Below are 286,478 nucleotides of genomic sequence, written 5' to 3' on the forward strand. Positions count from 1 at the left end.
TGTAATCAGGTTGGTAAATGTGCCACGGATGTGCTTCCTCATGCTATTGTCTTGCTTTATGATTAAACCCACAGTTAACTCTCATCATGCTCACCATTTGAATGTATTTAGTATTGTCAGGTGATGGTTGACACTGAAGTCACCATTCAGAGGATGTTCTTGCTCTGTGCTTAAGTTACGCATCTGTACTTCTGGAGTTTATAGTGTCATCTCTTAATAATCTAAGAGAATATGGCTCAGCAGCTTTTAACCCATGGTTTAGAAAATAAAATATATCTCCACTTCTTAAAATAGTTGTTGTAGGCACCTTTATGATCTTTCAGTCTTATTTCAGTAGCTATGTTGCAACATTTTGATTGTGTCCTGACATGGTATGAGGTCAGTGGTTGAAGCGACAATACCTGTGCATCTGTTACTGATCAATGATTCATTCACCCTCTTGGTCATCTCAGTTACTTTTGCTGATGAAGAAGCTGCAATTGCTGCCCCTCCATCCCATCCCTGATGTGCCTGGGTTTTTTGCCTGCCCTCATCTCAGTACTGATGTTTGTGGGTAGAATACATTGATTTTTACTGTATCCATTATACCTCATTAAGAATCAGAGAGGAACTGGAGTTTCTCCAATTTCCACCATTAATTCGTTCAACCAGGACTGCAAACACTTTGGAGCCTGGCTTCCTGTGGATTTCAAGGTAAAATTAAATGTTTGAATATCCTTGTGGTTTTCTGTTGGATGGAGGGACACTTGGTGAGCCACAGTTGTGGGCTTAGGTCTTCTGGTGACAGCTCTTCCAATGGGTGAATTGCTTTTGAGATACGTGGATGAAAGGTGGTTTGCTAAAAGCTTTGTCACCCCTTATTGGGAGATTAAGAAAATCTCAAAAATACCTTTGATGGCAAGGTGTTAGGTTATGTGTGGTTTGAAAATTCTTGCTTCTTACAGAAAGACATATTTAATTCTCTGTGTATTTTGTTATCTGAGACATACTTATTACTGACTAGAAACATTTCTATTAAAATATTAAATTTAAGTTGTTGTGCTTTTTTCCTTCCTTTAGTTTCAGTAACAATGTTTCCTGGCATTTGGGCAATGAACTTTCTGGCCTCGATACTCAGGATGCTCAAGGTGTCTGTGAGTTCTCTAGGGAAAAAGAGAAGATGCAATGCTTGGTGTTTTGAAAACAGTTTGGTTTTTTGGTGCTAACCTAAAACGAAGAAGTTTTCCAAATCTAAATGTTATAATTTTGCCATATTCTTACAGACTTCACTAAGGCATAAGAGTGGTTATTATGAAGAATGTAGCTGGACAACCCCATTTGTGCACAATTTTAATTGCTGCAAGAGTCTATGAGTGTTTGCTGATATTTACCCTTTTTCTCCTTGTTATGATTCATGAATGTCTTCATTAGATTTCATAATAGCAACCTTGTGCCAGGCCTTTTGTGTTTGTGTTTTACAAGAACCATCTCTAGAGAGTCAGCTCCCGCCTGCTGGGAACAATCAGTCTTTTAACAGGGTGATTTCAGTAGTTTTTAAAATTTATTTTGACTTCAAAAAGACTATTATCTTGCTTGATAAGGCACCTTGCTGGTTCTTCCCCCCAAATTTACATAGCACCGGATACAATGTGGTGGAATCTTTACAAATTTTATCAACAATTTGCAAATCAACTTTTCATGGACTATGAATACATTTCAGTAGTTGCTTTCCATAACATGTCCTCATGATTATCATCTTATCCCTTACGCTCTGTCTGGGATAGAAATTAAAATTGCTGTTTGGGTATCATAATTTGTTGTGAATGCTTATATGTGTATTTATAATGTATGGATGATGATACTACTTTTGTACTAAAATATAAAATGTAGTTTTTTTGTAAAACTCACAAATGAATCAGCAATAGCTCTGAATATTCAGATAAACAAAAAAAAAATTCTTTGGCACCGTCTGTAAACCAGAGTGCGTTGCTCCTTCCTCGCTTCTAGGAATCTGCAGAGGTGTAATATGTTCACTGGAGGGTGAATCCGTAAGGAGTACTTGATTTTTATTTCAGCAAAAGTTCTGATAATTTATTTTTTAAGTGTAAATGAGATTCCATTGTCGTCCTGTTGCATGATGCACAAGGCAAGCTTCAGATGTAAAGTTCAGTCATTGGTAACTGCTGCAGCTTATTTCATTGAAGAAACAGGAACAAAAGTTTGTTTGTAACCACTCTGGAACTGAGAACAAAGGCTGCGGGGACCTTTGAACCCTTGTGGCTGTGCATCTGAAGGAGGAATTGTTCAGGAATGGGAAAAACTGCCAGAAGACCAGGGATTTGCTTTTCCCGACAACTTTCTCCAGCAGTGTTCAATGACTGCATTTAAAGAAAAAAAAAAAAAAAAAGTTGGTTAATTGGAAGACTCCCTTACTTATTCTCCCCACCGAGCTCTGATTTGATAATCAAGCATGCTGGCATGGTTATTCTTACCTTTTTTTTCACCAAGGCAAGCTTTGAACAAATGAGTGTGTGTGCTCTCTTTTTTGGGAGAAATCTTAATGATTGATTGCATCCTTAAACATTTTGTTCTCTCCCAAATGTTCTGTGCTAGAGATTCTGGCATGTGAAGCAATTTGTTTCCCCTGCTTCCTGGTGTTGTTCTGACTTCACAATTATTTTTCATTCACTGGTAGCTGTCTCCTCAAGGAAGACGGTGGGGAATTATCAGTGTTCTGAAGAAATTGTTACTTCTTTGCAAAATGTGTTGACTGGTACATTGGGTCTCCAGTGCGTTGTCCAGCGTGAAGGTTCTGCTTCAGGCAGCGATTTGTGCCTTATCATTCACCTTCAGGAATTTTACAAGGCTTAAGCAGAGGATGGGCTACACTGGATGAACAGATTCTCCAAATTGCTTCATGCAGAGGGAGAGAAACCCAGTATTGAGGGTTTATTATTTTTCCTTGAGTAGTGAACATAACACACCAGCTGGAAGAAACAGAGTTGTTCATTTATATTTCTCATCCTAGACATGCAGCGCATAAGTGTGCTCAGGCATGCATGTAATGTGTGTGTCTGTCCCTCTTTCCCCTGCTGGAGAAACACTCTGTGCTGCTCTGCAGTTCTTTGGACAGAAGGGAGAAGCTGGGTTTGCCCCTTAAGAATTGAATTAGGTACAAAACAAATGGAGGCATGGAATAAGACCTGGAATCTGGTTGTCTTTGTGCAGTCATTCTTGGAGAGGATGCTTCAGACCAGTTTGCAGCCAGGTGATGTTTGTGGCTGCAGCCACCTGAGTAAGAGCTTTTCTCGGGGTGTTCCCTGCATACCTGGTTCCCAGAAAAACACAGAAGGAATTGGGAAAGCTCCAGTTACGGGAAAGAAGAGTTAGCCATTGGGTATGATCTGGCTGACAGATAAGTATTTTAAGCAGTGATTCCTCTTGCTGCTAGAGAGGAAAAACCAATTTCTTTCAGATTACCAGGGGCCTCCAGTTCTTCACCCCTTTTTCCTTTTCCCTGAGGGATGTACACATGGGGTGGCACTCAGGGTGAGGCTGTTGTAGATCCTTGTCATATGTTCAGCCTGCCATTTCAGCTGTCGTGAATGACAGCAGCTCTCAAATGTCTTGTCTTTGTTCTTAAAACTGTTGATCTCTTTCTAACCTCTGGCTGCAGTTTCTGTGAAATTAGGCTGGGCTATGGGGAGATTCAGCTTTGTAAACCTGGTTCCCAGGAGCATGGGAAAACTGTGTGGTGGTTGCCCTTGTCTTTGAAGTTCTTTATGGGATATGAATTGGTTGTCACTGTGCTCTTGACTTTCTCCCCTGTTAAGATATGCAGCAGCTTGAGCTGCTCAAGTAACCTCCGTTCAGTCACCCATACACAGAACAATTGCCAGTTGCATAAGGAAGCCAATACACTCGTGGCTATTCAGTTATGTAGCCATATTGTATTAATTTTAGAAGAATGTAACTGTCTGGAATACAGCTTAGGAGCACTCTTAACAGTTTCATGTAGATTGCAGGAAAACTTTGTTCTGTGATTGCATCCCTTGCTAGAGGTACTCTTTGCATTTCCTGTTTGGCAAATGCCAGGGTTAACAATTAAACCACAGTTAACATCTATGATTAAAACTGGAAATGAAAACATATAGATTGGTGTTTTAGAAAACTTAATTTGTCAGTTCTTATCTCTAGCAAACGTGTGGAGGAGGGATGCCATATGGCTGCTAAATATAACTCAACTTGCTCCTGAAAGCAGTTGAAAAAGTACAGAAGTTCACAATCTGGTATCCGTGTTGTTAATAAGAATGTGCTGCAGAATTGGAGTGCAGACTAAGGTAATGAGAAGAGAGCCAAAAGTAATCTAATGAAATGTAAGTATTTCCTGTGATAGGTGATGGGGGCTGACACACTGGGGAGGCGCTCAGCATCCGCAGACACTGGACCCTTTCTCAGCAGTGTCTGCAGTGGAAGGGTGGCAGGAGCTGCCCAGTTACACCAGTGTTCTGCTCACCACCCTTGCGGTCCAACAGCTCCTAATCCTTGTTTGCTTTAAATATTTGCACTACTGCAGCCCAGTGCTGGGATGGTGGAGAACTCAACCTGGTGGAGCTGTGTGAGTAAGATCAGGAATACAGGGCTGTGGTGTCAAGGCTTGAGAGTAGTTATTCACAACTTTTAATTCTGTTTTTAAAATTCTTCTTAATACTAACATTTGTGGTTTTTTGTGTGGACCTACTGCCAAAATACTTGTGATCCCATGTTTTAAGGTTACAACTATAGTTGAAATAAGGGAGCATTTCTAGTAAGTATTTTCAAATTGTATCTGTGCATGCATTTGAAGGAAGTATAAGTTAGTCATACACTGTGCAATGGATTATTTCTATGTATTTTTCAGCAGTGGATATTTTTGTAAAATACTTTGATTGTGAAATACTAATCTATAAAGGAGATTAATAATTTTCTGATGGGAAAGCCCATGAAAAAAGTAGAGCTCCAAAATACTTGAATATTTGTGATTTCCTCTCCCTCCAAAAAGGAAAAAAAAATTACGCAGCCTGTCATACAGTTGTTCTTACTCCTCTTTTTGAATGCAAACATCCAAAATAGGTGTTGAACTGATTTAGCAAAGCACTTTAGTATATGTCTAATGTTAATCCAAGGGCTCCTGATAGGATAAAAGGCATTGCTGAACTAAGGCAGAAATATCTGATAGGAAAAGCTTATCCTTGAAAAGAATCAGAAGAGAAACTGTATTGGTTATATTCCTTCAGGCCTTTAAAATATTTCAAAGGGATGAGTATAGACTTTCTGATGGGGTTTTGGTGGCTAAAAATGCAGTTATACAAATCACAGCTTGTTGGGGTAGGGAGAATTAATTTATGCACTTGAACATGTGCTCGTCCACTGTTTTCTCTGAAGTTGAATTACAGACAACAAGAATGCGCTTTGTTGTTCTTTAATAATAAATAACAGCATAGCAGTTTTGATCTTCAAAGCACTGCTCAGACCTTAATTAATCTTCATAATACTCCTGTGAGAGACTTAAAAATACTCCCTACCCTTTTGGACAAGGAGCTCCTTAGCATGGAGAGGTTGGAGGGTTTGCTCTGGGCCACATTGTCAAGGCCAGCTGGGACAGTTGCTCAGAGATTCTTGGCACTGGGAGCTTTGGCTGCTTCTGGAGGCTGTGTTGCTTTTCTCATTTATGTGTTAAAATTTCAGAAAAATTTGAATACACAAAAAACTGCAGTTCTTTAAATTATTTTGGATTTCCAGCTGAGTGTTAACTTATGCATGTGCATGTTGGAATTTCCCTGTTGAATATTCCTATAGGCAGGAAAGTGCAGAAGGTTTGTGTTAGTGCTGTTGTGTGGGAGCAGGTATGGAAAACTGCACTTCAGAAAGCCTGGGTCACAACTTTGGTGTGACAAGGTAGAAAATAAAAGTATGTAAGTCTTTAAAAGAGTCTGTCATAAATACACAGAAAGTGTCTCTCAGTCTACCTTCCCTAATTGTCCTAAATATTTGTGTTTAAAAAAGGAGAAGAAGAGGAATTAATGTAGATGTTGATTTTCAAGGGTTTTCCAAGGTAATTGCTGATTGGAGTTTCAGGACAGATTTGGACAGTACATTGCCTGCATTTGGAGAATAAAATAGGAACGGCAGAATGAACTGAGACTGTTGAACTCACCTGGAGAAACAGTTCAGAAGGAATTATAATATAAACTCTTGAAATGTGTGACCAGTGGGATCCAGGCTTGTTACATGTGCATTTTTTCTCACAAACAGCAGAAGGGAGTTAATTGAGAACTGGTTACTGCTGCAGATAAGGAACCCAAAACATGAGCTGTCAGGAGAAATGCAGAGGTGTATCAAAGTGTTCACATCTGTGTTTGCTTCTGACATAACAGACCCAAGGGCAGAATGTTTAATGTTTTGTTCAATACTGTGTAAACTCAAACTAGCTTTTCAGAAACTGCTTCAAAATCATGAGTAGCCCCTAACTGATGTTTTTGTACTGAGCTTTGTGAATGCTTTGACGTTGTAATTTCTGCTGGAGGTTGCACCAATTTGCATGAGGAATGAACATGAGACTGGCTAGTGAAGCAGAAAGCTGACAACCCATTAAACAGGTCTGAAGGATTCCTCAGCATGAAGAGCAAAGTCAGCAGAATCCTGGAGCCAAACACCAGAAAAGCCTGGTGCACTTAACCTGATGACCTTGTCATCCTGGAGAAACCTGGCAGGATGATGCTCCTGGCACTCCTGGGGTGAAGGTCTTTTCAGCATCCCCTGCTGAGCCAGTTGTTTGGCCCATGGGTTCCCAGGAGAAATCTGTGAAGTGTTTAAATGTCTTTTAAAAATTCATTAGAAGTGCAGGGACTTAGGCTGACTCAAGGGTCCATATAGATACTGCACTTTGTTTTGAATGCAAGGTGCAAATAAAATGTCCAAATGGAAAAGCTGTGAGAAGTTTCAAGAGTTCTGAACTATCAAGTCTAATTTCTGTTCTAAATACTGTTGAAATTTTTATTAACAAAATTCTGCAAATAATGTGTTTAACTCTGTTGGGTTTATGCATGCTGTTATTCCACATTTTTGATACATCAGAGCGTCAAATTGTGATTTAACAGAGGGCAGAATATATCCTCGTTACAGAACTGCAACCCCATAACCCATACAATGCATGAGAGGTAAAACCTTCTCTAGGTCTTCCTTCTCTGACTTTGTGACTTCATTTCTGGAGGCTTCTCAGAGGTGCTCAGAGGGATAAATTAAACATCAACAAACAAGTTGGAAAAGAATTTGTGTATTGTAGTTTCCCAGGTACTGTGACAATAAGGACGGTTTTGATTGCTGAACAACGCATGGTTCTGGACCAGCTGTGTCTGATAATGGATAAGTGAAATCCTATGGCATATACTTTGGGACAGACCAAGATCTGCCTTCCTGAAGCACACACTGCTGAAATGCTTCTGGTTAAAAATGACTGCAATTATATTTAACTTGCCTACCTTTCAGAAGTTTTTAAAGCTATTTATGCAAATAGCAGTTTCAGTGAGATGACAGTAAGACCCAGGAGTTGTTTGTTATACGGTTTTCATGCCTCCTTGAACTAATTTCTGGCCCTAATTGTGTGCATACACGTGTAGTGCTCCTGCACTCTCATGTGTGTCTCCTGGGAAAGGTCTTTTCTTCCCTCCCAGCAAGGTATTCCTCATGCTGCACACCAGAGCCGGCTTCTGGGACTGGTGACACTCATACCTTTTTAAAATGAAGAAAAATCTCATTCCTCATTAGTGTTGCTGATAGTTTACCTACCCAATAAGGACTTTTAGAAATGAAGATGGAGGTATTTGATGTGTTAATTCTTAGGCATGGATAGATGTGTTAAAGTATTCACTTCTAAGCTTTTTAATTCTTGCCTGAAATTTTATTAGCACATTGCTAGACAAAGTGCTGTATATAAAGGGGTAGACAGTGTATGTAGATTTGAAAGTTTTCACTGTTATATTTAATTTTCCTAAGTAATTTCATAGGCAACTTGGTCTTTCTCCAAATGCTGCATCTTCTAAATCAGACTAATCTGTGTGGCATTCAGATCCATACAGCAGGCCTTGTAAAGCTCAGGGAAGCGCTGTGGGGATTTTCTCCAGTTGGTTCAGCAGCTCTTGAGCTCAGCAAATCCAACAGACGAGAAACTCCGAAGAACTTGGGTTGTTCTTGTTACTTAGGACAGGCGTAAAGAAATAGTCTGTGTTTCAAATGGGAGTAGTGTGAGGGTTCAGTGAGTGTGGTCTTAACTCTGCTCGCATCAGTGGCACTGGTTCTTTGTAGAGTAAATTGGCACCTTCCGAGCACTGAAATCCTGCCCTGTATTTGCCTGATCTTTGAAAGGATTAATGCACGGACAGTGCGTGGATTTTCTTGTGTCACTGCTTGTTCCTGCTTGTAGGGAAATCCAGACGATTCAGAGAATGGTTTTTGAGAGATGATTTGTGAAGATTGTTTGCTGACTGACATATGGTGCGGCATACGGTGCTATTTACCACCTCAGAGTCTGAACTTAGAGGGAAATTATTTTCTTTTTTAAACATTTAACTGTATTAAGTACTTGTAGACATCTTCCAACATTGCCCTGGCCAAGTCAATTTACACCTTTCTTTTATTCAGCTTGTCCCATCTGTTTGTGACTGTTTTCTTCCTTGTTTTTATTCTAGAAATAGATTTTAGACTTTCAAGGGCTGAGGGTCTCAGTAGCATCAAGCACTTGTAAAACTCGTAGCTTTTTACCTTCAGCCTCCAAGGTGTCTTGTCTCAGACCTTGCTATGATGTGGAAATGGAAGCTGGGCCAACTACTGGACTGAAAAAAATGCTGATACAGCCTGGTGTAACATCTTCTTTCAAAGTCATCATGCTTCTCCCCTGGAGTAGCAAACTTTTGAAACTGTGTTAGTGAAGATGAAGAAATGATATCAAGAGGTTCCATTTTTTTGTTAAAAATCTGGTTTGTAGAGGAAGAAGAAAAAAGTAATAGGGGACAAAATTATTATCTTAAAACTTGGGCAAATGGAGCTTTGAGATGATGGAGTTTCTGGAAGAGTACATCAGTCCTTTTTGCCCTGGTGGGAGATGTTGAAATAAAAAGGCTTCAAAGGGAGAAAAATGCTCTGGGCTTTTCAGGGCCAGCTTTTGATACCATGGAAGTTGCTGGTGGGTTTGCTTTCTTCCAGCTGGGCCTGTGTAGGTATTGCAGTGAAGATACTAAAGATGTTTATTTGCTTTTATATTCTTGCTTTTTCAAGAAATGCTTTAAGGTTTTTTTTTATATGCAGAACTACATATCTTAAGAACACGAACAGAAGTGAAACAAATGCTCAAATGTAGATTTACATAAAAGAGACATGAAAAGAGGACCTGAAATATACAGGGAGATGTAGAATGGTTTGTGTTTTTCTGAGCTTGCTTCCATCTCTCTGGCTTATATTAGTGTCATTTCTCTAGCAGAGGCTGCAATTTTACAGAAAGAGAAATTAGGAATGTATACAAACACTTTGAGAATGTTTCCTCTGCTCCAGTTCTACTTTTGCCTCCTCCAGTCTCACTGTGAACATTCTGATTGAAATGTGGGTCTACATCCTCATAAAACAGTGTCAGGATCTGTGCCACTTCCCTCTGAGCAATCAGTCACCTTGTGAACATTCCTGTAGAGCGAAAGCAATAAATGTTTCTCCTCCTCCATTCCTCACCTATACAACTCTGCCTGTTTCTTTTCCTTTTTTATCCTGAGTCATAAGGAAATGGTGGTCAAAGCTCTAAGCAATAAACCTGCATAGACTACTACAGCTGCTGCTTAAATATTAAGGTGGTAGAAAAATTTGAAGCGAAGTTCCAGCTTCCATCAGCTTCCCGTGTTTCCAGTGTATCCCAGGTATATGGATAGAGAATCTCATTCCAGGAGGCAAAATGTTGGTATTTGTAATATTTTCAATGTAAATGGTAAGCAGCATGTAAAGGAAAGGGGTTTTTACTTAGGTTATTAAGTTCTTTGTGGTGTAAGGCTCTTTCACACAACAGAAAATAGTATTCTCTACTTATTGGAAGCTTTGTGAAGATTAAGAGATTCTAAACAGAAAAATCTGTGTGGATTTGTCATTTAGAAGTTTGTTTCTTCAAACCAGTGTTTATAACATGCAGAAGAGATTAAGGCTGTCAGAACTGTACAGTAAGGAGGAGGCAATGTAGGTATCTAGTCTGATGCTTAAAATACAGAAGACAACGTTTGGAGGCTTTCTTAAGTAGATAAAACATCCTTGTGAAAGCGTTTAAATGAGAGCTGGTTTTGCTGACAGAGGCCATACATTTAAATAAGCTTAAAATGTAAACACTACTGCATGCCTTCATGGAGACATAAACCAGCACTCCTTACATGTTCCCCTTCTCTCCCAGTGGGACTTTGCGCTAGCCTAAGTTTGCCAAATGACACCTTTTTGTTGGTAATCAGGAAGATTGTCAGTGTTTTGAAGTAAGTTTGACTGTGTGTTACCCTGCATACTGAAAGTTATGTGCTTGAAAACCTGGTGCCATAGTAAAATCAGCTGATTGTGGTATCAAAGGGTTCCCTGCCTGAAGGAATATTGTAGTGTCATCATTCTGGTAGTCTACTCCTTGTGCTGTCTGTAGATGTTCTCTACAGGATCTTGGAATTCAGCGGATTCGGAAGATGATGCCAAATAGAAGAGACCTTGTGCTCACAGCTCAGCCATTCCAAAAAGAGGGAAAATCTGCCTGCCAGTGGCCATAAGGGGCGCTATCTCAGTGCTGCTGGTGTTGAAGGGACGTCTTTGTGATGTAAATGTCACGGGGACCCTGCTGACCCTCAGCTGGGAGTTCTGCCCCACAGCAAGGAGATCATTAAAACATCCAGGTGTGCCAGTGCCTAAACCCATATGTCCGTGAGGAGGGGATTTCATCAAGGCTCCAGCTGCTTCCAAGCCAATGGACAAACCAATTTAAGGTGTCAGCAGGAAAGAAATGTATTTGAGGTTCACCAGACCCAGTTCCAGTTGGTACTTTCTTGCAAAGCCAGTTTCCTCGAGTTTCGCTTCCTGACTCCATAGTGTTCATCAAACATGGGGCACCAACCGCCGGCCAGGGGCACAGCTGTGACCCAGCTGGATGCTGCAGCCCTGGACCTCTGTCCCTGCCTTTCTTTCATTGCTGTTACATTTTTCAGGATGTATCAGATTCTGTGTGTTTTACTAAAGTGTGGCAGAGATGTCTCATTCACTTCCCTCGAGATATTTTTTTGTAAAACTGCAGAATGTGCTGCTTTGCTTCAGCAGAACCTGAAGGCTGAATTTGAACATTTTCCTAAGGTTCTGAAAAGTAACCTTTCTGAAGGTTAAAAAAAAAAAGGGTTGTCAAATGAATTTCATGTTATTTTTAATTTTTTAATTTCAAATTATTTATTTATTTAGCTATGTTATTAGAAGCTTTTTTAAGTTGCTTTTTTTTCTCTTCCTTGTAGAAAGGGGAGATTAAATGGCCATGTTTTGGAAGTGGGGATGAATCTCTCTGAAGTGGCATTAATAAAGCTTACCTCAGCCTTGATGTCCATCCTTTGGAGGAAATGTTGACAGAGCAGTAACGTTTTTGTGTCCTTTGATGTGTGAGGGTTTGACACCTCCTCAAACTTACTGTTGATTTAAATAGCCCCACATATTACTTTGAAGCAAGAGGAGCAGGAAAAGCAAATGACTGACGAGACAAATTTCCTTAATAACTTCCCATTTAGCCAAAAGATAAACTGGTTTTCATCTAATATCCTTAATTTATAGCAAGACTGACCAATTGAGACCCATGTAAAGTGTTTCTACAACATGCTCCAAAATCAGCTTCTGAACAAATAAATCACTTGCCAGTGGCTGGGTTGTTTTTTAATCAAGTTCAAATGCAGATTCCTGAAGTGCTTTTTTTATTTTAATTTTATTTTATGATAATTAAAAATACAGGGCTTCTACTTTATATTGCCAGCTTTTGAGGGGCAAGTGTGCAGTGTAGAATTGAGGTGACTGCTTGGGTTTTGCTTTTTTAAAATTTTTTGTGCAAATCTCTGAATCTCTTCTGGTTAACTTTGAGTGGATTTGTGCTGCTGTCCTTTGAGGAACTGAGCAGTGTGTTTTCATAGGTGATGAAATGGGAGAGTGTATATTTTGGGTGCAGCAATGCTGCACATGCCCTGTACAGTTCAAGCCTGGTCTGTACCATGACACCCCTGTGGTGTACAATCACTATTTTAAATGCAAAATATGTTAAAATTTGCTGTTGCTGAGCAGACGCCTATCAAGGTGAGTGGCCTTTAAATATGATTTACCTGTTGAGAGTATCTGTCTTCTGAATGTTATCAACAATATTTCTGAATTACAGAATTGTAGGGACAGTGGAGGGGGTTGAATCTTTGGATAAGTAATCTTTAACTGTGCTGTTTCTGACAGTTTAAATATTATTGACCAAAAACATATTTATGTTTGTTCAGCACGAATGTTCTCCTCTGTAAGAGTCACCATCTGTCTCATTTCTTCTGCATCTGTGGTAGTTTTTGTTTTTTCTTTAACTCTGGGTAGACTTATTTTTAGAATTTATATAACGTGATTAGTAGTTGTGGTTTGTTGCAGGTATTTTTCTTTTTACAAAGAAAAGAAAACTTAAATTTATTACTTAATAATATAATTTTTAACTCTTCCCCCCAGTGGTTTGATACTCCCCCGCTGTTTGGTTATGATATTAAGCCATGAGCCATCAAGTTATTCCAGCTGCAGTGAGTGATCTTGCTGTTCCTCCATGCTGTCACTCCTTAACCCAATTCTGCCAGACCTCTCTGGGTTAGCAATACCCCAGACCATGGTGAGAAGTCCAGGAAATAAGTTCCAGCTACTTCTGTCATGTTGGGCCAGCAGCAGCATTGAGTTTGGTATTAACTTTAATTTCTTTGTGACTTTCCTGCAGTTATGGTCCTGCTGACTTCAAATGGGTTTGAAATTGTTCAGCATTTAGGAAGAAACAGCAGCATCTGGTAAAACCAACACTCAACAGTGTAGTGGTTCCAAGGTCTCCCAAGTTCTGGAATAGTGGTCAGTGTGCGAAAACTTTTCGAGGGAATTCCAGTCCCTGAGGTCTTGGAAAAAAACACTCCCAAGTGTAAATGGAGATTTGTTAGGACCAGAAAATCTTTGGCATGGCAAGCAAGATGCTGCAAATAGTGTTGTTTATCAAGTTATTTATCTATTTAATCTCCCCCCAGGGGATTTCATAGTTATCTGCCTTTTGGAGATAATTTTTAAAAGGATTTTTTCACTTTTCATGGCTGTTGATGATCATTGTTTCTTTTTAGAATTGGTAAAGCACCACTTTTCAAAGAATGACAGAATATTCTGAATTGGAAGGCACCCACCTGAATTATGAAGTGTAGCTCTAAGTGAATGGTCCATACAGGTATTGAAACCACAACCTTGGCATTACTAATTCTGTACACTGCTTTTAAATGTCTTTTTCTGCTTTGAGAAGAAAGCATTCATTATATGCCTTGTGATGTGAGGTTTGCAGAACTTGGTGGAATGAACGTAACACAGCTTGAAATAATACAGTGGAAAAAAAAATCCCTGGCTCAAGGTAGCTTTAAAAACAAATTAATTTTCTGTGCCTCTGACTGATTTTATTGTGGTGCTTTGGTGGTTTTTCCCCTTCTGGTTACTCCCTTAAAAGCTTCAAGGAGCTACCAGATAACTTGTGGCCTTAGGAAAGCACAGTGCCATCAGGTATAGCTGAAATTTCCTAAGTTAAGATCTTGTCAGCTTTAAACAGAGAGAAGGATCAGGCAGGTGTCAGTAGTGACAGTTTCAGTCATCGTTTTCATGGCTCCTATGTAAGTACCAGGAGGATGTGTTGTAGAATATTATTTAGGATGATAAACCCCAGTCAAAGAAGGATATTTTTAATTCACTGTCTGAAGGAGTCATTTTGTGGCTGTCAGGATGTTTGAGCCAACATGAACCGCACCTGAAACCAACTTGTTTTTCTGTTGTTGAGCTGTTGGTGATTCACTTACATTTTGTGACAGGTTAGTTGCAGCCTTCATTAATTAGTGTTTTGAATAATTAATTGAGCTCTTTCTCATAATTCATACATTCAGAAACTTTTAAAATGCATGGAGGGGATAGGGAAGAATGTTTTTGACAGCATTTCAGAAAAAATAAAATCACTGTCATTGAAGTTTTGCATTCAAGACCAACAGGACTTTAGGGCTGTATCTTCCTCACATGGTTTTATTTAAAGACTTTTTTATAGTTTCTTTTCTTTGTTAACAAACCAGTTTGTGTCCAGGTTAAATAATTTGACCATCTAGTTTTTAAAAGTGCATTTTTAAAAATCCTTTGCCTGGTTTATTTGCAGTAGAAGGGAATCTGGCCAGCCCAACCTGTGCTCCAGCCTCAGCCCTTTCCAGCTCGGGGGATGAGCTGTGCTGACTTCATGGGAAAGGGAAAGATTTCAAGTGAGTGGGTTTTGCTCAGCTCCCTTTACAAGCCTTCACACTTCTGGAGGTGCAGAAAGCCAAACATTTCAGCAACAATTTGCTTCATTCCCACTACTCATTGAAGTTGCAGATGCACTTGATTTACAAGGGTGCTCCAACACTGCTAACCATCAGCACAGCCCCATGGGTTCAAGGGAGGGCATAGATTTAACTTGAAGCATATGCTGAGCTGAAATGGGATGTAAACCAGGATATTATTGCATTTTGTCAATTAAACCATTGCTCCGTACTTCTAGGAGTAAAAGGGCATCTTACCCATGCTTGGTTATTCCTCTTTGTTACATTTTAAGATTTATAGATTTCCTTTTTTTTCTGAATAGGAAACTTCAGAGTTCTTCCCCACTTTTGTAGTTGAACTATATAGAAAAGACTTCACCACAGTAACATATGGGAAAAAAAGTGGCTTGGGTTCAGTCTGAGCAGGAAGACGTCTCAGAACATTGATAGCTCAAGTCATAAGGGAGAGTTTCAGTCAGAAACCTGCCAGGTTTGAGTGACTCCACTGTGCTGACTTTCCCTCTACTCATCAAGAGATGTTGAACATCTGTTTGAGTCGAGGCCATAACACTAGTTCCATTTTTCCACTTTCTCCTTTTATTAGAACAAAATTTTGAAGCTTATATTGTCTGGCCTTGCCTCTTTAAATATAGATTATTTTATCTGACAAATGCTGGATTTTGGCTGCACCTTCTCTTCAGCGACTTGTGTATTTAAGAGGAGGTCACCACTTGAGCGTGAGAAAAAGTGGGTTATTGAATTGCAAAAGAGCATGCTTGTCTCTTTGAATTCCTTTGAGAACAGCCTACTTTATGTGTATTGCTGTTTGGAATTGGCCCTGTGCATTTGGCAAGCACAAATGGAAATGGGCAATAGAGCCAGAATATTGTACTCACTCTTCTTTAGTGCTGCATCCTGGAGTGTCTTTAGGTTTTACTGAGGTTATTAGATTATTAAATTAATGAAATGTGTGTTTGTGTGTATTGGAAGGAGCTTTTAGCGATCCACTTTGTTGCAGTGTTTTTGGAGACTCAGAATTTTTCACCCTATAGTCGCATTGAATAAATCATGGCATTAAAAGTCTTCTTTTGAAATAGAATAATTTATGCCTTGCAGCAAATACTTTAGCAAGATGAACTTTTTAAATTAATAACTTTGGAGTCCTGTCTCTGTTTAGCATGTTGTAGTTATGATTTGTTTTCCATGGATGTTAGAGCAAAACGGTGGCAGTTTATGATGCAAAGGGATGTCCTCAATTACAGAAAAAATAGAACAAGGATATATATTGAGGGGAGAATTCTCATTATTGTAGTGAGATTTAGCATTGCTTTCTGCTTCCACTGAAAGTTTTAGGAGAACTTATATTCAAAGACCGCAGAGAAGCACTGGGCACACAGAACTCATAGAAAAGAATTTTGAATTATTACTTGGAAAAAAAATCTGTACATTTCCTTTTTTTCCTGGCTTTCTTCCAGCTGCTGTTGGTGACATCAAAATAAACTCTGACTTTTGGGCAAAGGTGGGATTGTGGGTTGGATCAGATGCTTATTCCCGCTGTGAATACTTGTTTATTCTGGGGCTCGCAGTCATTTTTGTTTATTGCATGAAGTTCCTCCTTCCTGATCTGCAGCTACAAATGAGGGTTCCCACGTGCCCTTTTCCTCCCTCTGTGTGTGTGGAATCTGTTCCTGCGATCGCTGGAGTCGGAAATGCTCAGCACGGTCTCCAAGCTGCTCATAAAACCGAGTGAGTCTTGGAAAATGGAGCCTGGAGGCCTCGGAATCAAATGTTTCTCTGCATTACTTCAAACATTAACCTCCAGCAGCTCATCCGTTATGTTTTTGCACAGTACACTTTGGGTTTTAAAAGCTCCAGCAGATATGAAAGCATTGATTATTGGCAAACTAATCATCCCAAATTCATCTGGCATTTCAAAGGCTTTCTCTAATTGAGCTGTTTAGGAAATTGGTTAGTCAGAAGATATGCAATGATAACACCCATTTGCTTTGGGTAGTATTTTTAATTCATATGTTATATATTTGATACTTAGAATCAAATAATGGGGAGATTATTAACTGCAGAATGTTCCAAAGGGAGCTATAAGCAAAGTATAGGAATTTTCCTGCCTAAAAATTGAATTTCTGGGCTGGCAAATGAATGTTCTCTTTATTTCCAGACTGATATTTAAAATGTGTTCAACTTTGCAGCATCATCCTGGTTTTGAGGCATTGTCTGCGAAGGGCTGTCCAGGTGTTATTTCATTTTGGGATTATTTTTTTATCTAAAACACAGATATTTAACTGAAGTCAAGCGCTCAGTTGCCTACACCTGGCTCAGTGAGATTTTGCCAAAGAAATGTTCCTAGAGAATTGCTCCTCAGCATAAGACAGTTGATGTTCTAGTTCTTAGCTCTTTGTTCTTTAGTTTAAGTACTACTCTTTCATATATATATATATAAAAGGTATAAAGAAGCTCAAGGAAGAACTACTTAGTTGTAAAACTGCTTTAAATTATTTGAATGCTGCTTAACAGGCTGCTGCAGCTTCCAGTTTTAAGATGATTTAAAAACAGCAACAACAATCTGTGATGGTTAAGATGCAGGAGTCACATAAAACTAATCTTTTTTCCTAAGTCTTTTGGTCATATTTATTTTTAAATTGTTTATTTCCTAGTATTTTAACTTCTGACTGTTCAGCTAGATCTTATTTTGTTCTTTTGCAGAGTATGTACAGAAAATATCTAAAATGTTGAAGTTACGGCTTTAGTGTAGAGCAGGAAGTGGAGTATTCCCATCTCTCTTGCAGAGGTTCTCTGTTATGAGGTTTCAATCCATTGCCCTCTCTGGAATCAGATTTCTGTAACTGACCACCTTGTATGTGATGGCTGGAAAAATAAATAGAATAAATAGGATAATGAGAAATTCAGGGTGGAGGTTGGGGTACAGAGATTGGTAGCCAATATTGCTGACTTTCCCCTTAGATTTAAATTGTAAAGTCTTTGACAGAGAGTAGGGATGGGGGATGAGATGGAATTTAGCTGAGCATGGTGCTGTCTCATTTTCCTTGATTTGCATTGGATATCTGCAGAGCAGGACTCCTGAAGATGCTTTGCAGTGATGCCATTGTGGGTTGGTGCCTCCCAGCACTGCCCTGGAGGCACTGTGTCCTCCTGAGGAGGCACCAGGCACATCTGAGTTGTTATTTAATGCAAACTGAACACTTCTGAAGGGCCGTTCCTGCTCCCATTCTAAAAAGAAGACCAAACTCGTGAGTTTCACGGGCCAGTTGGCTTAAATTGATTTTTAATGGATTTGTAGTGGACCTGAAAACCAGGTGTGCCTCTAGTCCGTGTTGTCTTTGGAAAAAATGCGTCACAGTAGGGTAGGACTGTGTGTGTATGTTTATAGTAATCCATTAAGAACCACAAACCACACGCTGTGAATACATTTACCTAAAGCATTGTTTAGTGTTCTGCTCTGATTTCTCTTAATGTTCCACTCTTACTTTTATATTGTTGGTTAATTTACAATTTGTTTAATATATCAAGTTCTAAACCCACTTAAAGGCAGCCATAAGGTCTTTCAGCTGAGGTGGCCATTATGCCATTGAAAATACTGGGATTTCTCATTTTGGCATTAAATTCCAAGCTTTGGCATAGGCTGCAGATGTCTTAGAGATGTGTGTGAGATACTGGATCTTCTAGACCTGAGAGCCAACGAACTGGAGGTTATCTGGAATGTTTTGACCAGAACTCTGTTCCAGATTCTGTATATAGCTCAGGATTTTGCCATGGATTTGGCCAGGCAGAGAGTTTTGCTCTGGAATGGTGGATCCTTGCCATCCAGTCTGTTTTCTGAGACACCAGAGGCACCTGAACCATGATATAGTTCACTTCAACCGTTTGTCTCTCACGCTCTGTAAACAGCTCCTTTTACCCAATCATTTCTTACGGAACTGAACAGCTGAATTCAGCTTGTGCAGGTAACAAGCGCATCAGGAACAGGTACCTTTCAAAAGGCTTTATGTCTTTCTTTAGTTAGCTAGCCTTTTCCCTCAGGTTTTTAGTTAGATGTAAATACTTGGAATTAGGTTTTTTCCATGGTTTAGCCTCTCAGTGGTTCTAATGGTGCTGTTGAAAATAGTGAAAAGGTTTCTGGAGAGGGATATTCAAGCAGTGTATGTGTTAAGCCTCTTTCTTCCAAGCTCTAATTCCGAATCAGCATCCTATACAGATCTGCTACTGCATTTCCTTAATCCTAAACAGTTCGGGATTTTTTCCCCCCTTCAGAGGAATTTTAATTATTTTTGGTAGCACATGTGTGGAAAAAAAAAGTAAAAAAACCCCTTTTGCTGTAGAGTGAATGACAAGTCATTGCTATTGTCAGCTCTCAGTGGGTTACTTGCATATAAATAAATTACGGGGGGGAGGGGGCGAATAATCTTTTGTTAACGTTGCATTCTGTTTCTCGTGGCTGCTATGGTAACAGATGAGCCAGTGCTGGATGGAAAAGCTTACTGGCACAGCAGAATGGAGTGATGAATTTAGCAGGAGTAAGAAGGGAAGAGCACAAATCCTTCGGCAGTGCTGTGAAATGAGTCACCAATTAACCCGCAGATGGGGAAGGACTTCCACATGTATTTACAAATTATTAAAATCAGATTTTGGCGATTATATTTGGAGCAGGGAGAGTGGCAGACTGGAACTCTGGGGAGCAGTAAATTAGACTGTGTCGTTTGCAGATGATTCGGACTTCCGCCCCCCCAGTCAGGTCCTTTGTGTAGCTCATAAAGGTGGAATTTGCTGTCCTGGGTGTTTCTTAAGTGGAGTCCTCAATGACTGCACCACTACACATTCCTGCCTCTGGACATTGCCAAGAAAAGGCAGTGAACGACTTCTGTCCCCTGCCCTTCTTAGATTTTGGGCTAGAAGAGGTGCCCTTCCCAGTTTTCTTCTGCTAGGCTGAAAATAAAGGGGGTTAACCCTCCTTTAGAGGATAAATAATTTTAATTCTGCTTTTTTCTTTTAATCTTCAATAGTAGAAAGCACCTCTCACACACTTCAAAGCTTGGCTGGAGTAGCAGTCTCGGTCATAAATCAGGATTTCATTAGGAAGAGAAGGTTTTATTGGAATGACTGCAAAATGTCATCTTGTGCCATGCCTGGCTTTAGCTGATACTTTGGACTTGATAAATGTGATGGGGCCAGTTCTGCTCCTGGCTGGTTCATGACCCCTCTTTTTAAACTCACAAACTTTGGTTGGGTGGTGGGATATTTCCCCCCACATCTGTTCTGGCATGACTTCTATTATCCTGAGACAGGGATTACATTGAGCTCTTGGGGAGAGTACTTGTCATCTCCGGTTCCTGGTGAAACGTCAACTGGGCATTCTCATTGCTGCTTCAGTGGGAGTGTTTGTGCTAAGGAGAAAGTTCCAGAGCATGGAATCTTTTCTGCAGAAACTTCACCCAAGGGCTTTAGCATTGTGGATGGCATGCAATGGAAATGTCCAGAAGTTAGTAATCGAATTATTTACTGTTAGTAAATAGTGCCAGACAGTGCAAATTGCACAACTGTGAAGTTTTTAGCAATGTAGAGTTTTCAAAAGCCTGGAGGGAAGGAATATTGGGCAGGAGAGGAGAAGCAGAGGAAGGGCTTTGCCCAGAGCAAGGGAAAGCTTGCAGGGAACATCAGTGGAGGATGTTTAGAAGGCTGTCAGAAAGGGGTAGAGGAGTGAAAGAGGCTTATTTTTTATTTTAGTGGAGAGACAAGAACACTTCTGAAAGAATTTTAGCAAGAAAAGTTAGAGATGATGAAGGATCTTAACGTGAAGAGTGTTTTAGCCAAACTAAAGGATAAACAAAAAAATACTGTAGGGGAAATCACTGATGCTATAGGTGATGCTTCCCTCTTGAAAACTGAAGTGTTGGGGGGGAAGGTGAAAAGCTACAGGAAGCACAAAAACGCCTTGTTCACTGCAGACACAGATTGTAGGGAATAAAGTATCTTTGTGTACCCTAAATGGTCCTGTTGGAGAAGCTGTTTGCACTTTAAAAGCTTCAATCTGTGTTGTCTCATTTCAGATTTCAACTTCATTATTTAAGGGGGTTGAACAATGTGGCTTGACTCTTGTCAGAGCTGGCTAAGGGCTTTTCTGGGTTGCTTTGTGTTTTGGTATTTCTGATGCTCCCAAATGCAGGTAGAAAAATACCTGAGGTTACTTTGTGAGAGTTGAAATAGATAGTGATTGGAACAGGTGGGAGAAGAATAAAATTCTGTGAAAAACCAATTTTTATGTATTCTCCAAAACCGAGTAGAGTTGTAAATACTGGGAAATGAAATTTGTTCCTCTACTATGTGCTGTGAGCTTGTTAAAATGAGTCCTCTGTCCCTCCTGGGCAGGGAATGTGTCCTTGCCATCCTTTGGGAAAGAAGTTTGCTTTGGCAAAGTGAGAGGCTTTGTGGGGCCTTACCTGTCCTGCTTGATTGTCAACCCCTCTGGGGAGAGATGGAGCGAGTCTATGAAGGACTATTGATGTCTGTTTCAGGACAGGCCTTGCAGTAGGATATGGGAGGGGAATACTCCTGGGTCCTTTGCAGCCTAATTCTGCTCGTGGAATAACCTTATTTAGTGAGATTCTGTGTTTTGAGATGTGCCCTGAAGGATAAGGCCGAAAGGCTTCACTGTAAGTCCTGCCTCAGCTGAGGAAGGAGACCCATCATCTTGCCTGCATCAACTTTGTTAGTCTTGGAAATAACTTTTTGCCATTGTTTGAAAGAAAGTCCTATTAAATAATGTGTTTCAAACTGTGCTGCTCTGCAAATGATTAATAGTAACACCTCAGATTATTCCGGGCTCACCATTTCCTTTCTCAACTCCTCTTGTAAGAAGCGTATTTCATCCCTAGACACTTTTTAAAAATTATTTTCTGCTCCATAAACCAGCACAGTGCTGAATCTCTGATTTGAGCAAGCAGCCCCTTGTTAGAGGTGATGGTAAACTGAAGGTAAATTTTCTTGCCTCTGACAAAGTTGTCTCTTCTCTGGACATCATTATACCATTCCTGCTAAGGCTGGCTTTCTTCCCAGATAACTGAAAAGCAATATTATTTCTGAAGAGTTGGGATTATGGCTTTGGAAATAATTTAAACCAAACCAAATTGCAGAGAGGGATTTAAAAATGAAATATTTTTGCAGCACCCGCTTCTATTACCACCTTTGACTTCTCAGCCCCTGTGTGTGTGGATGTAGCATGAGCTGAATTTGTGCTGCTCTCTTGGTGGAGGACAGTGTTGACTGCCAGAAGAGGGGTAAAACCATGTATTGAGAATGTTCAAGTGCTACAGGAAGTTCACACAGTTACTTAGAGCATGTTTGATTTGATGAAGTAAAGATTTTGTAATTATTGATCTGCTAACAGTGCTGTGAGATAATAAGGGAGCTGTCTCCAATCTGGACATGGAAAAGCAAAAGCGTAGAGGAGAGAAACTGTAATAATTTGAAGTCACTGGGAAATAAAGCTGCTTAGGGAAACCTTTCCTGTGTCAAACCAAAATGAGTCTAGAGCTTGAAATACTGAGTGGGGATGCCTTACTTGCAGAATGCTCTCTGTGATGTTTCTGTGATTTTCTAGCAAAATTCCTGCTGGTGTAATTATAGTGTTGGTAATAAATTAAACCAGAAAATGGTCATTTCCTCCTTTACAGCCATTTGCACAGAATTTTCTAATTTCTGAGAAGGCTGAAAAAAGGCTGGGTTTTGTTGTTGTGTTGTGTTTTTTTTTTTTTTAATGTGGGTCTAGTTTTATTCTTTTTATACTGGCTATTTGGAAGTTCTCATTCTGACCCTTCATACAGCACTTCAGGATTTGGGTGTTTTCCTGAGTTTTGGGTTGTGTTTTTTCCTGATTGGAGTGAAGGGGCTGCACTGAAGAAGTTGTTCTGAATTTTGTTCATTTTCATAGCCAACTAAGAACTCTTCTGACTGAGAGAAACCTTCAGCCTTAGCTCTTGTGCCTGGATGTGCTGTAGTACTTGTGTTTGGCTGTGTGGCAAACCCTCTTTAGCTTGTGTTTCCATACTCTAAATCTTCCCCAGCTGCTTGAAATGTGGGTGGACAGCTCAGTACATTTGTTTTCTGTGGAAAGGAAACGGCTATTTTTGGCTCCCTGCCATCCTTGACCTTTAATACTATGAGGGGAAAACTACAGAGATCCCTTTTTGAGCAGTGTACTGTCAGCACTGCTCACAAATGCAAGAAACATTCCTTTTTACCTGGCAATTCCTTAATATGCAGGTATAGCAGTACACCTGGAAGGCCTTAAAAAGCTAGGCAGGATGAGACATGGCAAAACCCATTTGTCTGAACATGTTTCAAATTCCCTACTAAAGAGAAAGTGTTTGTATGTTCTCTCCAGAAACACGTATTCTCCCTGCTCCTTCCAGTGCTCCACTGGGCTTTGTAAACTCTCAGGAATATTTTGTTACCAATCAGAATGCTTTTTTATCTTTATTCCATATGTTTTTCAGTCTCTACAGGTTGTGACACTCAAGTGGATGTGGTTTCTGTATTTTTCTTAAACCTTGTGTTCACTAATCAAACATATTCATATGGTTAAAGTGGGCTTAGAGGTGTGATGCCCTCAAGGTTTGACATCCATTTTGGCAATTAGATAGAGGATTCTGCAGTTATTAAATATCTCCAAGTGCCATCAAATATGAAGATACAGGAGACAAAACTTCTCTTACTTCCTGAATGCTTAGAGCATATCATTAAAATAAAAGAAAAAAAGATACAAAGATCAAATATGCAAAATTCCACCCCAGCCCTGCAAATCCCAAAAGGTTTGACCAGCCAACTAATGTGTTCTTAGTTCTTGCTAGTCATAAGAAGTTGTAAGATTTAAGATGATAACTGCTTTTCCTTTTCCCCCCATGTAATTTTAGCTGTGAGAAGCCATTGCTGAAATTCTAAAAGAACATATATTGAATTATATAAAGCATTAATCTTTAAATGTAGCAGATCTACTGAAATCGTTGGGATTATTAGGCTTTTCTGGTAGCACATGTACTCATGTGGATCTGGTGCTCTCAGTTGCCAGGCCTTAAGGGATGTCTCTGATATTGTCAACTCCTTATTTTTGATAGGAGAGAGTTTCTAGCCAAAGTAGTTTTCAGGCTCTGAAGCTTTAAAACAAACAAACAAAAAAGCTTAAGAAAAGAATGAGACCAGTGCTAATTGTTGGTTCTTACAAGCACACCTTTCCTGCAGGGCAGTGGCTTGGGGGTGTTCAGGTGAAATTCGGTGGTCCAGAATGCTACAGGAAGCTTATTTATGGTTTTGGGCAAGTTTTTGGAGTGTGTGAATGACCCAGCCTCCTTTTGAAAGGGCAGTTTCATTATTTAGTGTGAATTTTATGCATTTTTTAGTGAGAACATGTTCAGCAGTACCTTATTATGCTTCTGATGAAGGCCAGATGTGTTTCTGCTGCAAAACCATGCAAAAAGGGACTTGCAACAGAAGTATCTTTCCAAGGGAGAAGAGCAGATCATTTGAGGTGAAGATATTAACTTCTATTGATAATTAGAGGGAGGGAATCCATGAGGATTGTTGTGAAAGTATGGGCAGCACTGATTTATACAGAGACAACTGCAGGGCTCTTTATAGTGAGGAGGAATGACAGTGCAACTCTCTGAAGACAATTGCATGGCAAATAAACAACTTATGTCAGCTAAGTGGTGTTTATTGCCATAATGGAAATTAATTTCAAGGGCTTGAGGCAAAGTGAAGGTAGCCCAGCCGAGTGGGGCATTCCACAGCAAGCTGTTCCTGTCCTGCCATTGCCAGGCTCCTGAGTTCCCATGGAGGGCAGGGAGTGCAGTGCTTGCCTGTCAGGTGACATGCTACCAGGTCATTTGGATCCATTTGCTCAGTGGTGTGTTAAAGACACGCTGGAGGACACTCAAATGTTTTTAATTACCATGGTCTGTGCTGGCATAGAGAGACTTGGGCTGGGAGAGTGGCCCCTACACTCCAATTAAAAGACCTTAATTTTGAACTTGCTTTATTCATTTACCCAAGTTCTCTCTGTTACCCGGACAAACTGCACTTGTCTGACTGTTTCTGTACAGCAGGAGTGATAGTACAGAGTTTCCTGGCTGGGATAAGTGCATTTAAAAGGCTGTGGTGCTCCAATGTAGTGTGGAGCTAGGGACTATAACTGGAATTGTCAGCTTCATTTTTATTGTTCCCATTAACTGTTTCCACAGGCTTGTGCGTGGGCTCTCAGCCTGTCACCACGCTCTACTCCCAGCAGATATGGTTTTCCTACTGCTGCTGTGTTTTTTGAGATGCTGTTTCTGCCACTGTTCTGGAAAACTTGCCCAGGTTGCTTGGATGAGACTGAAGACTTGTGATTAAAGGGAGCATATCTGCATCAGTGCCTGATCAGCATAACTTTAACACAGAATGTAAATCCTCCAAAATGTATCTCCTTTTGAGAGTGCTGCTGACTTCCTCATGTCCTCACCACTTGGAAGAAGTGAAAGTTATGTTTTGAAGGACATTCATCTGGAGTAACCCTGTGTTGGATTTAAATTGCTGCACTTTGCAGAAACCTCTCATTCAACTGATGGGCTCTTTGACAACAGGTGAAATTCTCTCTGACAAGACAAAATCTTGTGTTTCCTCATGAATGGTTTCATATATCATGCCTGAGGCTTGAAACATCACCCCGATTTTTCTTCAGAAGGCCATACCATAACTATAACTATAACAAGCTGTGCATTAAGCTTGTTTTGTTCTTGTAAAATCCAGGAAAAAACAGTCAGAAGACCAGAATAGGCTTGTTTTATTAAATCTTTCATATGAGTGAGTAGGAGTTGGTCCCATTTCTTCCTGTTATGTCAAGGATTTCAAACTGGGAACAATTTAGGCTGAATTGAAGATTAGTAGCTGGGTCAGGATGCATGTGGATAACAATGTATCCTTTCAGAGAGAAGCAAACAGATGTCCAAGCAAAAGTAATAATAAAAAAGATTAAAAATGACCTTTCCTCTGCATTAGCTGCCTTGAGAAGAGGGGAGGCCTACACAGGGAAAGTTTTGATCCAGAGAGAGGTATTCAGAAAGTTCAGCCATGTCCTGTTGCAGAAATAGCTTCTGTGATGGATTGGCTGTTTCCTAACTGTGTTTTCAGCAAATCTGGAATCTTGTATGAGCATTTTAAAGCATTTTCTTGAGTCACCACTTGGTTCACAGTCCCCCCTTGTTTGTTTTTGAATGAATACCTTGATAGGAAGACTCTGAGCAGGGAGGCATCAGGATTGTCATGGAAACAGGAGCTGCAGCACGGGCTTCCAGCCGGGAGGTGTGGTGATTCATGGCTTCAATGTGGGTGTCTGGAAATGAAATAAGTTCCAATTCTCAGGTGAATCAGTGAAATAGTATTTATGTTTGTGTTTTTATTTTCCCCTAGGAGGTGTTCTGAACATCTTCCACATATCCTGTTTTATTTCTACCATTTTAAAAGGTAGGAAGGGTGTTCCCTAAGTATATACTCAGCATCTGAGCAGTAAATGCAGCTCTGTGTGGGGAATACTCACCTGCCTCTTGTTTTCATTTTAGCTTAGCCTTAAATTCAAAAAATATGAAACGTGTAAGCTGGAATTTGCTAATGTAGCAATTTGATTTAATTCTGGATGAGTTTGGGAACAGGTTTGTGCACTGTACATGTGAATGTGGTCTCAGTGTAGAACATGAGAACGAGGTAATTGCAGATCAGGGTTTCTAAATGTAACCTCAGTTTCTATAAATGGTGTTTGTGCCCACACTGAATCCCACGTTTTGTTTATATTCATATAAATATAAAGTAAGTAATTGCAGGGCACATACACAAGTGTAGATGTGAACAGCAGGATTCTGCTGCGGGCACACGTAGTTTGGGGCACTGCTGGTGCTGAGAATGATTGAGTGGCTCATCTCTGAGAAGTGCCAGGAGGTTGAATCCTCCTCTTTAACTGTGGGATCCCTTCGGTGCTATATATGATATATTTCCAGAGCCTCATCAAAACCCTCAGTTGTATTTAATAGCACAGAAATGGAGTGGAATTTTAGCCATCTTCAGGATTCTATTTAAAATGAAAGAAATTTATGAATGAAGATACTTCATATTGTGCTCATGAGGAAGAGAATCTCTTGCTTATCTGCTTTTATTGGTTTGTTTTTAAGTTGCTGCCACGGTGGCCAAAGAACTGTGTTGCTCTGTTTTTTGACCTTTGTGGATTTGTGGGAGTGGATGGGTACAATATGAATTTACTTAAGCTTTGGGAAAAACCTTGTGTATCAAAATTTTTCACTGCTGTCTTTGAGTTGAGGGTGCCCTATCAATTAATAAGGAGTCACTCCTGTCAGTAATTAGGATTGCAGAGAGGTGATTTAATAGGTTTTATGAATTTGAGTGCCATATATTGTTACTGATTGCTTTTCTGTTTAAATCTTCAAGTCGCAGACAGGGTGACCTTTTCCTCCATTTCTTCCTACTTATGCTTTTGCTATCAACTCTGTGGTTTAGGTGATCAGTTTTTCTTTTAATCATTTTTGTTGCAGTGGGCTGTGCTGTTCCCTGGGTATCTTTTTCCTACGATCAAAGAGTTCATTTTGTTGCTGGAGCTGTGGTTTTACCTTCTGTCAGGACTGATACAAATCCACATCTCTGAGCTCTTGGAGTAGTTCTTGGAGTAGTTCTTTCACCAGCTATTTGTCATTGCACAGGCTTTGATGTCTGGTGTTTTGGGTTAGCTGCTGCTGAGATCATTTATCCTGGGGAGGTTTAGCAGGTTTGTGGGTGCTGCTGTGAGTTCCACACCCGTGGTGTATCATTGCTCTTGAGGTTTTAAGTGCCTTCTCCAGCTGTGCATAAATGGGAATATTCCTGTTGCCATCCGAGGGGCAGAAGGTCCTGCCTGGGTGTCTCTGCTGTGGAGGAACAAGGAGCAGGTTTGCATTGCAGCAAAAATGCCATCCAGGAGGGTTTGCTGGGACCAAATTCTCTTAGTGTTCCCATCTTGGAATCTGCTTCCAACCCTCCCCCACTGCCTTTTAGTTTTCATAAAGCAAAAGAAAAAAGTTGTTCTTTCACACAATTGCTTTGTTGTATTCTGAGCCTCATCTGTTTACATCATGTGCAACTGAGAGAGATTAGGTATGGGGGAGAGGGGAAAAAAAACCTCTGAGGCCCTTATGGGCTTTGAGAACCATCTCTCTGTGTTTCTGAGGTGCCCTGAAATGCCACTTCTCTAATATGAGCTGCTCTGTGGGGGTTTTCTTAATCTTCTATTAAATTAGTGGGGCTATTTTTGTTTGGCTTATTTTGATTGGGTTTTTTTTCCCCATATTTTGCTCTACTGTAGATGTTCTTCATCAGGAGGCAGAGCTGTGGAAAAAAAGGGAGATGTCCCTCTGCCTCCCTGTTTTTCCTGCAATGTGTATTGGCACTTCATTTGGCTGTTGTCTTTTATGAATAGTGTGGCTTTTACATCATTCTAATTGGGAACTAGGGTGGAGGAGGGGAATGAAGCAATCCTTCCTCAAAGGCATCTCTTGCGGCTGAATTAGTCAGTGCTCTGCTTCTGCCTCACCTGGTGAAACTGCTGTCTCATACCTGCTGGGGTGAATGTCACCTGGCACCCCTGGGGAGGGTTTAATTTTAGATATTTTAGAGTCGGCATATTCTATGCCTTTATTGTTTTACTCAGACTCACCAGGATGCCTAAAGAAGCCCATGTAGAAATAGGTTCCATAGAATATCTGACAGCAGCTGAAGGAGATGTGTCTGGAGGACAGCAGTGTTTTATTCTGATTGCTGAGAAAACAGAATAGCAGCACAAGCAGCACTTATATTCCTATTGCTGTAGTCAGATGGGAGCAAAACTAATCAGTATTTTTAGTATGGAAGTAAATTTGGGATACAAAGTAAAAAAGGCACACAAATTATGGCAATTTTTGGTTCTTTGTAGAAAACTTTGGTGATATTTGATTAACATGTTGTGAAAAACGCCAATCGCTTGTTTTCAAAATTTTAAAAGTTTAATAGTAATAAAATAGTTATAAAAATAGTAATACAATTAGAGTAATAATAATTTGGACAAATTGAATTAGGACAATATGAGACAATAAAAAAAACCAAGGAGTTACGGACGTCCGGGTACCTTTTTCTGGGCAGCACGAGCCCCCGGGAAAGGACACCCTGCTAACAAAGGATTAACTCTTAAAAACAATAGCCTGTTACATATTCATACATTCATACATGATGCATACATTCCATTCAAACACAGGATTTTGTCTGGTCATCATCAACTTCTTCCCTCTAATCCTAATAGCACCTGAGAGGCAGAAAGAAGTTTGTTTCTTCTGATAAGAAGGCAATAAATTCTTTTCTCTGAAAGATTTAGGTGTCCTGTGGCTGCTATCTCACTGCAAGTTCTTTCTTTTAAACAAAGCATCTTACACAGCATCGTTTCTATTTTAACATTTTTTATAACCTAAAACTATATTTAACATAGTACTTAAGAGAATTAGTACAGCATTACTTTCTAACACAACACATATAATATTCATTTTAATATTTGTGAAAAGCCAATCATAAAATACATGCATTTTTCACAATGTCTTGTTAAAAGCAGGCAGACAACAGAGCACATAATTCTTTTGGAGAAGAGAGCACTTAGCTTTCACAGTTAGGACAAAGGGCAGGATTTGGAGGTAAAGAAGGAGTTGTGTGTCCCTTGATAACATTTGACAGCATAGCAGCTGTGCTGGAAGAAACTCCATGTGGACAAGTTCTTCTCCAGAGTTTTGTTTTTCTTTGTGCTAAGGCCACTGAATCCACCTGATTCAGCTGTTCATCCCCTACATGTGAAGCTTTTTATACTTAACTTTTATAAAACCAAATCAACAACAAAAACCCCCTGAAATGTAGGCTAGGAATGCATGTGACCTAATGGAATATTTAAAATTAGGACTGTTCAGTTGGTTTTATGTGGGGTTTTCTATTGTTTCAGCCAAGTCTAAACCTTTTATATTGTAGGGAGTCCTGAAATTTTTCCCCAAAATGTTCCAGTTGCTGGACCAGATTAATGGGGTTAGAAAACCACCTCCTCTGGTAGTATACATCTGCCTTAACATCCAGTTTAAATATTGGATGGCTGTCATCTCTGGGCTTCCTCAGTAGCTGATGCTGACAAACAAGCACCTCCCCAGGGTGATGAAGCTGGCCTGTCTTTAATTCTTGCCTGAGGATAAGATTAATTCCCCCTGAGCAGCGTGTCAGGGTTTTTGCACTGACTCTTAAATGTAATATAGAATTGAATAGTTTGCACCTAGATTTCTTACACAAATGGTAATAGGTATTTAGCATCCCTACATCTCTGAACAAGGTTTGCAGGTAAAATATAACTTTTTAAACACTACGCACAAAAAAGAGAGTTTTGGAAAGGCTACAGAATTTCAGTGCTAATCAATGCTTAATTTTCTCATATGTATCAGAGGAGATATGTTACCTCATTTTGAGCTCTGAAAGTCTCTTTTTCTCCTCTTGAGAAGAACTGAGGGGGGCTGCAGAGACCAGGATGTGATTTAAATAGATGGTGGAATTGTTCTCCTGTGCACTGGGATTGTGCATATTATCCAGCTTTGCAACAGGTGAAACACAACAATAAACTGCAAATTAGCAAACAGACCCTCTTCCCCCTTTTCCTTCTATTTCTCCTCTTTTCCTCCCCTTTTTTCTCCCTTCCCCTTCTTTTGTTCCCCCCTCTTCTCCCCCCTTTTCCTCCCCTTTTCCCCCAGCCCTTTTTCCTCCTTTGTTCCCCATTTCCCCCTCTTTTCTTCCTTTTCCCTTCCCATTCTCCCCCTTCTTCCCCTTCGCTTTCCCCTTCCCCCCTCTTTTTCCTCCCTTTCCACCCCGAAATCCTCTAGTCCTCATTCCTGAGCATCCTCTGCCTGCGCGTCCCAGTGCACAGAGCAGGAGCTGTTCGGATGCTTTGCCCAGGCAGCTCGGCAGGAAGGCTGTTCCCTGCTGGGGCCACCTCGCTCCTTGAAAGCATGAAACGCTTTGGAAGGGACCGTGCTGGGTGCTTTTTGCTTCTCTGAATTGCGCACGCTCCCAAGGGAGCCGGCACAGGGAAATACAGAGGAGGAGTCTCTGGATGAGCTGGGCCTGTTGGGGCAAGAACTTGTTTTGCCTTGAAACTTAATGCGAAGCTTAGGCAGGGCTGAAGATTAAAGGCAGTGGGTGAATGATGAGTGTTCAGTCATTTCTAACGTGTAGTGCTGTATCTGAGGGGCCAAAGTTCAGCCAAGATGGCTTTATAACTCCCTTGCTTGTACTGGGCAAGTGAAACAAAGATTAATAACAGGGTTGAACTTTACTTTGTATTTATTTTCCATGCTGGGTTGGGATGCGTTTGTCGTGTCAGTGTTTGGTTGTTTAGGGTTTTCCTCCTTCAAAACTCAAGATGAAGTTGGACTTTTGGGAGAAAGGGCAGATCTTGTTAGCATTTTAAATTGAAATAGCAGAATTTTCCAGGAGAACTGAAGTGATTCTTTACTGCTGTTGTGGTTGACTCCATTGATTTTACAATGTCTATTCTAGGATTGGGAAGCTGCACATTTTCCTTTGCCATTCCCTCTAAACAGCTTCTTTTCTTCAAAGGAGTGAGTACACCAGAGAGCTTCAGGCACTCGAGTTACCAGGCAGCTTCAGGTACTAAAAATGGGCAGGGAGCCACGTGTAGTTACTGAGAATTCAGCTGATAGACTTAGAAAGAAACTGTAAATTGAGACAGGTCAAACCAGCTTTGAACAGGCAATGCTACTATTTGTGTTTCTGTGTTTAATGAGTGATTATTTATTTCCTGGGAGTACATTTGTGAAAGGGGAATGTTTTGCATTTTCCAGCCACATTTCAGTGATGTGGTCAGCATGGCTTGTGTTTTGGTTGGGCAAAATACGAAGCTTGTTGAGAGCCACGTGATCAGCTTGGAAAAGCATGCTGTTTTTCTGGGATGTTCAAAAAGGAAGCCCCTCTGCCTTCCTTAAATACACCTTTAGTATGTTAAGGAATTAATGGCACTGCTCTTCTGCCTGTCTGTTGTCCCAGTTCTGCAATGCCATCACTGTTACACGGTATGCAAATCTCTACAGCCCAGAAAAGCAGCTGAAAGCTCATTTGACTTGGGTGAAGAGGCATTTATGTGGGTATCAGTCTAAAGGCTGGCAAGATAAAAATCTTGTCTTGGTTGAGATAAAGGGGTAGTTGGAATTCAGAACAGGCAGCACTAGTTTGGTCAACTGTCAAAAAGGCCAAAATTCTGATTCAAGCTCTGAAGGCCAATGATGCTTTTTTAATAGCTGCTATCTTTGAAAGAAGCTTTTTTCCTTGGTGACTACTCATAGAAGGCCAAAATCCCCATACTGTCCTCAGTGGGGGTCCTGTCCTATGACAAGCCCTGTGTTTGAGAGTGGTGAGTGCACAAATTAGAAACAGTCAGAAATGGGAGTATTCTTTATTGTTTAGGGTAAGAAATAGCTGCCATGACAGCAGGAAAAAATGGAAACCAAAGAGGAGTAATAGAAAATGGTGATGACAGCAATTGCTGCTGGTGTAAACAATTAATGCTACTCATTTTGGATAAAGCCCAATCACAGCATTTCCAAGAAAATGATGATTCTGCTCCACCTTCTGCCCCTCTACAAGTAACCACACCAAGCATGTTGTGATGCATAGTCCTTGATTCCTATCTCTGGATCCTTTTTTGGTTTCCTTGGGGTTTCTGTTCTTATTCTAGTGCTGTATTTCTTTCCTGATGTTTTTGTGTTATTGCTCTCTGCTCCCTCTGATTTGTTTGGGGCGATACTTTTGCTGTGAGTGGATGTTTGGGGGACATTTCAGTCAGCCCAGGGTGACTCCCTGTCTGAGAGGGCTGATGTGGAAGCAGAAGGTGAACTGCTGGGACAGCTCTGGAGCTTTGGGGAGGATTCTCTCTCATGGTTTGAAGTTGCTGCAAGGGACAAGGAAGGAACTGGGAATTAGGGCACATCTGGGGTCATGCAGCTGTTCCTGCCCTGGCTCTCATTGAGTCATTCCTTTCAGTTTCTTTTCACTTGCAGTGTGCTGGAATTCACTTACTCTGTTGAGTAGCAGAGCTTGCTGCCTTTTTGTTCACATCCTCTGGCACTTTCAGGCACATCCCAGTGGTGTTTTGCCTCCTAAGTGTTTCTGTGTTGCTGGTAGGGAGCTCAGCTCAGAGCCACAGAGGTGTGGATGTTTTGGAGCCCAACCGTCTTACACTTCTGCAATGCTCTTCTGCTCATACTTTATATTCCACTGGTGAGTTTGGGCTGTGCTTGTTCCTCCTTGGCTTTGGGATGATTTTGGCTGGACTTTGCCTACTCTTGATTGAATGAATTCAAAACTTTGTAAACACCCTTGCAAGGTGGAAGTTGCATCTGCCTTTGCTGCATTTATTCATTTACTGTGGTGATGGGAACTCACTCTGCTCTGCAAGGCACTGTTCTAATTAGAGCAAAGTTTTCTTGGAAGCCAAAAGCAAAATGGTGCCATTTAACTTGCAGAGAGGCAAAATAGTTTTGTCTGGGCTGTAGGAATGACAATTGCCCGGGAAAAGTTAATACTTCCAAGTACTCCTAACTCTGTTTTTACATCATCAGCGACTATTTATGCTCTGTCAGCTTGAAGTTACATTATCTGAAGTGTGTCAAGTCAGAATGGTGTCATTGCTTTTACAGCCTCTCCTTGAATGTCACCTCATCTACTACTTCTTAATTCCATTTCCATCACTCTTTCCATCCCTCATCTCTTTCCTGGCTTGCCAGACAGCACTGCAAAATTATCAGACTTGCTTTCCAATTGAAGTCGCTGCAGCTTAGCTCACAGCCAGGCTTTGCAGCATTAGTCAGGAAAACTTTGGCAATAGCCTGACTGAATTCCAAGGCAGATGTGGCTGCCTGCATCGGAGGGATGTGGTGGAGAGGAATCCAAGGGTGTTTTTGTGCAGATAAGGGCACTGGGAGTTTTTCTTGTTTTCCTTCCTTACAAAAAAATTCACAGGTTTATTCTTCTTTGCTCCACAAACAGCTGTCTTGTCTCCGGAGTTACCAGAGGAATAAAAGTTTCCAACAAAGGAAGGATGCAAAGCACAGAAATGCAATTAAAGTAGCAAAAAGAAGGTGCAGGGCAGGCAGATTTACTCATTTGGAACTGTACAGTATGTCAAGTTCTAATTCAAAACTTTCTGGGGTTCTTCTGGTTTTCTTTGCCATGTTGTTTGTAAAAGGGATTTTGTGATAACTCACCTACAGCAGAGAAAAGTCTGTAGCATAGATAAGAGTGCCTGGGAGGGAGGAAAAAAAGAGAGGCCTGGATGTAAATGAGTAAGAGTTTATTCTTTTGGGTTTTTCCCTCAGGGAATGCCCACGTGAGGTTCTGAAACTGAGCTTTCTTCTCTTTATTTTCACTGCTGGGATTTTGTGTGACACTGGGGGTGGCAGTGGAAGGAGAGGCTGGAAATGATGGTCTTTTCTTGAGTAATAATAGGAGAGAAGAGAATTGGAGATGGGAAATAAGGCCAGGTCTCACCAGATTTGGAGATTCTCATTTGAACCTAAACACAATTGTGCTTTATGTCACAGCAAAAAACCCCAAACCCAGACAAATTTTGAAGTATAAGCCTCTCCTGCTGCTAAGAAAGCAAATATTAACTGCATTTTTATTAAAAGGAAGTTGAGTTTTGCAGTGTATGAAATCACATTCTGTCTTTGTGCTAAGTTTGAGATACCATAAAAGGCTCTAAAATATTTACCTTGGAATTGTTGGAAAGATTATTATGTAGAGCCAATATACAATGTGATGTTTGAACTTAAAAATGGGTTTCTGACTTTCTTTAACTTTGGTAATTGCCCTGCCTTTTTTTTTTTTTTTTTTTAGCAAGCCAGTTCATGTATTAAATTGAAATCTGTAGAAATTACAGTTAATTATAGTCAGCTCAGAGTGCGGCCTAAAATAGGTTACGTGCTGTGCTGAAAATGATTAAACCTGTTTGGTTGGGCCTGAAGTCCATTCTGAGGTGTTTGATCCTCCCCTGGCCGCTGCTCTCCCATCTTCCTCCTATCTGCTATGGCAGGTCTTCTGGCTGGGCAATAAAATGACAAGATTCCTTGGGAGGAAAGGAGGGTGTGAGACTGTTGAGCCTTCTGTCTTTAACAAGAGAGGCTGAAATGGTTTCTCCTATTCATTTCAGACCAACCAAAGTTCTTCCTCAGTATTGTCACATTATCCAAATACCATGGGAAAAAACTTGCTATTTACTAAAATAAAAAAGTAGCTAGCACTAAACTTACTGAATTCGTGTCTTTTTCCCCCTTGGAATTGCATTTTGGGTCCTGACCTTCAGGGGACATTTGCTGTCCCCCCTGTTTGGAAGGGATGGTGGCAGAGCTGCCCGGTGAGTCAGCAGGGGCTGCTTAACCCTGGCCCAGTGCAGCACTGCCAGCTCTGTCATGGTTTTGTTTATGGATGTTACACAGACTGTGGCTGCTTGTTGTCCTTCAGCTGAATTAGAGCTTTATGCCAGTTTTTATTATTCTGAATGCTGCTGAATTAATTACATTAAAACAACTTCACTAGTGACCTTGAGCAAAAGTTATTTCCAGCAGCGCATCTTCCTGCATTTATGTAGTGACTTAATGAATGCCTGCACACTTCCACTGCTCAGCTATTGTTCCACATTCCTCCATGCATGTCCTTGATGGGAACTAATTATTAGTTTAATTGTATGCAGAAATATTTATGCATTACATTTTTTTGAGCATTATTGCACTAGGTACTTGTAAAATCATCTGCTGATGAAAACATGAGATCTAAAAGGGCACATACAGTAGGGACTGATCTGCAGGTACACCTGGGAAGCTTTTTGGAAAGCAAATTACTTTGAAAATAACTGGACCTGAGCTTAGTCATTCTGCGTCCTGATCAAGTATGGCTGCAGTGTAACTAGAAGAGGTTTTATTCTTTTCCTTGCACAAACCTGGGTGCTCTGTAAACCCAGCTGTTTTTTTCCTTCTGTTCTCTCCTGCGTCACTGACCCAAATTTCTGTGTAATTGGTAACAGAATATTCAGCCAACTTCTGTGCTCAGGTAAGGCTGAGACTAAAAACCTGCCCTCAATGAGTGGTGCAGCCCTGGCACATCCTGGAGTATCTACTGTGGGTGAGGAGGTGAAGTTGCAGTTGTGCTGGCTTGGTTTTGTGACTAAAGGAGGAATCACATTTGACCTTGGGCAGCTTTCAGGAGCTGTGTTGTTGGGCAGGAGGCTGTTTGTGTGGAGTTATTTTGAAGGATAAAACTGGTTCAAACTCTGCTCTTTCCTAAGAGATACTTTCTAATAGAGATTGAGATGCACATGGAGGAACCTGAGGAACACACCCCACACTCCAGCCTTTCACTTGCAGCTGATAGGAGGCTGCTACAGTGTGGGAGGCCTTGAGCTCCCGACTGGAGGGGGTAAAATTTCTCCCAGGCACCAGCACCAGAAGTGCATTTTGAATGTTCTTCAGACTTGTCCATCCAGGGCAGTGTGGGCTGGTTTTGATGTATCTCAAGTCACAGAGGAAGTTGGGCTTTGAATTAATGTTTTGTCTACCCCTGAATGATTTTGAGAGATCTGCATCACAAAAAGTAAAACATTGGAGCATTGAAGTCATTCATTATACTTTAAGTTTTGTTGAAAACTCACCAACAAAGTGCATTTGTTTTCTTTTGTTGATACCACGTTCTGCTTGGAACTGCCAGAGCTCCAGGAGTGGATGGACAGTGCTCTTAGGGACAGGGTGGGATTGGTGGGATGTCTGGGCAGGGCCAGGAGTTGAACTCAGTGGTCCTTGTGTGTCCCTTCCACCTTCTGTGATTCTGTGAAAATGGGGAATGCTTTCCATACTCACCAGGGCTGTAGAGCCCTAGTAGTTCCTAACCAGAGGTGCCCTATACCCCTGCTGACTGACCTGCCATTGTTTCCCCTGTCTTTCCAGTAGCACTGTTGTGCTTCCTATGAATCATCACTTACCAGGCTAAGCCTGGAGAAAAAAAAAAGAAGACTTGCCATAGGAACCAGCTCAGGTAATGAGGTAGCTGATGATGTCATCCTGTTAAAGCTTAAAAAAAAAAGATTAGAAAAGATTTCCTATCCTTGAATATTTCAGTCTGTGGCCTTTCTTTTCACCTTGTGTCTTTTGCAGTTGTGGTTTAGCAGGATCTCTGAGGAAACAAAGGCAATCAGAACATTTTAGGTTTAAATTAGTCTGTTGAGGTTCTCTCAGCTCAACAGAACTCTCAAGTGTGGGGCTGAGCTTTGCAAGGGGTGCTTGTGTGTGTCCCACTCTAAACCCATGAGCTGCTCTCTGTGAATTTGCTCAGGGGCTGCATTATGGGTATATTAGCCACAGATCTACAGTTTTGCAAGCAGAGAACAAAAATTTATAGCCCCTGTTTACTTAATGGTAGGTCAAGAGACCAGTTCTGCAAATCACTTCTCATTGTAGTTGCTTCAATATGGAAAATATTTCAGGGGAATGCATCCAGCTTTTTTCTCTTCATTTTTCTGTTTCTGTCTGCTGTTCTTTGAACTTGCAACACTGGAGGCCACAGAGACATTTTGTGGGGAATATAATCTCAGAAAGGAACACTTGATGGAAGCAACTTGTACAAATGAAATGCTCTCTGTAAAAGGAAATAATTCATGGCTTTTAGCTCTTTCAAACCCATCCTAACACTCCTGCTGGGTTCCTTTCACTGTGAAGTAATGCAGAGGATTAGTCAGCATCATCTAATTAGGCAGCGGCAAAGCAAAAGTGGTGTTCAACAGCCTCTGCCCTGGTTCTGTTTCCATTCATAGGACTTGCCCATGGAAGCCAAGGACATCTGGGTGATGGCACTGGAAATGTTGGAGCAACTGTGAGGTGAGGCATGCTCAAATAGGATTTCACCTCAGGAGGAAATCCAAGGTCATCCTCTGCAGTTTCTATACCATAACAGTCATCCTGTGGTCTGAGTGAGTCTGCAGGTAACTGCAGCACCTCCTTATTCCTTAATAGCTCTGGTGATGTCAGAGCTTTAATTCTGATCCATCCTGCTGGAAAAGAATGGAGTGAGAGTTGCTGGATAGCATTTCCTTCCTATTCCCATAGGTCTGTGCTGCTTTGTGTCCATATTGGATTGTCTTGTGGTGCATCTGTGGCTGAATTCCTTTAAAATGTGCTTAGCAACAGTCCCTGGCAGGGCTGAAATGGGAGCGCTCACCTTGAATTCTTCCAGGGTGGGATGGTGGAGTCTCATCATCCAAGAAAATGGTATTTTACACAACAACACACAGGGAGCAGGAAGAATGGTTTGTTGAGAGAGGGTTGTCTTGGCCTTTCACTTGACAGCAGCACTTCAGCACGTGGTTAGCTGCACTGAAGGGCTCCCAGTGACCCTGGCCCTCACTGAGGGATGCTGGCGCTTCAGCTCACTTGGAGCACAAGCTGGATTTCACTTCTTTCTTGGTGGTTGACGCAGGATTACTTACAGCTGGGGAACTGGGGAAGAACAAGTCAGCCTCTTCCCAGTGCAGGGAAGCTATTAAGCTTTGCCCAGAGGAGCATTAGATGAGCATAAAGGAAGAAACTGATCTTTTTTGTACTGGGCTTTTAAAACAAACAAGCAAAACACTTTTCTTATTAGAACATGGGAGTTTTACCAGCAATGCAGTTGACACTAAATAGTTTTAATCAGAAGAAATTGCTGTAGATGAGGATCATCTGCAGTTAATTGACAGAGCTGAGACATGAGAGAGGACAGCATGGGGAAGTGTTCTGCTTATTTCTGTCCAAACTGCTTTTTTGGTGTGATGTTGTTGATCAAATCAGCCTTATTGCTGATAGTTGATATTGATAATGAACCATAAATTGTTCCATTGGGACTTTTTGTGACTCCCAGTTTCAGTTAAGCTGAACCCACAAGCTCATCTCCTAGTCCTCTGTGGAGGAAGCATGTGTATCCAAGACTCCCCAGTTCACTGGAATGTCCATTTTGGTGCCTGTGAGTCAGTCTGGCTCTTCTGACCATGTTACACAGAGGAGAAAAGTGGCAGAATTCCCTTCTGGTACAGCTGCTAAGAAGCTCTTGGGAGGAAAGAGCTGTTGGGAAGTGGGAACTGTGAGACTTTGGCGATGAGGTGCTGCAGCCCTGGGATGGTGTTGCCTTGATGAGGGGGATGAGGTGTAGTGGGAGAGGGGGCATGTAGATGGGATTCCACGGAACTGGGAGAAGGAAGCAACCAGGGCTGAATTAAAAAAAAAACCCAAAATGCAGAATTTCAAGAAGTGAGAGAAATCCATTTACTTTTACACATTATAGAAAGGCTGAGTCTGGAGAAATTATTTTTCCCTGCCTCCCACACCCCCTCAGGAACACCATCTGCAAGTGTTTCTCTTTTCCAGTCTAAGGAGTACCAGAGGAGATTAGAGCTGTTTTTTCCCAGACTTTAGATGGGAGATCTCCAGGGACATGTCTACCCAACTTTCCACCCAAGCTTCACTGCTTTCTTCCTTATTTTTCTTATTTTAAACAAATGTCCTCAATATAGTAATAAAAGCAACATAACAATTCACTTAGGGACTGCAGTAAAAAAATGACCGTGTGACATGTCTGCCCATTGAGGACACCTTTGAAATGATGTCCTGAATGCAGATGAGGTTTGGATCTTCCCTTTCCTGCTGCTTTTGCAGGGCTGGGCATATGGCAGTGTCAGGTGGGATCAGGGTGACAGTTTCTGGTCCAGCAGTTCCCCTTTGTGCTCACCCCAGATCCCCATGGCAGTTCTGAGCATTCTAAACCTCGTGTATCACCTTGTCTTTACAGCCCTGTCACCGACTGGGGATGAACTCTAGGAAGAGATCTTATTTTCACAGTGTTTTCCTATTGTTTTTTGAAGGGAAGGTGGAAGAGGAACCTTGTGTGAGGCAGTTGTAAGGTGAGCCATGTCTGTATAAATAGAAGTGCTGAGGTGGATAAGCTGCAGCAGAAATGCTTCAGAGGCAGGAGAGCTGCCTTGGTGAAATGATCACAGAATTATGAAGCCTGTCCTTTCTGGCTGCTGCCATGGGGACCTGCACATCAGTTTTTCCTCCCCCCAAATTCCCCTTCAAGTGCAGATTCATTTAACATTGTAATTAATGCATTTTAGACCCCTGAAGTTTGAGCAGAGAGCACAAGGGGTGGGGATGGCTGCAGCAGAGCTGGGGGCGCTGCACAGGGACTGTGCTGTGCCGGGAGGGAAAGGCTGTCCCGGCCTCTCAGAGCTGATGCAGGGATTGTCACCTCATTTCTACCTGTGCCTTCACTCAGGATGGGTCTGGAAGTCCACGGGGTTATTTCTCCAGTTTCCAATGATTTGCAGAGTAAAGTAGGAGAGTCCTTGACTTCTTGGCAGTGCTGTCTGCAGAAGAAACACCTGGCAGTGTTTAGGCCCCTTCACTCAGGGTTGTTTGAGCACACACAGCTTCTCCTCTCCTCTGCAGTTCAGGGTACTGGGAGCGGCTCAGCAAATCTGTCTTCAGAAGCCTCAGTTTGGTCTCTTCCAGAACACTGAAAACCTCATATTGTCATTGTGAAACTGACTTTGCCCAAGAAATCAGATGCAAATTGTTTTACATGCAGAGTGTCTGATCTCTGTACCTGATCCCACTGTGCTGTTGAGCAGGTGGAATCCTGTGTTGATGGAATCTATTTGTGATGTAATTCCCAAGTTTTTGTGTTCTCATTTAGTTTGTCACTCAGTCTTTATTTCAGTCATCTTGGATGCACACTGGCATAAAAGCAAGTGTAAGGTAAGCTGGTCCTTAAGGAAAAGGAAGATTCAAGATAGTACAAATCCAGGCAGAGCTGAGTCTTCACTTATTTCCATGGGCAGGGCCTGGTGATGCCTGTGCAGTTCCTTTTCTCCAAAGCTTCACTTGCTCCAGGCCAGCTGCCTCCATGTGACCTGTCAAGGTTTGTTATCAGCCATTCATCCTTAGTCACTGGGAAAATTGATCAGGGTGTTGTGAATAACTGAGGGTCCCGAAAATCTCCCTCCTGCACAGAACTGCAGTTAATGGATTTTAAAAATAAGCTGGGACAGTCTGGCAGGTACCTGCTTGTTCAAGAAGTCACACACAGAGAATTTAACTGAATCCACCCAAAGTGAATTGGGCAGGAGTCCAGAAATTCAGTCACAGCCAAGGTGTCCCACCAGCACTTCCCAGGAGTGCATGGCCGGGTGTCTGCTTTGGTGTTGCACTGAATGCATTTCAGCTCCAGGATGGCTTTCTTTCCCATCTCCTTTCCCTCCAGACTTCACACCATGCTGGGTGCTTTGCTAACAGCTCTTGAAGAGCCTCAATAATCTGATCAAGGAGGAGCCAGAGAGATTCTTTCCCTTTACTCTTTCAACAAAAAAAAGAGGAGCACGTCTTACTATTTATTGCTAGGCTCCCTTTGTTTTTTTAACTAGGCCAGCACTAAAAATGGAAGTGAAGATCCCAGAAATTTCTTTTGATTAGCAGTAAGTTTGAAGAACGACGTACAAGGGAGAAGAAGGTGGAGGAGCACAGGCTACTGAAGATGCTGGAAAACACTGAAATAATCCATTTGGGTCCTCAGATGCCATATAAAGCAGGAGCTTATGGCTCCAAATATGAAAACAAAATTAGTCTCTCAGTAATATGGGCTTTTTTTATTACTTTATTGGATTTTTCTTTTTGTTTTGGCTTATGTTAAAGTGGCATTTCAAGCCTCTGTTGGAATACATAGACTGTATATATTGCTTAATTTCATCAGCCTTTTTGTAAAGAAGCACTGGGAGAAGAGCAATGTTTCCTCCTTTTTGCAAGCTCTAGTTTATTTTTTCCCTTCTCCCTCTACCTTGTTCCTCTGTTTTCTTTTTCCTGTAGGAGTGTCATGATATTCAACAATGATGAAAACATATTGAATCTTACAGAAACATAATTTGGATAATTTTTTAAAGATTCTTATTTACATGCACTATGAGACACCCAGGAGAATGTTTTATGGAGATGGTTACTGGCTTAAATATTCAATAGGCTTATTTATTTGATGATTATTAATAATTATTATTCTTTTTATTGTAAGTATTATTTCTAAACCCCTTGCATCTAGATCAAGTCACAAGAAAGAGCAGAACCTCTGTCCAGCACTAAATGGGGGTTTTCCTTTCATTGTTGACAACAGTAAGTTTGACATGAAAACAGAGAGGCTGAATTTATATGATAGCAATAATTCTGGAGGAGCAGAGAAGGAATTCCGTCACTTTGATTGTGATCAGGAATGTGATTCAAAATAATTCTCCAGAATGTGATTACTTGTAGTACTCTGATATATAGCCCTCCTAAAAGGGCTAAATTAAATACTGCATCACTTGACAGGAAATCCGTAAAGGTTTTAATTTGAGGTCTGTGGCTAAATCAGTCCTTATTGTGTCCCATGTCCAGGAATCCAGTCACAGCAAGGATAACATTTGCATTAGTCTGCTTTAAAAGCTTTAGTTTAGATAAGAGGGAAATCCTGTGCCAGTAGATGTGCTGTGTGTCAGGACTGAAGGCCGGCAATGCTGATGCACCACACTGGCTCGTGTACACAACACTTTGTGCATCTTCCCGAGGGAAAACACTGCCTGGCCCAACTCGGGTGATCCAGGATTCTGTGCCAGCCCTGAGACTGCAGCTCCTTCCCTGGAGCTGGGCTGGGCTCTTGTGCTTTGTCCTGGCAGGCAGAGAGTCCTCAGCTGCGCCAGAGCTGAGCTCTGCTACTGCCTTCGAACTGAGAAAACCTCTTTTCAATCTCCAGAGGGGCTTAAACATAACTTCTGCTACCCCAGGAATGTTCTTGGAGTAAATTTTGTTAAGAGACATGTTATATTGCTGAATGCATCAAATCCATCAGTTTTTCTGCTGTATAGGAACTTAAATCAGGAATATTTATAGCCACTTTCCTTTTTCACCTGTCTTTCTCCTGCTTGTGATAGTAAATTATGCCAAGTGATTTTTATTTTATTTTCTTTGTAATAAATGTTTCTGTGCTTTTTCTGCTTTGGAAGCAATGTTGGGAAATCATTTGGGCATCAGGCACTGGGATTGAGATTGCTGAGGAACATAACTGGTTTCAAACTTCTGCCTAAAGATGTACTTGGAAACATTATTTTAGCTAGTGGTGAGCCTTCCTATTCTAGGCATGAAATATAAGTTATGCTCCTGTGTAGAACTTCAGATTGTGGCACATGGATTGTTTAGAATTAACTTTGTAACAGAGAGCTGTGGATTTCCATGCTGAGAGCTGATCAGGAATGGTTTGGGTTGGGAGGGCCCTTAAAGCCCATCTCATTGCACCCCTGCTGTGGGCAGGGACACCTTCCACTAGCCCAGGCTGCTCCAAGCCCTGTCCAGCCTGGCCTTGGGCACTGCCAGGGAGAGGGTGGCCACAGCTTCCCTGGGTGGAATAGACACATAAAAGGCAGCAATTCTGTGCTGTAACCCAAGGTTGATGTGACTGTGTACTCTGGGAGAGGGAACTTGCCCCAGAAGTGTTGAGGAGGGAAAAGGCATCTGGATGTGCTGGTTCACAAGGGCGTGGGGTTGCACTTAGGGAACCTGCCTAGTTGCATTTTTCCATAAATTACGGTGCTTCAGCATGCCCAAACTTTTCTTTCTGCAGTGTCTGCTCTCCATTTAGAGGCAAAGTTTTTCTAATGCTTTTTTCTACTATTGTTTGGGTTACTCGTTTCTTTTAATCTTTTTCTTCTTTTAAAATGTTTTCTCCTTTTTTCTTTTCTCCCGCTCAGTAGATCTTCCCCCCTTCTCATTCACACTCAAAGCCTCTCTTACTGAAAGTCTTTGTTTCTCTACCTATTTTTGCCTCTTGTAGGTTACTTTGTCATGGGGTGGGAGTGAGGGACAGCAAAAAAAAAACATGGCAGTCTTTGGATTTTTATTAAAACCACACTTGGTAAGACTTAACGTCTTTTCTGAGCAACTATCACTTTCAGTGCTCACTTCTCTAGTCAGAAAGACATTTTGAGTTCCTTTCATTTTCATAATCTTCATTTAAATGCAGCCCCTTAAACTCCAAGAGTGATAATTGGACACACAATTTACTAGTTCTGGAATGCTGGCTGTTTGGCACTAACAGAATTGGAATGAAATCAGCTGTGAGTCCTCCTATTTTATCTGGGAAAGATGTGTCTGAGCTTTTCTGTAGTGATTTAAAGTGACGGGGATGGTCTTGTTTTTAATTTGCAAATATTGGGCCTTCTTGCAGGTAAGCCCTATATATAACCTATGTATAAGGTTATATATTGAAAGCAAATTCATGAGCAAAAGCTGTTCATTTGGAGAGCCTGCAGTGAACATTAGAAGCCTGAGAAATAAGTGTGTTCTATATGTGGTGCAATGAGTAGAGTTTAAATTTTATTTCTTTTATAAGATCTTTACTTTCTTAAGCTTATTGCATATGTTTAGGATTTTTTTCTAATTTCATTTGTAAAATTATTCTTTGTTTCCCAGATAATAGGACAGAGAAAAAAGACTATTACTACCACTGCAGATTAGAGGCCTTTAGCAGAGGCACCAGCTCTGCCACCCGATCTGGTTCACAATTGCAGCCCTTAGGCATGAAGTTGTCAGAAACATCCAAGTAATCACCTCATGTGCTTGAAATCTATCTGGTGCTTCCCAAGATTCATCCCTGAGGAGTTGTTGGCAGTGTTTGTTTTCATGCTGGAAATACGAACATATTTAACAGTTACATAGTAGCACTGATCCTTTTGAACAAGTTTCAGAATCCCCCATGGAGTGATCACAGAATCACAGGATCAGGTTGGATCTAGGCTGGAAAAGCTCTCCCAGGCCATCGAGTCCAGCCTGTGCCCGATCCCCACCTTGTCGCCAGCCCAGAGCACTGGGTGCCTGTCCCGGTTTGATGGTGCCACGTCCAGGCCTTCCTTGGACACCTCCAGGGATGGGGACTCGACCCTCTCCCTGGGCAGCTCCTTCCAGTGAACAACCCTTTCTGTGAAGAAAATCTCTCACCCCATGCTTTTGGGTGCTAGTGCCAGTGTGGTTGTTCTAGTGGTGCTTTTGACCCAGGGTAAATGTCCATCTCCATGGTCAGGTTTGAAGATGTATTTATGTTTGAAGACATATCTATTTTTGAGGGGTGCAGAATTTTTCATCTGATGCTTTTCTTTGCATTCAAAGAGCAGTCTCTAAATCTGTTGTGGCAAATGTGCACTTTTTTATAAAAATACTCACCTGTAAATATTGATTACGATGACTTCTTTGCACCAAATTACAATGTGCTTGTGCCAGGGCATGAGTCACCTGCCACCCCACAGTTGTCACCCAGGAGTCTGACACTTGTGTTTCTTTTTATAGGTTTGACTTAAACATAGTGACTTACTCATTTCCCTCCATTCCTCTACAGAAATTGAGTTTCAAGACATCTTAAAAGCCATGTGTGGATTGCTGAGATGTTAAAAAGGGACAGCCTGTTCTTCCTGAAGAGAAATCAGAGGTGTTGGGTTTGAGGGGTTTTCGGTGGGACTGGAAAAATAGGCACAAGTGATTCCACATGATCCACGTGTGTTTCCCTGAGAACAATGGCCCTACCTTGCCATGTCACCATATGCAGGTACTGTGGGGAGTTGTGTCTTGCTCACAGTAGTAGGAGCTGGTGGTTGGTGTAGGAGCTCTGCCATGGTGCAGGTCTCATCTTCAGCTGCCAGTGATTTATGGAAAGCTTCTCTGCTGATGCATAATGTGCTGCTCTGCTACACTATTTACAATTATCTTATATTGGGTCAAATGAAACACTCCTTTCCTTTCACAGTCTGCGAAAAAATTTGTTACTTGTTTGGTTTCTGTGAGTGCTCAGGGGTGAGCTCCAAGGGCTTATTTTGGCTCAACAAAATGTGCAGGAGATTGTCTGCCTTCCTTGCTTGGCCCCACGTGATGATTTTTCTTCCTCCTGCTTTATTGAGGAAGAGGAGTCTGTATCAGTGAGCCAGTATGGCCTGTGAGGGATGGGGAGACAGAGCTGGGATTTTGGAGACCTGACTGATGTCCCACAGTAATTAAATGTGTGCTCAGACTGGTCATTTAATGCCCCATTCCTTCGTTTCTTCTCCGGCTTTTCTGTGCAGACTCTTCTGTTGGGTGAATGTTTCTGCTGGAACTGTGGAGTTCTATCAATGCTGGGACTGCAGAGTTCAGTCCATGCTGGGACTCCCAGACACAACTGGAACTAACTCATTGAATGGAAAAGTGGCTTTATTTGCTTTCTTAAATGATAGTAATCACTCAGGTGCTGGTATCTTATCCTGTATTCTCTTCTGATTTACTGAAATCATTTGTCCTGAAGTTTTAATGCTGTTGAGCCTTCATGTCCATGCAGAATAGATGCTGGAGATCCATTTAAAATAACTGGCAGTGGATGTCTTAGAAATCCTGTCCCTGTCTCCCTGAAAGACTGGAGGGTAAGCCTTGAGCCAGGGTTCAGGTAGTGCTTTTCAGGAAAAGCTTGTATTTAGCAGCTTATATTGGATTCCTTCTCTTTAATCTGTGAAGAATTTGATTTATGCCAGCAGCAGTTCTTTATGAAATAAGGAAAGTGAGTTTGTGAACCAGAAGAGAGGGTGGCCTGACTAGGGAGGTGGCTTTAGGGGAATGTTACTTTCCCATATTTAGGAAGTTACAAAGGATACAAAAAAGTGTTCTCTTTAACTGCTTTGGCTGGGTTTGTCTTCAGTCTCTTTTTCCCCCAAGAGCAGCATCCTCTCAAGCACGGTTCACAAGCCTGTAACTCCAAGCAGTCACTGAGATGTGTGTTTAAAAGTCTGTGCATGACCAACTGCAGCAAGGCAGGCAACAGTGGAGCATCCTTATGGATCCTTTATCTTGTACCTGTAGAAAGGTCTTGAATCATGACTTGGGAGGTTCAGGTTGTTGACCTGAGTTCTGGTGATTTGATCTGTTACCATTAAATCTGAGATAAGCCCTTGAGGACTGTGTTGATTTGACATGGCCTGGTTTTTTGGTAATGGTGGGGAAGGAAACCATAGTAGGGGAAAAGGGGTAGCTTCTGTGAGAAGCTGCTAGAAGCTCCCGCCATGTCTGACAGAGCCAGCCTCTGATGGCTCTGAGGATGGACATGCTGCTGGCCCAGTCAGAGAGGTTGGTGATGCCTCTGGGATGACATACTTCAGAAGATCAAAATGGCACGCATGCTGTTTTTTCCTGAGGGGTGGGAGGTGCCGTGGCCGCCAGTGCGGCCTGCGGTGAGCTGTGCCTGCCTGGCCACCCCAGCCAGCCGTGCTGTGGGCACACGGGCAGGGCCGGTGCCAGGGGCTGCTCCTTCCCAGTGCCCCGTGTGAGGAGAGGCGTTGGGCACTGCCTGCCAGGGGCTGCTCCTTCCCACTGTGGGGAGAGGTGTTGGGCACTGCCCGTGCCAACGTGTGGGGCCATGTGGCCGACAGCGAAAACATGGCGGGCAACTCCCCTTTGCAGAACCTGGACGAAATCATCCTCTTGGTGCTGTGGGATCTGCAAGAATCTTTAAATTAGTGGAACTTGTACCTACGGGCAGCAGTTTTTCTTCTAGTCAGAGAAGAAGAGGAAGTGAGGACGTGTGAGGGAAAACAACATGGTGGCACCAGGGTCAGTGGAGGGGGAGGAAGTGCTCCAAGTGCCAGAGCCGAGATTGCTCTGCAGGCCATGGTGAGGACTATGGTAAAACAAACTGTCCCCTTGTAATGCATGAAGTCCATGGGGAATGCAGAAATCACTTGCAGCCCGTGGGAAAAGTGCTCCCAGTGGAGTGGGTGGAGGCTGGAGAAAGCTGTGATCCAGTGGGAGACCCAAAATTAAGAGAGAAGGCTCCTGCTTGCAGAAATAGACAGAGAAGGCCCTTACATCCAAAGTAGAGCAGCCTAGCCTTAAAAGACTGCACCCCATGGACAAGTGACCCACACCACAACAGTTTTGGGAAGATTCTTTGCCCATGGGAGGGACCCCATGGCAGAGCAGAGACTCCCTGCCTCAAGTGAACAGAAGATCTCGAGTGATGAACTGACCAAAACCCTCATGCCTTTTCTCCCTGTGCTGTTGGTGGGAAAGAGGGTGAAGCTGGGGGGAAAAGTGATGTTTTAAAGGCTTATTTTACTTCTATTTTTCCTCCTCTGACTCTGCTAATAATAAATTTACTTTATACCTTTAAATTTGAACCTGTTTTCCCTTTAGAATGTTTTTCCATAGTCCTTATTTCATCTTATGAGCGCCTTCATTCATTTTTTCCCCTCCTCTGCTCAGCTGTAGCAGAAGAAAGTAAGCAAACAACTTTCATGGGTCCTTGGCATTTGACCAATGTCAAACCACGATGGGGGAAAGGAATGGTAATAATTGTAAACATACCACCTTTTTGCTGAGTGAAATATGTCCAGTATTTGTTAAAAAGAGTATCGCATGTGTGTAAAATACTGGGTTTCACCCAGAACTAAATGATCAACTACTACATTGTGTGAATGTGGAGTGTAAAGAGCTGTGCTTAAAGTAAAACCCAGCCTTGCTGCAGAGCTGTGGGCATGAAGACAAATAACACATGAAATCCTCAGTTCATTCCAGTTACTGAGAAAATGCCTTAAATCTGTTTTCCAGTTTGTGTTTAATTTTAGTTACGTGTGGATGTGGGGATGTCTAGAAGTGTTGCATCGTGGAGACAGGAGAGACGGGATTTTAAACTGCTGTTTTGCACCTGGTGTGCTCATTACATTCTGGAAACTTAATGTGGAACCAGCTTTTTAACCTGGTGGGGATAATTCCCAACCTTTTAGCCTGGTGTGGACAATTCCCAGCTTTCCTGCTGTGTGTTCAGCAGAGCTGGTTTGGGTGCTGGGTGGCCAGGGCTGCCCCAGCCTTGCAGTGCAGACCAGCCTGGCTGAGCTCTCCTGACTCTGGGGTAAATTACACTGGGCACACCTTGGTTTTTATTTCCCAGACATATTTTTGGAACATCTTACTGCTCACTTTTCTAGTAGATGTGTTCAACAGCTTCTGTTATTCCCTTTCCCACCAAACCAATAATGAAATTCCAGAATGGTTTGGTTTGGGAGGGGTCTTAAACCCCATCCTGTCCCACCTCCTGCCATGGGCAGGGACACCTTCCACTAGACCAGGTTGCTCCAAGTCCCATCCAGCCTGGCCTTGGAGACTTCCAGGGATGGGAGTGTTAGGAATTCTGGATGTTGTGCCTGGGGACCAGGGCTGGAATATCCTTTTCTGTGTGTCCTTTTCCCCTGACCTTTGATGTTTTCTGGCTATAACACACACCCAGGCTTCTCACATGATGTTCTCTATACAAAACAAATGAAAAATTTGCTAGAAGATTCCCCAGGCTTTTTCTCTACTATTTTCTGGTGGTGCTTTGTAGGTTTATTATATCTTAAAATGTTTAGATTATACCCATAAGGAAAGAAATTAACAAAAATCTGTGCATCAGTGGATTATAATGAAAGAAAATTAGATTTGTCTTTCATGTTCTTTTTTTTTTCTGTTTCAGAAAAAGTGTAATCTCCTTCATGTTCAAAACAGCCATTTTATTGTCATTTAACTGTGTGCTGTGTTAAAAAGCTTTCAATGGTGTTGAAGAAAATCACAGAACTTGCCTTTTAACAGAAAGCATTTCCAGTTTTTAACAGAATGTCCATGTCCAGTTTTTAACAAAATCAGTGGTTTTTCATGGAAAGATTAGGATAAAAATGCATTCTGTGCTTTGTCTCTTTTTCTGAGTGGTAGCCAGACTTGATCCTTACCTTGGAACCTCAGAGGATGAGCTAAAGCTTGGAGGTGCACTGGTTTTCCTAGGGGGTTAGGAGCAGGAGCAGCATTTCTTGCTTTGCAACATTTGTGTTATGTAACATAAGATCTACATTTCCATGCATTATCCCCTTCTCCAATGTTTAAACACAAAAATAAACCCCCAGTAACAGCAGAATGATCCTTTCCTGAGGATCTCAGTGATCTTGTCCTTCTCGATGCAGAGTGAATGTCAGCATCAGAGAGAGACACTCAGTGACAGTTTCGATGAATATTACTCAGGCCTCATAAAACAGAATATTCATGTGTTTATAGCACTGGAATGGAGGAGAATTTGCAGATACAGAGCTGTGACTGACCAAATAAATGCCCTGCAGGCCAAGATAAGACTATCCCTGAACAATGAGAAATTTCACCTGTGTTTTGGAACTTCCTGCATGTTGCATTTCTGTCCTGTTGGCTGTTTCTCTGTGTTGAGGCAGCACCTTCTGTGAAGGACAAACTCCACACCTCATTTATTTGGGGTGTTCCAGCTACTTGTGTTTAGCATGAATTGGTGCTTCAGTGCTGGGTGCAGATCAGAGGCTCTTCCAGAGGGTTCTGAACACTCCTATCCATGCTGCTGGGTTTTCCTTGGGCTTTTCTGAGCTCCTTTTCTGTGTAGCTCCAGTCTTCCCAAGGCTATGAGAGTCACATCCACGTATCAGCAAAGTGTTCCAAGTAATTTCTGATCTTCCAGTGTATCTCCCTCATGGCTTTCATTTATTTACCTCCCAAAAGCTCTGATACCTTTACACAGCTGGAAAAAGCCTTGTATAAAGGTGAGTTCCCAATTTGAGGTCACCTGTGTGATGCTGCTTGACACACAAGCTTTAAATGCAGGGTTATACCAAGAATTTCCTAATTTCCTCTCCCAGTCTGCCCTGCAGTGCAGAACTGTCTGGATTTTGTGAGGCTGAGCTGATCCTTCTGCTGCTTCTCCTGTGTCTCCCACTTTAACAGAACTGTATGTTGTGTCCCTTCAGCAGTCCCAGCTGATTTAACTGGATTTCCTTCCCTTCTTCAACTTTCAGACTTGCTGCAGAGCAGGGGAGAGACTGTCACCTGTGTTGTGCTTGGAGAAGGAATGTTTTTCCTAGCTGTATTTCCAGAGCCAGGAAAATAGATCTCTGTTAGTATAACAGTGTGTCCCATGTCTGGATAAATGACCTGGAAGAGCAAATCCTGTACTTTGTCAAGTTGTCTTGGTGTCAAGGTGTCAATACTTGTGTCAAGACCTCCGGATAATTGATTTAACTTTGGTGGATTTTGTTAGCATTTCATTTGCCCATCAAAGCTGTGAGTATAAAATGTTGATTTAGGGGCAGTAGAAGGACAGTGTTAAAAACTAAAACCAAGTGGTGTTCCTCAGCTTTTTCCAACCTCTCTCCATATGTTTAAAAATTGCAAGACTTGCTTGAAAAGACTTGCTTTTTAAATTGTAACAGGGTAAAGTATTTTCTTAGAAAGCAGCACTTGGGAAAGGAAATACAGGGTGTTTTGTGATAATGAAGGAGTGAAAGAATGGAAAGAAGAATATTGATAAGTGGAAGGGCTGAAGTAACAGCAGCAGTGACAATGAAGGATGCGAGTGGGAAAGTGGGGTGATAAGGTGGAGAGCAGGAAACAAAGGATGAGAACTTGAAAAAGAGAGAGCAGTTGAGTGGGAACCTGAGAAGTAAAGCAATGGAGAGAGATGTGAAGAGCAGGGCAAAATGAAAGTTGAATGTGAGATTTTGGGGCATTTGATATGGCTTAAAACACACTTAAGTAGAGGAGGAACGATTCTGAAAATGCCTTCTAATAATATGAGAGCAAGGCAGAGGTCAGGAGGGGTCATTTAAAGACACCTTCCTGTGCAGTAGTGTTTGTGCAGAACCCAGCTTCAGTTAAATGAAGCTTCCTGCAGGATTCACAGGCTCACCTGCTGGGATGTGTGCTCTGACTTCCTCATCAGTCCCAAATCACTGATCTCTGAAGAAATAGTGCACATTCTTTTATGGGTTAATGTGGAGAGCTTGGGATGACACTGAGTACAAGCTCTGAGAAGTTACACAGGCAGCTTTGGGAATGTTTGAGTAATCACTGCTCTTCTGACTTTCAGCTCCCTGCTTTTCACAGGGAGAACATCAGCAATATCCTTTACTAGATGAGGTGCTTGGATACTGAGTGTGGAGAAGGAAGGTTTAACTGCCTTCTAATCTAACATGATTAGAGAGAATAGAACTGAGAGATTGTACAGATGGAGGTACTTAAACCACAGTATCTACAAACTTTAATGTCTGAACAGGCAAAACTGTAGCTCTGTTTCAGAGAGGGTCAGTCAGAGTGAAAGGAGAATAACAGCTGTGATAAGAGCAGGCAGTGACACAGAAGACAGAAATTCTCCTCTCTTTCTCTCCTTGCAACTGTCTTGGGGGATATTTTAAATAAAAGCTTTAATCCAGGAGGAAACTGAGGTGAGATAGAGGCAGAATTATTACTAGAGCTATTACAGTATATTCCTGTGAGTCAAATCATGATTGCCTAATATAAAACCAGATCAGCTCATTGCCAGCTTTACACCTGGGGAAAAAGCAAACTGGAGTTCTTTGTAGGACTGTGTATTTAGACACAGTGTATTTAGTGCCTGACAGCTACACCAGAGATGCTTAATGCAATTCCCAGCTCTTCCACGTGGGAAGCTCCCTGCTGTGCAGGTGTGGAGTCAGATCACTCCTGTTGCAGAGAAGAGACTGCAATCCCATGGGACACCTTCCTGCAGCTGAAGGTGCTCTGCTCTGGTGGTCTGGACTGTCCACAGCGCTCACAACTGAACACATTTTTCAGTTCGTATGACAAAAGAGAGGATCAGCTTGTACTTAAAGAGCAGCTGGGCTGAAAAGGGTCTTGGGGAAATGTGGAACGATGCTCAGAAAGGAGAGGGATGGACAGATGGGGGAAGCATTTGAAATTTTTCAACTCGGATGCACTCTCCTCTGATTATAGATACATGGATGCTTAAATCACTTGCAGGAAGTTCTTTCTGTGTCCTTGCTAGTGCAGAGCTCTTGCTGTGGAGAAGAAGCTGCACTGTGAGTTGCTTCTTTTGGATGCCAGATGCTGTTACCTGGGGGAGCTGTGACCTGGGGGCCCTGAAATGTGTCTGTGCTGCTGCCGTTTGATCTGTTCCTCCACTGCTCAGACTTGGTTGCTTTCCACCACATTCAGTCTCAAACTGTGGCTCTCTCTTGTGGGCCCCTTCTGTTATCCAGCTTTAATGAACAGAGTTTCTCTCTTGGCCATGAATTTTAAGGGTGGCAGAGCTCTTCACAGCAGTGTCAGGACTCCAACACCTCTTTCCCCTGAGCTGCCTCTGCTCCTCCCTGCTGCTGAACCTGTTCTTGTTTTCTCCAAGGCTGGAGAAACCCAGACCTTGTGTGTGATAATTACTATATGTGCTTCCCTCTCTCACATCTCTGCTCTCCATCCCTCAGGAGTTTTTCTTGTCCTTGTAGCTTATCTTGCACTTTCTCAAGGTTCAGTGAGACAGGTTTTCAAGTCTTAAGCCAGGTGGAAACAAGTCCAAGGAATGAGCTGCTCCTGAGCAGCTGTGACACTGATGATCTGTTTCTCCATAGTGAACTTGTGAAAATGTAAATTTTTAACAGAGGTTGCTGTTTACTTTACACTACAGAGTTCTCTTTTGCCATGTCTAAGATACTTTTGAGGGGAGTACTTCTGAGTGCTTGCTCATTCCCTGAGGGCAGGTGCTGAGGGATTATGGACAGTGCTGAACAGAGCAGGTGGATCACACACAGAGACACACCTTGGGCACAGCACCACAGGACAAGCACAAACTTATCCTGATCAGCAGCTTGCTCAGACTGTTTGGGGAAGGAAGAAAGGCAGTGTGGGAATGCTGCAATTACTCATCCAGTTAAATGTCTGCTCCACAAGGCTGGTTTCCCTTTACCCTGGAATAAGGTTTTGCTAAGAGTAAGTTGCAGGGAGTATCTGTTTCCTCTTCTGGCAGGGATTGTACCAGTGAAGATTGTGGTTCATGACTTAAAAACACATGCTGTGTGTGCCATGCAGGACTTGGAGCCAGGTAGGGACTCCTTAGCTTCCTCTTTGTGTGCTGTGTCTGGTCTGAAGTCTGAGTATCCTATTGGGGCTTGACACTTGTGCATTTTATAATGCAAACTCCTAAGAGTCTGAGTTTTCAGTGTGGGCTTGACTGTGGAGTGGTAGGGTTGTGCAGGAGTGCCACAGACTGTGCCAGTGTCATTGCACAGGTACAGCACCTGATGGCTCACCTTGGCTCAGGTTTAGGAGGGGGAGGTGGGACACTCAGTTTCATGTGTTTGCTCAGCATCTCTAGCAATGGCTGTGCTGCTGAGTGATCCTTTCACAGATTGTGTTGTAGCAAAAACTGCGTTTGGCACCTTTAAACAGAAGGCTTGGTTGGGAGCTGAAGATGTCCCACGTTATGTACCCATTGTGAGTAGAGCTTGGTCTCCACATCCCAATCACCCTTTTGCTATGAGGTTTGCAGGGCTAGCTTTTCACTGAGATCCTGAATTGCTTCTTCTTTTCTTCCCTTGATAAACACATACACTCTGCAGTTTATGAAATCAGTAACACACCTGCAGCAGATTGGTTGGGCATCACAAACCCAAGGCCTATACCAAGGAATTCAGCAGGACAGTGGTCTGGAGATGCAGTAACTGTCCCGGAGGTGCGATAACGCATAGCTGGGTAAATGGCCCTTGAGATGATTAACTGGGAGGTGTGCAGCAGTGGCAGCACACTTGTGTTTAAAGTGGAGCCTTGGGCATAGCTCTTGCCCGGGAGAGTGTGCAGGAATGTCCTTCTGGACAGGGACTGCGAGGTGCCTGCTCAGCACTTCTGCCTTCACATGGGAGCAGGGCTGCAAACAGCCTTTCAGAGGCTCATCCAGCCCTAGCTGTGCCTGAGGAGCCTCTGATATGGGCACAGCTTGAAAGGCTTTTACATATGTTTTGTCAGTCACAAAGTGCAGCCTAATTTTCTCTTTCTTGTGCTGTGATTCACCAAGTCCTTCCGGTATAAAACCACTGCTTTTCATATAAAATTACATTAAACAGGCCTTGAACAAGTGCACTCTGTGCTTGGGGGAGGCAAATGTCCTGTCATAATCCCCAGGAGAGAGCAGTTTGTGACCTATATCATTAATTAGCAGTGAAATAGTTCTCAGCTTGGGCTACCAGCAAGATTTTCTTTTAAATATTTTAGTTTCTTGGTTCTAGCTGTCCAGTTGGTCTTTGTTTCATGAACTTGCTTCAGTGCATGTTGAGCAGCACCTCAGCTAAAACTGTGGTTGTAAAATACCCTACAAGAATGGTGGTGCTTCATATAATTTACTCAAAAATTTGTATATCTTAACATTGAACTATTTTCACATTAAATTAATTTGCTTTTGGAAACAAAAGAGATCCTACAGTGTCTTCTTCTGCATACATTATTAATGGCAATCCATTTTTAATTTAATGAAAAATTATTCAAAGAGCAAGGGAGGAAGGCTTGCAGCATCCTTGGTCTTTTTCTGCCTAGATAACCTTAAGCAATCAAAGAGGTTATATTTAAAATCCTCTCTTGGTTGGCACTTTTATCTTCTTAAATGGAATAGTGTTTAAACTCAGAGAAACTATCAAAGGTGGAAAGAAAGTACTGGCAGAGGTGAGAAGTGGTAAAGAATTGTATAATCCTGTTCCTTAAGTAGTTGACAGAAATTTCTGTTAGAGAATTTTCTGAAATAGGTGTTGCTGTTGCAGCTTCCCAAAATTTATTTACGTGGTAGAAAGCTGAATCATTATGTAATCAAATTATCCGTGTTAGTTCTATCAACCTGAAGTTAAACAAATTGGTCATGGGTTCAGCCGTGTCATAGAACAGCTTTCCAGGTTGGAGATTTGTTTTGTATTTGACTCTGAGCCACCCGCTGTTACTCCAAGGATTAAGAGATAAAATGTTTCCAAGCCAATTCCTATTTTAACAGCAAATTAGAGCTTGCAGTTAGTGATACCTCTCTGCTCTGCTCTTCTAATTGAAAAAACAGCAACAAACCCCCATTTGAGTCACTTGTTATTGTGATAATTCAAGCCCTAGCTAGAGGGAAAGCAAAGCCGACTGGAGAGAGATCTTGTCTGCATTGGAAAAATGATCCATTACTGTCAGAACTTACCTCCAGCAGAAAGAACCCAGCCCATGTGCAGGAAACTTGTGAAGTTACATCAAACCATTGCAGTTTTGAGCCTGGTTGTCTAAGAGACATCTGAAAGACCTTTTTAAATGTGACACTTGGACATGCACAGTGGTGTTCCTAACAACTGGTGAATTCTAGTTAGCTGTGAAACAAAATCCTTATTACTGTTTAACTGTACAGTCCTGAGCCCTGGCCTTGGCAAAAGGCTGTGCTGCACTGAAAAATGTACAGATAAAGAGCAAGAGAGGCTCTGGCCTTGGTGGGTTTGGAGCTGAAGTGCAGGAAAACAGGTAGCCCTGGATGAGGAGAGAGGAGATGGCAGGAGGAGCTGGAGGTGGGACTTCAGCATGGAAACACAAAGCAGCAGCAGGGCACAATGCTCTGCCATGCCCCGAACACCTGGCTGTGTAGGTAGTGCATGTGCTCAGTCTCCCTGCACTGAAATGCACCTTCTCTCTGCTTGTCATAAGTTCCAGGTAGTTGGAAGAGTCTCCTGGAGCTGTAGTGAATACATTTCCCTCATTTTTCCCCACAGCTATTTCTACTCCTCTAAGCAGGGTAGTAGACCTTAAGCTGTAGCAGATGCTGTGTGGACAGTGTCTGTTGTGCTTTTATGCTTTATCACTTTCTGAAGTGACAGCTTTGGTTTTACTTTGGGTTCTGTTTCATTCAGCTTGGATTGAACACTGTTCACCAGGAACTGTGGAACTGCGTTTTAGTCTCACTCTTTTAAGCAGAGGTTTATCTTCTGTCTGTGGTCACCTTAGGGTGCAGTATTTTATTGTAGCACACCTGGGTGGAGAATTCCCACAGATTCCTACCTTGTGTTCTCATTTTGTTGGTGCTCTGGGGCCTTGGACAACTGGGGACCTCTGCCCTGGCTCTGTCCCCCATCACTTCATGCAAATCCTTCACTTCTCAGTGTGCTTCTATTTTCTCTTGTCTTGGAATTGGAATTAGCTTCCCCACTCAAGTCAGAGAGGTCAAGTCCACCAGTTGAGGTATAAAATCCCTGGGATGAATCCACCCAGTATCCCTTGGTCTCTGTCACTGGGAGCTGCAGGTGAGGGGTCCAGGGGCAGGAAGGGTGTCTAAACAGCTTCTGCAGCCCAGCAGCCACTGATGCAAAATGAGAACAGTTTTTTTTCCCCTCAATGGATGTGTTGTTTCCTATTAAGTTCTTCTGTCTTTAGGTTGTCCCATTCCTGCATGTCTGTTTTAGTGAAACAGAGAAAAATTAGCATTGGGAAAGAGGGATTTGGAAAGGATCATTAAGCTTTCTAGGCACAGAACAGGTATAACCTGTTTGACTTTGCTCAGCTTTGCCAAGCTTGAACCTTCCCTGTCTCCTGTAAGCGCTGAGCTCATGCTTGGCCTGGCTGTGTCCTTAGGCATCAGGGCTGATGAACGGGGTTATTGTCACTTGGTTATAGAGCATTTAGCAAGCAGCGCTGATCCAACCATCACAGACTAAAAAATAACTGTTATAGAGACTGTTCTGTATAATTTGGGGTTGTGCAGCATCTTCTGTTGAATTTTAAACAAAAAGGTGTTGTTTTGGAAGTCTTTTTGTCTTTCTGAACTTGGTGTTTTGCTGAGTCCCAAAAGCATACAGAATTTCACCCCCTCCAAATCTTCACGTACAGTGATAACCCTCAGCATCCTACCAAGTTGAAAGCAAAACCTTTAGATTCCACATGGAGTTTCCATGGGCTGCGGCCGGACAATAGCCGGCATTGCTACAAATTCTAGCTTGTACCTTTGAGCTTCAGGCAGGAGTAGAAGTGATAACAGTACAGAAATTCTTGGGCTGTTTCATAGAAGTGAGAAGAGCTCTGCATTCCATACTGATACAGAAAGATTAAAATGACTTGATGAAGGTCACACAACAAGCTGATGGCCAAGCCCTGATTGAGGGTCATCCATCATCCAGGCTTTCCTCTTATTTGATAGACCTCAGTGCTTTGGATGGAGAGCTCATCATCCTCACTGCTGCATTGGTGGTCTGGTGAAGAATTTCAGTCTTTTAATGGGATCTGAAAATTGGGTTGTAATAATTATTTCTCATTTTTGGTTTGGTGTATGAACCAGAAATTGTAATAGCAGTTTTTACACAGCTTCTTTTCAAACTGGCTGCATAAACAGAAAAATAAATTAAGGCTTATAAGTCTCCTTTGGGAATGCAGTAAATATTACCCTGTTTTCCAAAAGGAGGAAGCAGAACAGCAAACACATTAATGTGATATATCCAAGGTTAACCAGTTGGCAGAACTGGGAATAACTTCTGCTTGTATGGTCCTTACTGGTCACTTGTTTAAGTGTTGTTTGGGGGTGGGACCATGCAGAGCAGGTGAAAACATCCCTGCGTGTATCCGAGGGATGGGGATGGAGGTGATCAGGGCAAGAGATGCCTTTTCCTCCTGCAGCCGGGAAAGGGTTACAGCTGAAATGCCTGTAGCAGCCTCAGGAAAACATGAATCGGTGCTGCTGAGGGAGGGCAGGATGGGAGCCCAGACCCGCGAGCTGCCTTGTGCTTTTCCATTATAAACACCCCTTTTTGGGGGGGTTAAACCCGGAGCTCCGGAGCGTCGCGGCGGGGCTGGCGCGGGAGCAGCCCCTGCCCCAGCCGCTGCCCCTTCCTTCCCCCGGCAGCTCCATCCTGCTGCTGCCGCGGCTCCGTGCTGTGCTGTGCTGTGCTGTGTGTGCTCTGCTCTGTGCTGTGTGCTGCGTGCTCTGTGCTCGCTGTGTGCCGTACACGCAACATGGAGGGAGGGACCGGCGCCGCCGCCGCCTTCCCCGGCAGCCGCTCGGCCGCGCTCGCCTCGGGCACCGCCGGAGCCGCAGCCGGAGCCGGAGCCGGGAGCGGCCTCGATGGATCGCACAGGTCAGTGCCAGCCATACCCTCAGGACGCTCCTCCGGGACGAGCCTCCCTTCTCCTCTATTTTAACCCTCATCAATGGCGTGCTGAGACCGTATCTGCGAGGGATGTAATTGTTTCACACTTGGTCAGAGCCGGCGATGCCTAATAAAAATGTAGAGCGGGATTAAGGAAGGCAAGCGTGGCGTTCCCACCTAGCAAATGAAAGTTCATTTTAATATTTGCTGTATTTTTTAGCTCATGTAGATGACTGTGTGTCTTAAGTGGTTGAGCGTTTGAATGGAGAAAGGTTAATTGCCTGCTTCAGCCACATTACACTGTGTAGCTCCCACCAGCATGCAGAAAGCAGACAAAGTCTAATTTTGCATCCCATCCTTTTTGTGACAGCAGTCCTTGAGGCATTTTCTGGTAAAGTGTGTAGAATGCGGTTATCAGCATGACAGAAAATGCATTTTTTCTACTAAAAAATGTACTATATCCTGTGCATAGCAGAGAGGAGCACACAGTGTGTACTTTGTGTGAAAGCAGCAATAGTCACAAGGGCTCTTTGCTGAGTGTATTTTTTTCCCTTTCTAATGGAGAACTAAGAACCGTTGGTGGGATATGGGTTTAGGAGCAGTAGTTCTGGAGGGCCAGGTTATCTTATGTGTGTTGTTAAAATTCTTGTGGAATGAGGCAGTGCTGATTATCTTCAGGGCAAATCATCTCCTTCACCCTGGGCTCGGGTTTGTGCTGTGCCTGATAGGAAGTATGCCTGGTGCTGCTGCAGTTCCTTTGGGATTTTCTACTTCAGGGCTGAAAGTGAATAAATATTTACTGCTGAGGTAAAAAGGAAGGAGCTGTGGACCCAGTATCAGTTAAAATTTGCTGTTACCACCTACCTCGGTTACAGATCAAGGCAGTTTTACCACACCAGAAGTTATTTATGAACCAAGGTGCCAGAAGCTGGAGACGCAGATTCTTATTTCACTGTTTAACACATTATCAACAAAGTCTTGGTAATTTATGCTGACTCCTCCTACTTCGCTTACACTGCCAGAAACTGAAGGAGAGTAGCTCACATCAGTACGGCAAAATTTCTTTGAATTTGTCTGTGTTTTCTTTCTTCCTTGAAATATTTATCCTTACGAAAGCTGCTGCTGGATATCTGCTCATTGTTTGACTTGGGCACTGTGAGAAAAGTATTTGCAAAATTTTGGGTCCACTTACTTGGAAGCAAAACTATATTTAAAAATTAACTGTGTCTAGTGTGCTAATGCTGAAGGCTTTACACTCCCTGACTTCCTTTGTCATGAAGAAAGCACAAAATGCAATATATTGGCAATATGTTGTTACCCAAGGATAGAACCACAGGCTTACCAGAGGGAATTTTGTAAATGGGAACTACAGGATTTGTGTTTGGTGTGAATTCCTTGGGAATGAGAGCTTTGATATTTGTGAGGAGCTGGCAATGTCAGTATGTGCACTATGAGGTTTCTGGCTGAAGACAGTTTAGCAGCGGTTTGATAAAATCTATGCAGTTTTCCTCCGAATGGATCTTGTCATCCAAGAGGCCTGCAGATTAAAAAGGTTTTAGTTCTGGCAGTGACATGCCCTTTTTTTGTCATTTGTGCAGAGAGTCCAGAGTATGACAGAACTAAGGATGAGCTTATTTTGGTTGGCTTTCTGAATGCAGATCTCTTGCTCATGTCCTCCCTTTCAGCACAGAGATAAAATTGGTATTGTTTTTTGGAAGCAAAGCTTGCATTTAACAGGATTATAGGAGTATTTTTAACTTCCTGCTCTCCCTTCAGTGCTCCTGATGGATGCTTAGAGTGCGGGGAGTTTGCTGGTTATTGATGTCAAAGTGAATGTGCTGTGCTGATGCAGATTTTCTTGAGGAAAAACGTCCTTTTCTGAGTGGCACGTGGGAGGGCTGCAGAGTCCTTGTCCTGCCCATAACAGTGGCTTTGGGGCTGGAAGGAAGAGGGGCAGAAAGCAGCAGTGCTGAGCTGGTGCCAGGGCAGTGGTTGGGAGGGCAGGGGCAGAGCCCTGTGTGTTCCAGGGATGGGGAATATCTTCGGAGCCAGACTGGGGGATTGGTGTTCGGAACTGGCGCTCAGCACGGGCAGCCCGGGGTGACTTGGGTGTCACAGCGTGTCCCCTGCTCATGGCTGAGCTGCCTGTCCTCCTGACCTCTGCGTGCCCTCCAGCTCCGGCACACAGCTTTCCCAGGCTCCAGCCCCCGGGATGCTTTCCATGGAAAAAAACCCACATTTTTTCTTATGCAAGGAGGGGACAATTTTATCAGTCGGTTAGTGAGCACGTCCTTGGCTCCCCCAGGTCTTTTTGCAACAACCAGTGTAACAATGTCCTGTGTGACATATCCTCAGTATTTATATCAAAAATACAAAAATAATCATTTAATCCCGCTTTGTCAAGCATTTTGGTTTAATCTTCCTTTGTGTTGAACCGTGTTTCTCCTTATTATTTGATACTTTATGAAAACTTCATGCTCTGGTGTCAGGGGCTACAGTTTAATCTTTTGATATTCTGCTTCTGATAGTTGTCATTAAAGGGAATGAAATCCTTAGTTTTCACCTATGTTGCATAAAAATATGTTATTCCCAGCTACTATTCAGTTATCAGCCTGAAGAAAAGAGGGAAAAAACCCCACAGAATCCCTGGTGAAAAGAAGAAATAAGGTGAGTTTGAAACGGTGGATGTGATGGACAGAAAACAGGAGAACTGGGATGGGATCTGTGCTTGCCAGTCCTGAGGATAAAGACCAAAGCAGGCAGCTCTTTAGCTGTTGAGTCAGAGCAGGGTAGACTCCAGTGTCTTTTCACATAAAGAGAAAAAACAGGCACATATACACCTTTTGTGTGTTCTTTGGAATATTGGGAATAGTGATAGGATGCAATGGCAGGGGCTGAGAAGGAGTGGGCATTCCTAGAATTCCATCCAGCTCCTTAGGATGGAGTAGTGCAGCTACTCAGCTGCTCGCTGTTGTGTATTTGTTGGAGGAGGTTGTGTGTGCTGTTTCTGGAGCATGCAAACATGACTGAATTGGGGATCCAGAAAGAAGCTGAAGGATAACCCTCAGCACCTGGGTGCATTTCACACTGCCAGCTGTTCCTTTGGCTGATGGGAAGATCCAGTGTGATTTAGAGTGGGAATGACAGAAGAAGGAGGAATTTGAACTTGATACCTTGCTTTAAGGCGCCATTTGTATTCCAGCATCTCTTACATCCATGTTCACTCCTTCTGAAAGTGTGACTGTGAAATTAGTTATCCCAGCACCTCCAGAGACACCTTGGAGGTGATGTAACACCTGCTTTTCCATCAGTTGCCTCTCCTTACGCAATTCACATCTAATCTAGTTTGCTTCTTCCCCTGGGTAAAACAGCAGTAAAAGTGCAGTACTTGCTAAAAGGTCTGTTCTAGTTTTCCTTCAGTCTGGTCCTAGGAGCTTTGTGGTGGCAGAGGCCACCCTTGGTTGCAGTGGCTGTACTGGCAGAGCCAGGCGTGCCCAGGAGCAGGCTGGATGTGTTGGATCATCTGTGTCAGATTTTACTGCATTTATAAAGGGTTGGGCCTTGCCTCTCCCGTCAGCAGGTCCCACGCCTGACTAAACTCCTGAAGCATCCAGAGGTGACACAACATTGCTGCTCCTTGGGTTACTGACTTACTCCAGGTTCACTCCGAGCCTCCTCAAAGGTCTAAATTCTCCAGTTAATCCAGCTTGGGGAAGGACTTCAAACCTGATACTTCCCATAATGTTAGGGACCAGAAAGCCCTTGTTCATTGGCATTGATGAGAGTTTAACTCAGCTCTTTGTTTCTCGCTTCAGACAGTTCAAGCTGGGGGCAGTTTTAGCTGGGGCATCCTCTGGCTTTTCTGGAATAAGAACAGAGCTGGACACAGAGCTGATACATGACCAGTGGTGGTGGTTGCTTTCTCTTGACAGATGGATTTAGTGCAGTGTGCAGCCCTGGTGGGATTTAACCCCCTTAGAAGGGGCAGTTTTGTGGCTGTACTCTCCACCAGATCACCGGGCGTGTGTCCCTGTTCCGAGTGTGACCCTGATGAACACCAGAGGGCTGGGGTTTCTCCCTTTCATTGTGCATTATGCATAGATTTTCCTACTCACAGGGCTATTGAATAGTCAAAGATTTCTCAAAATGTTTTCCCCCTGGGTTTATAAATTAGTGCTCCAAACCTTGTTCAGGACTGGAATATGGCAGATGAGATTTCAGCCCTTAAGGAGTATTTTAATTGTGCAAACTGGCTTGATTCTCTGGCCACTTGTTTTCATTTGTGTATTTCAGAAGGCTTTGTCCTTTTAGAAGTGAAACATAACAAGATACCGCACAAACTTTTTTCAGAAATAATAAATACAATATTTCCAAGCCTTTTCAGTCTGCTGTTCTCTGTGCATTTGCTCTTACTGATACTTTAGTGGAATAGCTTTGCTTGCTGTATGAGATAAATGTCATTTGTAAATGAGCATTGTATCTCTTTGTAGTGTCACTGTGCTGGCTTCTGTTTTGGGAGTGTAAACGTGCTGGGCCAGTGCATGCCATGCTTTTTAAAAAACCATTGACATAAAATATCCAACTATTTTAAGTGTATATGCCTACAGTGGCTCTGTGAAAATCTGTTTGTGTTCTAATAAAGATGTGCAACAAGAAAGCTTTTGACAACCCAAAGTCCATGCAACTGAGAGCCAAAAAGTAGATAAAAAGAGCACTTAACTACTTGGTACATTTTTTTTTCATGGTTTCTGAGCCAATCTCATGATTTGGAGTGATGGGAAGAGGGACCAGGACCAGATTTTCATGTTTTCTTTTAGTAGAACTTTGAATGGCATCAGGCACCCAGCAAACCCCTTGCTACAGGTGAACTAAGAGTGGGTTTTGACCTTGGGCATGTGTTGTAACAAATTTGATACCAGGTGTTGGATACTCGCACTCTCCTGTGAGGATAAAGGCGGTGACTCCTCTTGACATACTTTTGCATAAGCAAAATCTACTGCAAAACCAGCTCTTGGTGGTGTCAGCCCAGGGAGCAGCCAGAGTGTAGGAGCAGATCTGAGCCTTTTCTGCAGTTAAATTGGTCTCATTTGGAGCACTGAGAGGAGAGCAGGCTGGCTGGAGGACTTGGCTAGCCAGAAACAAGGCATGGCTTGTGAAAAATAGAGCAAGAAGAGGAAACTATGCTGATGTCTTCATCTTGCAGGGTCTCCTCTAATGCTCAGTGTTGACAGCTTCATTTAAAGGGACTTTTGCAGCTCTGTGTGGTACCAGGGGAGCTGCTTCTGGGCACACATGAAAGCACTTAGATTTTCATGGGCTGGGAATCTCTGTTCACTATTAACGGCGGGGGAACAAGGCCAACACACACCAGATATCAATTTCAGAGGATGGTCGTTCTTTAATCCTGGTATTTGTGGTTGCAGAGAGCCATTAAATTTGTGCCCAGAAGGTTAACCAAAGCTGTGTTGAGTTTTTTGTGTACAAACGAGTTTGTTTAATACTGCCACAGTTGCTCATCACTTGCTGCAGGAGCAATATGATGAGATTAACAAACCTCTTCCATATCTGATCCTCAGATCCCGCTGGGAAGCTGTGAAAGTGTCAGAGCTCTGCTGCTCATGTGTGGGGTCTGCTCTGGCAAAGCCCAGAGTTGTTCTTTATGGGACATGTTGGGATGTGGTTGCTGGGATGATGGAGGAGCTGAGCTTCCATCTGCAGCCTTGGAGCCAGCATGAGTTTGGGAAACAGCGGAGCTGCTGAGGCTGCCAGCCAGGGGTTCATTATTGGAAAGAAAAGACAAAACACCCCCTCCTTTTTCCCGCTGGACTCTGGAGAGGGAAGCAAGTTTCATGGGGAGATAATTGCACTACTGGAAAAACTGCTGTGACAGCTCCCAGCACCACAAGTGAAGTTCTTGTGGGGAAAAACCATGTTAGACATACCAATTCCTTCCTTTTTCTCTCACAGTTCATGTGGTGTGCAGGCACAGTGTTGTCCTGGGGCCCTTGAAACTTCCTTAGCTCTTTGCCTTGGCTTTCCTTACCAATTTCACCCTAAAAAAGTCTGCTGTTTCTATTGAAGTTTGTTGTTTTAAAATGACACACTTCATGATCTGGTTTAGGACTGCAGATGGACACCTGAATTATATTTTACCCTGCTTATAAAAGCATCCATGATTGATTGCCTCTGAGTGCAAAACGGGAAGCTTTTTCTTTAAAACAGAACCGAAATGAAGAAGAACTCTCACAGTTCCTGCGTGTGTTTATATATATATATGTGTGTATGTATATTTATGTATGTATATAAGCAGCACAGAATGAACCAAAACTCCAAATAAGTATTGATTCCGAAGCTATGTTGTACTCCTGGGCTTTGTTTATGCTGTGTTTTTAGCCTTGTTGAGGTGATAACAGTTTTGTTACATACTTCATGGAAACCTGCCTGAATCTGTTTATTAGATCTCGCTGGATATCTGCCCAGCTTACAGCCCTTTCTGTGCAAAGTCCATGCCTCATTTTTAATTAATTTCCCCCAGTTTCCCCGTGGTGTCTCTGCAGTTGACAAAAAAGGCTTTTCCTCAGTTCTGGAGTGGTAGAACCTTGGCAGAGATGTTGCTTCTTCCCTTGTGTGCAGGACTGATGATTTGCAGAAATAATACAGCTTTTCTGCACTCTTCAGTATTAACAAACATTGGAGACACACGATTCACACAAAAAGCTTTTCTCCAGCAAATGTTCCTGGGTTTGAGCACAGTCTCCCTTTTCAGTGGTTGACCACACATGGAACTTCTCAGGAGCAGCTGCTCACAAATAATTCCAGATGCCGAAAGACCCTGAATACAGTGTTGTGTTTTGTATGGTGCCTGTTCGTGTTGACCTTTTCCAATCCCTTTTCTTGCTTTTTAGGCTCAGGATCACCTCTTTGCTCATTTAAAATATGTATTCAAGACACTTTTAAATCCCAAAATTCACAGACAAAAGACAAAACTCCTTTTATTTGTTCTTCTGTTCTCTCCATTTGGGGCTGGTAGACAGAGGGTGCTTGGCTGCTGCTGTCACTGTCCCTTTAGAAAGAATGGTGGGATTTGCAGGGTCTGCACAGCTGCCGGGTGTGCAGACAACATCAATCCTGGTCTTGGCTTTGCTGCTTATGAATTTCAGGAGTGAGCTTTATTTCCTTGAGAATTTGTTACTTAGTTCAGCGCTCAGGTTGGAACCATTGGCAAAGGAAAATCTGAGCCACTTGGCCACAGGACTCTGTGAAGATAAAGATTTCCCTTCCAGGACTATTGAATTCAGCTCCTTGATTCTGATTTTCCTTATTTCTCGTGTCTTGTTTGGCAGGGGAATGTCAGAGCAAGGAAGGTTACAGAGGCTGTGAGTCAGTTCCAGACGAGCCGTGGTGCAGGCAGTGAGCAGTGGGATTTGTGCTTGGCTGCGCTGCCGCAGGAGCGGCCCAGGGAGCCCCAAGAGCAGAGGCAGGGCTGGGAGCTCTGGGCCCTGCTGGGGCTGGCTGAGGAGCAGCAGGAGCAGGGCTGCCAGCTGGAATGCAGCTGCTGCTGGGCTGCTCTGCTGCTGAGCCCTGCCAGCCCAGCCCTGCCGGCACAGAGCCCTGAGCTCCATTGGCTGCGGGCACTGAGGCTCACTGGGGGCTTGGCTTGCGGGGCAGGAGGGAAGGGCTTCAAACCTGCTGCTGTGAAGATGAGTTTTGTGTGGGTTCAGAAAGCCAGGATGGGTTAATTTGCAGCCAGAAGACCCAACAGGAGTGTATTTGTGCAGAATGAACTGTTCCACGGGTTATCAATGGCTCTGTTCCCTGTGCTCTCTAGCACCAATGTGCTTCAGAATAACTCCTACCTCCTGGAGCACAGCCCTTTGAGAGAGTGTGGTACCACTTAGGGATTTTACCACGCACTTTTCCTCTGGGTTCTGTGGAGACAGGTTTAATGACACATGAGGAATGCTCTATCATTGCGGATTTCAGTGGCTTTAGAACAATGGTGAAAGTACACCCTGCTGGTTCATGGAGTGGGAACCTCCTCCTGGGCCTCTGCAGCACTTTCTGCTCCTTTGAGCAGTAGGAAGGGTGTTAAAAATAATGTACTTGGGTGCTAACACCACCTAGCTGTGATGGCAAATTGCTGGAAAACATTACTGAAAGGGGAAAAGTTCAAGCTGACTTGGTAAACTATTTCTCAGGTTTTTATTTTACTCTCTTCATGCCTTATAAACTTACCTTCTCACACCCTGTGAACTCTGCTCTTCACACTTTATAAAACCATCATGGCAGAAATTAACAACAGAAAATTCCAGTGTATTTTCAGTTATGTGTTTTCTTTGTGTTCAGTCCTCATATCTGTGTAGAATGGGGTTAATTCTCCTAGCAAATAGCACAACCAAGCATCAGAAGAGAAAAAGTGTCTGGAGTGATATGAGGTAATCATGCATTTTCTATTCTTCCTTCACAAGTGCTGCATTGGCAGATCTGACTGGCTTTTGGAGCAGCTGTTAGATCAAGGGATGAGATAAAGCTGGGTGAAAGAGAGGGCCTGTCTCAGAGCTGCCATGCAGTGCTGTTAGGAGAATGCAGTACCTTTGGGATGGACTAAAAATTACTAAAATTACATGTATACACAAGAGTAGAGTGAAAAAGCTAAAATGCAGTTGCATATATTGCACCTCCTCCCCTTCCTTCCCCCTTCCCCCTTCCCTTTCAAAATGGAAAACAAGTCCATGAGTGGAAGCAGTATGGATTTCTCCTTCATGTACTTGTTTGATTTTTCTAGTGAAGTGAACTGCCCTTTTATAAGTTTGCACTTGTGCCTTGAATTTGTTTGATTAAAACATGTTCCTGTCATCTCCCAGGGAGGGGTTTGGCTTTTCCTCTTGTCCATTGCCGTTGAATTTCCTCTCCCCAGGGCCCGTGGCCACCTCAGGGGGAGAGGAGCGAAGGGTCCCTGTGGTCCAGCACTGACTCCCTGCCCTGAGCCTGAGCACTTCATTTCTGCACCCAAGGATTAATTTTAAAGAAATGCTCACCTTTTGCAGTGACTTTTCATCTGTGGTAGGACTGGCCCCTCCAGCATTTAAAAAACATCAATCAAGTTTCTGAAAATCACAAGTCTGACTTTAAAAATGATGCTTTCAAGGTGTGCTTTGATTATAATTTTATTTGCTCTCCAGTTTGAGTTTTTATGTGCAAGATGGGTCATATTGTTCACATTTCCTCCACAAGATGATTTAATAATTATATGAAAACTGAGTATATTTCATCACCGTTTGACTCCATGACTGGAGCTTTGAAAATATGAAGTGCTGAGAGACTTGCAGTGAAATGGTGAGAAATTCTAACATTGTTTTAATATGCTTATAATTCAAGGTCATGGCCAGTCCCAAGGACATCTGTACAGGTCTTGTAAGTCCTGGGGGTTGGTCTGGCAGTAAAAATATTTCCCCATTTCTCCTCAGCTCCTTGAAAGGCAGCAGGACATTTTTTCTGCATGCATATTGTTAAATGTGCACACACTTCTTGTTTTCTTTGGAGGGGATTTCAAGTACAGCTTCACACAGATTTGGGAGGTTCTATGGCAGCATCTCCTGCTCTGTGTAGGGCTTTATAAATATTTGCAGAGGACCAGCAGGTAATCTCATCTTCCCTTCTGCCTGGGTCAAGGGGGAGGTTCGGGTACTGGAAGAGGCACTGGGATAATGTTCCCTGCCTTGTGGAGTTATTCTGTGCCTCCCACAGGGAAATGACAGCAACTTGGATCTGTACTTTTTTATCATTTTTGTGTATCCTGTTGAAATAGCTGAAATACCACCTTGACTTTGGAGTGTGTAACATGTTTTACAAACTCCACAGTGACACTGGGAGAAAAGGTGCTGCTCTGCCTGATGCAGACTTTGTAAATGAGATTTTGGATCTGATTACAGCTAACAAGGAACAGACATTGGATATGGCATTGGAAACAGACACCACTGAGATGTAAAACCCTTGCTGCTGCACACACAGGATGTTTTATTAGTACCTGGTCGCTTTCTGAATCAGGATGTGCCTCTGCTTAGGGAACATTTTTGACAAATCCCCAGTGGCTCATAAAAGAACAGAAGGTAAGGGTTTTTGGCCCATTCTCTCTTGTGCAGACAGAAGTTTCCTTGGTGCCTGCTAAGGACAAAGCAAAGTCTGGGTGCGCAGGAACAGGAGGGCTCGTGGGAAATAACCTCAGACTGCTGCTTCCTGCTACAAAGGAGTTGTGCAGTTGTGGATGAAATGGATGCTGTGGTGTTGGATGGACTTTGGAGGTGTCACCTGCTGAGCTCTCTGTGCTCCAGCCCCTTTGGCTGCCAAGTCATGTGTGGGAAGCTCTGGCCAGGGTGTTGAGATTCCTGCAGTAGCTGGGGCTGTAAAGGTGTTTTATCATCGTCCATCAGGTTCTGAAAGTGCTGATCAGCAGTCACCTGTGCAGCACAGGGAGCAAACAGGAAATACTGGTTTGGGAAGAAGTTTTCTGTGTTCAGCGCTGTTAGAGAGAGGGAATATTGAAGCAGAAACTGCAGATCCTTCTGGATACTGTTGTTTGCCCACTCTCGATTTTACCTTTGCATGTGCATTTCTTAAAAATTGGGATACAGCTCTCTTTGGAGAAATAAGGAATTCAAAGGAAGCCAACAGCCAATGAGTACATTAGAATATATCCAGGTGTGTACTCTCATGGGATGAAATAGTCTTGCTTTTGCTGATGCCATGAATAAAGTATTTATAAGGCTACTGATGCCTTGTCTCTCAAATATCTTTTCCCAAATATTCCCCCTTTCCCAGCTATCCTAAAATACTCCCCATAGTCAGTAAATCAGAGAAACGGCACCCACTGATGTTTGACACTTTCTGTGCCAACAGAATGGGAAGGAAAAACAAGGACACCAAGGGATGCCTTTTGCCACTGTCATGAGCCTCAGAACTTCATAAAAATTATTCTTTTTGCTACTTGAGTGTGCTTACAGAAGTGAATTGACCGTGTCTGGCTCTCTGTGCTGTAATGAGTGTGTGGCACCATATCAGGGGAAAACAGCCATCAGATCTGAGAAAAGGGCTGGTTCCCTGTTTTTTGTCACCATTCCTGCTGTTGCTTTGTGAGCAAAGGGTCGGTGCTGGCTGTTTGTGGGAGCTGGGAAAGTGGGAAGTGTTGGCATGGTGTGAGTGTGGTCTAACAGGAAGCTTCACGTGCAGACACATTTTGTGTGGCAGCGAATCTTCTGTTTTAGCAGTGCACTGGATCTGCTTGCAAGGGAAAATAAAATCATGTTATTTTAGAGAACATACTTAATTACTGCTGCATTTACAATAAAACAAGTGTGTTGAAAGCTTTAATTATATAATGGGAATACAAAAAGATATCAATCTCCATTCAGGAACAGAAAGGTTTGTCTTTTTCACTAACCATGCTCTCTCCTGTGGGTTTTCCATGACATAATGGGAGGCATTGGGTCTGGGTTGTGTTGCCTGTTGAGATACTGCTTGAAAAATAAAGCAGAGCAGGCTTGAAGAGGTCGCTTAGATAGCATAGAGATACTTAAATTGAAGATCCTGGAGTGCCAGGAGAAAGGGGAATGGCTTCCCACTGCCAGAGGGCAGGGTTGAATGGGATATTGGGGGGAAATGCTTCCCTGTGGGGGTGTTGAGGCCCTGGCACAGGATGCCCAGGGAAGCTGTGGCTGCCCCTGGATCCCTGGGAGTGTCCAAGGCCAGGAGTTGGAGCAACCTGGAATAGTGGAAGGTGTTCCTGTCTGTGGCAGGGGTTGGCACTGGGTGGTCTTTAAGCTCCCTCCCAACCCAACCTGTTTTGTGTCTCCATGGTTTATGAAATGTTTGTCCAAATAAGGAAAAATTATTTTAAAAACCCACCCCCGATTTCTGCAGGAAGTTTGCAGAGAACATTTCAAGTGAGCTCGTTTGTCTCTGGGAATGAAATACCTCAGAGGAGAGAAGGAGCTGTGGCTTGGGCTGTCACATGGAATAGAGGCTCACTCTGTGAGCTGCCCGGGAGCAGAGAGGGAGACACTGATCCCCGAGTCTCATCCCTGTGGGAAGCCACCAGCCCATTCTGGGGAGAGCAGGGAGCGGAGCCTGGCAGGGAATGAGCCCTGCCATGACCCGAGAGCGACTCGGCTCCTGGCTCAGTCAGGTTTCTGACGCCTGCATCATGGCCTGGGGAAATCCCAGTCCTCTTTGGCAAGGAGATTTCGGGATCAGGCTCATTTTTGTTGCACTGGACTTTTCCCTGCCCTGATGATAAGAGGAACTGTCTTTTCTGAGCGTTCTGACAGTGTGGGGGTAATGTGGGAGCAAGGAGCAGGTGCTTTTCCAGGATGGTTCCTTGCCTGTTACGTGGCTCTGGAAGCCACATCCTCACCAGGTGTCTTTGGAAGTTCTGCTGTCAGGCTGCCCTATTCACTGAGGCTGCATTACATCTTGTAATTTTACTCCTTTGTTCATTATATTTTTACCCATTCTCTCACAGCCTTCTCTTTTTGCTGAGTTACTCATTATGCACTAGAAAGTCTCTGTTGCAGGTGTCAGTTCTAAAATGATCCTGGTTACTGAGAGAGGGGGTAAGAGGCTGGCAGAGCACTGTTTAGTGCCCTTTCCCTGGGCGCTGAGATTAATGTGTGCTGCTTTCAACAAGATCTCATTGCTTTGGGAAGGGCAATAGCCCAGTCACTTCATTGTCCTGCTGCTCTGCACAAGTGCCAGTGGAATAGAAATGCTTTCACTTTCACTGCTTTCACTTTCCAGACGACCCTTTGGGTGCTTGAGACAAATGCTTTCAAAAGCTGCTCCACACTTTCTTTTTTTGTTGTTTGTTTTTTTTTCTTGTCAAAATGACAAAACTGTAAATCCTTTCATCGCTTGCTCTAGCACATCACACCTGCAACCTTTTTGAATGCTTTCAAAATAATGGACAGTGTGCTTTCACTGGTAGGTACTTAACCAAATCATTTGTCTATTTATTTGTTTTCCCAAGAGGGTATTTTATTACTGACAGCATGAGTCAGGACAATTGAAGGTTGCAGTGAAATATTGCAGCCTCTACTGTGATGCAACTGGAATGAAGTGTTACCTTAGTCATACTGAAAATAAACAATTCATGTACCTTATGCTTCCTTAGCCCTTCCCAGCTACTCCTTCCCCCAAAGCACAGCGTTTTAGGAGCTCCTGGGAGGGGGAATGTTGTTCCTCAGCATTTGTGTGCAAACAGGTTGTCAGCATGGGTTAAAAGTGTCCATGGTCATTTTATGGAGAGAAGGTTTTTATGGAGGACAGACAGCAGCTGGCACTCTTGGGTTTTATTCCAGACTTCACTGACTAAGGCAATGCTGAGTCTTCTTGTGCATTATTTACACCATTTTTAAAGAAGGAGTAACAAAAATAGCTGTTTTACAGGAACATTTTGACTTAATTGTGAAGAGCTGCATGGCTCAAGTAGAAAAATTACTTCAGGGAAAAATTCTATTTTATTCCTGTTTGTCTTTTGAAAGAGGGTTGAAAAGTGGGTTGTATTTTCAGCAGGATTGTCCTTGTTCATCCCAACCCCTCAAGTCCCCTGAGCTGTGCCTGAGGGCCTGGGGGACTGGATGTTGACACAGGTGTCAGGAGGATGTTGCAGATGTTGTGATTGTCCTCACCATGGCTTCCTGTTTTTAACTGTAACTGGTTGTGATACACCAGGCCAGGGTCCCCCTTGATCTCTCACTGCCAGCTCTTCTAACACACATAATTCTGTGTGCCAGTCATGAAGCCCCAGCTTCCCTTGCCTTGAAGGGGTTAATTTTCTCAGTAGTTTTCACAGCTTGTGTTGGCTGTCAGGGGTGTGGTGGCAAAGGAGAAAGTTTTGAGTGTCATTCCTAGTGCTGTTACCTTTCAGCTGCCCTTTTCTTCCCTCCCCTCTGATTTTATAGTTCCCTGCTCCAGCCAACACAATTATACAGTTATTCTGCTGCACAGGGGAGCTGTTGGCATCCTCTCCTCTTTTATTACCCTGGTGCAGAAGCAGAGTGGTGGCAGAGATGCTGAACTGACACCAGTGGAACCAGGCCAGGTGAGATTCAAAAGGCAGAGATAAGACACAATGCTTTTCAAGGGGTTGGGTTTGCCAGGGAGGAATGATGGAAAGGAATTGCAGTTACCTGATCCATCTCCTTTCTCCTCCTGCCTTGCAGAGCACATGAGCATCTGCTCAAATGTCACTGAATGTCACCTGGCTCGGGCCAGGCAGATGCCCAGGGCCTTGGGGTCTCTCTGGGCTCCAGACTGAGGGGACAGCGACGCTGCTGTGGTAATTTGGGAGGGTGGAGGATTAAATGTTCTTGAAAAGCTATTTGCATAAAGGTTTGCAAAGGAGAGTGTGAGTGAGAATATGTTCAAACTGGGCAGTGAAATCTGCACAGCTTGTCTTTCTCATCCATCTGGTTGGAGCACGTTATCTCTATTTTACAGATTACATTTAATTTTCCCATTCCAGGAGGATCTGTTGAGCCTCAACAGTCATGGCAGAGCCCTCCTGGAAATTTACACTGGAGAAGCAGGAGGTGGGATTTCATGCTCAAGAGGACAACTGAGGAGGTGCAGGGATGCTCTGTCACCTTCCTGGGCCTGGCAGGGCAGCAGGCTGACTCTCCTGCTTTACCACACTCCTGCTCCTTTCCCTGACTTCCCCAGGCTGGCATTCTGTCTGCTCTGTGCACTCCTGACTCCTGGCTGGGCTGTAGCTTCCTCTCACTCACCAAGAAAATCACCTTTGCAGTGAGCCTGGCAGGTTCTGGGAGGCAGCAGGGGTTAAAGCCAGGCTTTCCTGCTCCTCTGCCTGCTCAGGTGTACTGGGAGGGGATCAGAATGGACAAGCAGCAGAGATAGCTCTGTGCACACAGGCAGAATTCCAGCCTGGGAGCTCAGCTTCTGTCCCTTTATTACTTTACTTACTCTTTTTTGGTACCTGTCCTTACTGAAAAGACTTGCCTGTCAGCTGCTGTATTTTTTTTCCTCTTCCTGCTGAGTCATTGCACAGCTCACCAGTCCTTTGTGAGCTTTGCTTTCTGGAATCCTGACTCGGTTGTCATGTCCCTTTCTGCTCTCCTCCTGCATCCAATGTACCAGCACTCTGTCCAAGCACTCCTGCAGTGCTGCTCCCATGGTACCCTCTGTGATCGGGGTGAGTGAGGCATGTTCTAGTGGCAGGATTTGTCCTGTGCTCAGGGGCCTGTTATTTCTGTGATGTTCACATTTTGAAATTGTTCATTTTCCTTGCGCAGAGGCAGCTGGTGGATGCTGACACGTTCTCCTGGAGTTGAGGGGACAGGAAACCTTGTTTGCTTTTGATTTTTCATGCATTGCACTGCTGGCATCTGCCTAGGGAATTCAACACCTTTCATGGTTTTCATCCCCTAGAATGTATTAGAGAAGGCCTCTGTTCTTTGAGTATCTTCTCAGTCTTGACTATGAATATATAGTTCACTGTTTTCCTCTTTCTTTATCCCTCCTTCCTTCTGCCTTTAAAATTGGATTGGAATTTCAGAGACTTTCTTGTCTGCCCTGATATAAAATTAAAGAGGTTTCATAAGCCCACAAAATTTTGAAGCAGTGCAATTAAAATGTTTGGTTTTAAAAGGTTGCATTTTCCCCCTCAGTTTTAAATTCTCCTTGTTCTCAGTCACAGGTTGTTTCTGTAATTCCTTTATTTTGTTGTTCATAGTTTGCTTTTAAAATTAAAACACAAATATGACCTCTAATTTTTTCCCAGAAGTTTGTGTTTCAGTTGCTTCCCCCCCAGTTATTTAGAAATAATGACAACCAACCAAACTATTTGTTTTTCCTGATCTCTGCCATTTCCAGGGGACTAGGGTGATGTTTCATGATGAGGCACTGAATGCCCCTCCATGCCCAGGGACTCAGCTCCAGCATTGGCAAAGCAAAGATAAATGTCCAGACTCTCAGTTAGTAGGAGGAGACACAGGCTGAGAGCAGGGCAGGATCCTGAGTCTGGTTTAGCAGCCAGATCTAGTGAGTGGCATCCTGCCTGTGCCGGGGGCTGGAATTAATGATCCTGAGGGCTCCCCCCAGCCCAGACCTTCTGGGATTCTTCGATGTGCAAAAGCCCCCCTGGGGCTCACAGGCAGGAGGTGGCCCAGGTCAGAAGGAGGTCTCTGAGGTGATGATGTCTCTCATGACTTCTCTGTGCAGCCACAGCCGTGCAGGTGACCCAAAGTGCTGCTGTGGCTGCTCCATGTGTCCCACCCTGGAGCTGTGATCTGCCCTCAGCAGCTCCCGGGGGCCTGGCAGCTCTCCTGGCCCAGCACAATGCCAGCCCTGTGTGGAATGGATTCACTTTTCCTCCAGGGCAGTGTCTGTAGAGATGGGCAAGTCCCTCTGCTGGGTACCAGGTGGAGATGGGAGCTGCTCCCTGCAGGAACCCCATCAGGGCTGTCCCTGGAGCCTGCTGGAGGTGCTGGCTCTGAGCTCTTTGGGGACACTGCTCTCTCAGCCCAGAGTTTCCCTGCTCAGTGATCCTGCTCAGTCTTTCTGTTTGTAGTGTGTTGCTTTCTCTTCTCATTTTCTCCTCTTTGGAAGGAGTTCATAATGAGTGAGGAGGAGGTGTTGCATAAACTCTCCATGCTCAGAGGCAGAGGCTGGGGAAGGGCAGAGCTCCACTCCTGAGCCTTCTCTGACAGAGCCTTCTGGTATTCCTCGGAGAGTGCCCTGATTGCCTGCTGGGAGCTGGGCTGGCTCTTGTCTCTGCTCCATCAGGATACAACATTTCGTGGCAAGGAGTGAGTGAGAGCAGGGTGTAATCCCCTGCACAGGAGGGTATTGTTCTCCCTGAGCCTCAATTCTTCTTCCTCCATGCTCTGATAAGGTATTTGATAATTCCTTATGTGATGGACTGGGAAACGGAAGTTATCCCCTGCTTTAGGGCCACTCTTCCTCTGGAACCCTGGAGGACTTACTTGAGCTGTCGGTTACTTTGGTTTTTGGAAAATGAATGATATAAAGCATAAAGAGATACTCTCTTTACACACCTCTTGCCTGCTTTGATGTAGGCAGTCCTTGCATTGATGTTTTATGATCTCCTGGCATATCCAAGTACAGCTTTTTAGCTGGTTTATGTCAGTGTTACTGTTTATTATCAGAAATCCATATAATACAGGTTACACCTGGTGTTTCAGTCTTGTGCTCCTCTGAGCAACTTTAGAGTTAAGATTTGGGCTTATGATGTACCATCTCTCAGTCTCCCCTCCAAAAAGAAAAATACATCTAAATTAGACTGAAGGTTTGGCTAATTGTTCTTTCTGTATTCATCTGTGAGGCAGCAGGAAACCAAGCAGCAGGGTTTCCACTGAGAGCAGCTGTGTGCCAGCTTGGCTGCCTTTGTCCCACACTGCCTGTGGGTGTCAAGGGGAAAAGGGACAGTAGTGGCTGCAGCTGGACCCTTGAGAGCCAGGCAAGGGAGAGTGAGGAGCTCTTTCCTGGTTATTGGGGGTTTTATTATTCACTGAAAGTGCTAATTAACAATTCTAAATTATTCCAAAAGCCAAAGTAAATGTGTTCCTGGCTGTTAAAGACTTCATCAGTGCTGGGTGTGTTGTCACTGAAGGGAAATGTGCTCTGAGACACTGCAAGAGGGTTTGTCCACTGTGCCCCTGAAGGTCTGCAGCCCTCAGGCACTACTTCTCCTTGTCCCCCCTGTGTCTTCTGCACCCCTCCCACTTCCATCTTCCCATTCCCTGCATCAGAAATGCCTGTGCAGGGGGGGTGGCAGGGCAGGTCTGTCCCAGTGCTCTGGGAGCCCAGGGAATCATGAATCGTTTGGATTCATGGCTGTGCTGTCGAGAATTAATTACAGTGTGGCTTTGCGCATTCCCTGCCCGTGTGACCCCCACCTGCTTAAATCTGTCCCTGATGATGACTTGCTGCAGTTGGAGGCCTCCATTTAATTCCATTTAGCTGGTCAGGAGCTATGCAATAGGAACAGTAATAATGAAATATATAAGTAGTGATTTCTAGATGAGAAAGGAGAAAGGACTGAGCAGCCTCCTGTTTGCTTTTGATAACACTGAAGTACAGTGATAATAGGAGGGTAGGAGGAGGGCTGTTGTAAATATGATGCAAGGGCCACCCGTCATTTAAGACTATTTATTTAAGTCAGAGTAACTGAGCTACTCCTTATTTATTTGCTTATGCTTATCTTTTATTATTTGTTCAGCTATTCAGGTTTTGGTGTCCCAGAGTTCATTTCCATTCATTTCCTTGTAAGAACTCACTAGTGAGTCTGCTTGGGGTAGGTTTTCTCCCCTGGTTTTAACCACAGAGTGCCCACAAAACCATGTACACAGGCAGTTTGGATGTATTGGATGGATAGAAGGTGTGAGATGGATAGAAAATACAGCTCTGGGTGGGTGTCAGGCTCCATATAAATGTTTTAGTTGGAGAAAGGTTTCCCTGCTCCGCAGCTGCCTGACTGGGCAAGGTCTGAACATTGTTTCATGTTATGAACAGTTGTCATTTAGCAGCGCGCGGGGCTGATTGTAACCGATGAGGTGATTGCTCTTGATCATTCCATGTGCTGAAAACATTGTTTCCAGGATGTGCTTCTGTGAGGGAAGAGTAAATTTGCTATGGCTTTGCATTGGCGCTGAGCTACGAACAAACCCCAGATGAGCCCAGATGCATGTCCCGGATTAGGTTTAGGTCACTCTGTACAATTTGGGGTCTCCTTTGATGTGTGCAGCATTTGGATCAGCTGGGAGCAGGTGGGGTTTGTTCCTGCTTTGTGTGATGGTGAGGTCTGAAGGGTCCAGCCAGGGGCAGAGCAGCCCTTCTCTTGCTGGGCATTGAGAAGGGCTGGCTGGGAGAGAGCTTGGTCTTACCCAGACAAACAAAAAGAGGAGATTGCAGAGGAAATGCAGGGAACAGCTTCTGACTGAGAGCTTGCTGAGAGGTCCCTGTTGGTGTCACTTGGGGGAGGACGGGCAGCGAGGCTGAGCCCTGCTGTGGGGTTTAGATCATTCCCACCACACCAGTGGGAGTGGGAAAGGCCTCAGGGCTGGACACCCCACTGCCCCACGAGGAGCCTTTGCTAACATGCCCAAGTTCAGACTCCTGCAGGAGGGCAGGAGCAGCATCTTTTCCCATCTCCCTTCCGTGTTCCAACTTCAGAGCAGCTTGTAGCAGTTTATTAATGGTAAATAAGAGGTTCATGCCCTTTTCCCTAGAGGTATTTTTTTATTACTTTTATACTTGTTCCTGAGTCAAACAAAAGAAATCCAAGCCAGGGCTCAGAGATTCTGATTGTTCAGTGATTTCCTAATTAATTTTCTCATCCCGGGCAAAGTGACGAGAGAAACCTATTCCAGAGGAATTTTTTTATTGACTGTCACTGTGTTCTTCTGAAAGAAAATGCCGAGCACCTACTAAAATAACATCTTTTATGTGTTGCCAAATAAAAGAGCAGGTTTGTTCAGTAATACGTATGCAAAAGCATGAGGATTCTGTGATTATTTTTATAAAGCTTTTTAATAACTAAGAACATGTCTCTGAGCTTGCAAAAGCCAAATATTCCAATAACTTATTCTTTTCATGAAGTGCTTAAAGAAATGCCAGTTATGCAAAACCTGAATGCAGATTCGTACAGCCCAGTTACACAAACCTCTTAGTTCCATGTTCCGGTCCCTTCCAGAACATGGAGTGCATCACTCTGTACTCACTTATGTACCTGGAGATGGATGGTACTGAGTTGAGACATAAAACACAACCAGGTGAGACAAGAGGCTGCCAAAACCATGGTGGAAGGGTAGGTAGGACAAACGAAGGTGAGTATATTGCTTTTTGCTGCTTTCAGATTTAGAGATTTACTGAAGGTGGTTTGGGGTTGATTTTACTGTGTAGCTACAGAACTGTGCTTGGAGGAAAGGGGAAACAGTCAGAGGGTTTGTTTATAGTACAGTGTTGGCTTCTCCTCTTCCATCGTCCTTCCTATCCTTGATGGATGGGAGAAATGTTCAGTTGTTTGGTACCTTGGAACCCACCCAGTGGTGCCAAGGTCCAGCTGGGACAATCCTGTGGCTGTGTGAGAGCATAGGCAGTGCCCTCAAGCTCTGGGATCACAAAATCCTGGGCTGGTTTGGGTGGGAAGGGAGCTCAAAGCCCATCTCATCCCACCCCTGCCATGGCAGGGACACCTCCCACTGTCCCAGGCTGCTCCAGGCCCTGTCCAGCCTGGCCTGGGACACTGCCAGGGATCCAGGGGCAGCCACAGCTGCTCTGGGCACCCTGTGCCAGTGTAAACCTCAAAGAAAAGAACTACTTCCAAGTATCTAAGTTTATATTTTTTCTAAATTTATCCTTTTTCAGTTTAAAGCCACGTTCCCCCTGGGCTTGAGGGCTTTGCTTATGCAGTGAGGGTTAGGAGGGGTTGGGAGATGCTCAGTGTTGGGGACACCAAGAAGTCAATTGGGAATAAAAAGCTGATTCCCAAGGTGAGAGAGGCTGCCTGTGGTACCTGGAGATGCCTTTTTTTGCTAAAAGGGGAACTGCCCTGCCCAGACTTGCCCTTTTGCCCACAGGTTTTAAATTCCAGGTAATCTGGTCTTATTTGTGCAACTTTTCTTTGCGGGCTCTGAAAATGTGGTTTAAATGCTCTTGCAGATGAATAAATAAGATGTCTGTTTGGAAGTCTGAAACCACAGTAAAGCCCTTGAGCAAAGATAATTGTCTGACTGCATTGGAGCTTATATTTAAGCATGTCCAGAGAGCTGGAGCAGGGCAGGAAACCAGTATGTTAATTAATCTCTGCAGTGCCACTGGCTTTGTCTGTCTCCCTGTACAGAGGAGCATACACAGTGGAAAGTTTGTCATGTCCACTCTGGCGTTTTAAAAATTAATCAAGTGATAGTGCTGATTGCAAAAAAATCTTTATTTAAAACTTTCTCTATTTAATTTTTGAAAAGTTTATGTAACTTCATATATTCTTCATCTAAGAACAGAAGTTAATGGGAAAAAAAAAACCAAACCCCCCACATTCTTTTCCTTCCTTAGAGAAAAAGATTTCAGGCAGCTGAGAATCTCATTTAACAGGTAGAGATGCACATCAAATAGGAAGTGATTCTTTTCTTTAAAAAAAAAAATCTTTGTAGGAATAGAAACCCCAGAACTACAAGTTTGTGTGAGGTGGTTTGTGGTGACCAGTTGCCTTCTGTAGCTGAATGACAGTAATTGGTATTGGGGATCCCATGAGCCCTTCCACACCACCCTATTGCATTGATGATGTCAGGCTCCCTGGGCATAGGTATGCCATGAATTTGGAATTTGAACATTGGGGAAAACAGAACCTTTGGTATTTAAAGTATTTTAAAAGTACCTTTGTGGCTGTAACTAACATGGTTAATTTTTGAAAGCCGTCACAACCAGTAAAATGGGATTTCATTGCAACAGTGCTGATCCTGCCCAGACCCCTATTCCCATGGTTTAGAGTTTCCCAGCCTCCTTTATTTGGGCATGTGGATAGATCTGCCAGGGAAGCCTACATTCCATGAGAAGGGCACATGAACTAAAGAACTGCACAGCACAGTGAGCTTGATTTAATTTTTTGACTCCCGCCACCCACAGTTGCAGTTCTGAGACCCTCACATATCCACATCCCCCAGGGTGAAACCCACTGAGCTCAACCCAGAACCAGGCCATAAATAAATGCATCATGAGAAGTCCTGGGGCACCCAGCGTGCAGAGAAATCCAGTTTGCTCTGTGCTGATAATTGAATGACATTTCATTCCAGTGATTTTTAGATATCCTTTTATTGTAATATGCTGTTACAGTCCTGATTTTCCTTGTGCAGTGCCTTCCCAACTAATTGGATTTTGGCTCTCCTATGATGAACTTCCATCAAAAGTAGCAATTACAGCTTTCAACATTGTCCAATCAATCACAGCAACCCTTTAGTTGTGCCAGGTTCTCACTCTGTGGCCAAGGATTGAACACAATCCATTTAGCATTATTTATCAGGTGGGCTTGGAGCTGCCCTTGCCAGGCTTTTCCAGCTTCATGTCGTGTGATCCTGGAGTCAGACTTCAGAAATCTTGTTTTATGTAAGACAGATGGACATAATGTAATCAGGGAGGTGTTGACAAAGCTGATTTGAAACATGTGAAATTAAATCCTCATCAGGTCAGCACTGTCAGCCTGCAGTTCCCATCTCTTCTTTCATTTTCCCTGGGGCTCATCTGAGAGCAGAGCTATCTCTGCTTTCCATGTTGTGTGATTATTTTCTTCCTTTCCACTGTATTAGTTTTAATTTCATGGACAAAGAGTTTACTTGGAAAATTGGGCTGAGAGGGCTATGTGCATTTTGGTGTTTTCCCCATCTTCCTAATGTATTTTCCTAATTTTTGTGTGTGTTTGTGGTAGAAGTGTGAGGTCAGAAGTGAAGATATATCAGGGTTTGTCACACGATTCCACCATCTTGCCCAAGTGTTTATAAACTTTGGGTCAAATCTCAGTTCTTGTTTAATAATTTTTTTCCTTTCCTGGTGGCAATGGGCAGCTCGTGAGATGTGAATACTTGACTTAATTCTGCTGTCATATGTTGTAGGGTGGCACCCACAGCACTTTACCTCTTCATTAAGTTATTTTAAACCTTCTGAAGCAGAGTTTTCAAGGTATTTCTGTGTTGATTCACTGCTGGATTATGTTTCCAAACTGTTATTGAGAGTAGTGGGATTAAAACTCTACTTGTTACATTCGAAGGACAGGGATGCTCCACCCAGGCTAGGATGGGTTATTTTTGCCTTTTGTGCAAATTATTTGAACAAAACAAACGTGAGATTTTATCAGATAGTTTTTGAAGCTTGTTGGTTTTCAGTCTTGGTTAGTGTCAGCACAGGCCTTAATAAAATTGTAGCCTTTGAGGTAAAATTTCTATCTTGGGAAGCATCGCTTTCTGTAGAGCTCTAAATCCTCTTGAATTGTTGGTTCAGTAGGGCAGAGCTGTGCTTTAGCTGTGCTTTTCCATCCGGGGAGCAATCTCCAGGCACAACAACAGTGTGATAGAAGTAATAAATAAACTAATAAATCAGTTCTCAATGGCTCTCACCTCTCAGCTGGAGGTCAGGAAGAAAAGTCACTGGTGGGGGAGCAGCCAGGAGAAGTTGCAGTGCCTGATGTCCCCAAGGAGGAGAGCAACTCCAAATCATATTTGGCATTTAATCTAAGGAACACATTGCCTGTCCAGGCAGAGAATTGGCGCTGGCAGGGCTCTCCCACCATCAGCACCTGAGGAAGGAATTTGTCTCCATCCCATGTCCTGCCATGAACTGGGGTGGCACGTGGCACCGAGGCCATGCAAATTGTGTTTCTCCTCTGCTGTGGCACTGGGGGTGTGCCAAAGAACCTGAGTGATGGGAGCAGACACTCTGGTAGGGCTCCCACAGCGTTTTAAAAGTTCTGGTTCTGTTTAACTTGAGGAGCTCTTTCCACAAACCACCTTTTTGTGATTCTTCCTCTCTTATGCTAAATGGAAATGTGAAAATATGTTGGATTTGTGGATGTGGAACTCCCTCAAAGCCAAAGGGGAGGTTCTCATCTAGTGAAAGGTGTATTTAAAATTTACAGTATTATAAACAAGCAGTAACTGTAGAGTTTAGAGACGTTAAGCTGAATATTCATCTATTTAATACGAAGTTTACATTTACTTGAGATAAAGTTCACTTAATACAAATCACCCTACAGATCTCCTGTAGGTGTTTTCTGGCCTGTGACCACTCAGTGTGAGCAGGCACGACTTGATGCTTGGATAGGGTGCCAGAGGGTTTTAATTCCTGATATGGCACAGAAATACCATAAATGAGGGGAGCAGCTAACTGGATTTGAGGAGGAAAAGGACATGAGATGTTTTCTTGATACAGTTGTGTCATGTACAAATATATAAGTTCTAACTAAATTAATCAACTTGACCTACCAGAGAACTTCAAAGGGTGGGTGTGAAAGTGGGCAGGGCCTTTTGTGAAATGTCCTGTAAACATTTATTCCAGTACATTTGGTTCTCAATTTGATGAAGAAGGGTTCATTCATCTGCAGGGAATTGCTTAATGGCCTCTGTATACCAGAACTTTTATTAATATAACAGTGTCACATTTCATTGCAAGGGCAGAGCTGCTAAGAAGTTGAGGAAGTGGCATTTAAAAAAAAATCTATTTCTATTCTAATAGCCAGGATTAAATTTTGTAGTGACTTCTCACTTATTTACATTTGCCCCAAATATATATACCCAAATGGAGCTGTTATAGAGCAGCTCTTTAGTTGGTTTGGCCTTTAGTGTTTACAAGATCCATGTGTCAGTGTTTTGTGTAAGTGCTCCTGGGATTTGAGGTATTTTCCTCTCCTGTGGAAAAGAATTCATGGCAAAAAAAAGATAATTTGTCGTGTTACAGCTTGACATGTGTGGTGAATGACATATGTATGTTGTGCTATTTATTTATTATATAAATTAAAATAATGCCAAATATACATAATGCACATGCATATAAAAATGTATGAATGTGATTATACCTAGAGATAATATTCCAGGCTTGTCTTGGGGTGAGGCCAGAGTTTTCCCTAGGCCAGCTGCTAGGAAAGCTCCTTCCCCAGCTGTTGCTCTGAGGTTTTACATGCCCAGAGGAAACATTGTGAAAAGGAGAGTGTGTTCAGAAGCTGCTTCTCTTCTACTCTCCCCCCTTTCTGCCCCTATTCCTCTCCCTGTTTCATTGCTGCAAGTTCACAAAGTTATTTTCCTTCATCCAGGCCACTGATGGGCAGAAAAAAGCCACCAAACTTAATCCATAAAGGACTAATATTACCTGCAGCATCTTCAGCCTTCCTTGCTCTCTGTCTCAGATGGCATGGAATTAAATAGTGGCTATTAAAAATTAATAAGGGTGCACAGATGGTTATCAAGTGCTGACAATTGTGTCAGAGAGAAAAACTTCAGTATAATTTCCAGTATTTCTGTGATGTTGTGACCAAGTTTGAATTTCCCTCAGCAGTAGATTATTTCCCTCAGCAGTAGAAGTCTGGCAAAAGCTCAAAGAATTGACTGTTTTAAAGGCTCAATTTTGCATGTGGAGCTTTTCCAATTTGCAGTAAAAGTCCAGAACACCTTCACAGGATGAATAATGGGATTGCATTTTGGGATCTCAGTGGGAAGGGTTTGTGAAGAGTTTATCATGGAAGTTTTATAGACAGTGATTAAAGAAATGATGTGAGTAGATAGGTTGGAGTGTGGTAAAAAGAGCTGGGTGCTGTGACATCCACATTGATCCAGTGTGAGGGTACAGACCCTGAACTTGAGTCTGATTCCCAGGATTATTTAAAATAGGACATACCATCCTCTGCACTCAGTCTCACCACTGCAGCCACAGAATTTCAGAGGAGAAATCTGTCGGGATCTGCCAGAAGCCTGAGAAGCTGGGTAGTGAATCCATTTGTACTCCCAAGTGCTGATAAAGATGTAAATGCAGTCCAGTTATTTTCAAGTCTTTAAATGAGGAAGCACTTTGATTGCTTTAGCTGCTGGAGAAGGTGGGTCTTGATCTCATCACCCTTCCTTCCATTCCATCACCTCAGGGAATTAGGCTGACCTTGCTGTGGGATAATTTGTTTAGAATCTTTTTATTCAGGTGCAATGTGGTCAAACCTCAACATGTAGAAATCTTCAGGAAAACTGTATTGAGCCTTTTTCAAAATCATGGCATTGATTTAAAAAGTTGAGGTTTTGTGGGTTTTGGTTTTTTTTTTTTTTTTCTTTTCTGTTTATGTCTTGTTTCTGAGTTGCACAACTTGGTTTTCTCTGCTTCAAGTTCAGTAGGAAACCTCTGCCGTGGTGGAGCTGGGGCTGTGAGGCCAAGTCTCTTCCTTTTGATATGCAAAGGAAAATTGAAGCAGCAAATTGTTAGTCTTTCAACCCCCAAATTCCTTTAAACATCTGTTGCAAAGGTGAGGGTCTCCTTTCTGAGCTGACATTGCACCTCTGTATTCTAAATCATGGCATTTTCCTGCAGATTCTTTTCAGCTCTCTGCAGCTTTCCCCAGGCAGGTGCATTTCTTCCCTCCTGAGGACAGTAGGTGATATTGGGGGTGGCAATGACAGAGACCCCACAATGAGCAGCATTTCCCTGGGGTGTTGTGACTTTTGGTTTTGAGGCTCATTTTCTCTGGGATGTTTTTTTATTGGAGCAGAAATATGATCACAAAGCTGGGGATGAAATTATATGGGCTGTAATTCCTAACCCAGCCGTGCCATTAACTGCAGTGTTAATTACTTCATCCTTAACCCTCTTGGAGAGAACAAAGCAGAGTTAAATGATTTGGCCCAGTGTCAAGCAGCATGTTGGGGTTTCAGAACTTCACATCTTGGATCTGAAGCAAAGGAGTTTTATTAACTGGCTTTCACCAGGCGTGTTTCATTCAAGTGGTGCATAAATCAGCAGGGTTAGAAACCAGCCCTTCTTGCCCATGCCTTTGCACTGCTGATTATCAAAATGCTTATCCTAAGTACCTAAGTGGTGATCTATTAAGGGAATAAAAGCCTGCCTGAATATCATGTTTAATGAAACTAGAATGGGTGATACCAGACTTTGGGCAGGCCTTTGGTACTTCAAGTCTATGCCATAACCTCTGCAAAGGCACATTTACACAAACAGAAAGGGAAAAAAAAACCTATCTACAGAGTGCTGTCATGTGGAGGGGCTGAGGAGCTTTTATGAATTCTTTCTCAGTTTTCATTTTGAGCCTCTGATCTCTGTGCAGGCTTGGAATAACCTTCACAGGGTATTTGGAAGACGGCTCCTTTTCTGAAGAGAAGTTATGCCTGGTCACATCAGGCTGATTTGAGGTGCTCACTCTTCAGGTAGAATCAGGAAGGGATGAGAGCTGATGGATCAGGCCTTGGGATGTGGAGTCAGACTAAGATTTGGAAGCTGTTATCCCCATTTCAGGCAAAACCTCCTGAAAGGAGGAGGAATCAAAAGTGTGTATTTCTCCTTACAAATGTGTGTTTCTCTTGCTGTTTGCCTGGGCAATAGGAGCCATTTTTCTGAAGTGGACTGAAAATCACTCCTCTGCATTTTTCTATGTTGTGAGACTTGCAAATTGTGCAGTGATTAAACAAAATTATCTACTGATTGGTTAGGAAGTGCAGATTTCTCTCCACCAAATTTACACTCTTGTCCTGCTTGTATAATGAGGAAATGGGAGAAACTCAGGAGTCTGTGGGATTTCTGGACATGTAAAATCATTTTATGTTGTCATATAACTGAGCACTGTAACAGACTGGATGTGAGATAACCTTGGAATTGTCAGTGAATATCCAACTTCTGTCGTTTGCAGAATGATGAAGTCCTCTGTCCACGCAGAAGAAGATGACTTTGTCCCAGAGCTGCAGAGGAGCATCCACCCCAGGGAGAGGCCGGACTGGGAGGAGACGCTCAGCGCCATGGTAAAGAAACACCTGGGCTACATCTTCTCCTCCCATCATTTCCCATTCTGAGCACTCTGCTCCTCTAGTCCATTTATACTCCCTGAGTTTCAGCTTTTTAAATGGATTGCACAATACTTTGAACAAGGCCAAAATGCTTCCCTTCCTCTGGCAGTTTGTCAAGGAGAGGGAAGGAGCTTTCACAATGCTTCTGCCCTATTAATACGTGCCCCAAAGCAGGTCTTGTAACCAATTAAAAGGTCCATAATGTCACAACGATTTTCAGTCTGCATTAACCTCTTTTTCAGCAAGACTTCTGAGCATGAAGGGAACTTCTTGTAAAAACGTGCTCTTTGAAGCATGCAGCATTGTGAAGGAATGAGATTTTAGCAAAATGCTGGCTAAGTCTACATAAATAAAACCTCATCCTGAGAGCAAACCTGCCTTCAGAGGGACCAGAGCTGCAGAAAAGCACACACAAAGGCGCTCTTTTAATCTCAGAGAAGGCACTCAGGTGGGCGGTGGGCCACAGGCAACTGGATTGCCTTAATATACGTGGAGGTTTTTGAAGCCACAGTTTCTCTGGGCACCTTGTGCCAGGGCCTCACCGCCCTCACAGGGAAGAATTCCTTCCCAGTGTCTCATCTAACCCTGCCCTCAGTGGTGGGAAGCCGTTTCCCCTTGTCCTGTCACCCTCTGCCTGTCTAAAGTCTCTCATACACCTATTTATGAGCCCCTTCAGGCCCTGCAAGGAGCTCTGAGCTCTCCCTGGAGCCTTTTCTTCTCCAGGTGAATACCCCCAGCTCTCCCAGCCTGTCATTTTTTGCACTTTTCACTTTGTAATTTTTTTCCTTCCTCGTGTGTGGCTGTTTTTGCTTTCTCTCCACTTTGGCCACAGTTGGGAGCACTGTCTGTTCCCATCAGTGTTGCTCAGGCAGCAGCACCTGCTCCCAGCTCAGAGCTTCCCCCACTCTGGAGTCTGGTGGGAGTCACTTTGTGACACCTCACTGCTGTCTGTGACCTCCAGGTGTGTCTCAGAGCTGTCAGGCTGTAATTCAGTGTCCTCACCTGTGACACAGGTTTCCTGGCATATCTCGTTAGTGTTGGCTTTTTTCTCCTGGTTGATTTGCAGTGAAGGGAATGTTCACCTGCTTGAGGCTGTTGTGCTCATGGACATTGTTCAGTGTTTATTTTACCCTGCATCATGCTCCTCTGCCCAATTAAATCACTTTTTGGAACGTGCCCTCTTGCACAGCTCTGTGCCAGCAATGCCAAAACTGACTGGTCCAGTGGAGAAGAGATTTAGAGGATGATAAACAGGGAAATTCCCAGCTGGGATTGCTGCACAGTGACTTGGTGTGATGAAGGACAGTAAAGCTGCTGAACCTGTATTTAGAGTGGCTGGATTTGTGCTCACAGTGTTGGTTTGACCTCAAGGTCCTCTGAATACAGTGTAAAGAGGGGGGAGAAAAATCTATCTTGTTTGTGTTTATTGTGTTGAGTGAATCAAGTTTCCACTTTCCTTACCTGCAGTCAGGGGCAATATTCAGATGTAAATATTTCCAGGACCTTGTTCAGCACTGACAGTGTTCTCTGTTTAACCAGCATATCTTCAATATTCTGTCTTTTCCCTGATCATTTGAAGGCTGAGGTTTCTTCCCTCCCTCTGTTCCTTCACTTTGCATTTTTAGCAGCCTCTGCTTCAGCCTTGTCCCAGAGACTGCTCTTTCCATGCTATGTGGCTGTCTCAGAGTGCCACAGTACATCTCATTTTTGGTTAGTGGTTGTTGAAGATGCAGACTTTAGGTTTTGTTGCTGCTTGAAGCCCCAGCCCCCAGGGAATGGAGGATGCAGGGTTGGAAAAGTTGTTCCCTCCACTGGCTCCCCTGGCTGCTGCTGGAGCCCTGACAGGCGCCAGGCTTTGTCGCCTCACATGAATTTCACCTTCTCCCAGGTGAGCAAAGGCTGAGACAAGGGACACTGGAGAGCTGGGGGAGTCCTGGCACTTGTCTCCTGAGCTTTGCCTTGGTACATGCTTTTATTAAGAAAAGTCAATTTATGCATTCACAGCTACATGAACAAGTTGTCCCTACTCTTCCTTCTCAGTTTTATCCATAATACTTTTCAAAGGGCTTATTATTAATTTATAGAAGTGCTTTGTTTCCAGAGCTTTTTCTTAATAAGAAATAAACTGAAGATCTTTCTAGATGTGTAGAGGTTGAATGTCCTCCTGTACTGTAAATATAAGGTGACAGAACCTCTTTATTTTTAATGTTTCTGTCATTGCCAGTTCATTTTTGGCACCTGAGTAGCTTCAGACCTTTGTTTGATGCAACTTCTTTTGTCTTCTTTAGTTTATTATTTATACTTTCATCTGCTTTTTAACACTGCTCGTTTTGTGCTTGTGGTTCAGCAGAAGGGCAAATGATTTTGTGTTGGAGGCCTGGTTTGTTTGGGGGGGTATCCTAGAATTGTGAAATTGTTTGGTTGGAAGAGACTTTAAAGCTCATCCAGTTCCACCTCCTGCCATGGGCAGGGACATCTTCCACTACCCCAGGCTGCTCCAAGTCCCTCCCAGCCTGGCCTTGGGCACTTCCAGGGGTCCAGGGATATCTCTTCCTCAGTATTTCTGGTGCAATTCTGTGTTGTAGGTGAGGTCCAGGCTGAAGGAGAGGCAGCCCAGGCTGGACAGAGTTCCCAGCAGCTGCATAATGAGGCAGCTGCCTGTAGCTCCTCAAGCATTGCTATATTTTGTATTCCCCCCTGACTCATGCTCTGTATTTTTAGAATTTGGGTGTATTAGACACATTTTTTCTGTCTCAGCCCCCAATTCCCACTGTGCTGCACCTGCTGGGTAACCTTCACACATCCTGGGATTTCTGCCTCTGCTCCACTTCAGAAAGTGCAGTTGATGATATTGACTTTCTTCATAGAACACTTCTGAGTTCTGGAGCTGCAAAGCCCCGTGTGAGCCAAGGAAAATTGCAGTTTATGGATTTTCTAACATTTCTCCAAGGCAGTAATGTTATTTTAAAGCAAAGGGGTATCTTTTCCTTGTCAGGCCCTGCTGAGTGCTCTGTTTCTGAGTTACAAGAAATGAAGTTGTGAAAGAGCCTTTATATAATATGTCTCACACGAGCCTACAAAACAGCTGTCCTCAGCCTGCCCTAACTTTAGCATAAATTGATGCTTGTGCTTAATATTACATTTACCACATGTTGCTGACCTCCTGAGTTCCTCCTTTCTCTCCTTCATGAGTTCAGGGAGTTGCACTGTTTGAAAGCACTGAGCCCATGGCTCTCCCCTCATCAGGCTGCTGTACTTACAGACCCTCTGGTCTTACAGACCCTGCCTTGTCTGAATTTTGTTCTGAAGCAGGATTAAAATGCTGAGATAAACACAGAAATCTTCATTTATGCACCCATTGCAAATGTGCTGACACAGAGAGGTGCCACGTGAGCTGCATTCACCTGACACTGGAGATCAGGGGAATACACTCAAAAAAGGACCTGGAGCTGCTGGAGCCAGTCCAGAAAAGGCCATGGAGCTGCTCCAGGGCTGGATCCCCTCTGCTCTGGAGCCAGGCTGGGAGAGCTGGGGGTGCTCCCCTGGAGAGGAGAAGGCTCCAGGAAGAGCTCAGAGCCCCTGGCAGGGCCTGAAGGGGCTCCAGGAGAGCTGGAGAGGGACTGGGGACAAGGGATGGAGGGACAGGACACAGGGAATGGCTCCCACTGCCAGAGGGCAGGGATGGATGGGATATTGGGAATTGGGAATTGTTCCCTGTGAGGGTGGGCAGGCCCTGGCACAGGGTGCCCAGAGCAGCTGTGGCTGCCCCTGGATCCCAAGGCCAGTCTGGGCAGGGCTTGGAGCAGCCTGGGACAGGGGAAGGTGTCCCTGCCATGGCAGGGTGGGACTGGATGAGCTTTAAGGTCCCTTCCAACTCAAGCCTTTCTGTGATTCTCTGCGTGCGTCTGAAGAAGTCACTTTTCCTTCACTTTTCCGATTCCTTGCGCTTTGGAAGCCTTCAGAATATGACAATATGATTCTCCAAGCCCATGGAAGGTTTTTTGCCCCCCTGGTGCACCTCTGGCTGGGATCTCACGGTATCTGGGAGTTCTACTCTCCATAACAGGGCCAAGAGGTGACAGCTGGGGTCAGGTGTGGAATCAGGGTGCTTAGAAAAGGGGAATCTCTAAATTAATGTAGAAGACTCTGTGAATTTGACAAGTGCACAAGAAGGCAGCAGCTGCAGTTGGTACTCATCATTTTTGGCTTTTGCTGTTGGAATTTCTTTAGGAGAAATGTAAGCTTATAAATGCTTTAGAAAGGCACAGGGCTAGAGCCTGTCCTGTGAAGTCCCTGGAATAATCTTAGTTCTTAGGTCAGAGGGGTTCTGAGATCTGTAGTATTTTCAGCATTTGATGCCAGATAGGGAAGGTTCTGTGGCTTATGAAGGTAATAAGGGCTTTTTAATGAGACCTCAATATATCACTGTTAAATCTGGGACATGAGTGAGGAGAAAACTATTTTTAAATGCAATTATGAATGTGTGCAGAGATTAGTGCATTTTGAGGGTTTAAAGAAAGATTTTTATGGCCTTAGTGTTTGTTTCTCATTCTTTGTACATCGCTTGGCCAGTGCTACCCCAGGTCTTGAGTGGGGCTTCTGCATGAATAGATGCCAAAAATAGAATACAAGGGGCTTCTTTTTTAATTAGTGTTGGTTCATTGGTTGGTTTTTAATTCACAGAACATCAGGCCTGTTTCTAATGCAGACTAACCTCCAGGAATTGTGGAAAAATCTGCATAAAAAGAAAATGTGGTAAATCCATTTGCTTGGCCCTGTAAGCTGTAGTGATTTCCAGATAGTGGTTTACTGAAATGATCTAATTTTAGTTTCTGAGATATATAGATGTAATACCTTTAAACATGTTAAAATTGATGTTTTGGATTTTTTTCCCCTATGTCTCTTAATGCTTTGTATGTGTGTGAACCTACACCATACTTTTACAGCTGAGGGTGTGACTGGGAGCTCTGAAGTCACTGACAGAGTTTTGTCAGGCTGATCCTGTTCTCAGAAGGGTTCCACATCATGGAAAAAATTTCTTGGGGAAAAATGTGCTTTTGAGCTCTGACTGCCCAGCTGCAAGTTCTTTTTAAAATTCTAAAGTTTTAAGCTCTCAAGTGCAAGGGGAAGTTTTGGGAGATATGAAGCTGAAATTGTGGGGCTTTTCTGCTATCTTTTAAAGGGCTTGAACAAGTCAGTAGAAATGAACTTTAGAATCATGGAATCTCCTGAGCTAGAAGGGACCCACAAGTCATTGAGTCCAACTCCTGGCCCTGAACAGGAGCACCAAGGATCCCAGCAATCCCACCCTGTGCTGAGGGTGTTGTCCAAATTCTCCATGAGCTCTGACGGCATCAGAGCCTGATTTCAATGGTTCTCCACCTAAGTGCTCCAGCATTTGGCTTCTGGCTCTAAGTCTGAGGGATCATGCTGCCTTAATGCTGTAGTAAATGTTACCTGTAGGTTTGGAGGTTGGTTTTGTGCTGCTGAAGGTCCTCAAGCTCTTGACTTGCCTGGATTAGTGAGTCAGAACTCTGTTAATCCTACAGGAGCTGCAGTGTGTCTGTCTTCTGTGCCCAGCACTGGGCAGCATTTTCATGGAGTTGCTGCAGCTCAGGCTGGGGAATAGGGATAACAGAGGGAAGGGTGGAATGGGAGTGGAAGTCCAGGAAGTGTGGACAGCACAGGCACTGATCTGACACAAATGTTTTGGGGCAGGCCAGCACACCAGGCATCCATCAGGTGCAATAATATTTTGGTCAAAGCAGTTCTGCTCTGGCATTGCACCAGTAACCTGTATTTCCTATTCAATTCACATAACTTGCTTTTCCTTGTTATTGCTGCATGGGCCTAGCATTATTTTCCCTCGTTAAGCTTTTGGCAAGGGTTTCTGTTGCTGTGTGAGGTTCTTTCTCTGCCTCTTGGTTAGAGGGGCCTTTTCATTTCATGGCTGGCTCCCAGCACGGAGCTTGTCCCCGAGAATCTTTAGAAATTGGGGCGATCACTTAATTGGCACATTGGCTTCCATTTGGCTTTGCCAATTAAATAAGTTCAATTAACCCAGAATGGAAACTGTATTTTTGGCAGGAAGTATTAATTCATAGTAATAATTTAATTTTCATAGGCAAGAGCAGCAATAGTTTCTGGTTACATTTAAAGCCTTGCCAGTGTGTGCACTCTGGTACTACAGTGGTGAGCCAGGAGATCCAAATTATATTTTGTAAATATCTGTTTGAAAGTCTCTTTCTATACAGCAAAATGAAGGAATGATTTAGAATTTGCTACAGCTGGATCAGCAGCTTGCTGTGCACCATCATCACCAATTTTAATGCACCCTGTTTGTAATTTCTTTCCTAATTCTGGCTCAGCCAGGCTGCTGTTGCTGGTGGTGCTGTTCCCGTGGTGCTGGGGATGCTGGTGTTCCTGCTCCAGGTTCTTCCTTACCCTGAGCTTTGAAGTCAGGATTACACTGTCATGACCCTCTACCTCTCTCCCTCCCACCCTGTTCTGAAGCTGATCTCTTTCTGTGCCTGTTTTGTTGTCAGATTACAGGAAATGCCACAGTTGCTTAGAATGTACTTATTTGGGAGATAAAACTTATAATTTATTTACTGTCAATCAGTTTTCCCTAGTCCCAGCTGCTTAAAAATAAGGTGGGACATTAAGGAAGGGAAAGAAGTCTCTTATTTATAGGTGGTTCATTTTAACTGGCTTTTTTTTTTTTAAGTTACTGTCCATGTCTTCTTAGTTACCATAATGCAGGAAAAGATGCTGTGTTGGTGTAAGGCTGCACATTTAGGGATTTGATCAAATACCATGGTTGCCAGATTATTCAGATTATTCAGATTATTCAGATTATTCAGGGAATCATGGAATGGTTTGGGTTGAAAGGAACCTTAGAGTACATTCAGTCCCACCCCTGCCATGGCAGGGACACCTTCCCCTATTCCAGAGTGCTCCCAGCCCTGCCCAGCCTGGCCTTGGGCACTGCCAGGGATTCAGGGGCAGCCCCAGCTGCTCTGGGCACCCTGTGCCAGGGCCTGCCCACCCTCACAGGGAACAATTCCTAATTCCCAATATCCCATCCAGCCCTGCCCTCTGGCAGTGGGAGCCATTCCCTGTGTCCTGTCCCTCCATCCCTTGTCCCTCTCCAGCTCTCCTGGAGCCCCTTCAGGCCCTGCCAGGGGCTCTGAGCTCTCCCTGGAGCCTCCTCCTCTCCAGGGGAGCACCCCCAGCTCTCCCAGCCTGGCTGCAGAGCAGAGGGGCTCCAGCCCTGGAGCATCTCTGTGGTCATTATTCACCTTCCCAGCTCTTGCAGCATCGTGTCCTGTTGTGACCTCCAGGTCATTTCTGGAGAGCAGTGTCACCTCCCACTTCCAGCTCATATCACCTTTTCTGGAGGCCAGCAGGAGTCCTGCCCCTTTTGTGGAGCCTGCTGTGTGATCCCAGGCTGAGCTTTCCCCTCCCCTTGGGCAGAGTTAGTGACTCTTCTGTTGTGTTGGGCAGAAGTTTGTGGACACTGTGGCATAAAGTGCATGCTAGAGGCAGACACATTCCTCACATTGCTGTGTTGTCACAGGGCTTTGGGCAGGGAGTGCACTGGATCCCAGTTTTGTGCTCATGCCATTGGACACAGCTCTTCTCTATAAACAAAAGCTGAGCCCAGGTTGGCTTAACACACAGAAATATAAATTCCTGTTAATTGTCCTGACTCAGATGCTGGGGTTGAATGTCAGGCTGCTGTTTTTTCCACCTTCCCCGTCTTGCTGCTGCTGCACTGGGACAACTCCTGAGTTGCTAATCCGATTTATACCTATAACATAACATCACATTGTTATTTGCATAATCACTGTCTGTGGCCAGCGGACTTACCAGAGTGGGATTTGCTTGTTTGAGCCTGAATCTATCTCTGTTGTGTTTTATGTGATGAGAAATTGCTTTCTACAATAACAACCCAAAGCTCCAATTGTCCTTTTATATCCAAGCCATAATTAGGATCCCCTCCTCCCTATGTGCATCAAACAGTAGCTGGGATCTTTGGGTTTTTTTTTTTACCAACAAGAAACTGGAATCAGAAGTATTGTTCTTGTTGGATGTTCTATTTTCTGTGGCTTTTCTCTGTAATTTATTTTGTAGGCTGTACAGAAGCACTACTCTAACCCTGTCTGCCTTTCCCACGCATATTGTATGTGGGATTTTTGTTCTTAAAGAATGTACATTCCTGAGCCACTCTGCCATTGTGTGAGGCTGTGTACTGTACTCTGCAGCTCCTGGGCCCGGGGCTTTGGGAATGGTAATCAGGCTTCACTGTGGGAATGTCAGATCCAAACTTAGGGCTGTCAGGGAGTTATCATGCTAATGCTGCCCTCAGTAGCTGACCGTTCACTTGTGCTTGGTTGCATCCCTTTTAGCCCTAAAACTGTGGATTCTGTGAAGGAAAACACAAGTGTGAGACTGTTCTGCTGGAAATCCCCAGCACCACTTGGGGTGCACTGGGTTCATGTGCAGAGAATCAGTGAGAATCTGCGTGTCTCTTTCAGGCTCACTTGGGAAATGTTGCCATGGCACAAACTCACACTGCTGTGCAGAGGTGAATTTTGGTCACAGTAACAGTGGCAGTGCCAAAGGAGGTGCTCAGAGCTGCCAAGCTGCTTGTTCCATGTCTTGGATTCCACTTCAGTGGTTTTACATGGGACCTGGAGAAGGTTTGCCCTACATATCTGTGACCTGCAGATCTTCATTTGAAAACACAGTAGACAAATAGTTAAGAATTTGTTCTTTGCTCATTCCAGGCTGATCCTTTAAACTATGGTAAATGGATGCCCTGGACTAACTCCTCTGTGATGCTAAGTCTCTGGAATGAGAGGTTTCTCTGAATTTGCCAGCTCATGGCAATGCTTTAAAGTGTTTTTTTTGTTTTGCTTTTTCTTACTCCCCCCCCCCCCCCTTTTCATGGAGATGCTGGGAGTAGAAAAAACACGTTCTGTGTGGTCCTTTGAAAAACAAGGGGAAGAATTCTCTTTTATACATGGCATGAACTAAGTACTGGTTGGAGCAGTTTGGAATTGAGAACCTGAAAAATGGAATTAAAAGTTCTAAACTCACAAAATGATGCACATTCACATGTCTTTATTGAATGCAGATTTCTTAGACATGGGATTAAGAATGTGCATTGCCAATGTTCAAAGTTTCCTCACTGTAAGCACTTGTCATTTTTTCATTCCTTTTCTCTATCCCATTATCTCAGTTGCCATGAGATTTTAAAGGCATGTCTGGCTGGGTGAGTGTTTCTGCACATTCCACAATCCCCAAACTGAGATCTGACTAAAAGGTCAGTCTATCTCTAATTACTTAGGCCATCCTGGCCTTGAGCTCTGCACCTAAAGCCCCCTTCCAGCCAGAAAGGATATTTACACTAAGGAAGGAGCTAAGTGATGACTTCAATTAAAAAAAAAGAAATTTAAAAGGTTCCAGTGTTTCTCACTCTGGAAAATATCCCTGTGCTGGGTGTTATTGAATGTGCCTGTGCTGCACTCTGCTGATGAGAACATGAACAGCGCAGGATTAATCCTTAAAATCACAGAATCACAGGATGGTTTGTGTTGGAAGAGATCTTAAAGCCCATCAAATTCCATCCCTTGCCATGGACAGGGACACCTTCCACTATCCCAGGTTGCTCCAAGCCCTGTCCAGCCTGGCCTGGAGCACTTCCAGAGATAGGGAGACCACAACCTCCCATGTCAATTAAGAAATGCAGAATTGGAGGGGGATATTTAATGTTAATTTTAACTTCTTTGGTAAAACTGCTGTAGTATGACAATTTTTCTTTAAGATGGCATTGTCAGACCTGGGTACCTAAACTGGATGTTGCTTCTTTATTTTAAATGTGTACAAATATCTTGAGCAGCTCTAAAAAACGTAGCTGCAATGTGCTGACATGACAGAGCCATGCTGTATGAAAATGCTTAAGAAATTAATCTGGTTCCACTGAATGAATCCATGGAAAGTCATAACATGAAGAACTTAGCAAATATTTGCATTTCCATCATATTGCCCCTGTACCTATGACATTTTGGGATGAATGTTGTCTCTTCATCCATTCCCATATATTTCTGCCATTCAAAACAGTGACCCAGTTATAGCCTTGCTGTGCTCAGTACATCTTAATCCTTTTAGGGATAATTGCTGTGGAATTGGGACCTTGCCTTTGGAATTATTTGGAGCAGCTTGAACATGGTGACTCTCAGTTTTGTGGAGCATTTTCCTTTTCCTTTCTTTGACTTATTTATTGTGGAGAACCAGGGTAGTTGTCACAACATCTGAAGGAGGAGCAGAGAGAACTTTGTCTCTCTGGAGTGTGTTAAAGGCTGCATGGTCAAAGCTGAGATGACCAAAATTCTTCCTTCATTGTGCTCCAGGTGAGTTCCTGGGCAGTAATTCCTGAGAGCAGGTGTTGAGGGAGCCATCACCTTCCACCTCACAGGGAGCCAGGAGTTTTGTGGGACACTTTCTTTTTAGTGCTGCAGAGCAAACTCCCAGATGCAGTAGATGCTGAGCCAGCTCTGTGTAGTGAGCTGGTACCCAAAATTTGGGGTAGCTATTGATGTCCTTGTACATGGGCACCCACTTCAGCCCTCTTCATTCCTCTTCATGCCAAGGGAAGAAATTACTGCTCCCTACAGAGTAATGGCTTCTCCTGAAGCAATATTTCTGTTCCCCGCTGTTCTCCAGCAAAGAAGTAAAACTGAAGCAAAGCTTTAGGGTTTTTGAGAGCTCTAGAGGCGGTTTAGGTTTTTTTCCTCTCTTTGTAATTTTTCCTTCCAAGAAGATTGAGGGGAAATATGAAGATGATGTAAAGGAAAGACTGTCATGGAAACCAAACAGCATTTGGAATCAGCTCTGCTGTTTTTAGAAACAAGGCCATGTGCTGACAGAATCCAGAGCAATCTGGTCCCTCCAAACTGGTTTTGTTGAGAGACTGACAGTGGAATATGTTAGTGCCTGTCTAATAGTTATTCTTGCTTTGTGATAACCTTGGATTAAATTCCTGCCTTCAGAAATCTCACCTGGATTCAGTCACCTGCCAAAGATGTATCTGTGGTGCCTCCTCAGAGGCCTTTCTGTAGTCCTGTGGAAAACCAACTATGGGATTACTTGTGGCATTCCAGGGTTTCTTGTGCATCCCAGAGTAAGTCAGAAGCAGCAGGAGGAGGGCTGTGGGATCTGCACTGGTTCAATATTCTCCCCTGTTGAGGATACCAAGGTGGAAACTTCATCACGTTGTGTTCACTGGACTGTTGTGTTGAGTTTTACACATATTTCAGATTGTGTTACGTCGCTGCATGTGAGGGAGACAGGTTGACATGTTTTCTGATAAATGCATGGAGACTCTTTAGGAGAAAATCCTTTCATATTATGCTGTGGAATCATTAGATATAAATTATTTATGACTAAGGTTTTCTGTGCTCGAGAGCACAAAGCTGAAGTTTTCTAAATCATGTCTATAAATAAAAAGACTAGAAATCTCAAATGCTTAAAGCTAAACAGCCTGATTTGTGAGAGCTCTCAGATTCCTCTCTCAGATTCCCAGGAAGATTAGGAGTAACACTTGAACATGTCCAGGGAAGGGAGCAGACCTGGGGAAGGGGCTGGACCCCAGGAGCAGCTGAGGGAGCTGGGAAGGGGCTCAGCCTGGAGCAGAGGAGGCTCAGGGGGTCCTTGTGGCTCTGCACAGCTCCTGCAGGGAGGGCACAGCCGGGGGGGTCGGGCTGTGCTCCAGGGAACAGAGACAGGAGGAGAGGGAACGGCCTCAAGTTGTTCTAGGGGAGGTTTAGATTGGATATCAGGGAAAATTTCTTTCTGGAAAGGGCTGTCCAGCCCTGACACAGCTGCCCAGGGCAGGGCTGGGTCACTGTCCCTGGAGGTGCTCAGAAAACGTGTGGGTGTGGAGCCTTAGGACACGGCTTGGTGCTGAGCACAGGGGTGGCAGTGAGGGATGCTCTTGATCTTAAAGGCCTTTCCCACCCTTACCAATCCTGTGATGCTGTGATCCACGGGAGGGTTGGACAGGCAGACAGGCGTTCTTCCTCCTCCCTAGAGGAAGGGTTTAGTGAGATCTCCCTGCCTGGCAATCCCTGCAGGTATCTGAGACAAAATACTGGCTTTCTCAATATTGTCTCAACTACTACTGATACAAGTCAAGATTTTGCAAGGAGAATTTCTTGGTTTAGGGCAAGCTGGTGAAGTGGTGTCGCTCCAAAGCCTTCCCTGCAAAGGTAAGCGACTGAGATTCCTGATAAATCAATTCTCTGAGTTCTGCCTTGAGCTCTAATTTGTTTACCAAGTTTTGGACCGGAGCACATTGATACAGCAGTGACATTCAGCAGTGAAAATGGGACTAAACAATTTGCATAAGCAGATTTGCTCTGCAATTACCAGGTTTCCACAGCACAGTGATGCATAGAAAATAGGGAAGTGAGAAGCCACTGATGATGCCAGGTAGCTATTTTTCAGATGTAAATAATCCAACTGTTTCAAAATGATTTTTAAAATTAAATTACTGTGACACAAAGCACAAAAGATGACAAATTTCATTTGGAGGGTTTTGCATGTGTTTTGAGGGGAGAGTAACCTGCATGCTACATGCCAAGTTTTGCATCAAAACAGGTGCAAAACAGTGCATAAAATATATTTTATGTAGCTGTGTATCTTTGGTTTGAATGGAAAGGAGTTGTGGTTATTTAGGAGTAATGCAGTTTCCAAAATTACAATAAGTTTCTTTTTTGGTATCTGTCTCTTCACTAAGGTTTTTTCTCATATTGGTACCTCTTAATAAAGATCTGAGCTTGCACAAGTTCTATGCCCTTACCTTTCTGTGCTTTTGCCTCAACTGTGAGCCTTGGAGAGATCGTTGTTCTGCAGCAGTCCATGGAGCTCAGCTCTATGTGGAAAAGCCCCTGGAGTTAATTACTGCCTTGCATCTCATTGTGGTCCAGTTAACTGGATGCAGAAAATGGGAGATGCAGAAATCCAGCTCAATTTGGACTTAACTCCGCTGGGAAGGAGAGGATAATGCAACTTTTCCAAGAGAGGTGCTGGCATTTTGGGCTCCTGGAGGTGTGACTTTTGCCTACGCCGCTTTGAGTCAGATCCAGGGAGGTCTCTGCCCACTGCTGCAAACTGGCTTGAAGCCCACATTTTCTGTCAGATTGTTTATTCATTTTTATATCCCACCAGCTCCTACTGCTGATGGAGAAGAAAAATTACTTTTCTTCCTACAGAAATTCTGTTCCTTAGGAAATCAAGCAAGCACATCCAGCTTGGCCTAAAAGCAGCTTATTGGAATGGCACATTTATTCTTGTAATTAGTTATTTTCTTATGTAAAAGACCTGTAAGGTTTATTAAATTGGTGATCCTCTTAATGCTAAAATTGACAATGAGACTCTCAAGTGTCCTATTACATCCTGAAGTGATTGTGTGCTCAGTAAGTCAGTCAGCCCAGGGTAGGTTTATTTAAGTGTATAAATATGGTTCCTGTTCTCCTCTGGTCAGTGGCTGTGCCTGTTGTGCAGAGCTGTGGGACAGTGGGGTCAGAGCACTGGCTGTGGTCAGGGCTGTGGACGGTGCAGCTGGGGGAGAGGGAGACCTGGGTTCAGACTTACTCAGGGGTGCTCAAAGGGTGGAGCTCACTCAGAGTGGATCCTCCAAGGGCAGTGCTGGAAGCACCAGGAGCTGGTCTTGCTCGTGTCTGTAAATAACCCCCAGCCGGCGTCACCCTGTGTCCAGGGGAGTGGGTGTTCCTGCAGCCTGTTTGGCTTTGTCCAAAGGAGGCACCAGGATGATCAGAGGGATGGAGCAGCTCTGCTGTGAGGAGAGGCTGAGACAGTTGGGATTGTTCAGCCTGGAGAAGAGAAACTTCTGGGTGACCTCAATGTGGCCTTCCAGAGCCTGAAGGGGCTGAGAAGGAAGATGGAGAGAGACTGTGGGCAAGGACCTGGAGCGACAGGACAGGGGTAATGGATTCACACTGACAGGGAGTAGTTAGATGGGCTGTTAAGAAGAAATTCTTCCCTGTGAGGGTGCTGAGGCCCTGGTACAGGCTGCCCAGAGAATCTGTGCTTCCCCTTGGATCCCTGGAAGTGTCCAAGGCCAGGTTGGATGGGGCTTGGAGCAGGCTGGGGTAGTGGAAAGTGTCCCTGCCCAGGTGAGTGGTGGGACTGAATGATCTGTAAGGTTCCTTCCACCCCAAACCATTCCAGGACTCTCCTCCTGATGTCTAAAGCAGGGGAATGGACCTCAAGTACCAGAGTGTCCCTGGTGACTGTAGCAGGAGCCTCACATGGATAATGTGGTGGTAGCCTCACCCCTGTGCCTGTCTGACCTTCAGTGGGATGAATCTCTCTCTCTGGCATTGGTCTGGTTGGTGAAAACAAGCAGGAGAATGGCACTGACTGACTCACCACAGCTCTCCGTGATGTGGTGAAGCTCAGGTACAGGTAACCTGTGCCAGGGTCAAATGGGAGCTTCAGGGAGGGGTGGCAAAATTGTCCTGTAGTTCATCCCACACATGGGCTGCTACCTTGGGTTGTGCTGGAGACCATATTCCCATATTTCTCCATATTTCACACTGCAGAATGCATCTGTGTTCTGTTATCAGTCACAGCTTTGGGACAGATCCAACTCTGTTCAGAGACCTTCTGCTGGACCAACTTGGAACATTGGGACTGATGTAACATCAGGGCAATCATCTTTGCTCCTGTCATTAGAAAAAGGATTTGATGGAATACTTTTTCGTTCCAGGCCTGTAAAACAAATAACACTGAAGTGCCTTTCTTCCTCTTGGTCCAGCATTCCCTCTTTGGGACATTGTTCATGTTTTTAGTGCATTGTATAAAGCAGAAAAAGCTCACTCAGCTGGTGTCACCCATATCGTTGATGGGCAGTCTCTGGCCAGCATCAGTTGTTTCTCCTCCTTCTCTGTGAAGTTGTGCTAGTCTTGCTGTTTGATCACTGCTCTCTCCATAAAAGTCTCACTGAACCTGTCATTCCTCTGGATCACAGTGGGAGAAACTCATGGAGTGGAGTGTTTGTGTCTCTTATGATGGAGAATTCAACCCCAGCAGAGCTCATGGCTTAGGCAAAGGCAGCTGGAGGAAGGAGGGGATGGGAAAATATGACAGAACAGAAAGGAGGGAGTTTGGAGTTCTGGCCTCACTGAAGTAAATGAATTTTAGTAATTAAGGAATTTTAATATCCTCAAGCACTTAAACCAATAGCTTCAAACATCTATTTTAGAAGTTCACATCCCACAAATAAGCAGCTCTGTCATTAACTTGTTTTCCACTGTGTGAGCAATCCAGCTTTTTGCAGTGCCTCTGCCTGAGTCTAAACACAGAGATGTCCGGAAAATCAGGTACTCACTGAGGAGTCCAAGTACGGAGTTTGGGAATATCTGTTTCACTCCCACCTCTGAAAATCTCCGCTTTAGAAAGCAGAAGTAGCAACGAATTCGATCCTGGATTTCACAGTTACCCCAAGGATTAGCAAGGCTTGGGGCAGGAAGGGATTGTCACCTCCCTGGTCTCCATCCCAAGGGTCAGTTTTCCCTGGTCAAAAGGCAGAATTCAGCTCCAGCCCGTGTGAGGTTTGTGGCCCTGTGCAGAACAGAGGGGCTGCTGCCAGCAGGCCGAGCCCAGAGCCTGCAGCCTGTGTAACCTCCTGCTCCTGTCTCTTCCCTGCAGGCGCGAGGTGCCGACATTCCGGACATCCCGGGGGAGCTGCCGCTCCGCTCCTGCGGCAGCACCGCCAGCATGAAGGTGAAGAATGTGAAAAAGTAAGAACAGACTTCTGTGATTTTCCCATCTTTCCTGGGCTTCCAGTTTTGCTGTGCTGAGTTCTGGCTGTTGTGCTGCAGTGCAGGACATTCAGCAACATTTCTGATGGTGTATCTTCAGCAGAGCAACCGAAATCCACGTGGAGCCAAGGCAGTTTGAGCTAATGGAGCCTAAAACTGGGAATGAGAGGTTTTGCTGGCTCACTCTCCTCTTTCTGGCTATAGAAACAAAGCTAGGTAGGGTTTAAACCTCACTGCTGCAGTGTTTTTAATTTTCTTTACCAATTCTTCCTGAAAGTGATTAATTAAATAAAAACCACAATAGAACATATTATAATAGAACAATTATTTAAAAATCTCAAAAGAAGCCCAGGCAATGCACGAATGAGATAATTTTCCCTGTCTCCTTATGCTCTGGAAAGCTAAACCAGGACAAGTGGGTGGCCTATATGTATTTTTTATCTGATTTTTTTTCTCTTTTCTTTTTGTGTTCTGCCCTCTCTAACTTCATTTGAATGGATTTTACACAGTTTTTCCTTCTAAGGGATATTTTTTCTTCCCTGATCTCCCAGTTTGTTTTTTTTTTTCCTGTGGGCTCATGCTGTATTTCTGTCTCTGCCTGTCTCCCAGAGACTGTAAACCAAGTCATTATGTGTGCAGCAACAGGGATCAGAAATAATCAATATTACTTTTGCTAAGATTGCTGACTTGAGGAGCAGAACTCCTCGAGATTGATGGATCTGAGCCTTCAGCTCACCCCTCTAGTGCTCTGCTGAGAGGGAAATGGTTCTTTGTTCCAGTGCTGAGCAGCCAGATGCTGCATTCTCACTTCCCACTTGTATTCCCGTGGGAAGAGGGAGCTAGATAATGACAATCTCATTGGCTCACCACCAGGAATATCTATAGGAGTCTGTAATAGCTTCAGCAGAATCAGAAGCATGTTGCAGAGCCAGAGGAGCTCCCCGGCAGCCACCAGTGTTGCTGGAAACACTTGGGAATAATTATGCCTGATTTTTGAATTTTGCAAAAGGCAAAGGATAAATAGAGTTTGTTCTGCACCCTCAGATACATCCCCCCGGGACTGATGGGCTGTGATGCCTTTCACAGGTAAAGTTCTGCTTTCCTTGTGTCTCGTGTAAGGCTGTGGATGTGCATTTGTGAGGTGCAGCTGCTTGTCCCTGCTCCTGTCCATCCTGAGGGGTGTGGTGCTGCTGGAATGTCTCACAGCTCTGTAGGGCTGCACTGGGATGTGGTGCTGCTGGAATGTCTCACAGCTCTGTAGGGATGCAGTGGAAAAGCCACTTGGCATTTCAGCATTCCTTTCTCACTTGGTTCCCTTCCCCACTGTTTTGGTGCATCATATCAACAAATTCCTGTGTTCCCTTGGCTTTAGGCTGAGAAAGTTGTTGTTTTGCATCAGTAGCTGTTGTTTATCTGTGTTGAGTGGTCTGCATCCATCTCATGGTGTGCTCTTGGTGTGCTCCAGGTTATCCTTTACAAAGGGGCACTTCCCGAAGATGGCTGAGTGTGCACATTTCCACTATGAAAACGTGGACTTTGGCAACATACAGGTGAGTCTTGGATTTCTCTTACACATCAAACACCTTGTGCTTCCTGCTAGCTGAGCCGGTGGGGAGGCATAGAGGGAACTCCACTGAGGCTCATTTAGTTTGTTGCTAAATGTTTAGTGGTAAGAAGTTAAAGCTGTAGAGACTTTATTTGGAATTGCTTCTATGTGCTGGGGCAGAATCTGCACTCAGTCATGTGGAGCTCTCCTTTGAGCTTGGAGATGGTTTTATTTCCACTGGATTTGGCTGATGTCACTGTTTTAAAACTGTATCAAACATTCAGTCTTGAGTCATCTGTAATCACTGCATGTTTATTTTTGGTTTGAGTGTGTGTGTGATTAAAAAATTGTGTGAATGTATTTATGTAAATATAAATAAATAAAATTTACCCCTTCCCTTAGCTCTGCTTAGTGCATTGCAGCAGCTGTGTCATCAAAATACCAGAAACTGCTCGTCAGCCTGAGCTGCATTTCTGGAAGTGTGCAGGCTTTGCTCCTCTGTGATCCCTCCCTCAGGAATACAGGCAGAAGCATTTTCCAGGGAGGGCTGAGACCCAGGAATTTCTCACAAACAGGACACATTTTGTTCTGCACTTAGAGGAGCAGGAATGCCTCCAGCATCTGCCAGCCTTGTAGCCAAAAGGAGGTTACAACCTTTTCATTTGTAAAACATTTCCTGTAATACTGAGTGAATTATTTACAGCCTTCCATGCTGCTGTACTTGACACTTTTGCAAGCAGAATTATGCAGCTGGGTTTTTTTCTCTGTCTCAGTAAAATTCTGGCTGGGAAGGAGCTTGGGTCCTGTTCAGGGCTGGGATCTGCTGGTGCTCACACTTGGTGGCTCTGGGAGGGTTGGTTCTGGGGTGTGGGCTCTGCAGACCCAGGCACACAAAGTACTGGGCACGAAATAGAGGGCAAAGAGCTCAGTTCCCATGGAGGCCCCAGGAAACAGGCAAGCAGGAGCAGAACTCACTCTGCTGAAAACTGTTTATTTTCATTTTCTCTGTATAGGAACAGTATGGCTTATCTGTGTCCCTGCTTTCTGTCTCCTGGTAATTTGCTGATTTGGCACAACTAATTTTTCAGTAATTGTGGGGAGAAGTTTTATATTGGAGCAGGTCTGTGTCTGCACAGGTGTGGTTTTTGCATCCTGTGGTCCTCTGAGTTCTCCCTCCCATCATCCAGGGGTGTTCAGCACAATGTGCAACTGGAGAGGGAGCACAAGCTGTGCATGGCACATTGTTTTGATGACCAATAATTAATTCTTTTGTGGGTTGAAGCATTTCCTGGGATGTTTTCAGGATGGCAGGGCAGACCTGTGGGGCTCATCTTTATGTTTGTGAGAGGCAGAAGTAAAACCAGGTGACACATCCTTTCCAGATTTTCCTGAAGCACGTTCTGCTGGGAAGCTCCCACAAGCAGGAGTGGTTTAGCACTGCTTTTTGTGATGTCACTGCTACTCCTGCAGCTTCCCCTGCTCTTGCTCAGTGGTCTCCTGGCACAACCAGACCAGAGGCTGTAATCTCTGCCTGAAAAACAGAGATTGTGGAAGGATGTAGCACAGGAAATAAAAATGGTATTGGTTATTGAGCTGTTACTGGTTATCTCAGCCCTGAGCTGTTTTCTGTATCTGTGCTGTGAAACCAGGAAGAAAATAGGGGCTGGTGACAGCATGAGAAGAACTGTCATAAAATTGAGACTCTGTGTGTGTTGAGGGCTCAGTTCTCTGTTTCCACCACATCTCCCTTTCAAAAACCCTACCTGTTTAGCTATTTGTGTACCTAAAGCAAAATTTGTGCCTAAATAAGGTGACTCAGGCCCTCTGTGCCTGTAATTGCTTCCTTTGCCTAAGCAAGGTTTCTGATAAATCCACACAGTGTCAGGACTTTTTTATATGGTGAAAAATCTCTTTGAGAACAAGAGCTTTGCTGCTGAAATGCGAAAAGATAAAGCATTGCAGCACTTCCTTAGAATACCAGTATTAATGGTAAAATAAATGAAAGCTGTTAATACAACAGCAGTATTAGTTGGGAGATTTAAAAATAGGTTCACACAGGGCTCATGCATTTTAATCAAGTTGGAGGCTCCTTTGTGCTCCCAAGGTAGGGCAGAGAATAGCAGTGGGCTGGAGTGATGGGAAGTGACAGCTTGGCACCTAATAGAGAATTACTGAGTTGCATCTGAGGGCTGGTGGGTGTAAACTGCTTTCAAAATCTATTCACTGTTAGAAATTTGCATAGTAGAAAATACAGCATTATCTGTCCGTGTCAGGAATTGTGTAATGCTGTCTATTAACAGCCTGGCCAAATTTCAGGTTGTTTTGTAACGTTTATGTCACTTATAATATGGTCTCATGGTGCAGGAGGTATTAATAGCCCGACATTTCACCTGATGAGATAGTTTTAAATTAAATTGCTGAGAGGTGTGAAAAGGGATTTGTTCTCTTCTAATCCTTGCACCATGCTGGTGAGGCTGGGTGCATTTTGGGGGGCTTTTTCTCTTCAGAAATGTCCTTGCACACTGCTCCCAACAGCAATGTCTTACCCATACCTGTGGCTGGCCAGCCAGGCACGTGTGGCATCCCAGGAAATTGCTGGTTGCCAGGCAAAGGCAGTGATGTCAAAGCTGTACCAACAGGTTAAGCCTCAGAGATTGCATCAGTGCCCAAAATTCACTGGCATTTTGCTGAAATACCTTATGTTCATTACTGTATTTATTTTAAGGGCTGCATCATTAATTTTTAATTTCTAATGAAAAGCCAGGTTCTGACTCATAGATGTGTTTTAGTCTGACATGGGATAAATATTCAAACTGTGGTTCAGCTTTTTTATGGTCCATCTCCTAGGGAGATACAATGTTTCTTCTCAATTTACCTTTTTTCTAATTTAGCTTCTTCTCAGTTTACATAAAATACAAAGTATCTCCCCTTTAACTTTTTTGACCTGGTTCTCACTCATTGGACACATTGATGGTAAGTCTACATAAAAATCTTTGTACAAATAGAAGGTCATTTCCAAGTAGTTAAATTGCATTTGTGCAGAAGAGTCTGTAATTACACCTGTGAAATGATAAAAATGCCCACTGTTCAACATCAGCCCTTTGCATCTAGCAAGTACAAGCTTTGTTTTATATCTGTTTGGTTTCTATCTGATTTATGAATAAATAACTGAAAAGAACTCATCAAACTCTGTGGGACCTATTGAGGCAACTTCAAATTCCCCAAGTTTAAAAATGTGAGGTAGAAAAATGGATATGGAGTCCCATATCCTTCTGCTTGCAATAAGAACTGACTCTAGACTGAGACAGAGTTAAATTTCTTTTATAATTTAAGAAGGTATTAATGTAATTCAATAACTATATGCTAAAGAAAGTGTGCCAAGTCTCCAGGAGGATTTGGACAATGCTCCCAGGGATGCACAGGGTGGGATTGTTGGGGAGTCTGTGCAGGGCCAGGGGTTGGACTGGATGGTCCCTGTGGTCTCTCCCAACCCAGAAAATTCTGTGATTCTATCAAATATGGTTTTACTTTACTTAGTGCTAAATGCCATTAATACAAACAGGAGAAAGATTAGGAATTCCTTGAATATCTACTTCCTACCAGGAATTAATACTCTGTTCTTCACTTGAAAGAATTAAGACATTATCTTCAGCTGAGTAGGTTTTGGTAATGGAATATGGAGAGCTGATCAGCTCCACGCTTCGCAGATAATATTCTTTGCTCCCTCAAAAGCCATTTGCTCAAGGCAAGTGCTGTAATGCACATTCATATCACTTCAGCATCTTGCATTTGACACAGAATTATCCCTTCCAACAGCACAGTCTCTGTGTTTGCCTTGCTGTATCTGACGTCTAAAAATAAATCCCTGTGGGAGCAGGACTGGGTTGCAGATCCTCTCCTTATCAGTGCAGCCTTGGCAGGGCCATGGCAGGAATTGTGTTATCAGTGGTAAAGGAAGTATTTGAGGCACAATCACTTCCGCCTGCGCAGGCTTCAGCTGCCAGGAGTTCCTGTCAGGAGCTGTGTCCTGTGGGAATGCCCCTGCCCAGCTGATGGGCTGCCTCCAGCAGCAGCTGGGCTTTGCCCCTGGAAATGGATGTTCCTGCTGTGCCTTAGGGGTAAGAAACAGTGCAGAGAGCAGCTCAGTCCTTCTGTGCCTGTTGTCAGCAAAGCCTGCTGAGAAGATCCTTTTCGAGGTCATCTGCTCTTGGTTTGCCTTTTTTTCTTTTATATAATGATATTCCGGGGAAGGGGCAGCATGGGGGGAATGTGCTTGTGAAGGAGTCTGTAAGTTTTTTCCTAAGCTGGATTGCAGAGGAAGCAAAACTGGTAAAGCCTGGCCAGATGCCCTTGGCTGGGGTTAACTGGGATAGTTTCAGGTGCCACAGCTAAAAGGAGCCTTGTGGATGAGCTGGGAGCAGCAGGGATGGGGATGCTCCCTGCTCTGTGTCTGCCAGAGGTGGGACAGCCTAGCTTGGATCTCTCCATCAGGGATTTGACCCCAAGCCTGCTCAGTGCCTGCAGGGCAGGAGGGTTTGTTTGTCCCCAGCTCTTCTGTGGGTACCATGCTGTCAGTGCATGGCAGTCAGGAGCAGCATGAGTAGCTCCAGCTTCAAAATCATTTATCCCACTCATTTTGTGAAGTGTTTAAGAAGGAAAAAGAATTGATTTTTAAAGGCAAAACATAAACCAGTAGTTCCCCGTTCCAGTCCCTCTAAAAGATGCAAGTTCTCAGTAAGAAGCATAAAAATTGGCCTGAATTTTGGTGTGTGTTAGGGCTTTTAAAGACAATTTTGCTCTATTCTGCTTTGTCTTTGTGAATATTTCAGTGAGATGTAGACCCAGATTATGTGTGAAGCCGGGCCCCTTTTCAGTCTTTCATCTTTGGATGCTGTTAATCTCCTCCCAGAATTACCTGGCTGGATTCTGGTATGTTCCCCTTCTTTAAACTGAGGACTTCCCCTCCCATTCCCTGTCTTCTCCATGTGATTTTGTTCCTCTTGCCTTCCAAAGTGGTGCTGGGGATGTTGCAAGGGCTGTTTTAAGGACGTGGGTACATAAAAACAGCTGCTCAGAGTGTAGGTGGAAACTGCCTCTATTAACTTAATAATTCCAGCCACAACTCCCTGAAAATTGGCACAGCCTCCTGCCAAGATCAACAAATTTCAAAAATTTGGAGTCTCTGGGCCAAGGTTTCTGCTGCCAAAGGAGTTATGAAAATATTCGAGTAAGTTCACTTCAGTTTTTGGATTCTGCTGTTTCCTGGTCTTGCTTCCAGCTTGCCACAGGCTCCTCAGAAAAATTGCTCCCTGGAACAAGATCACACCTGTGAAATTCCAGGTTCCCTGTTTTTTTTCCCCTGGCGAAATGGGAAGAAATCCAGCGTGGGTTCTGTCATGGAAGGATTACTTCAGCTGTGGAGCTGTGACTGATCCACAGGGCAGGAAGGAGATCGAGGCTGGTGTTCCGGTGTGGATTTACTGCTAAATTTTTCTGAAAGTGTTTTACACCCTTTGCTCCCTTTGACTGACTGTTCTGAATCAGTACTTCATCTTTTTTTACAAAGGAAAGAGCAGTTGGGATGGCATTGCTCAGCTCATGGAATGGCCTCTAACAGGGACTCTCTATTTCCCTGGATTTATTTATCTTGATCAGCTGTGTCTGATTCCATCTATGTGCTTGATTTTAAAAAGATGCTTATGAAGCTGTACCCATGGAAGGATGAGCTAGAACCCACAAAGAAGTATTACAAGCAAATGAGATTTTTACCTGTTGGTTCAGTGCAACAGGTGGTTCTGGGGCTTTTTTACCATATCTTTTTTCTTTTGGATGTTTTTATGAGTTTTTAGGGAATGATCCATATCTCCACAGGAGAACAGACCCATTTGGGACAGAACACAGAGACCTCCTGCAGAAATCCAGCTTATTTTCCCTTCTCCAACATTTACCACTGGAAATACAGCAAGTTTGTCTGTGGAATTGTAGGGGTTTTTGTTCATTGTGGCTATTTGATGGCATGAGTAAATCTTCAAGTGGCTGTAATAAGCCCAGCTGTTATTTTGACATTGACCTCCTGCTGTTTGCCAGCCCCATAAATCATCTTTACCAACATGTTGCAGAAAAGTGTTAAAATTGGTTTGATTAGTAACTGGAACACAGTTGTGTTGGAAAATTTTTCTTTCCTGCAGTTTAATGACCTGGAAAAACCAGAAAGCTGTATTATATACATTCTTAAAATATGTTATAAACTTGAAAAGATTCTGTGGGCTCCAGAAAAATAATGCCTGTTTTGGTAGTGCTTGAAGGGAGGTGAAATCCCGTGTGTTTCTGTCTGCAGGCAGCCATCCTCCACCAGGAATGGTGTTAAAATGCAGTGTAATGCTGGGCTCAGGGATCTGCCAGCATGCCAGGCTGGAGTGATTTGATAACTGCCTTGTAGATATGATCCCTGAGATTTACAGGAGCAGGGCTCTGTGTTTCCCCTCTCGTGGAGGTTTGTCAAGCCAGAGGATGTATGAGCTGTGAAACCAAACTTCTGTGGGAACATTGCTGTGCTGTGTTTAACCTGGAGCTGCCTGCAGAAAGGGCAGCTTGTTCAGACCCTGCTCAGGGGCCAGAGTTTGGAGGGCTGATGACAGAATTGGCAGCTTGGGGGCAGCGAGTCAGGCTGGGGGTGTTAAATGTTCATTCATTAGCTCAGCCCTCCCTGGGGTGGGTGCCCTGCCCTGCCCTGGGATCGTGTTCATTCATTCCCTGCTGCAGGAGCACGGCTGGGATACCTGACTCAGGGAGGGATGGATGGGATGTGGGGAGAAATTCCTCCCTGTGAGGGTGGGCAGGCCCTGGCCCAGGGTGCCCAGAGCAGCTGTGGCTGCCCCTGGATCCCTGGCAGTGCCCAAGGCCAGGCTGGACAGGGCTTGGAGCACCTGGGACAGTGGAAGGTGTCCCTGCCATGGCAGGGGTGGCACTGGATGAGTTTTTGGGTTGGATGTCCCTCTCAAGCCAGATCATTCTAGGATTCTGTAATTCTGTGTCTAGAATATAACCTGATCTTGCAACATTTGTTGGCTCTCTTGGCTTTGACATCTTTCTGTGTAAGATTTGAGCACACCACACACGCTCCACCTCTGTCTCCAGATATGCTCTGTGTCCTGAACCTTGTGGTGCTTCCACGATCTGGTTTCCAGGTAATTTCCAGTCTTGGAACATCAGCACTGCTTCACTCAGGACTACAGTGTTGCACTGTGTTGTGATGAGCTCAGGGTTGTTCTCTCAGGGTGAAATCAGGCAGGAGCTGTTGGAGTGCTCATGACTGTCCTGTCACTGGCCTGGCCTGTCCCCAGCTGTCCTGTGGGGAGGGGGAGAATTTGGGCTCCTGGTGTTTGGATGCTCCATGTGGAAGTGTTTGCTGTCCTGTGCCAGAGCTCTGGATGTGCAGCTGCACAGGGGTCACACAGGGTGTTTCTAGATCTCCTGAGCTGAGACCACACTTCTGTTTGTTTTACCTGCAAAAGAGAGATTTGGGCAGAAGATTTCTCATGAACATAAACATTTCCAAGGGGCTGGATTCAGGCAGATTTCTCTTTTGCAGAGGAGGAACAGGCACATACTCCCCCTACACAGACTGTTGGACGTCTGGAAAGCATTTGGAGAAGTCTGCGGGCTTTGATGGGTTTGTGATTTTATCCCTTGCTGTGGGGTGTGAGCAGAAGGTGGAGGCTCCTGCTTCCCTGTCCTGCAGGCAAGGTGCTGACCCTCAGCTCTCCTGAGCTTCCACGGCAGAGAGCTCTTTGGTCTTGACTCAGAATTCCAAAGGTACCAATTACTGGCTTGTCATTTCTGGCCACTTCTCAGCAGAACCTGCAAACTCAGGAGGCTGCTGTTTTCTTGGCAAAGAAGCATCAAAGGGAAAGGGAATGCTCCCATTACACGTGGATGTGTGGCTGTGGGCTTTGAAAAGCAAATATTTACATGGAGAAGCATGAGATTATCTCACTGCCTCTTCCAGACCCCCTCCCCTGAAGTTTAACTTCTTTTGTCTCTTAAAACTAAGTGAACAAACTTGATTCCACTCACTAATTCTTGCTTGCATCCGACCAGATGAGTAAAAGAAATACTAATAAAAACTTACTCTGGGACATATTTTTAAAGTGCAAGACATTCCCTACCACCATCCTGAATTTCTTCCTTTCAAATAGTTCATTTCCCAGAAGGAGCTTTTATCAAAAGCTTGTTTAGGCCGCACAGAGATGCTTCAAGCTCCATCAGATGTTTTTTGGAGGCTCAGGGCGTGGTTTGGGAGTTGCAGTCAGAATTGACAACTCTGACTGCAGAGAGAGCTTTTGGCAACATCACACTCAGAATTATGTAGATAATAATTTAAGGGGAAAATGGTTCCTTGATATACACCCACAGATCTGGTATTATATGAGTTGGAAATAAAAATACATAGTGCCATACACGTTATAGATGTTCAGAATCCTTGAACAGGCATTAAAATCCATTCTGTTCTATTGGAAAACTGATGAAACTTATAAATGTGGTTATAAAACAAACTGACTAGAAAAATGCACTTCTTGGGGAAGTGGCATTGCCTGGTCCTGACAGTTTATGTTTAGATCCCAACCAAAACTTTTCTGATTTACCTTGTGGTGGAGCTGTAATTCCTCTGTGTGGTGCTTAAGTGTGAATCTTATTTATTGCAAATACAACATGTCAAAACATTCAGCCTTTAAAAGAACTGATTTTTTACCAGGTTCCCTTTTACCAGCTTGAAGTAGTTCAAAAATCAAAACATCTTCTGTTATTTTTACAGCTTGAGCCCAGGAATTCACTTTGCAATGTTGCTAAATTATTGAATAATTCTTTATCTGCTAAGTCCTGCAATAATTGTGGCTATAGCAGTGCTGGAATGGGCAGGGAACCCACTGGGAGCTGGAGCCTTGGGGCAGAAAGGATTTGCATGAAAGGAGGGAATGTCATATCAGGACAGGGGTACTGCCCTGCTGAGGTGAGGGGAGCTCACGGTTTTTGAGACTAAATAAAAGGTGTGAGACTTGAGAAGCATCAGAGTGGTTCAGAGTCCCCTGGCTCAAGGTTTGATTTAGTGTTGTGCTTTGCCATTTGCTTTCAGATTAAATAAAAGCTGGGTTAGGTTTGGAAGCTCTTTGTGGAGGAGTGAGTTCTTAGGCTGGTGCACTTTGAATTATTGATGGGTTTTAGCAGGAACACTGAGCTCTGATGGGCACTTTGAATACACCCTGGACAGCTGTTCTGGGCTTTATTTCCCCTGGTTCCTCATCCCTTTGAACTCTTTTAAGCCTCCCTGTATCCCTCAATTTCCAGCTCTGTTCCTCTAAGTGCAGTTCAAAGACAGCAGAGGGTTCTGCAGAGCTGAGGGTCGATGCTGACCAGGGCACAGGGAGGGTTTGGTCTGGAGCCCTGCTTTCCTCTCCCAGCTGACTTGAACTGCTCAGGCATATCAAGTGTCATAAAGATGCAGAACTTTGGCCATTAATCAATTTGCTCAGAGAGTCTTGGAAAATAATGTTCCAAATTTATCATTTATGATTTTCAGATAACCCAGGGGAGAGGGAAGACTTGGATTTTTAAACAACAAAATACCCATGAGCTGTTAGAATTCTTTGTGGTGCACCATATGGAGATATGGTTTATTTTCCTGTTATAAAAGCAATTAAGGTGTGGATGATGTGTTTTCTGTTTGGATTATGAGTGTCTGTGTCTTGTAAGTTGTGATGATCAGAGTAAGGATAAAACAGCCCCTGTAAAGCAAACTGTGTGTGCAGCAGTAACCCTGAGCTGAAGTGCCTGCAGAATTAATAATGATCTGGATGGCAGCACCTTCCACAAGGCCCTGTGCTGTGGGGTTTGCAGGCTCTGTGTGTGTGTGCTCCAGTGTTCCACAGCAGTTTGTTCACATTTAAATGTGCTTGGCCCCATGGCTGAAAGTGGTTTGAGCTGTTAGAAGGGCTGGAGCATTTTACATCCTTCGTGTGCCCATTTAGACAAGTTATTGTATCAGTGTTTGCTATAGAGGAATGCTTATTTTGCACAGGACTGTTGCTAAGTCATTATTTCATTATTTTCTCTTCAAAACTACTATGCTATTAGTACAAATCTTAACTGAAATACCAATATTAGAAAGCAAAATAAAGGTTTAAATGTGTCATTTGTTGACAGTATGGAGCAGCTTGGGAACTTGTTCTGGAAAGGTTGTTTTTCCATAGAACCCCAGAAAATCTGAGTTGAAAGGGAGCCCCAGGGATCATCAGGTCCAACTTCTGTGTCTGTCCTGGTGTGTGAAGCAGAGCTGTCCCCCAGATTTGTTGTGACCACTAATTCCCTTGCCTGGTGATTTAAAGGCTTAGCCATTTAACTTGGGTTAATGAGCATGGTTGGGTTAATGAGTCACACTCAGTGTGACAGCAGTGCCAGCCCAGGTGACTCCAGGGGGCTGTCCCAGCTTGGGTTGTGCCATTACTCTTGTCCTCATGCTTGTGTGTTTAAACACTGCAAGAATTGAATCCCACAGACCCTTTTCCCTCGAAATGTGCAGAAATTGGGAGGAGGGCAGGGCTGCAGGATGAGGCCTCTCTGTGGAGAACAGGAGCTTCCAGGCAGTGCATTGCACAGGAGAGGCTTACACTAGCCCCTCTGGAGAGTGAATGACATGGTTAAAAACCAGAAGCCCACTTCCAATTCCACTGAGAAGTTTTTGGGTAGTTCCCAGGACATGAAGCATTTCCGGTGTAACCTGAATTATTCACAACCCACCTTCCCTAATTGTCATCTGGGAAATTTAAAGGTTAAAATATTCTTTTCATATCTCTACTATTGTAACTCCTGCCTGTGGCATTTTGGCAGAATTTTCTAAATTAAAAATGAAAACAGAGTTACAGATCTGTTTGTGACCCTTTATGCAGTTAACCTTGTAACTGTTCAAGTCCATCCTCTGGGCACAACCAATTTTGATAGATGGATCAAAAAACCAAGACACTGTTTATGAACTGCTCCACAAAATTAAAGCTCATCCTATTCATTAAAGGTTTCCAACATAATTTCTTTAATACCCTGAATTTCAGGCATTTTGTTGTGCTGTTCTTGCTGCCCTTCACTGAGTCAACATACAGAAGTTGCATTTTTTATCTGTGAAAGCATTTTTCTTCCTTCCCTGGGGTTTTGGATCCATACTTTTGGATACAGTGCTCTTGCACAGCACATAAATAACCTGTGAGAGGCAAGTAACAGGGTAATTCCTGTGTGTGCTCGTGCTCTGTAGCAGGCAGGGACAGGCGCTCGCAAGATACCGCGATGTCACGGAGAGTTGCAAAATCCCTCTCCCCCTCTCCCCTGAGATAATGATCACCCTCGGAATGTAGCCAAGTAAGTAGCCCCCTCTAACATAGAGATACCAGTAACTTTCCACTCCTTACTAAGCATCGTACGACCCCCTTCCTGATGTAGAGAAGCCCTATCTATAAAACCCCCCGAATTGTAACATTAAAGGCCTTTGACCGTCCACCACATTGGTGTCTGCGTGTGTTACTGGCCCGAGTGACCCATGAAAGAGTTGGGTTGCCGTGCTGCTTGTTGAAACCAAGTCGCCTCGCCTTCCAAACAGAAGGCGACAGTGCTCTGGAAAATCCAGCTTCAAGCTGTCCAGCTGGGCTGCCTGTGAGCCTTCTGTACATTTACGTGTAACCCCTAGAAAACACCCAGTGCTGCTGCAGTGCTCACGGTGTGGGGTGCCAGGGAGGTTGGATGGCACAGTGCTCCAGGCTTCAGGAGAGTCTGATTTCCCCGGCCTTTCTCTCCTTACTCCAGGGGATTGTGGGTTGTGCTCCCCCGACTGGCTGTGAGTCCTTACTAGGGCTTATTTAGTGAATTAAGAGCTTCACTTCTTGGCAGAATTTAGCAGGAATCCAACTTTGGCATCTTGTGACTGACCAGAAGAGCTCTAAAATCCCCACTGCCTTCACTTTTTGGTAGTAAGAAGGTTGCAATTAATATTTCAGAGCATAGTTGCTTTTCAGTGCAGTGCGGAGTTTGATGTCCCTGGACTGACACAGAGTCACTGAGGTTGGAAAAACCTCCCAGATCATCAGGACTAACCACAGACAATAGAATCCTGTTTTTTCCACCATATTGTCTCTAAGAAATGATATCACCAAGTTATAGAATGAGATAAAAAATTGTGGGGATTAAAAATTTCAAAATGTCTCACTTTTCCCTAGGGATTTTTTTGTGCAATCCCTTCAGTGTACAAGGATCTTCAAGGCTTTCTCAACCAGAGTGAAGAAACTTGTTTGTTTTAAGCTTGAGTTTCTCCCATAATTGCTTGAGACCTAAGATTTCAATATGATCATTTCAGTCTCTTTCCCAAACTCATTTCTTTTCAGAACCGAAAATCAGTGACCATGGTGTCAATGGTTTTATTCCTAATGCCTGAGTTAGAGCAGCTTTGTGTTTGCTGGGAAGTGCCTTTTGGCAGAATTAGGGAGGCTGGAGCCTTATATATCAACCACTATGGAATTCGGAGTTTCATGGAGCCTCACATGAAACATCTAAATTTCAGTATCTTCTTAGAGATTTTCCTCCTTAATTGGGTTGAGATGAAACTAAACCCAAGCACTCATTTTAGGGCTTGTATTGGTGCCTGCTTGGACCTCTAGCAAGGTTTGGGCATCTCTGTTTTGGTAGGAAGACTGTTAATACTGATGATAAAGACATTAATCCCATTTCCTCTATCAGAATTCTGGGAGTTTCCCAGGATGTGGCAGAAATAGGCCTCTTCTCTGTCCTTCCTCTTCATCCTCTTCTCCCTCACCCCATCACTGCTGAGCACATGGCAGTGGCTGTGGGTGTGAAGGGTCACCTGGTTGGACTCTGCAGAACTTCCCTCATGGCTCCAGGGTAGTTTCTTTAAATCAGTTCACTCCTGTACATGTCATTGGATGTTTCCATCACAAACCCACTCAGTTCCTTCCCACCCTAATTTGCCTGTGTCTGTAGCTGTAGGATTGATTACAGGTTGGGTGGGGCATCCTGGGCTAGTGGAAGGTGGAATGAGGTGGGCTTTGGGGTCCTTCCATCCCAAACAACTCTGGGATTTTCTGATCAATGTAAAATCTAATATTAAAACATCATATGTGTGTAAGTGGTTCCTTGTTTTAACTGACTTATGCTTTTTTTGCACTTTGTATAAATGTTTCTCTTCAATCTGGGAAATATTTACTGTGCAGAGCCGGTAAACACCTGCAGTGTGTGGTCTTTTTTTTGTTTCAATATGTAGAAAATACTTAGTTCTTAAACCCACTGCACCTGCATTACTTGTCAGCTATGTTTTGAATTCAGTATGCTTGTGTGAGTTGAATATTGCCCAAAGCCTGCAGGTTCCCTGGGACACCCCTTTCTTCCAAGGAGGAGCAGTTGGAGAAGTTGTGCAGGGCACAGCTTCTCCTTGTTGCTGGTGAGGTCTGGCGTGGCAGAGGTGCTGGAGCTGTGAGGATGGAGCTGTGAGCAGGAGACAGGACCGTGTGTCTGGATGTGTTTGTGCACCTGAAGAGATGGGGAGCTGCAGTAAAGCCCAGAGCTGTGAGTTTCCTGTTAACGCCAGATTCTTTTAGTCCGGCTGATGCAGCATTCAGCTAAGGGGGAAAGTTTTGGCTTCTGCTCCTAGAAAAGCTTTTGTTTTAGAAAATCAGTTTGACCATGTACCTCTGCTGCTCATTTTCCAGCCCCCCTTTCCCCCTTTTGCTGAGGGAGGTGCTTCCATGGAGTCTGTTCCATGTTTAACACTTGCTCAAGTTGTACAGAAATGGAAGTGGGTTAGAAAACATGGGTCAGATTTGTCCCAGCTGTGGGACAAGGGCTTTCTGTTTCTTAGCTTAAAAAAGCAGGATGGGGGCAGATTGGAGATGTGAGGATTTGAAGTATTTCTCATGCATGGGCACACAAAATCCTGCTTGCACCTTCCCCCTGCTGAGGTCTGGCAGAGTGGGAAGCTAAAGGACTTTATTGGGAAGTGCTCTTGCTGTGGCTGTGTTCTCTCAAAGTGCATCCAGTTTGGTCCCAGCCTGACCTCTGCTTCGTGTCAGGGGATGTGGGCACAGCCTCAGTGCCAGCAGTGCTGAGTTTCACACAGCCTGGTTTGCCCACATGAGTGGTTGTTGATCTTTCCCACTTATGGGGTCATGGGAGGAAATGGAATAAGTTTCCCCTCAGTTTTTATCACTTCCTGCTGATAGGTAAGGGGAGATTATTGTCCTTCACTTGCTGCTTCTCTTGTCAGCAAGAGAAGCTGGTGTTGAGCCAGATGATAGATAATGTTTGTTGTGGGGAAGGAGTTCCCAGATGTGGCTGTGGTAGCACTGATCTCCCCCTCCCTGCCTTCTGCCCTGGCCTGCTGCTGCCAGCTGTGCAAGTTGAGCCAGTGTTATTTGTTCTTACAGACCTTACTTCATCATTTGAAAAAATACATTTGCTGTCATTTTCCAGAGAGGTTCTGGACTGCACAGCCCTGAAAGTGTTCACGTGGTTGGATGGGGCTCAGAGCAGCCTGGGGTAGTGGAAGATGTGGAATGAGATGGGATTTAAGTTCCCTTCCAGCCCAAACCACTCTGGGATTTGATGATTTTATGATTTGGTGGAGATGGTTCTAATGAAATTCTAGCATTGTGAACTTCCAGTTTTCAAAATTGTCATCTTGATGCTTGCTTGGAGTTTCTTGGGAGTGAGGATGGGCTGGGGTGTAGAAGAGGACAGGAGAAACAGTGACAGAGTCCAAGGAGGAGATTTCTGTGATCATGGGCTGACTTTGTACAATTTCTGTGTGTGTCATAAGTGAGTTTTTGGGGTTCAGAGCATGTCCAGAGGTTGTCAGGTGTTTCTGTCCAGTTGTTAGTGCTGTGCTTTCATGGCTCGTGAGATACAGTTCTGCCTCCACACTGAGACAAACCCCTCTTGCACCAGACTGGAGGTGTTTGGTGCTGGGAGGGGAGAGTGTCCCCCTTTTGGAGTGTCAGGAATGTTGGTGTTGCTTCCTCCAGCCTTCCTTCCTTGCCCAGCACCGAGTCCTGCTTGTGGAAAGGGTCTGGTGGAGCTGTGCTTCAGCAGAACTGCTCCCAGGAGAGCCAGGAGTGCACCTCCTGATGGGAATTCAGCTTTATTCATATCCTGCACCTCCATACGTGGTACAGCCAGGCTCCTGCTCCAAGGCTCTCCATCCCTGTTTGGTTTTCCTTTGTGTGCTTTGCTAGGTTGTATTTCCTGCCTTTGCTCCAGGAGTTCATGTCTTGGTCCTGCTTCTCTGTACATGAAAAATCCCAAATCTTACTCAGCACAGCACAGCTCAGCTCACACCAATACCTCTCCTCTCTTTGGATGACAGGAGGCTGAGAAATCCCAGCATAAATGTATCTGCACTCTGGGTAGAAAAGGTGCTTGGAAAATGTGACAGTGAGATAGGATCAATGACTCCCTTAAGCCAGTTAAGCTGCTCATTGCCACAGCACTCTTCTCTCCATCAGAATTACTGTTACTGGGGGTTCTGTGTTGTTTTTTCTCCTCCCTTTTCTCCTCCTGCTGATATCTCAGGTATTAAAGGCATTTTTTCCAGTGACTTTGATTCTTGTCAGCATGGGAAAAAAGTTAATACTGATTTAGTTGGGGAGAAAACAGAAGAAGTGAGTAAGAGACTAATAGCTTGGAATGACAGGGCTGTATCAATTTTCACTTCCCTCAGAGGAATAATGTGCTTGTTCCCAGCAAATGGAAAAGTAGACTAGGAGTAAAACTGTCACTGGCCTCCCACAGAATGTAATGGATTTTGGAGCTCAGAGAAAAAAGGACAGTCATAACTAACTCTGTGATTTTAATACACTTTCCTTGAAAGTCAGCAGTTTTAGGAAATGCCATATGCAGGAAGATAAAAACTGTATGCATCTTATAGAGCTGTATAAAAAATGATATTCACTGCCTTAATGTTATGTATTTGACTGTGGATGAATGCACTTCTCAATAAGCCTAAATGTGTTTTGGTGGTTTATATCCTTACCTATGTCACCAGCACATAAACTGAACCTGTGAAAAAATGATGGACAAGCACTGTAGAAAACCTAATTCCTGGTGCATTCACATGGCTTTTGTGTGGAAGTGGTTCTTGAATGAGCCAAATAAATATAAATTATGGTCCCCTGGTAGGCTGACAGGGAACGCTGTGTGTCTGTGCTCATTGATTTGCAACAGCCAAGGGAAGAATCCTGCTTGGTCCAGGGAGTGACAGTGAAAGAAAGGATGCTTTGTTTTGTGGCAAGGCCACTTCTCTTCTAAATAAATTAATAAATCAGGCTGGTCCTTTAATTTAATTGCCTCTTTGTTTTGGCCCAAAGTCACTAGGTGCTGGTTCCTCTTCCAGAGCTGTCTCCATTGTCTTGGTCCTGTAAATATTCACTCACTTGGGCTGGGCTTCCCTCTCATGGAAACCCGGGGCTGCAGGAGCAGGAGGATGATTGTGCTGCTGATCCCTGCCATCGTTTGTAGTGCAATGCCATCTAGTGTGCAGAGGGCTCTCAGGATTGCCCTGCTCTGGAAATTCAGCACAGCAGCACTCTCCTACCTGCATCTAATTCCAGGTAGCTCCAAACAGATTCATTTCTGCCCAGAGAAGCTGTGGCTGCCCCATCCCTGGAAGTGTTCAAGTGGTTGAACACTGCTTGGAGCAACCTGGGATGGAATGAGATGGGATTTCTTGTCCTTTTTAGCCTAAACTATTCTGGGATTTGATGATTTTATGATATGGTGGAGATGGTTCTAATGAAATTCTAGCATTGTGAACTTCCAATTTTCAAAATTGTCATCTTGATGCTTGCTTGGAGTTTCTTGGGAGTGAGGATGGGCTGGGGTGTAGAAGAGGACAGGAGAAACAGTGACAGAGTCCAAGGAGGAGATTTCTGTGATCATGGGCTGACTTTGTACTATTTCTGTATGTGTCATAAGTGAGTTTTGGGGGTTCAGAGCAGGTCCAGAGGTTGTCAGGTGTTTCTATCCAGTTGTTAGTGCTGTGCTTTCATGGCTCATGAGATACAGTTCTGCCTCCACACTGAGACAAACCCCTCCTGCACCAGACTGGAGGCATTTGAACATGGCTGGGCTGTTCCTTGAGGCCTATGTTTTGATAGTTTGGGTGCAGGAGAAGCATTTCTTCATTGTCTGTCTTCATTGGCACTTTGATCTCTTAAATTCTGCACATGAAAGAAGACAGTTTGCTTGCCAGGAGGACAGAAGATTCCCCCCCTCTCCTGTGCTGAGGAATGTGCAGTGTGGGGGGTTTGATTTCCTTTTCCAGCACTGTTTTGGTGTCCTTGTGTGGTATCCAAGATGTTGGATTCTGGATGCTGCCAGGAGGGGGGCTGGGTCTCCCCAGGTTTTCACTAGACCTGCCAGAGAGGATTCATTTCTGAATAATCTCCTTTTGCTTTCAATTAATTGTGGAACCAGGCTTTAATAGGGTGTGAAATGGAAATAGAGAGAGGTAACACCAGCTGCCTTTATTTACATGTGTTAATCAACACAGACCCAAACAACAACAAATTAAACTCGAGCCATTCAGAGGGTTTGAAACACTCCAGATTTGGCTGAGGACTTTGAAAAACGTATACTTTGTGGAGAGCTGGAAGATCAGGGGCATTTTTGTTCTTTTTTAAATTAGCAGCCATGGGAGCCCCGAAGCAGAGCGCTGAAGCTGCTGTGGCTGTGGCCCATGGTCAGCTGAGCTGGCTTTGCTCTGAGCAGTGACAGCCCTGAGGGCCTTTGCTGTGCCTTTGGGGACATGGCTGTGGTGGCAGGGCTGGCACAGGAGGGTGGCCCCCTGTGCCAGGAGTATCCAAGGGCCCTTCTCCAGGTCTGGCATTGCAGCACAGGCTCCAGCAGCCCGTGACTGAAGGTGGTTTCCTGTTGGACACCTGGGTGCGCTGGTGCTGCAGGGGTGCACCTGCAGTTTGATGGGAATGTCTGTGGGAAGCAGAGCTTGGTTTGCAGCCAGAAGGAATTTTGGTTACCTGTGTTCAGCTCTGAGGGGAGAGGGGACAGTGAGTGCCTGATGCTGGTGGTGCTGAAGGTGCTTGTAGGGCTTTGGCTCTGGCAGGATGCTCAGAGTTACTCCTGGAGGATACTCCCTGCTCCAGCAGAGCCACTGGGCTTGGCTTCTGGGAAACTTGTGGATTTGATTTCTCTGGGAAAGAGTCAAGGCAAATTCAAGGAAAATTTTGCTTTGTTCCTCTAAAGAATTCACAATGGAGACATGAACCTGCTGGGGTGTACAGCACGTTGTGTGCACTCCCAAACTGCCCCAGCTCATCCCCAAGTCCATAGATACCCACAGTACCAAGGAGATCAAAGAGAAATTATTTCAGAGTTGGGAATTAAACCAGGCTTCTGATCTGCCTGTGCCAGTGAGAGCTGGATGTTGTTGTTTGTGAGGATGAGAGTGATGATTTCGTTTAATGAACTCAATTTAGAGAATGGTCCATATCATGGCTGGTTAAAATGTGATTTGTCAGCAGAGGGAATGAGAATATTTTGCTTTTTTTCTGGTGTGTTTTTTTCCTACTTAGAAGGAAATCAGCTCTCTAGTAGGAATTATGTGATCAAGTACCAGAACTTGTTTACCAGAAGGAGCAAAATTTATGATGAGGCTGGTCTTACAGTGATAAAATCCTTTTCTGCTCCATGCATTTATAAACTGTAAATTCTGATTCTTCACTCAAAGGTTGGACTTGATGTCCTGGAGATCTTTTCTAACCTTAATAATTCTATGATAGTGTGTGTTAGGGACCACATTCAGACATCTTTCTTGCCTCTTACAGGTCATTTAAGGATGCTTCTGACCTCAGCAAATATGTTTCCATCCTCACAACAGATTTTCTTCATTGTCACTTTCTGTAATCCCTTTGTCCATGACAGGCCAGGCTGCACATAGTGATGTGTAGTGGCACCAACTCTGTGTCAGGAATTGCTTTCTAATTGTATCAGAAACAACCGGGTGCAGGAGGGGATTGGGAATCACATGGGCTGAGGGACCCTGAGGGGAGAGCAGCACATGGAAGGCTCATTCTTGCTGATTATACCCTGTTTGCACTAAATAAGGCTGCTCCAGGGGTGGCCCTGGCTCTGTAGTTTATAGGCACTGATTTCCTTCATAAACATTCCCTAAATGCTTATTTCTTTGTGCTGCAGCACCCCATAGTCTCATTTATTTGGGGGTATGAGAAGACATCTCATAAATGTTCCCAGCTTGTCATACCTGAAAATACAGCAACCAGTGACACCTTTTGATAGGTTTTCCAGCGTAACAGTTAAAGGCCTTTTTGACAGTGTATTGCACAGGAAATTTCCAAGGTGTGGGAGAAATAGGACGTTGGGTAGGAAAGGAATAGAGTTTCTTTCTAACAATGCTAATTTTCAGTTCTTTAAACAGCTTGCATTGAGCATTAAAAATTCTCAAGGGTATTTTCAGAGCTGAAAGAACAAAGAGAAACTTTGAAGAGGGGGAAATCACTATCAGCTGATGAAGAAGGCTGGAAAAGTTTATGTTCCTATCATAAAAATCCATTTTACTACCCTAAAGATCTATGTTCCTGCACTAAAAGTGTATGTTCCTTACATGCTGTGCTACACTTGTTATTTGTGAGGAGGAAAAGCTGATTAAGTGTCTCCACAGCCACATGAAGATGCTTTTTAGGCCTCAAAGGTATTTGTGTTACACTGTCATGTAGGGTATGGATAAGGGACACGTAAAATAGACTGAAATTTGTTGTCAGTGTAGGCAACAAATGGGGAGAATTGGGAGAATTGCCCATGGACAGGAGAGAGGTATCAGGGCTGGAATGGGCAGAACTCTCTGTCTCTTCCCTGTGTTGTTAGAGAAATAAATCTGAAAAGAGGGGAAAAGTCTTGGAAAATCTGTTCTCTGCAGATTAAAAATGTGAACTTATGGGGAGTTCCTGCTGTGTGATGTTACTGACCTGCACCACTCTGCTAACCCTGCTGGGTGCTGAGGTGATCATTCCCTGCCATTTTTGGGCTGCCCAGCCCATCTCTGACACTGGCGGTCCGAAGCTCAGTAGCTTTCAAACAGAGCATCATTTGCAGTAAAATAATAATAAGTAAAACACAGGACTGACTTCTGGCCTATTCAGGGTAAAAGCTCATTGTGGCTTGAGGAAGATGAAGGCTCTGACAGAGACCTGCAGTTTCTGAGAACTGACTTGGACTGCAAAAATTGCACGTGAATTTGACAAGGGACCTCTGTGACCAAATGTAATAAAAGCACGAGGTTGTGCTGGGAAGGTGTTGGATCTTAATATTTCCATATTACCATAATTATGGTAATATTTATTACCGTAAATATTACCATATTACCATAGAGAAGAGGGAGCTAGTGGCATTCTGTCTCTTTGGTGGTGAAATCATCACCAGGCAGGGGTGGGCTGGTTGGGATGGAAGCACTGCCATGGCTAGTGATTCCCAAAATGCCTTTCTACGGAGAAGGGACTAAACTTGGATATTCTGGGCTGGAGGAAGTGGCGTGGACTTGCAGTAGTGGTGTGGTGTTCATAAGAATAATGACTCCGTTAAATTACCACTCAAATTTAAAAACTGAAACCTACACTGAACCCAAGTTTTTGGGTCTGTGGGGAAGAGGGTGATGTCCCTGTCAGTGTTGATCGGGTCTCAGGTGCTGAATGCTAAAATCCAGCCAGTGAATAATGACCTGCAATATTGGATGTTGCAGATGAGTCTCATTTACTCTCACACCCGGCCCTCTCGGACACGCAGACGTGTTCAGGCTGTTCACTGGCCAGGGAAGGCTCTGACAGCAAACTTTCCTCACCAAATGCTTGTGTTGTGTGGGGCCTGTGCAGCGAGCAGAGCCCCGCGGTGCCCGGCTCCGGGCGCACATCCGCACGGTCCCGGCCGGCAGCCCCGGCCTGCGGGGCAGCTCCGCGGGCTCCAGCCCGGCCCCGAGCCGGCTGCCGGCAGCGGGAAAGCGGCGCCGGGAGGCATCGGCTCTGCTCGGCCCGGCCCGGCTCGGCTCTGCCCGGCTCGGCTCTGCCCGGCTCTGCCCGGCCCGGCTCTGCCCGGCCCGGCTCGGCTCGGCCCGGCTCGGCTCTGCCCGGCTCGGCTCGGCGCGGTCCGGGCTGTGCTGGCTCCGGGACATGTGCTGGCACTGCTGTCGCTGCTCTCTCTCGGCCGTGCAGCCGCTCGTGTGCCTCTGTGAGCCCGATCCCCGCACGCATTCTCTGCCTCCCTGTTTGTTTCTCTTGGCTCCCGCTAAACTGCACGGCTCGTCCCGCGGGACCTTCCCAGTGTGAGAGCGAGCAGCAGCGGCAGGAGCAGCCCGTGTTTCTCTGCGGTGCCAGCCGAGCATGAGATGGGCAGCGTGGCGGGGGCAGAGCCCCGGGGCCGGCCCTAGGAGCGCTCGGCCGCGGCGGCTCCGGGGCGGCAGCGGCCCCGCGGGCAGGGCCCGCCATCCCCCGGCCCGCGGCGCCGCACGCCAGAGCTGCTGCGCTGGATCCTGGCGAGCGTTTCTCAATCGGCTGCTGGGAGGCTACGGAGAGACCTGGAGCTGGTAGACCTTGGCTAGGGAGCCCATCCATGGGAAGAACGGAGCGTTGTAGTAGGGGTGAGTAGTGCACAGGCTCAGAGAACCTCTGGGCTTGCTCTGAGATCCTTTTTGTTTGCTACAGTCATCAGGATAAAATAAAAGCAGCTGGAGGGGCGCCTGCAGCGTGGCACCAAGTGCTGCTGTGGCAATAAAGAGCGATTCAGATTCCAGTTTAACAAGGGCTCTTTGCAGAATCTTCAGAGGTAGTTCAGAAGGGGGGGAGGTGGTTGTATTTTTGTGCAGACTCTCTTCCATCACAGGTTTTAAAGCTCAGGATAATACAAACTGTGGTTCTCCTCCCAGAGATTAACCTGTGGCCTTTGGGAAGATCTTTTTGCAGTGAGGAAGTCAGTCTGAAAGCCATATAATGAGGTATAGGGAATTAGCTGGGAGTGGGGTGGGGAACATCCCAGCTGAGCTTTCCTGCCTCAGGAGAAGGTAATGGCTTTTGAGAGAAATGTTTTTAAACCTCTAGTGCATCTCCTACTAAGCAGAGAAATGAGAGGCCAGCACATTTTCTGGTGCTGAATGTGTTCCAAACTATTACTAATATTTCCTAGGACGTACCCTTTATTATGAGGGTAGTGGTAGCAAGGGAGATTTTAGCATTTGTTTCCTCTTACTTGTTCTTTCATGCACCTTTAAAAAGAATCTTTTGAATATAAAGGAGTATCTGTTGTCAAAGTGAGTGTATATTGACTCTAAACTTTTACCTGGATAATTTTGTAGATCATTATTCCGAGGTTCTGAGGCAGATCTGTGGGTATGTGAAGCAGACTTGGATAAATCTTTCATCAGGTGCAGGGACAGGTAATGCTCACTTGGATGTTGAGCTGACAGGAGCCACAGAGCAATCTGCAGTTGACAGAGAAGTTTTAGGAGGTTACATGTATTTCTTCAGTCATAGCCAGTAAATTATTAACCAGACAAAATCAGCATCCGGACTTTCTAGGAATGACTCTCTCCGTGTGCCACCTCTGGAGTCTGTGCCCTGGGAGCTCGGTGCAACTCCAGGCTCTCAGTCAGAGCACAAGGGGGTGCTCCGCATCTCCAGCACTCTGCTAAACCCTTGTGAGAATTGCCCTGCTCCTTGCCCTGCCAGGGTAGGGCTCTGTAGCTGTCAGGATGTGTCCCAAAGCTCCCTTTGTGCTGGCTCAGCTCCTTGGCTTTTTTGTAGGAGAGTTGGACTTAAACCACTTCCTATTTCCTGCCTGTCTTTGCTCCTTGCTTTTCCTAAGGGCCACTGAGCCTTTCATCCCTAGCATCCAGATTTGCATATGTGAAGAGGGAATCTTCTCAGACTTTAACCCCTCCATAGATTGGTCAGGCTGACACCTTTCATTCGGCTGGTGGTGCTACTGATACAGCCCCCCCGTGTCACTCAGAGCTCTGAGCTTAATGTTTGCCATGACTTAAAGAAACTGAGGGGGTTTGTGTTTTATTTCTCTGTGTGTGTTTGACTGAGCAGACTGAGCAGAGTAACCAGGATTATTTGGACTGGAAGCTTTCAAATTCCTGCACAGTGTGCATGGCACTGCTTTTCACACACAACATTCAGCCACTCTGAGATTTAAATTAATTACTTGGGATCTGTTGGCTTGTGGCTTTTTCCTTACGCTTATTTCTTACAGCACACATCTGTGAATAACCAGACTTCCCTTCCCTTCCCTTCCCTTCCCTTCCCTTCCCTTCCCTTCCCTTCCCTTCCCTTCCCTTCCCTTCCCTTCCCTTCCCTTCCCTTCCCTTCCCTTCCCTTCCCTTCCCTTCCCTTCCCTTCCCTTCCCTGTTAGGATTTCATGGGGAACAGCTGGGTGTGCTCTGGAGGTTACCTCCAGGTACTTCCTTCCAAGTACTGTGCAGCTCAATGAGAGCCAAGTCTCAGAAGTTTGTAACAGAACAAGAAGTTCAAAATCCTCTGCCTGGTCCTGAAATGCTCCATAAGTTGCTTTTTGTAAAGTCACTCAAATATGTCTTCAAACTCTTTTTACATCAGACCTCTCTGCTCGGGGTCTGGTTTATGGTACCTGGAGGTGTCAGTGCCAGGAATTGCTGTTGTTTGTCATTAGATTTTGCCAGCAGTGCAGTGTTAACAGGAACCTGTGCCCACAGCCATTTAATCCAGCCTTGCAATTGCTTTTATTGAGGAAATGTTTCATTTATGCTGTATTTTCTTATGGAAATTGAATTTAGAAGGGATAAGTTGTGCACCCCAAGATTATTTTCATTTCCTTGTGGCTGCACCACAGTTATTTCCTTTCCTTGGGAAAAAAAAAGCCCCAGGGGATGCAGAGCTCGAGGTGGGTTTGGCCAGGGTATGGAGCTCTGGGACAGAGCAGGACATCACACATGCTCCTGGAATGGGCTGGTTTCCCCAAACAACAACATAACAATTCCATCAACAGCTTGCCGTAATCGAGGCTCTGTGTGTGCTGAGCCAGATGCATCTGGGCTGGGCTGACCCTGCCATCTCTCCTTGGAGAAGCTGTGCTTTGGGTTCCACCAGAGGTGTGCTGGCAGAGCTCTGTGCTTTGTGTTTGATCCCATGGGTGTCTCTTGGTGGTCAGAAGTCATAGATGGGAGTCAGTTACAGATTCTGCTTGTTTATTTTCTAGTTCTCTGTCCCTGGAGCACATGTCCGTGCAGGGGAGCACAGGGAGGTCACTCCTGTGCCCTGTGGTGTCGGGAATGGCCTGATCACCCCCTTGGGACAAGCTTGCAGGAGGGATGGGATTGACTAAACCAGCCCGCACTCCCAGCCAGGCTGGGGCTCTGACTCCCCAGCTGTGGCACAGTTACTGAGCACAGGGACTTTCCAAGCTCCTCCTGTTTGTAACTTCCTACCCCTTGTAAGCCTGATGGGAGAACAGCTTCCTGTGCCTGTGGCTGCTGGTTTTGTGTTCCATGTTGTCTCCTGAAACCCCAGAGGAAGTTTTTGGAAGTTGCGTGCCCTGAAGGGAGAAGAATGTGAGGTTGTTATGGAAGCAAAAAAACCTGCAGGAAAGAAATCCATGAAGCAAATCTGGCAGTACCACTGTGTTTCTCCCATGTCTTCTCAAATGTCATTCCAAGTGACATGAATTCTGTCATAAAAAAAAAAAAATCAGGCTTCACCCAGCTAGGGTGAGAAGCAGTTCTGAGCCCAGTGGCCTCAGTCTGTAAAGTTCAGCGCTGTTTATCTGAAGGCCGTGATTCCCGTAGCCTGGAATCCAAGGAGTGTGGAAGTTTCTCAACACAGAGAGCTTTAGAGACAAAAGCCAAACCCAGGAAATTCCAACCAGAAACCCCACAGGTGGCAGTGGAGCCCATGGAGCAAGCCAGGGTGTTCTGTGCTCTGTGCCAATCCCCGGTGCCCGAGGCCCTGCTCTGCCTGCAGCCGCACGCAGGGGTGTCCCTGCTTTGTTTTTAATAACCTCAGATATTTTAATTCCATGAAAACATTCTGTTTGCAGACACTCAGAAGTTGTTTTTGCCTAATGGGGTCTCCAGTGGCTGCATCTAAGAAGTTTTTATAAATATTTTATCGCTTATGAAGATTGACCTTCTTACACATTTAGAGGAGATAAAAGGGTGAGACCACTTGAGAAAACATTTGCATCTTAATACGGGAAAATCTGAGGGAAGTGTCTCTGATAGAACTCTGAGATTTTGTGTCTCAACAAGCTTAGGTATCAAATAGACTTGGCTTAGGAGTTAAACAGACTCCAGCAGTTATACAACAGTGGCCTGTGTTGGCAGCTCCACCTGGCATCAGGGATTGAAAGGGGGATCTTTCCAAGTTGTGCATTTCTGACTGCACCTAGGTCAAAGTTACTCTTGATTTCATCTCCAGAGAGGCACCAGCTGGATCCCCTGTGAGTTGTGTCTCAGAGCAGCTCTACAGCAGCAGCATGGGTAGGGGAGGACCCTCCTGTCCAGAACAGCATGTGAGATTGGAAAGGGTAGCATTCACAAGGAATTGCCTTTCCTTTCCTCTTGCTGCGTGCAAGAGAAGTGTGGCACTGGGCAAGTGTTTTGCCTGGTTTCATATTTATTCTAGATTTCTCTCTTAGCTGATTAATATCCCTTAACATGCCTTATCTTTTACCCGGTGGTTGATGGACCAGAGTGGACCTGTCCTGCCCCAGTCCCTGGAAATCTGACTCAGCAGGTCAGATCTCAGATGCTGTGGTTGCAGTGGAGTTTTTGCTGCCACCTCGAAATGATGCCATTTCCCATACCTCTGGGAAGAGCTCAGGGAATGTGTATTTAAAAAGTTGCTGCAGTATGTCCCACACCAGGAGCTCTATTTTTCTATGGGAGCCCAACAGGCTCTTCTCAGTGTCCATACATTCCATCTGTGGATGCCACATCCCTGGAAGTGTCCAGGGTCAGGCTGGGTAGAGCTCTGAGCAAGCTGGGACAGTGGAAGGTGTCCCTGCCCATGGCAGGGGGTGGATTGAGATGGGCTTTACAGTCCCTTCCAACCCACAGCATTCTGGGGTTCCGTGGTTTTAAAGTTGTTCTCTGCAGGAGTTTTGATTTTGAAGGACTTCAAGGAGTGTCCCAGCTGTTCTCAGCTCTCTCAGAAGCACCAAGATGTGTAGCACATGTGCATGACCTCACTGGATGCTTATATGAAAACCACAATAACCAAATAGCCCAAAGGAGATGTGTTCTTGTGCTTGTAAGGCACAAATGGAGCCATTGCTGCATCCAGTACTTGTAAAGCACCCCGAAGGTCCTGCTGGGGCTGGGACCTGCCCTTTTCTCTAGCTGTTCATATTTATAAACCATGCTAGGATTTATTAGTCTTGAAGGTGAAGCTCAGACGAAGGGATGCTGCCTGCTGAATAATCATCCTGCCATAGGAAGAAATTGTCTTGTGTGATTTGCAAGCTTAAAATAGTTCTGGAAGTAACTACAGGCAAAACACACATCCCACAAGCTCTTAAATTGACTCAGTGTGAGTTCTTGTATAAAACCCAACCTCTGAGTACACCTTTGATTGGATGGGAATTGTGTGTGCTGGGAAAGGGATTTACTGTGTCCAGCTCTGGAGTTTCCCATGAAAGAAGGAGCTGGAGCTGCAGGAGCCAGTCCAAAGGAGGCCACAGGGCTGGAGCCCCTCTGCTCTGGAGCCAGGCTGGCAGAGCTGGGGGTGCTCACCTGGAGAGGAGAAGGCTCCAGGGAGAGCTCAGAGCCCCTGGCAGGGCCTGAAGGGGCTCCAGGAGAGCTGGAGAGGGACTGGGGGCAAGGGATGGAGGGACAGGACACAGGGAATGGCTCCCAGTGCCAGAGGGCAGGGATGGATGGGATATTGGGAATTAGGAATTGTTCCCTGGCAGGGTGGGCAGGCCCTGGCACAGGTGCCCAGAGCAGCTGGGGCTGCCCCTGGATCCCTGGCAGTGCCCAAGGCCAGGCTGGGCAGGGCTGGGAGCACCTGGGACAGTGGAAGGGAAGTGGAATGGGATGGGCTTTAGGATCCCTTCCAAGCCAAACTATTCCCTGGGATTCCATCAGTCAATTTCACATCTATCCCTCCTATCCTCACACATTCCAGGGATGTTTTCTGTTGTACTGTGCTCAATCCATGGGGAGAAAACAGGGTATGACAGATCACAGAATCTCCTGAGCTGGAGGGACCCACCAGGATCATCCAGTGCAGCTCCTGTCCCTGCCCAGACCCCCAACAACCCCACCCTGTCCATCCCTGGCTGTCCAAACCCTCCTGGAGCTCTGGCAGCCTCGGGGCTGTGCCCATTCCCTGGGCAGCCTGGGCAGTGCCAGCACCCTCTGGGGGAAGAACCTTGCCCTAAATCCAACTTAATCCTCCCCTGGCACAGCTCCAGCTGTTCCCTCGTGTGTCACTGGGCACCACAGAGATCTCTTTATGGAGATGTTTGGCCTCTTTACTCCAGAGGTGCCTTGTAGTTGAATTCTAGCATCCAAACCCTTCCACACAATGGTATCTCACACTCTGTACAAAACAGGCAGGGGAACCAGAGAAACACAGAATTCTTGGGTTGGAAGGGTCCTTAAAGATCAAAACCCAGCTGTCCTAGGAGAGCTGTGCCTGGATCTCTGCTCACCACGGTGCTGATGGTGGCTGAGGTGGCCAGGCTGGCCCCTGGTGCTCCATGGACTGTCCAGGGATAATGTCCAACACTCCACATGCTTCAGATGAGGTGTGAGGGATTTACTCACACCCTGGGGAGCCTGGAGTAGTGACTGTGTGGCATTACAGGAGGAGCATTTTTCTTTTTTCTCTCATCAATCCCTATTTGATTTTCTATGTATTTTTCTGCTGCTTTTTGAGCACTACGTTGGAGTTGTCAAAGGGGTGATTTAGAATAGCAGAGGAAAAAAGGAGAGTCAGATAGAAAAATACTCTTTAAACAGGGCTTTCCTGTCTTTACTTTGATCATTACTTTAGGATATTTATGCTTGGGTAAAGAAACCACTTTGTGAAGAATGTTCTTTTTCTGCTCTGAAGCCACAGTTGAGGATGAGACAGGAAAGCAGGAGAAGATGGGAAGTGTGTGGGAGGATAATTAGTACATTTAGCAAGATAAAGCTGGAGTGAGGCAAAATAGGCCATATAAATACATTTATGCTGTCAGAGTAATTAGGTAGAAAACGTTTCCCTGTTTGAGAAGATTTGCCAACCTAAAATTTCAGATAGAATAAAATCAAATCTTCACATGTATCAAAAGGCAGGTCTGGAAGATGTCCCATTACCAGACAAGCTGCTGTGAGTAATGGCCTGGGTAATGAGAGTGAAGTGGGGCTTGGACCAGCAGGATCATTTAGGAAGTGGTGCAGGGACTGGCTGTTGGTGACTGGAGCTGAGAGATGTGGTCAGAGCTTTTCCTAATAGTGAGGCAGTATCTCAGAGTTTAATCAGCTTTTAATTTCTTCAGGATTTGTCCCAAGGATATTTGAGTCTTAGAATTATTGTTTTTTAATCAAACATGGCCATGTTTCACAGGGAAATGAGCCTCCTGCTCTTGCCCCTGGCCACTAGACAGACTTGCACCCACTGCACACATTCCATGAAGGTGCCGCTGGTCCTGGGGCTTTGCCCTCGCTTGATTTGCTAAATTGCACCAACATCAGAAATTAACAGACATGAAAGTGTGGTGGTTTAGGAAGGGGAAAAATAATTCCTAATACTGTCAGGAAAAAGTTATCAGATGTAACAGTGCTTTGGAGGATTAATGGGCTTTTGCCATGGCTGAGTGTGAGCAGCAGCAATTCCCATTGCCTGTGTCTGGCTGCCTTCCCCAGGGATTTAACCTGAAATTCTGTCCTGGGAAAACGTGACAGGATCACCAGCTGTCCTTGGAACAATGGCACAACCTCTGTCAGAAAGAGCAGCAGCCTTCCCACTGCCTTACAACTCCTGGCTAAAGCCTTGGTCAGCGTTCTTCCATCCCTTGTCTCCTGGAGACTCCTGCAGCTGTGAGCTCCTCATCCCGCCTGGATCACTGGGCCACTTGGTTGTGTTGGATCACAGGGGAGAGGGTCTGCTAGTGAGGCTCAGCTTGCTTGTACTTTATCTTATAATAACTAAGTTATATTCAGTGTATAAATACAGTTATACATTTATTGTATTTTATATTATGGGTGTAGTTTATTATATGAATATAATAATATTTATTATACAAGTAAAGCACTCGTATTTATATGCATATATTTAGATACATACCACAATATAATTATATCTATTAGGTGAATAATACTGTTGTAATTAATATTAAGTAATTAATATTTTGAAGCATAGAGAAAGAGCTGTAGGGAGCAGCTGTGTTTTGTTGTCCAGGGAGCTGGGAAGGGGCTCAGCCTGGAGCAGAGGAGGCTCAGGGGGACCCTTGTGGCTCTGCAGAACTCCCTGCCAGGAGGGGACAGCTGGGGGGGTTGGGCTGTGCTCCAGGGAACAGGGGCAGGAGGAGAGGGAACGGCCTCAAGTTGCTCTAGGGTAGGTTTAGATTGGATATCAGGGAAAATTTCTTCCTGGAAAGGGCTGTCCAGCCCTGACACAGCTGCCCAGGGCCAGTGGTGGAGTCCACATCCCCAGGGAGATTTCAAATCCATGTGGATGTGACACTTGTGGACACGGGTCGTGGCAGTGCTGAGGAATGGTTGGACTCCATGATCTCATAGGCTTTTTCAACCTCAGCAATTCTGTGATTCTCCATAATTCCTTTGACTGGCCGTGAAATGTATGAGAAACCTCAGGGCAGGGCCAAGGACAGGCAGGTTTCTGTCACCCTCTGTGAGAGATACCAGAAACTCCTCTGTCAGCTCAGATTGGTGACATTTGGATATTTGTGATTGTCCCAATATTTTCCTGAAGAAGCTCCTGTTTGCTTCCTGTGGCTTGATCCTGTCCCAGCTCTGCACTAACAGTGTCCCTAAAGCCTCTTGCAGGAGCCAGGCCCTGGTGTGCACACACAGCATCACCTTTGAGGTTTTGGCTTCCTGCTGGCTCCCAACCAGGACATCTTTGTCCAAGGAATTTAGATGAAGCCTGGGAGGTGCTGTGTGGGGGACTGAAATCAGCTCCAGGAATTGTAGGAGTTATTTTACAGGGTTTTGCTGCTCTCTGCAGCGTTATTCGCTGGCTGTGTCCCAGGTCAGTGTAGCTCCACACTGACTCCACTCCTCTGACACGAGAGGGGGTCTCAGCTGGATTAGTTTAATTAAAGTATAAAAGTTTACACCATTACCTGCACAGACAGGTTTGGAGTTTGGGAAGGATGATCTGCTCCTTCTATTTGGAAACAAGATTATTTTCCTAGCTTACAGTTCTCATTAATTAATTGTCACCTAATTACTGAATGCCTCCCCCATTAAATTATAACCTTAACGCTGATTCTGTTGGGGGAAGGGGGATTTGTTTGGGCTTTTTTATTTTCTTTTATGTTTTATTTTCTCTTTCTTACATATTTTTATTTTATTGTGAGCTATCTGCCACAGCCCACTGTTACTCGCTGTGATGTGCATGAGTGAGGTCAGTGCATTCATGGCTTCATGAAGCAGAAGTTGAAGTAAGTTCCACAGGCAAATCAAATCCACGCTTCTCAGGCTTCTCACAAATCACCCTTTGACCAGGAGAGCTGGATGATGGAAACACTCAGGAAACAAGGAGATGAAAGTTAAAGCTGCTGAATGAGCTTCCTTTGACATCTGGGGCACCAGGTCTTACCTGGTCAGGATTTGGCTCATTGTTAGTAGCCAACAATCCCTGTCCTCTCAACAGATTTATGTAGTGCTTTTCCTGAGATGATTTTTCACAGCTTTGGCTATTTGTAAGAGGAGCACACAAAACTCTGCAGTGGTGAGAAGTAAAAAAATGATTGCACAGGTCTCAAGAGTTATCTTTTAATTATTTTTAATTCTGAATGTGCTGTATCATAACCCAGCCTCCTGCTTTGCCACTGTTCTTCCCTACAAGAGGAATGACCAATAAATTTTGCTCTGCAGGAGACCCCTGTAATTAGTCCCCTTGTCACCCAGCTTGCCTGAGATGAGCCTCAGACATGAACTAGAAGCATTTTTAAGTTAAAGCTCCATGTAGATGTGATCAACAAAGTCTTGGCCAGCAAGCACTGCTCTTTTGGGCAAAAAGAGCTCAAAACTTGTGGTACGAGTTTGCTGGTAGAGGAAAAATTACCTGTGTTGAATTCATCATCAGTTCTCAGTGAGTGTGTGCAGGGTGGAGGCTCCCAGACTTGTCCCCAGCCATGTGAAGACAAGTTTGAGCCATGCCTTGGCCTTGCTGCCCAGAGGAGCTGTGGCTGCCCTGTCCCTGGAAATGTCCAAGGCCAGGTTGGAGCAGCCTGGGACTGTGGAAGGAGTCCCTGCCCAAGAAACCAGATGAGCTTCAAGGTCTCTTCCAACCCAAACCATTCTGGGATTCCCTGATTCTGTAATGTTTTCAAGACTCTGCATTATCCGTACACACAAAGTGTGGTGTGACTGGTTTTGAGGTTTTCTTTGTGTATCATGAAATGCTAACAATGAAAAGTTTAGGATACTCTAAAGGCCATTTATGAAATTTGTCATATCCACTCATCCTAGCATAGCATACATATTCCAACAATAAATGAACCTAATGGGATCTAATACCTCATAATTGTTCATCAGGCTCAGGAGGTTTGACAGCCAATTTCAATGTGAAGAAGGAACACTGCAGATTATATATTATAAAGTATATGCTTTTTAACTCTGATCACTTGCAATAAATGCTATTTACAGATTTTTTACCTCAGAAAAACACATTGGCCAGTTACAGGGATATCCACCAGGCCCTGCTGGCTGCTCTGTTCTTTAAGAACACAAAAATCAATGTCCCACTTTGGAGCCAACCAGATTCTGCCCGTGAGTCGTGTTCAGAGTCCAGTAAGGTCAGGAGAGGCCTCTGCTTTGTGCTTGGATTTCAAACCAAGCCTGGGGGCAACTGTGCTTTCCAGGATGTTCTGTTTACAAGGAATGCAGCAGCAGGAAAGGCCTTTAAACATCAGGACATCCATGATTTTTGGGAGAGCTTTGGTGCATGTCTATTAACAAAGCAAAATACAAAACTGAACCACGTGGGGACAGGGAACATGAGAGAATATTCATCTTTGGGGGCATGTTGCTGTGAGGACAGCTGGACTGCAGGATAAACCCCACAGATTTTCCTGTGTAAACAGTTTCTGTCTCGGTCTCAGTCAGCACGAGGCTGCCCGTGGGAGAGGAGCAGTGTTCAGCTGGTTTTTAGAGTTCCCCTCTGAAATCTGGGACAGGTGCATGGCCCATGGCCAGCAGTGGGCTGGAATGTCCCTTCTGCCCACGGTGAGATTGTGTGAACAGCGACTGAGGAGGGGCTGGCTGGGAGGTGTGAACCCCTGAATGGGATCCTGAGGATGGTCCCCAGGCAGGAGTGGCTCAGGAAGGAAGATTGCTGTGCCCCAGTGCCCTGCTCACAGCTCCAGCTGATCTCTGCTCCTCCTGAGGAAGATTGCTGTGCCCCAGTGCCCTGCTCACAGATCCTGCTGATCTCTGCTCTTGCTGAGGTCTGTGCAGAGCCCGGCCTGGTGTTGGTGTGTGAGGGAGAGGATGATGAATTCACCCCCTGCCTTTCTCTTCCCCGCGTTCTGCTGCACAGTCAGACCCTGAGTTCCTTTCAGGGAGCTCTGCAGTTGCCTCTTGGTGGTTTTGTTACCTGGCTGTTGTTTTTTCGGGGCACACCTGTGGTGATGAGCTTTGCCACTGATACACTCAGTGAAGGGACACCTGAAATTCCCTTGGGGCTGGGGGGGTGTGTGTGCCCTCAGGGAGCACAGGGGAGATTAGAGGATGAAAACCTTTCTCCAGGAGTAGGAAACCCACATTTGATTCATAGAATCTCAGAATTGGGTTGGGTTGGAAGAGCCCTTAAAGCCCATCTCATCCCACCCCTGCCATGGCAGGGACACCTTCCCCTGTCCCAGGTGCTCCAAACCCTGCCCAGCCTGGCCTTGGGCACTGCCAGGGATCCAGGGGCAGCCCCAGCTGCTCTGGGCACCTGTGCCAGGGCCTGCCCACCCTGCCAGGGAACAATTCCTAATTCCCAGTATCCCATCCATCCCTGCCCTCTGGCAGTGGGAGCCATTCCCTGTGTCCTGTCCCTCCATCCCTTGTCCCCAGTCCCTCTGCAGCTCTCCTGGAGCCCCTTCAGGCCCTGCCAGGGGCTCTGAGCTCTCCCTGGAGCCTTCTCCTCTCCAGGGGAGCACCCCCAGCTCTCCCAGCCTTTCCTTACAGAAGGGCTGCTCCAGCCTTTGGATCATCTTTGTGGCCTCTTTGACCCAGAGCTGCTCATACCTGGCAAACATGGCAAATACCTACAGTGTGTGTGAGCCTTCCTTTACTGCATGCCTTGGGTTTCCTTTGGCTGTCGTTTCAAAACTCAGTAGTCCTTCAGATGTGACATTTGATAGCAAAGAATGATGATAAAGGTGGGGGGAAGGTGCAATACAGAAGCAATTGTTGTGTTTAATCACATTAATGGCAGCAGCCTATGCTGGTAATAAATTGTACAAATCTACAGACCTTCTCTGGACCAAGAATGTTGTTACTTACTGTGCACAGCCATCAGGAAAGAAGTCAGAATTCCAGGAGCTGGGTTGGTGGAGGGAGAGGGCTGAATCTGTGCAGTGGGACTTCCCTACAGAGAGAAGGGAGATTCTGGCAGAGCAAAGTTAAATAAATTCCAGGTGTCATGGTCATTTGTATGGAGAGAACTTTGCCTTCTTTGTCCCTCTTTCATGAGATGTCTCTCACTACCCACTTCTGATTTTCACTTGCTTACATCCATTAAATACAGCAACTTGGGATTCTTCTCCTCAGCCTTGTTTTCATTTCTGCTTTCATTTATTTCAGGATTTTTTTATTGCTCTTGGCTAATTAGGATTTTTTTACAGCCTTTTAAGTTTTATGTACACATTTCCTTTATTTATTTGCTTTGCAAGCAGTCTTAACTTGCTAAGGATTATTTATAATTTCTGCTCTCAGAGAGGATCATTAAACATTAGCCATTTTAGTGGGTTAACAGGGCCAGGAGTGGGATGCTCCAGGCTCAGTCCATGTGCAGGAATGTCTTCTCACTGCTCTCGCACAAACACATCCCGATGATGCACTTAATGACTCTGGGTGTGATGAATGGTGCCATAAAACTCTGCTGGGGTGAATTGCTTGACAGCACTGAAATTGGGAGATATGTTTTATTATTTAATGTCTGCCTGAATGTATAAAATAAAAAACTAAATACATGTGGGGAGGGGGTATGGAGAAGCTCTGTTCTATATTCACTATCCATGAATATTTATAGAGATATTTTCAGTGAAGAATTAATTTTGCAGACTTCTAGGCTGGAGGGCTTAATTCCTGCCTCGAACTTTTTGCCTCCCCGTAGCTGTTTTATTTTTGAACCGTGTTTTTATTTTTAACATGTCAGGTGAGGTTCCAGAATCTGGTGGCATTGCAGGTCTGTGTGTGCTGAGTGTCTCCCCTGGGGCAGCTCCAGTCAGACAAGCCCTTCCCTGATTCCCTGATTCCCTGCGCTCAGCATGGCTGGGAGCTGCTGTGGGTGCTGAGCTCCATGTGCTGCTCTGGGCTGGTTTGTGCCCTCACTAACTGCTCCTCTCTCCTCTCCCTCCCTGCCCTGCAGCTCTCGCTCCCGGAGGAACAGAACGAAGTGACGAGGAATGGCTGTGAGTCCAAGGAGCTGGTGTACCTGGTGCAGATCTCCTGTCAGGTAAACGCCCTGGTTTCTCTCCCCAGCCTGGCTTTCATTCTGTTTCCCACACAGCCCCAGAATGTTGGGATGTGACACTTCCCCGTGGTGTGTCTGGGGTTTTCCACCTCTTCCCTGGCTTGGTCCCCCAGGGGTGCTGCCTGTGGTGCTGCCACCAGCACGTTTTAGGAGAGAAGGATTGAGAGGAGAAAAAGGAGAGTGTGAAGGAAATAATCCTGACTGATGGCCAGGGATGAGCCCAGAGACAGGAATGGGTGTGCCCAGGCTGAGGTCACTCTGGGGGGAGCACGGACACCTGGACACACCAGTGACCCCACCAGGGAGAATCCCAGCCAGAGGTTTGTTATCTCAGTGTGCTGCCAGGAGTGTCTTGATCTGCTCCCAGACACCTGGTGTGGAGTTCTCATCTCAGGATGCCTTGGGCAGAGGAATCTGTTACTCTGTCCCACGAATTCTTCATCTGCTGATCTGTGTGCCTTTGTAAAATGCTGCCTAATGGTGGGTGTATTTTAATATGCTCACTGAGTCACCCTTTGTGGGAGGTGCAGGGTGCTGGCAGGTTCAGTGGGAGTTACTGCCTGTGTTGGTTGTTTTCCTGGGTTCAGGGCAGCAGCTCTTTCCATGATTCACCTCAGCACCCCCCGAGCATCCATCTTCCCAGTGAGTACACACTGACAGGTGGGGAATTTGCAGGGTCCCTGCTCTGCTACCTCAGCTCTGTGCTCAGAGTGGGGTGTTGTGAGAGCTGAGGAACAGAGCATCCTGCATCCTAAGGAGCAGAGCATCCCACATCCTAAGGAGCAGAGCCTCTTGCCCTGTTCTGGAGGTGGAGCCTGGCCAGGCTGAGCTCCAGCAGCGTTAATTCCAGCAGGAATTATAATAATAATATATTAATATAATAATTCCTCTCCGTGGGCAGCTTTCACTTGTTCCTGTGCATGTTTATGAACGTGCTCTTGGGAGAGGGAAGAGAGGCTCCAAGTGGACATCTCTCAGATTTGCCAGTGTTTTGGCATTTTTTGGGACTGTCGTAAGCCCCTGGAGCCAGTCTGGCCCAAAAGCAGCACTGCCCAGCCCAGCAGCCCAGGCTGACAGGCAGCACAGCAGACCCTGGGCCTGGGCACACGTGTGTCCCAGCCACAGCAGGGCAGTGTCTGGCAAAGGGACTTGCAGGGGACTGTAGGAAATTGGAATTTCAGTGGGTTTGGAGCCCTCACATTTGGGGTGCATTTGCAGTGCTCAGTGAGGGATGAGCCTGGATTATTCCCTGGCTGTTGCAGGTGAGCCTGCAGAGCAGGGCAGTTTTTCACTAGCTCCAGAGCACATCACTTCTGATCCTTCCCCCACCTGACTGACACCTCCAGGGATTCACAGGGTGGCCCCAGGTGTAGTTGTGTATCAAACCCTGCAGAGCACCCGTGTGCAGGCGGGAGGCCCAGGAGCAGCAGAGAGCTGGGATGGGGCAGGATGGAGGTGAGGCCTGACCCTGCTCCTCTGGTGCCTTGCTGCCGCTCTCCAGTGCTTTGCTGGGATGTGTCTGAGGGTACAGGCATGGATTTCATCTGGATGGGGACAATGGGGGGAATTCTGAGCCTTGGCAAAGGGAATTGTAGCCACTGTGCACCAGGCCCAGCTCCTGAGAAATTCCCTTCCCTTCCCTTCCCTTCCCTTCCCTTCCCTTCCCTTCCCTTCCCTTCCCTTCCCTTCCCTTCCCTTCCCTTCCCTTCCCTTCCCTTCCCTTCCCTTCCCTTCCCTTCCCTTCCCTTCCCTTCCCTTCCCTTCCCTTCCCTTCCCTTCCCTTCCCTTCCCTTCCCTTCCCTTCCCTTCCCTTCCCTTCCCTTCCCTTCCCTTCCCCTGAACTCAAATTCAAACCCTGGGATTTGGCCTCATCCATTAAAGGATGGTTGAACCATTCTTTGTCTCCCTTTCTTCCTTGTTTTCATTTTTTCATTTTATTGTTACTTCATTTTCTTTCCCTTTCCCCCTTTCCTTTTCTCTCTCCTTTTTCTCTTCCCCTTTTCCCCCTTGTCTTCTTTCCCTCTTTCCGTTTTTCCTCATTCCCTTTTTTCTTTCTCCTTTTTCTCTTTCCTCCTTTCCCACTTTTCTTCTTTCCCCTTTTCTTCTTTGACCCTTTCCCCCCTTTCCCTTTTCTCTTTTTTTCCTTACATTTCCTGTATTTTTTCCTTCTTTTTTCTCTTTTTTTTCTATTCTTCTGTTTTAAAGTACTCCCCCTGGCTAGCTGGAGGTTCTCCCTTCCCCAGGCCTGTGACCACCCTGTCCCACATTACTGCATGTCCCTGTCTCTCAGATCCAGAGGAAGCTGAGACATTTGTGACATTTGGATCCAATGACTGGGAAGGCATGGGAGGAACTGCACAGCTGAGCATCATTTCTGCCATGGAGATCCTCCAGCCCTGGCCCCCCTGGCCTCTCCCCGTGCAGGGGAAGATTCCATTCCATCACCCCTTGGACACCAGCAGTGTCTGTGTGGAGCTGGCTCCACAGGAGAATGGGATGGCAGGTGTGAAATAGCTCATGGAGTGGTGGTGCAGTGGGGACAGATTTTGGCAGGGTACATCTGGATCAGGCCAAAAATATTGAAGGGGAGAGAAAAAAAGCCTGAAAACCAAATTTGGCTTTCCTCACCCTTTGGATGTGCTTCCAGCCCTGGTGTTTGGGCACTGCAGCAGCCTGAGCTATGTCCTGCATTGTCAGATGGACACAGGCCTTCTGCTAGAGGAGGTGGATCCCATGAGTGTGAAAGCTCTGAATTGCTGTGGCTTGTTGCAGAAGCAGATAGCAAGGAGTGAGGGTGTTGCCATCCTGGCAGTGTTTGATTCCAGACTTGGAGAAATCAGTCAAACCCCTGGGTTTGGGGGCCAGTGCTGGCCTGGGCCAGTCTGGGCTGTGCAGACCCCCTGTGCTGTGCCCATCAGATGGCATTTTCTGTGCCATTCCCTCTGGAGCAGGCAGCAAAGCAAAGCCTTGGAGCAGCAGATATTTCAGCCATCCAGCTCAGCCTTAGCTGGGTTTGGCAGGACACAGCTCCTTACACTGAGGGAATTCTACCCCACTCCTTCCCAGCTGTAAGTATCATTTTAGTGCTGTAAAGAGAATTAGTGCTTGATGCCTATTTTGCAAAACTTTCCCAGATAAGGTTTGAAAAAGCATTCTTTGGGAGGTGTATTTGTGCTGCAAGTCAGCTTGTGGAATCCAGGCTTTGTGCAGGGTTCAGAGGAGGGGTTAAGTCTCTGCTCAGCTTTTCTTCTACTTAAAAACCTAAAAAAATTAATCCAGTTTATTAGCTCTTAAGAAGAAGTGGCAATATATAGAGAGCTGCTTCAGAAAAGAGGAGAGATAGGATTCTTCTTTTGATTCCTTTTAACAAATTTAAACATGAAAACTAGGAAATTACAAAGGGAGGGAATTAAATCCTATTGGGAAGAGACAATGATGGGAGGGGTTGGTTTGGGGTTTTTTTCAGTCATTCAGGTGGATTTTCCTTTTTTTCCCAAGTAAGATTGCGCTGAACTTGCATTTCTAGAAGATAGATTTCAGGAGTTCTGTGAAAAGAGTGATATTATTAAAATAAAAGGGCGAAGTCCTGGAAGGGTGGTGTGAGGACTGTACCTGTGGACCCTCTGCACCTGGAGACAGGAATTGGGAATCCCTGTGGTTCCTGGAGGAGCACAGGGGATGGCTGAGACTCCTGAGGAATTTGTGCTGTACCTGCTGCTGTGAAAGTCCTTGGACAGTGTTTGCAATCCTTGGGAGTTTCCACAGGGATAAACAAAGAATTTACACAGTCTGAAGCACATTTAAAAGGGGTTACTTTGTCTCTGGAGAATAAATCAGCACAACTCAGAGCCTGCAAAAGGGCTGGAATGGGCTAATCCAGTCAACTTGTAAGGAAGGCTGGAAATGGCTTTTTGGATGTTTTGGGGTTTGTTTGTGTGACATTACAGCAACTCCCTGTGTGCTTACTTTAATATTACAACAGAAAAATGCCCAGTCTCAGCTTTTGTTCTGAAAAATGAAACTTGTAAATGCTGTTTGCTCTGTGAAATGTATGGTATTGGAACACCTCGAGCATCATTTTTGGTGACATTTGGAGTGGCGGGGAGAGAACAAGGACTGTCTATGGAGATGTTCACATTCGGGGGGGGGCTGGAACTTGCAGCCTTTCCCGAGGCTTTGGCTGCTCATGTCCGTGCTCACAGGTGGATTATTGGGACAGCAGTGACAGGCACTGCTCAGCAGGGATGTCAGACTGCACAAGCCCGAGTCAGGGTTGACACAATCTCAGGGATTAAACAAGGCTGACTGCTGTGATGGCAGCCCAGCCACAGCACCTTTCCTGCTCCTCCTTTCCAGGGATAATGCCAGCAAAGGAAGCCTTTTTCTGCTCCAGCACTGGTACATTTCTAAGGCTGTTCCCAAAGCAGGAATTGTTGTGGTCCAGGCAGGGTTCTCTCCATTTTCCTGCTCCCATTTTCAGGCTGGCAGGAGCTGATCTGTTCCTGTGGCATGGGATGCCCAGTGCTGTGCCCTGCTCCCATTCTTCCTTCCAGCAGGGGCTGTGTTTGCTCTGGTGGATGGAAACAGGTTCCTGGTGCCCCAGAGGAGGACATTGCCCCAAACCTCAGCCACTTGTGCCAGCTCTGCCCTGCAGGAGGTTTGAGCTGGGCACCTTCTGCTTGGAGAGCAGGATTTGCCAAGCTCTGAAGGCATCCCCACCTCCCATTCCCTGTGCAGTGAGGAGTGTGCAGGGGCACAGGGGGAGGCCAGGAAAGGCAGGCTCCAAGGAGGAAGAGCAGGCAGGACTCCCCTCCTGGGTGGTTTGTGGGGAGGAGAGAGTGCAAGATCCTTCCCACAGGGGCAATGTCTGAGTCAGAGGAGCAACATCTCAAATGTGGTTTGCTGGTTCTGGCTGCCTGGGATAGTCCGGGCTGGAACCACAAATTGCTTGCAGGAGGATTTTTGAGTCAAACATTCAAAATATGGTTGGGTTCTTTGTCTTCTTTATTGATAGTTTCTGATTGAAACTCAAACACCTGGAGAACAGGAACTGAGTAAGTGCTACTTTGCTCCTGTGACAAGCTCTTTAAGCAGATGACTGAAGGACAGATACAGATATTCATTCTTCTGTGTGCTTTATATACATATAGAAACACAGAGAAGGGGAAACATTCATGTATTTTTTAAAGAGATATATCTACATGGACCATCCAGGTGGATCCTACCCAGTGCAAAATCTGTTTTCAGAATATGTGTTAGCCTCCTTCTCCGTGTTTATATAGGATTTTCTGCCTTGATTTAGGATTTTACTAAACAAACCAGAAGCAGTTAATGGGTGCTTTTATTAAACAGCAAATTTTCCCATGATGCAGCCTCCTGTCCCTACCTGTGTGTCTTCACCCCTTGGTCAGGGCCAGGCTGTGTGTGCTCAGGGCTCAGAAAAGCTGCTCTGCTTTCAGATGCATTAAAATTCTGGTCACCATCATGACCTTTCCCCTGCCTTGTTTTTTGTTCTTCTTTTCTGCCTCTTGGCACCACTTGCCTGAAGATGACCAGGGAAATGAGACTTCCACTGACATGTTGTCCATGAGTTTGGTACCTCACGTGTACAGGTGTTTGGAGGTGGAATCATGGAATGTTTGAGTTGGAAAAGAACTTAAAGCCCATCCAGTTCCAGCCCCTGCCATGGGCAGGGACACCTTTCACTAGACCAGGTTGTTCCAAGCCCCATCCTGGGATGGGGCAGCCACAGCTTCTCTGGGTAACAAGTCCTGGGTATTTTGTAAATCCACAAAACCTTTTCAAAATCTGCCCACAGGCCTTTTTGGCTTGTGTATTTCTACCCCATCCTTCCAGATGTTCACACATGTTGAAACCTCTGTCCTAAGCTTTTCTCGGGTGTTGAGGGCTGTTTCACATCAGAAAAGAAAGCAGCAGAATTCCTGGTTTGCACCCTGCTAATCCATCACTCCACTGCTGTGCTCCAGTGGATCTGAGGTCACACACTGTGTGCCTCTTGCTCCCAGCAGCAGTAAATAAAAGCAAAGTGACAGTGGGAGTGAGAATTAATCAAGAATGCCTGAAGCTGGCAGGCAGCCTGCAGGGTGCTCTGGGCTGTGCTCAGACCTCAGGAGATCCCAAAGCCAAGGTGGAGGGACTTTGAAACACCTGGCTCTGTTCCAGGCTTTGGGGAAGTAAACTGCCAGCTATAGGGGTTGAATTACATCTGAACTGCTTAATTAACATCATTACTCTGTAGCTGGCATGTTAACATAAAGAATAAATTCATTTAGTAATTGGGATGGCAGCTGTTAAGGACAAGGGTTTGACTGGCTGGTGCTCAGAGATCTCCTGCAGGACTGGGTAGGGCAGCACTCCCACCCAGCAGGGTTAACACTGGGGTTTGCTGTGTCCTGCTCTGAAAGCAGATTCACCACACCCTTTGCTCAGCTTGGAGTTTTGGCCTGTGATCCTTAAATCTCACACAGAGTCATGGAGTCCTTGAGGTTGGAAAAGCCCTCCCAGACCATCAAGCCCACCCTGGACTGATCCCCACCTTGTCACCAGCCCAGAGCACTGAGTGCCACATCCAGGCCTTCCTTAGACACTCCAGGAACCTCCCTGGGCAGCCCCTTCCAGCTTTTCCAGGAAGAAGTTCCTCCTGGTGTCCAAGCTGAACCTCCCCTGGCACAGCTTGGGGCCGTTTCCCCTTGTCCTGTTTGGACATGTCACCATGGCAGTGCCAGTTTAGGCAAAAGGGATTTTTGTCCCTCCAGGAGCAGACTGCACTGTCCCAGCTGCACCCTGGGGCTCTGGGGTTCCCTTCCCTGCTGCTGGGGCTGGTCCTTCAGCCCCAGCCAGGGCAGATTCACTGCTCAGATCCATCCACTGCTCACGAGACATGAAAAATTACTGCTGCCCTTCAACTTTGGTCTTTAATTGCTCCATTCATGGCTCCCTTCAGATTTTTTTCCTCTAATTAATGATTTAAACGTGTATTGTGACAGAAATGGGGTCAGCTCTTTGTTTTCTTAACTCTGGATGCATGAGATGCAAAACCAGGGTTGTAGCTGTGTGCGGATTTTCAGTGGAATAATTCATTTATAATAAATTTCTGACATTGCAAAAATAAGAACTGTTGTGGAGCTGTTGGTGCTAAAGCACGTTTTTTCAGCAGGTGCAAATGTATGTGTACTTCAAGCTGTCCCCTCAGCATGCCAGGGACAGAGGGTTTTGTGCTTAAATTCCAGTGGAGAAATGCTCAGGAATTTATTTGAGGATAGGTGTTGCTGGGGAAAGAGGGTATCTGGAAATAACCTCCTCAAGACAAGAGGCTCCCAGCTGCATGAGGCTGAGCTGCTGGGCAGTTCTTGTCAAAGGGGGAATGTGAGTGATACAGAACAACTTCAGATGGTTTTCCCTGGTGGAAACCCCCCAGCTGAAGGGGAGGACCAGGCCCTGCCCTCGGGAGGGATGATGAGTGAGAGGGGAGATCCTTTGTCAGGATCAAGTGCAGTGTCAGTGGACGTGCTGTCCTGGACGGGGTTTCGTGAGCAGCAGAGGCTCTCACAATTCCATGGTCATTTGTTAATGTTGTGTCCTTTGCCTTCAGACAGAAAACCAGCCCAGAATTAGAGAGCAGACTGTGCTCTGGGCTCTGGCACTGAGGGCCGCTGCAGAAAGCCATGGGGACTGGGATGGATCTTGGCAGGGCTCCTGACCCTCATGTGGTGCTTTGGAGACAAGGCTGGGCCTGGCCACAAATTGAAGGGGACACTGGGACTGTTCTGATGAGACACCAAGTCATCCCCACAAGTGAGCAGGGCAGATGCTTTGCAGAGGAGCCCTTTGCCTACAATTCACTTGTTTTACAACTTTTCCAAGAGAAAGGTTGGTTCAAGTCCAGAATGGGAGGAGGATTGTGGGGATATTCCTTCTTGCCTTGATGTTTGTTCCTTATGGGGAGGTTTGCCGTTTTCAGTATGTGTTTACCTGGGGAAGGTGACAGGGCTTTTGGGACAAATCATCTAGAACCGCTTCATCCACTCCTATCCTCTGCAAGGCTGCAAAGCTGCTCTGGTCACCAGATGATGCTGGGGTAGGAGGCTGAGGGAGCAGCAGCAGACAGCCCAGGGGAGCAGTTGGGATGCTCAGCCTCAGGGTAGGTGAAGTTCACAGACCTTGGAACAGCATCTGTCCTTCCAAATAACAGATTCACTGCACATGAAATGGAGAGCGGGCAGGGCAGGAAAGCGTGGTTTCAAAAAGGCTCTCTCAAGGCACAGAAACCACATCATAATAAACAGTGTGTGTGTAAAGGCAGAATCATTAACTTATGGAGTCATTTAGGATGGAGAAAACCTCCAAAATCATGGAGTTTAACCTTTGCCACAGCACTGGCAAGCCACTACCAATCCCTGTCCCCAAGTGCCACATCAACGCAGTTTTTTTAGCTCTTCCAGGGACTGTGACTCCACCCACCACTGCTCTGGGCAGCCTCTGCTAGGTCTTGACAACCTTTTCCATTAAAAAAAATCAGCTTAATGTCCAACCCTCCTTAGGGCATCTTGTCCTAAAGATACTTCAGTGGTAAATCAGAGATGCATCATTTTCACTATTTGTAGCAAATATTTACTGGCACAGAGCCAGGTGGCAAAGTACACAATCACAGCAGTTTCTGAAGTTCTCTCCTACCAGTTACACTGAGTGCACATGGATTATTAAACTGATGCTCTGAAGATAATTTGTAATTGAGCTGTCTGAGTAATAAGGGGGCTGAGAGTGCTGCTGTTGCACTCAGTAAATAGAGGTGCTTTGCCTGACGCTGTGTCACTTTGCAAATAAGTTTTGTTTAGAGGAGTCAATCACAGAATTCTCAGGGGAAACCTGATTCGAGCTTGTTCCTTAAATTGTGGGGGCTTTCCCAGAGTTACAGAGCAGGTTGGGGCCCCAAGTTTGTTAAAATGCACAGAGCAGATGTTCGTTGTCACTCTGAATTGTGTCACTCTGAGGGTGTGCCACAGGCTGGGGATGGAGGCATCAGAAATAAACACAGACTGTATTTTCCAAGACCATAGAACAGGTTTGACACCAAGGGCTCAGGTTTTGACAGATCAGGATTATCTGTTTTCTAAATGGTGCATTTGAAACTCATCTGTGAGTTAAAAACTGTGCCTTTATTTCAAACGTTGTGGTTTAGGTTTTGAAAAGCCGCCATCAGGGATTTTAGATCTTGAAGATGGTCTGTGTTAAATATTTCATCTCCTGGGCCTTGGCACCACTTTTCACTCTTTCTTCATAAAACTGATGGCTGCAGCCTCCAGAAAAGCAGCTGATTTTCCATTTTGACTCCAGCTTTATTCACAAAACCTCCTCATAACTGCTTCTGTTTCTTGTGCTTTCAAAATAATGTTTCGCCCTTCCAACCTCTGTCCTTGAGGCTTGATCAGCTGCATCTCTGACACAGATTTTTTTTCCCTGGGAATACTCATGGGTTTTATCTCTAACCTTGCCCAGAGGCATTTCTTACCCTGTTAGTGATATTTTCCAAGCATTGGTAATGTTGCTTCGTTCTGGGGTGTCAGGATGAATGGGGCTGGAAGGGAGCAGTGGCAGATACAGCAGGGTTTTGTTATTTCTGTGCTCCTGAGTGCCTGCTGTTTGTAGATGATGTCATGGATGTCTGACCTGTGGCATAGCAGCCCTAATGGGGTCATGGGGGATGTTCAAATAGTTTTTTGGGTTGGGACCTACAAAAAAAATCTCTTTTCTTGCTGGCAGTTTGTGTTTACAAAAACATGGTTCTGTTCTCTGATCTCATATATATATATATATATATACATATATACAAGTCAGCTGTTTGCTGCCATGGTCTGCCTGAGAAATGAGATTTAAGAAAATTGAGATCTCTGTCTGCCAAAGCTGCTGATGCTGTAGGTGACCTCAAGCAAGGGATTCAGGAAGTTTTGGAAATAGGAAAGCAGAGGAACGGCTTCCCACTGCCGGAGGGCAGGGAGAGATGGGATACTGGGAAGGAATTCCTCCCTGTGGGGGTGGGCAGGCCCTGGCACAGGGTGCCCAGAGCAGCTGTGGCTGCCCCTGGATCCCTGGCAGTGCCCAAGGCCAGGCTGGATGGGGCTTGGAGCAGCCTGGGACAGTGGGAGGTGTCCCTGCCATGGCAGGGGTGGCACTGGATGGGGTTTAAGGTTCCTCCCAACCCAAGCCATCCTGGTATTCTGTGATTTTCTTTTGTTTTAACAACCTCAGGCAAGTAATTTTAAAGGTTTTTTGTTTGTTTTCTTCCAAAGGCCATTGGTGGCTGCTGGTTTTGATGGAACCTTCCCCTGTGGTTGAGTGCAGAGCAGTTCATGGCACGTTTGGGCTGTGGGGTGAGGAGGGAGTTGTGTTTAATGCCTGCAAGGTCCATACAGTCATTTGTAGCTGTACATACACCCCCTCACTGCTCTGCTACATGGAGGATGGTGGAATTTCAGCTCCCTGAGCTCTGCAGGGTTTTGTTTGTGGCTCCAAGCTCTCATGTCATGACTGTAATTTTCTGAAGTGCAGAAAAGCAGCCCCCTATGCTATGCCCACCCTCTTCTCACCCCTGACCCACTGCTCCATGGTGGCATTTTGCTAAAGAGATGATGGATATGGAAGTGTTTAAATTATAGCATGGCAGGAGAGCAGGAATGTCACTCACGTGCTGAGGGCTGTAAATCCTGGGTCGAGTTCAAGGTCTGCCAGGCTGCCATTCAGAAATGGGCTGGTTCTGGGAGGAAAAATGGCTCTTAGGGTTTCAGGCACTCTGCTTGTGTTGGGTTTTCTTGCTGGGCTCTCACTGCTCTGTACCTGTACAAAACCACTCACCCCCAAAGCCTGAGCCAAGCATTTATCTACTCCTGACAAAGCTGTTCCTCTGAGGGACACAGGAACCACTGGGGCTCGTGGCTGGTGTCCCCTTCGCCCCCAGAGAACCACACACACCTGAGGAGTGATTTCCCAAGCAGTGAGGACAGACAGGGTGACACTGCTGTCCCTCAGACCCAGCCCTGTGTCCCCACGTGTGCTCTGGGGGCTCCTATCTGTAACTGGAATCCAGCAGCACAAGGAAGTCTAATTTTTAGGGGAGAAAGGCTGCAATGGTTTCCATTAAAATATTTTTTTTTCCCAGTGACTGCAATTAATTGATAATAAACTGATAATTAATGCTGAGAGATTAATTTATGCTGTGAAATAAGGCTAATAAGGGTTCCCCACATAAATATACCAAATTTTCTACTCTGCCTTGTGCTCTGTCCATTTGTATTTTCCCTCCATCTTGTGCTCATTCCTCCCTCGTGTCCATGAGCTGTGATTCCAGGTGGAGTGCTGAAGTTTTAGTGTTTCATTCAGAAATAAAGTACTTTTATGTTGCCTTAGTGCAAACTCCCTTTAAGTTCTAACGATTTATAATTTCCTTCAAGTTAGAATAACACACCAGAAGTCATGGAATCACTTTGGTAAACAAATGTAACTGTAGATAAAGCGACCTAAGGCACCAGCTAAAAACACTTCCTGGGTGAACTCCCTGGGATGGATTTTATCCATCTTGCTTTCTGTTTTGACTAAATCTCTAAACCATTTTCTGCTGTGACTTGAAACAGGAAAGGGCTGAAGGGTCAGGCTGGAATAACAGACAGAGCCTGAGCCCCAGACAGCTGTAAGAGTCACCCATGGCAGAGTTAACCTGCCCTGCTGGATGCTGCTGCTTTTCCAGCCATCTAATCTGTGGTGTTTTCTTACTGAGGGGTCAAACTGAAGTGACTTTTGCCTTATACTTTCATCTCATTTTCTGCTCTTGCTCTCCATGTGGGCTGCAAGGTTCAGGAGAGCATCCATGTGTTCTCTCTGAGGAAATAAGCATTTGAACCAGAACAGAAAGGTCTATCCCTGTCTTAAAATAAATAAATCCTAAGTGCTGTAGAGCAAACGCAGTCAGACTGAGGGACAGGAAGGTTGTGTGTGCTGGAGCTCAGTGGCAGCCAGGCTGGCTTGGAGAAGGATTGATGGACAGGGTGGCATCCTGCCTGCTGACATGGAGACATCCAGCTGGAAACAGGAGTTTTTCTTACGTAGCAAGAAGATCTCTAAATCTTTAATACAAAACTCTAGTGTGTAAGTTTTGTGAATGGATGGTACCACAAATCCTGGCAAATCCTCTCTTGCAGGCTGGTGCCTCTGGGTGCTGCTCAGGGCACAGCAGGGCACAGCAGGAAGAGTTTTCTGCCCGATGCTGAGTGGGAACAGTTAAACCCACATACAGATATTCCAGTATGGAACTGACCTGGACTTAGGGGAGCCCCAGTTAGAAAAGAGCACGATTCTTGTACTGATAATGGAAGAGTTTAAGGGATGATGGAGCAAAGTGAGCTTTGACTGGGGGAATGAAACTGCAAGGAATGGTTTAAAATTGCTTTCTCTCAGATTTGCAGTGGATAATGTCTGTCTGTTGGTAATGAAGCCATCACTGAGCTGCAGGAATCAGGATGGGAAGAATGTCAGTGGGAGTGACGCTGCTGCTCAAGTGCCACAGGATTGAGCTGAGCTTAAGGGAGTAGGAAACTACTCCAGGCTGTGGCTGCTCATTGTCCTCCGCAGGCCATTTGTTCAGCAGAGCTAAAAATATTCCTTGTGGAGCTGGGCTCTGGGTCCCTGTCCCTCCCCATCTCCTCCTGTGCCAAGTGAAGCCTGGGAGCGTCTCTGATCTGTGATCTTGCAGTGCTGGTGCCACTGATGGAGGGTTCAGATCTCTGGCTCACTGGAAATTAAATCAGTTCAGTAGTCTCCAGTCATTTCTTTAACATGACATTTCTCCTTGCTTTGATAATCAGAAAAAGATCAGCAGCTCTGTGCAGAGGCTGAAATCTCACCAGGCATCTCATCCTACCCAGCAGAGCGAGGGAGAACAGATCAGGATGGGAAAAGAGTAGGGATGAGACCAGATTTTCCATTCTGAGAGAAATTCCAGATTCTTCGTGATGCTTTTCATTGTGAATGTTTCTGTAAAAAGCAATATCAAAAGATACATTGATTTTTTTTTTCAAGAGGAACTTGTTTTTAAGTTGCTGGTCAATTTTTCCTTTTAAAGATCCTGAAACTGTGTAATGGTATTATTGAAATCTCCACTTGATATTTGATTTTTTATTTTAAAGAACTTTGTCACAGCCAGGTTTGTAGTTGAAGGTCTGAATCTGGGAAATCACTTTGTGCTTAACTTCACCTCTTATATCCCACTGAAGTGAATGGGATTTAAGCTTGTGCTTCTGTAAATCAGGACAATTAATAATTAAGGAAATTAAAAGTAATTAATGAATTAGAAAATGAGAGGCTGATCAAAAATTTATTTGAGCAACAGTTTATGAAAATCATTAAAAACATGAAGAAGACATTTTTGCCATATGGATGTTGAGTGCCTGAAGCCCCAGAAATGATGAGGCTTTGATATAAAACACACTTAACAACACAAGACCAACTTAACAGGCACTTACTCGTGTGTCTAATATTTTATTAGCTCTAAATTTAAAAAGAATCCTTTTGCCAGACCTTTCTGATGCTTGAGAATTTGCAGGAAAGGGGAGCAAGATGTACAATTTTTATATTGGTAAGTTATATTATACAGTTTCCAGTTATATTGGAAACCTTTGTGGTGCTTTGGATCTGGGATGAGGCTGCTGCTGTTGCTGATGCTTTGGCTGTGGCTCTCTGGGAGTCTGGCTGGGAGAATCCAGACTCTGCTTTCCTGTGCTGGAGATCTAAGGGGAAGCATTAAAAACTGTCCAGTTCCTTCCTCGATTGCTGCAGTGATTCCTTCCTGTAAAGTTAATTGATCCTATGTAAATGTGACTTAAAAATTCATCACTCAGGCTCCAAATCCACAAAAAATTTGGCTTAATACAACTTGAAGTCCAACCTAAAGCATGGGAGCTTTTTGAAATAAGCTATGCCAGGCTTAAAGCTTTAGAATATTGGTAAATACTCCCCTTTAGGGTGTTGGAATAACATTCTGCTGGGTGGAAAAGTGTGTTATTGTTCCTGAGGTGCTGCTCTGTGCCTGCACAGCCTGTGCACGGCCACTCTGAGTGAGACAGGAATGGGCAGCCCCGTTCCCAGAAGGTGGAGGGGCAGCTGCTGAGCTCTTCTGAGAGAAGTGACAGGACCTGAGGAACAGCTGGAGCTGTGTCAGGGGAGGTTTGAGTTGGATTTAGGGAAAGGTTCTGTCCCCAGAGGGTGCTGGCACTGCCCAGGCTGCCCAGGGAATGGGCACGGCCCTGAGGCTGCCAGAGCTCCAGAAGGGTTTGGGCAGCGCTGCCAGGGATGGACAGGGTGGGGTTGTTGGGGGTCTGGGCAGGGCCAGGAGTGGAATGGTGATCCTTGTGGGTCCAACTCAGGATATTCCATGATTCCATGAAGTAAACTATGATCCTTTTGCGCAAGAGCCCGATGTCCACGATCCTAGGCTGAGTGACCTGGGAATGGTGATGAGGTTCTGGCCTCCAGGCACCTACAGCATCCCTCTCCTGGAGCCTGGGCTGCTGGCAGGGACAGCTCAGGGATGGCTCAGGGATGAGACTGCTCAAGGAGAGCTCAGGGATGGGAGAGCTCAGGGATGGCTCAGGGATGGCTCAGGGATGGGAGAGCTCAGGAAGAGCTCAGGGAGAGCTCAGGGATGGCTCAGGGAGAGCTCAGGGATGGCTCAGGGAGTGCTCAGGGATGGCTCAGGGATGGGGGAGCTCAGGGAGAGCTCTGCTGGTTGCTTAGCAGCTGCGAGCTGCAGTTTGGAGGTGCAGGAGGATCCCGGTTCCCTGCCCGCGCTCCGGCTCTGCTGCCTGCCCTTGCTCCAGGAGCCTCCCGTGGGGCCAGAGACACTGCTGCTGGTGTGGGGTAAGCTGTACCTGCTCATCCATCACCTTTTCCTGCTGCTGTCAGCCCTGTGACCGGGATGGTGTGGGATCCTGCACACCCTGGCACAGCAGGGGCTGACCCAGCTCTGCCTCCCGGCTGCTTTTAACTCTTGCTGCCCTCATTCATGGCAACCAGGCTGCAAAGCTCCAGGCCAGCCTTTAAAATGAAATAGAATGGAATTAGTGGCAGGTTCAGGAGCGTTTGACAGACCATTTTGTTGTTTGGGTGGTCACGGAGGAATGAAATGCCCAGTTTGGTGGCAGAGGCAGATCCAGGATCACAGGGATTTCTCGGGCTGCTGTTCCCTACGTTGGTGACTGAACCTTGAAGGTCACACTGGCAGCTCAGTGAGAGAGCAAGAATCCCTTAATTGCAAAAGATGGAGAAATGGGGAAGGCTGACAGCTCCATGAACAGAATTAGCCTTGCACTCCTGGTTTTGTTTTTCTCCTATAGACAAAAGTGAAATGACATAATGTAGAAATCCCAAATCATTTATCCTGTGTAGGTGCCTCTTTGTAGGATTGTGAAATATGGTGATTTCTCATGAACTGAAAGCAGAGTCTATGGACACAGTCACAGTGTGGAGTTGTCTTAAATCATTGGGACAGGATGTAGCTGGATTGGAGGGTTTATATCTGCAATTGCCTCGCAGGCTTTGGATATTAATGTAAAACTGATGCCTAGAACTTTGCTGATAAAGAAATCAGCGTAGAGGAATTATTACTGGGAATTCAGAGTAGGCCATGCCTTTTGTATCCCAGGGGAGAGGGCACCTGGCAGAGCCCTGCCAACCAGGCACAGCAGGTCAGCATTTACAGCTCCGTCCCCTGTTGTGTCCCCTTACCCCACACATCCCCTGCTTTCTGCTCCACTTTCAGGCATCCCTGTGTCACTTGCAAGTCCCTGGCACTGCCTCCGAGTGCCCATGTAACCCGGAGCAATCCCATCCCTTGATTCCTTCCACATCCCTGGCAGTGCCCAAGGCCAGCTTGGACAGGGCTTGGAGCAAACTGGGACAGGGGAAGGTGTCTGTGCCCATGGCAGGGGTGGGACTGGATGGGCTTTAAGTTCCCTTCTATCCCAAAGCACTCTGGGATTCTGTGATTAATGACTCTTCATAAAGTGCTTTGACCTGTAAACTGCTGCATTATTACAACATTTTTTATTGACCATAATAGGCCATGGAGCATTTAAAAGTCATCATTAGATATTAAAAACTTCACAAAGCAAACTGTTCTGTGCTGCCACAGTCCCTTCCTTGTTCCCTGGAGCAGTCTGTATCTTGTCTATATTTTAATTGGGGAAATGATATGCACTCAGGAATAAATCTGCAGCTAGAATTGTTCATCATGGATTGTTTTCTTAATTCAGCTGAAGGTTTGCCTGGGGCACCTGGCAGAAATTTTGCAAGCTTCAATCCTGCCTTCAGATCTGTGGTTTATATGATTCTATCTGCTTGGAATCTAATTTCATGCTGTTTATACAACCACTTGGTGATTTACATTTGTGCAAGGACACCTCGTGTAGGAAAATGCTACAAAATCCTTGTAAGACAGGTGGAAGTTAAAGCTCTGGATGGGTCTCATGCTGCTGGGCCACATCCAAACCCGTGGTTGTGACCGTGTTCCCAGGGGTCTTAGGAGGAGAGAAGAGACGAGGATCTGACTCCATGTTTCAGAAGGCTTGATTTATTATTTTATGATATCTATTATATTAAAACTATACTAAAAGAATAGAAGAAAGGATTTAATCAGAAGCCTAGCTGAGAATAGAAAAAGAAGGAATGATAACAAAAGCTTGTGTCTCGGACAGAGTCTGAGCCAGCTGACTGTGATTGGCCATTAATTAGAAACAACCACATGAGACCAATCACAGATGCACCTGTTGCATTCCACAGCAGCAGATAACCATTGTTTACATTTTGTTCCTGAGGCCTCTCAGCTTCTCAGAAGAAAAAAATCCTAAGGAAAGGATTTTTCAGAAAATATTACGGCTACACCATGGTTAAATAATTAAAACAGGACCACTAATGGCTGGTGTGAGCATGAACGGCTGCTGCAAATTAAAACATGAAAATATCGCTAGGGCACTTGGACCGCTTTCGGATGGTTCAAGGAGAAAGTGCTGTTTGTGCTCAGCTTTCCCTCTCCTACCCCTCTGTGCCGAGGAGCTGCTGACAGTGTGGCTGTGTTTGTGTGTGCAGGGCAGGAGCTGGATTGTGAAGAGGAGCTATGAGGATTTCCGGGTGCTGGACAAACACCTCCACCTGTGCATCTACGACCGCCGCTTCTCGCAGCTGGCAGAGCTGCCCCGCTCCGATGCCCTGAAGGACAGCCCCGAGGTAAGGGGCCCCTCTGGGCACCCAGGGCACCACCCAGGTGTGGGATTCGTGCAGGGAGTGACCTCCGGGGGAGGTTTGTTGGATATCAGGGACAATTCCATCATGGAAAGGGCTGTCAAGCATTGGGAGGGGCTGCCCAGGGCAGTGGTGGAGTCACTGTCCCGTGAAGTGTTCAAAAGTGTGTGGATGTGTCACCTGGGGACATGGTTTAGTGATGGACTTGGAGGTCTTTTCCAGCCTCAGCAATTCCATGTATTTCTGGTACACAGAGTATTCTCACAGAGTATTGTGTGTATATTATAATATAATACTAGAATATATAATTACTATATTACTATAATACCATTATTATATTACTATTACTATATTACTATAATTACTAGTAATATATAATACTAGTAATACTAGTAATATACTAGTAATCAGTATACTTATTTCTAGTAGAGAGTAGTTTTAATGCAGCCTAGGCTACATTTGAAAATTGGCTACCATGAATAAAATCAGTGTTTTCCACCCCTAATTTCAGTGATCTAAAGGGAAATGTCCTGCAAGTTCAGACAAATTAATTAAGCTCCTGAATCTGGAATGGTAATTGTGTCAAGAAAGCTGCTGTCCTGTGTTCCCTTAGGTGTGAATTTGGTTTTGTCTTTGGAAACTTTGTCAGTGATGTGGGTATTTTCTGGCTCAGTGTTAACAACTCAGCATTCCCAGGGAATCATGCTGTCTGAGGCTGCTGCACTGCAAGAGCAATCCCATTTGGAGTGCTAGGCTTCCATTTTAAACTGAGTATTCCTGAAGTGTTTTTTAAGAACAGTTGCATTAATGTGTTTTTTAAAGATCATTTAAATAGCTCTTTTTCCTCAATGAGGTGGTTTTTTTCCTCAAAGAGATACTTCTCATTTCTTGGCTTGCTGTCTTCACCCAGAGTATGATGAGATGCAATTACCTCAGCTTCTCGCTGCTGATAATGGAAAGATTTGTTCATGTCCAGAAAAATCTCTTGGAAAGCAGCAGGTGAATCATGGCTGCATTGTTTTGGAGGATGTGGACGCTGAAATTAGTACCCCCTGGAATTTTACACGGTGTTAGCCATGGAATTTAAGGAACTGATCATGCAGCTCCATCACTCAGCAGACAGACTGATTCAACACTTGTTTTAGTTTCACACAGGGTATTTCTGAGGAGGATTTGAGGTTTAAATTCAGCAGAAGCAGCAATATTCAGGACAATGGTTTACTTTTAATTATATTTTAGGCATTTCTATCTCTCGCATCCTTACTTGTACCACCAATTTAACTGGACTTTAGAGCAAGAGCCTGAAAATCCGCATTCTGTCTGCAAGCACAGAGGATGTGAAGATGCTGAACAGCTCTGCTGCTCTGCAGCTGTGGGGTGTCTCATCATATATTTTTTATTTTGAATTGGCCGCGTTGGAACAGATGTTTGAGGAGAACAATGTTTTAAACAGTCCTACAGATTCTGGACTACAATGCTGCTTTATACCACTGTCACTGGGAGACTCTGGAAAGACCTCAGTGGCTTCTCTGTAATAAAAACCAGTTTACTGTTACAGAAGGGACATGGCAAAGTGTATTTTTAAACCCCTCTTCTACTGCTTGAAATGTTACTCTTTGGCCAGGGGGTCACTCTGAGGTGCTGCATTCTTTAGGCTCTGCAGCCGTGTGGAAATGGCACTCAGGGGTGTTCACTGGGTGGTTCTTAGGGGTGTTCACTGGGGGCACTCAGGGGTGTTCACTGGGTGGTTCTCAGGGGTTCTTCACTGGGTGGTTCTCAGGGGTTCTTCACTGGGTGGCACTCAGGGGTGTTCACTGGGTGGCACTCAGGGGGGTTCACTGGGTGGTTCTCAGGTGTGTTTGGTGGCCCTAAGACACGAGTTGTTTGTGTATGTGTCCAGGATGAGGGCAAAGCTTTAACTTTAAGGTATCTTGACAAGGGAAGTTATGAAATCTGCATGAATGTTACAAAATGATAATAATAACATTTTTACTTTCCCAGAGAGCTGCTTCTTTACCCTTTCTTTTGGTATAACCATTATAACCCTGTGTGTAGCTTGCTGTCCTTCGAACGACAGAAATGCATTGATTTGCAGAAGGGAATGTGTCTCTGTAACTCTTGCCTGTGGCAGTGGGTGATTTCTGGTCCTCCCTGAGCCTGCAGAAGGCTCTCCAAAGGCAGGTGCACTAACAAAAGCACTGTGTGTGTGTTTGTGTCCCAGCTGGTCACCCAGATGCTGATGGCTTACCTGGCTCGGCTCTCCAACATCGCAGGCAACAAGATCAACTGTGGCCCTGCCCTCACATGGATGGAGGTACAGCACAAACCTGGGGTGTTCTTTGTTTCCTGACCTTGGAAGCACAGCAGGCACATGCCTGCTCTTTCCAGCCCTGCTGGTGTCATTGAATTCTATCCTGAAAGTTTTTTATTCCCCTGTTACCAGCACGTAGAAGGTGTAGGACACACAGAATCAGAACCAGTATTAAGAGTATAGAGTTTTTTCCCTTGTAACCTGGGTTTTGTCTCTCAGAAATGGATTGTCCTGCTGATATTCACAAAGAGAGGAGGTGGCAGTCCCAGGGCTGCCAGGGAATGCCGGGTTCAGGGCTGGATCTCCCAGTGATGGGTTGCAGAAGGCTCAGTTGTTTCAAAGCTCACTTATTCCTGCTCTCCTTTTTACCAAGGCAATGCTGCAACTGTGGCTCATTTCTAGAACTCAGCTGTCTCTGTTATGGTATTTCCCCGCTCTCTTGGTTTTCTAAATAATTTTTCCCTGTGGCAGCTCCAAACCCAGTAAGTGCTCTGCTCCTGTTGGCTCCCCTGCAGACAGAGGCAGCCTTGTGCCTGCAGTGGCACAGTTTGTGTGTTGTGAACTGCAGCTGCAGCTCTGCTTTCAGGTTTCATGGTCTTGTAGTCTTTAAACAATAGCCCTTAGTGGGGATGAGGACAGGGGAGGCTGGAGGAGAGTCCAGCTGTCCCTGCTCAGGCTGCCTGCAGACGTGTGGCTTTCCATTGCTGCGCACCAGGAATAGAAACAGCTATTAATAGACCTGCAGCTCCTTTTTAAATGGATCTGATAAGGAGTGAGTGTGTTTTCCTGCAATTTTCCCCACTGATATCCTTCTCACCCTGAAATCCTTTGGGATGAGAAAAATCTTGGAAAGCAATAAAGGCAGGGAGAAAGCTGTAGGGAGAAATAAGATGTAGCATTCAGAGCAAGACAGGAGGCCTGGAGATCACAGCAAACCCAGTGCAGAGTAACCTTTGTGACTCACTGAGAATCCTACACAATTTTACACAAAAATCTGGGAGTTTTGGAGGTATGCTGTTGATTGCAAGGGAGGGTGCATGTTTTCTTTAAAAAAGTAAATAAAAGGGTGGGAGAAAATGGAAAGCAACACTAGTTTTTGGATTGACAGCATTTTCTCCTTGCCTCAGTACCTTGAGCATTAATTCCACCTCGTAGAGGATTTTTGTATCACATCTGTATTGCCATGGAAAACCACCATGCTTTGGTGTTAAAGGGAGGTGCAGACCCTCACTGTGTGTTACTGTTTGTACACAAAGCTGCACCAAGCCAGCGTTTCTCTCCTCTGGATAGGCACACCGACCTTCTGGAGCCCCCAGTGAGCTGTCCTGGCTGTGCTGTGCCCTCTCTCCTGGGGCCCAGGGCTGGGCTGTCTCTCTCAATCAGCTTGAAGCCTTTGCACCACTCAAATGCCTCCTCACTTGTCCTCAGCTGCCTCACAGTCCCCTGTGCTCTTTGTTTCAGATTGATAACAAGGGGAATCACCTGCTGGTCCATGAGGAATCATCCATTAATGTCCCTGCTATTGCTGCTGCCCATGTCATTAAGAGATACATTGCTCAAGCTGCAGATGAACTGTCCTTTGAGGTAAATAAAGCACTTGCTTTCCTTGGTGTCAGCTCCAAATCAGTGTAATCTGTTTGTCTGTGTGCCCATCAGGAATATGTCCAGACACTTCCACAATGTTTTGTGAGGTGAAGCTTGGAAGATTGAGTTAAACATTCGATCTGCAACGAGTTGGATATGGGCAGATGTTCAGTCATCTTTAAAATACAGCTTTACTTGGTGTTAGTATCTTCTGATTAACCAGCTCCTGCCAGCTCCTCTGGGCTGTCCCTAAGTAGAGCCCACATGTTTTCTGTTCAGGATGATTGTGCCTGTGTGTGTGGACTCAAGTTTCATTTCTCCTTGCCCAGGTTGCACACACCCTCTGAGCAAGTCCCTGTCCATAACCATTTTTAAGAGCTTCTGCTCCCATGAGAAGTAAAGAACCAGACTGGCAAAGGATTGCTGCTTAAAGGGCAGGTGATGAGCTAAAACTGGCCTGAAAATCCAGCACAGGAGCTGCTCTGGAGTGAATCCCTGCATCTCAGGATGGCTTGACTTGAGAGGAACCTAAAACCTGTCCCATGCCCCCTTGCCATGGGCAGGGACACCTTCCAGTAGCCCAGGTTGCTCCACATCCCATCCAAGATCTCCAGATCAGACCCTGGAAGCTTTTGGTTGGTCTGTTTTACCCAACAAGCAGTGGTCTGTGCTCTGGGTGCCCTGTGCAATGGTGCTGTTTCTACAAACTGTGTGAAGGAAAACAGTGCCCTGAGGAGCTTTGTGATCACATCCTTGGTGTGCAGCACAGGAAGGAAAAATAACAGTCTGGTGCTGCCAGGGCTTTGTTCATGTTCAAATCAAGTCAAGGATTAGTGTGCCCCAAAGAACTGTGTGGTCAGAGGGATGTGTGGGCATGGCAGCTCTGAGCTGGACTCCGAGCAGCACAGGATTCAGGCTGCTTGTCAGCTTATGAGAGCACTGAAATGACACTCCCTGCTTGTAAATCTTGCTCTGTGCAGAAGGGAAACTGAGGCACATGGAGTTTCCAAGGGTGTGCAGTGAGACACCACAGCAGAACTGGCACAGAACAAGGTCAGGGGTTGGGGTTTATGATGCTGAATCCAGTTCCCTAACCCAAATTATCTCTGTGTTTATTATTCTAAATTTCTAGTAGGCAGTTGCACAAGCAGCTGTCTGGGATTTGCTCCCCAGTTCTGAGAAACATCCTCAGTGTCTCTGCTCCTGTGGTGGCAGCAGTTTCCTTCATGGACATTTGCTTTGCTCTTGATTCACTATTCCCTGGAGGAAATAATTTCCCCACATCTCAGTCATCCCTGTCTGCAAACTGGGGATGTGTTGCCTTTTCTGTAAAAGACTTTGAGATCCATCAGTGTAAAATATCTGGTGAAAGTTGGGCATTACTGGCATGAATTTTTGCCCACCTACCTGTAATACCTGGAGTATTTATTTAGGTTCTTCCCTTTCTCATTTTCTGTAATAGAGGCCACACAGAGCTTGATTCAAACCAAGCCAAATTTAGTATTGATGATACTGATTTCCTTGTGAACTACTGCAGTACTACATTTTTATGGGAATGAGCAAAGCCTCAGAAAGCCTGTCTGGTGTCCTTGGCCATTTTCCATCCTGTTGCTGTAGCATCACTTCTCCTGTGTTCGCTTCCTAACCCTGGGCAGCTCACCTGGGGCAGTTTGGGGGCTGCAGAGGCAGCTCTTCACTCTGCTGTGAGAGGGAGCAAGGAGACACATGCCAGTGCCTACAGACTCGTGGGTAGGGCAGTAAAAATCAGTTCAGCTACTGGAGCAGATTTTCCCAAGCGCTTGACACCATCACTGCAGTTCAAGCAGAACCCTCTGTAGCCCTTCCCAGGAGCCAGCTGCTCTTCAGGCCCTTTCCTTAGGAGCGGCTGTATCCTGTGTGCTGGACAGTGCAGGAACTCTTCCACCCCACAGCTCTGCTCTGCAAAGGCAGATGGGCAGCTGCTCCAGAGCTGTGCAGGTTTTTGCAGTGCTGAGACTTTAGTTACTGGAGCTGTGCTCCCCTCCTGGCTGTGACTGATGCTGTCAACCTTTTGCAGGTGGGGGACATCGTGTCTGTCATCGACATGCCACCAAAGGAGCTGACCTCGTGGTGGAGAGGAAAACATGGATTCCAGGTGGGCACCATCCCAGCCATGGCAGTGGGGCTGGAACAAAAGCAGGAACCTCAGCAGGAACCTCAGTGCTGTGTTCCTGGAGCTGCTGTGCCTGCTCAGGGTGGCCCAGGGGATGAGGAGGGTGTCCCTGCCTTGGTGGCAGGGGGCTCTCCTTCTCTCTAGGCTGGGGCTGGAGCACACACAGGGTGTCCACGGGAAGTTTCCTTCCTCCCTCACCATGGGAAGGAGGGCTGGCCGTGGGCTGTGATGGACAGCTGGCCTGATGGCAGTGGAAGCTTGTGCTGCACCCCCTCCAAGGCAGCTGACACTGTTACTCACATCATCCCCTTCCTTCCAGTAGCTGAAACCAGCTCAGGCAGAACAGAGAGGATTTGGAGAATTCCAGCTGAGGAAACAGTGCTGCAGACTTAGACAAGCCACCCATCCATGCCTGTGTTCACTGTGTGCTGTCAGCGGTGCTGATCCCTGTAAACATCACAGACAGAGATGGAGACTGAATTTTCAAAAGGTCCTAAGCATGCCTGGGGATTAGGTACCAAACCTTGTGTGTTGAAATGGCACTGTCCTTCCAAGGAGTTTGGATTTTGCCACTAGGAAATGTAAAAGCTTTAAAAGTCTCTTTTAACCAAGCAAACCCCAGAGCCGCTGGGGGCTGACTTGTGCTGTCTCACATTTCAGCTGCTTTCAGCCACAGGGATTTCCATCTGCAGCTGCTGTCTCTGAGTGGGTGGGATGAGGAGTTTGCTCTGCAGAAGCTCAGGATTGACCAGACACTTCTGTAATTTGGCATGGAAAGTCTTCTCAAGGCTCCTCAGGTTTTCCCTGACAGCCCTTTCTGTGCCAGACCAGGCTGTGGCCCTGCTGTTGTCAATGGCCAGCAGTTGAATCGCCCAATCCCAGCTGGATGCAGTGTAGTGCACCACTGGATGTGGATGGTGTGCTTACAGCATCCTAGTGTTGTCTGCTCAGCAGGGCATTGAGACATAGCTTGTGTTGGTTTTGTGTCAGGTGTGGGAGTTCAGGTGACATCTCCTTTGTAAAGTCAGAGCAGCATGGACATAGAGTACCTGCTCTGAAGTTTCATTTGTTTCTAGAGTCAGCACACTGGTACTACTTGAACAAACTTCTGCTTCTGAACTGTGTTGTGCCTTTGCTGGACTGGTGTTCTAATCTTAGAAGCCTCAAAGCTGAATATACTGTGCTGTCATAGAATCAGAGAATGGCTTGGGGTGGAAGAGACCTCAGACATCAGTTCCAACCCCCAATCAATTAAATGCTGTAATACTGCTTGGAATGATCAGCCTATGCCATGATTAACTTCCAAGTGAATCAGTAAAGCAAACCAAAGCTACTCTGTGGTCTGTGCCTGAGTGTGGACACTTTGCACAGGGTTTGGAAGCCCTGGGTGGGATGTAGATCCCATCCATTATTGAGGCTGGCTGACACTGGGCCAGCTCTGGAGAGCAGCACTGCTGATGAAAGGCACAGAAGCAAGGCAGCCCTTCTGCAGTTTGTCACAGCTTTGTGCCTCTCTGATCACAGCGATGCTGTTGTGTTTTCCCAGCATAAAAACATGGTGATGAGCAAACTGCCAGAAAAGGGGGTTTTCTGTGTCCCTGCACAGTCAGGCTCCTGACACAACAGATATGAGCAGCTGCAGAAATTCAGCACTGTATTCTGGCTTAACAGAAAATTAAGGGTGAAATAATCTTGTGTCCTTAATGACAGGCAGGAGTGGTCACAGTGTGAGCAGGTGACAGCCAGACACACCATGGAGGTGCTACTCTGTGTTCCCACAGCTCCAGGAACTGGGTTTGCTCAAAGCCTTAACCTGTGTGTTGAGTTTAAGGCTCATGAGCTCTAAATGTACTGAAAATGTACATTTGCTGATGGGATGAAGTCTTTAGATGATACGAGCAGTAAGAGTTCAGAGAAAGGGAATTTATCTCTGGTGTTGCTACACCAGACCTAGAGCTGAGTTACAGGCAGAAGTGTCCTTGATGGATGCTCCAAAAGAGTGTGTAGGTGAAGAATGTTGTTACAGCTAGAGGTGTAGGCACAGATGAAGCTGTGCAGCCTCTAAGGCATTTGTTAGAGGCAAATAATTCTGTTCCTGTTTAGGAACATTGCAGTGATAGCAATCTGTTGATCCAGTCATTTGAATATTAAAATAAATCAACAGAGCCCCTCTTGCCAGATAGTTGTGATTCTGAGAGCAGATAAAAGAAGGAGGTCCTGCCACCAAATGTTTGGACAGCTTGTCCTGTTATTTCCTGGGGTTTTGCTTCATGTTAGGTAGGAGCAGGGTTTTATCAACCAACCACAGCTTCCATTAGAAATCATGTCTTGATAGGAGGAAAGCAAGAACAGGGGAAAAAATTACTCGTTTTGCTGAAAGGGGAGAAAATTATTTTTTGACTGAAAGGAACTCCCCTGGTTTTGTGCATTTGAAGCAGCTGTGAGTTGTGTGTGCCCAGGCAGGACTACCTTCGCTCCTGCCTGTCCTGCATCCCTTGGGATAATGGGAGGGCTGTGGTGAGGAACTGGAGGCAGCTCTGCAGATGTGAGCCAAAAACTGGCTCTGACAGGCTGCAAGCACCTGCAGCTTGGATTCAGCATGGAAGTCAGAGTGTTCCTGCCAGCCAGAGCTGTCCTTCAGGGATGACTCACTGGGTTTGTATCCATCACACTTCCCTGGCACAGTGCCTGTTCTCTCTGCATACCTGAGCTCACGACTGCATTGCAACACACCTAATCCTGTGTGAACAGAACAACCCACGAGCCTTCTTAGCATTTGCTCTGCTTGAAATAAAATTATTTTTAAGACATTTTTCCTCAAGCTTTTTTCTCTTCCAATGCCCTCAGTGTGAGTCAGTGCTTTCTCTGTAAGATTGTTACCTAAATTACAGCCACCTCCACATTAACAGCCTTCAGCCCTCTTTGTTCTCCTCTGCTTTTGCTTCATGCTTTGTCTTTTCAATCAGCTCTGTGTCAGGGAGCTGAGTCACTGGGGACAGGCCCTTGTTTGATGCATAACTGTCCTTGGTTGTCGTGAATTATTCTGATTTTTGGGAATAGTTTCCTGAGGTGGAGAGCTGCCCCACAGCCTGCACTGCTAGAAAGGTGACAAAACCAGGGTGTGCAGCCAGGGGGGACTGGGCTGATCGTAATCACACTGTGATTGTAGCAGCTTCAGCTGGTTGTGAGACTGCAGCTCCCAGTTCCACAGAAGTCCAGGATGGTGGGGGTTGGGAGGGAGCCTTGGGGATCATCCAGTGCCACCCCTCCCATGGACAGGGACACCTTCCACTGTCCATGCTCCATCCACCCTGGCCTTGGGCACTGCCAGGGATCCAGGGGCAGCCACAGCTGCTCTGTGCCAGGGCCTCCCCACCCTCTCGGGGAAGAAGTTATTCCCAATATCCAATCTAAATCCCATCCATCCCTGCCCTCTGGCAGTGGGAAGCCATTCCCTGTGTCCTGTCCTTGTCCAAAGTCCCTCTCCAGCTCTCTGGTTTCCCAAAGTGCTGCTGGCACACCAGTCAGGAATGGATAATCAACACGTACCATCCCAAACAGACACTTCTTTTTGTGAATAAAAGAAATCAAAATAGTTTTATGGCCCAGGTGTTCAGCTCTCTGTAACAGGAGTTCAGGATAAGAGGAGTAATAATCCTGTTCTTCCTGTTAGTAGTGCCCTAAAGTGCAAGAGCATCTCAGCAGGGGCTCCTTTGGGAATGAGGTGAGGCTGTCCTGCTCTCTGTGTAGTCACTTGGCAAAGACTCAGTGAAAACTCCTCAGGAAGGCCAAATAGGCCATAAAAAGTTGCAGTTTCCCTGTCAGGTTTTGCTAGACTGTCACCAGATTTAAAAGGAAAAGAGAAAGCTTTTTGACTAAAATTGAATCCTGTAGATTCTGTCAGATTACTACTGTAGATTATGTCAAACCCAAAAAAGCAATCCAAATGTCTCAGTGTTTCATTTGCCATTTAAGTGGCAGGTACTTCCTCATTTGTTTGAATTCCCTCCCCATACTGAAAATTACCAGTTACTCTGACTTTTCCCCTTAAACCCTCTGTGTCGTCCAGTTTCAGCAGCCCCTGTGACAGAAGTGAAAAGACAAAGCTGTAGTAGGTGGTGCAGAACTGTTCTCATGCACCAGCAGCCTGTACCTTCCTGCTCTGCTGAAGGTCTGTGGTGATATATTTAACCTTTAGATGACCTTGCATTTATCTAAATATATACTACCCTGGCTATTAATTTTCCTGTGTTCCCAAATCCTTTAATCCTGGCTCAAGCTCTAATAGTGCCTTGCTACATCTGTTGAGATTAACTCTTGGACTAAACTCATTTATTTATACAAAATCATGGAAAACTTCCCATAGGAGGAGAAGTAGCATCTTCTAAGTGGATGGGAATGAGGCACAAGTTGTGGATTATAACCCCAACAAGGATCTCCTGGGATCTTGGAAGAAGTTAGAATAAGTCAGTGTGAAAATGTAAAGAATTTCTAGCAGTGAGTTAACATGAGGGAGCCAGCACAATTCTTTGCCCCTAAAAATCCATTGTAATTATTGGTGTGAACATGACAAAAGTGATACATGGAGAGCAAGTAGAATGTTTGATTTGGGAAGGTTCTGGGATATCTGGAAGCGGTGACATCACCATCCTTTCATTTCTGAATTCCTGGTTATAGTGTGTTGGACAGTGCTTCCAGAAACAGGAGAAATACTGTGTTAACAGTCAAAGGCAAATGAGTTTTGATTTCATGTCCAGCATTGTTTAAATGTTCATCAGTGTGGGATCTGGGTTGGGTTTAGATCCAGATTTAGACGAATAATAGAAGGTTGGGGTCCCAGGACTTCAGGTTTCTTTACACAGACAATGTGGGCAGTTACTGAAAATGGAAGAAACTTCATCACTCCAGCTGTGGAGTTTCCCAGGTGATGTCTGAGTGGTGGGCTGAGATTTTCCCTGGATCTGTGTATTTTTCCTAATTTAAAAATTGCCTCCTGTATCTCTCACATGGGCAATGTCCAGCAGAGACTCTCAGCCACAGTGAAGTCTTAAAAGTTCAGTCTGGGGAAGAGAAGAGAAGGCTGTGTGGAGACCTCAGAGCACATTCCAGTGTCTGGGTGGGCTACCAGCAAGGTGGAGAGGGTTCAAAATGAAAAAAGGGAAATTTAGATTGGATATAAGGAGGAAATTCCCCCCTGTGAGGGTGGGCAGGCCCTGGCACAGGGTGCCCAGAGCAGCTGGGGCTGCCCCTGGATCCCTGGGAGTGTCCAAAGCCAGGCTGGACATTGGGGCTTGGAGCAGCCTGGGACAGGGGAAGGTGTCCCTGGCCTTGGCAAGGATCTTTAAGGATGATCCCTAAGGTTCCTTCCAACCCAACCCATCCTGGGATTCCATGATGTAAAACCATGAAATGTATTTTGTTTAAACACCAGCACTTCAATGTCCATGCCACTCAGCCTGTTGGCATCTCCCAGCAGAGCAGGTCCCTGAGCCATGAGCTGCCAGAGGAGGGGCCTCTCTGTGATGCTGCTGTTCATGATCCTTTTCTCGTGTTAATTGGCACATTTCTGTCTATAAACTGCACAAAAATCCCCACTGTGTTCCATAACTCCAGAATACCTTGTCCTTGCAGACCTGGCACACCCAGCTGAGGCAGTGGCTGGTGCAGCCATGCCTGGTGTTGGATTTGGGTGGGTTCTGTGAGTCTCTGTGATGGCCTGGCCAGTCCCAGTTACAGTAACCCCAGCTCAGAGCCCGAGTGCTGCTGGCCCAGAGTGCTGCTCCTGCAGGCTCTGCCCTGAGCTCAGAGTCCTGACAACAATTTATTTCGAGTGTGTGATGAGTGACAGCTCATCCTTGTGCTTGGACATTGCCCTGCTGGATGTTGGCCTGTGGGAAGAGGAAGGTGTGGGCCCTGGTAACTCTTGCTTCCTTTGGGGAATTTGGAATAACTTCAGTCTGGACACCCCACACATGACACTGCCACCAAACTGGTGGGAGGTTGGTGGGTGAAAATCAACTTGGAGTAGGAAGGAGATCAATCTTTCTCCATGGAGACAAAAGGGAATTGTGTAAGATGAATGAATAGAGGAGGGAGTGTCTGCCAGGCTCGGTGCTGGCTGCCCCTGTGCCTCCAGAGGATTTCATGGATGTGCCAACACGACTGGCACAGTCCTGCCTCAGTTCTGCTCAGATGAGCTTGGGGCCATCCTCTGGCTCTTCCCCTCATGTTCCTGTGGTGTTTGAGCAGACTTGGTGCTTCCAGCTGTCCCAGTCACAGGAGTGACAATGGGACAGGGAATCTGCCCTGCCTCAGGTGAGAGTCTGGGGCAGTGCTGGTGCCTGAGCTCCGTCTCACAATACAGGAGCTGTGCTGGGTGAGCAACACAGAGAAAAGGTGGGAAAAGATGCACCATGAATTAAAGTTACCAAAGGTCTGCTCTGGTCTGACTTTCACCTGGGATGAGAGTAAGAAGAAAGTTGCTGAGAAATAAGAGAGAAGGTGGGGATGCAGGGGAGTGCTGAGTTTCTCTCTGGTCACAGCTTAGCCTGTATCTTCAGACAGGGAAAGGGAAATAATTTCACTTCTCCCCAGATACAGCAGCCCCTCTTGAGTGGCATGGGAATTCTGCAGGCATATCCTACTGCAAGAACACATTAGGATCCTTCCCACAGCCTTTAACCCTTAGGCTGGTTTAGAGGGGCTGTCCAGCCTTTCTGCCTTTGAGGGGTCGCAGGGAGAGATGCTGAGTTAAAGGGCAGTGCAGGGACACTGCAAATTCAAAGGTAATCACTCCAGGACCCTGCAGTGCCTGGGGCTCTCAGATTGTTCTCTCTCAGGTGCTGGCAGCAGAGCAGAACCTGCAGTTGTCAGTGACTGCTGGTCATTTGATGCTGGATCATGTCAGGGAACATCACCCAGGGGGAATTGAGGGGAGATGTGGTTGAACACTTCAGATCATAACACTCCATTTCCTCCTTCTGTTTTACTCCAGGTTGGATTCTTTCCCAGTGAATGTGTAGAACTCATCAACGACAAAGTCCCTCAGTCCGTGACCAATTCGGTGCCAAAACCAGGTGTGTAATCAGCTGTTCTTGATGCAGTGAACTGGACTGGAGTTGTCTTTGTGTGTTCTGTGTTGAATACCTCCTTCACACGTGTCATGAGTGTTGATCATCCCCTGCACATCCTCATGCCCCTCTGTGTGTCGATCACCCACACGTTGCCCCTCTCTGGGGAGCTCCCACTGTTGAATGTCCTTCACCTGCTGCACAGACTTGGATCAGTGTCCTCCTCCTGCCTGACTTGAAGGATTTAAACCTGTCAGAATTTCAAGATACTTTGAGCAGTCTGTAAAGAGAGATTCCATGAAACATCCCAGTTCTGGGTGATCAAGGGAGTGTTGCATGTCAGGATGTTTTATACAGAACATAGATGAGCAGGAGTGTTTGTGCTGATCACATAGAATAGATTGCCTTGGTACTGGAAGGTTCTTTCTGCTTGAGGATAAATGGAGGAAGTTGGATATAACAGAATTAGAATGCTGGTTGCTTGTGCTCTGGGTACATGGCTCCATTTGCTTCCTACTGCCTTCTGGAGAGTTCTGTATTGTAGGAAAAACAGGCAAATTAATCCAAAGTTCTGCTGAAGGAAGGAATAATAAATAGAGAATGGGATTCTGGATCTTACTCTACTGTCAACCTTCCCATCCTTTCAGTGTGTTCTGGAAGTGTTTGGCATTAGGTGTGCTGGCATAACTGAGATCTCTGTAAAATTTACTGGTGGGGAAGCTGAAATTTAAAAAAATATATCTCCATATTCATATAGCTAAAGATATTTCTATATATCTTCAGTATCAAGAAGTTTCAATGTGCTATTCTTGCTTAAAATGTTAAGCAGCTGGGAAGGGAAGTTGGTGTTGAACTGGTGTTCTTCTCATTCCTCTTCTCTATTTTAATGATGTTCCTTATCTTGTCAGATTGCTGACTTGACCCTTTTAAACAAATAGATGCAATTCAAAAGCTTGACATTTGCCAAGGGAAATATCAGCATTGAGTCAGCTCAGAGCTCTGGGGTTTGGTGGAAAGCCATGGATACCCAAGCTGTGAGTGCTCTGCAGTGATCTGTGTGCTTTGGAGAGCTGGCAGGTCGGGGCAGGGCTGTCCTCAGCCATTGGCACTGCCAGCCTCTGACACTCCTGGGAATATGATTTGGAGTCAGAGGCACAGAGATGGGCATTCCCTGGATCCAGGACCTGCCTGTGCTCCATCAGCTAAAACAGGAAAGGCAACTTTCAGCCTAAACACAAGCAAATATTTATTGTTAAACGTGACTCAGGCCATTCAGATTGCTGAGCTGCTGGGGAGCAGGGTCTGCTTTGGTGGGAGATAATGGAGCAGAATGGATGAAGGGATTCTGTTTGGCTTCAGCAACACCATGGGGGGTGGATTTCCCCCTTCAGCCCTGGGAAATGTTTGGTACAAAGTTGGCACCACAAGTCCATGTATCATGAAAAGTAGTAAGTTGGAAGATATTGCCAAGTCACAGAGGTGTCCCCTGACCCTCCCTGATGGTTATTCCATGGGTACATCAAAAGGCTCCTCTAGGAGAGCTCTAAGGAGCTTTGAGACGTAAGGAATGCTGCAGCTGATTCTGTCATCCTGCCCCTCCTCTGCACACACAATTCCTGGTGCCTCTCCTTGGGTGCCTTCTCTGTGCACCTTGGGAAGTGACAGCACTTGAGTGAGGTTGGCAGGGGTCTGGAATTCCTTCCTTGGATGCTGCAAAAGCTGCTGGGAGAGGAGTCAGGGAGGAGGCTGCTGTAGTTAGGGAATGGTGGATGTGGTGCTGGAGGACTCCAGGAACTCCTTGGCTGGATGAAAAGGGCTGTGTGAGATGGGTGAGAGGAGGAAGGCAGGAAGGAGTTCCAGGTCCAGGCTGCCAGCACAGCCCAGGGTGCTGCCCAAGGGGAAGCTGGCTCTTCCCAGGGGCACCCTGCAGAGCTGGGAGTGGCATTGCTGGGATAATGCACTTTGCTCGCCCATATTCCTGCATTTTGTGTTTTCCAGTCCACACATTATGCACACAGGGTATTTCTCATGCACTTTAATACCCACATTAATTACTTTTCTCCCTGTACCTGTGTCCCCAAGGACCAGAGACTTTCCTAAAAGTCTCCCATGGAGCTGTTGTCCTCACTTGACATTAGCAGGGTATTTCATCTTGAATTAATGGGAAGTTTTAGATTTGGCCTTGACGAGCTGCACTTATCAACAGGTCAACTTTGATTTCTTTGATCAAAATATGATGTGTGGAGCATCCAGGACATGGTGTATGTGCAGAGTAAAGCTCTTTGCCACGAAGGAGTTTGCAAACACAGAACTCCTCATGCTGCTTAATTGTCCCTGGATCTGTCTGGGCTGAGGAACCTAATGAAAAGCAGATGGAACTTCCTGCCCTGGGTTTCTATTATTATTTGTAATTAGAGGGTTTGATGTGCACAAGGGATGGGGACAGCATTTTAATGGAGCCATAAAATATTGCAGTGGTCTCTAGCAGGGCAGTGACTGCAGTTCCATGGAGATGAAACACAGGGAAGGGCAGAGGAGGGTTGGGTTTGAGGGCAAACTCTGCTTTTGGAAACAACATTTTCATGGACTGTGGCAGGATGTGCTTTGTACCAGCAGTGATGGAGCCAGGGCCTGGGATGAATGATGGAAAATGGGAAAATATAGGAAAAACAGAAAAACAGAAAAACCATACAGAGAACTGGCTTTTTATTCTGTTCTGAACAGTCAGAGTCCCGTGAAAGAATACCAGTTTTGCCCCAAGTCACCTCTCAAATATATTTGACCATAAAGTCTGGAGTCAGGAGAGGAAAGGTACCTGCTGAGAGGTATTTTCCCTCCAGTGTTGGACTAAGCCTGTGCCCTCTTTTTTTCATCTTCAGTCCTGTAGGAAAATGCTTTTTGTTTTTTTCCCAGCTGGGATACAAATGCTTTCCTGAGTGTTTCTATTTATGTAAAAAAAAACCTGTGAAGATCTAGGAAGGCTCTGTGAGCTCATCAAATCCCACATTTCTTGAGCATTTTCCTTTTCTCTAAATTCTCCCAGTATTCTTACAGGATACAATACACTAATGATAATTTTTTAGCCTAAAATATTCTATTTGATATCTACTATTTCATAGTTCATATTATCAATTTAGCTGAATTTCAGTGCCACAGTAAATGGAATCAGCTTATATTCATGAGCATTTTTAGAGATTCAGGATAAGGCTGCATTTGAATTTCAGATATTCAGAGGGAAGTGAATCTTTTAAATATTCAGTGCTGCTCAGAAGGAAAAATGTGAATAGCTGCTCTGGATTTTCCTTCTAAGTGAACATTTGTGAAGTGCCTGAACTTTGTGCTGTGTTGACTCTTCTCGTCCCCCTCTGTCCATCTCTTTTTTTGGGAACAGTGTGTTTATGTCCATGTGTGCTCGTGCTGTTCCCACTCCTCAGTCACAGTCAGTGTCTCAGCTCTCTCTTTCAGTCCCTTTCTTCCTCAGAATTCGTAGTTTAGCAGTATTTTAACCTGTATCTCACACCTTACCTCATATCTGCAGTTTGTTTTTGTCTTTTCCTAACAAGCAGCATCTTCCTGTGACCCAGCTTCACTGCAGTGGCCTTGGCAGGGTCATTCTGGGGAAGGTTTTAGACTTGGTCTTTGCTGGGGAGCAGCTGCTTTCAGTGGGGAAACACAGAATTAAGAAAAGAGGGACAATTAGAGCTGAAGAGAACAAATGGGGGTAAGAAGGTAATATTTCACTTTTTTTTCTCCCTCCAAAATAAGCATTTTTAAAGCCTCAGGGATCATTCTCACAAATAATGTAAAACCCAGCAACTCTGCCCAACTTTATGGAGGAGTTTTCAACTTCCTCTCTCATCCATTGAATTTATATTTAAGAGGTGAAGTTGCTCTTATGGGACAGAACATTAAAAGGTCCCCTGTCAGTATTACAGGTTGTTGTGAATGACAAATTTTCTTTTTAAAACCTCAGTAATAGATTGATCTGCACACCCAATACAAATAATCCACTGAATTTTAGGAGGATTGAAATTTAGCTCTGGATCAGGCAACAGGCTCTGCCCTGACCTCCTGCAGGCTCTGGTCAGTGCTGGAGAAATTAATTTTAACTGCAAAGATGCAAATTGAGACACATTCACTGAGCTGTTGTAATCACAACAAAGCCATGCCTGGTTTGAAACAGGCTCATTTTTAATCCCTGGATAAAAGAGATTGTGGTCAATATTTATTTTGATAGAAATCAGAAAGGAGAAAGTGCAAATAGAGCTTAAATTCTGCAGATGCCCAGGCTGAGCAGCCATTTGACACTGATGAGAGCATCATGTCTTAATTAGTGCTTTTATAAAGAAAACAGGGGAAGTGAAAGTGTACATAATTAGTACCAGTCTTGTTAATCTGAAGTAAACAAAGGAGTTGTTTGGTGTTCATGCCACTGTCTCGTTAAAGCTGAATTAAATGGAAAAGTGCTGAGCCAAGGCAGGTCTCCATTGGCAGGGGGAGGCAGAGAGGGGATGAGCACCCAGAGCTGCCCAGCAGGAGCTGCTGATGAGACAGGAACTGCTTCCAGCCCTGCCAGGCCTCAGGACCAAAATCCTGCAGGGAATCCTGATCCTCGGGCACGGGGATGCAGGAGCAAAGGACAGCAGGGGGGAGTGCACACTCCCTCCAGGAGAGTCCCTGTCCATGTCTGGGAGGCGCTGCAGGATCTCCCCAGCTCTGAGAGCCACCAGGACCCAGCCAGCAGCTCCAGCAGCTCCAGCAGCTGCAGCAGCTGCAGCAGGTCTGTGCCTGCTCGTGGGGCCCTTGGGCTGGAGGAGTCCCAGCCCTGCCATGTTCACCTCCCTGTCCCCAAGTGCCACATCCCACCCTTCTCCTTCCCTCCAGAACACAAGTGTGGGGCTGAGGCAGAGCTGGGCCTGCCTCCTCTGCAGTGCAGGGGTTTCAGGAGGAGCACAGCAGCAAAACACAGCTCTGAGACAATTATTCTGCTTTTTGCACAGGATGAAGAGTAAGAACAGCTTCTCCTTTAGTACCAGGAGAGAAGAAGGAAAATTCAGTATATAACAAAATTCAGTATATAACAAACCATGTGCTGTTAGGCAGGACTGGGATGGGCCTTGTGCTGAAAGGTCCAACATGCAAAATGTTGGGGTGTTTTCTGAGCTGGGACACAGGGTGGGAATTCCTGGATCCTCTGAATTTCCCAGGTGTTTAGCACCAAACAACTTGAATGATTGGATGTGTTGTATTGTGCTATTGATAGCCCAGCTGAGCTTTGTGTGAAATGAGCCCATTTTCAGTGCAAGCATATTTTAACCAGCTGCTTTTTGTTTTTGTTTTGCTTTTTTCCTTTTTTTTATTTCTCCCTTCCCAGTCTCCCCTGCCCATGGAGCCCGTCCAGCGTCCTGGAGCTACTTCCCCCCTTGTATGTCTTCATTTATTCCTTTGTCCTTCTTTCATTCTTGCCTTGTTTCTCTGTCTCCTTTTTCTTTCCTTCTTCTTCTGTACATGAAGGTCAGTAGCACTGATGCCTCGAAGGATATTTAGGGGGAACCAAAACAAATCTTTGTTCTAAGGGGCTTTTTTAAAAGATATTTGGACAAAAAGTAATACAGCAGGGAAAGAACAAAGCTGGTTATAGCTCTTTTCTGGGGTGATAGAATCATTTTGAATCCATAAAAAGATTGAAAATATTAAAAAGAAAGAAATTAAGTGTCAGACAAGCAAGTTTGAACGTCAGTGTGAAAGAAACAGAAGATAAAAATGGGTGATGGGGAGGAATTAAACATAGTTATTGAAGTTTGTTAGAACATGGCAACCTTCAGAAGCCAAATTTATTTATTTTTTTAAATGAGGGAATGGTGTTTCTGCTAACATCTGACAATGCCCAAAGTGAACTAATATTTGGGTTGTTTATTCATAGTCCTGCTTCACGTTGCCATGCTCTTTTTTAGATCCTGCTAGTGCTGGTCTAAATCTCACAGCAATAACTTGGTGTCAGTAAAACCTGGGATTGGTCATGTAGATTTATCATTTTTACAGCAAATGTCTCACTTGCACAAATCAGCTGCCCCTGGGATGTTGTTTGGATTCCCTAAGTCAGTCTGAAAACTTGATATGCAAATACTGTAAAGAGACAATTATAAAATCTATAATATTCATGGCAATGCACACAGATACATCCTTTGCCCACCCACCCACTGCCAGGCTGCTGGCACAGACTGTGCTGCTGTCCCTGGAGAGCGGGGAGCAGGCAGTGCTCCCATTCCCTCCAGCACAGGAAAACCTGGTCCTGCTGGGAAGAGCTGGTTTCCTGACACCTTCCTGAGCACATGCCAACACCTCCAGACCCTGCAGGCAGAAGGAATGTCCAGAGGGGGAGAGCAGGGGCTGTACATTGACAAATATTGACATATTTGGGATATGCCATTGAGAGTGAGCTGAGGCTTCTTCCACTGCCCATGTCCAAACCCACAGGAGCCAGGGAATACTGAAACTGGGATGGAGGTTTTAAGAATGAGGGCAGAATTTATTGCTGTGACTGGCCACGTCCACTGATAAATAATCTGACAGAAAATTTAAGAGGAATCAGAACAGTGAATCTTGTAAGATCTGAGGAGTTCCCTTTGGGCACACAAATAGGGAGAAAAGATTTTTCTTCATGTTTTTCCATTTGTACAGTCAAGTTCCTTGGCTCCTCAAGCCCTTCAGAGATGCAATTCCTGCCAAGGATCAGCAGCAGTTAAATTCAGATAACACAGGGAGGCTTTAGCCTGCCTATTTTTTCAGGCAGACTTTTTTATTAGGTTTTTAACACAAAAAAAAAGGAATGGCCACATTTCTGGTTATTTAATGCCAGTGGTCAGTGCTGAGTCCCCCTCCTCTCTCAGCTGTGAGAAGGAAGATTCTGACAACAGAGCAGCTCTAATATTTCTGCTCAAAGCTATGAGGCTTATTAGTGCTTCTGCTTGTTTTTCCTATGAAATTAATTCCTTGTGACAGCCCTGTCCCTCTGTGAGTCACAGAATTGTCACAGAGATGACAAACTTGGCTGTGGCTGCTCTCAGAGCACCCCTGGAGAGCTGGGGAACCACATCCTCCCCTGGATGAGCACTCCTGGGCTCTGGGGCTGTTTTATATTATTCCTGTGTGCCACAGATCATGGCTTCCACTACCAGGAATTTAGAAATATTTGTGTTTGTTAGGTGTGGGGGATTTGAGGTCCTGTTCAGGTTTTGCTGGTGCAAGGGGGAAGTTCCTTTCTGGGCTCATTTAGGCACTGAAGTTCTTTTTTGGGCTCAGATAAATGAGCTGAGCACTGGACAGGGAGGCAGGGGCTGGAAGAGGGTTTTGTAACTGGGACAAAGTGCCCCTGACCACAAGCCCAAAATCTTTGGTCTCCCAGCCACAGCAAAGGCTGTTCTTCTGCAAGCTGTGCTGTGTTAAAAATCACTGATTTCTCCTCCAGCTTTTGCCAACATAAACTGACATCTATTTTATATAATTTTTAATACTCTTTTAACAGTGAAAACTCTGCTTAGGGTGGTCTGTGCACAGCATCCCAGAATCCCAGACTGGTATGGGTTGGAAGGGAGCCTAAAGATCATCTGGTTCCACCTGCTGCCTTGGGCAGGGACTGGAATTGGAATTGGCCTGCACACACTGTGCTCACTGCTGAGCCAGCTCCAAGCCCAGTTGTTCAGGCCCCAGCACCACCCACTTCATCCCCAGCTCAGTTTTCCAGGGATTTGGGTGTTCACTCAGCTTAGTTCAGCTCAGCCCTTGGTTTTTACTGTTCACTCTGTGAGTTCAGTGGATCAGCTCCCTCACAATGTCTGCTCCTGCTTGCACACAGACATTGATGGGCAGGAACAATTCAGGCCTAGAACAGCCCAGAGAAGCTCAGCTCTGCATGCCCTGCACTGAACTCTGGATTTCTCCAGCTCTGTCTCTCTAATTGCTGTCTCTCCATGCTGAATTGTTGGTCTCCTGCAGTCCCTCTAGGAGATTTTTAACCTTGTCCTCTCTCTTGCCTTCTGTCTGTCCCTGTGCCCCCTCCCCTGGTTATCAGATTTGGAGATGGATAGTGTAAAACCAGGCTCTGCATTTGTTACCGAGGCTCTGAACCAGTCCCACCTGAGCTCAGGTAGAGCCTGTTCTGTGCCATCACTCTCTGTCCTAACCACCTCTAACCCTGTATGTGGTAGCAATAACCACTCACTAACCCCTAGGCTTGCTGGCAGAACCTAGCTGTAGTGTAATAAGTAGTGAAATAGAGATTTATTAATTTCTTTTTATATTAAAAACTGTTGGGTAGAAAAGCCAGTGCCTGGTTCTGAGAACCCACCTTCTGAGGGGCAGATTTTCTGCATGTGGTCTCCAGACCCAGTGAGTGAATCCAGATCTTAAGGTGCTGCTCAGCACACCTGGGCCTTGCCTTGTGCACACTCTGCAGTATCAGCTGCCATGTGGGTGTTAATCTGTGTATCAGAAATCAGCTTCTTTTCTCCCCCAGCTGCTGCATTTCTAAATATAAAGTGTTCTTCTTTTCCCAGGCTTTCAATTGTGCCTCACTATCCAAAGAGTTTGCCAAACCCTCTGTGACCATGCTCTGGAGGGAAGAGCTTTCTTGAATAAGAGAGGGAAGAAATGTGGTTAAATATATAGTTTTATGGCAATGGAAACAACCCTCCTGTGTGCCCAGTGCACTGTGAGAGCAGAAAACAACTGTGTTGTGTTGTCATTGCCATGACAACATGGCTGTCTCTTGTCAGAACTGGCACTAGGTAAAATTAAAGTGTTCCAGTGGAACTGAGGAGCTGAGATGTGTCCCTGGTACATTTTATGTAATGAAACATTTGATCCTCAGTTATTGAAAGATATTTGACAACAGACATTCCCATTTATTTCCTTGTTTTCCTGGACTTCTGTTTCCCTGGATCTCATAAATGCTTGGAAAAAGACTGTAGGCGGGATTTTAGGGGAGCAGAGCAGCAACACGTGGGAGCTTCATTTCTAGGCAGGCTTGGCACCAAGGCAAATGGCAGAGTTCTTGCCCAGGCTTCAGACAACGTTGTCCCCTGTGTCCCTCTGTTTCACCCAGTCCCTTGGGATTGGGGTTGAACTGTACCTTCCTAGAGGTCATCCCAGGGTAAACAGGTTATTATTGGATATTTTATATTAAAGCAATGCTGATAAATACAGCCAGTCAGAGCTCATTTCAGTCCTGCTATCCACAAAATCATGGAATCATGGAATCCCCCGAGCTGGATTCACAAGGATCATCCAGTTCCACTCCTGGCCCTGCACAGACACCCCAGCAATCCCCCCTTGTGCCTGAGAGTGTTCTCCAAACACTCCTGGAGCTCTGGCAGCCTCGGGGCTGTGACCATTCTGGGCAGAGGAGGAACCTTTCCTGATACCCAACAGCACTGGCAGAACATTTCAGTTTATGAAGGAGCCAGTGCTGGTGCAATTCGGTGACTGAAGTGCTTGGTAAGTGCCAGGCCTCTCTTCTAATTGTATTTGAACTGATTGCAATTCTTCTTGTGGTTTAGGTGTAAAGCTCTGCTTCTGCTGCAGTCCTTGTCTGGATGCTCATTGTCCTTCTCCAGTCATCAGAGGAGGATTTATTTTTAAACTAGGCTTTAGGGCTTTATTTCAGTCCCATCAGAAGTACTGAAAGCTTGCTTTAAAAGCTATTATTTTGCTGGTAGTGTGGATCTTGGATACATTAGGAATGTCAACCTTCACCTTCAATAATTGTGTTGTTTTGCTGGATTTCAGTGCAGTGAGCTCTGGAAAGTGCTTATTTACCCTGAATTGCTCCAGTAATTACCTGGTTTCAGGAGAAGGGGATTTATTGCAGGTTCTGCTCTGGACTATAAGACTGTTTAGTCCTTTTAGGTCTGTACTGCAGATCAGAACTGCAGCAGCATTTTCCTGAGTTTTTAATTTCATTTCTCTTTCTCTTTGCCATCCTCCCCTTGTTTTAAGTCATTCGTCTTTTGTTCCTTCCCATATTTTGGCAGAAAGGGATGAGAGCTGTGGGCTGATCTGTGGAAGTGCTGCTAAATACAGGATTCATCTGGTCCTCTATGAAATTTGCACCATAAAATCTGAGATCCTGCTGAAAAAGTAGGAGTTGGAGAGAACAGCTTCCTGAGCCTGTTTGCTGGGAACAGACATGGCAAAAATTCAGTGTTCCCTGGGCAGGCAGGAATGGGATGGAGGAGCATCCCAAAAGCAGCAGCAGCTCAGTCCTGCCTGGCATGAGGAGTTGCTCACAGCCCTCTCTGGGGGACTGGATTTGGAGAAAGTCGTGCTGTGCTTCAGCCAGCCAGGCAGCACACCTGTGTTGTTCTGCTGTTCCAGCAGTAGTTTGGGAGAAGGAGCCAGCAGGGCTCTGGGTCTGGGGCTGCTGCTGCACTCTCCCTTTCCCCACAGGGCACAGGATGCTCTTGGCATTCCCAGTTGTGGGCTGAAACTGTGAATGATCTTCTAACTGTCCCATTTCCCTTTTGCAAGGGGCCAGGGCTTGGATGTTCCTCTAGACCTGCATGGAAATCCACCTGTGGGTTCTCCATAGTGTACCATGGTAAGAGTTGCAGGCACGCAGGATGGCAGGGAATTGCACTTTTGGGAGTTCTTCACCAAACTGGGATAGGTGGTGGATTTACAAGGAGCAGGTTTTAGAGTTAAAAAGTGTCAAATATTCTTTCTACACCCTCTGCCTATGGGGACATGTTTTTATTTGTAACTTGCTTTTCCCTTTTGCCTTCAGTGGCAAATCTGAAACACTTTTCCTAAACAAAATCTCTAAACCTTGGCTAACTCCTAAGTGAGAGATGAGCAGGAACTGTATTTCACAAAGTTCCTAAGGATGCAGAGCATTAGGGAGTTAATGTAATTCTCCTTTCTCCATAATCCTTTAATGCTTTAACAGTGCAGATGTTTCTGACAATGGCAGTGAGAGCCAGGAGTTCACTTTGGCAGTGCTTCAGGAGCACCCCTGGCTGTTCCTTGCCCCCACATTGAGGAGTTTTAGGTGATGTTTATGCAGTATTTGCAGTGAGAACAAATCCATGTTTCTGTGACATTTCCTGGGTGCTATGGAAACTGTCTGGGTGGTTCTCAGCAAGTTCTGAGCGAGTTGGTTGACATTTTCTTCAAGAGGCTTGGATTTGAAAGCCTGGAGTGGAAGAGCAGGATTTGGGGATGAGTGTTATGTCTGGAGGGCACAGGGGAAGCTGGGGCAGGGGCAGAGCAGCTGGAGCAGGGCAGGAGATCCATCCTTTGGAGAGAAGCTGGATTGAAACAAAAGGGGCCCTCAGGCTCAGGAACTCAGGAGCAGGAGGAAGGCACCCTTTGGTCCTGCTACTTCACTCATATCTTCTTTTCTTTTTTAACTGAACTCAAAGAGAGTTTTCTAATCTATGAAAGCCCCTCTGGAGCCCTCCCAGCCCTGAGGGAGTGGATGCTGTGTCCCCTCAGAAAGTGCCATGAGTGCAGAGCCAGTGGTCCCAGGACAGTTGGTGGACACCAATGTTGTCCTGTGGGACCACTAGGTGCAGGCTGAGCCTGGGGATGCTCCAGGGACCTTCTGCCATCTCTGAACAATCCCAGTGAGGCAAAGGTGGAGGTGTCAGTGAATGAGCCTTTGTGTCCAGCCCCCAAGTTTGCATTCAGATTTTTCCCTTGCATAGCTGAGTCTCCTGGAAGGATGGAAAAGATCTCACACAGAGCTGGCACAAAAAACCCCATCCCTGCCCACCCCAACCCCCTGCCAGGGTCCAGGCTCCTGGCCTAGGAGCCCTTTAGCAGCTTGGAGAGGAGCAAGGGGAGCAGCAGAGCTCTGCCAGTTGAGGAGCATCCTCTGCTCCATGCCAGCATATCCTACATCCCCACTGGGAGGCACTACTGGTGTAATTACAGCGCTGGAAATCAGCCTCCAGGCACAGGGAAATGCTTGGAACACAGGTAGAGGGAAGAGCCAGATTCATTCCTGTGTTCCCTATCAGGCAGTTTCTCTTTGAGTGTGGTCACTGAGGCTTTGCAAAGAGGCTGAGACAATAAACAGCAGCTTCAGGCATCTCACACTTTGACAGATAATTTTGTGGTGAGCCTTGACCATGTTTCCTGGGGAATTTTAATTGGAAAAGGAAAGGAACAAGCATGGTGTGTGAACCTGTGCACAGTCTGTGCACATCAGTTCATGAATAATGACATTCATCTGTGTTCTGTGCAGGTAAGAAAGAGCTGTGTTGAGGTTTGTTATGAAAACATTCCTGGTGTTTGAGAGGCTGGATCCCCCAGAATAGGCTGAGTAGTGTGAAGCAGAGCAGTGAAACTTGGCCAAGTGCAGAGTGTTGGAGGCACCAATGTGCTTTAATAAGGCCACTTCCCTTTTCACTTGTTCTGTGCTGCTTTCTCACTCTGCCTGCTCTCCACTTACTCAGGTTGGGGGGCTGTTATTTTTAAACAAGTTGGTTTTTTCCTTTCTCACAAGCTCTGTCAAAATGGGACTTAACTGTAGTCATAGTTGGCTTAGCAAAACTCTACAGTTATGCTAAAAGCTCTGAAATAATGTCAAGAGGCAGTTTTTTCTGCTCTGCTTTTCCTCTTCTTTTCTCCTGAATAATTCTGTAAATTAGTGTGGGAGCCAGACTGTGGCTTGAAAATACTTCAGGCAGTTTTAACCATAAATGATGGTACAAAGCTCTGATCTCTTCCTGGCCTGTGGATTTATCAAGGGTCGTGCCAGTGCATAGCTCAACTCTCCCATTAAAACTGGTCCTGGGAAGCTCACAAAGGCTGAGCAGCTGCAACACCACCCCTCTGTGCACAAAGATTTCATAAATGGAATAGGTGGAATATTTTTCTTGCAAGCCATGGCAGACCATGGCTCCATCCACCAAAACCTCGGTCACCACATGGTACCACTGTGCCCAGAGCAGCTGTGGCTGCCCCTGGATCCCTGGCAGTGCCCAAGGCCAGGCTGGGCAGGGCTGGCAGCAGCCTGGGATGGTGGAAGGTGTCCCTGCCATGGCAGGGGTGGCACTGAATGAGCTTTAGGGTCCCTTCCAACCCATTCTGGGATTTGATGATTCCATACTCTGTGACATGAGATACCTGCATGTCAAACCCGGTTGCTGACAGCCCTGCATCAAATCTAATAATTTTAAGGCATTCCATGTAATTATGTGCTGTTCTACTGCTTTTTTTTAACTCCCCACTGTGCTTTCATCTATAATTTCTCAGCAACACCCCTTATTTTTAAAGGGGCTTTTGTTTATTTGTGGGGTGTGTGTGTGTGTTGGGAGCAGCTGACTGCAGGATAAATCCAGCTGAGGGTGAAGCATCATTGGAAAGTCCTGACTGTCTAAGTCCTAATGATGGCTTGAACCTCCTTCAGTAGTTACATTTGCAAAACCAGAAAGCAGAAGAAGCTACTGGCTGCACTAATAACACTGTCTGGGTTGCTTTGCCTTCCCAGTTCTTCTCTCTGAAATAACTTTTGGAGCATAGGGTGAATTTCAGGATTCAATTTGTGACAGGCACACGGATAGACCCTTTCTTCTGTGGTTTCAAGTGCTTGGGCTTCTTAGCTGGGTTTAAAAGATATTCATTATCTGCTTCCTCTGCTCCATGGCAAGCAGACAAACTCCTCAGGAGTGGGGAATGCATCTCTTTCACTTGCTTAATTTTAAAAAAATGCTTAAAACTGTCTGGCAAAAAAAAAATTAGAACAGAAAATGAGACTCATGTGATTATTTTATTATTTTCAATCAAACATTCAGAAGCAGCAAAAGACATCGCAGTGCTGTTCAGTGCAGTGGAGTGCAGAGACCCCTGTGCAGGTGCAGAAGGTCCCAGGTGCAGAGGAGTCACATCTTGGTCACTCAGGTTTCATTCCTAAAAGAAAGGCAGTTTCTAAGAAGGATTAAAGATTTTCCTTTACAGGAAACAAAGTGCAGATGGGGGAAAGGTGTGTAATTGTACACCAGGTAGTAAAATACCTCCTCAGAGCAGTAATTTGAAAGGTAAAACCCAAGCCTGAAGCTGAGGCAGCTCTGTGTGATTGAGGATGCAGTTGTTACATTCCTGCTCTGATTAGCAAAAACAGGATTGGGCAACTCCTGGCCTTAGTATGAAACTGGGCACCAGCAAAGTATGTGAATGGGGGGTCACCAGCCTTGAAGGAGTCTTCCTAGCCAAGCCTGGCCTACAGTAAAAAGAAAAAAAACTGTATGGGGAGCATACAACACATCCTGGCAGCTTTGGGCAGCTCAGCATTACTGCTCTGAAGTCCTAGATGCTGCTTGGAATTGTGTGTGCATTTTGCATGTTAATTTGGAATAGCATTGCTTCTGCTGTATTCATCTGTGTTGGGATTTTCCCAGCTTTAATCAATGCGTTTGGTAGGAAGAATGTTCTCAAAATGGTGAGTTGGTACCAGGGAAAAGGGTTTGCACTTGGAATTATTCAGAGAGAAGTGGATTTAGGAGTCATGCTTGGCTGCTGAGGTAAACTTGGTGTGATAGTGTGCTCATTGTCCAGGCCAAACAAGTCCAGCAGTGAATACCAAGTGTACAGAGAAGCTGGAGAACAGGATCCCTGGGAGATGTGAGTCAGCAAATGATTTTGAAAACAGCACAGAGGAGAAAGCGTGAGCACCCAAAGAAATGAGTTTTCCCCTCCTGCTCATCAAGATATCTGCAGATAGAGAGGCAAATTCCTCCCTAATCCTTCTGACCCTGAGGTTGCTCACCTTTAGCTGGCAAGCCCACATTTTAAAGTGGGTGACAGCAATTACTGGGATTGATGAACTGGTGTTAATGGGGGAGCTCAAGGTCAAACAGCACAATGGCAGAACTAATCCCACAAACCTCACTGGCACTAGGAAAAAGCTTGGCTGAGGCTTCCTGCCCTCCTGGCTCTTGTTCCTGCTCCAGGTGCTGGCTGAAGCTGGGCAGGGAATGCAGTGCTGGAGTCAGGTCAAGTCCCAGGGTCTCTGTGCTCTGCCCTGGGCTGGAGCCTGACTGCAACTGGGTCACTGGGAAATGATCCCATCATTTGGTTTTCCTTTCAAACAGCAAAACTCCCGGAGAGTTTTTAATTGGATTTGTTTTCAGTGATTTGATCATTGATTCAGCTCAATGCCAACTAGCCCCTCAGACTGGGAGGGGACACTGCTCCTGTGATTACATTGTCAGGGACATGGGTGCGAGGTGCGGTCCCTGGGCTGTGGGGCCCAGCCTGTGTCACATCTGCAAGCTGGGACGTGTTTCCCCCAGAGCACTCAGGCCTGCCCGGTGTGTCTCCCTTCCTTCTGGACATGCTGAGACAGATCTTCAGTGTGGCCTCAGGGATTTGCAGCAGGAGCAGTGACTGAGGGACAGGGATGGTGGCACCGATGTGCCCCTGAGCTCCGCAGTCCTGGTGGGACTGGGCTGTGGCCCTCACCACAGTGTCCTCTGTAGTTTTTGTGGCATGAAGGAGCAAGGAAGGAGAAAGTGGATAAAGGTGAGTGCAGCTTTCCTGGCCCGTGTGTTTTCCTGGAGGTGCTCACAGGCTGAGGGGGTGGCACCGGGCCCGTCCCCATGGTGGAGGTTCTGGAGCAGCCGTTGGTTACGTGGGGCAAAGGCAGCGGTCAGACCTTCACAGAATCCCAGGATGGGTCACACTGGAAGGGCCCTCAGCAGGGCCATCCCGGAGCACAGGCAGGGCACAGGATTGTGTCCATGGTTCTGGATTATCTCCAGTGAGGGACACTCCACACCCTCTCTGGACAATCTGTTCAGTGCTTGATGACTGCACAGGGAAATTTCCCCTCACGTTCAGCTGGAACTGCCCGTTCCTCTTGTCCTGTTGCTGGGCACCAATGAGCACAGCCTGATTCATCTTCTCAGCACCCCCCTTCTAGATTTTTATACCTGGTGTTGTTTTACATTTATATTTTAGACCTTCCACAGACGGGCAGCTGTGTGCTGCTCCCCATCCCTCCCTGCCCACCCAGCGCCCTTTGCCCGGCCCCGGAAGGGCCGGCAGGAGGGACACGAGGGTCCCGCGGCGGTGCCGGCCCGGGGGCAGCGCCGGGGCGCCTGCGAGAGCCAGGGAGGGAGGGAGGGAGGAGGGAAGGAAGGAAGGAGGCACCTGCGGAGGAGGAGCCGGGGAGGGGCTTGGCAGAGCCGCAGAGACTGCGAGCGGCCGGCGCATCTCGGGGATCCCGGCGGAGCCGAGCCAGCCCGGCGCGGAGCGGGCGCGGGGACCCGGCCGGGAACAGGGCCAGGTGAGGCAGCGATACCCCGGGTCACCCGGCCGGGGCTCGGAGAGGGGGCCGGGGTGCCTGCGCCACTTGTTGCTTAGTAACTTGCCAGATACTTAATGTTTGTGTAGGGAATGAGTGGCTCTGGATGAGGATTCTTCTTTCCCGGTGGTGATAGTGCCTCGGGAAAGAGGCTCTTGGTACATACTTTACACTGGATATTGGGAAGAAATTCCTCCCTGTGAGGGTGGGCAGGCCTTGGCACAGCATGCCCAGAGCAGCTGTGGCTGCCCCTGGATCCCTGGCAGTGCCCAAGGGCAGGGGTTGGACGGGGCTTGGAGCAGCCTGGGACAGTGGAAGGTGTCCCTGCCATGGCAGGGGTGGCACTGGATGGGCTTAAAGTCCCTTCAAAGCCAAACCATTCCATGATTTGATGGTACTGAATACCCCCTGGTTGGGCCCAGGGGTGCTGGGCTGTGCTGGGGTGTCCTGCCCAGGACACTGCCTGGAGCTGAGCTGGTCCTGCAGGGGTGTGATGCCTTCGGGGTGCTCAGATGCCTCCCTGCCTGGGATCATGTTTTCAGCCAGCTGAAAATATACCTGGTGTCAGTAATTTCTCTCTCATCCCCGTCTGCTGGTTACTGTGCTTCTGCAGTGGGAAAAGATCCTGGGGATCCATGTCCTTGGGCAGGTTCCCTGGCTTGGTGACCAAATACCGATTACATTTACATACTTACCCCCCTCCCCCTCCTTGTTAATTGTTTTACTTTTGTTTCTCTCTTACTAATCTCTGCCTTGAGGTTTCTGTTCCACTTTGCTCCACACTGGGTCCATAGTTGTAAATTGTTTTATTGGATTTGTTCTCGGGTCATGGGTGTGTAGCAAACCGGAGCTGTTAAAGGGAGCCTCTTTCATGTCCGGGATGATTTGTGTGAGGATTCCCACCCAGATCCCAGCAGAGAAGGAATTCTCGTGTGCAAACCACCTCCACCCCAGCTGTGATCCTGGGGCTGCAGGGCTGGAGTTCAGTGCCTCCCTCTCAGATTTATACCTCCCTCCCAAAGAGGCAGCTGACAGAGAGGAACGTCTACCATTTAAATTTCAATCGATTTTTGCATATCACTTTATCCTTTTGTCTTCCCTCCCTTCGCAGACTGGCACATCCCTAAGCATTAATAATATTGATGCTTTTGGTCAAGAGAAAGGGGCTTCCTATTAAAACTGCCAGCCCATTGTTTGCTGGAGCCCTGGGGCAGGGAATGCACACTCTGGAAAATAAAATTCCCAGGGAGAGACGTTACTGTGATCACAGTAGACACTTTGCAAGTCGCCATGGCTCGTCTGTTCATATTTGTTCAGAAAACCTCCTAAAAGCCAGAGCCCATTTTAAGGACTAAATGCCCTGCAGGATCTGATTATTTGTGACACAGAAGACAGGAGGCCTTCCCTTTCCACTCTTCCCCGGCCTCCTTTGTTCTGGGTACCACACAGGCATGATAAAAGAGGCTCATTTGAAATCAAAGCCTTGCACTGGGAAGTGAAAGGAAAAGAATATAAAGCAGGCAAAGCAATACATTGTCTGCATTCCTAAGTCTTGAAAAGCAGATTTAATTCACCTCAAATCCCCAAACTTTCAGGTCAAATTTTCACTTTCAGTGAAGTTTTTTACACTTCTTTAGCTGTGTAAGGAGGGTGTATGTGAAAATGTAATTTTATCCTCTTTTAGCTGTTGTATCCTTCTTGTGCTGTATAAGGTGACTGTGATGTGAATGAAAATTGTGGTCATGGTCTTCAGGATTCTTTTTGTTTCCACTCCAGGTGGGTGGAAACTTAACTTCCAAAGGCAGAGTCATCTCAGGGCTTAATAGTGGAAGTATGAACAGTTTAGGAAGTCAGGGCTGTAAAGAGGAGAATAACCAGAGCAGTATGGATCTGGGGAGGGTAGGTTGCTGCAGTTTGGAACTGGTCTGGGCTGCAAACACTTGCCCTCAGGCCAGTGAAAATGAGAGAGGCAGCCTTTGGGAAGGGGCTGGGAGAGCAGCAGGGATGTTTCCTGTCACACTGGGAGTACCATGTACCTCAGGACAGTCTGTACCCAAGGCAAAGGCTGTGCCGTGGGCATCAGGAGCAGCGAGGCAGTGTGCCCTGACCCGGGCCTCCTCCTGTTCCCAGAGGGATCGCTCATGCCCCTTCCCCATGGAATCCAAAGGGTTTGTTCCTTCCCCGTGCCTTCCCAAGGCTTTGCATAAGAGCAAACACCCTCTCGCTGTGGGATCGGGCTCCATCTGCCAAGCTCCTCATTATTGCACTTGTGTTGTTTGTTGATTCCTGTCAGATCCTTTTCCATGGCTCGCCCCCTCCCACCGGAGCGGGCTGGGGGAGCGCGGTGCCGCCGTCACTGCGGTGATCCCGGCCTGGCTGATGCCACACTCGTGTTGGGATGGCCTGGGAAGGCTCCGGGCTGCCTGCCTGTGTCCAGAGTGCTTGGTGTGATGCGGGGTCAGCCTGGGTTACTGTCAGGTTTTTGGAAGATCTCCTGCAGTGCTGCTGCCAGTTGCAGGAATTGCGTTGGGCGAGGCTCAGCCGAGCTGCAGTTCCACGGGGCTGTTAGGAGGTGTTTTAATCAGGGAAGGAGCTGCATGGAGCACAGCTGGCCTGTGAACTAGCCAGAGCAAAGGCACTTTGCCTTCAAGTGAGTGTGAGGTTGGAACAGTCAGCTCTTGTCTTCTCTGAGGCCGTGGCCGCTGAAGCCAGGAGAAAAAAATGTTTGGTTTAGATTGTCCTAAAGGGAAGTTGAGGTTGTCCATTAGGCAGTTCCACCTGTATGGATTGCCAGCAGCTCCAGTCAGCTCCAGCAGGAAATGTGTGGCATTGCCATCACTGTCTTTCTGGGGATCACATTCCTGTTGGTGATGACTGCTGAGCTGGAGAAGCTTCTGGCAGAGATGGCCCTGCTCTGGTGTCACCTAATGCCAAAGTGACATCTTGCCTCTTGAATCTTTTTCCATTTCTCCCTGAGCTGCAAGTGTCTGCAGAGTTACCCAGCACAGGGTGCTGGTTGTTGGTGTTCATGACCTCACCCTTAATGCTGCTGCCCCAGCTGAGGTTCCAAAATTCCTTTAACTAAAAGCACCTTTCATGGGCCACACAGCACAACCTTTGGGGTCATTCTGAAATTGGGTTTCTTTTCAAACCATGCAAATTGCCTAACAGAGATACCCTCAGGTAACAGTGTCACATCCTCTTCAGTAGGAATATAGGGGTTGCACATTTTGGTGTCAGATCTCAAATCTTGGGGTGTGGTGTGAGCTTGGGCATGTGGAGTCAAACAATCCTGACATGCCAAAGTGGATGTGGGTAGGAGGCTGACACCATCTTCCTGATGGGCAGATCTGGTATTCAGTTCTGCCTGTGATGGTTACCTGAGTCAGAACAGCCTTTCTAAAGGATCCCCAGTCTCCAGGGTAGGTGAGATAAGCGAAAGGACTGCATTAAGCTCTGCTACAACAGAGATCTTGCTAGAATGAAAGAATAAAAAGGTATATTCAAGTCTCTCTGGATATTTTTTTCCTAGCTCCATGTTTCCCAATTTGCTCCCTTGTCTCCCAGTTTTGCTGCTGGCCCTGTGACCTCTTCGTGTCACCTGAGCTGCTGACCCCACTGCCGCGTGTGCTAAATCTCTGTCAGTTTGTTTTCAGCTCCCACTCCTTTTCCAGACTGAGCCTCTAATAACTGGTTTCCTTTGCACGACAGCCCCATCCATCATTATTTCCTCCCCCAGTCACCTGTCCTAGCCTGTCCCTGCTGCATCATCACTGGGACTCTGTTAGTCAGCACTGTTGGTTTTTTCCAAAATACTTTTTAAACTTGTTAATAGAATTAATAGATTGACCTTGCCAGCCCTTGAACCTTTGAAACCTCTCTCATGTCTCTGTTAGCCTTCAGCTGCATAAATAACCGATTTATATCTCCTGGCTGTGTACCACTGCCCCGGGGCAGGTGTGCTGTCCTTCAGGGATTAATTTGAAGATGTCCTGGGTCTGTTTGTTCAGGTCAGGTATCATCTTAGTGCTCCCTTGTGGTCTTAGATTCTGTGCAAAGATCAGTCATGTCTTAAGGCTGGGAAACAGCACAGATTTCTTGGTATCAGACATGTGTGATAGACTTTTGCATCAGACTAACCTCATGGTTATCATTCCTAAGCCATTACAAACACTCAAAAAATTTGGCAGAAGAGCAGGGAAGGAGGTTTTGCTGTTGTACATTAGCTCCTAGTTCACGTCTGTGTTTTCTCATGGCCATAAAGAAACTTCTCCAGGCAGTTCACAGTGTAGATGATCCTCGTGCATGTCACCACAGACATGTGATTTCAGTTAAATGAAAGTGGCCACCATGCTGGTAGCTTCTGGATTTGCAGTGTGCTGTCTCTGGCAGAGGGGTGACCAGAGCCAGATGCTGCAGGAGCTGAAGGAATTGTGTAATTGTGAGTTGCCAGGCTGGTGAATCTCTGGTGCCAGATGTTCCTGTGCTGACCAGGAGGAGCCAACCTGAGCTGAGGGCTGCTGTGGGCAGGAATGGGGAATAGCTGGAGTGGAGCTGAGGTCATTGCACAGACACTGCCCAAAGGATGGCTGCAGGAGCCTGGGGAGATGCAAGAGATGCAGCTTCCTTATTACCAGGCTTTATAAATAAACAGCACCAGCTCTTATCAATGACCTACTTTACTCTCCATATGTGTGAGGCTCTCGTGGAAGTTGGAAATCTGTCCTTATCCTTGGCTGGTTCTTGTCTTAGCTAATTTGAATTGTTCTTATCAAATTACACTGAAATTAATCACCTTTAACATATTGCTTCACTTCAGAGCCCAGCCTTAACTGATGGCAGCCTAGCACAAGAGAAATGCTGCAGCATCAGAAAACACAATTTATTTTGCTCTTGTTTATGGCAAACCAGTCAGTACATATTTATGAAAGTTATTGGAGATAGATATTTTTAGACTCTCATATCTATGGAATTTTAAATTATCTCTTGAAAATCTATATGCCTGCTGAGGGAGCCCAGTATAGAGATTAGTGAGGTTATTGCTGTGTTGGTTGGTCCTTCTTTAAACCCGGCATCCTGTTCAAGGACTTAGGGATGGTGCTTGGTGGTGCGTGGTTCCACATTCTGCTTGGGGGTTTTAGGGCTGTGTAAATGAGCTTCCAAAATAGAATGTGCTGTGGCAGGAGGGAAGGAGGAAAATGTCTTGTTGCTAAGGAACATGACAGAGAACTGGGAGATGTGACTCAATTCTTGGCTTGGCATCACTTCTCAGTGAGATGTGGGTCTGCAGAGTGGGTTTTTCTGAGTGCAAGGGGATGGATATTGAGTATATTGGCTGATGTTTTCAGGAGGGGTCGGGGTAGCTGCTGCTGTGTGGGGACCCAGCTGGCCTCGCTCTGCTCCCACCCTTCAGCGTGATCCCGAGTGTGCAGAATCAGGAGCACAGGAAATGTGTGGCAAAAACAGCCCCAGCTTCTCATCTCCTCATTCCTGGTGCTGCTCTTTTTTTCAGAAGAGTCTGTTGCTTCTCCTTCTCTCCCTGCAGCAGTTTAATTTTAGAAGAGAATGGCTCTGGAGGGACTAATAGCCTAGAAAAAATTTTGCCTGGTTTGCTGTAAATCTCCTTTAAGAGGGGATGGATTTCACTTTTGTTTTGTAATGCTTTTCTTTATGACATTCCCACACCTTTGTCCATCTTTGATTTTGTGCCTGCCAGTGCAGTTTGTGGATTGCTCTGCAGCCACGTGTTGTTGTTGCTTTGGTCTGAGCACCAGGCTCCCCTCGCAGCGGGGGCCAGCTGGGTGCTGTGACCTGTAAAATCGCTGGGAATAACAGAAACAAACAGGCTGCCCATGTGCTGGAAATGTGGGTCAGCAAACACCCTCCAAGATTATTCTCTTGGAGTCCAAGTTTGCTAACCCTGCGTCAGAAAACGTGGTGCTATTACCCTGGGAAGGGGGTTTTGTCAAACCCCAAATATTAGTGCTACCAACAGGGAATGGGACAGGTGCTCTTTGTGAAACAGGGGCTTGTTTTCTCTTGGCAGAGGCTAATGGGGCTGCAGGGAACAGGCAGAGGGCTTGGGAAACAGGTAGGGATTTTGGAAGGGTGTCGTGGAGGAAGTTGCCATTGCCCTGGATGGGGCTTAGCGCCACCTAGTCTAGTGGGAAGTGTCCCTGCCCATGGCAGTAGTCTGGGACAAGATGAGCTTTAAAGTCCCTTCCATCCCAAACCACTCTGGGATTCTGTGTTTAGAGTCTGTTGCCAGGTAACCTTTGCCTGGATGTCCCCTGGCTTTTGGGAAGAGGCAGGATGAGTCAGATGAGAGATGCTGTCCTGCTGCAGGGTTGACTGGGTTTTGTTTTGTTCTCAAGCCTTTGTCTCATGGGCCTTTTCTTGCTGAGCAGAACAAATCTGGGGACATAATAAGGCTGCATTTATTTGTTTGTTAAAAGGGTTTTTCCTGTTTGGTCTCTATAATCCAAAGCCAAGGAATCAGAAGGAGACAGTGCTCTTTGCCATGCTATCTTCTGTTGGCAGCACTTTGGGCAATTCTAATTAAATATTGCAGTGGTCTTGGGAAGGATTTTGTGGCCAGACATCACTTGTGGAGTTTGGGCTGAGCCACGTGGTGCTGTTGGACTGTGCTGTGAATCCCAAATAACTGCATCCCTAATGAATCCATGGGGCACAGGAGGGATCAGGACCAGGGGGAGCAGGTTGGTTCTGGGCTGTCTCACCTGGGCTGGCCCAGCTCTGCCCTAAGAGCATCAGGGGCAGCAGATTATTCTTAATCCAGGTCACAGCAGTGCCTCAGCTCAACCTCAGGGAAAGGTGTGGGGACACCCAGCAGTGCCACCACGGGCTGAGCCTGTGGTGTGGGGACACCCAGCAGTGCCACCACGGGCTGAGCTCAGAGGAAGGCTCAGGAGTCCTCAGCAAATCCCAAGGGATGGATCCCTGTGGGCTTCCAGGGGGGTGAGTTGTCCTGACCAAGAGCGTGAAGCTGATGAAGAGCTGGTGGCTGGCACAGCTCTCCAGTAAAGCTGCAGAAAGCATGTCCTGAGGGTGAAGGAGCCCTGCTTTTAATGAAGAGATTGTCATTTAATAGCTTTTACCAGTGTCAGGGGGATTTGGGGCCTCACTTGCACCACAAATGCTGGTGGTGTAACAACAACAGCACTGCCTGATCCATAAATGTTCCTGGGGGAGGTACTGGGCAGCTTCCCAAAGCCACAATGAACTACCTGGCACAAGGAATCCTTTTCCTTCCCCTCCTCCCCACCATGTAAAGGCTTTGGCCAGCACAGTTATGACAGCGAAGGGGAGGGACATTTTTGTATGCTCCTAATTGATATATTTGTGCCAGCAAAACTTCAGAAGTGGTCCAGACTCAGGTGGTGTTTTTCAGTTGGGTTTCATTTGAGAGTTTTTTGCAGCCAGGCACTCTCCACTGGATGGAGAATTCATCTTTGCTTCTTCAGGCCAGGATATTAAGCCAAATCTGCCTTTCTGAGGAAAGCAGCCCTTGGTCCTTCTAGGAAAGTCTCCATTTCTTGGGAAACATTGTGTTTTGTAGTGGTCAAGTCTGAGGTGGGAAGTAATATGGATAAATGTTGGAATTTTTGTTTAATTTGGTCTGGCTTTCAGTTGATAACTTAAAGCACAGCAACCATTTGAAATTTTCTGTTACTAATGCTGGTTCCCAAATTTATTTCTATGAACACCTTGTGTGGAGACTCAAGCTGTGAGTGGATCAGCTCTATCATGTCCCTGCTTTATTAGAGGGACAGTAATGGTAGGAAAGGGTTGATTGTTTTATCCATATCTGCTTGGTTTGTAACACTTGAAGATTTATTTCAGGTCTAAACTCTGTGCCTTGATTCCCTGGTTTTCCTGCAGTCACCAGTTCTGAGTGCAGGGCAGTTACTGGTGCTGCAGCAGGAGAGCACTGCTGCCTGCTGCTGTCACTGTCACCTGTGGGGCAGTGAAGCCTTGGATGGGTGTTTTGGAGCAGAAGACACGGATTCTGCAACATTCCTGGTGGCTTTTGGCCTTGGTGCATGTCCAGAGCCTGGGTGTGCTGTGCTGTGTTCACCTAAAGCAGGATGCAGCAGAAGTTAATTCCCTCAGGATGCACTGGTGCTTCGAGGGCCAGGAATGCCTGAGGGTGGGGGGATCCCACCTTTGCTGCTGCTGCAGGAGGAGCAGAGCTCATCCCTCTCAGACACCTACCTGCTTTCCTTCTCCTTAATAACCTGTCAGCAGGGAGATGACTGTTGGATTTTCTTGCTGTTCTCTTGTTTTCCCCACCCAGCAGAAGCCTGAGTGAATCATTCCTGTGTGGGTACAGCCCTCGGAGCTGAGCTCAGCCTCAGAGAGGCTTGCAGAGCAGGCAGTGATCCAGAGCAGCCTTGTTACAAACCAAGGAGCTGTGCTAACACTTCCACAGGCTGGGGACAAGGGAATTTCTGGCGGCTGAACCTGCCCTCGCAGAGTCCTTGGTGCTGCAGCACTTCTCTGTGGCAGGGAGTTTGTGGGAGTCTGCTTAATGGTGCAGAAAGCAGGACAATTATTTTAACCTGCACTGGGTGGCTTAAAGGCAGAACAGATTTACTATGTTTTAAAAACTCGGCTCACTTTTCTGGTCAGTGATGCCAATGCCAAGCCAAGTACATCTCTGGACCATGGAAGTGTGCCCGTTGCAGGTTTTTTTTCTGGTTTTAGTGCTGAGGTGACACCCAAAAGTCACTTGTTGACCTGCATTAGTAGTAGAATTTCTTCAGGACTAGAATTGGATGCATTTTTCTCCACTTAAAATCCATTCTCTGATGGGCTCATTTTTCATTAAGTCAAGCAAGGTACATAGTATTCAGAGTGTGAAATGATTCAAGTGAATAAACACATATTAATGATTGCTTTATTTGGATTAGTAGGTGCTCTGTTTGCATATTGTAAAAGCATCTGTCTCAGGTCTCTCACCTCCAGTGGTGTTACCACAGCAGCCCGAGGGTGCTAACCTTGGAAATTCCACACTAATCAGGATGAGACTGTCTCCATTTATCCTTGAGCTGGGCCAATAGGAGGTGATGAATGAGCCCTTATTTTCCTGTGATACAACCAAACCCCATCCTAACTTTGTTTGGCATGTCAGCACAATCTGTTCCTTTATTGTGTGCAATTAAAAAGCCCCATCAAACTGCAAACACTCCTTTAATTAAAACCCCCACAGCCACAGTTTGTCATGCTCAAGGCTCCTGTGGTTGTTAAATAAATTTGGTTTGATTGCTGAGCATGAAGATCTGGGGTTTGGTGGGAATTTGGGGACTTCAGGTGTTCAGGTGGTGCTGAGGATCATTTTAGTGTTACACTGCTACAGGGGCCTTTGTGCAGAAGGAGACATTTGCTTTCCTAACATCAGCACAAATTTGTTAAGGTCAGTGGAATCAGGTTTATTATATAAATATACATATATCAGGTTTATTACATATCTTAATAGAGGGACCATGTCAATGTCTGGTAAAATGGAAGGAGAAATATTCCTCTGTGTGAAGGGATTAAAGCATCCTGAAGCATTGTGTGGTATAACCAGAATCTTGGGACAAGGTTTTTCATGTTCCCTTCTTGAAGAACCCCCTGAGGGAAGCAGTGCCCATCCATCTCTGCTTTGCTGAGTCCTGGTTTCAGAGCTGCTCTCTGTAGTTCACATTTCATTAGGCAGCAGAGGTGACACTGAAGGGATGAACCTTTGTCCCCAGGGATCTTCGCTGCTGTGGAAGGTGTTACTCTGCTGATACTTGATTGCAGTATTTGTGCAGTATTCATGCAGGTGGAATACAGCGTTCTTGTCTTTCCTGCCTGGAATGAGAGGGAGGAGCAGGGGAGGGTGATAGCTGCTGCTGCAGGAGCCTTTACAACTTCCTGAGCTGCAAAGGCTTCCACAATGCACGGCCCTTTGTACCCAGCAGTTTGTTCCCTTCAGTAGAGCTCTTCTGTTGAATTAAACTGCTTTTAAATCGTGTACACAATGGCACCTTTGTTGGGGAGGCTCCGAGAGCCTCTGGAGGAACATTGACATTCCAGGGCATTGTTCTGCTTCCATTCAACCTGGGGCCGGCCTCTCCTACCAGGGCCAGGTCGTTGATGTCACCCACTGCTCTCCTTTGCCTTGCGCTGGGGTTCAGCTCCTGAGCAGGAGGTTTTAGCAGAGGGACCAGAGTTTCCCCAGCACAGCCCAGAGAGACACAGCAGGAGGTTGGAAGGCAGCTCCTGCCTGAGCCAGATCCTGCTCTCTTTGGAGGCTGCTTGTGTTCATTCTGGAGAGGATAAACTGCATCTCTTCAATCAGCTGCCTTTGTGACCTGTTCAGTGGGCTGGATGGTGGAGTCCCCATCCCTGGAGGTGTCCAAGGGACACCTGGATGTGGTGCTCAGTGCTCTGGGCAGGGTGACAGTGTGAGGATTTGGCACAGGTTGGATTTGATAGCCTTGGAGGGTTTTTCCAACCTCAGTGACTGTGAGTCTGTTTTTTTTTTTGTGATGGCTTGAGAAGGGAGCTGCTGAGGCTCCGGGGTACTGCCTGTGCAGGGGCAGTGAGGGGCAGTGAGGCCCTGGTGTGCTGGTAAGGCAGGTTGGGCTCTCAGGGAGTTCTGACTGCTCAGCCTCAGAGGTTATAGCCAGCCCTTTGTTCTGCAGGGGCCTCAGACCAGAGCAAGGGCCAGTCACAAAGCTTTATTTCTGTGTGTAGATTGCACACTGGTTTGCACAGGAGATTAGCAGATTCCTCAGTTGATCCTCATTCCCTTTCCCAGAGATGAAATTGCCCCTCCCAGGTGCTGCCCACCATCAGCCCTTCAGGTGGCTCCTGCCTGAAGCTACTCTGCAGGAAATGTGTCTGTGTGAGTCCTTCCATTGCAGCTCGCTCCTGGTGACTCCGCACTAGCCAAGGCCTGGGACAAAAGCCAAGTCTCTATTTAGTGTCAAACCTTGGGAAATCTGTTCCTGTAAATAATTGATATTAATGCTACTCCAGTTCTTATATGCTCTGTAGAAGGAGTTGTGCTCAGTGGTTGCCAGGTGTGGAATGAGCTGGTTGTTCCTTGTCTTGTGCAGTGTCGAAGAAGCACGGGAAGCTCATCACCTTCCTCCGGACATTCATGAAGTCGCGCCCAACGAAACAGAAACTGAAACAGCGGGGGATCCTCAAGGAAAGGGTGTTTGGCTGTGACCTGGGGGAGCACCTGCTCAACTCTGGCCATGATGGTAAGAAACAACCTGCTCCTGAGCTCTTCCTCTGTTGGGAACTTGTCAGGGTGACCGTGGGTGTTCAGGGTCGTGCTGGGGGACAAATGTGTGACACAAATCTGTGGTTGAATGGGAAACTGAGGCTAATGAGAAGTAAACGTTGTGCTTCGACGTGGGAAGCACCATGGTTCAGCGTGGAAGCACTGAAGGTGGCTGCAGCTCCTGCAGATGGGTTTTCAACCTCTTTGAGTCTTCAATTCTTTTTTTTTTCCAGGAATATAACCTTTATTTGTATGTCAGTGTCAGTGATTAACAGGCATGTTAAACCTCTACATTTCACTCAGTACCTTTGTATGATTCTAGCACAATTTGCAGTGTAAATCCTTCATCTGCCTTTTCTTTGGATTTCACAGGATTTACCGGAATTAACTGGATATTGTGTTTCCTCACAGCTGACTTTTCCTCTCCGTTCAGGGTCCCTTTTCCCTCCCCATCAACAGTTCAGGGAGGCAGAGGCACAAATGTCTCCATTCCAAGAAAAAAAATTACACACTTCTTACCACTCTTCCTAGGATGCACTTCTATTTCACAGGCTCTTTCCTGCCCTTTCCCTGTGCCACGTCCAGCTCAGGTTCCTGCAGTGCTGAGGAGCAGCCAGAGCACTGGGATGCTGCCCCAGGGCCCCAGGCTCAGCTGTTCCCATCGGGAGCCCACACCCAGGGATGTTTGGGAATGCATCCTGGAGCAGCTGTGGGCTGTAGGTGGTTTGCCCAGGAGTTAAGGCCATCAGGAAAGCAGTGATGGGATCTGTTGGCTTCACAGCAGATCCCTTGTGCCAGAGTTGTCCATCTGGTGTCTCCCAGCTTTTGTGTGCAGGCAGAGGGAGAAGTGACAGGATGTGCAGGGCACTAAAGGAGCTGCTCTGTTAAAGTTGTTTTCAGTGAGTCTTGAGACTTCTTGTTCGTCCAAATGCTTTTTGAAAAAGGGCTGGCAAAGGGCAGGGAGTAATTTCTTGCTGTTTTTCCAGCTGATTTGGTTGGTAACAGAGATGTGCACTCCCTCACCTCACATAAAAGTGTTTCACTACCAGCTGGTGCAGAGCATGTGCTTGTCCTTATGGAGTCAGAACTGTGGCAAGGCTCCTTGGCTCAATTGGAGCCAGCAGAGATCCTTACTGGGGCTTGCAAAGCACCAGAGATGGTTTGGAGTCAGGAACAGACACTGACCCATGTGGAGCTGCATCAGGAGTAGGTAATTCACAGCACCGGGTGGCTTTGGAGCTGGTTTTGTGTGTGTTCTGTGGGAGCACTCCTGGAGGGCAGGAGCCATGCAAGCAGAGTGAGCTCACTGATGGGCAGCAGGGAATTCCCTCTCACCCCAGCCCTCCTCCTGTCTGTTTTCCTTAGGCACAAGGCAGCAATGGCCAAAGCTTTTCCCTGCCCTCTGTGCCGATTTCTTCCCCTGGCTTCAAGGGGTGGTTTATTTAGCATTCAAAGACATATCCTGAGCTGAACTAAACTGCTTGAACTCCACTGGAGGTTCTTGTTTGACAGTCTCTGGGAACTCTGTCCTTGTCCTGATCTCTCCCCACCATCCCACACATTGGGGTGACACTGACTGGGCTATGCTAATGAGGCCCCTCAGCTCAGGAGTCACCAGCTGCTTTCACCCTCGTTTTAATAACCCTTTCCTAACACCCTGGAGTGAAGCAGATCCAATTTGATTGTTGCCCGCAGGGGTATGACTCTGTTTCCCACAGCAGGATTGTTTTCCATGTGATTCAGCTCCCTGACCTGTATTCCAAGTGATGTAATCCTTGGGATGGGGCTCGTGGAGACATTTCTGGGTCTGTGCATGCACAGCATTTTAAGATTCTCTCCTCCTGTAGCATTACTGTAGCTCAGTCGTGGAGCCTCTTGCAGTGCTGACCTGCTGAAAGGGGCCTGAGGTGAATTTAAAAAACTGCTTCTCATAATCAGAACATTAAGTGCTTTTTCCAGGAGCTCAGAGCATTTTCTGGCTGAGCGTGGTACATGCTGATGTTCTAGGTTGTGAATCACAACCTAGAACATGGGAGTTCAGAAGAACAAAAGGAACCCAATACATTCATTGGTTTGTTTAAGCTTGTGATGGTTTTGTTGGGTCAATGTCCCATCCCCAAAAATATTTATCAGGGCTGAAGGAGCAAATGCCACTGTCCCTAGTGATTGCAGTGAGTGACAAGGCATCACGTGCACCTCAAAAATGCAATATTGAAACAAACTGGAGTTATGCTAAGAATTTTCTTAGTTACCAGCTTTGTGAAGATGACGAATTTTCAAGAATTTGCTGAGAAACAACAGGAGCAACCTGAATTCTGTAGTCATGAATCTCTGAAACTGTGCTCAATTTTAGTGAGTGGGAAGCAGAATGAGACAATAAAGGGATAAGGACAAAAATTGCAATAAGTGTAACATTTTTTTAATAAACCCTGCACCGAGGCAGCTGGCTCAGATTGCTTAGTGAGGAGAACATGTTTGCTGTGTACCCAGAGGGGATTTACAAGCACAGTGGAGATGTTTCACTTACTGCAGTACCTTGTCTTTCTGTGGGCTCAGCAAGTAATCCCTCGTTCTGCATCCTCTGAGCCACTGTCAGGAGGAGGATAAATTTGGCATGGGATGCGCAGGAGGAAAGTGATGCAGGGATGTGCCCTGGTTTGCTGTTAGGGAGCAGGAGCCCTGGGATGCCATCTTGCAAAGCTCCACGTGCTGCGCTCGCCGAGTCCTGGCCTAGCAGAGCATTTTGTAGCTGTCTGAGCTGGGTGTTCCCAGGCAGCACCTGGCAGTGCATTTCAGCTGCCTGCAGCTGAGGCAGTGACTGCACTGCTGGCAGGTTTTCTGGAGTCACTGGCTGAAGACCCCATGGCTCAGAAAAGGACTAAAATCCCACTGAGGATCAGTGCTTTTTGTTACTTGCCTGAGAACGTGGCCCTGGGAAGGGCTGTGTGCTTGGCTGGATAAGCCAGGCACCAGTGCTGGGCTCAGAGGTTCCCTGAGCCAGTTCCCTGGATGGGGCTGCAGGAATGCACTGAGTGTCACTTGCTCCCTCCTCATGCCTTTCCCAAAGCTCCTGGACATTGCCAGGAACCAGGTGCTGACCCAGGTGGGCCTTTATGGCTCTTAATGCAAACCACGTGTGCCATTGTGGCATGGAGTTTTTGGGATGGGCCTGTGCCAAGGTGAAGCCATGCTCTGTGCTGGGAGGTGCCTCCCAGGCTGGCAGGACAGAACCTGCAGCTCTGAAGATCGGGATATGATCTGTCTGTGCCCAGGTTTCTCCCCAGGGAAGGGTGTCTGGGCAAGGCAGGAGTGCAGCAGCAGGCTGGTGGTGCTGCTGCCCCGGGGAGGGTGTAGCTTGTCAGAGTGTTCTGTGTGGGTCTGAGCAGGAACACTGAGCAGCTATGGGGAGGGAGGTGAGGATTTAACAAGTGTGAGGGATGAGCAGTGCACCCTGAACCCTCCTGGGTTTCTGGTGATTCATGGGGACTATGCTGCGTGCTGGGCAGTGTCCTGGGGGTTGGATTTGGTGTGTTTGCTTTTCAGTTCCAGTTTGATTTGTGCTGACACTCTGAGCTGTCCAAACAGTGCTGGAGCCCTTCCAGGGTAGGAGTTCACCTCCGTGGGGTGCAAGCAGTCCTTCCCCAAAGGCCTTTGGAGGGAAGGGAAAGGAGGGAAGGAAGCATTGCTGTCCAGTCTCTTTGGTGAGGTTCTGAGTCATGGGCAGATCACAGGATTATTTTTCAAAATTATCTGTGCTCCAAGCTGCTTGGGAAAGAGGGAATTGGGAGTCACAAGGCTCCTGGGCATGGGGCTGGGTATGCCTAGATGAGTTGCTTCCAGTGAAAGTCTCAGCAGGGTGTCCTTTTCTTCTCTCTTGTCACATGTCAGCACTGAGTGATGGGCTGGGACCTGCAGGAGTAAAACCAGTTTTGATATGAGGGATTTTGGACTTCTCTGTTGGCAAAGCCTGTGGTAATGCTCCCTTCAAGTATGTTGGTTTGCACAATATTTCTGCAGTCAGCTCCATACACCCCGTGGAGCCTGCCTGAAGGGTCCTGTCTGCATCCCATCCAGTGCCTTACTCATCTCTTGGCTCCTGCTGTGCTTGGGAGCGTCGCTTGGCAGCAGACCAGGCTCAGCAGGGAGTTGCTGTTTCTCCATTGCCCTCAGAAATGCTCCCAGTAGAGTTGGTGCAGTTGCCACCTGCCTTGCTGGTTTGTTTTACAAATTCAGGGTGCATTCCCATTTGGGAGGGACCCACAGGATCATCTGGTCCAGCCCCTGCTCCTGCCCAGACCCCCCAACAATCCCACCCTGGGCATCCCTGGCAGCGCTTCCAAAGGCTCCTGGAGCTCTGGCAGCCTCGGGGCCATGCCCATTCCCTGGGGAGCCTGGGCAGTGCCCAGCACCGTCTGGGCGAAAAACTTCTCCTAGTATCCAACCTAAACCTCCCCTGACACAGCTCAAGCCGTTCTCTGTGTCCTGTCACAGTTTTATGCAGCTGTGAGATACAGCAAATCCACCCCAATTCCTGACTCCTGAAGAGACATTGTTCTTATTCCCTTTGTAGGCAGAGATTCTTTTTTTCCCCTCAAGTTTTTCTCCCTTGAAGGAAACTAAATAGAATTTAAATTTAGCCCGCCCCCAATTAGCAGGATTGTGCTGGCAGAGGTTGTTTGTGGAGTGTGGGAGCTGGTGGAGTGCTGCATTGCAGCAGCTACACTGTGCCCTGGTTCCTGCCTTGGAATGTTTGGCCAGGGAGCTCCCCACAGCTCCTGGGGGTGTGACACGGGTGGGAGTGAGGGGGGAACGTGGAGCTGGGCTGCAGGAAAGGCAGGGCTCAGGGAGCTGGGCATGTTCCTGAAGGGCTCAGATGGAGCCACAGTGCCCTTGGGGGAGCCCAGGCAGGGCTGGGGCTGCTCTAGTGGATGGCTCAGCACCCAGCAGGCAGGGTCAGCACAGGCCAGGGGGGCTCAGCACCCAGCAGGAAGGGTCAGCACCCAGCAGGGAAAAGCCACTTTGCCGTTCTGCGAGTGAGGGACTCCTGAGCTGCTGCACATGAGGAGTTACTTCACAATGTACTTTTTATTCAAGTACTGCTGTGTTGTACTGCTGAGCCCATGTGCTGGGGTTGCTTGTACTGCAGAGCATGGGGACACCGTTTCTTCTTCCAAGCCTGGAGTGTTCCTGTCACGTGTTGGAAATGCTCCTTTCTCTCTTAGCAATTGGACTGAAGCACAAGCAGCCCTGGGGTCCCCCAGTGAGGTGGTGTCACAGATCCACCTCCAGAGATAATCCATCATACAACCAGCTATATCCACAGATGATTTTGTAGGCTAATGGCACAAGGCTTTTGTTGTACCTCTTCATGCATTAGACATTTATACATCATCAGCTTCCATCACTGGAAAAGATGCACTCACAAATCGAATTTTTAGCTGAAAAGTTTGCTATAGTGAAAGATCTATGCATGATTTTTTAATTGTTGTACAGCCTGTGCTGTGTGGTCAGCAAGAGGCATTGACTTCTGCTGAAGATGTAAATACCTACAAGAGGCAAAGTTCACTAACTCACCTGATCTTGCTCTATGTCCTTCCTGTTCTTCCAGCCCTTCACATTTATTCAGAACTAATTTGGACAGGTAGGTAGAATTAAATAAAAAATAAAATGGAAGAGAATAACAGGAAATAGCAGATAGGGGATCCGCATCCCTTTATGTACTGCACAGGGGCAGCTAGGGTTTGCCAGGGATGGTTTCATTCTCCTGTGCTGGTTCAGGTGCTCTTCAGAAAGGTCCATAGCAGCACCTTGGGGTTCCTGCTGACATCATGGCTTGTTTGGGGTTCTCTGGAGTTATCCCTCCCTTGGAGCCATCCCTGCCCTGCTGCTGGGTAATGTATTTGCCTCTGACAGTAATTTATGGCAGAGTTGGGTATAGAGGGAACTGTTACCAGAACAGAGAAACAAAAGGAATGAGATCTTGGCAGCCTCTTGACTGGCATCTCTGGAAGCCTGGTTCTCCTTAGCTCAAGCACAGGTTTGGCAATCTGTCACCCCTTTGACTCCTGGTATTGATGTGAGGAGCCCCTTTTACCAGCTCAGAATTGTAATTACAATAAAAGGCTGCCTGGCTGGCTTGGAATCTTTGCCATCCTGAAGGAAGCCTTGATTGGGAATTCAGGACTGCGGAGTCTTACAGATTAAATAATTTCAGTTTTTCTTGCTGTTTTAACTCCAGGAGAGTGAATGTAACCAGTTCCCATTCCCTGTTACTGCCCTGTCCCTGTCCATGGCAGGAATAGGACTGAGGGAGCTTTAAGGTCCCTTCCAACCCAAACCTGTCTGGGATTCAGTGTTCTGATGCCCCAGGTGCAGTCCCTGCTCGTGATGGCTTTGCTCCAAGGTTTTCTCTTCAGAAAGGCTTTGGAATATTTGCAGAGCTTCCATGTGAAATAGTCCCTCAGTTTTTACCTGCCGCTCCATGGAGTTCTGTGGCAGCCCAGCAGCCTGGCCTGTGATTCCCAGGTATGTTTGGAATTGTTATGCCTTGAATACTTGCAGCCACATCAATGGGTTTGTTCAGGCAGTAACAACTTGTTCCTGTACAAAGGTTTGTTGGTGTTGTGTGACGTGCATGTGACATTTCCCTCAGAACGGTGACATGGGCCACAGCCATTCCAGCACAGGAGGGAATGTAGGCTCTGCATGAGGCTGGGGGTTGTGTTAGATGTGCTTGCTCTGGGAATGAACCCCTGGGGCATTTTGTGCTTTCAGTAGGTATTTTCAGAGTATCTAAGCTGACAAGTTCGGGTGTGAACTGAAAAGTTTCAAACCTCCAAGTAGGTTCAGCTCTGGCATCCTGCTATCCCAGTTTTCCTTCTGTCTCTATTTTTAAGCATTTATATGCCTGAAGCAGTTTGTGATTAGGACACAAGCCATAGTTCTGAAGTTTTTGTTTGCAATTCTCTTTTCTGCTGAGACATTTCTTGTGTGACTTTGGCAAATCCCTTAAAGTCCCTGCCTCCTTTATGTTAGTTATGCTTGCAGGTGGGGATATCTGAAGGTGATTCACCTTGTCTACCCTGTTCCAAGTGCTTTTTAAAAAAAGGGATTGGAACTTCTCAGGTGAGCAGGAAAAACAATGCATCCTTACTCATCCAGTAATTTCTGTAATGCTCTCCTGCATACCTGGGCTTGGTTGTTTGTATATAGAGCTGCAGTTCACAAATCAGGGGTGGATCTTGTTTCCTGACAAGGCCACCTAACTGGGGACGCTGGAAATCCTCCTGCTCTGCCTCCCTCAGTAGTATTTGTGTATCTATAAACAGATTTCTGTCACACACAGAAGAAACACTGGCCTGCCTCAGCGTTTTCACTTGCACCTGAGTCCCTGTTGTGCACAGTCCTGTGCACACACGGTGTAAATGAGGGGGAGAATGTTTTAAAGTTGCATTCTGGGGCAGGAATTGTGTGGGACATCTTTGGCTATACAACCTCTGGGATCCCAGGTAATCTTAGCCATCCCTTTTCCTCCAGCCTGCTGTCCTGACTTTCCCTTTTTTAATTGAATTGGCAGTATATTGAAACCAGGCAGCCTCAAACATGCCAAAACCAGTTTCCTTTTGGTATTTCCTGATTTATAGTAATTTTTTTAATTTAAACTCAGTCTCCAAAGGACTTGGGTAGTCAATGGTCACAGCTACACTCCGAGTTCTGGCCCTGAGCTGGGAACTCAGACCTGTCCCTGCCACAAGTTTTGGCCTTGGGGAACTCGTTTGTTATCTCCCATTCCATCTCCAGGCTTGTACAATCAAACTAATAACCTGTGTCTGCCCCCAAGGTGCCACAAGGTAAATTCCTAATATCCAGGAGGTACTTGGGAGATTAGGAGTGGGATATAAATATCAAGTAGTATTTATCCAAGCACCAGCACAGGTTGGCACGTGACATGCAGTTGTGAATGTCTGTAGAAATTAAGAAAATTCACCTATGTGTTCCCCGTGTATTTATTGTGTTCCTTGGGTTGGGTTTGCATCCCAAATCCGAACATTTCTGATGTTGAACTGTGTTTTGTGGAGAGTGTTTTAGGTGCCTGAAGTCCCCCTGGATGTGGCAATGAGTGTGTCTGTGTGACATCAAAGGCAGATCCAGCAGCCTGCGGAAAAAAGGGAGCGGTTGACCCAAATTGGAAATGAGCAGAGAACTCTCCTTGCTGCAGATGTGTTCTCTGCTGCACAAACTAACTGGACACAAGTTGATACTTTCAAGGCCAATAGTTTTGAGTTATTTTGGGCAAATTTCCAACCACAACAGGCACTGTTGTTTCTTCACCATCTGCCCTCCGAGTTGCTGGAACTTGAGATTATTGGGTATGGGGTCAGCATTACAAAGGGGTGCATAGGATCCCTGTGGAGAATCCCTAGTTTGAGGGGCCATCCTTGGAGTTGCTGGGCAGAGAACACAAGCCTTTGCTGTTAAAAAAGACCCAGATTGTCTCTCCCCTTCTCCCTTGCCCTGCCTGCAGCTGCGAGGAGAGGATTCTTTGTGCTTGAGTGACCCTGAGAACAGCTGAGAGTTGAAAATTAATTTGCATTTCGAAACACTACAGCTGTGGGGAGAACAAACATGAGGAAAAAATGTCACAGTCAGTACTGGAATTGCTTGTGCTCTTATCCTGCTGCTCTTAGCATGGGGAGAGCTTCCCCCCCCCCCTCAATTTATTAGAGGGAGTGTAGTTGGTCTAAACAAAAGAGCTCCAGCACGCTGGCCAAATCTGAGTATTAGTAGTGTCTTGTTGGATATTAGGAAGGATTCCTTCACTGAAGGAGCTGTTGAGCATCAGAACTGCTTAGGCTGCCCAGGGATTTAAAAGCTGTGGGGTTGTGGCACTTGGGGACATGATTCAGCCATGGCAGTGCTGGGAGAGCAGTTGGACTCAATCTTGGAGGTTTTTCCAGCTTAATGATTCTGTGATATTTTGTATTAAAACCAATTAAACCCAAGCCCTGGGAAGTGGGTGGGTGCAGCCTGCAATAGGGGTTGGCTGTACAACATCTCCATCATGGATAGTGGGCAGGGAGGATCCTCTGCAGCCCTCAGATGCCAGGCTGTCCTGGCACAGCCAGGGGAATGTTGCTCATCTGCCAGGACCTGACAGACGTGGCTGGTGACCTGCCCTGCCTGGTGCAGCCCGGGGGGATTTCTGTTCCCCAGGCCTGAACTTTGCACTTTGCTTTCCACAGTCGTGGCTGAGCTGCCATAAAAGAAATCCAGCTGAGGAAGCAGAGTCCAGTGCTGCTCCCTCTGTGAGCCCTCCAATCCAGCTCAGGGGTTGTGCTCTGCTCTGCTGTTGCTGCACTCTGCCAAGTGCAAAAGTCCCACTCCAGCTCAGAACTGTGTGCCTGGCACCGGGCACTGGGGCAGCCTGGACTTTGCACAACTCATCACCAGCGTGGATAACGTCAGTGTGGCTCACAGCCTGGAGATGAGGGGCAGGCAGTTGAAGAATCATGGAATCCTGGACTGGTTTGGGTTGGAAGGGACTTCAAATCCCACCCAGTCACACCTGCTGCCACAGGCAAGGACTCCTTCCACTAGACCAGGTTGCTCCAAGCTCCATCCAGCATGGCCTTGAGCATCTTGGAAAGGAAGGAAAGTGTCTGTTTGGTTGGTCTTGTATTTCTCTTGGTGGTTCAAACATGAGGACAGAGATTTAGGAGTGAGGCAAAAGGAAGACAAGAGTCCTGAGAAGAGAGTCTTTTAAAGTTGGATGTTTTTCTGAATGTTCAGGGGCTGGTAGGGTCGGTGTGCCTGTGGAATGGCATGTGCAGGTACAATGTTGTATGACACACAGCTCCTCATGCAACAATAAAGAGAAAGTCCTTAATCTCTCTCCTCTGCTGCTTCACACCTTTGTGTAACTAAGGTGGAGGGAAGAGCTTCAGAAATGGAAGTTTAAAAGTCACAGGCTGAAATATTACAGGGTTTTACTTTTTTTTAAAGGAAATATTTGGACAGTTTTTTGGAAAATGGCCTTGATGATCTTACAGGTCTTTTCCAACCTTAATGGTTCTAAAATTGAGTTAAAATAGAAAATTATTGGAGTAAAAGCAACTGTATTTCTCAAAGACGGGATATTCCCTGTTGGGTTTTTACATAATCCCTCATGAATGGCAAGAGAGTTGGGATTTATGTGGCTAATTCCAGATATCTGGAAGTTGTCAGTCTTGGCCAGGCACAGAATTCCAAGAAAGGGGCTCATCCTGCTGCAGTGGCACCATTTGTGCTGTGCTGGGTGTGTGTCCTCTGCTGGCTTTTCCCCTGCCTGTCCTTCCCAGCTGTTCCCAAAGGCAGCCTGGACAACCAGGGCTGAGCTTCTCCACCTGCATTTTATCTGAAGCTGATTGTTCCACTTTCTATCCTGGTGGCTCAAAACAGCCTTTAACCTTCTGTTACTCAGGTCTGGATTTTCAGTGTGTCTCAAGTGTGCTGGCACTGCATGCTGGTTGCCCCCTCTGGTGAGGCAGAGCTGGGGGCAGTCTGTTTTCCATGCTCCTGGCAGCTGAGCTCCCTTGTGGGTTTGCTATGTGTGGAATTCAGTGAGCAGCAGCAGCCCAGGTGCTCTGGGCCATTGTCCAGCCCCAAGGCCTGGCCTGTGGGACCTGCACCCCACTGCTGTATTTTGGGAAAATGCCAGTGCCAGAGGGAGGCTTGGTGGGAGGCCTCATGTCCGGGGCTGAACAAACACTTCTGGTTCCAGTAACGTGCTAAGAAAAATAAAATAAAATAAAACACAACACAAACAAGCCTCTCAAAGCCCAGGGAGGGAACATTACAAAATACTGAAAAAGAAAACCCCACCCAGCAATATGATAGGAAAGGAAATATGCCTCATGTGAGGATGTATCAAAATGTTTTTCAGAATGAAAACCACAGAACTTCTGCTTCCTCTTAATGGCAGAGAATTAAGCAGTTAACAAGCCCTCAGAGATGCAATAGACCTTTCAAACCAGCTGAGAGATGCTCTGGAAGGACTTGAATTAATTCCTGTGGCTGCTGTGATGATGAAATGTGCTGGGGTCCCCTTTGGTGAGGCATCCACATTTCCAGCCCTTTGCATTTTGTCTCCTGGGAGCACCTGGCGTTGGAGATGTTGGAGGGAAGGAGGGAGGGGTGCTTGTTGCAGAGAGAGGCGTGTGCAGTGTCCATGCAGAGCTGGGTGTTCCCAGGCAGCACCTGGCAGTGCATTTCAGCTGCCTCCTAAAATGACTGAGGCAGTGACTGCACTGCTGGCAGGTTTTCTGGAGTCACTGGCTGAAGACCCCATGGCTCAGAAAAGGACTAAAATCCCACTGAGGATCAGTGCTTTTTGTTACTTGCCTGAGAACGTGGCCCTGGGAAGGGCTGTGTGCTTGGCTGGATAAGCCAGGCACCAGTGCTGGGCTCAGAGGTTCCCTGAGCCAGTTCCTGGATGGGGCTGCAGGAATGCACTGAGTGTCACTTGCTCCCTCCTCGTGCCTTTCCCAAAGCTCCTGAACATTGCCAGGAACCAGGTGCTGACCCAGGTGGGCCTTTATGGCTCTCACGTGTGCCATGGAGTCTGGCTGTTGTAATTGCAGGAAACCACAGTAATTAACTGCCATTAATAGAACTTTAGTGTTGTTGCTGGTGCATCCTGTGAGAGGAAATCTCCTTTGGTTCCCTGCTGAGATGAGGCTGAGGTACCTGTCTGGTTCAAATCTGGGTTGTGATTTGGGATCTAGCAGCCAAAATCAGTTCCTGAACTGAGAAGTTCACCTGCAGGGGAGGGATTTCTGCAGCAGATGGACATGGTACCTGAAAAGTCACAGAAGCTGCTGTAGGTGTTGGTATGGGCACACTTGACATTTACAAAATTAAGTCGTGGCTTGTGCTGTCATCCTGCCTTTTCCTTCTGAGAGAGCAGTCACTGTTCCCTCCATGTGTGGATGTACGTCTCTAAAATGGGTATTAAAGGGCTGGGGATTCAAAGGGCAGAGGGAGGTTAAACACACACCCAATGGCCAGGTGTCATCTTTGTTCAGAAACCTGAAAAATGAAGTCACCATTCCAGCAAAGGCCCCTCAGGTACAATTTTAGCCCTACTTGAATTTCAGTCCCTTCTCCAACCCAGCAGAATTCCCCCAAAATATCCGTGGTGCTGGTATGGTATATTTAGCTTAAAGAACAGATCGTCCGGGTAACCAGCTGAGGAGATGCTTGGAACAAGCCTGCTGGGATCTTTTCAGGGTATGTTAATTACTCTCACTGTGCCCAGGCTCTTCTATGACAAAAGACAACTTGAGGCAGAGCATTGGTGCTGCGGCCCTGCCTTCCCTTGGGCTCCCCTGCCCTGCTCCACTGTCACTCCAGGTTTCCTGCTGGGAATGGGGCAGGCAGGGCAAGTGCTGTTTATTTATCTGCCTCTTGGTGTGTTTGCTTCTTGATTTATTTGCCTGTTTATTTATTTGCATCTTGATTTACTTATTTAGCAGGCTCTGTGATTCCAGGGGACCCCTCCTGTGGTTGCACTATGGATCATTAATGTCTTTGGGATTTGCAGCTTTAGCAGATCTTGTCACAGCACTTCCAAGCTTGGGAAAACTCCTTTGCCCAATCCTCTGGGACTCTTGCATGAAGGAAATGCTGCTGATGGGGGCTGAGCCCTGTGCAGGTCACTGGTGAGGTCTGTGACCTCTGGCCCATTGTAAGGGGTGGTTGTGGGACAGACATGCAGGGACATCCCACGGGGTCTTGGTTCAGGTCTGTCTGGCAGTCTGGGGTTTCTTCTCCCACAGGGGACAAACACCACTGGCTGATTGGCTGTGTCAGCACACAGAGCCCTGTCCTTGTCCTTTGCTGCACAGGATGGAGCTGTGCCACCTCTGCTGCCCTGCACAGGTCACACCTGGGCCCCACTCAGCTCCCAGTGCCATAGTGCCATACAATGCACACTTCAGCCCTTTCTGGCCACTGCTTGAGTAGGATAGAACTCCTTCCCTGTCCCCTTGCAACCTTAAAAACTTCCTCCTTCAAGAGGTGTTGAATCTTTTTGAATAAAGGCTTAAGTGTTGTCCTCCAGAAATGTTTTTGAGACACTGAGAATTTCAGGCCTCGTGTTCCACCTGCTCTGCTCGGATCTGTCCTTGTGGGTGGCTGGTGGTCATGTCCCCAGCGTGCCCTGGGTGTGTGTTCAGTGAGAACCTGTTGCCTTTCCCAGCTTTCCCAGGTTCAGGGTGTGTCTCTTGGTTCCTGAAGCCATCAGCTGTGGTTTTCCTTGGAGCTCCCTGATGCTGAGGTAGCACAGGGCTTCACCTCCACTGGTTTTTGTTCCCCAAAAAGCAGCACTTGGTTCCCAAGGCTCTTGGCTTAATGTACAAGAGCTCTGCTTGCCTCAAAGTCTGCCCTGCTCAGGTGAGAGCTGCTGTACATCCCTGGGAATGTAACACTGGAGCCTGGCTGGCTCAGTTCTGGCTGTCTCTAGGTGCCTTGGAGCATCCCAGGTGCAGGGTCTAATCTGCTCCTGCTGAGCCTGTGGCTGACATGCTGCAGGATTTACAGCTTTCACTGTGTCCTGTGCTCCAGCGTGCAGCAGACATGCCCTTATCCTGGATACACCTGATTTCCAGGGAGCCATCTGAAATGAGCCTTTCCTCCAGCTGTGAGGGTTTGCTGCAGGCTGGGCAAGCAGCCTTGTGGAGGCTGGGGGGAGCATGGAGCATCCAAGTGCAGCAGCACTTGGGAGCAGAGTGCCTGGCAGATGGCATTTGCTGTGGTGTAAGGGGATTTGCCACATGACCTGCTCAGCATTGCTGTCACGTGGCACGCTGATCAGACCTGGCATCTAAAGAACACACTGAGATCAGCAGAGGAGCTGCTGCAAAAAGCTGGCTGACAGGGGGATCCACAGGGATCCCAGCATTTTCCATGATGGTTTGCTGATGCTCACAGGAGCTCGAGCCTGGTTTTCTCTCTGTGTTCAGGGCAGTTTTAGTGTCTTTTGTAAATCCCGTGATTTGCTGCTCCTCATGGATGGACACAGCTCCAGCACTGGATGTGCATGAGCCTGGGAAGCCAGCTGGAAGGAATGGGGTGGTGAAGCGGCTGCAGTATTAACTTGACACCTAATTATATCCCCTGGCTGATTTTTCCATTCTGTCATGCCCTGCTCTGTCTGCACTTTCTGTGAGTGTGGGATGCTGTGGAGCTCTCCATATCCAGCCATGCTCTGGCAGACATTTAAGATGAAATTATCAGTTGTAAAAGCTCTCCTGTCTGTGCCGCCAAAAGTAGCATCTCCCTGATGTTTGTATTTCCTTAAACCAAGCAGGATAGGTTAATCCTGTATAGATTTGAAAGATAGTATTTATTCCAACTCTTCTGGAATGGGATTTCACACCACAGTTCCCGTGGGAGTTGCCATGGAACCTTCACTCTCTCTGACCAGAACTGGCTTTTTTTGACCTGATTCATATTCTGGTATTCCCTTGTTGAAGCAGGAACACCTCTGACCAGTTTCCACATCGACTCCTGAAGTTAAATTTCCTACAGGCTTTCTTCCCTAAGGAGGAACTGAAGCCAGGGCGCAGGTGGGAGCAGTTTATGGCTGCTGCCAAGAGCACAGCCTGAATTAGGTCTGTACTAACTGTGGCTGTTGTTGTTCAGTGCCCCAGGTCCTCAAGAGCTGCACGGAGTTCATCGAGAAGCATGGCATTGTGGATGGGATCTACCGGCTCTCCGGGATCGCCTCCAACATTCAGAAACTCCGGTAAGGGCCTGCCTGGGGGGCAGGGCACAGCCTGGGCTTCCTCTGCAGATTCGTCCTGCAGGAAGCTTTCCTTCAGGATAAAGTATCAGGATCCTGGTGTCACTGTGCTGCCATGTTCCATTTCTGTTCTTTCTCTCTCCAGGAGCCCTTTGGAGCAGCCAGTGTTTCTCCCTGCTACCTTGGGCTTCTGGCTTACCACCAGTTAATTGGGAATGTGCAAAGGATGTGTGCCTGAGTCTGGTGGGGGACATTGCTGTGCTGCACAGGGAAGGGCCAGGAGTGTTCTGGTTAGGAGCTGTTCCCACCACAGCAAACTTCCTTTCTTCTTTCATGAGGCTGCTGTCCTCCTGTCGTTTGGTGTAGAATGTTGTGCTGTGGAGCACTGATGTGCTCAGTGGATGGGACTCACCAGCCCTGCTCCTGGGCCCACAGCCTGGCCAAGGCAGCACAGGGCTGTTTGCCATGGGCAGAGTATCTTTTTTGTACCAGCTGTCCCCCAGTTCATTGGGCAGGTTTGAGCTGGTACAGTGGCTGTTCAAACCCTTGGATGGATGGGTTTGTTCTGGTTCAGATTAATCCTGTTTCTTATCCCAGCAAGTCCCATTTTAAAAATCTGGTCCCAAGGTTTTGATATGCAGGATCTAAAGCCTCTGACTGGAGCTGTGACTGAATAAAACATTTGCCGTTGCTTCAGTTATATTCCTTTATTCCCCATTTTGCCTTGTGCTGGACCATCCATCTAATCTCTACCCTAGTCCATGTTTTTACTTTTGTGTTGCCAAGACCATTTTCTCCTTGATTGTGTATAAAAGGTGCTTTAAAAATGGTTTTCTAAAATTGTAATGGCATCATTCCCTGTTGTAGTGCAGAGTGAAGTGACAGCCTGTTTTCCAGGTTTCTGAGATGTTCCAAAAACAAAAGGAACGAAGTACATGGCAAAACTTACTGACACTGTCTTGTTCATGTAAATCCCTACAGATTTTGAGTGTTTGATGAACATAAGACGCGTCTTGCTGCAGTTCCCAGCTGTATAAACAGAACATTAGGCTCATTCCAAAGCTGGGGCTGCAGTATCCTTATAATTGAATCACTGTGCTTAGATTTCCCATAGAAGAACTGGATCTCCTGGATTTAAAGGGCTTTTTGGTTGGAGAGAAAGTTAGAGAATTTATTCCACCTGGGAGATTTCCATGGGACAGATGTTGGCTCTTCAGTAGGCAGTAGCTGCCTTTATCTGGCAGGTGGGCAAACAGCCACTGTTGATTTGGGGTGTTGATCCCTGTATCCCCATATCCTGGCTCTTTTTGAGAAGCCATGGAGTTGTTCTTCACCTAACAAAATCTTCCTTTGGGTCAGAAGGAATAACATGTAGTTCTGTAAACAGCCAGTGCAGACAGGAGGAGGGTTGAATGTGGTGGGGCATTCCTCTCTTCCCTCCATATTCACTTCTGCAAGGGAACATTTGACAGAGTGTGAGCTTTATTCCTAGGAAAAACCACTGGAGTAGGGCAGGATATGGGCAGGGAGTTTGAGCCAGGGCTGAGTGTGTCTGTGTGGAGTGGGCTGGTGCCTTCCTGGGCTTTTCTGTAGAGCCAAATGCAGGAGCTGAGTTTCTGTCCTAGATGTGAGCAAGGGGTGAGTCAGAAGATGCCTGTGGAAGTGGTGTGTGCTGCACACTGTGGAAAATTGAATGCTCCCTTTCCTTCTCTGCTGTCTTCAGGGTGAGGAAGGGATGGGCTGTTCACCCTCAGAAAGTGGGGATCACTCCTGCCCCTTGTCTGGTGGGAGTGAAAGACTTCCCATGAGCAGTGTCCCTGTCCAGGGATGGAAGGAGTCCATCCTGATTCCAGGAGGGCTCAGCTACAAACACACCTGGAGCCCTGGGCATGTTCTGCTCCTCAGGCAGGGTGAGCTCAGGGGTTGTGTGACCCTCTGGGCACAATCTGCCAGCTTTGGGTGGGGGACAGGACAGGGACAGGGATGGGCCACTTCACCCAGCCCACTCACTGTGCTTGCAGTGCTGGCAGGATGAGTCCCCATGGCTGTGAGCAGCCTAAAGACTGGCAGGGACCCCAAGGTTCTCCAGCTCCCAGAGCCTGGCTCACAGCTCTCATCACCCTGGAGTGTCCTGTTAATTGGAAACAGCACTTCCCAGCATATATGCCAGCAGCAAGCCAGCCCTCAGCCTTCTGAGCTCAGCTTTTATTTCATAAACATTGGTGATTGGGTTTTTTTCTCTCTCTGAAAACCAAGGGAGTGCTGTGGGGTTTTCTTCATGTGGTTCCTGGCCGTCTTCTCCCTGTAGCAGAGGCAGGCTCAGCTCACCAGCTCATCCCCCAGGAATTCCTGCACTCACTGGTTTCCATGTGCTGCTAATGGAAGTGCTGCTGGCAGGACTTTATCATTGCTGTTTCCAGGCCTTTGAAATGCAGAGGGACAGCAGCTCTCCTCGTTCCTATGGGCAATCCCAGTCACAGCCCTTGGGAGTTAAACTTGTGGTCTTGGAAGATGTTCTCTGGAGACTTTGTGAAAAGCCCTGATGCAGCAAAAGGGAGTGCAGCCAGTTGGTTGTAAAGTTAACTGAAAATGCTTTATTAGAAAAAGGAAAAGTCTCTTTTTTGAAAAATATCCCCACTGGCTGCCCCACAGTCGTGGGTCATGTGGTTTTGGTGACTAAGTGTTTATTTTTTCCTGTAAATCAGGAAAGCCTTGCTGTAATTTGTGCTGGGTTTGATTTCATTCCTCCTCCTCAAAGCCCTTTACCCATTTCTCCGTTCTCATTGCCAGCCACGAGTTTGACTCCGAGCAGATTCCTGACCTGACCAAGGACATTTACATCCAGGACATCCACTGTGTGGGCTCCCTGTGCAAGCTGTACTTCCGAGAGCTCCCCAACCCCCTGCTCACCTACCAGCTCTACGAGAAGTTCTCTGTGAGTGTGAGGCAAATGTGGGGCACTTCTGCCTTCAGTGGGCCTTCAGCTGGTAGAGCAGAGAAATCGTGGAAGCTGGACCTGCCTTCCACACACATTCCTCTCTCTGCTCTGCCTCACTTGGGGTTTTTAGAGCCCTCAGAAGGGTGTGTCACCAGAATTGCCAGCCTGACACTGTGCTGCTCACACTCCTCATTCCACCGTGCCATTCCAGAAGGGGCTGGCAGTGCCCTGGGGTCTGAGGGGCCTTTTCTGTGTCCCCTTCAGGTCACTCAGAGGTGCCTTGGTCCCCTCTGCCACACTGTGTTGGTTCCACTTGTGGGGCCACAGCAGATGGTCCCTGGCACAGCTCCCATGCTTTGCAGGAATTCCCCTCTCGTTTGCCATTTCCCACGAATGGGATTGGAAGCAAATGCTGCTCTGAGCTGAATGTCTTCTGCAGAAATTCTTTGTGCCATTAACATGCCCCAGGTCACGACTTACTTGCCCTTCCTTACATGATCCATATGCTGCTCTGTCCCCAAGACAGACCCCCCCTTCCTAAGGGGGAGAAGAGCAACAAAACCCACCTCACTGCCAAGGCTGGCGTTCTGGGGATTTATTTGCAGCTAAATCCTTCCCTGCCTCATTCCAGGATGCTGTTTCTGCTGCTACAGATGAGGAAAGGCTGGTTAAGATCCACGATGTGATCCAGCAGCTGCCTCCTCCCCACTACAGGTGAGTGCAGCCTTTGGGGTGTTGTGGGCATTTTTGTGAGAGGAATTCTGTAATTCCAGTTTCCCTCTCAAGACAGCCACACTGTGCCTCTGCATATTGAAATGATTATGGCTGTAGAAAGTTGGTTTATATTTTAATTAGCTCCTTACCAAACACTGTCCACTAAACATAGTCTTACTTCAGGTCCTTGGAAACTCCATCTAGGAGGGAAATAGGAGCTTGTTATGTCACAGTAAGGAAACAGTTTTATTGTAGGGGGGTACAGTGCAAAGAGCACTTTAAAAAAAAGTGAAATATAGCCAAAAAATTGCTCAGGCCTTCAGCCAAACTTGGTCAACTGTATTTTGTCTCCAGTTTGCCCCTCCCTGCAATAATAGTAATTAGCAAATTACAGTAATGCTCTCAGAATAACTGATGTAATTACTTACATTACTGTAATGTATTAGAGTAGCATAATATGGTGTTTAAAATCACCAATTAAAATACTATATTCATGCTAATAAGTAGTAATAAGAAATTGTGCTATGTGGTAATGAGTCTTGACTAAGAACAACATTTTAACAGTCTTTAGTATTAAAAATTGTGGCAGGGTATGGTGAAAAGGCATCAGACAAATTGGTGTTGGTGATTGGCTTTAACAGCTATATAGAATACTGTATGTTAATGAGACTTTAATGTAATAACTAGTGCTATGTGGTATGTAGCATTCACTAATTGTGAATTGTAGCTGGTAGGAATAGCTAATGACAACATATGGTGGAAGTTATTTACAGATAGGTAACTATTTTACTTGGCTAGGCCAGCTCCCCTGATGTGTCCCAGTGGTTTAGGTAGGTGACCATTTGGGGTGAATACAGGCAGTATTTGGCTATTGATGCCTGATTAGAATATTTCACTACAATCATCAATTGATTTTTGTAATGTATGTTAATCTACAGGTGAAGTCAGAATTCTAGTCTAAGGGGTCAGGTGTAACACATGAGGACAGCTACTGATAACTATTTATAGTCATTTCTACCAATAAATGCTTAAATTTCAGTTACTGTGATGTGTGGTGATTAGCTGGACAATTGCAATGCTGCAATGAGTGGTATAAATAACTAGTTATAAAAGTTAACTGGGATTTAGCTGATGTGTTATAAACTACAACTGTGTTACTTGCTCTTCAAATAAGGTTGGCTAGTTGGTGCAACAGCTGCTGCTTCTAGTAACTAATTGCAATATTGATGTTACTTGAGGGGGTGTGGCCCTTTAAAAAATAAACTGATCTCTTTCTTTTCCTTTTCATTCACCTCTTCCCCCTGAAATAATTTTTACTTTATGGGGCTGGTTAAACTGGGTTCTGGTACCAGCAGCATGTGAGCCTCAGAGAGGGGGCACAGCCAACGTCAGGATGTGGAATGCTGTAGGTCACAGGGTGCTGCTCTCCTCTCCTGGGGTTTGCTTGGAAAAAGGAAAAAATGCTTTATGTTTCTGCTGCTCAGTGGTGAGAAGTTGCAGGCAGGAGGTGTCTGTTTGGTTTCCAGACAGAGCCATTTTCTTCACTTCCAGTCTTGTCCATTTGTGGAATTTTGAGCCCCAAAACACCCTCTCTGTTCCATCTCCCTTCCCTCCCAAAAAGAATAGGCTGTGAGACAGACACAAGCCAGGGGCACCAGGAGGGTACAGCAGCATTTTCACTGCCACCTCCTGCTCCCTCCTCCCCAGTATATATCAAACTTAATATACAAATCCCACTATTTTTTAATGTGACCAGAAGCCTCTGAAGTTTAACCTTCTATCTGCCTTACCAACCTCTGAGAAACCTCCAGCCAGTATTTTTATTGTTCTGGGGTGTCTAAATCAACACTCCCCCCATCCCAGGATTAGCATTCCACATCCTTCCCCACACATCCCTGAGCAGCCCCTCACAGCTGTCACACACCTGCAAAGGGTTTTTCCTAGAACTGTCCTTTCCTTGAGCCTGGACCAGTCAGGAGAGACTCCCTCAGCCCAGCCGGTGTCAGTATTGCCAAAGCCAGCTCCACGGTGGGGCTGAGGGGAAGGAGTTCAGCATTCCTTTCTGGGAGCTGTTAAATCACAAGGAAATAATGAGCTGGGTTTGTGCTGTGGATCATGGCCTGGCTTTGCTCAGTGGTGCTGAACATTTGCCTCTCTCCTGTTTTCCAGGACACTGGAGTTCCTAATGAGACACTTGGCTCGTCTGGCTGATTATTGCTCCATCACAAATATGCACACCAAGAACTTGGCCATTGTGTGGGCTCCAAACCTCCTCAGGTACTCTGGGATTTTCCCATTTCAATAGAAAAGAAATGTTTACATTTATAAGCAACAGATACTCCAGAAAATCCCAGCTTTCAGCAGCTGGAAAGAGCTCTTCCTCTCTTCACCCAGTGCACTCTTCGCCTCCTGTAAAATATGGGAAATTATTCTAAGCAGGATTTAAGATTGGCTGGCAAGTTCCTGACCTAGTGATGTAAAACAGCCCCTGTGTTATCCTGTCTCACACAACACAATTCCACTGGCTGCAGTTTTGTCAGTAGTAACAAGGAAGAATTCCCTGAACTCTCTTTTAGAGGATAATTTATCTTCTCTTGGTTAGATGAGACTGATGTGTCCTTGATCATCCAGGAGAATTTCTACAGTGGCATCACCAGTTTCCCACTGCATAAGTCTCTAGAGTCTAATTTGACAGCTTTTGGCTGCAAGAATTCAAACTTGCAGAAATTAACTTGGATAAATCTGTTTTGAATGTGGATGATAGGGCACTTTAATAGTGTAACTTAAAATTTTTGCTTTAAAAGAAAAAAATATTATCCTCCTGCCCTTTGTTGTACTGATTTCTCGCCTGCTGTTGTTACCAACCTGAGAAATCTGAGTGTGCAGTTCATCATGGAATCCCAGAAGGGTTTGGGTTGGGAGGGGTATTAAAGCTCATCCAGTGCCACCCCCTGCCATGGGCAGGGACACCTTCCCCAGGTTACTCCAAACCCTGTCCAATCTGCCCTTGGACACTCCCAGTTCATGCAGGTGGGCTCCTCTTTCTGGCAATTCTCCCACAAGCAGTGGAGTCACCTTATGTTTGAGTTTGGTGAGTCCTGGAGCATTCACTCAGTAGGATCAGGTGGAGACACTCCCTGCTTGGGGGAAAATCCTCTTAGAGGCCGCAGTGGGTTTATACAACAGCACTGCCTTAAACTGTGCCCATCATGGAAATGAGTTAACAAAAAGCTCTTGATTTTGGCTGTTCAGTGTATTAACGTCAATTCAGACCTGTCCCACACTCCCTTTTCCTCCCAGCCCAGTGTTCCTCTTGCCCCATCAGTAAGGCTTGAACCTGGATCTGAAGTTTGGCCATAATTCCCCACAGTCAGTGATCATTTGTGAACGTTGCTGAGATTTAACCCCAGAAGTGCCCTGAAGCCCTTTGTGGCCGAGCCCCAGGCCCTGCAGCCCCACAGGTGCCCAGGCCTCGCCCAGCAGGAGCCTCTTCCCTGTGCTGTGTCCCTCTGCAGGTCCAAGCAGATCGAGTCCGCCTGCTTCAGCGGCACGGCCGCCTTCATGGAGGTGCGGATCCAGTCGGTGGTGGTGGAGTTCATCCTGAACCACGTGGACGTGCTCTTCAGCTCCAAGCTCAGCTCCGTCATCCGCGATGGGGCAGGTGTGTGCTTCCCTTGGGCAGGAGCAGCAGCACTGCTGAGCCTCCCCTGGGACATGGACATGGCTTTTATTTTAACCTAGAGGGCACATTTCTGGGTTGGGATGCCAGAACCCAGACAGAGATGGCCTGCTTTTAGAAATTCCTGTCAGTTCCTTTCTTAAAAGCCACAGATGCCCCACGGAAATGCAGACATGAATGTTTGGCTTCTACTTTTATGTCCTACCACTGAGAGATTGCAAGGAATCACTTAAATCTTTGTCTCCCCTGCTCCCTCTCCTTTTTAAAACCATCTTTACTGGTGCTCCTCCATACTTACCCATTGGAGCTAAGTCTGTCTGCCCTCATCCATACCTTAGAACACAAATAGAACAAGCTGGTGTAAAGCAGTCTCTCTGCAGCCATGTTGAGGCTAAGAAACGGAAATCTTGCACTTGCTCAGGCTGATGCTGCTTTAGGATGAGGAATGAACCTGGAGCACCTGATATGTCATTCAGCCTTGGAGCCTACAAATTCCCTTGAGTAACTGAGACCATGTATCTTTTCCATCGAGAAGGAGCAGAGTTGCACCAGGAGGAAAGTTTACTCTCTGTGTTAGTATGGCTGCCACAAGCTGTTCCTGCTCCTAAGCAGCATTAAGGCTGCACCATCTGCCTTGCTAACCTGCCTGTGCCTGAAACAGGCACAGCTACTGCAGTTAGCACCACCTGGGGACTGCAGAGAGCTGTGTTTCCACTGTATTTGCTGCTCCCTTCTTTTAAACAAACCCTATCTCTGCTTAGGCTGGCAGAGTTGATCCAAGTCCAGCTTTTTCTCCTACTGTAGGGCAGTTCTAAGTCCGTGGAAGCCAGAGGTTAGCTTGGCCGAGCAGTGCCAGCCCCAGCAGGCTGACTCTGCCAGGGAAAGGAAGATAAGCATGCTCAGAATCCCAGCCAGATGATTATCCAGGCTTAGAATGGCCCATGTAAATTCAGCTAATTGTTTAATGACTTGGTCATTTGCATTCAGTGGCTTTGACACAGACCTGGCAGGGAGCAGGGTCAGGCTGTTGGGTTGGCTAAGTGCAGGAGTTCTGCATTCCAGAACGGCTTCCTGGGAGCCTCTGGGTGTGAGCACAGCTCCTGCACCCACGGGTGAGAGGGGGAAATGGTGCTGCCAAACCTGTTTTAAGCCAAACTTGACCCAGGACAGCTGAGTGATGTTTACAGCTCCCACACCCCCCCACAGACTCTGCATCCTTCACACAGAGCTGTGCTGCTCCAGGGACAGCCATGGAACTGGACCAAGCAGGATATTCTGCACTGATACATCTCCCCCAAAGCCCTGAACTCACTTGGGAATCACCCTAGAAACACCTGTACAAGAGGCAGTGGCAGACACAAGAGCTGCTGTTACAACAGACTCCCCATAATCTATGCACTGAAGCTGTCAGCAGCAGGAGGCAGCAGCAGCTGCTTTCAGATTTTGCACATTCATCACCAAAACCAGGCACAAGCTCTAAAGGCCACAGGCAGGCCACACAGTAGATTCTGTTTGCTGTGTCCAGGTGCACTTTGGCTTGTAGCAGCTTCAGTCACACATGGCATTTCCTGCTACACAAGAGGTGAAATCTGGGAATGACCCAGACAGGCTTTACACAAAGGAAAAACATCAGTTTCTTTACAGGCTCTTGCATACAGATGAAGGAAAGTGTGTCACAAAGGTTTCCATCCTACCTGCTTGCCTCTGCTTTTTTTTTTAATACACTAAGCCATCATTCTTTTAGTCATCAACATATCTGTGATGTTGTGACCACATTTTGTCCACATCTTTCAATGGCTGGGATAACAGAGGTTCAGAAAAACACAGCACCTCCCTAGACACACAGAGCTGAGCTTTGATCTCTGCACTGCCTTTGCTGACTCTCCCTGTTGCCTGTGGTTTTCCCTTGCAGGGCACAGCTCTTTATCCCGGCCCAAGTCTCTGCTGGTGTCCTCCCCCTCCACGAAGCTGCTCACGCTGGAGGAGGCTCAGGCACGGACACAGGCCCAGATCAACTCTCCCATCGTGGCAGACAGCAAGTACATCGAAGTGGGAGAAGGCCCAGCAGCTTTGCAGGGGAAATTCCACACAGTCATTGACTTCCCATCTGAAAGGTAGAGACAGGTTTCCTCTCCAGCGTGTGTCATAACTGTGTTATTTTGAATACAGCAGGAATTTGCTTATATTGACTTGAGACTTGTTATATATGTAAATATTGTGGCCAGTTTTCCACCTGCTTTTGACTCTGGGAGGATTCAGCTCATATCAGTGGTGTTGGTTTAGCCAAATAATTTGTGCCCCGCTCCCTCTTGTTTTCACCAGGGATATCATTTAATGTATAAATCCATGTTGTCTGTGATGCAGAGATGCCTGGACCAGTCACACACAGAAATGTAAACAGGATGAACACCTGCAGATGTTGGGGTTTTCCAGGACTAAGTGCTCTTCACAAATCCAGGTTCCCTTGAAATGGAGCAGTTGGACAGGCTCAAGGACACTGGAAATTAAATATGGTAGTGGAGGAGACTAAGGTGGTTTTATAGCAGGAGTGAGAGATGGTTTTGAACACCTTTATGGCTGCCCAGCTTCCCAGAGAACTGGAGCTTCTTCCAGAAAATCCATCCCTTGGCTGCTGGACTGGACAAGGAAGAGCCTTTCCTCACCTGCACTGCAGCTGCTTTCTGGAGTTTGGGGGAATTTACACAGCAAGACTTTAGGGCTGAGCTGGAAGAAAGAAAACATCCTTAGCTGGGAAAAGAGGGAGGTTCCAAGCAGAAACCAGGAGTTTCTGAGCAGAAAGCAGAGAGTGCTGATAACAAGCAGCCAGGATTGAGCTGCAGCCCACCCTCCATCCATGTGTTCCATTTTCTTTCCCCAGGAAAAGGCCTCCCAGCAAGATGAAGAAGTCTCCAGTGGGGAGCTGGCGTTCCTTCTTCAACCTGGGAAAATCCTCCTCCGTGTCCAAGCGCAAACTGCAGCGCAACCCCAGCGAGCCCTCGGAAATGAAAGCCATAGCCCTGGCAGGTGAGGCCCCCTTCCAAAACCCGGGGTTGTCAGCAGTGCAGAGTGATGTTTCCTGTGGGCTTTTATCTCCTTCTAGCGTCCAAGCTGTGCATGACACCTCCAGTAGCTCTTCTTTCCCAATGGATCTCAGGCAACTCTGGAGCCTGCCAGGGCTCATAACACTGTACTTTGCTTGGAACAGCTTTGGAAAGATAGGATGTGGCTGCTGCTATCACAAGTCACAGGATAATTCCTTCTGACACTCTCATTATGAAATGAGAATACAGTTCTCATTCCCCTTGCTGCTCTCAGAAGAGGGAAAGGCACCTTCCCACAAACACATTCCCTCCAAAAGCTGTACCAGAGTACCCAGAGAAGGCAGCCAACAACCCTTTGTAGTCACAGCCAGCATATGTAGGTGGAATTCTCAACCTTTTCCATATATAATTTTCTGTTTCTTTCCAAACTTAAAAATAGCAACAGCATGTTTTTGCAGTAAAACACATCACAAATCCCAAAATATGGGCCCGGGAGAACTTTTATCCCCTCATCACCCAAGGTTGATCTTTAAATTCTTACCCTCACAGCCTTCACACTTGCTTATAATGCCCTTCAGGACTGTCTCCTCAGAGACTGAAATTATACTTGTTTAGTGCCCATAAAACAGGGTCTGTAAATGTTCTTCCTTCCTCCTTTTTGAGGGGGTTTTACTTGTGGGAAATTGTTTCCCAGCCTGTCACCTGCAGCCGTCATCGCTTGGGTTGGTCACTGTTTCCAGGTAAAATGAGAATCAGAAACCCACCTTCAAAACAAGATTACTCTCAGGACAGAGCTGTTGGTGCTAGAAATGCATTTGTGTTTTTCCTGCCACCATTACCCAGCTAAATGGAAACCCCATTCCTAACTGATCCCTGTGTGGTTCCTTCCTTCAGGAGGACGAGGAGACAGCGGGACGCTCCGCTCGGCCAAGAGTGAGGAGTCCCTCACCTCCCTGCATGCTGTGGATGGTAAGGCAAAATCCTACCTACACTTCCAAGAAATGAGCATTAAGGGAGGCACTTTGACATCTCTGGCTGTAGATATTCAACAGGGCAGGTTTTCCACCCCTCCAGGGGAAGCTGAACTTGCTAACTGATGAAGCAGCTTTCTGCTCCCAGCACAGATGAGTCTCACAGAAATGCTCTTCATGGCTTTTCCTGCTTTTAAGGTTGAAAAAAGCAAACCTCTTGCTCTGGTGTAGCTGATGCTGCTTATGTTCGTTCCTTGGCTCCTCCCCTTGCTATTTCAAGGCTGACAGGACAGCATTGTGGAGGAAAGTGCTCTCTGAGAAAGGCCTTCAGCACATTTAAAGTGTCTTTGCTTGTGCTCACAGCTTAGTTTCACACTAAATCATGCCTGGCAAGTGCTGTAACAGAGTTTAAGCAAATGGAATAAGCAGTCACTGCCAACGATGTTACTTTGTGTGCAGAGATCACCAGGGGAGCCTCTCGCTGCCTTAGGACTGCTCTGACCACCCCCGACCGGGCCTGGCCTCCTGGGCAGGAGGTCTTGTCACTGACCCATGGTGTCTCCTCACTTCCAGGTGAATCCAAACTGTTCCGGCCCAGAAGGCCCAGGTCCAGCAGCGATGCCCTGTCTGCCTCCTTCAACGGGGAGCTCCTGGGGAACATGAACCGCTGCAACTCCTATGACAACCTCCCCCATGACGACAGCGACGGGGACGAGGGGCTCATCCACGTCCCTGCCCTCATCTCTCCCCGCTCCTCAGAGGACGTGGACCTCAGCCCGCCGGACATCGGCGTTGCCAGCCTGGACTTCGACCCCATGTCCTTCCAGTGCAGCCCCCCCCAGGCAGAGTCCGAGTGCCTGGACAGCAGCACCTCCCTGCTGGAGTCCGCCGATATCAGTAAGGACAAGCCAAGCCTGCTCAAGAAGGATTTAGAATCAGGCAGCCAGTCTCAGACCCCAGGCAGTGCCACAAGCTCTGAGCCAGTGTCCCCTTTCCAGGAGAAGATGAGCCCCTTCTTTACGCTGGACCTGAGCCCCACGGAAGAGCAGGCCTGCAAACCCCTCAGCTTCTCGCCCAAGACAGCCCGAAAGCCCATCAAATCTCCACCATTGAGCACTGAACCAATCTCCTTTGTGCTACCCAGCCGTGTGCCAGAGGCCATGGGAGGAGTCCCCACCACATCCAGGAACTCCTCTGCTTCCAGCTGGAGCAAAGAGATTGGCATCACTGAGATCACAAACAGGTCCCCAACCCAGATGTCCTTGCCCCTGAAAAACAGTGAAACAGGAACAGGGGAAGGAGCCCACCAAGAGCTGCAGCATCCCCAGCTAGTGACTGCTTGCAAAGCAGAGTTGCCAGAAGAAGGGGAGAAAGCCATGCCAAGCAGTCAGAATAAGACTGTACCCAGTGGACACACCCAGCCAGGTACAGTGCATTTTCCTCCATTCTTTCTTTAAGTTCCAAAGGGGAGCTGCTCTCAGAACCATCCTCCTCTGCGTGCCTTTAGGAGAGGGGATTGCCCATCAGTTCTGATCACGAGTGTCTTGCAGGGCTGTGCAGATTAGTAAAGTCTTAACCTCTGCCTTCTCCCTACATCACACAAATCTCGGATAATTTCCATAATGCTTTATATTCTGCTTTTTTTTTCCCCATCCTCTCATATGTGAAAATCTCTAGCATGTCCTTCTCAATCATTTCAGCCAGTAGACCATCTAAGACTTTTCCTTTTTTAAATTAAAAATCTGCCAACACTCGAAGAAGGGACCTTTCTGCCTAAAACCTTATGATCAAAATTGTGTAAGGGTATCTCATTCTCTGCTACCTCCTTCCTACCTCTAGAAATGCAAGAGGAGCCTTTAGACAATCTCTTGGGTTTTTTCCTCTTTGTGATGAACTGCTGTGCTGTCGAGCAGCGTTTGCCTGTGAGACACAAGTGTTTCACATCAGAAGGAACTGCCACTGTGAAAGTGTGGAGAGCATCTATTTTTTTATAATAGTCGTTAAGGTCACTCTCCTTATTGGGTAACATAAAATCACTCTCTCTCTCAATTTTCCCCCCATTAGGAGCAGTTGCCCTCGACTCCCCCCAGGATCCTGTTCCCGTCAGTTCTGTGTCTCTTATCCCTCCTCCTCCTCCGAAAAACGCAGCGCGCATGCTGGCCCTAGCGTTAGCCGAGTCCGCACAGCAAGCATCCGCCCAGTCCCACAAAAGGCCAGGAGATGCTCATGCTGAAAGCACAAATTATGGAGAGGCTGAAGCTGGCACAGCTCTAGAAAAGCTCCATCTCTCTGCGGGCGCTCCTGACAAGCTCCACCTGTTCACTGCTCTGCCCGAGAACCGCCTGCACTTCCAGCCCGGGGCACCTTTAGAGCAGGACTGCCAAGGCACGGCCGGGGAGCACAACCACCCGCCCGGCGCACCTGGAGGCCAGGAGCCCCCGCCTCTCCACACAGGCATGCCTGGGGACACGCCTGGCAGCAGGGATGCGGAGCAGGAGCAGTCCAGCTTCCACCTCAGCAGAGCAGGGGACAAGGAGGCCTTCCCGGCCCACGTGAGGGACTGGGAGCACGCGGCTCTCCACGGCCCAGGGACGCTGCCGGAGCGGGAGCTGCCCGGCACGGAGCTGGCTGTGGAACAGCCCCACCTGCGCGCAGGCCTGGCTGGGGACAAGCTGCACGCTCCCTGCACGGCCGAGGACAAGCTGCAGTCTCCCTCCGTGGGTCCTGCTGGGGACAAGGGCGCCCCGGCCGCGGTGCCGTACCTGAGCACCCTCCCGGGCACAGAGCCCCGTGCCCCGCCCGTGGCCGCCCCCCAGGCAGATGCCACCGTCCCGCCCGCGTCACACGCGGCCACGGCCCCGGCACAGAGACAGGAGCACCAGGCAGCCGTGGGACAGGTGCCAGCGGCCAAAGCACCCAGCGGCTCTGGGCAGGTATGTGCTGCTCCCTGCACAGCTCCTCTGAAATGGTGAGCACTGGGAATGTCAGTCCAAATCCAGATGGCAAGGGTGGGGGGATTGCAGGAAACCAGGAGTGAAGTGGCTGTAACACGGACACAGCCTTGCAGGAAATCCTGTGCTGCTTTCCTAAGGGAGCATCCCATAGGAGAATACCCACTCTCCTTGGTTTTAAGGAAAAAAATATTTGCAGGGGCAGGTGGCAGAGGGATTGATAGTTCAGAATGCTCAGAAGAATTTTTGCACCCTCTGACAGGGTCCTCTTCCAGCATCCTGATTAGGCTCTTGTCCAGTCAGCGAAAGGATGAGAGGACAGAGTTTTAAACTGCACCAGGAGAGGTTTAGGTTAGGCAACAGGAAGAATTTCTTCACGAAAGGGTGATTAGGTGCTGGAAGGGGCTGCCCAGGGAGCTAGTGGAGTCCCCATCACTGGAAGTGTCCAAGGAGCAACTGGACATGGCACTTAGTGCTCTGGGCTGGTGACAAGGGGGGATTGATTTCAGATAGGACTCCATAGTCTCAGAGGTCTTTTCCAAACTCAGTGATTCTGTGATTCTGTTAAACAAAGCAGGTCAGATTGCTTGTGCAGGATTGAAACATTTCCATCAGAAATCTAAAGCCCCCAGCCCATGAGATATGCCTGGCTGCAGCCCATCCTAAGCCCTGCAGCCACATTTAAGGCAGGAATTTCTACTTTACTGCACTTCTTGTTCTGCTCACCAGGGCCTGAGGAGGTTAAATCCAGGAACATTTTCATTATCATCAGACATTTAAAAGCAGACCACCTAATGAAACACTGAGGGTAATGTGTGAGGAGACAGCCACCTCCTCCCTTCCTCTGGTTTGGCATTTGCAGAACACACCAGTTGTGATGGGTCCCTAAAAACTGCCAGTGGCATCATGCCTTCCCATGCTGAGAGAGGGAACCTACATGTCTGTCAGTCCCCAACAAAAACCAGGCACAGATATGCTGGAATGGAGCTGATCTGTACAAGTGTCTGGGATGTTCTAACTACAGAAGAGCAGAGAAAAAGCTGCTTGTCCCTAACTTTGTCTGCTTTCTTCCCTGCAGATGTGGAGCACAGCTGTACCTGAAAAGCCTCCGGAGCCCACGCCTGGCTTTGTCTCCGAGAGCAGTTCCAGTGCCCGTGGCTCCTCTTCCGTGCCTGCAGGCCACCAGAGCCACTTGGAAAAGCCTCGGGAGAGCACGAGGGCTCCCCCGCTGCACCTGCGCTCCGAGTCAGTCCCTGCCCCCTCCTCCTACAGCTTCACCCCGCCCGTGCCACCCGTGAGGACGCTGGAGAGCAAGATCGCCGCGGCCATGCACTCCAACAACACGGACACCATCAACAACTCCAACTACCACTCCTTCCTGGCCTCCTCCATGCTGGCATCTTCCGTGGAGGAGGCACTGCTGCCACCGCCACCGCCGCCGCCTCCCAAGCACTCGTCCCTGCAGCCGGTGTATGCGTGCCGCACCCCAAGGCAGAGAGCCTCCCCGAGCCCGTGGGGCCTGACAGCTACCTGCACACCAAGCACCAGTACCGGCCCGAGAGCGTCCCTGCCCACGGCTACCACGGCAAGGCCGAGCAGCACCAGCCCTACCCGCCCCGCCCGGAGCCGCCCGTCACCGCAGGCACGCGCTACGGCTCCTATGGCACGCAGGGCAAGGTGTCTGCCACGGGCCTGCACCCCAAGCCCCGCAGCCGCACTGACTTCGTGTCCTCCGTGAGCTCCACGGGGCTGCGGGGCACCAGCTATGCCGAGGAGGCCCCCCCGTACCCCACCATCCGCAGGGTGCAGTCGCTGCACGTGCCCGGCCCGGCCGCCGCCGCCGCCATCCGCTCCGTGCCCATCTCCCGCACAGAGGTGCCCCCGGATGACGAGCCCGTGTACTGCCCGCGGCCCCTGTACCAGTACAAGCCGTATCAGCCCCACTCCGACTACCACGTCACGCAGCTCCAGCCTTACTTTGAGAACGGGCGGGTCCATTATCGCTACAGTCCCTACTCCAGCTCCTCCAGCTCCCCCTTCTACACTGCAGCCGACGCAAGTTTCTATGACCTGGATCCCTACAGCACCATGCGGGTCCGGCCCTTCCACGGCCTGCCCGGCCGCGAGTTCGGCCCCTACGTGTCCCGGCTGCAGGGCAAGGGGCTGTACCGCTACCCCAGCCTGGCTGCCTACCCCCGGGCAGGACTTATCAACCACCTGGGCAAAGAGCACAGCTTCGTGAGCAGGGACGTGCCCCCCGCCCCGGACATCAAGCACATGTACATGTCCTGGGACCTGGAGGACATGGAGAAGTACCGCATGCAGTCCATCCGCCGGGAGAGCCGCACGCGCCAGAAGGTCAAAGGGCCTCTCATGTCCCAGTACGACAACGTGGCCCCGCTGCTGCAGGACGAGCTGGGGGGCCTGGATGCCGTCCACCTGCGCAGCAAATCGGATCCTGGCAAGAGCGGCCTGCTGACGGTGGCAGAAGGGAAGGAGGGCAGGTACCCAGCCAAGGCGGCCACGCCCGAAGGGGACGAGCGTTACTATGGGCAGCATGCGGAGCCTGAGCTGGACCGAGCCCTCTATCACGGCGGGGGCTACGGGAACGGGCAGCCCGAGAAGCCGTCCTTGCCCCAGAAGCAGAGCAGCATCCGGAACAGGAAGATGCACGAACCAAGCAGCAGCGGCAGCGAGCACAGGACGTATTTGCAGCAGGAAGCCAACCACAGGCAGCCTTCTGAACCCAAAAATGGGCCCCCCTACCCTGAGTACAGGCCCAAGGGTGGCCCGGAGCCCTCCGAGCCCATGGGCTACCAGCACTCGGGCAACAAGTACATCCCAGCCAGCCAGGAGACCCTGAGGCTGAACCATAAGGAGGGGAGGCTGGCAGAGGACAGGCCGGACCTGGAGAGGCCCCGAGGCAGAGCGTCCATGGAGAAGCACTCCAGAGACTGCTACAAGGAGGAGGAACACGCTGCCCCTCCCGTGGCGCCGCCACCCAAGCCCGAGCGGAGCCACAGCCTCCGGATGCGGGAGCACCCTGAGCCCGTGGAGAGGGACTCTGCCCTGCTGTACCCCTACCAAACCCTGGGCAAGCGCCAAAGCACGATGACTGTGGTGTCCCAGTACGATAATCTGGAGGATTACCATACCCTGCCTCAGCACCAAAGAGGGGGCTATGCTGGAGCAGGGGGCTTCGTGCCCCCTGGCTTCCCCCACGTGCACAGCAGAACTTACGCCACGGCGCTGGGGCAGGGAGCCTTCCTCCCCACAGAGCTGTGTCTGCAGAGGCCCGAGACAGAGGTGCATGTTGAGTGAGCTCTGGGGGGGACAAGGGATAGAGTCTAAGCAGCCTCTGCTGGACAGTGGACTGTTTTATTTTTTCAGTGACAGTAAAAAACTCCCTGACCCTGCCCCAGTGAGCAAAGCAAACCCCCCTCAGCCCTCCCCTGGCCCCCACTCACTGTTTTTATGTAGTAGAGCTATAGATTTTCATGTAGTTTTGAGCCACCTGGGAGGACAGGGCAGGCTGTTGGCACACAGGTGTTGCCAGAGGCCGAGCAGGGCTGACACAGATGCTGTTGGGGCAGGGAGGGAAGGAGTTTTCCCTTCCCAGACGTGACACTGGCTGCTCCTCCCCACGCCCAGGGTCCCATGTATGATGGGCTGTGCACGATGGACTGTGCCTGCAGCTCCATCCTGCTGCAAACTGCCCATCCCAGGCTGGCTCCCAGGAAAGGGCCGTGGAGGATCCTCGGAGTTCCACAGAGAGAGTGGGGCTGGGCAGGGCTCCCCAGGGATCCCCTCCTTGCTGAGGCCCTGCCACTCCTGTGGCTGCGCCCCCTGCAGCTGCTCTGAGCTGGGTGGGGGCCTGTTTTGACTTCAAGCCCGAGGAATAGGCTCTGAAGCCAGCTCAGAACACAACACACTCGTTACATTTCTTGCTTATTAACAAGCTGCTTCTGCCTACAAGAAGTCCATTTCCTTCACATTTCTCTGTTGTAAGCAGAGGCCAGCTGCAGGAGCCATGTAGGACAGGTTTGCATTTCTCACACCAAAAGAAATAAACCACTGAACTACACCAAACCCGACCCCCAGAGCTGGGAACAGCACACCCATTCCATGCCAGTCCTTCCTCTTTGCTGCAAGGTTATCTGTGGCCCAGATAAGCTCATTCCATCCTGTGGCTGGCAAGACTCTTGTCATCTCACTGCAAAAAATACTAAAAAAATAGATTTAAAAAAGTCTATAGCATTATGTAAATCAGAGCCCTCCTTGCCAGCTGTGTGTGACAAGTTGTCTGCATGAGCAGCTGCCCTGGGCCAGGTCCTGCAGCAATTCCATCAGGGAGTGCTCCTGCTGAGCTTAAGCTGGAGGTCTCCAGACTCTCTGCAGCCTCTGAGTTCCGTGCTAGGCAGAGATCCCTGTGGAGTTGTGGCACACAGGAAGCAGTGATGTGCCCAGGTGCATTTCCCCCAGGACTCAGTGAGTAGGGACAGAAGGCCAGTGCACTCTAAAATACACTAAAAACGGTGTTCAAGCTGTTGAAAAGCTTTGATGTTGTAAAAACAGCCTGGCAGCCCCTCATGCTGCCTCTCAGACTCCCCAGGACTCACACCCCCTGTATAAATAAAGCACATCCATTTCATTAGGTAGGGCTTGCAAGCAATACTTGAGATTTAGCAGTTTTTAAATGTTCACTGATAAATTCCAAGGCCATTCCTGTTCCGTGTGGTTGAAGAACTTCTCTACCTGTTTCAAATCTCTAATGTTTTATGAAAAACCTGGAAGTCCTGCAGTTAGCACACAGCTGCTTAGGTGGGGCTTTTTGAACAAAAAGTTCCATGGCTATTTTGGGACTTTTAAATCCTAAGGAAAGCCTGCTTCTAGTTGCTGACTACTCTGTAGCTTTTTGCTTCTTTTAACCTTGGAGCCTTGTCTGGGGCTGTTTCAGTAACTACCTTCTGGTTCTATTTTATTGTGCAATGCTGGTGTTTTAAGCATTTTGTTTAGAAGAGTTCTCACATGTTATGGAATGAAATCTGGCACTAAGAAAAAAAGAAGAAAGAAAAAAAAAGAGAAAAAAGCAGCACTGTGATCCAGGTTACCACAATCTCCTCATGAAGAATTCCCAGGTAGAGGGGTTGGGGTTTTTGGTGAGGGAATGCTTTTTGTAGTGTTTTCTTTCAAGGAAAACTGACAGAACTGCACAGAAAGGGACCACTGGGTGAGCCACCCTGTCTCCACTGGCAGTAACTCCCAGGCAAGGCTGAGCTGCCCCGGTTCCTCGGGAGCCAGGCTGGATTATCTGTGCTCCCCAGCAGAGCTGTGTTGTGCCAGGGCCAGCCTCAGCCCCTGGCTACCTGCCAGGTCTCCAGTTGAAGCAGGGATAAGTGTTTGGTTCAGGCTATTTGGGATTCAGGTAAAGAGAGCTGCAGGTCCAACCTCTCTCTCCGTGAAAGCCTTAACTCCCCCCTGCCCCGCAGCCTCCCCCTCCCTCTGCCTGGGCCTTACGTCAGCCAGGACTATCCTGCCACTGCGAGGGGCTGCTCCCAGCTCCTGTAATTGTAAAGCCTCTGGATTTTCCTGCTCGAAGCCACTGTCTCCCTGTAGAGCCCAAGTGCCATCCCTGACAGCCTCTGCTCCTCAGTGCTGTGCTGCTCTCCCTGCGTTGTGTGAAGTGCCAGGTGCAAAGCTCATCCCATTGGAAACAAACCCTTCAGCACCTTTCCCAAAGGGCTTCTGGAAGTGCATACCTGTACCCTGAGCCAGAGGGCCGCTGCAAACAGCCTTTTGGGAATTAGAGGAAGAAGACAGCAGAGCAGTGACTCTCAGCCACCTCCCCCTTGGCACGCAGCCACAGCCAGGTGTGCTCCCAGGGTGGAAGCTCTCCAGGAACCCAAACTCACGTCCAGCACTGCTGAGCCACAGTACAGAATTTAAAAAGGTGAAGGCACCAGCTTTTCCCAGGTAACAGACCAAAACCTTTCCTTTATTGTTCCTCCTGCCCACAGCTTCAGCAGCATCCTGCATGATCCTGCCCTGCCAAGCCATACAGTGAACTATGCAGTCCTGCTCCTGCTCTGGGCTCAGTCTGCTGGTCCTACAGAGAGTTTTACATCCTCAGTAACCCCAAAATTCATAGGTGAGGTTGGAAAGGGTGTCATGCATCAGAGCAAGGCAGGCAGGTGACACCAGGAGTCTCAGGTGGCTGAGCTGGAGGACGGTGACAGCCCAGTCCTGTGTCCCAGAGTGGAGAGAGCAGGGGGACAGCAACGCAAATAATGCTCTAATCCAAGTGCAGCTGTGCTTGGGCTCAGTAATTCTTGCCTGACCACATCCCCACGAGGTGACAGCAGCTCTGTTCCTCAGCAGTTCCCTCACATGGACACTTGCATCTAGAGCTGTCACTCCCTCTGTTTCCAGAAGAGGGTCTCCCAGTGCATGCAGGAATGAGGCTCCGGGAGTATGCTCCAGCTCTGGATTTTCACCTCTGCTTTGGAGCAGGACGTGACCTGCAGGAGCCCTTCCTTGGGAAGGGGAGTGCAGTCATAGGTGAGTAATGAGGACTTGGCCCCTATGAAGTCTTAAGTAAAGCATTAATTTCTGATTTTTGCAGAGTCTTATCAGGTGATATCTATATGCATCTCGGAGAACATCCCCACAACTTTGTGCCTATGTCTTTGCAGTGATCCCCCGCCCCTGCTCCCCGCTGGGGGATCAGTGAGGATTGCACAGTGGTAGTAAGTTGCTACACAAAACCAAAACCGACTTGAAAACGTTCTGGTCCTCTTTGACCCCAGAAGGGACAGAACCTCAAGTGTGCTCTGCCATCCCCCGGGCTGGTGACAGGGCATTGACTCAAGTGGTGTGTTAAATGTCAGGAAATCCGGGTGAGAAGTTGTTTTCCCTCCTTTCGTTGTGGCGGCTTAGGCACGTTCCTGTTCCCCGAGCCCAGATCCCTGTGAAAGGCATGGTGTGGTGTGAGCAAGCACCACGTTCCTCCTGTGTGCAGAGCCCTGCCTTGTCCAGCTGGGGGGAGGGAGGGGGACAAAAGGCTTGTTTTGCCGTTCATTTTCCTGCTGTAGAAGACTTGATTTTTCTTTCCCTGAGCCGCATGAGAGAAACATCCCAGAAAGTCTTGGGTTACCTTTGGAGTTCCCTTCACTTTAATTTATAGAGTGTCTTTTTTTGTGAACTGGTGTAAAATGTATATGCTGACAAGCTCATGTATTTTTATGTAAATATTTTTTGTGGTTCCCCACTTGCCCTTCTCTGTAAATATTTAGAATTCTCATATTCTTCTCACCTTGTATGATGCAGATGTGGTTTTGTTTCTGTTTTTTATTTGTACTGTAATGCAACAATCCAGACTGAGGTGTCTTGTGGTATTAAACAAAAGCAACAGTCCCACTGAGCTCACACTCAGATGTGCAACTTGACAGCATTAATCAAGCCAGGTTAAAAACTACTCAGGTGTGCCTGTGTGTATTTTTTCCTCTCTGCCTCGTTAATTAACAGCGTACTTAAAAAACAAAACAGGAAGAGCCAGCTTGGGGCCATGCCTTGGAGGGAGAGATGCTGGCAGGCAGCTAAGGATGAAGGAGGTGACTTTGAATTCCCATGCCAAGGCTTGGGCTTATCTGTGCCATTCCACCTGTGCCCATTGCTGCTTCCTAACAATAAATAAACCTGCCTGGGCTGTTTGAGTGTCCCTTTCCTCTCACCCAGCACGACAGCACAAGCAGAAACAGCCTGGCCCTGGCACTGAAGGCACAGGGCAGATGAAGTCAGGACAAACAGATGGCACAGGCCACCTCCGAGTTGGCTGGGAGGGATTCTGGGCACCACAGTAATACTGCTCATAGTTAATTAATAGCAAAAAGATGATTAAAGGAAGCGAATTTCAAACATTTTTAACACTCTAAGAAGGATCTCTCACAGTCCTTTCATCCAGTAAATAATGCTGAGTTTAGAGCTGCTGCCAGGAATAAAAGCAGCCTGATCCTTCTCTGCATGGAGGACAGGTAACCCCACTGCTCATGGACCTGTGGGGTGGCTCGTGCTGTGCAGTCCATATCTGCACAGAGCCTTTGTGTGATTGCAGAGGGGCTGCATTAGGCCTTCAGAAATCTGCCTCATCTGCTCTCAAATCCTCACTGCAGTCCAGATCTGCTTTTGAATGCACTCGGCGCTGCTGTCCTTGTAAGCTCCCACCAGCAAACCCAGCAGCCCACCGCCCCTGCCTGAGCCAGGAATTCCTGCTCTTCCAGAGCCAGGAGCAGAGGCTGTGCCACAGGGACCCTCCTCATGGGAGGACACCAGAGCTGCCCTCGCAGGGCAGGACATGGCCAGGCTGACTTGGCAAAGAAAAATCTTGACTTTCAAGTTCAGTGGACAAATGCCCATCTAAACTGAAGTGTTGGTGGCTGGCCAGCTGGTTTTCTGCACAGCACCCTGCCAAGGATGGGTAAATTTATGGCAGGACACTTGGGCTGGGTGGGAGAGGGAACAGCAGGAGGATGAGCCCCAGGGGTGTTTCCTCAGGGAGCAGCCCCAGAAGTGGCACCTCCCCAGCTTGGCTTGGCCTGAAGTGCTCCAAAAGCAGCACCATGGACATTTCCTTCAATGCCACCGAGATCCACTGAGCCAAGATCTGCGGGCTGGGGGTTCCACACCCCAGGAGAGGGCTCGGGGTGCCCCTGCAGCACCAGGAACAGCTCGGATGGCCCCAGTTCTCCACTGCTGTAAGGATAAACAGGATGGAAACTCCATCCCTCTCTGACAGCCTGTCCTGAGCAGCTGAGGTTTGTGGGCAGAGCAGGTTGAGGAAAAGGGAGAAGGATGGGTTTAAATTGTGCCAAAGGAGTGGCAGAAGCTGGGACGCAGAATCACTTCTCCTCCCGAGCAGTTTCCAGCAGGCAGCGCTGTTAGACTGCCTTTGCCTCTCAAACCCGACCTGCCACTGGAAAAGATGATGATGTTCCTTTCTAGCAGTTTCTGCTCGGCTTTCCAACTCCTTGTGTCTAAGGATGGGTTTCCTTTTAGTTTTTTCATATTAGAAGGGATTTGCAGAGTGGTCAATGCCGGCAGCATCCTAAGGCAATCCTGAGGGGCAGCCCCACTCCCCCCACACCCTGAGATCCCCAGCCAGAGGTGACCTGCACACCTTGGCAGGGAGCCACTAAGCTCCAGGGCCCCATCCCTAAGGAACACACCAATATGTTCACTTCTACACTAAAAGTCATCCAAAACCAGCAACTGATGCTGGAAAAGCCAGGAAGCTGCTCAGTCCTTCCTTCCTCCCTCCAGCTGGTGCACGGATGCCCTGCTAAGATTCATTATGAGCTCACAGAGCCAGAAGAGCCCCCAGCACAGGCTCTGGGCCCAGCACCTGCCAGAGCAGGGCTTGGGCAAATACAGCCCCAGCCGTGCCAGGGCTGAGCCTCCCCTCCCTTCCCTTCCTCCTTTCCCACAGCCCAGCCTGCCTTTGTATTCTCACCTTCCCATCACCTGCCTGGGGCCCGGGCAGGGCAGGGGACAGAGGTGACTCTGCCCCAGATCACTCCAAACTGGAGCTGCTGGTGCCCCTCTAGCAGGACTTGACAGGAGTTTGGCAGTGTCACAGGAGCGGAGGAGGGGTGGAGAGGTCACCAAATCCCCTGGATTGGTATTCCTGGTGCAGGAACCTCCAGAGAGCTGACACAGAGGGCAAGCATCCTGCCCAGGCACAGCCTGGCCACTCCTGAGGGGGAATTCGTGACGTGGGGCCAACAGCAGCAACCAAAATGGATGGGAAAAGCAATTCTTTGTGCTCCTCTCATCCTTCCCGGGCACAGCAGGAGCTTCCTCCCACTCCTCCCTCGGGAAGAGCTGAGAGGGCAGGGTCCTGCCCTTTGCTTTGCCTCTGCAAAAGCTTTGAGGCAGCTCTGCATCAGGAACTGTTACAAGAGCACTCCCTGCCCCTCTGCTGTCACTTCATCAACCTTTCCTGAAGGGTTTTTGTTAATCCTGTGCTATTTGGATGCTCAGAGGCAGTGGGAGAAGCCAGGGGTGTTGGGAAGGACTGGGGTGTCCCAAGGAAGGGATCACCCACTGCCTGATAAAACCTGGGGGCTGCTCAGCACACCCAGGGTCACTGCAGTCCTGTGGGGTGACCAAACTGCACCCCACCCCTAAAGTCATTAATTCAAGAGGCAGCAGAGCCCAAACCAAAGGTGTGACCTGCAGAAAGCATCCCTGGAATAGGGAATGGGCTGTCCTGGAAAAAGGGGGGCGTCAGTGCATTTTACAGGGAAATTAAAGCTGCCTCAACACCATCCCGTGCTTCTTAATCCTTCCAGCTCCAGATCCTTCCCAATGGGCCAAGGAAAGTCACCAGCCTCAGACAGACACCTTGAGTCCAGAGTGTGTCTGTTTTATGGTCAAACTGCAGGACAGGCTCCTCCAGGATCTGCCTGGAAAGGTCTCCCTGCCCCACGGAGCCTCCTCCAGGCCCTGCCCAGCATCACAGGGGGAGCTTCACTGCTTTGATTGCCTCACAAGGGGAAGAGGGAGATGGATCCCCTCAGAAATGCCCTATACAGAGTGTCTGAATCCATTAATTACAGGCAGATGCAGTCAGGAGGCACCCACCTTTCTGAACAATGAAAGATGTCCTTCTAAATGCCAAAGGCAGCAGGGAAGAATGAGATCCTCATAGAGATCTGACCCTGATGGGGGTTGTGCATTTAGAAGGACACAAGGATTGTAGGTGTGACAGGTGAGAAAGGAAAAACAGGTTACACAAAGAGGGAGGTGTTCAAGTAAAAATGCATTCATCCATTTTTTAAAGATGCTGGAGAAGAGTATTTGACTCCAGCAAGTGCTGGAACTTTATGCATTATTCAAACTGTGTGAACGTTTGAAGCCTGGAGACCTGGAAACCTTCAGTGAGAACAAGTCTCCTGGCACGTTCCCAGGGAGGAAGTGTGGCTGATCCGTGTCCTCCTGGCAGAATCAATGATTTCCATGGTTTCCACTTCACAGCAGCTCTGCCTCCCCTGCACCCCCAGACTACACCAAACCCCAGTGGGATGCACTCAGGATACCCCAGGGAGAAGCTGCTCCTGAGCCACCGGGCACACAGAAGGGAAGTGGTGCAAACACATGGAAATGCAGCAGGAAGGCAGAGGGATGAAGGAGAACACAGCAGCCCACATGAAACTTGCAAGGGAAAACCAAGTCATCCCCTTCCTCCAAATCCACCCTCACCCTCCCAGGCAGCCAATCCCATCCACAGCAATATTCCAGAGAACCTCATTCTGCTGCACTTCAAGCTATAAATTCAAACATCAGAATAAAAAAAGAGGTGCCAGACGGGGCCAGGTTTCCAGACAAGCAGGCAGGCAGCCAGCAGCACAAACACACTGAGCACGGGCAGACATCTGCCTTGCCCCCTCCTCCTCCCCATCCCTGCTTTTTATTTATTCCCATCTTTTCTTTTTTCTTTTCTTCACATTCCCCCTGGTTGCTTTCTGAGGGGGACCTGCATCACCTCGCCCATGGGGTTTTTGTTTCAAGCCTTTAGTTTCTTTTCTCTGAATCCAGCTCAAGCTTTGCTAGCCTTTCTCCCTTGATCCAGCCCCACAAGGGTGGGAACTGGAGCAGGATCTGCCTCATCTTGCATGGCCAAAGGCAGCTGGGGAGGGATGGCTGCACAGCAAAAGCAGGGGGTGGATCCCACCACAAACCCACACTGTGCTGGCCAGAAACCCCACTGATGCGAGAAAGTGGAATTTCACTGGTAATGCAGCAACTTCCAACTAATCTCAAATACAAAAGGCACATTCACACACTACAGAGCAACCAGCTGCTGCAGGAGAGCAGAGAGGCTGCCTCAAACGTCCTCACTTTTTCCTTGTGTGAAAGGCTCTTGGGAAAGGTGCTGATGTTAAAGTGCCTCTGCTTTATAAAATACTCTCCTCAATCAACGAAATAAGTTCAAAAGCAAAACAAACCCACTGTAACAACACCCCCAGCCCACAGCCTTGTCCCTGGCACCTCAGGGATGATTTTAAGGTGAAGGATGAGGGCAGGCTCAGTGTCCCACCCACAGGGAACTCCTCATGGAAGGGAGTGGAGGTTTCCCTCAGGGCTCTGAGTCTGGAATCTGCAGGGCAAGGGGAACCACGGAAAGGTTTGGGTGGGAAGGAACCCCTCAAGCTCATCTTGTCCAACTGAACAGTGATTTTCACATCAGGTTTTGAGGGACAGGTGGACCATCAGGAAAATAAGGAAAAGCTCCTTCCCAAGAGCCAGAGGGGTTATTTGCTGTTGGTGAAACAGCAATTGATGGCATAAAAGCCCACAGGGCTCTAAGTTAATCACTCTCTTTTCCAGAGCAGGATTGGAGTAATAAAGGGACAGACATGAGACCATGGGGGAAAACAAAGCATATTTAATGGGGGCTGAGCATGTGAGCATGATCCATCCTGCACCCCACGAGAGGTGGGTTGGGAGCCTTGGGAAGGGACAGAAGAGCTGCACAGATAGAAACCATCCCAATGCTGACGCAAAGGTGCAGACTGGGACTCCCCAGCCATCCCTCTGCTGGCAGTTCCTGGCTTTTGGGTTCCTCACTTTGCACCTCGGGAGTTCTTTTTGGCTTTGTGTTGTAGATGCTCCTGCACACCCCCATCACATCCTGCCCCACCTCAGCTGAGTGCCCCTGCTCCTGCTCCTTTCAGCTCTGCTCAGGAGGATGAAGTTGGAGCAGTGAGCACCAGGAGGGAACAGAAATGCCCCTGTGGCGTCAGACCAGGCACAGAGGAGCTCAGCACCTGACTTAGCAGGAAGCCCTGAAGGTTTGTGTCTCACCACAACAGCACCAGTGGGAAGGTGGCTCTGGCAAGGCCCCTCATCATGGAAGGGAAGAAAGAGAACAAGGAATTAGATTTACATTCCTTTTCCCCTGCAGATATTGGGGGTTTCTGGGTGTAACAGACAAGTTCAGATCCAGATCATCCATGTCCTGCCAGGTGCCATGGGCTGGAGCATCCCTGAGCTGGGCAGTGCCTTAGAGATGATCCATCCTCACCTCTGGGAGGCCTTTCCCCACCAGGACATCATTACCACAGGCTAATTATTCATTAACAGTAAAACCCTGCTCACAGAATCCCTCATTCATGAGGAGAAGGGGTCGTGCAGTGTGAACCTGGGCCAGCAGCACCTTCATAGGAATTCCCAGCTCATGACAGGGACACAAGTTTGTCTGTGAAACACCATTCCCTAAAGGACTGGGGAATGGATGATTGCAGGTTGGACAGGGCTTGGAGCAAGGTGGGATAGTGGAAGATGTCCCTGCCCATGGCAGGGGGTGGAACTGGATGAGCTTTGATATCCCCTTCCAACCCAAACCATTGTGGGACTCCATGAAGATGGGTTTCAAACCACTCCAGTTTCCAATTCCCAGGCCTTGGGAAGCAGGTTTCATCCCCATTTCACTGAAGGAAAACCAGAGGCTGAGTTCAGGGAGTTTAGGGAGGCAAACAGTACCTGGGATGTGACAATGGGATCCCACAGACGTCAGTGTCCCCAGGGGACCCTGCCACAAGGGACTGAGCCCATTTTCATGGCTGCAGGCTCCAGGTTTGTTCTCTCCTGGTTATCCTTGCACAGTGGTGGGGAACAGGTCCCACTGCAGACCCTTCCCAGGCTCCTCAGCCCTCAAAGCTCAACTCCCAGGTTCAGGTGACACCAGCACCAAGTCTGCACCTTCAGAGGTAATTAAGCACCTAATCAGTTTTGGGCCTCTACTCACTAGCTGAACATACAAATCTGATTTATCCCCTTCATTTCAGCAGGCAGCAGAGTAGGGTGGAGCACTGCCAGGAGCTGAGACAGACCTCTGCTCAGCCTTTCCCATCCTGCAGGTTTGCTTTTGGACACTCACAGGACTCCCACTGAAGCATCCTGAGCTCAGGAGGCACTCTGCACTTGAGGAACAGAAATGTCAAAGCAATTAAGTCTGAAGAGGTTCTTTTTCTATTCATTCAAATTCTGTGCATTCCCTCCAGTGTGTACAAAACATCTCCCATTTTAACCCTCATCCAAGTGTTTTCCCTGAGCCATAGTCAGGGGATGAGGCAACATTCCCTTTTCTGCATAGGAACTCCTGGGATGTGCCTGGAAACTACCCATGTGCCACTGGACACCCCTCAAACAGTGGGGAAAAGCCAAATTACTGAGCCCCAAAGCTCCAAACAGGAGTCACAGAGCCCAAGGCCACCAAGCAGCCCTGACTGTGCTGGGACCACCCCCAGAATCAATTCCTGAGTGTTTCTGCTCCACCCGAGAGAAAAAGCTGTCACTGCCCTGCTGGTCCCACTCCTGCCCAGCTCTGTCAAGGACAAGGTCAGTGGTGGATGTTTCCTGCAGAGGGAAATCCACTGGGGACCCTTCCCAGGATCCAAACCCTGGAAAGCAGCTCCATGTCCTTGTGGAAGGAGGCAGGAGGCAGACAGGGAACAGCTGACCTCCTCTTCCCAAGGCCTTCCAAGCTTCCTTTGGCCTGGCTGCTGTGGCCACAGCAAATCCCCCCAGCCCCTCAGCCAACCCCTCTCTGGGCTCTTCTTGTCCTGAGCAGCCTCTTGAGTCCTGGGGAGATAAATGCAATCCTTCCTTTCAGTCATCAATCCAAGACTGAAACCTCAAGGAAAACGTGCAACATAAGGACATTTCTCCCAATGCCTCTGCAAGCAGCAATAAATCCTTCAGCTGCCTCCCAAAGTGAAGCTGCACAGCCTCTGAGGCACAGAGTGGGTTAAGAGCTGTGGCTCATTTCTAGGAGGGCATTTCCACTCCCATTTCCCACCACGAGGCTGCTGGGGGCTCAAATACCCCAGGCTGGACTTGTGGTGCCAACAGGACCATCAGCTCCCTGGCTGCCATCAGACAGCAGCTTCATAAAGCAGAACTGCCTCATTTCTTGAAACAGGGAAGGAAGAGAGGAGGGGAGCTGCCCCAATGCACCCCAATCCACACCACCCAGCCCAGTCCAGCTCAGCACCACAAGAGCCCCAGCTAAGGGAACAGAGCTCAGGCAGCCCCAGGACAGCACACAGCTCCTCACAGCCATCTCTGCAGGGCCTGGCACCCCTGGAGATCCATCCTTCCCCTTCCCTGGCTCCTCTCCCAGTGCCAGGGGCTGCCTCAGGAACCAGTGCTGGCTCCAGCCTGGGCTGGGGATGCAGCAGATGCAGGGTGCAGGATGCACCTTCTGCAGGGTGCAAACAGGGGCTGCTGCAGCTCAGAGCTGAGGGGACGGGGTGGGGCCAGCCCTGACCCCTCTGCAGGGCCCTGCATCCCACAGAGCATCTGCCTCATCCCCTCCTTTGTCCCTTTGCACAGAAACAACAGAGGGGGTTCCTAAACTCGCACACTGAGGATGGCTCCATAGTCAGAGCTTAGATTCCCCTTTGGCACCACAGGCCAGGACTCTGCTCCAGTCTGGCACAGGAGTACAAAGGTTCTGTCACCACGGAGAACCCAAAACCCAGGGTGGGAGGGTGGGAGGGAGGGAATGACACCCAAGTGCAGAGCACAGTCCTCTCCCCAGCAGCTGGAGCTCCTAGCAAGGAGCTGCCTCCTGTTGGATTGTGCTCTTTTCTGACCTAGATGGGGGAACTGAGAGGTGTTTTAAAAACTTTTATTCTATTTTCAGTCTTATGTGAAGGGTGAGACAATACAATACCCAATACAGATGCATACTATAGGAGCCTTCTGTCAAGCTTTAAGAATTCTCTACAAATCCATTTCCCACACCTCCCAGCAGGAGCTCACCCCAAACCCACCCAGCTCACCCCAAACCCACCCCAGGCTCAGCTGGCAGAGCTACACCCTGAAAATCCTATTAGGCACTATTGTATTTGCTGGGAAATGTCCCAACACCAGCAGGAATGATGCAGCTGACTCCATGTTCTCAGAAGGCTAATTTGTTACTTTATAATACTATAGAATATTAACGAACACTATACTAAACCATACTAAAGAATACAGAAAGGATCCTTACTGAATGCTAAAAAGCTAATAATGAAAACTCCTGACTCTTTCCAGAGTCCTGACACAGCTTGGCCCTGATTGGCCAAAGAGTGAAAACGACTCACAGCAGAAACCAATGGAACAATCACCTGTGGGTAAACAATCTCCAAACACATTCCACATGAGCACAACACAGGAGAAGCAAATGAGATAAGAATTGTTTTCCTTTTCTCTGAGGCTTCTCAGCTTCCCAGGAGAAAAATCCTGGCTGAAGGGATTTTTCAGAGAATGTGAATGTTACAAGGCACGAGCCATAAGGCAGCAGAGGGATGATCCCCAGCATCTGGGCAGGCTCTCAGTCCACCTCGTGCTGCAGCTTCTGCTTTGAATGTTGTGTCAGAGTGAAAGTTGTGGTACAGGTACAGTACAGCACCAATAACTACAATTAAACTGTGACAATAACAGGGTCCTCTCCCAGCCAAGGGCACTGCCAAACCACACATTCATCACCTAAACACAAGCAGAGTCCCTTTTGGCTCCACAAGTTCTTCTAGCAGGGAGTTCCACAGTCCTGGAGATTAAAAAAAATACAGATTTAACTTCAGTTCAAGATGAGCTGCTTCTGTTTAAATGTTTAAATCTAGTGTCGTTCTTGTTTTGGTTTTGTACTCCACCTCTCTCCCTGGCTCAGGGACGTGACATTTCCATAACACACTGGGTTCCACTGAAATTGAGATAATTCCCAGGCTGTGGCCTTTTGGAAGGCAGGAGTCAGCACCAGCTTTCCTTCATCTCAGTGTGTGTGCCCTCTCTTCCCTCAGACAACCCCAGAGCTCTGCCAGCCCAGGAGGAAAGGGCAGGAGCTGTGGCAGGCACATGCTGCTGCACTTTCATTATCACAGTCACAACACGCTGCCAAGCTGGGGGAGTATTTTTAGACTGGCAAAGAAAAAAACTCAGGCATTTATCAGAGAATTATTAATACAAAAGCAACACTAATATTAGCAGTGCTTGCTTTTCCCTATACTTATACAAATTGGGGTTGGTTTTTTCCCTTCTCCAGCTCTTCTAGACAAGGAAATTGGTGCTTATCCACCACTCAGAGGTCTTAGATAAAGAAAGCAAGACAGGGGACAGGGATGGGGGACTCCAGGACTTAAGGGGCTAAAGGGATGCCTAAAAAGGACCAATTTGACTCCTGCCATGGATGGCAAAAGCTGTCACACCCCATTGGCTCCCCCAGGGAAATGTGTGTGACACACACACTGAGGATCCATGGACCAATTCTCCCCTTCTCTGGAATATCCCTGCTTTCGGAAAACTTGCTGACAGGTAGATGACCAAGGCAGCTCATCTGAGTAAGATTAGCATAGATAAACTGGATTAAACCCCTGTGTGGACACAGCTAGAAGCAAGTTTTTCATTTTAGCTCTGAAGTAAATAATTAAAGGCCACTTTTGCTCTGACCAAGAGCAGCCATGCCAGTGTAGGTGAAGTGATCCACATTCAATCCTTGCCATTAATTAATCTGGACTAATTTTAACCCAAGTATCCCTGATCAAACAAAGCTGAAGCAAGACAGAGAGTTCTCCTGAGCTGACTGCAGCCAGTGCTTTGGAGGCAGCCAAACAGATCCAACACCAACCAGCAACAGGATCAGGCAAGTTGGGAACAATTTCAGCTCCTTCTGCAATGACAATGAGCTGCCTCAGTCCTTGGGGCTGAACAGAGGCCACAGCAGAGCCCAGCTGGCAAAACAATGCCAGGATCACAGACTGGAGCCTCTGGAGAGCACCAGGGGCTGCTGCAGCTCAGAGCTGAGGGGACGGGGTGGGGCCAGCCCTGACCCCTCTGCAGGGCCCTGCATCCCACAGAGCATCTGCCTCATCCCCTCCTTTGTCCCTTTGCACAGAAACAACAGAGGGGGTTCCTAAACTCACACACTGAGGATGGCTCCATAGTCAGAGCTTAGATTCCCCTTTGGCACCACAGGCCAGGACTCTGCTCCAGTCTGGCACAGGAGTACAAAGGTTCTGTCACCATGGAGAACCCAAAACCCAGGGTGGGAGGGAGGGAACCTGAGCTGCAGCAGGGTCACAATGGCTCAGGAAGGAGCCCAGGTGGAGTCTGGACATCTCCAGAGGGGGAGACCCCACAGCATCCTGGGCAGCTGCCCTGGGGCTCTGCCACCCTCCAAGTCTGTCTTCATTGTCCCCAGACTCTGGATTCCTGCTGGGTTTGCTCCTGGGTTGGAGCCCAGGCAGCACGGGGGCTTTCAGCCTGTTCTTCTCCCAGAGCCATTTCTGGCTGGGCTGTGCACAAGGTTATTTAACAGGAGCCCAGGGGAGAAGGGGGAGGGAAGGAGGGATTTTGCTTCTCCAGAGAAAGCTGCTGCTGTCAATGAGCAAAATAAAATACTGTGGAGAGAAAGTGCCTGACAAGAGACTGAGCCCCAGGAATTGTTATCGGGATGGAGCCAGAGGCTGACACTGGAGAAATGAAAGGCTGAGCAGGCACTGCAAAGCAGTGAAGGAAGAGCAGAGATGCTCAGGACAGGCTCTGCCAGCAGCAGCTCCTTGCAGCTCCAGGTGAGGTGAGTGATGGTTCATCCCACTCATGCTCCTACATCCCCATTTTCCACAGACAGGAATTTCCACAGCCTACTTCCAGTACAGCAGCAACAGCAAATACTGAGGATATTACACAGCAACTCATTGAGCTGGAAAGAGACGTTCTGGAGGGTTTTTATCAAGATAAGATAAGCAGCAGCTCAGTGCAGAGACAGAGACCCATCAGGACACATGATCTGCTTGGCCCCTGTGAGCAGACTTATATCTGGGAAAAGAACAAATACAAACACATATAAATATCTGAGACAGATTCTGTCCTCTGCAAGGAAAAACACACCTACAGCACTGGTGGTCACAAGCTTTAAGCTTCAGTGCAGTCCCCTGTACCAAGGCCACCCCTTGAGCAGAGCCAGGAGCTCAGGGGAGGGCATCACTCTGGAGGAGAGAAGCCCCAGGATAAGGAAGATCTGACGAGTTTTATGGAAACAGCAGCCAGGCAGAGGGAAAGAACCCACAGCAGCAGCCCTGTGGCAGGAAAGGCTCCCACAGCAGGCGAAGGTCAGGCAGCTGCAGAGCCCCTGCTCCAGCCTGATGGGAGCTCATTCATCCAAACCCTGCCAGGGCACTCAGGTTCTCAAGAGCAATGGAACCTACACTGGGAACCTGCAGCCGAGGAACTGGCTCAGCTTTTCAAGTGATGTGTTTGCAGTTAAAGGATCTGTTTTTCCCAGCATAAACAAGGCCATGGGTTAAGTGCAGCTGTTCCATCAAAAACAAGCAGAGAAAAAACCAAGGATAAATCAGTATGGGAGCTAAGAGAATAATTACTTTTACTTCTTTTGGTCACAAATGGATTGGAGCAACTGAGAGTTTTCCGGGATCTATTTATGATGGGAAATTCACAAGGCTGTTCCTGCAAATAATTAGTTATTGATCCCTAAGTTTGCTTAGGGAAAAGCTCTCCTAAGCAAGTCAATCTATTATTCAAGCCACATTTGTTTAGGGATTTGTGGCACTGGAGCCACATTTTTGGTTTCCTACTGATGAAGCACAACTCCAGCTTTCTCCATGAGTGAGGGAGGTGTTTGAAATCCCATTTTTCAGAATCAATCCTTTTTTCCCCTTCTTCCAATAAATGCTTTTCTCCAGTATTTACTTAAAAGGTTTTGAATATTTCTCGGCAAAAAATTATAGTAATTTTATTAATACTCTAGGAGTGTTTTCCCAGCATATAGATGTTCTAACTAATAACAACAGCATTAAGTGAATCCTTGAATTTCTCCCAACCCAGGGCACACAACTGAGGACAGAGTTTTCATTTCTGCTCAGCTTCCTGCTTCTTCTCATGACAGGAAAGCTCTCATCATCAAAACACCACCAAACACTTTTTGTTACAAGCCACACAGATTTCACACAAAACATGCCACACAATCTTTTCCCAGTGTCAGGACCTGGCACGTGGCTGGGACTCCTCAACCCAGTGTAACAAAAATCCCATCTCATCTTCTCGAGGGCAGGGCTTTCCCTCAGCAACTGCTGAGTCCCCACCAGAAACTTTCCTTAGGTCCCCTTTCCCAGAGCTGGAGGAATCAGCACTTCTCTCCCTACTCCCGTTTTCAAGAAGCATTTATTGCCCTCTGATTTGAGTTCTGCTTGGATTCCACCACCCCCAGAAAAGCAGAGCAGACTCTCACTCTGCAGCAATTGGCGGCAAAATCTGAGCAAATTAACCCTCAGCCTTCAACTCCCCTGGTTCCTGCTTCCCTGGGCTCTGACAGAGCAGGCTGCCCGTGCCTGAAGTCAGAGTTCCACAGGAAATCCCAAGTGCAGGGGGTGAAGCAGCTTGGTGAGTGTTCCCCACACTTGGTGAGGGTTCCCCACACACTTGGTGAGGGTTCCCACACACTTGGTGAGGGTTCCCACACACTTGGTGAGGGTTCCCCACACTTGGTGAGGGTTCCCCACACTTGGTGAGGGTTGCCCACACATTTGGTGAGGGTTGCCCACACATTTGGTGAGGGTTCCCCAGACCTGGGGGGCACCTGGGAGTGCCCCAGGGCTGGCACACCCGGCTGTGCCTGGAGGCAGAGGCCAAAGAAAACAGCTGGGACTGGCACAATCCCCAATGCCAGGGGGGTCTGCAAAGATCCCATCACACCACCAAGGAGTATCCTGAGCTGGACTCACAGGATCACTGATCCAGCCCCTGGCCCTGCCCAGACCCCCAGCAATCCCACCCTGTCCATCCCTGGCAGTGCTGCCCAAACCCTCCTGGAGCTCTGGCAGCCTCGGGGCTGTGCCCATTCCCTGGGCAGCCTGGGCAGTGCCAGCACCCTCTGGGGACAGAACCTTGCCCTGAGCTCAGCCTGACACAACAATCCTTCCATGCCTTTATGTGCACACTGATTTTAGAGGTGCAGAACTCCCTGAGCAGCCTTTCCTCTCTGTCTGGACTGTCATGAATTCAAGTGCTGCTTGAGCTCCCTCACATCCCATTTCCCTGCTCATCCCCATCCTTTCTGCAGCAATTCTTCCAATTGTGTGCCACAAACCCCGTGGAAGTGTCCCCTCATCCTGCTGCACTCACAGAGATGCTGCTGTGAAATGCACTTTTTCAGCTCCTCAGCTGCAGCCCCAGCAGTGTTTGTTAATGCAAATACCCTGAACTGGCCCTGAGCTGCTCCTTCCTCCTCCCACAGCTCAGAGCCATCCCCAGCAGCTCTGGAGCTCATTCCTTTCAACAGCCCGTGCAAATCTCTATTACCACACCATGATGGGCTCAACAAAAAACAGCATTGCCAAGGCAAAGGGAGGAAATTTGTGGTTGGTTTTGGTTGAGCTTTCATTTTTTTCAAGGCATGTTGTGAAAGAATAGGAGCTACTCTTAGAGATAAATCTGCCTTTGCAAGCTAAACAGGAAAAGTGCATTTCCATGCCTTTGAATGCCTCAGAGCCCTCTTTGAGAGCTCAGGAGGGTGTAGGAAAACCCGGCCCCAGGCACAGACTTAGGGTTGGAAGGGACCTCAAAGACAATCCTGTTGAAGCCAAGATCTGTTTTTCATTAATTCAAACTGCTTTTCACAAGTGATTCATCCTCACAATAGGATGAGCACAGCGACTGAACCTCAGAGAAGAAAACCACAGAACTGTAGTGTACTAATGGGACCATATGAACTTTTACCTAATTTAGTAACAACATCCTGTAAGGTGCCTTTGCACAGTGTAAGTGTCATTAGTGCCATTAGAGTGGCCACAAGAAGGCCAGAGGACAGTGACACCCAGGGCAATGCCCAAACTTGGCAGCTCCATCTGCTCTTACAGGAGCGAGGATTTATTTCAATATCAGTGCAGACAAAAACAACCCCAAGACTTTGCACAGAGGATTCTCAGTTACCCACTGATTCTCACTGATTTCAAACAGCCCAACAACTTTAAGAAGTCCCTGTGACCTTAAGGACTGTCACAACTCCCTGTTAATCTGAGCAGGATAATGAACTTGGCTGTCACCAGCACCTAAGGAAAGCCAGATTCAGAAGCCAGAATTCCCTGGCTGGTCAGGCAGTGGGAACTGGCTGCCACAGCCCTTTAACACCAAGTTTTACACTTCCCACAATCCAAGCCTATCCAGAGGAAACCAAGTGCTCAGGTTTTGAACACTCATATTCAGAAACTCTTGAAAAATGAAAAATCAGCAGGCAAAGCATAAGTGTGCAGCAAATGTGATGTCAAAGATGAGACCCAATGAGTAAAGGATCCCAAGTTTGGGTTCAGCAGCCTCCTGGATGCTGTTTGAAGGGGTGACACTTCATAATCTTTAATGCACTTCCAAACCATGCCCTGCTGAAACCCCTGTGAAATTAAATGGACTCCTTGCCTTGCAATGAGGGAGGCAGCAGGAGCAGCCACAGGATTACACTGCTCCCTGCTCCAGATAAGCCTGTCACCAGTGAATTCCTCCTCCCCCTTTTCTTCTTCCCATATTAATGCCCTTCATCACAATAAGGATTCCTTCCCTCTGCCAAAACTCAATTTACACTATTTACTTTAATGACCTCATTTGTCATCCTGGCCTGTGCTGCTGCCTCTGGGACCACAGCCTGTCCTGCTGCCAGAAGGTCTCATTTACAGTTTGCTCTTTCATTATTTTTTTTAAAGAATTAATTGCTTCCATTTCAAGGCAAACAATCTGGGATAGTGGGATACAATCATGCATTTGATCAATGCATTTCAGGGTTATGGACATCCCAGTCCCAACTGACTGCTGTCCACTGCATCATCCAGCTATTTCCATCACCTTTGGCTTTGTTATTCCTTTCAATCCTTACAAAATATACTGGCTGGGACACTTGAATACTGCTACAACATTAAGTTGTGGGAAGAATTTTAACTTGTTTTTGGGGGAAGAATAAGAGTGTGATCACTTCCCTCCCCAGTGCATCAGCTCATTTGCCTGTCTAAACCCCATTTTTTATCTCACAGCTTCCCTGCTCCAGAGAGATACATTCCCCCCTATTAGATTATATTTCCCTCTCCACTCCTGACGTGCTCAGTAAAATTCAATGGTAATGAAGTCATGTAAATAGGTTAGGGAAGAGCACAATACTTCATGTTCCATTATGCCCCATGTTCTGTGCACACAGCCTCACACAGAGTGCTGGGCTGGGCTGGGGGAGCCTCCAAACCCCACACCAAAGCCAGGCAGGGCAGCAAAGCCCCTCAGAGCAGGGCAGGCTGAGAGGTCACTCCTGCAGGTTTGCAATAAAACACTCCAGCCTGTTTGCAGCAGCTTTAAAAGGAGACATTAAAGCCCATTTTCCTGTTTAGCTCCTTTGCCTCCTCCCAGCTCAGCCCCAGCAGAGGTGTCACCTGCAGGGGCCACTTTCCAGTTTGTCTGGAGCAGTGGACAGGTGTGAGGGACATTTGATGGCCCTCACTTATCAATGCCAGCATAAAGCTTAACCACAACACACAGATCAATTGCCAAGTGCCAAACTTTGAATCCCAATGTCATTCATTCATTCACTATTTAAAAATCTTTTCCCCACATAAACAGAAACCTGGTTTTTAACTAAAACAAAGAGCAGTGGAACTTCCCCCATAAAAAGCTTCAAGAACTCGCAGTTGTTTCGAGGTTAACAAGCCCCTGCCACTGCAGGACTTCTTTCTTGTTTCCTTCCATCCCAAACATTTGTCTTCAGCCTCAATAAACATCACCCAAACCCTTTGTAGTGATTTCCAAAATGCTGATGTATTTCTTCAGAAGCCTCTTCAGTGAATAAATTGGTCCCAAACTAATAGTCCTTGTTATTTATACAGACACAGCCTTGCTCAGGCTGTCTCCTAAGTAGACTTCAGCAGGAACATAAGGGATAACATCTTTTCCAGATAAATTTGAGTCTGATATAAGTATTTTCTGCAGAAAAACATACTTCAGATTTCTCATCAATATTTATACATAAAGCTAAACCAACCTTTTAAAGTTGCTTCTAGATAATATATGATGGTAACTTGACAATAACACAATTTTACAGGTTATGTATGATGCATAAAAGCACATAAATATTCCTTACTGACAGAGAATCAGGTTTCTGGTGTGTGAGGAGAAGATGGAAGTTATTCCAGCACAGTTTTCCCCCAATTCCCTCAAGTCTTGCCCTGGATCATCACATGCAGATAAGAGCAGCAGCAAGGCTGAGGGAAAACAAACCAGAATTGACAACATCACAACAGAAAAGTATTACCAGTGTGGTCTGAAATAATCTCCTAATACAGGAGTAATAAAGCAGCATCAAAGCTCTTGGAAACATCAGGTTTCCACTAATTTCTACAAATATGCAAACATTTTAGAGACTGTGCATTAGAACTCTAGAAAACATCTTCTGGACACAATAATATTTTTTTAAAATTTTATTTTGTACTCTTTTACCTTCATCTGTGCAGGACTTATGTCATTACCTAACACAGAGTGGTGGTGCCTGAGGCTGGAAAGGATTTTTACTGCTTCTGGCAAGCTGCTTTCCAAGGAAACATGGGGGAATTTAAATTAAAAAAATACATTGGAAACCCCATGGAATTTGCATGTGAAGCAGGGAAGAATTCAAATTGTTCCTGGTTTACTGGTAGGGAGAAGCACTGAAATCATTGTAGAAGAGCTACAAAGAGGGAGAGCTTGGAAAGGAGGCAGAGCTGTGATCAGTGGATCCCTGAGGCTGGGAAAGCCCTCCTGGATCACTGAGTCCCAGCTGTGCCCCATCCCCACCTTGTCCCCAGAGCTCTGAGTGCCACCTCCAGGGATGGAGGCTCCTCACCTCCCTGGGCAGCACCTTCCATGAAGAAATTCCTGCTGCTGCCCAGGACGGATGTGCCAGGGCAGCCCATCTCCCGCAGCCTGGACCTCCCCAGCTCCAAACCCAAGGTGCAATCCTCACCCTGTCCTGTTCACAAACCACACTGTCCTGGCACTCCCTGTCCCAGGAGGTTCTGATCCATTTAAGCAGGGCAGGAGCCTCTCCCTGACAGACCTCTCACACCTGGCATCTCCCAACACCTTCTCAACGGGCAGAGGAATATTTGTAGTCACAGCAGGTAAATGAGCTGTAGACAGGGAACACAACGAATTTAATGGCATGAATTATTTACATACAAGCCATCTTGCTCCACAGCAGTCCCAGCAGCAGGGATTATTAATTTATAACCCAACTACAGCTACATTAAACAGAACAAGGCTTCCATAAAAACTAAACTGTGGAGCCACAGAAATATTGCCCAGCACATCCAGGCAGTGCAACAGGGTTCTCCAGCAAAGCCTCACTGAAAATCCATCACATCTCTTGGGATATGGAAAAACATCCACTGGACTCCAGTTTGTATCCAGGCACGTCCTTGTCTGCCTTGTCATCCAAACAATGCACCTGAAGAAGGATTTGCCTTGAAAGCTCTCAAATAACACCAAATTCCTCCCTTTCCAGCAGCAGTGCCAACACTCCCCTTCCCTAGGGAGCAAAATGGAGAGGTAACAGGGAGCATCCCCCACTCCTGCAATGTCCCCTTGGGGCCCCCTCAGCTAATGGGAGCGGGAGGGAAAGGGGACACCCCAAAGGGAGAGCAGGAGAAGCCTTTGGGGGTGGGACAACACAGGATTGGATCAGAAGCTGCAGAACATGAGGGAGAAAGGGAGGGAACTGGAAACACCTGAGCAGAGAGTCCAGGGGAAGGAAATGGGGCACAGAACACAACCACAGCAGGGTCAGAGTGGGGACTGGGGAATTCAGCTAAGGGGAGCAGGGGCACAGAGTGGTCCAATTCCACAGAACAAGAAATGCAGATAATAAATCTGTAAGGGCAAACCTGGCCAGCAATGAGAAGTCTGCAGACTGGGAATGGATAAGGAAGTGGGAAGGCTGAGCCTGGAAGACCATGAGGAGCTCCACAGGATCATGGGGCAGCTTTAACCAAACCTTTAACACTGGGTGTTCATGTGACAGACACCTCCATGATGTCCTGCCATCAAACATGGCTTTATGGAACACAGGCTTGTCCATACTCCTAAATCCTGCTGTTGTGGTTTGTGCTTCTGCGAAAAACCAGAACTGCTCCAGGAATTATATATAATATTCATCCCAATAAACACATTAACAGCTGGACTGCTGCATCCTCAGCTGCTTTTTCAGCCAGTTGGTAGCTGAGGCAGCAAATGAATCTCCATACAGGAGGAATTCAGTTCACCTTCATGGCTGGAAACCCTCCCTACTGCACTGGGAGCAGCCCAGGGGACTTCCCACAGCACAACCTCGAGGCACAGCAACCCTGCTGCTAACTCTGCCCAAGGTCCCAGGGCAGGCTGGATTGCCTGATCCTGGTGGCTCTGAGTGTTCCTGATGCCTGGTGCCACCTGAACACATGAACAGCCTCACTTTGGGGCTGGAGAAAAGGCCCCCAGAGGCCCCCAGCCCTGCTGAGTGGTGGGCAGGGAGCACATGCTCAGCCCAGCACAGCAGCTCCTCCTTTGCCTTCCACAGGTGAATTCCTGGCACTTCCAGGGCACCTGGGCTTGACTTGCTGAGGGATCACCGTGGGACTGCACAAGTCAATCCCAAGCCCCAGAGCTCCCTGTTCCTGGGCAGGAGAAGCTGTGTGGTGCTGTGTTGTGCTGTGCTGTGCTGTGCTGTGCTGTGCCGTGCCAGCCCTGAGCCCCCTCCCTGTACGTGATGCTGTGGGAAGCCTCTCTGCTCCTTGCCCCAGACTGGGGACAGGTGAGGTTTAACAGCTGCAAGGCCCTAACGAGGAGCACCTGTGGGAACTAGTAAAGGTAAGAGTTTTAGAAAGCTGGGAAAGCAGGCTTTAGAAACAGAAAGAACAGAGAACTCAGCACTAGCTGCAAAGTCTGAAGGTAGAAAACGTTACAAGAGTACAGCAAGCAAGGACATGGAACAATAGCTTGAGTTTTAGGCTTGGTTAAGATAGATCTTAAGACTGCAGAACAATACGTTTAGTAAGACAGTAGAAGGTTTTAAGCTCACTGATGGTGTACTGTGTATTGTTAATGGAAAGCAGACAAGCCAGCACTGTGTGCAGCAGGTGTATGTGTGCTTGTAGTAATTGGTTAAAACAACCGTCTGTAAGCTTTAGCAATGTGCTGTTGGCTAGAAAGTTTTTAAAATGTTCTGTAACAAAGCAACCTTTGGCTGCTGCTGCTGTGCTGTACATGAGCTTTGCCATCTCTCTGTTGTCTCAGCCATGTAGTGAGGCTGATGCTGCAATAAAGCTCCAGGAATGGACCCCAGCAGTCTGGTCATGTTGGTGAAAACAAAACCCCCAAACCCAAATGGTGCCCTGTGAGGGGCTTCCATTGGTGTGATTTCCATGCTGGCCTGAGCTGGTGCTCTCAGAGCCCTGCTGAGGTGCAGGGAAGGCTCTGCCCATGGACCAGGACAGGTGGCAATCCCAGAGCCTCCCTGAATAAATCATAGTTGAAAAAACAAACCAATCACCAAAAGAACAAAGAAATTATCCATTAGCTTCAAATACTGGAAAGGCAGGAAGGTTAATGATCCTAGCAGGGTGGGATTCTCCTGTGTCAGGGATTTCAGGCAGCATAAAAAGCAGCTTTGTACTGAATTTGGGAGGGGAGAGAAGAGACAACAGTTCCAGGTGTCCAGAGAACCCAGTGGGGCAGGCAGGAGGCCAAGCCTTGGGAAGGTGCTGCCCTTGTGGTGCCAAAGGGGAGGAGAAATCCCACAAAGCACTTCAGTGCCAGCTGTGCCAAACAGGAGAAGGACCCACTCTGCCACCAGCATCTTCCTCCAGAAGTGCTGCAGTTTCCAGCAAAGTTTTCCTATCTGCACAAGCAGGGGGTGTTCAAGCCCTGGGAGTTCCGTGCCTCAGTTTCCCCCTCCCAGATGGATCACAGAGGGCCACTGGGCCCTAAGCAGGTCTAAGGGCAAGGTGGGCAATACCTCACTGACTCTTTGGGCTGGACTCTTGTTGTAGCCAATGAGGAATTCCTGCTTTTTGTGCTATCACAGCCCTGTCAGCAGCTGAGGAGGAGGTCAGAGAGCTCAACAGAGAGCTCATAAAAAGTCCTCAGACCCAGCAAGTTTCCATACAAACCTGTTTTTAACATTTATCCCATAATCTGCCTGCTCTGTGTTTCAGTTTCTCCCTCTGTACAAGAGGAAAGTGGCACCAGCCCGCCAGGGGAACTTTGGAACACAAACCCCTGAACACCAGCTAGAGGTTGTGCTACTGCTGGCACCAAGGAAAGCAGCCTTTAGGGGGGCAGGGGCAAAGGGGGCTTTGGCAAGAACCCCAGGGCCAGAGCAGGGTGGAACTGAGTGAGACTGTCCTGAGTTCAGTGCTCAGCAAAGCAAAGGAACCTCTTGACAAAGACACAGCTTGGTCACTGCCAGTGCCCTCATCCTTCACCCCAGCACTGGCAGCACAGCCAGAGCACCCAAACAGCCACTGCAAAATCCCCCTGGAGAAAGGCACCAGCCCTGGGCACCCCCAGGACAGGAACTGCACACAGGGTGAGAGTGAGTGAGCCCCTCAGAGAGCAGCCAGCTTGGTTTGGCCACACACACCAGGAGGGCAGCAGGAAAGCTGCTCCCAGTCTCCTCCCCTCCTCTGGGGCTGCTCCTTGTCCTCCGGAGAGCAGGGCAGGAGGCACAGGGGACCTGAGCCTGTCCCTCCCACCCCAAAGCAGCACAGAAGTCAAGGAGAAACCCCCATGTCCACCAGGAGAGTTCAGCCCCTCCAGCCAAACCAAAGCTGTTTTCCTTCCAGAGCAAATCCACACTTTTCATCCCAGGAGAGCACAAAAGAGGGAGGCCAGCAAGCTCTGCTCTCTCAGCACCTGGAGGGAGTCCTGGGGGCCTGGGGAGGTACCTGGGTGTGCTTTTTTTGGGGCTCCCAAGACAAAGGAGGAATTGAGAACCTGACTGCATGTCCTTAGAAGGTTAATTTATTATTTTATGTACTTACATTATATTAAAGAATGCTACAATAAACTATACTAAAGAACAGAGAAAGGATACAGACAGAAGGCTTAACAAGTTACTAATTAAAACTTGTGACTGACTCCTCAGAGTCCCGACACAGCCGGATGGTGATTGATCATTAAGTAAAAACAATTCACATCCAATCAAACAATCACCTGTTGGATAAACAATCTCCAACCGCATTCCAAAGCAGCAAAAGACAGGAGAAACAAACAAATAATTATTATTTTCATTCTTCTCTGGGGCTTCTCAGCTTCCCAGGAGAAGAATCCTGGGCAAAAGGCTTTTTCCAGAAAATATGACAATGAGACCTGGGAGCAAAACCACATTGCTCCCACTTGGTAACTCTGGTTTTGGGGGCTTAGAGCTGAAATCCACCCAAAATAATCCAGTGGGGTTTATGAGGACTTTGGAAAATGTCAACTCAATTCACAGCATTTCAAAACCTTTTGTAAAAGCTTTTACATGTTTCCTCTCTGTCCACAAAAATGTGTGTTGAGAATTCACATTTGCTCTCTTTTTCTTCTATTTTTCCTTTTTGCAGAGTGCCAGGGGAAGAAACAAGCAGATTTTATTTTCAAGTTCTTGTTCAAGACTGTAATGAAAACTCAGGGATTATTTTTTCATGAAAATGTCCACTTAGGAAAAAGGCAATTCTCTTCTCTTTCGGGAAGAAGTGGTTTCATTAAAAAACAATAAAAAGGTAAAATGGTACTTTCTAATGAGAAGCTGGAGACTCTCCTCGAGTTAAGTGGCAGCCCAAGCCACACAAACACACTTTGTTATCCTCCCCAGCGTCCACACTCACAGCAGAGAAAATTCCTGCCAGTACTTTGGAGTTACCAGCAGTACTTTAGTTAGGAAAAGATAAAATCCTGTCTGGCACACAATCTGTATTTGGGATTTGCAGTCAGGCCTTGGAGGCTTAGCCCAGGCCAAAGCTCAGCTCTGCCTTATTCAGCAAAGGACGTGAGCTGTGGTCCTGCCTTTGAGATGGCAGCAGGGCCGTGAGGGAGGGTCCTGGATGGGGAATGCGCTCAGAGTTTGCTCAGAGCAGCTCTCAGGAGGCAGAGGTTTGGTCCAGATGGATGCTGTGGGTACAGCACTCAGCATCCCACAACTCACAGCATTCCCAGGCAGGCTCAGCTGTCCCAGCCAGGTCTCAGTGTCCCTGGAGCACAGGGCTGGCAGCGGCAGGACACACAACCCAACCCCACAGAACAAAGAGCAGCAGCAGCATTTCTGGGGAAAGCAAAGGTGGGAAGGCTCAGGGGAAATGTCAGCAGCTGGCTGCTGCCCCAGCTGTGGAGCTGCCCTGGGTGACACAGCCTGGGGACAGTGCTGGCTGTCCCTGCACGTCTCTGTGGATGTGACAGGCTGGTCAGAGTGTGAGAAAACTAGGTAAGTTTTCCCACAATTGGCCTGAGAGACTTTAGGGAGTTGAAGATAAACAGTGATAGATTATCATTATAAACAACCTGCAAGGTGTTTTCCTACTCTCTGTTTTGTTGTTTTTCTCAAAGATTCTTTATAAGAAAGGTGCCTTGTTAATTAGCCAGTCAGGTGAAATGTATTGATTAATTGACCAACCAGGTCTATCTGTATCAAACAGTGTATAAAAAGAGGATCAGAAGAAAAGAAGGGTGCTGTATGCAAAGCAGCCTTTTGTTGAGTCTGTGTCATTTCTTAATCAACAATGACAGGTCTCCAGCTGGGAAGCAGTTGGGAGCAGGTCTCTAAGCCAGCCCAGCCACGTGTGGCCCTGCAGCAGTGGCCTCAGGGGTGCCTGGGATGGCAGCATGAGGGAGGTGCCCTGTGCCAAGGGCAGGACTATCTGCAGGGCACCGGGCTGTTCTTGGCTGTGCAGCCTCCATCAGGGCCCCACTTGCCCTGGCTGGCACAAGCCCCAGCAGAGAGGAGCAGTCCTGCCACCAGCAGTGTATTTATAGCCACGCTATCAGTGCACTCCTCCCGGGGCTCCAACCCCTTTCTATTCTGAGCCCTGCAAGAGGAGAAGGGCAGAGGTCCTGCCCCAGAGAATTCTCAATTTAAGCAGCTTGAAGGGACCTCACTTTGGAGTGTAGGGGACACACAAATATGACCTGATAACTGAATCCCTGTTTGCTCCCTGTTCCTGACCAAAAAAGTGTTTCCATAAATTTGCAAGTCAGAAATTCTGTTCAGAGCTGCAGAATGAGTCTGTCCCTAAAGCACTGGAGGCCTGTAAGCCTCAATCAGCCGTCCCCTCACGCTGTGGTGTGTCAGCACAGGGGCCCTGCTGCTGGGCAGCTTCACAACTGCTGCTCTCCCTCCCTGGTGACTGAAGCTCTCCCAGCACCTCATTACCACTTCTCCCAGCTGCCTGCCCCACATCAAAGGGGTTTCCTGAGGCTTTGACAACCATCCCCCTGCTTCCAGCAGAAAGCTGTTGTAAGCTTTTTTGGGGAAGAAATTATTTAAGGCAGCTGAAATATGATTTGCCCATAGAGGAAGAAGCTCCAGGTTTGCATCCCACGATGCACGGTGGAGGATGCATCCCTAGAGCCAGTGGGGAAGAGAATCCCAGAATCCCAGAGCTGGCTGGGTTGGCAAGGCCCTTAAAGCCCATCCGGTGCCACCCCTGCCATGGCAGGGACACCTCCCACTGTCCCAGGCTGCCCCCAGCCCTGTCCAGCCTGGCCCTGGGCACTGCCAGGGATGCAGGGGCAGCCCCAGCTGCTCGGGGTCCCCGTGCTGTGGGAGCACTGGGAGCTGCAGGGCTGCTGCAAGGCTGGAAGTGCTGCTGCTGTGAAGCCCTGGAGGCTCAGGCTTTGCTGTGGACTGATAACACAATTATTTATCTCGAGTGGATGGAAGTGCAATCAAAGCAGAGCCTTTCAAAGCATCTTGAGACAGGGAAATCAGAGCTCCCAGACCCAAACAGGTCTTGCTGGGCACAAGGGCGGCTGTGCAGACCTGCTGCTCTGTGGCAGAGTTCCATCACTGCTATTCATCCTGGAGCAGAAATCTTCAAGGGAATAAATGAGCCTTTATTTCCCAGCACTGAAAATGCCTTTGGGCATCACATCCAGGGTGATTTGCCTTGCTGGAATGTTCTGTGTCTATAGTGGGCCTTGTGACAGTCCCTGTGTGCCCTGGGGCAGGGGGATGGGGTGGATGTGAAGTGCTGGAGCCTGAGTTTGCCCAGCACACCCAAGTCCATGCCCACCCCAAAGAGCAGGAAGCAGGGAGCTGTGCCCCCACACCCCCCTGGGAATGGGCATTCCCATGGAACGCTGCTGGGCCAAGCCAGGGCTGAGCTCCTGTGTCTGACTCCTGCTGAGCCCTGCTCCAGGCAGCTTTGCAGGGCAAATAAGTAAAGATGGGCTCCAAATCCATAAATCAAAGAGAGGAAGGCCTTGGATACAGGAACAAAAGGAAGAAAAAAGGACTTAAAAGTCTGCCCTGTGCTTTACAATGCTCAGACAGGTTCTTTGCAGACACAATTGTGTTCAGGAAAAGACTGCTGAGACTCAGCAAGTTCCCTGGGAACACAGGTGGGGAAGGCTTTGAATCTCCGGGTGCTTTTGTGGCTCTGAGTGCTTTGCTCTGCTCTTAAATCAGAGCCCTCCTTTCCTGCATGGCCTGCCAGGGAAGAGCAGAGGCTGGGAACAGCTGCCTGGCAGAGGGGAGGTGACAAGCTGTGACAAAATACCCCGGGAGAAAGCAGGGAAATTCTCCACAGCCCATGGCCACGAGGAGAAAATTAACTAAGAACAGACCTCCAGCATGACCCCTGTGAGGACTAACATTTCATCAGCATCAGTGAAATCACAGAAGAGCTGAGAGGGAGATTTCCCATTGCACACCAAAGGAGAAACCACGGCACCAGAGGGGAAGGTCCCAACAGACATCCCTGGTGGACACTTTGCTGCCAGGGAGACAAGCTGTGTTAGCCCACGGGTGGCACCTTCCTGGGGCTGCTCTGCTGCTCTCCAGCCCCACGCCCCAGCTCCTGCTGGGTCAGGCTCCAAAGGTGATGCCCAGAGCAAGGAAACCTCCAATCAAATAATGGACAGGGCTCCAAACAGCCCTGCAATCATCACTTCTAAACCAGGGATGTTTCCTGCTCTGAGGAGGCCAGACAGGTGCTTTTGCAAGCTTTAGACCCAAATTATCTCCCCAAGTTTGCCAGAGCTCCTCGGTGAGGATTTTCAGGCTGAAGGGGAGGGTGAGGAAGGTCTGTGGTGCCCTCAAACCACACGAGGCTCTGGTGAACAGAGAGAGCCTGACTGCCCCAGGAACAGGCTCTGACAGGAGATATGGAGAGCTCTGCCCTTGGCTGAGACTGATACTTTTGTTTTCTGGTTTGTTTTTTTTTCCCCAAACCTCTTAACCTGCTCTCTCACAGTGCAGAGCTGGGAGCCTTTTGTTAACTATTTCCTGCTCTGGTTTCCATGGAAAACAGAAAGTCACATGCACCATCTCCCAAGAGATGACAGAAATGCCTCTGGCCTAACAATCCCTCTGCCTTTAACAAATGAGGCCAAAGAGAAAAACCATGAAGATGCAAACCAGGGATTTCAAGTCCATCCGCTCAAGTGCCACAAACCCTCAATATTTTAGAATAATCAAGTGCTAAAAAATTCCCAAGCTGTTTAGATAAGTCCACACTGAGGCATTCTTTCTCCTAAAAAGGGCAACAAAGAGGCATTACGCCTGTATATTGCTAAAGTGCTGGGGGGAAGTGTAATATATTGTGATTTAAAGCATTTGATCTTGCTTTTCCCTGATGACACACTTCTCATTATTTCTAAGCTTTGGGCCAAGGTCCCATCTGTTACACCAGCACTTGTTTTTCCTCAAGTTTCAGCTCATTGCCCCAGGGTTTCTGCTGGCTCCTGGGTAACATAATCCACCAGCAGGACACCTGGCAGCATCCAAAGCCCTCCAAGTGAGAGGCTCAGTGCCCAAAGCTGGGCTGAGGTGTCCAGAAGAGGGGTGCCTGATTTCAGCTCTTTGCAGTGCTGCTTGAAACCTGATTTCAGCATCTTTGAGTCTCAGCTTCCATGAGATGTGTAAGAACCCCTGGATTAATCTATCTGCTCACCCCAAGATGGCACAGAAGGGCAACTCAAACCCCAGTGATGTTTGCAAACCAGCATGAGCTCCTTTTCTCTGCAGGCACTCACACCAGGCCTGCTCACTCCGTTGGAGGCTAAAACCAGCTTTGTTTTCAGCTGGGCAGCATTTGCCCCATGACATCTAAAGAACGGGGTTCAGCTGAGGTTCAAGGTGCAGGAATGAGGAGGGATGTGAGGAGGGACGCGAGGAAGGCTCTGAGCTCTGAGCAGCTGAGGGTGAGGAGTGGGAGCTCCTGTTAGTCTGTGCAGCAGCAGTGGGGCTGCTCCAGGGGACATTCCATGGAGTCTGTCTAAAGTGGAATTCTTAATGAAACAAAAGTGCAGCGCTCTAAATTTAGATGCTCTATTAATGTTTTTAAAAGCCATGGAGTGGCTGAAATCTCACTCAGAGTTGTTGCTTCCATCAGACCAAACCTGAAATCCTGGAGCCAGTGGGGGAAACCTCACAGGTTTGAGTGCTGAGCTCCCTTTTGCTGTCCCTGCCCATCCTTGGTGGCACTTCCAGCAGCTGCTGAGTGTTCCTAAGTGACACAACCCACAGCTGTTAATACCTGTAATTCCATTTTATGCTTTAGCCTTTCTGGCAGCAGGGCAGCAAGGCTAGAGCTGCAGTTGAGTGAGACAGCAAGTAAACAACAGGTCAGAGAGCTGCCATGCCAAGAGATACCCATCTTTCAATATCAGATCTGTTAGTCTAATACCCTTTGTTTGTGTTGCAGAACAGGTTCTGTCTTGCACTCCAACTACAGCCACATCAGATGGGCCATAAATCATTGAGCAATACAAGCAGGAACTGGGACTTGTCTGGTAAATCACTTTCTGCTGGTGATATGCTGATCTCTGTGGGATGAGGATGGATGAGATCCCTGGCTTAGAGGCAGTGCTGTGCTATGACAGTTATACACGAGGGATGTTCATAGCAAACCCACGCTGCGATTTATTGTTTAGTCAGAAAATTTCCCCTTGATTTATAAATATTTCACCTGAGAAGAACATCCACGCTAATTCCAAGCACACAGACAAGCTTCCCAGTGCCCCAGGGATGATCAAAGAGCTGCGGCTTGGATGGATGCTGGGGCTCCAGGGGGACTCCAGAGCTGCAGCTCCTCCACAGTAAAGCCCGTTAAAACAACGGGAGTGCAGCTCAGCCCTTCCACGGGATCACTGCCCGGTGTTAATGTGCCCTGTGCTCCCCATCCCAGCGAGAGCGGAGGTGACGGTCCGGGGTCAAACACTGCTGGTGGCTGCTCCGCCCGGGATCGGGAGAGGTGCAATCCTCCAGCGCTGAAGAACAAGCCACAGGCTCACCTGCCCTGCCCAGCTCCGTCCTCTCTCCTGAGGTCAGGAAGCTCAGCGTGCTGCGTTAATAAAACAACCCCACTCCCATCACTCACTGCCGCCTTTATCTGTTCCAGACACCTCTTGCTGCCAACAGCCCCGTTCTATTTTTACGGAGCAAATGCTTTCACGGCTCCGCTTCCCTGTGCTGCCCACTTGATGTGTTGTTCACACCTCGTTTACTCTTCACACCCTCAAGGACCTGGCCGTGGAAAGGATCCCTCCCCTGGAACGGGAGGACAAATAGGAACCAGAGTCGCTGTCAGCACTTGTGGCTCTGGGAGGACAGGAGGGAAAAGGGCAAGGGGGGGATATCTTTATTCCCTCAGCTGCTGCCCTGATTATCCCTTCTCTCCTTGTAGCCAGTTCGCAGTGGAAGCAATCAAGAAGAGCATCCCCTCAGCCGGGGCATGAATTACTGCATCCCAGCTGGAACTCTCCTGAAATTGTCAGTGCGGGAGCACAACCTCCCACAAGGGGTCCAACATATTCACAGAGGAAGTTTAAGACTCACAGTCCCAAATGAATAATTTAATTACAGAACAAACTTTCCAGATGTGCTAAAGATTCCCTATGTAATCACTGGGATCATGGGGCCATGCTGGGTCAGCTCATACAGAGTTTTTGGGTTGCCATGCAGGAAACACATCCCTGTCCTTCAGCACTTGCTAAGGCTGCAGCAAGATGTGCTCCAAGTGTAGTCTTGGAAATATTCCCAAACCATCCATCTCAGTGACAATTAGGTCAGAAATATGAATCCCTCGTTATCAGTTCAGAGTTTTTCCAGTAACTTCTACTTAATCTTTGGAACGTGCACTATTCAAAGAGAGAGGACCATGAATTTAATTGGGATGCGAACAAATGCATAAGACCAATATAATTTGACTTTAAGGAATGATCCCAGTATTTAAAACCTATCAGTTTTGCCCTCCACCTCAGTTATTAATAGCATAGGTGCAAAAGCAATCAGCCACTTCTCTTGGGATGACCCAAAGCTGCTGGGGTTGTGTGGGGCTCTGGAAGGGCATTTGGGCACCTGCAGGTCAGAACATTGTGTGCAGATGCCCTGCTGAATGCAGCCTGGCTGTGAGTTCCCACTCTAAGAATAAACACTTCCTAAAAATAAACCTGTGCTCTCCTGGCTTTCTTCTTTCCTTTGTTTTCTTTCTTTGTTTGTTTTCTTTCTCTCTTTCCTTCTGCCCACCCATCCAGCAATCTTCTCATCTTCACTTTGTGCGGATCAAATATTCCAAAAATCCTCTCTCTAGCCTCCCAGCACACAAGGAAAACTACAGCACTTTTAAGTTCACTTTCTAAAATCACAGATATGAAAATAAGCCACTCTGGAGCCAAGCCTGTGTTTTACAATCATTTACAAAGCCTGTAATTCCATCTTTATAACCATCAGCAGACTGTGTAAGGAGTGAATCACTGAATTGATTTGGATGAGGAAAAGGCAGCTTTTCCATGTCAGAATTACAGGAAGAATTCAGAACTTATTTTCAACTGAAAAACAAATGAAATGGTTCAGAGACTCTTGAATACTCACAGGGAGGAGATGGACAACTACCACAGTAGCACAAAGTTCAACATCATAGAGCCTTTTCCTTGCTATCATTTCAAGTCAGGTGTCCCTCCATCCCTCAGTCTCCCTAAGGAGAACAGCAATATTGCCACAAAGGGCATGAGAAATCTGTAAGACTTTCATTTTTTGCGCCCTCATTTCCCACTCTTCCTAAAGGAAAGTTCTAAGCCCAAGGGGAAGTTACCAATCCCCCACATGCCACAGGTAAGGGGTTTGGTTCTTTCCTCTGTCATGGTGAGCAGGGCCAAAATCTTCATCTCTGACTGAGTGGTGATTTTGGAAATCCAGCTGGATCTGCCTCAAGGAAACATGCTTTTCCCAAGCCACCAGAGCATGGATCTCACTGACAATTATTGAGCTCCTTTTGTACTCAGCCTCTCCTCTCCCTCATGCAGAGCAACATCAGTTTGAGTGTTGTCATCCCAGCTTTTCTCTTCCCACAATCCAGCTCTTCCACATCAGCAGGGATGGGGACAGCCCTCCCCAAATGTATTATTTCATTGAATGTTTCCAACCAGGCTACATTTTTCATGGTCTTTATTTGGATCAATCACACTAAAAGCTGATGTAGCATTATTTAATCTTTGACAGGGGGAGAATTAAGATACAGGTTTATTCACTTACAGAAAATGTCAGACTAGAATTAGACGATCACTTAAGGGATTGAACTTAACTACTATGAGAGCTGCTTTTTCAAGCAGAAAATGTTAATATTCTTGCCTTGCTTTTCCCTGGGTTCTGGTGGCATGAAAATGGGATTTATTAGAACCAGGAGTAAGTTTGGGGTAAATTATGCTGTTCTTTTCTTCAGTGCAAACAACTGATAGCTGAATATTCAGCACCAAACTGCACTAGGCTGGGTCTGGGAGCACCCTGGGTAGTGCACGCTCACACAGTGGAATTTTAAAGACTTGTGCCTGAGGGCAAGTGAGATTGGCTGTGCAGTCTGGGTCTGGTCTGGCTTCTGACAGTGCTGGGAGCTGATTTATGGAGCCAGGACAGCTCCTCTGCAGCTGAGGCTTTCCACACATGGAGCACAGAAGGATGGAATTCAACACCAGGTACTCCAAGAGATCATTCCATGGACAGCCCAGGATGGAATGGAGCTGTCCATGAGCCAGCACTTTTTCCTGGGGCCCAAGGAGGCCAATGGTATATCCAGGGAAGCACCGGGAGGAGCACTGCCAGCAGGTCAGGGAGGGATCCTGCCCCTCTGCCCAGCCCTGGAGGCACATCTGGAGTGTTGTGCCCAGCCTGGAGGCACATCTGGAGTGCTGGGCCCAGCCCTGCAGGCACATCTGGAGTGCTGGGCCCAGCCCTGGAGGGACATCTGGAGTGCTGGGCCCAGCCCTGCAGGCACATCTGGAGTGCTGTGCCCAGCCTGGAGGCACATCTGGAGTGCTGGGCCCAGCCCTGGAGGCACATCTGGAGTGCTGGGCCCAGCCCTGCAGGCACATCTGGAGTGCTGGGCCCAACACTGGAGGCACATCTGGAGCGCTGGGCCCAAAGCTGGAGGCACATCTGGAGTGCTGGGCCCAGCCCTGGAGGCACATCTGGAGTGCTGGGCCCAGCCCTGGAGGCACATCTGGAGTGCTGGGCCCAGCTCTGGCTCCTCCTGGAGCGGGGCCAGTGGAGGCTGCGGAGCTGAGCAAGGGCCTGGAGCCCCTTGGTGCCCAGGAAAGGCTGAGGGAGCTGGGGCTGCTCAGCCTGGAGAGGAGCCCCAGTGAGAGGGGCCTCAGCCCTGGGTGTCCCTGTGTGTCCCTGTGTCTGTCCCTGTGTGTCCCTGTGTCTGTCCCTGTGTGTCCCTGGTCAGAGCAGGCCCAGGCTCTGCTCCAGGCCCAGCAGTGCCCCCAGAGCCACGGGCAGGGCCTGAGCCCAGCAATTTCCCCTGCACAGGAGGCACAACTCCTGCCCTGGGCAGTGCCCAGCCCTGAGAGGCTGCCCAGGGAAGGTGTGGAGTCTCCTCCCTGGAGATATTCCAGAACATGGACACAATCCTGTGCCCTGTGCTCTGGGATGGCCCTGCTGGAGCAGGGAGCTGGACCTGGTGACCCTCTGAGGTCCTTTCCAGCCTGACCCATCCTGAGATTTTGTGGAAATCTTCTCCTCTTGATACACTTGCCTGGGTCAGGAGGCTCCCTGCAATTATCACTAAATTAATAGCAATTACATACCTCAGTAATGAACAAGCAGCTCTGTAGCCCTTGGTCCTGTGCTGTGCTGAGTTCCCAGTGATGAAACACCCAGGCACTGATATTTCCTCTGCACCATTCAGTGCCCAAGCAGCACAAACAGCCCTGGGAGTGTGGAGCTGGGATGGGGAACACCAGCAGCTCTCCAGGAACCCATCTCTTCATCTCCAGCCACGCCTCAGCCACTGCTGCCCAGCCTCCTGCACCCCATAGGGAGCTCTGGTGAGGAAGGGGTTAACAAGCAGCCACACACGTTTTCCTCCTCCCTAGCCCAGTTCCCCCCAGTCAAAGCAACAGCCTGTGTTCCAGCATGGATCTCCTCTTCCCACTCCAGGGTCACAGACTGCCAGCCTTGTTTTAATGAGCTGTGTCCTGCAAATTTCACAGTCACTTCCAGTCTAATAAGGGAACCCACAGGGGTGGTGTTTTCAATTTGCTCCTCTTTCCTGGAGAGTTTGTGCCATACATCACACAGAGCAGCTCACAGCTGGTGCAAAGAGAAAAGAATTAGCTTGTATTCCCCATGCAGGGGTTTTATAATTCAATATTTATTAAGATTGGGGTCCTCTCATTTGAAAGGCCAAACAGTTTGTTTTACTATGTGTGGGATAGATTACGTTAATATAGTGAACAAGGGCTTCCAAGAACTAATTTAGTGAGGGTGTTGAAAAGCCCCGCACATGATAGAAATATTATGAACAAGTAAGAATCCTTAATACTTTGTCTAACCAAGCCCTGTGCATACAAATTAAACATAATTGGAAATCCTGTTCCAACCATCAGACTAAGGGCTACTTTACAACTGAAATGACACCTAAATGTCTAATTTTAATTTTAAATTCACTCTATAAAAGCACAGCCTGATTGTTTTCCTCTCTTAGAAGATTTATGAAAAACGAGCAAATCTAAGCTTTACTTAAATGTATATGAATGAACACAGCTTTCAGCTGAAGCTCATTGCAAAGCAGAACTCCTTGAATATTCATTAATTCTTCCAGACATTTGATATTCCCCTGTACACACAGTAGCACAATACTATTGCTCAGTAAATAATACCAGAGTCCCATGAGAAATTCAGAGATTTGGTTTCAACTTTTAATCTAAAAGCACTGTGAAATATTCCATCATTTTGGAATATTGACTATATCAATATTCACATAGAAAACTTTGTATTAGAGCCACAGAACTGGAAAAACCCTCTATGACCATTGAGTCCAACAGCAGCCACCTGGCAACAACAGCCCAGCACTGCCAAGGCCACCACTAAACCATGTCCCCAGGTGCCACAGAATGGGAATTCCACCCTCCACCCTCCCTGCCCCGGGCAGCTGTGGAAGGGCTGGACAATCCTTTCAATGAAGAAATTGTCCCCAGTGTCCACACTGAGCTGCCCTGGCCCAGCCTGAGGCCGTTCCCTCTGCTCCTGTCCCTGTTCCCTGGAGCACAGCCCAAACCCCCGGCTGTGCCCTCCTGGCAGGAGCTGTGCAGAGCCACAAGGGCCCCCTGAGCCTCCTTTGCTCCAGGCTGAGCGCCTTCCCAGCTCCCTCAGGAATTCTCCATTCCCTTCCCAGCTCTGTTCCTGCCCTGGACACGCTCCAGCCCCTCCATGTCCTCCTTGTCAGAAGGGCCCAGGGCTGCCCCAGCAGGGCCAGCACAGGGACAATCCCTGCCCTGGGCCTGTGGCCACCCCACAGCAGGCACAGCCCAGGGGCCAGCGGCCTATTGCCCATCTGGGCTCATGTCCAGCCACTGGCACAGCACCCCCAGGGCCTTTCCCAGCCCCTCTGCCCCAGCCTGGAGCTCCATGGGCTTGGTGTGACGCCGGTGCAGGAGCTGGCACCCGCCCTTGGTAGCCCTGTTGGATCCAGGGTCCAGCCATGCCCATCCCTCTGCAGAGACCCTGCCCTGCAGCACAGCCATGGCCACAGCCACAGCCACAGCCACAGCCACGGCCACAGCCAGAGCTCAGAGCCAGAGCCAGAGCCAGAGCCAGAGCCACAGCAATCCCAGAGCCACAGCAATCCCAGAGCCACAGCAATCCCACAGCCACCCACACCCCACGCACACCCCACCCACACCACACCCACACCACACCCACACACACCCACACTACACCCAGACACACCCACACCACACCCGGACACACCCACACCCGCCCAGCTGGGTGGCACTGGCAGCGGTGCCCCCCATCCCCTCACCATGTTCTCCAGTTCTTCAGAAGGACATGGACCGGGCCTGGTGCCAGGCTGAGCCTTGGGGAGTGCCAGCCCTGCCCAGCTGGGTTTAACCCATTCCCCGCCGTGCTGGGAGTTACCTGAGCACACCAGCCAGGCACCAGCAGCGGGTTTATCAGCAGAATAGTCTGGGAGGTGCTGGCAGAAGCTTTACCAAAGCCCAGGTATGGGGACCCACAGCCTGTCCCTCCCCCAGCAGTGTCTGCTGGGTCCTCTTAGGGCTTCTCCATGGCTGGGGGTCTTGGCCAGCACTGCTCCTGCCTCTGGCCCCAGATGGGGACTCCTGGCAGCTCCCTCTGCTCCCTGGGCTGGAGCCCACTGTGCACACCCTCTCTGCTTTAGAGCCACTCATCCCAGTGCCTGCATTTGAGATTGTCCCTCCCAGCATTTGGGAATTTAGCTGCTCTATTGAACAGAATAAAAAGATGTAATTTAGTGAGATTTGGCATTAGCTCGTGCTTCTCTGCTGTCCATTAGTGTCAGAACTGAGCTGTGGATCCATTCCAATAAATGTTTGTACAAACATGTTTGTATACAGATTCATGCAGGCTATAAATTCAGTGTGAGGCACTTCTCACTGAAACATGCACCATGACTCACCAAAAACATGAAGAGGATTTCATTTTTTTTTGAGGAAAGGATTTTTTAATTAGCCAGTAAAGTTCAGGAGACGACACATCATCCAAGAGTGAACAAAGGCTGCTGTTAATTGGCAGGAACCTCCCAAATGAAGGGCAGCTAATGGAAGTATGTTTTTATCTGTCTCTCCCAAATATTCCTGGTTTGGATGTTCTCTGCTTAAACTGTTTGAGTTAATGTGATTATTCAGTTAAATGAGTAACAAGAAGAGATTCCTTAGCAAAGGGTGTGGCAAACATGTTAAACACGGCTGGAAAACTACAACATGTCTCCATCATACCCAAATCCCAGCATGTGCTCCTGCTTTTTGCACAGACTGGAATGACAGCCAGCCACTTGAGAACCAGGAGGTGCAGAGGGGCTTTCCAGTGACCAGCACTCACCTTCTGGTGTGTACAGGAGACTGACACACACTAGACCCTTGCAAGTCAGCAGTGAGGCTTATGTTCATGCACCCGCTACACAGTTCTCATGGGCTCAGGGAGACATTATTAACCTTAAACCCAGGTTTAATCTTCTATGTCCTGCTGGAAAATCTCAGAATGTCAAGGAAAAAATTCTCTCAAGTGATTCTGGAGTGACTTTCTGTGGCCTGGAGAGCAGAAGAACACAGTGTGGAAAACAAAGAAAACCAGCTTTACCTCACACCACAGTTAATAAAAATTAAATGTCAGACGGGACAAGAAAAAGTGATGTGGTAACATACAGAGGACAGGATCCATGAGAGACTCTGAGTAATGAAAAGGTCAGGGGAACCTATAAATAAAGCCTGAGGCATGCAAGGTCTGGGGAGGCAGGGAGCTCATCAGGGAGTACAGAAACTCGGGCAATTAATGGATATGTTTTATGTAAATGGAGCAATTACTGTTCCAGGTATGAAACCTGCTTTTTCTCAGAACTATAGAGATCCTCCCTGTCCACCCCCAAAACAGAGCAAGGGCTGATCACAGTCCCTGTAAGGACTGGACTGTGCAGGGACAGCTCAGCCCTAGGGATGGGGAGCCATTCCCACCTCTGCCAGGCTGCCTCGTGCAGGTGTGTCCCAAACCCCAGCTGGGATGTTGTTTGTGGGCTGTAGGAGTGACTGATGGGGGTAGGACAGGACAGACAGATGGAGACGAGAGATCTCTGAAGGCAGATCGTGGAACTTGGGGTTGATTGCAGAGGGCCTGGGTGCAGGGCCACAGCTGGAGCAGCCCCAAAGAGGGAGGGAGAGGTAAAGAGAGAGAAGGCAAGAGCGTGGTAAAGGGGATGAGAGAGGTAAAGAGTAAAAGAGGATGAGGTTCTCGTTACAATACCATAAATGTTCTGTGCTGAATATTCTAATTCTCACTAACCAATCCAATACAAGATACAAATCCTATAGTATTTACATACAGCCTATAAGAATCACTACATTACTATACTGTGTTACATTTTAAACCCTAAAAACTCCTCTTTGGGCCCCTTCTGCCAAGCTGGCAGGGTCAGCTCTGACCCTTGGGCCTGTCTGCAAGCAGAGGGTGTTGTTCCATCAAAAGGGGATTACCTTCAGTTGGCCATGCCATTGTTTTCCAGTTGTTCAGTAACTGAGGGATCTCAAAGCTTGCTTGCATTTCAATCTCGCTTATAGTTTCCATATTCTCAAAATCTTTTACCAGGCAATCATATTTATAAGGCTTTCCTGTTTCATCTTCCCCAATAGTAGACCCCACCTTCTGAATGGAAAATCTTGAGGGCCTGCAGCTTTTGCAGGCATGGAATGTCCCAGGTTTGCATGGTTACATGGTCTGATATTCCCAGGGCTTTCCTCCCCGTTTGAGTCTCCAATTCAGCCCTCTCTATAGGGACAGAGTTTTTCCTGGCTCTTATCCCCAGCATCCATGCACAGAGAGCTGTCCCACCCTGCACTCAAGGGCTGCACAATGTCCTGTGCCAGTGCCCCACCCCACTGTTGTACAAACCTGGATGAACAAACAGATTAAATTGCAGCCATAAAGCCCCAGCTCTAAAAACCAACTCATCTAAAATTCAGGACATGCTCATGCACCTTCTTGAGCTGGAGCCTAAACAGATCCCACAAAGCCACAGGTGTGAGCACTGAATTGTGTGGGGTCAGTGGGAGGCAGGGACAAATCCAGGACTCGGAGTCAGCCCCTGGTTATGGTGCCTTCCCCACATTGTCTGGAGTGAGGGGCAGCTCTTTGTGCGGGGCTGGCTGCTCAGGGACACCAGCCAGGACCAGTTCCTCACAGGGCTGAATTTTGGGTGTGTAATGCAGGAGGAGTCACACAGGTGCTGATTTTTGTGTGTGTGATGCAGGAGGAGCTGCCCAGCTCAGGCTCTGCAGACACAAGCCTGGGAGCTGAGCTCTCCTGGCAGCAGATGGGGTGAGGAGCTGTGTGGGTGAAACAGAGGGCATTGAGCAGCCCTGATCCCATAAAACCAGACATCCTGAAACCCAGTGTGGAAGAACAGCTCCTCTCCCTGACCCAGCAGCCCCATGAGCCCTGTCCTGGCCCTGCTCCCTCTCTGTGCCCCAGTGCCATTTCTGTCCCTTTATCTGCCTTGGCAGCGTGGAGAGGCTTTGCTAGGGAAGGACAAAGCCCTCCTGGGCTCCCTGGAAGGGTCCAGCAGGCCAAGGCTGTCTCTGCCTGCACCTGGCACTGCCTCCCCTCCTTCTATTCTGGGAGCAGGGAAGCAGCTGAGCCCTGCTGTGACTGGAGGCAGATGGGGCACGGATTCAGTGTGGCTCTGCTGCTCATTTGTTTGGCACAAAAATGACAGGCACGCAATGGAACAAGCGGGAGCACACACAGGGTGAGCACCCTGCAGCTTCCCCCATCATTCATTTTCCTGTTTCTGTGAGTTTTTCTCCTCATTCAGGGATAAATCTGCAGCAATGCAGAGGGTTGGAGTTGTCAGCCTGATTCTCCCCAGGTGCTTTTAGGTCTATTGCTCTGATTTCCTACAGTGCATTTCTTGTACTTTTGGGAGGTGGGAATGGCTGTGTCCTGCTCAGTGAGCAGCACACCGGGACATGAGGCACTTCTGAGTTCTGGGTTTTTTCACTGTATCTTCAGATCAGTCTAAAAAATTAACTGTAGTCAAAATGAAAAGTCTTAATATACATAAATATGGGAATTCATACAGGAGAAAGAAGGACCCAAGGCACACAGAGCAGCTTGGCCCTCCACAAATTGTGGAATTGTGGAAGTATTTGCTCCTCTTTGGGATGGAAATATGTTTTTTATTAACTTTGGGCTTTATCTGCATTTAGTTTTCATCTTTAAATCACACAGGATATGAGGACCTGAGTAAAATTAAGAAAGAACAGATTTTAAGATTAGTATTTTTTGACATCCACCCCCAAAACATTCATCAGCCAGGACAGTGAACTCAGTGGTTCTCAGCCTAACTCATAGCAGCTGTTTGTACACACAGTAAAAACACAATCTCTTTCCATCTGATGAAAATCCCATAAAGGAAAATATAATGAAAGAAAGATGGGTCAAAAATATGATTCATTTGCACTCCTAAAATGCAGGCTAGTCTTGCTGAATTTGCACATTGCAACTGCAAAAGGCATGAAATCCTTAAAATATTCCTGCAATGGTCTTATGCTGAATGAAGAGCTTTATGAATATTTCAATTACAAGATGAGGCTTGAAAGGATAGAGTTGTTTCAATTTTGAATCACCCTTCCTTAAATAACTTGCCCTATTTGGTAGGAAACAAGACTCAGTTAAATCTGACACAGACTGGGTAAGGATGGAGCTCCCTGAGCTGGAGCCCCCTCACTGCCCCCCTTTGCTGCTTGGAACAGAGCAGCCCTGGCTCCACTGAGCAGACACAGAGCCCTTGTCACCCCTGGGGCAAACAAGCCCTGTCTGATGGCTCCAGGCCTCCCCTCCTCCTCATCTGCTGCTCTTTCCAGTATTTGGTAAATGAAAGGCTCAGCTCTTTGCTGTGCAGTGCTACACCTGCCCCTCTTTGCATCAGGAGGCCATCCTGTCCCTTTGGGATTTGGGAGACACCAGAGAGCAGCAAATCCACTGTGCTGAACGGATCAGCTCCTTTCTATTCCCAGGTACAGAAAGGCCCCTGATTTCCTCCTCTGCCCTACTCAGAGATGGACCACGATGCAAAGACACGAGTTAAAGCAGAGCTTTACAACCACTTCATGTCCTGGTTCTGATATCACCAATCCAACCAAAATACAGCTCTGATTTTAAGGAGTTACTCCTGTTTTTACTGGAGTTAATGAAACCAGACTGGTTTTTTTTTCTCATTCATTCTTTCAGATCACCCAACTGAACCAGAGTCTGTATTTGCCCACACCTTCAGCGCTTGCTAAACTGAAGCTGCTCTAGAATTGCATCCACGCCAACATGTGAAGCACAGATTTCAGTGGAACTTCGGATTTCACCTTTTTGGGAAAGCAGTTCCATGTTTGTGCTGCCTGCTTCCAGCTAAGCAGGACAGCTCAGTCCTGCAAGGAGAATAACAAACTTCCTTAAGCAAAGCTGCAGAATTAGATTTCACTTTTCAGCAGAAATGATCCACCAGCACCAGTTGTTCATCACAGACACCCTGGTGTGCATTTTCTTATGCACAACAGCGTCTTAAAGTGCAACTTTCCCCTCCACTCCCTAAGGTAGGACTTAAGAACCAAGTTCTGGTCTGACAGTTGTTGGCAAAGCTGAGGGACACACTGGGCTCCCCTGGAACCTTTCCCCATTTCCCTGAGAGAGAATGATCACCCAAAGTGAAATCAGAACTCAGCCCTGACTTCCTCATGGAATAAAATGCCAGACTCTGGATTCTGCTGCTCCTCACAGCCACCAAAGAGACCAAGCATGCCTGGAAATGGAGCCTGACTGGTGTGACTCCCAGCAGACTCAGGAGTTCACCACTGCTTCCCTGGCCTTTGAATGGAACCACTTCTCTGAAAGCTTGCCTGCTTTCCTTGTACCTTAATTAAGCATCTCCTCTGTCCTCCACCACACTGCTGTTTAACACATCCTGGCAACCTGCCCCTCATATATTGCAGGAGATATGGCTGGCAGCAAACAGAGCTTATCACTGGGTATTAATTACTTGAGCATAAATAACATTCCCTCTTCTCTCAGGTCCATGATCCACCCTTTCTGATGGAAATATATTCATAGTAACAAGAGACAGAAAACAATGGGGCGGTAAATTTAAGCCTAAAATGAGTGATGAGTCTTGCAATGAGTGAAAATTAAAACCAGAATAATTAAAATGAAAAATAAGGTACATTTCTAAGAGGGATATTGATTAACCCCTGCCCAGAACCATCTGCCAAGGCAAAGGCTGGGTTTTTCCACTCTGTCTTCAGATCAGTCTAAGAAATTAACTCCAGTCAAAATGAAAAGTCTTAATATGGGAATTAATACAGGAGAAAGAAGCACCCAAGGCACACAGGGCAGCTTGGCCCTCCATGAGCACCAGTGGCACTGCCCAAGGACAGAGTAGTTCAAAGGCTGGGACTGGGAAAGCAGCTGATCAAATAAACCACAGAGTGTGCAGGGCTCCCTCCCAGGGTGTTCCCAAAGCCTCCCACAAACCCCAGGTGAGCACAGAGCCTCTGCTGCGCTCCCCCTGCCTCTCCATTACCCCCTCAGCTCTGCTCTCAGAGAGCTGCTGCCCACCCTCCCTGCACAGGGAGGAGAATAAAGCACAGGAAATGCAGCTTTGGGCTGCTCCCGAGTTCTCATGGGTGTTTGCAGGGCAGGAGCACACCCTGGCATCCAACCCCTTCTGCTCTGCACTGCTGAGGGTGTTTGTGCTGTGCCATGCGGGCTCTGCCTCTGTGCTGCTGGGAAATGCTCTGAGGGTGCAGCTCTGCCTGCTGGGGACACACAGTGTGTGGAGAGGCACCTGGGCTCATGTTTAATAAGCCAGCCCTCAGGTGCTGTGTTAAAATGCAGCGCTCAGGTGGAAATGTTTGCACACACAACACTGGCAGCTTCTGAGAGCCCCTGTTATGCATAAGTGGCTCCTACATGAGTTGTGGATGGATTCTGTTGTGACTTTGCCTTATCAGTGATACATTCATAAAGCAGATGTTTTCCATGTTTTGAATATGTATTTTTAGCTTGTTTACTGGGTCCATTATAGAAATGGTTATTCATGGGTGAATAGCATGCTTACAGGTTATAAATGTTTCTTGTGGAGTATTAGTTAACATTTTTAAAAGTACACTGATGAGTGTAGAGTTTATATGGGGTATTTGCGTGGGTGGATGTATCTGTGTGAGTTATTTCAACTCCCAAAAGAGATGCAGCTTTGTATCTAAATGTTCATTACAGCAAAGAGTGGATCTTTTATGCTTTTATTCCCATGGTTTATTGTCCTGCACACGCTGGTGAACAGTAGGGAAATTGATCCAATTGTCAGAGAGGACAATTCTGGAAGAGGTGCTCTCCCTCACTTTCAGGAAAGTTCAGTACACTCACTAAATTAAAACTCTTTCAGGAAAAGGACAACCCTGGGGCCTGCCTGACAGGCTTTGGAAGGGGTCCCTGAACCCCCAGAAGTGGTGGCCAGGCTGCACAACTTGAAAATATGGTTTGAAAATACAGGAAGCATATAGGGTGCCCCCAGCCCTGAGGGACCCTCTGCTCTGGATCTGCTCAGCTCAATGAGGAATGCAGGAGGGTGTTTCTCCATCCTCCAGAACTAGGGAAATTCCTGGGCTCAGCTCATGCAGACACAGTTTGAAACCTCAGTTCAGAAGTCATTGGGGCACATTTGCAGATTGCAAACACAGAACAAGCCTTGTGCTACCCCCCATGCCCTGGGATGGATTTGCACAACACAAACTCCTTACAGGAGGATATATGAATTCCCAGACTCAACAGTCTTAGGAAGGAGCAGCTTTGTGGCATGAGATCTTGAGGGCAATGAGCAGACTAAAGAGCTTTTGGGATATTTGCAGGTGGCCATTTTCTCTCTGGGAGGCAAGAGCCAGGAAGGAGGAAGGTGCAGAGGGGGTCCAGTGCCATTTTCCAGGCTCTGTCTCTGGCCTCACAGGAGGGACCCATCAAACCTCTCTCATGTCCAGCTGAGCTGCACAAGGCACTCCCTGGGCAGGGTTTCTGTAACATCCCTCCAAGGGCTCCAACTGCCACTGACTTGCACAGACCCATTGCGGGTTTGCTTTCCATTTCCATCTCCTGCAGGAGGAGATCACTTCAGCTACAGAGGAAGAAAATCTGAAACCCAGTTTGGATTTTTGACACGTAATTATCGTGCAGAAGTTGGGTGAGAAGGTGTCAGAAAATGAACAAGAAGGTCTCAGAAAATGAACAATTCTAAGGATCTCATTTTTCTCTCTGTTATCTTCTCTCTGTTCATCTGAGGCTCAGGATTGAAAAAGAAGAACCTGAGCAGAAAAACAAAAATGAGACCTCTGGAAAAGTTCTGGCCACTCTGAAGTTGCAAGATGCTTTCTAGAACCGATGAGGATTTCCAGTGGAGTTCCTTCCCTTGACATGTGCTGTATAACTGAGAGGTAATTCCTGTACCCTGGAGGCCAAGCTGGCTGCTGGCTCCTAGCATGGTTAAAGTACAACACAGCCATGTCATGGTCATTTTTCCACCCCCTCAGAAAAACCCCCACAAATTTCTCTTTTCCCTACATTGTAAGATTACATCTCTAAGGAAATGGTATCTCTGACCCCTGCAGATTGCATTCTCCTCCTTGTTTCCATGTGAATAAGACCACTGCTTTCTATTTCCAGTTTATCTTGTCTTTGTATTAAAATCAAGAGGCAAAACTGTATTTCAGATCCTGAGTGTGCAGCTCAGTCCAGACAATGCACATTTATTTCCCAGATAAAGATACAGTCCTTTCTCTATGGAAAATAACTCTTGCATATTATGTATTTCTCATTTTATTGTATTAAAGAAATAATTCTGCAGGTAGCCTCTTTTTTCCACCAAAGTTTTAGGAGCAAGGGAAGAGATTTTCCCCAACGAGGCCGGTTTTTTTTCCTGTGTTGTTGAAATTTGTGGACATCTTTTATCTCACAGATTGCTCTTCTTCATTCGTTTTCCTGGATGAGACAATCCTCTTTGGGAAATCTGGTTTTCTGCCTCTTTCTAAAGATCAAAATTGTTGGCTTCAGTTGTGTCAGTGTGTTCCCATTAGCTGCAGGAACATCAGCACTTCAACCTTTATTTTAAATATGTGCTTTGCAGAAGAGCAGCGGATTTTGCAAACTGCCACTTACCCAGTCTCCCTACTCCATAGCCTCTGAAATTCCAGAACATTCCAACCCCCTGGGGACTACATCCTTTGTTTTAAATCATCAATTGGAACTGCAACTGGGACATTGAGGCCAGAAAAAAGCCTTCACTGGGGCAAAATCTAAACTTTCTCTGACCATGGGCAGCCCATGAAATGTGTCAGAGATTCCATGAAAAGAGGAAAAACACAAAACACTTCAGCTGGAGAAGACAAAACATTGGATAAACATGTTAAAGGTCTGCAGGGAAAGGTGCCCTGCCCATATCAGACATTTTGTAGGAAATAAGCCCCAATGACTGGAAGCAAACACTAACATTGTAAAATTCATGAAGGCAAAACACTTCACTACATAGCAGGAGATTTTTACCTTTTCTTTTAATTTAGCTGGAACAATGTCTACAATACATTGACTCACAAGTTAAGTGAAGGTATGAAATCACATTCTTCATACTGAGATGGGACATTCTGGACTGGTCAAACCCCCTGGCAAGAGGGGCAGAGTTCTGCACATCCAATGAACACCTTTTGAAACAACCAGCAGCGGGAATTTCGCTTTTGACAGTGATGAGAAGAGTGGGCCTTGTCCATGGAGATCAAGGTGCTCTGCAGAGGAGGGCAAAGCTCAGAGCCTCAGGAAATTGAGGGCCCTGAGGCAGGTGCAGTGCAGTGACTCCCAGGATGAGCAGCAGGCCGGAATCCCAGCTCTGGCTCCCCGGCGGTTCCTGGCTGGCCAGTGCAGTGTCCCAGCAGGGTGTGGGGGTGTGCTCCAGCGGCTCCAGGGTTATACAGGCACCTCTTCCTTCCCCTCTCCCGCAGTCCCGTTGGCTCCGCTCAGTCCCGCCGGCTCCCTGCCTTCCTCCTCCTCCTCCCTCCTCCTCCTCCTCCTGGTCCTCCCTGGCTGTCCCTGTGTCCCGGCCCAGGCTGGGCAGGGGCCCGAGGAGCTGCCCTTCCCGGCGGGACTGGGCCAGCTCCTTGGCACAGCACACGGGCGTGTGGGTCTCATAGGTGCTGTGGAAGCTGTTATAGTCCACCTCGTAAAAATCCTTCTCCAGGGTGAGCACGGGGGTGAAGCGGTGTCCCCACAGCACCTCGGTGTCCATGTAGGAGCTGCGAGCCTGGCAAGTCATCCCTGGGTGGAAAGAGAGGGATGTTAGAGGCAAAGCTTCCTTATGTGCTCACCCAACCACGCCTGGCACTTAAAAGCACTTCTGTGTCATTTCCATACCTGATTGCTCTGGGACACGGAAAAGTCTTGGCTTAATAAGCATCAAAAAGCCTCTATCATGAACAAGCTGAGCACCCAGAGGGAAAGGGATGCATTCATGTCGGCATCTTCCACCTCCTGAACCTCGTGTTTAGGGGTTTGCAGGCTCAAAGCAGCTTCTCTCTGCTCCCCCTGCTCTGCTGAGGTGCTGTTTCTGTGCCTGACACAAACAGCTCCTGGTGGATCCTGCTGGAACAACCCCCAGCCCTGCAAGTGCTGCCCCAGCCCTGACCCACACAGCCCAGAGCACAGGGAGCCACTGCTCTGCCCTCCCCTGGGCTGGCACCATCCCTTCTTCTCTGCAGCAGTGCCACAATTCCCCTGCATTAGTGCCACAACTCCCTGCATTAGTGCCACAACTCCCTGCATTAGTGCCACAATTCCCCTGCAGCAGTGCCACAATTCCCTGTGCAGCAGTGCCACAATCCCCTGCAGCAGTGCCACAACTCCCTGCATTAGTGCCACAACTCCCTGCATTAGTGCCACAATTCCCTGTGCAGCAGTGCCACAACTCCCTGCAATTAGTGCCATAATTCCCCTGCAGCAGTGCCACAATTCCCTGTGCAGCAGTGCCACAATTCCCTGTGCAGCAGTGCCACAATCCCCTGCAGCAGTGCCACAATCCCCTGCTGCATTAGTGCCACAATTCCCTGTGCAGCAGTGCCACAATCCCCTGCATTAGTGCCACAATTCCCCTGCAGCAGTGCCACAATTCCCTGTGCAGCAGTGCCACAATTCCCCTGCATTAGTGCCACAACCCCCTGCTGCATTAGTGCCACAATTCCCCTGCAGCAGTGCCACAACTCCCTGCATTAGTGCCACAATTCCCTGCATTAGTGCCTGAATTCCCTGCATGAGTGCCACAACTCCCCTGCACACAGCTGCACACCCCTGGATGCTCAGCCCAAAGGTGAGGGGTTCCCAGCTGGCTTTTGAATCCCCAGGAGGGTTCAAGCCCTTGTGCTGCTGGGCTGTGGTTTGAATGAACAGTGGCTCACAGGAACTGGTACTTGTCAAGCTGCTTCTCAGCCCCATGGATCAGAGTTTATTTACTTTGAAAAAGTTTAAAGAGAAGGTTTGCTGAGCTGGGATAAGCACACCTGTGAGCAAATCCTCTTGGAATCACCCCCCAGTGTCAAGGCGTCTTCTCTTCCAAACATTTTTCCTCTCTTTTTCCTAATCATGTTTTGATTTTTGAATTAATTTCCAGTGAAAAGCTAACCTCACAAAGTCCTCCCACTGTTCTCTCATAGAGGGTGAGGGATTGGCCTGACTGGAATAGATTCAAAACATGCCTTGATCCAGTTTCTGGCCAATACTTGCAAGTCTAATTCCTGCAGCCCAGAGCACAGGGACAGAAATCTAAAATAATGCATAGGGAGAAAAAATCTCAGTGTCAGAAGCTTCAGGGATGAGCATATCACATATCCTCACTCTGTGAGCTCATAAGTGACTGAAATCTCAGAGAAATCAGAAAACTCTTTCCTTAAAAAAAACCCCACCTCTGTGAAAAGAGGAATATTTTGTTCTTATAATTGCTACAGACCATTGAAAGACGCCCACACAGGCAAGTTCTCTGCAAAGCTGAAAGCCTCTTAGTGCTTTCCATGGTTTAAAGCCACCAGGCCAGGAGTATTTTGTTCCTTGAAAGGGGAAGAGACAGTGACACATGCAATGCTGAGACATCTGCAGTTCTGTAGCACAGGCTGCAAACCCAATCTTTCCCCTCAAGAAGATCTGCAGGAGTGTTTGCTTCTGGGCAGGAACAACAAGTACAGCGTTAGTCACAGTGTTCCAGCGTGCTGCTTCCTGGGCTGGAAGCAACTGGGAAGTGCAGGGGCTGCCTTGAGAAACACAGCCAGGGAATGAAAATCACCCCAAGTGCTGCTGCCTCACGGAGAAGCTCTGTGGAAGTTCAGTGTCTTTTCAGGAAACTCAGCTTTTGCTTTAGAGCTGAGGAGCAGGTGAGGCCACTGCTGCCTTTGGTGGCTCTGCAAAGTGCAGCATCACCAGCCCTGGGGTGAGGAGGGTCAGCCCCTGCCCTGGCCAGCTCCTCACTCCCTGGAAGCCCCAGCAGTGCTGGTTCCCCAGTCCTGGTACAGGTTTTGCCAGGGGAGCTGTGTTACAGGCACTGACCTCACCCTGACCCACCCAGGCAAAGGCTTTTACTCCTCTTGTCTGGGGGGTCAGGGCTGCAGGGCTAATCCCATTTCCTGGTGCTGCCTCATGCCAGGAGGTTGGAAACCAGCAGCTGGCTAAAACAAACCAGTCCTTTTCCCTTTGCACAGAGCTGCTTTGGCACCAGACATCCCAAAGGCCTCCAAGTGCCTCCTCCAGAGCCAGCACGGAGAGCAGGAGAGGAGACCCTGCAGGCTCCAGGATCAGTCCTGTGGGTGAACCAGCTGGTTCTTACCCTGCTTTTCCAAGTGCTGCATCAAGGTACCATCAAGGAGTCTCCAGGGCAAAGATGGGGTGTCCTTGTGACATGTGGGGGCCTGGGGCTCTCTGAGGGAACTCCTGCTTTATAATCCAGGCCTGAAATAGCTCCTTCCCTGGGGGAGCACCTGAGTGAACCTGAGCTCCTGGGACACCATCCCAGTCCAGCTCTAAGTATTCAATTAGGGCAGGAACAATGGAAAGCTTTCAGCAAGCAAACACTGCTGCTGCCAGCTTCCTGCAGGAGCTGCTTTCTGTAACCCCACGGGGACACTGAGCCAGCACAATAAGACAACTTGTAATTGCTCCATAATCCCATTCAAATATTCCTTTTTAGCACATGTGCAATGGTGTTTAATTGCGTGGGGACACAGTGCTTGGCAACTCCCACATCACCCAGTAAACAACACCATTGTCTCTGCTTCAAATTCCATTAAGTGCCTGCTTTGCAGGCTGCCCTGTGCTCTCCAGCCTGGTTAATTAATGCATCTGTAATGTCCCTAGCTAATTATTGCCTCTGTGACTGCGAAAAGATGACAGAAGAGGTGTGGAAACAATAAACCTTGTTTTTATTAAGAGCACATGGATGCAGCCACTTGCCACTGGAACAGAATGTGCACCCTCTGTGCTTGGAATATCCCAGTGCCACCCTGCAGAGGCGCACAGCAACCCCCAGACTCAGATCTCTGTGTATCCCTGAAAAACTCACCTGTTCCATTGTGTATCCCTGAAAAACTCACCTGTTCCATAGTGTATCCCTGAAAAAATCACCTGTTTAATTTCATTCTGGTCTATCTGAGGCTGTGGGATGTCTTGGGTATAGGGAATCATTTGCCATATGCTCCTATCCATCAAGCAGAATCCAAATTCAGAATATCCTGAATTGGAAGGAAGCCACAAGGATCACCAAGTGCAACCCCTGGCTGCAAACAGACCCAGATCTGGGTATCACACCAACTGTGACATTACTTCTCTTCCATCACTCATGCAGCCCTGAAGCACTGACACTTTGGGGAGCACAAGAACTGAAGAGAGATTCCAGACTCTCTGAATTTTTGCAGAATTAACCATAGCATGTATGGCCCCTGTAAAGGCTGTTAATCCTTCCCTTTAAGAATATATAACTACACATTTTGGGTTTAAACGGTGGTATTTGGGGGTTTCATTTAAATAAACTTCATGCCAAAAGAATACAGAATCCCAGAATGTTTTGGGTTAGAAGGGACATTAAACATTGACACTTTATACAATCCCAGATTGCTCCAAACCCCATCCAGCCTGGCCTTGGGCACCGCCAGGGATCCAGGGGCAGCCACAGCTGCTCTGGGCACCCTGTGCCAGGGCCTGCCCACCCTGCCAGGGAACAATTCCCAATTCCCAATATCCCATCCATCCCTGCCCTCTGGCAGTGGGAGCCATTCCCTGTGTCCTGTCCCTCCATCCCTTGTCCCCAGTCCCTCTCCAGCTCTCCTGGAGCCCCTTCAGGCCCTGCCAGGGGCTCTGAGCTCTCCCTGGAGCCTTCTCCTCTGAACAATCCCAATTGTCTCAGCCTTGCCTCACAGGAGAGCTGCTCCATCCCATCATCTTCATGGCCCTATATCCTCATTTTCCTTCTTTCAGTCCAAGTAGATCTACTTGAATTCACAGACATATAGTTTTCAACCCTATCATATTTTCTGGGTTGTATGACCATTAGAAGTTTCATTTTCTCCTAAACAATCTGGTTTAAAATTAAAAACTATGTTTAATATAAATGTGTGCAATCTGTCTGTTCAGGAAAACATGCAATGATATGAGAAATCTTCAGATGTCCACTTTTAGTTGCAGCTTTCTCATCTCTTACTGCAGGAGCTCACCTTCATGCTACAAACAAAACTCAATTTTAATGGAAACCAGAGATAAAACTTGTTTGAAGTTAGAAGCACCAAGTTTCAGTAAAGCTAGAACCAGTTCCAGGGTTTAGAGGTGCTGGAGACCAGGGCACTGTGTCCGGGTTTCCAGTTGTGCAATAAGCATTGCACAGAGATTTGATGATAATTTCGTTACAGCAGAATCCTAAGAACTGGGTTTTTTGTCTGTGTGTTGGAGGCACGGATCAGTAACTGAGCTGTGCCTGCTCCTGCTCAAGGCAGCCAGGGATGCTCCCTGCACAGCCCCGTTCTCCTTCCCAGCAGAGGAAGCAGCCTGAGCAGGCTGTGATGTGTATTAGAGCCGGTGTCTCATCACATCTGAGAGCTGAGCGTGTAAAACAAGTGCCAGGAACTCTGCAATAGGCTCTTTGCTGTCATCACAGTCGTTATCAAAGAGCTGGAATGTCTGAGCTGCTGCCAGGGCCCGGGAGGAGCCGGCTCAGCAGGGCTGATCCTGCTGCTCTGCCCTGGAGCACAGCCTGGCCTGGGAGGGCACAGTGCCCCTGGTGCCCGGCTAAACCAGACCTCAGCACCCCAATCTGCAGCTGCAGCTGCCTGGGGGACACCAAAGGCTCTCTCCAGCTCTTGGAGACGCTGATTTTTGGCAAACATCCCATCTCAGGTGACCTTGGTTAATGGGAGAGCACGGGGGCACACAGAGGTGCTCTACCAACCCCAAATCTCCCCAGGCTTCCATGGGATCCCATCCTGAGCAGAGGTGAACCTCCCAGTGCTGCTCCAAATCTCCCCAGGCTTCCATGGGATCCCATCCCCAGCAGAACCTTCCAGTGCTGCTCTGTGGCCTGCAGCTCCTCAGTGGGCAGAGACAGCCCAGCCCCTGGGGCTGTCAAGACAACATTTTTCATCAGGCTAAAATTAACTGTGCTCATTGAAATGCCAGGGAGCTCAGTGATTATCTGCTGGGAAATGTCATGTGCCTGCCTGGGCTGGGCCAGATCTGCTTGGCCCCTGGGACACAGACCCTGCTGGCACTGCTCTCCCTCCTCTGCCCCTCTCTGCTGCGCCCAGGATGATGTTTCTCCTTCTCCTGGATGCTCTGAAGCTGTGGAACACCCACTGCCCAGGGGCTGATGGCCTCAGAGGGGCAGTGCCAGTGATGGAAGTTTATGGGTGGCAAGGAAAAGGTATAAAAATTTAAGTTCTATTGCTGTAATTAAGCAATATGTGTCTTTCAATTTGCATTAGCATATGGTAAGTTATAAAAGTTATTAGTCCCTCTGTGTTAATTAGACCAAAGAACACTGTAACATCCAAAAAGTCAATATTATTCCAGCTTGAAAGGAGTATTAGAAGGTAGGAACATAGTCCTCCAATTCCTTGTGCTTGTCTCCTTTAGAGGACATGGCTGGGCTTGATTCACTTTGATATTTATGCCAGAGGAGAGTAATAGGATTTTAATTTATCTGAATGCTCTCCAGGCATGCAAAAGCTCCTAGGCACTGGGAAAAAATATAATAAAAGGACTTTATGATGTAAAGACCTTGGATTCAATTGCCATGTCTCCAGCAGGCCCAGCCCGAGCCAAGCTCACACCAGGTAACCCCTTTAGGGTTTACAGGGACTGCAGAGGCACCTCAGACACCAGGGCCAGCCTCTGCCTCCAGAGGACAGTCCAGCTCATGAACACAATGACCCGAGACATCTCTTCCTATCATTTTTAGGCAGCGTCTTTAACACTTCTGCAAGACATTCCTTGCAGAAAACTTATTTATATGCAAAATGCAAAGCAACACAAGACAACCCAAACCAGATGATGAATGCTCAGAAACTCCATCCAGTAATTTCACCCTTCCTTTGTGCTCCCATGAAAATCATGATTAATTTCAGCACATCTTTTGTTGTGACTACTCCATTTGCCCCTACATTTACAGCCAGGAAACTGTACTCTGTCCTCTGCAAAGGTGGATAAATTGAGGTGTGAAAACTCTGCTGTTTGCCTACACTCCCACAGGGACAGGATGGGTTAATTACTTCTAATCATTAAATCCCTTTTTATCACACTGACTCTAAGCCAGAAAAATATATACCTGTACTTACATAAGAGTTCATTAAAACTTCATTTAGTGACTGGACTAATCAGGCATCTGGAGTGTTTCTTGTGCCTCATTTAATTGTGCTGGGAAAAAGAGGCAATGAAAACCAGGGAGGACCAGGAGTGGAGTAAGAAGCTCTGCTGCCTCTGTGCCCAGGGAGCAGCAGTGCTGGATGCTGTGCCCAGGGAACGAGGGCAGCAGGAAGCTACAGAAAAAGCAGGATTTGGATCCAGGATTTGCATAACTGTCAGCAAATAGCAGAGGAAGGGTAAAGCTGGAAGAGAAGAGAGTCCCTTCAAATTACCTGCCAGGAAGTCTTGTAGGATATGCAGAGTGTGTCAGCACATGCAGTGATGGCTTACAGAGAAAAACAGTATTTTAACAAATTGGACTTGCTAATGTTCCCTAACCAGATCAGCCAAATCCTTCACCACAACCCAGCTGGCTGCAGCACGTGGGAGGGGGGCCTGGACCTCCCCTGCTCTCCCCTGTCCCAGCAGCTTTTAAACACTGCTCAGTTTGGGATCAGCAGGGCAAGGGCAGGAGCTTTGGCCAGCAGCAGCAGGAGCTGTCCTTCACCAGCGTGGCCCTGAGATTTTGGGGAGCAGAGAGGCAGGGAAAGCAAAAATGCATTCACTGTGCAAACAGATTTTCTATCTTTGCTTTGATCCCTTCTATTCCAAGTCAGATTTGGAGCAGCTGATGTTGACAAGAGTCCCTTTCTGATAAGGCAGAGATAAAGAATCCCCTGAAGGAATGCCTGTGCCCCGCTCACCAGGAGCACTGGGGGTGAGGCTGCTGCCCCCAGATGCCCCCAGAGCCCCCTGGGAGTCAGAACACTGGTCAGCAATATTGATTTTGTCTTCACAGTGCTCGTTTCACCCAGCAGTGACCACAACAGATCTGCCCAGAAATTCAGTCTCCCTTTGGCCTTTTCCCTCCTCTCGTGGAGCCCCATCATCCATCCCAAACAAGGATGGGAAAAGCCTGGGGCTGTGCCAGGCTCGGAGGGTCCCTCAGTGCAGCAGCCCCGGGTGGCACACAGCTCTCACTCAGTAACACCAGCTTTTTTATCTTTTTCAGCCAAATAAACCCACTGCATTTTAGGCTGGCTGGTGAGCTGCTGTTCTTCAGGATGCTGTTACTCAGACCTTTAAAAAACCAAGATAACTTGAACACAAAATCTTTGTTTTAAGTCACAGTGTTTCACTTTGTAAAAAATCCAATGACTTGAAGGGTGTGAACTCCTCAGAATTTATTCTACACTTTTCATTTGAAGCTATTTACCATCTTTGCCTTGCACTGGGTCAGAATTAAGCTTAAATGTCAGTAAATAGAACTGCTTGTTTGAGAGGAGACAATACATTACATTTGTAATACGTGTGCACCTGGTTAAACCTACTGAAAATAGCTATAAATCACTGTCCCAAATTATCCGTGGAAAATATCCCCACTTTTAGTCGTGCTTCTGTTTCTGTGGTCATTGATACATTGCCAATCACATTTCTGACCTGCTTTCCAAACGCCCCATGGAAAACAGAGCTGTATACCCCTGAACTCTGGGGGGTGGAGTCCTCATTTTCCGTAGGGGTTGCAAAGGGAACAAATGCTCTGTTGTATTTTACACTGCCCTGAACCCGAGCAGGCTGTGACGGCGTCAGGATTTAACAGAAGTCCTGCTGGGAGTAAATATCACACCACTCCTGAGAGCAGATGGGCCTTGAGCAGTGCCATGGGCTGGGAAGTACCTTAAGAATTTGCTTGGAACAGATTTTAAGGTGTGGAGGGAGGGATTAATAACCCTAAACTGCTTTATCAATATTCCCAAGTGTGAGGATGAAGCAGGAAAGCACAAACACTGTCTCTGCAAGCCACTCTTCTGGTCACAAAATACCCCACTCCCCGGGCGGACCCATCCCAGCCTCCAAACTGGATCCTGGAATCATCCACGGACCACTCAGCTCCGAGCTTGTGCAAAATGCCTCCTCCAGCTCCAGGGTGGGACTTCCCAGGCTGCTTTGTGAGCCCAGGATAATTCATTTCCACAGATGTATGCTCCTTAATATCCTTACAGCCTGGCCTGTGCCATCCCTCTGGGACAGGAGCCCATTTGTAAGGCAATATTATTCCTCTGCCATGCTTTTAATTCCGAGGTTGTTATTGATAATGACTTCCTCTCACACATCCCCAGCCGCGGCTGAGCCTTCCTGCGAGGGAGGCAGAGCAGCAGGGGTTCAGAGCATTCACAGTGTCACTGTGTGACGAGCAAAGAGGCTTTGGACAAACAAGGAGCTGCATTCCACGCTCAGATTAGGAAGCTCCAGCCTCTAATAAATGTTTAGGCTGCAGAATAAGTCACTGTTACAAATCCTTGCCTTTGATAGTCTTTTCCACCCACCCCTTCCTTTGCCACGTCTCGGCAATGCTCTGCTGGGGAAGAGCATTTCCCTGGACGTGCCAGGTGAATTCCACTCCCACAGCACATATTCCAGCCCCAGTGGAATGTAATTTATCCATCACCTCCCATCAGCTCTGTTTGGGGAAGTCAGCCACTGCTGATCACCTAAAGGGAGATGCTGGGACACCGAATTACCTCTCTGGACAGCTGCCTTGGGGAGCAAAGGGTTGGGAGGCAGGAA

At 47.0% G+C, this 286,478-nt stretch overlaps 2 protein-coding genes across 2 annotated transcripts in view; one reads left to right on the forward strand and one right to left on the reverse strand.

Annotated features, from left to right (window-relative positions):
• Positions 1-58,255: 58,255 nt before the first annotated feature.
• Positions 58,256-233,187, forward strand: ARHGAP32 (Rho GTPase activating protein 32). The gene is given in 24 exon segments (XM_030964892.1): positions 58,256-58,695; positions 86,114-86,222; positions 102,009-102,100; positions 103,166-103,207; positions 103,587-103,671; positions 138,524-138,610; positions 155,777-155,914; positions 158,151-158,243; positions 159,702-159,824; positions 161,881-161,958; positions 168,971-169,052; positions 196,467-196,616; positions 211,322-211,424; positions 214,212-214,356; positions 214,991-215,073; positions 217,243-217,350; positions 218,589-218,734; positions 220,665-220,866; positions 221,631-221,776; positions 222,688-222,762; positions 223,338-224,189; positions 224,829-225,697; positions 226,794-227,192; positions 227,195-233,187. Coding segments are annotated over 24 exon segments (6,171 nt in total). The 5' UTR covers positions 58,256-58,573; the 3' UTR covers positions 229,037-233,187.
• A 43,377-nt stretch (positions 233,188-276,564) lies between these two features.
• Positions 276,565-286,478, reverse strand: part of KCNJ5 (potassium inwardly rectifying channel subfamily J member 5) — a 20,541-nt gene continuing 10,627 nt past the window's right edge. Inside the window, 2 exon segments of the mRNA XM_030964885.1 lie at positions 276,565-277,044; positions 277,046-277,304. Of these exon segments, the coding sequence (XP_030820745.1) occupies positions 276,957-277,044; positions 277,046-277,304 (347 nt within the window). The 3' untranslated portion in view covers positions 276,565-276,956.

The sequence above is a fragment of the Camarhynchus parvulus genome, chromosome 24 (assembly GCF_901933205.1).
Source record: "Camarhynchus parvulus chromosome 24, STF_HiC, whole genome shotgun sequence".
Classification (NCBI taxonomy): domain Eukaryota; kingdom Metazoa; phylum Chordata; class Aves; order Passeriformes; family Thraupidae; genus Camarhynchus; species Camarhynchus parvulus.